General features: G+C 49.1%; 6 protein-coding genes and 3 long non-coding RNA genes across 24 annotated transcripts; 4 read left to right on the top strand and 5 right to left on the bottom strand.

Moving 5' to 3' along the window:
• The first annotated feature begins 30,422 nt into the window (after positions 1 to 30,422).
• Tcf7l1 (transcription factor 7 like 1) lies at positions 30,423 to 174,407 on the top strand. Its single transcript, XM_063229649.1, has 12 exons — positions 30,423 to 30,807; positions 30,889 to 30,952; positions 31,144 to 31,271; positions 152,129 to 152,212; positions 167,270 to 167,402; positions 168,458 to 168,560; positions 168,758 to 168,841; positions 169,469 to 169,612; positions 170,166 to 170,325; positions 170,419 to 170,526; positions 171,479 to 171,554; positions 173,007 to 174,407. Exons 1-12 carry the CDS (start codon positions 30,544 to 30,546, stop codon positions 173,438 to 173,440), a joined length of 1,782 nt encoding a protein of 593 aa, XP_063085719.1. The 5' UTR covers positions 30,423 to 30,543; the 3' UTR covers positions 173,441 to 174,407.
• Positions 92,294 to 96,658, bottom strand: LOC134471313 (uncharacterized). Its single transcript, XR_010040691.1, has 5 exons — positions 96,396 to 96,658; positions 96,184 to 96,304; positions 94,649 to 94,847; positions 92,891 to 92,962; positions 92,294 to 92,688 (listed from the first exon to the last, which is right to left on the bottom strand). It is a non-coding gene; the product is annotated as an uncharacterized LOC134471313 (long non-coding RNA).
• Positions 174,408 to 182,039: 7,632 nt separating the features above from the next.
• Tgoln2 (trans-golgi network protein 2) lies at positions 182,040 to 191,477 on the top strand. 2 transcript variants are annotated; one of them, XM_005003318.4, is made up of 4 exons: positions 182,040 to 182,322; positions 182,564 to 183,366; positions 185,118 to 185,201; positions 190,845 to 191,477. In XM_005003318.4, exons 1-4 carry the CDS (start codon positions 182,277 to 182,279, stop codon positions 190,881 to 190,883), a joined length of 972 nt encoding a protein of 323 aa, XP_005003375.1. In that variant the 5' UTR covers positions 182,040 to 182,276; the 3' UTR covers positions 190,884 to 191,477. The 2 variants fall into 2 exon arrangements, with proteins under 2 accessions (XP_005003375.1, XP_063085728.1); XM_063229658.1 differs by having other exon boundaries at positions 182,058 to 182,322; positions 187,041 to 191,477.
• A 1,220-nt stretch (positions 191,478 to 192,697) lies between these two features.
• On the bottom strand, positions 192,698 to 203,167 carry Retsat (retinol saturase). Of its 2 annotated transcripts, XM_063229650.1 has the most exons (11): positions 202,956 to 203,166; positions 200,500 to 200,682; positions 199,953 to 200,194; positions 198,750 to 198,951; positions 198,131 to 198,328; positions 196,255 to 196,374; positions 193,940 to 194,078; positions 193,651 to 193,760; positions 193,409 to 193,575; positions 193,107 to 193,266; positions 192,698 to 192,921 (listed from the first exon to the last, which is right to left on the bottom strand). In XM_063229650.1, exons 1-11 carry the CDS (start codon positions 203,122 to 203,124, stop codon positions 192,779 to 192,781), a joined length of 1,833 nt encoding a protein of 610 aa, XP_063085720.1. In that variant the 5' UTR covers positions 203,125 to 203,166; the 3' UTR covers positions 192,698 to 192,778. The 2 variants fall into 2 exon arrangements, with proteins under 2 accessions (XP_063085720.1, XP_063085721.1); XM_063229651.1 differs by lacking the exons at positions 193,651 to 193,760; positions 193,940 to 194,078 and having other exon boundaries at positions 202,956 to 203,167.
• A 127-nt stretch (positions 203,168 to 203,294) lies between these two features.
• Positions 203,295 to 227,198, top strand: Elmod3 (ELMO domain containing 3). 8 transcript variants are annotated; one of them, XM_023564753.2, is made up of 13 exons: positions 203,295 to 203,480; positions 204,126 to 204,264; positions 205,898 to 206,184; positions 207,152 to 207,229; positions 207,965 to 208,031; positions 211,697 to 211,765; positions 212,719 to 212,810; positions 213,912 to 214,035; positions 214,219 to 214,341; positions 218,074 to 218,204; positions 225,475 to 225,551; positions 225,743 to 225,885; positions 226,281 to 227,198. In XM_023564753.2, exons 3-13 carry the CDS (start codon positions 206,131 to 206,133, stop codon positions 226,481 to 226,483), a joined length of 1,161 nt encoding a protein of 386 aa, XP_023420521.1. In that variant the 5' UTR covers positions 203,295 to 203,480; positions 204,126 to 204,264; positions 205,898 to 206,130; the 3' UTR covers positions 226,484 to 227,198. The 8 variants fall into 8 exon arrangements, with proteins under 8 accessions (XP_023420521.1, XP_005003374.1, XP_023420522.1 ...); XM_005003317.4 differs by having other exon boundaries at positions 225,758 to 225,885; XM_023564754.2 differs by having other exon boundaries at positions 204,126 to 204,166.
• A 2,250-nt stretch (positions 227,199 to 229,448) lies between these two features.
• On the bottom strand, positions 229,449 to 244,161 carry Capg (capping actin protein, gelsolin like). 6 transcript variants are annotated; one of them, XM_063229653.1, is made up of 11 exons: positions 242,423 to 242,893; positions 238,079 to 238,248; positions 236,588 to 236,623; positions 236,333 to 236,505; positions 236,104 to 236,258; positions 235,782 to 235,949; positions 233,320 to 233,469; positions 232,988 to 233,080; positions 232,432 to 232,564; positions 230,159 to 230,247; positions 229,449 to 229,619 (listed from the first exon to the last, which is right to left on the bottom strand). In XM_063229653.1, exons 3-11 carry the CDS (start codon positions 236,608 to 236,610, stop codon positions 229,554 to 229,556), a joined length of 1,050 nt encoding a protein of 349 aa, XP_063085723.1. In that variant the 5' UTR covers positions 236,611 to 236,623; positions 238,079 to 238,248; positions 242,423 to 242,893; the 3' UTR covers positions 229,449 to 229,553. The 6 variants fall into 6 exon arrangements, with proteins under 6 accessions (XP_063085723.1, XP_013006977.1, XP_005003373.1 ...); XM_013151523.3 differs by lacking the exon at positions 242,423 to 242,893 and adding an exon at positions 239,995 to 240,056; XM_005003316.4 differs by lacking the exons at positions 238,079 to 238,248; positions 242,423 to 242,893 and adding an exon at positions 244,029 to 244,161.
• Positions 244,162 to 254,487: 10,326 nt separating this feature from the next.
• Sh2d6 (SH2 domain containing 6) lies at positions 254,488 to 268,216 on the top strand. 2 transcript variants are annotated; one of them, XM_063229659.1, is made up of 17 exons: positions 254,488 to 256,273; positions 260,647 to 261,163; positions 261,298 to 261,323; positions 261,679 to 261,713; positions 262,009 to 262,079; positions 262,188 to 262,329; positions 262,845 to 262,957; positions 263,512 to 263,572; positions 264,541 to 264,563; positions 265,269 to 265,329; positions 265,799 to 265,871; positions 266,141 to 266,171; positions 266,294 to 266,318; positions 266,656 to 266,714; positions 266,920 to 267,003; positions 267,132 to 267,290; positions 267,692 to 268,216. In XM_063229659.1, the coding sequence occupies exons 2-17, from the start codon at positions 261,098 to 261,100 to the stop codon at positions 267,806 to 267,808; spliced, it is 1,146 nt and encodes a 381-aa protein (XP_063085729.1). In that variant the 5' UTR covers positions 254,488 to 256,273; positions 260,647 to 261,097; the 3' UTR covers positions 267,809 to 268,216. The 2 variants fall into 2 exon arrangements, with proteins under 2 accessions (XP_063085729.1, XP_023420520.1); XM_023564752.2 differs by lacking the exons at positions 254,488 to 256,273; positions 260,647 to 261,163; positions 261,298 to 261,323; ... (1 more) ...; positions 262,009 to 262,079; positions 263,512 to 263,572 and adding an exon at positions 263,602 to 263,708 and having other exon boundaries at positions 262,231 to 262,329.
• LOC134471314 (uncharacterized) lies at positions 257,318 to 262,682 on the bottom strand. Its single transcript, XR_010040692.1, has 2 exons — positions 262,413 to 262,682; positions 257,318 to 260,740 (listed from the first exon to the last, which is right to left on the bottom strand). It is a non-coding gene; the product is annotated as an uncharacterized LOC134471314 (long non-coding RNA).
• Positions 268,217 to 270,563: 2,347 nt separating the features above from the next.
• Positions 270,564 to 273,399, bottom strand: LOC134471315 (uncharacterized). The gene is made up of 2 exons (XR_010040693.1): positions 272,950 to 273,399; positions 270,564 to 270,946 (listed from the first exon to the last, which is right to left on the bottom strand). It is a non-coding gene; the product is annotated as an uncharacterized LOC134471315 (long non-coding RNA).
• Between the last annotated feature and the right edge of the window lie 7,893 nt (positions 273,400 to 281,292).

Raw genomic sequence — 281,292 nt, forward strand, 5'->3', positions numbered from 1 at the left:
CTGCACAAACATCACTGAGTGTCTTACACAAACCAGTCACCGGCCGGCATACTCTGTGGGGCACTGTCCCATGCGCATGTGTGGCCTGTGGTCCATTGATATGTCATTACATGGCGAAGCGCTGCATTTCCAAGGGTCTGGGTTTGTTGCGAGTATAATAGTCACTGGGTGTCCACTTCAGGATGGGCAAAGGTGGAGCCTTCTTCTTTAGCTGGGGCACAGGGAAGTGGGGATCCCCTAGTGCCTCTTGCGACACCTGTCCTGATTGTGCAGGAAGGATCTGGACTTCAAGGCCAAGTCTGTCCGGCTCTAGCACTGCCCCCGTAATTCCTAGCACAGTGGGTGTGCACTCAGCTCACCTTACAGGAATCTTCCTTGAAGAGAGAACTCTGGTTACTTTTTTACATCACATCTGTTCCCCCCCCCCAAATTGTTACAGTGTTACCAGCAATCACAGTAACCATCATATCATTTCTTCACATACCACACTGAATGGATGTATGCATGGCCACGTGCCTGGATGGGTGGATGTTTCAGGCCCCAGGGACTGAAACTGGGACCTTGACACTGAGTTACATCGCCAGCCCTTTTTAAAACCCTTTGAGGCAGAGTCTTGCTAAGTCAGAGTTGCCCAAATAGAGTTTGAATTTGGGATCCTCCTGCCTCAGTCTCCTGCGTGCTGGGCTTACAGTCCTGCACCAACAAACACATCCAGCATATAAAGTTTTAAACATTCAAATACGTGCATTCAATAACTCACTTCAGGGAATCTATCCTAAGGAGAGAGGAAGTAGGTTTATTTACCAGAATATGCATTACAGGTCCATTCAGAGCTACAAAAATCGTGGAAAAAACTTAAACGGGTAATGTGCAACTTCAGGAAGCTGTGCCAGCACTAAGACTCATGTTACGAAGTCTGTTTAATGGCACACAAGAATGTTTCCAGTCTGTGTAAAGGACATTCACATAAGATATGATCGTGCTTTTGCGGAGTTTGCAAAATAAATCCAAGAGGTAAACAGAAGTTTGATTTTATTTTAGAACAATGTGGAAAGAAGTGGAGGCTGGGGAGGAGACAGAGTCTCGGGGTGTGAGGGAGCCAGCAGCGCGAGGGTGTGGGCAGCACAGTGCACGCCTATGTGCAAGCGAGCAGCTTCTCCCGTGAGGGGCACTGTGGGCCACGTCTCACCAGGTTCCTGGTGCCAGGCACCGGGCACCGGGCACTGGGAACTGAGCGGCCCCAAGAAGAGCAGGGTTCACTCCCAGGGGATGCAGCCGGAGGACGCCTGGGGCTGATCCATGGGTGCAGCTGAGGTGTGCCCTCCACCCCTGTGGATCAGCCCTCAGTGACCTGGGGTCCTGGACTAATGGCCCTTGCAGGAGCCGTCTCAGCGTCTCGGAGCCCACAGCCTGCGAGAGTCCGGGCTGGGAGGTGGCAGCAATGACTAGCGAGGACCAGGGTGCCACCTAGAGACCCGCTGTGTGCAGGCTGGGCCTGGCGGACAGACTCACAGGAGGATGGAGCGCCGTGCCCCCTTTCTCCACCTTTCCCTTTGCTTCCTCCTGCCTCAGTGGTCCCCGGGAGCTGCAGGGCTCCAGCCACTTCACAGAGGGCAGTGGCACCTCGCAGGGGAGCTGGGTGACGGGAGCCTGCACATGTGGCGGGAGCAACCAACCCAACCCTTCAATCCAGCAACAAAGAACGTGCCCACGGCTCACTAAAGACTGACATTTAAAACGGGCAAAATGTCGGCAGGCAGGCTGGTTTATGACTGAAATTCCAGAACTCCAGAGGCTGAGGCAGGATGGTCGGCACAAATTCGAGGCCAGCCTGGACTATATAATGAGACCCTATCTCAAAAACAACAACAAACAAACAAATAACAACTACAGCAAAAACCCAAAATGGGCACAGCACAACAATGCCAATGTACTTAACATTACTGAAGTCTACACTTAAAATAATGAAAATGCTAAATTTTATGTGTACTGTATCACAATTAAAAATTATTTTTTCTTTTTCAGACAGGCTCTTGCTATGCAGTTCAGGCAGGCCTTGAACGTGCTATGTAGCCCAGGGTGGCCTCAAACTTGTAGCAATCCTCCTGCTTCAGCCTCCCAAGTGCTGGGACTACAGGTATGTGCCACCGCACCTAGCTAAAAAATGTTTTCGCAGGCAAAGGTTCAGAGCAGACATTTCTCCAGAGAAGATCTAGAAATGACCAAGAAGCACATGAAAAGATACTGACATTGTTAGTCATCAGGGAAATCTAAAGCCACACCACAGGGAGATAGCGTTTCACACCCACTAATAGAGCTGCACTCCAAAGAGCAGGACTGAGAGGAGAGAGAGCCGGTACTGGTGGCGGATTGGAATTGTGCAGATGAGCTGTCCCTTCCTCAGGTGACTAAGCACAAAGATAACACAGGAGCCAGGCTAGGTGGGGCTCAGCTGGGACTCCAATACTCTGAGAAACTGAGGCAAGAGGATCACCACAATTTGGAGGTCAGCCTGGGCTACATAGTGACTTCAAAGCCAGCCTGGACTACATAGAGATATCCTGTCTCAAAAAAAACAAAGGGATGGACAAAGAAAGAAAAAATGTCCACATAAAACTTGTACACAGCCAGATGTGGTGGTGCATACCTGTAATCCCAGCACTCAGGAGGCTGAGGCAGGAGGATCACTGTGGGTTTGAGGCCAGCCTGGGCCACATAAGCAAGTTCAAAGCCAGCCTGCACTACCTAGCAAGATCCTGTCTCAAAAAAAAAAAAAAAAAAAAAACTGCATGCAAATATTGTGTAGTAAAAGTATTCATAAGAGCCAAAATGTAGAAATAACTCCATGTCCAACTCACGAATCTATAGCCAAAATGTGATATGATCAATCCATGTTAATGGAACACTCACGGCTGTGGACAGAAGCGTACCTGCTTCAGCATTCCCGGATCCACACGGAAATGCTAAATGAAAGAAAGCTGTGGGAAACGGCTGCAAATTCTGATTCCCCCTGAAGGTTAGCGGGCCTTGGGCTGGGGAGGGGCACAGCTCAGGCATCCTGAGGACCCGGCTCCGATCCCCAGCCCTGAAGAAGAAGCAAAAACAAGTGAAACAGGAAGAGAGGTCAAATTATTTAAATTGTTTCCAAGCAACTTTGGTTAGAGTTGGGGGTAAGCCTTAGCGGAATAGCACCTGCTTTGAAAAAAAGGACAAAACACCAAGAAGTCCGCTCAAAAGTCACTTTGTTTCAGTCTGCAAAGTGTGCATAACATGCAACCCTTCACGAGCAGCCTGGAGAATGGGAATCTGTGAGAATTATTTTTTCTGTTTCGACGGGGCAAACCCAGGACCTCCTCCATGCCAGCAAGTGCTGTACCACGGAGCTACACCCTTGGCCTCTTGTAATAGTGTAAAATAATCCAGGAAGACATTTCAACCCAAAGCTGATGGTGGGTCGAGGATGTAGCTCAGCGGCACAGCACCTGCTTGGCAAGCTCGAGGTCGTGAGTTCAACTCCCGATACCAAAGAATAAATAAGAACAAAGCTGTTGGTTCCCTTGCCTGCACTATTGATTTGCATTGATATTCTTGCAGTTGAAGGAATCACACAAAGATAACGTGCTGGTGAGTCAAATAAAATGCACAAGTCACTGCAAGCATAGCACAGTTTAAAATGGCGTTGTTGGTTATTACAGGCTTTATCTATGTCTTACTAATCAAGGAACATGCTGGATACAGGGATGCACACCTATAATCCCAGCACTCCGGAGGCTGAGGCAGGAGGATCACTGTGAGTTTGAGGCCAGCCTGGGCTACACAGTGAGTTCAAGGCCAGCCTTAGCTGCATAGTGAAACTCTGTCTCAAAAAGAAAAAGAAAAATCTTTAGAAAGATTGCCCATGCCTGTAATCCCAGCTCTTGGGAGGCCAAGGAAGGAGACCCGCTTGGACTACATAGCCTGAGTACATAGCAAGACCCTGCCTCAAAAATTTTTTTAAAAACAAAGAAAAATAAAGAATCCTCTACTAGTAACCATTTGTGCTTTCATTGCATCTTTATGAAAATATAAGCAAATATATTTATATGTTCATATTTCCACATTCTCCTTCTTACCTGAAAGTGTACTACTCTGTGTCTAGTTTTTTTTTTTTTTAAATTTATCCGTATGCCCTGGAATCACTCCATAGAGGTCTCCTCGTTGCTTTTCACAGCTATATAGTACTCCACCGCACAGGGAAACCATTCTGCCTGCCGCGGCTGTCTCTGACTACCACAGAGTGGGGCAGGGAAGTGCTATTTACACAGTCTTCTGTAGTTTTGCCAGTGAGTCATTGTGATAGATTCTTAGAAGTACAATTGCTAAATCAAAGGGGAATTGCAGGCTCACGTTTGCTCAGTATTGCCAAATTGCTTCCATAAAGATCGTATCTTTGCCTTCCGTGAGCGGTGGCTGAGAGCCTGCGTCCCAGGTCTCACCCTCGGAGTGAGCTGTCAGACACTTGGAGTCGCACCGATCTGATAGGAGGGGAAACTATCTCAGGGCAGTTCCAACTTGCACTTCCTCACGGTGGTGAAGAAGCTGAGTGACTTTCCCATTTGCCGTTCTGCTCTCTACATTGAGGAGCTCTTCCTGTACTAGGAGCGTCAGCACTGACTGTGAGTCCTCAGACCCTGATCACGACTGCTTGTCTTTGAACACTTCTCTCCCCCTCCCTCCTGTCCCTGCAAAAGCTTGCTGCATTCGTGGTGTATAAGTTACCAATGCTTTCTACCATTGAGTCTGATTCTTTTTTTTTGTTTTTTTTTTTTGGTACTGGGTATCAAACTCATGACCTCACACTTGCCAGGCAGGCGCTTGTGCTTCTGAGCTAAGTTTCTGGCCCATTGCATCTCATTTTTAAAGCTGTCGATGTTCAGCTCACCTCCTGTCTAAGGACATTCACAAGTCTGGCCCTGGGAGGCTGAGGCAGGAGGATGGCAAGGTCAAACCCAGCTTGCGTCCTTAGTAAGACCCAATATCAAAATAAAAGGGCTGAGGGCTGGGGATTTAGCTCAGCGGCATAAGCACCTGCCTTACAAGCAGGCAGTCGTGAGTTCGATCCTTGGTACCGATAAAAATGAAAAAAGACCAAAAATAAAAAAATAAAAAAATAAAAGGGCTGGGCTGTACCTCAGTGTGAAGACCCTAAGTTCAACCCCTAGTTCTGGAAGAGGAAGGTGTGGGAAGGGAGAGAGGGAAAGAGAGAGAGAGAGAGAGAGAAAGAGAGAGAGAGAGAAGGAGGGGGAGAAGGAAGAGGCTGAGATTAATTCGCTCACATTCCTGTCTGGTACGCATGTATTTTCCTTTCTCCCATCAGGCCCTTTGCTCATTTGTCCACACCCTGGTGTGTGTGGACCCTGGATCCCACGCAGTCTTTCCCCACAAGCATACACAGCTGTTCCAGTGCCATTTGCATAAATGTCTGTCTTCCCCGCCACTGTGAGACGCATCCCTTATCACGGCCCACGTCTCCTTCGGCTCTCAGGCCTCTTTCCAGACTCTGGCTTCTGTCCCGTCAGGCTGTCTACCCACATGTCAATACAAACCTCTCTCAGTTATAGAAACTTTACAATGATCTAATGTCTCCGAGAGCTAGTCTCCACATGTCTCTTTATGAAAGGATTTTACTAGCTATTCTTGTTTGTTTATTCTTCCTAAGGAATTTTTTTTTTTTTGGTCTTTTTGAGACAAGGCTTCACTATGCAATTCAGGCTGGCCTTGAATTTGTAGCCTAGGCTGGCCTCAGACTCACAGTGATCCTCCTGCCTCAGCCTCCCGAGTGCTACGGGCGTTTCCTCAGTGCATGTCTGCAGTCCGCACGATTGCTCTCCTGTGTGGAGCTGGCCCGTGTCCACAGCACGCCCCTGCACCCGCCTCCCTCGCCTGGCCTCTCCTCCCTCCAGCTCTTGATCCTGCTCCTATCTGAGAAAGATCTGCCTGCCTCCTTCCTGTTATATTGTCTGTCTTTTGTTTTGCTCATTGTTTATACTTTGAGCTTCTCATGTAAGAGAAGCAACATTCAAGCTTGTGTGTCTCATTTGTGTCACTTACCGCTGTGGTCTCCAGGTGCATCCACATTGTACAATATAGGCTTTGCACATTTGTCTTTGGTCTACACTAAATATTTTACTTTTTTGTTGCTATTTCAAATTGATCTTTTTCTTTATATTTTCTAATTACTTAGTACTTATAAAGAAATACATTGATTGACTTCTACATGCTGTTTTTTTTATTGTTGTTGTTGTTGTTGTTTGGTTCTGAGAACCCAGGGCCTTAGCACTGAGCAGGGCTCAAACTAACGATTCTCCTGCCTCAGCCTCCCAGAATGCTAGAATCATAGGACTGTGCCCCTCTGCCCAGTTTACATGTTGGTTTTTCTCTCCTGGTACTTCCCTAACTTTGCTTATGTTTTTTACATTTTGTGTTGGCACATTTTAGATATGCGTAATGATAACATTCACCTTAGGGATGGCTTTTGGTTTTGCTGGCTTTCCTCTCAGTCCTCTTGAGTGTTCACACAAGCAATTATGTTATCTACAAGCAGGGAGCATTTTATCTCTTCCTTTTTAGTTACGTTTCTGGTCTAACATGCTTTTTCTTGTACAGTTTGTTTGGCTTACACTCCCAAAGTGATGGTAAATCATAGCAGGCATTATCCCCGACGTTTGTCTTTCCACATTCGGTGAGATAAGACGCTAACCCTCGGTAGATTTTACATCTGCACTCAGATGGGAGTGCTGTCGATGCCTCTTTGATACGATCTTGTTGCGGGTGCCCTGAAAGCGGGCCAAGGCTGTGTGCCGGGAAGGAGAGGGGGACGCGGGGATGAGGAGGAGCAGTCAGAAACCAGAGCCAGGCTGCGCCGTGGGCAAACCCTCCACCGCCCGCGGTAACCAACTCGGGTCCGCACAGCAGCCTCGTGGGAGCCCTGCCAGCGCTGTGACCGAGGGGGTCTCACACCCCGGGCTGCACGGGTGCACACGTTGAGCTCCTGCAGGCTTCAGGAGGCCCTGGGCAGATAACAACAACGTCACTGCCTCAGTGTTTCCGGATCTGGAAGACAGAGAGGCTTCGCTGTATGGTTAGACTCAGCATTTCTTTAACACACACACACTCTCTCTCTCTCTCTCTCTCTCTCTCTCTCTCTCTCTCTCTCTAAGACAGGGTCTTGCTATGCAGTGCAGGCTGGACTTGAACTCACTATGTAGCCCAGGGTGGTCTTGCACTTGTGGCAACCCTCCTGCCTCAGCCTCCTGAGTGCTAAGCTCAGCATTTCTAACAGTTGCAGCCAGATGTCTGCCAATCCTCAGAAGTCTGACCTCTGAGGACCTCAATAGGGCTAAAGAATTGACTTCTGCTGAGGGTGGTGGCTCATGCCTATAATCCCAGCACTTGGGAGACTGAGGCAGGAGGATCGTTGCAAGTTTGAGATCAGACTGGGCTACAAAGTGAGCTCAAGGCTGGCCTGAACTGCATAGAAAGACTGGTCTCAAAAAGACCAAAAAAAATTGACTTCCAAGATGACTTATTTGCATGACTGCTGGCAGGGAGCCTCAGTCCCCCATCATCCCATAGACCTGTCCATTGGTGGCTTGTGACAGCTAATGTGTCCCAGGCATGTCCCTCATCCATGAGAGAAGAGAAACCAGGCCCCACTGCAGGAAGGGAGCAACATCGAAGATTTTGCGGCTCTGGTTTACACCCTGAAGGCTGTTGTGAGATAGCCCACAGGTAGCTCTTGACCAGCTGAGAGCCAGAAGAGTGTCACATTGGTCCCTTAGGTCAGTGACATCGTGTAACTGGAGCATGTGAGCAAGAAGGGGTCAGTGTTCTGGGGCCTTTAAGACTTGTGCTCTCCTGAGAGTGGGCGGTGAGGAGGGTTCTGGGCCAAGCACATCAGTTAGGAACCTGCTGAGCAGGAAGCACAATTCTCAGAAGCCTCTCTGGTCCTGGAGCTGGATGCAGAGTCCTGGGGGAAACTGTGCTGGCTTGTTTAGTAGAGCACACCAAAGGCTGACAGTGTTCGTTTGAGACAGGGTCAGTCAGAGTTTACTAGAGAAACAGAGATAATACGAGATACACAAGTGTCTAAGAAATTGCAAGACTGGCTTACAGTGGTCAGCCACAGTCAGATGAGGAAGCATGCAGAGGGTGTCTGCACACTGGAGGCTGGAGGGTCCAGCACAAGGGCTGGAGCTCACCAGTGTCTCGTGCAAGTCCGCGGTCAGGAGGCCGATGGGTCTGAGACTGAATGCTGAAGTGTCGGTCCAGGCGGAAGCTGAACGGTCTGTGCTGAAATCCAGAAGCTGATGTCCAAGCTGAAGATGAAGCCTGGGGGCTCCTCTGAAGAACCAGCAATCAGTCCCTCCTCATTTGCCTTCTATTGTATGCAGGGTCCTTCTCTCAAGTGGGCGTAGCACTCACACCAGCTGCAAGCCTCCTCTTGCACAGGCTGAGAATATTACAAACTGGCCCCCTGCTGAATCACTTAAACTTCTGACCTTAAGTTGACACAATGTACCAACTATGTTATAGGGACTCAGGCTGACCTTGAACTCACTGTGTACCCCAAGCTGGCCTTAAATTCATGGTAATCCTCCTGCCTCAGCCTCCTGAGTGTTGGAATTACAGATGTGTACTCAGTCAAAAGGCTGACAGTTGGGGTGTGTGTGTTTTTGGTAAGGCTGACAATTTTGAATGAGACCCAGAGCAAGAAAAGGCTCTGTAAATGGTTCATACTGCATCCCAAGAAACCCTGCAATTTAGGCCAGGTGGCCCAGGAGGCTTTGTGATATTAGAGGTTTGTACATGGGAGAAAGGCCTCTGAGGAATGTCCTACGAACCCCAGACAGCTATATATCCCTCTCTAAGCAGTTCTTGGCATTTTCTTGGGCCATAACAGAGATGAAACAGATGATTACAAGATACCAAGCGACCATGTGGTCAGAGATGCCCAACACGAGCTGATTTCTGCCACACCTACCAAGTCACCAGGTTAAGTGGGCAGCAGCAGTCTATTTTAAAATCTTAGTAGTAGCCAGGCACGGTGGTACATACCTGTAATCCCAGCTGCTCAGGAGGCTGAGGGAGGAAGATCACAGTTCGAGGCCAGCCTGGACAACTTAATGAGTTCCAGACCTGGATCATGCAGTGAGACCCAGACATAGAAACTAAACAAAACAAGAGTCTGAACTTTTCCTGTAAAGGGTCAGAGCAAACATTTCAAACTCATAGCTCATACGGTTTCTGGTACAATGGCATAGGGCTGCTGTTGTTTAGAAGCAATCAGATTCGATCTGTCCATAAATGACCATGGCTGGGTTTCCGTAAAACTTTATTCACGAAACAGGCAATACATGCATCTGGTCTGTAGGTTCTCACTTGCCATCTCTTGGTCTCCACAGGTGGAGCTAAGGAGGAGAGCAAACGTGTGGACGTCTTTCTGCCTTTTGTTCTCCACATGAGAGCATCCAAACTCAGAAAAGGGACAGAATGACTCAGCCAGTTGAGGTCAGCAGGGTCTGTTAGCGCCCACCCAGGACTAGGACGCCCAGCTCAGGAAGAGTCATTGCGGTGAGGCTGATGTAGCTACTGCCCCGGTGCCCACCTGCCGGCCGCAGCAGAGACCAGAGTGGCCCAGTGTCATTCATCCCCCAGGGAGACCAGCCTGGCCACATGGAGCCAAGATGATTACTGGCTTCCCTGTACTCTTTGCTTCAATAAGCTGGAATAAACCCAGGTTCTAGACAGTCCTGTCTTTTCTGCCTGCAGAACCCGGCACAGTGCTCAGACTGAGGACGCCCAGGATGATCCACCAGCATGGAGTTCTGCCCACCTTGCCTCTAACTGAGAAACCAGCGAGAGAGGGTGGTGATGATCACATGACGGTAGGATCCGCTAGTCCACGGTGTGCCCCACACCGCCTGGGAGCTTCCAGAAGATCAAGTGACGGACCAGTCATCCGACCCTATGGCTGACGCCACAGCTATAGGCCATTTTCAACAAGGGAAGAGCACTGTCATTCAGAATGCCATATGTACCATAACCAATGACTGACGTCATGTCCCCGGGAGAAAAGACAGGAGTCACTCACAACTTGCATTTCCCATCCCTTCCAATTTAAGGTCTTGAGATTCTGCTCCTGGAGAGATGCCAGGGGACACAGTGATAGTCCCCTGTAGCTGTCACCCCTTGCCAAGAGGTTAGCAGCCACCCTCCCATCATGGCTAATTAACGGATCCTTACTATCAGAGGGAGACAGGGCTGCTGTGGATGGACAGTGATGGGAGACGGTGCGTTTCACATTCAGGTGGCAGGTGATCTACTGAGAAATCTCCTGGTCCTTCTGGTCCAGTGTTTATGGCAAATGGTGGAGAGAAACACCTACAGTCTCAGGAGAGCGTGCTGCCCACCATGCAGGCCACTTACTTGTGAAAGTCCAGGCCATGCATTGGACAAACCATCTGGATGAGCAGAGGCATTATCACAGAGCGAGAGAAACCCAGACTCCCAGGCCAGCGTGCATCCTGGAGCGGGGAGACTGCTGGAGACAAGCAGGCGCAGCGGGGCTGAGGTCTGTCCCAATAACCTTTAGCTCAGACTTTTCCCAGGAAAGAAGATCATTCAGAGCCCTGGAGCCATTCCCAGATGGAATGAATTAACTGCACAGAGAAGGCAGATCCAAGTGGTGCAAGGGGAAAGCTGCGGTGCTGCGGTGTGCCACACAGAACCCCTCAGGGCTGAGGGACCCATTTCCCCGGCCGCCAGGAGCCTTGGCCGCAGCTGGATCCTTCCCTAGAAATTGCTGTGGGCAAGGGAGGGATTATCTGCCCTGCCCATGGTTTTGTCCCCGTTTTGGTGGCAGCCCACATCCAGTGACTAATGCGTGTAGGACACAGATCTGGCCCCCACCTCAATCTGGGCAAATCTAAAGTCTTGTTCCGTTCACAGCTCCCCATAGGAGAGACTATTTTTTGCAACGCTACAAATTCAGCTTTTCTTTCGGCTCTGTCCGCACATTCACACGCGCGTGCACACACACACACACACACACACACACACGCACTGGAAGGTAAAAGTTCCATGGGGGGTTCCTGTTCACCTCCAGAAAGCTGTGCATCTCACTGCTTGGTGGCTACAGCGTCAGACTGATATATTGGGTGGCAAATACATCTTCCGTAATTTACAAAACAACAAATTAGTACCTTTTTAAATGCTAAAGATGAAAACCAGGCGTAGTGGCGCATGTCAGTAATCCTAGCACTCAGGAGGCTGAGGCAGGAGGATGATGAGTTTGAGACCAGGCTGGACTGTGCAGCGAGTGAATTATTCAGTCACCCACTCCAACAACCGGCCAACCAAAGATGACAAGACGTGAAAACTTAATGCCAGAATCTAGCTGATCTTAGGGCAAAAGCTAACTCTGTCAAACTCTGTATTTGTGTGTGTGTGTGTGCGCGCGTGTGTGTGTGTGTGTAAGGCGTGTCCCCCTACTTTAGCACTTTTCTACTTACACTGTGATTAGAGAAAAGGGCGAGGGGCCCTCTCTTATTTCAAAATCACAAAGAAAAATAAAGCAAAAGTCATTTTTCCAAGAATAATAACGGAACATGGTTAGAAGCCAGAAAATCCATAGTAAACTGAGAAGGCAACTTGATTTGCCAGGAAGAAATGGTAAGGGATAAGTAATGAAACACCCTGGAGAGTTGTCATCTCCTCATCGCAGAGCGTGCTGGGATCTCCCCCGCAGGACGCTGTGTCTTTCCAGCTACTCTGTATGACTGAGGCCAAGCAGGGTACCCCCTGGTTCTGTTTTCCTGCCTCAGACTTGAAATAAGCAAGCTCGAGGCCCCTGAGTTTGCTGGTCCTGAGTCACAGCAATCATCAGACCCAGATTCAAACTCAGATCCTCATGTTTTCCCACTTACTACGCTCTCCATGTTTATAGCAACAGGAAAGATGAGTTTATTGCGTAACTTTATTTTTTAAATTCAAAGAACACTTAATAACCATTTATTGGGATGATTCAGCGCGATTTTTATAGCTGGGAAAATTCTTTAACTTGTGAAATAAGTAGGCTGTGTGCTCTTGCTCAGATCTTAACCCATCCATAAGATGATTTAATTCTGTATTTTCTTTTTTAATCAGTACCGGGGATTGAACTCACAACCACGCGCTGGCAAGGCAGGCGCTTATGCCGCTGAGCTAAATCCCCAGCCCCAATTCTATATTTTCAAAAAGACAAAACGATGTGCTGGAAAAGCTCACTACGGCCACAATGGATCTGTCATGAACAGGCTTGCAGCAGGCTGAAAAGACCTTCACGTGTGTTTGTTGCTCTATATTAAACTGTTGCTACACGCTCAGAAAGTTTCAGGTAACCTGGAAGGAATATTGATTGCTTCAAAAACAGTTACTCCAAAAAACCAATCAGGAAAAGCTTTCTCCAGGTAATTAATTGTTGGTGAAAGAAATCCCAAAAGAAAAAGGTAGATCACCTTGGGCTCTACAGTCAAGATAGCCAGGACAACAGTAATCCTCACCCCACCCCACCTCGCTTCCATTCTTTATGTGTTGTTAGAACCACTGGTAATTGCTGCAAGGAGTCACGCCAGATTAGAACAGAAATACACGCTGCACCTTACACCTCATTTGCCATTTAATGACGTTAAACTATATTAGCTAAATCCACAAAGAAATGAAGGTGCCTACATATATTCTATTTACTAAAAAACAGTAGTAGGTTTTGTTTGTTTACTTTTCTGAGACAGAGTCTCACTGTGTAGTCCACGCTGGTCTTGAACTCACTGTGTGGCCCAGGCTGCCCTCGAATTCACAGAAATCCTCCTGTCTTGGCCTTGCAAGTGCTGGGATTATAGGCATGTGTCACCATGTCCAGCTATTTTAGAACTAGCACAAAATTGGACTTGAAAGAGTTTACAAATGAACATTACAGCTGGGCATAGTGGCACACACCTGTAATCCCGCCATTCAGGGATGCTGAGGCAGGAGGATCGCTGTAAGTTCAAAGCCAGCATACGCAGTAAGACCCTGTCTCAAACAACATCCCCCTCAAAACAAAAAGAACAGTGAATTAATTTACTTCTCAAGTATCACAGCCACCCAAAGTTTAACCATTTAAAAGTTCCATGTCATTAAACATTTAATAAACCTTTCAAAGAACATGGTTATCTAACCAGGCACATGGTACGCACCTGTAATCTCAGCGCTTCGGGAGCTAGCTGAGATGGGAGGACCACTGCAAACCCAAGGCCAGCATGGAATATATAGTGCAAACCTGCCTCAGAAAACCAACCAATCAAACAAACAAAAAATATGATCATCGGGGGCTGGGGATTTAGCTCAGCAATATAAGCGCCTGCCTTGCAAGCAGGCAGTCATGAGTTCAATCCCTGGTACCAATAAAAACGAAAAGAAAAAAAAAAAAGAAAGAAAAAAATATGATCATGGCAAGACTTTGGGGTGAAAACTCCAGGCTTGGGGCTGGGGATTTAGCTCAGCGGCATAAGCGCCTGCCTTGCAAGCACTCGGTCATGAGTTTGATCCCTGGTACCGATAAAAAAATAAAACTCCAGGCTTTATAAACCTTCCATTTTTATGCTTTAACCACTTGAGTGTTCTTGTTATTACTTTATCTTGATTACCTACTTAAAGATCAATGTCAGTTCTCCATTCATGTAACAAATACCTGACATAGTTCAATTTAGAGGGGAAAAGGTTGATTGTGGCTCTTGGCCTGGAGGTTTCCGTCTCTGATCATCATTGCACAATGCATATGGCAGAACCAAGCTACTCCCCTTGTGGCCAGAACGTGGAAGGGAGGCTGTTATGGCTTGTGTCTAGATGGTCCCCCAAACCTCATGCGGTCCTACATGGGGCTTTTCAGAGGTGGTTGGATCTAGAGCTTGTCACGCTGGGATCAATTCCTGGTACAGCGCTAAGCTCAAGGGCACTAGGATGAAGGATGTGAATGCCACTTGCTCTCAGTAGCCTGGAGATGATGTAAGGGACAGAGAGAGCCGTGTCATCCCCTGTTGCTTTACTACCTTCTGCCCACCATGAACTGTTTCCCCTCTGCCCTGCCAGCCTGCCCGGGAGCCAGTCAGTGATGGACTGAAACCTCCACAAACTGTGAGTCACATAAACTTTCCTCCCTTAACTTTGGGTGTTGGGTATTTTGTCTTAGCAGCAAGAAAAGTAACTCAGACAGAGGAAAAGAAGGAACCAAAACTCCATGGTCCTCTTCAAGGATCCAATAGCCCCTGCCTCTCAGTCTCCACTCTTGCTCATTGGCCTAAGCTGGACACAAAGTCTTCAACCTATGGGCCCTTCGGGACATTCCACATGCAAAACTCCACACTTCTTTCTTTCCAGAACTGGGCATCGAACCCAGGACCTAATGCATGCTAAGTGTTCTGCCTCTGTGGGGAGACCTTTCAAGGAAATCTCCAGCTGGTCTCAGCTGAAGAAAAGGGTGAATTACTCTCCCCTCTCTCAGTCTTTAAGAGTCCAGGAGACACATGGAGCCAACAAGTCAGGTGGAAGAACTGGCGGGGACAGCAAGGGTGGAGGCAGAGAGAGAGGCTGGGGCCCAGAGGGCAGCCGGCACTGTCCCTGCACATCACCTCAGGGCTGGTGGCTCCATGGCATAGGCTAACCCTCTGCACACTTAGCACTGGGGCAGGAGCTGTTAGTAAGCAAAGTTAGCGAACGTGGTGTCATAAAGTAGGTTTGCGCCATCTGAGAAACACGGACATAACCAGGGCCGCTCTTCAGTTGTGGATTTACGCATGTGGCAGGGACTAACCGTGTACCTGCTACGCATCGGGCACTGTGCATGAGAGAGGCACTGGGGACCCAGCCATGAGGAAAATCAAAGTGACACAGTGGCTGGGGGTGTGGCTCAGAGGCGGGGCACATGCGCAGGGCCCTGGCTCGGTATCTAGCACCCCTGTAGAAAGAAGCAAAAGGAAACCTTGCTGCCCTCCTGGAACTTGGGCTGAGTTGAGGGAGAATTCATTGAGCAGCCGCCTCGGGCCCCCTCAACCCCTCTTTATCATGAATCTGAATTTGCCACTGCCTCCTCCTGCATTGTGAATCATAATCCCACAAATGCACCAGATCCACCTGGTGCCTCGAGGTGATGTTGTGGAGCAAATAGGCTGAGGTGGGTGGTTGGCCCGAGTTAGGGTGCTGCTGCCGCTGCTTTGGCCTGACTGGTCCCAGGAGAGACTGAAGACAGGGACCTGGAGCCTCTGAGTTAGTAAGAAAAGGCCCATTGGAACTCTACAATGACTGGGAGCTTTTAAATCAGTGATTGATTTAATCACTGATGGTGGTGCACACCTGTAATCTCAGCACTTGGGAGGCTGAGGCAGGAGGCTTGCCTTGAGTTCGAGGCCAACCTGGGCTACATAGTGAGTCCAGGCCAGCCTGAACCACATAGCAGGATCCTGTTTCAAAAAGACAAAAAAAAAAAAAAAAAAAAAAAAATTGATGATGGAGAGAACTGTCGCCAGCAAACAAAACCAGGAGGAAGGGCCTGCAGACTACAAGGCTATGGAGGTAAAGACAAGAGTTCTTAGAGGCTTGTTTTTAGTTTTTGCAGAGCCTTTGCCCTGAGCTTGACATCCACAGCCCTTCTTAAAATATTAATTTACTTTGAGATAGAGTCTTACTAAGCCTAAACTGTCCAGGCTGGGCTTGAACTTGTGATCTTTCCTCAGCCTCACATTACAGGCGCACACTGCATGTCTGACCTTATTTCCCTTGAGGACGCGCATTCATTGTTTAATGACGTTCTGACTTCTCGCCAAAGTGCACTGTTCAGGCTTACACCTCACCTGTTTTGGGTACAGTTCTGTATACCTTGTTTGAATTTTTTTTATTTTTTGGTACCAGAGATTGAACTCATGAGCTCACAGTTGCCAGGCAGGCACTTGTACCACTGAGCTAAATCCCCAGTTTGTACATCTTATTTATAGAGTCCCAGTGCCCTTTTTGTACAATACACCGTTTATATGCTACTATAAGTTTTGTTGATTGTACTGCCCGTACATTACTGTAGTTTATGTTCTGTTACACATCACAGTACTGCACGGAAGAATTACACAGATAAAAGTGAAGTCATAAGACGGAGTTTCCTTTGACCATTTCTTAATTCTAAAAACTCTAATGTACATACCATATGTAATTCCTCATTTAGCAACCAATTCATTTAACAACCTTGTTGCAAAACAGGGACTCAGTCGTTAAATGAGGAGCAGACATCTGAACAGCCCAGGACACTTCACAGATACCAAATTGTGCCTATGGGCAAGTCTCACACAAAAGACTCCACACAGCCTCCTGGTGCCCTAGATCGAGTCTAGGTTCCTTGAGAGACCTGATGAGCCCACTGCAGATGCCCTGCAAATAGTTGTTACACAGGATCGTTCAGGGAACGATGGCAAGAAAAAAATAATGACACAGGGCAATTTTTCTCCCAAATATTCCCATCCATGGTTGGTTTCACCCATCTGTGGGTTCTATTTCCTGGAGAACGTGGATGGCTGGCTGTGGACCCACGGAAGAACACTTGCTGGGTTGTGGCCTCTGCGTTTGTTCAACTTTAATAGATAGAGTCAATGAGTTTTTGTGCACTGTGAAATGGATATATCACTTTTTTTTTTTTTTTTTTGGTACTGGGGATCAAACTCAGGACCTTGCCAGGCAGGTGCTTACACTGCTGAGCTAAATCCTCGGCTTGGGTATATCACTTTAAATCCCTACTGGAAATGCAATGCAGCTTCTATGTTTCATAGTATTAATCATACCTGGTATCATCAAACTATATTTTAATAGCTTCACTGTGCTGGTGGGTGTCTATTAGCTACTCATTATGATCTGAATTTATATTTCCCTAATTACTGTCTTTTTATTATTACTATTAGTTTTGTTTTGTTTTTGAGACAGGGTCTCACTATATATTCCAGAATGGCCTTGAACTTATGTGGTTCTCCTGCTTCAGCCTCCTGAGTGCTGGGATTACAGGTGTGCACCACCACACCTGGCTGAATGCCTATTATATGTTACTTGCTTATTTAATATATATCCATGTATGAAATGCCTGTTCAAATCTTTTGTCTACTGTGCTCTTGGGTTGTCTGTTTCTGCGCATTTGGGAATCTTTTTACAGATTCTGAGGCTGAGTCTCTTGTCAGACACGTGTGATGCAAAATTTTCATCTTGTTTGTGGCTTGCAATTTAAATCTAATAATGAGGGGCTGGGGATTTAGCTCAGCGGCATAAGTGCCTGCCTTGCAAGCAGGCAGTCGTGGGTTCGATCCCTGGTACCGATAAAAAAAAAAAAAAAAAAAAAAGACAAAAAATAAATCTAATAATGACATCATTTGAGGGAAAAATTTAAATTTAATGTAGTCCAGCTTATCATTTTTTCTCCTTTCTAGTTAATACTTTTGAGTCTATTTAATAAATCTCTGGAGCCAGATGTGGTGTACTCTGGGAGGCTGATGCAGGAGGCTCACAAGTCTGAGCCCAGCCTGGGCAACACAGCAGGGTCCTATCTCCCAATTCAAATTTTTAAAAAGGCTGGAAGTGTAGTTCAGTGTCATGCCCTGGGTTCAATCCTCAGTACGGGGGGGGGGGGGGGGGGTGGTGGTGGTGGATTTTTGGACTGGGGATATAGCTCAGTGTGAAGGGCTCAAATCTTGCACCACAAAAAGGAGAAGAGGAGGAGGAAGACAAGGAGAGGAGGGGAGAGGAGGAAGAAGAGGGGGAGGAGACCAACCTTTGCCTGGCTGTGACTCTAACCTACTGGAGGGAAGAGACAGCCAAGGCACGAGGATGGAAAATTCAAGGCCAGCCTAGGTAATTCTACTCAATAATTGTTTTAGCTGCAGGGCATGCCTGTAATCCCAGCATTTAGGAAAGAGACTGAGGCAGGAGAATCCCAGAGTTCGAGGCTGGTCTGGACTACATGGAGAGATCGTGTCTCCAAAAAAATAAAAGCCCCAAATGTAAATGTTATTACCATTATGTTTTTCAGTATGTCGAGGACCACAGTTCCAGGAATGAATGCCATCAGAGAGATGTCCTGGCACCCCGAGACGGAGCCTCAACACCGCGTGGAGCAGTGGACAGGAAGGGGGTGCGCGGGCCGACACGGAGGCTTTGGGGAGTCCTGGGCTGCCTGCCCTGGGGACTAGGCCGGGACAGGGCCCAGGGCAGAGCTAGGGCGGGACCTTCACTGCACAGGTCCTCTGCTGTCCCAGCGAGGGCCCACGAAACCAAAGATGCATGAGGTTAGGAAAAGCAGCTGGAGGAAGGCACTGGCCTGCCCCAGGCTCTGCTGGTTGCACCGCTGCAAAACGCAGCTGGCCTCTTCTCCCGTCCTGCTGGATGAGCCCAGAACCTTCACACTTTGCAACCTCCCCAGCTCCTTTCTACATCTGTTGTGTGTTTGTTTTGAGAAAGGCTGACTAAATCTTTCAGTTGTCAAGGCTGAGCTCTAACTTGCAGTCTTTCTGGGGGATCAAACCCACAGCGCTTTTCTTAACTTTTATTTTGAGGCTGGGTGTGGTGATGCATACACACTTGTAATCCTAGCTAAGGCTCAGGCAGGAGGGTTGCTGTGAGTTCGAGGCTAGGCAGAACTATGAGGCGAGATGCTGCCTCCAAAAAAAATTTTTTTTTTAAAATTTTGAGACAGAGTCCTGCTAACCTGCCCAGACTGGCCTTGAATTTTCGATCCTGTCTCAGATGCCAATGCTGCCGGGATTACAGATGTGTGTGGCCAGTCCTGCTGTAAACTTGTTACTGGTTCTGCACTGCATCTACACATCAATTTGGGAAGGATTTGTAATTTTATATTAAATTTTCTAGTTGATGAGGAACATTCCTTTTACTTTTAGCTGAGGTCCTCTTTAATTTCCATCTTTGATGATTTTTCTGTGTATCAGATTTATGGGTGTTTTGTTGAAATTATTTCTAGGAATTTGGTAAACTTTGATGTTATCGGGGCTGGGGATTTAGCTCAGCAGCATAAGCGCCTGCCTTGCAAGCAGGCAGTCATGAGTTCGATCCCTGGTACCGATAAAAAGGAAAAGACAAAAAAAAAAAAAAAAAAAAAACCCCAAAAAACAAAAAAAAAAAACTTTGATGTTATCTAAATAATGTTTTTTTTATTTCGGTTTTATGCTGAAATATGATTGATTTTTGTTCTATTAATCTTCTATCAAGTGATCTTGCTAATGTCGCTTATTAAATCTAATAGATTCTCCATAATTCAAAAGATTTCTTACAATCATGTTGTCTGAAAATAACACATATTTCCTCCCTCCTAATTCATATACTTTTTAATTATTTTTCTTACCTTGTTGAATCTGCTAGAAACTCCTGCTATAATATGAATGGGGTGATGCACATCTGAAATCCCAGCACTCTGGGAGGCTGAGGCAGGAGGATCACATGTTCAAGCATGGCCTGGGCAATCTAGTGACTTTGCAAGACCTTGTCTCAAAATTTAAAAACAAAGGCTGGGGATGTAGCTCAGTGTGAAGACCCGGGGTTTAATCCACAGCACCAAAAAAGAAAAATCAACAAACCTGAACAAAAAAAAGAGACTTAATTAACCTAGCCATCTGAGTATGGTATTCATATAGTGGGAGAAATTTAAATTATTGATATCATTTCTTTAATATTAAAAGAACTATTCAGTTTGCCTTATGTTAGTTTTGGTAAATTGAATATAGGGGATTTGTCCATTCATTTACATTTTCAGATTTCTTAGTGAAATTGTTCAAAATATTTTTTTTTTACTTTTTTTGTAGGGCATAGGGCACAGTTTCACGATGTATTCCAAACTGACCTTGAACTCATGGTGATCCTTTTGCCTCAATCTCCTGAATGCTGAGATTACAGGTATGTGGCACCATGTCCAAAAATTCCATCTCTCTTTAAAACCTGGGCTGGGGGTTTAGCACAGTGGTATAAATGCCTGGTTGGCAAGCGTGAAGTTGTGAGTTCGATCCCTGGTACCAAAAAAAAAAAAAAAGTATATTACCTTAGCCAGGCATGGTGGTGCACGCCTATAATCCCAGCACTCAGGAGGCTGATGCAGCAGGATTGTTGCTAATTCAAAACCAGCCTGTGCTACAAAGTAAGCTCAGAGCCAGCCTAAACTGCATAGAAAGAACCTGTCTCACAAAGACAAAAGGACAGAAAGACAAAACAAAAAGTGTATTTTGGCCAGCATGATGGCACACAGCTATAATTCCAATTATTGGGTAGGCTGAGGCAGGAAGATTGCAAATTTAAGGCCAGTCTAAAAAACAGCAGAAGTCTGTCTCAAAGTAAAATAAAATAAAATAAAAAAGGCTGGCGGGGCTGGGGATTTAGCTCAGCAGCATAAGTGCCAGCCTTGCAAGCAGGCAGTCGTGAGTTCGATCCCTGGTACCGATAAAAAGGAAAAAGACAAAAAAAAAAAAAAAAAAAAAAAGCTGGCGTGTAGCTTGGTGGTACAGTCCTTGCCAGGGAGTATGATGCGCTTGGTTTAATCTCCATTACAGGCAAAAGAAGAAGAGGAAGGAAGATGAGGAGGACCTGCTATGAATATTGTGCCCATTTCTCTTTTAATTGTGTTCTTTGTATGTGTTTTGGAGCTATGTTATTAGGTAAATACAAGTTTTGAATTATTAACCTCCCCCTTAATCATTACAGACTGCCCCACTTGACTCCACTAGTAACACTACTCTCCTTATGTTAGAGCCTGCTGGGTCTCGTATTAGTCTAGACACATCAGTTAGTGTAGGGTGGCACCCAGGGCCTAGGGCATCTAGGCCAGTGCTCTGCCACCAAGCTATGCCCCAGCCTTTCCGGTTCCCAGTCCCCTGCTTATGCAGCTCTTATGGATAACACTGTTCTCTCTGTCAGCTCAGGTGACCATAACACACTGCCATGGACTCTGCAGTTGTAGAGCAGAAAGTCACTTCCTGCCAGTTCCGGAAGTGGAGTCTGTGATTAGGGTAAGGGCAGGGTGGCTTCTGGTGAGGGCTCCTTCCTGCATGAAAGATTGCTGCTGTCTTGCTGTGCGCTCATGAAGATGTTTCCTTGTGTGTGTTCAGAGAGTGAGGGGAAAAGGAAGAAAGAGAGGAGACAGGCAGACAGACAGACACACAGCTCTTTCTCCTCTTACTAACACCACAGATCCTATCAGATCAGGGTGCACCCTCATTCATCCTAACTCACCTGCACTGAGAGCTGCCCTGGGGTCATAGCCTCAGCATGTGAACGTTAGGGGTCACTGCTGAGGATGTGGCAGCTGCTGTGGACACTCCCCACCGCTGTTAGGTTAATCTGTGTTTTCAATGCTCTGAGATGTCTGCCCCGAAGTAGAACTCTGGGGTCCTGGGGTCACATGGTTAGTCTTGTGATAACTGGCAGCTTTCTGTCCAAAGAAGCTGTGCCATTTTACACTGCCACCAACAGTGTACCAAGGCTTTCATTTCTCCACATCCTCATCAACACTTGTTTTATTATCTTCCTTCTTTTTTAAAATTAATAAATTAGTTATTCTTTGTGACACTAGGGACTGAGCCCAGATCCTGAGCTACATTACCAGCCCTTTTTTGTTTCATTCTTTTTAAGACAGGGTCTTATTAAGTTGATTGGATGGGACTGGACCTTTGGACCCTCCTGCCTCGGCCTTCTGAGTAACTGGGGCTATAAGTATGTGCCTGGATGTCCAGCTTGTTTTGTCTTTCTATTTTAGATTAATTTGTTAAGTAGCCATGCATGGTGGTGCACGTCTATGCACATATGTGCAAGTGTGCAGGAAAAAGTATTCCAAAGCCACACATTGTTCAACAGTGATGGTTAAGGCCACAAGAGTGACTAAAACTCACCACTGATATTCCTTGTTCAATGACAAGTAACAGATTCAAATATTCTTGCAAAGTGATGAACAGTCTACTGGATACCACAGCCTTTTAACACCTTGCATTTTCACAAGCTTTCTAAATGTTTCCACCTGACTCCTTTTCTGACCCGACATGTGTTTACTGCTGTAATACGTCTTAGCAGATTTCACCACAGATTGAACTGAATTAGCGGGCTCCTTTTCTTCTGTGGAAATATTGCTTATAGCTGTTCTACCCAGACTGTTTATTAAGAATAATTCTTCGGAAGGATTTTTTTTTTGTCTTTTTCCTTTTTATTGGTACCGGGGATCAAACTCACGACTGCCTGCTTGCAAGGCAGGTGTGTAGTGCCGCTGAGCTAAATCCCCAGCCCCTTCAGAAGGATTTTTGAGGGAGATGAATGGCAATATGTCTTCTACTGTAATAAAGTGTTTTTAATAAAAAAAAATAATGCTTCAGTCACTTGAAATTTGCCACTGACTCTGTGAATAAACATTAGCTATCAGTGTACAGCAGTTTACCAAGAGCCTCTAAAAATTACTTGATATCATTTGATTTGTTTTCTAATTGATTACTGTGATTTCCAGTGTCCTCAACTCTTCAAGCAATGTTGAAAGGTTAATTGTCCTAAGCAATCTTAGTTACACTGGATACATTTCCATAGCTACTAAGACCCGTATCTTTCACCATACACTGAACTAAAATCAAGGGCCAGGGATGTAGCTCAGTGGCACAACGTCTGCCTGGTAAGTGTGAGGTCCTGAGTTCAAGCCCTGGTACCTCTCCCAAAAAACCCTAAAATCAAAATGGAGCAAAGATCTAAATATTATTATTTTTTAATTTTTATTTATTTATTTTAGATCTAAATATTAAAACACGAACACTAAATCTGCTGAAAGACAGAATAGGCAGAACTCCTTAAGACGATGGTGTAGGCAAAGACTTTACGAATAATAACCTCCAGCACTTGGGAGGCTGAGGCAGGGGGACTATTGCAAGTTCCAGGCCAGCCTGGGCTACAAAGTTGAGCTCAAGGTCAGTCTAAACTGCATAGTGAGACCTTGTTTAAAAAAAAAAACCCAAAACAAAACAAAAAACCCACCAAACCCCCCCAAAACCCAAAAACTTGATTGCACAGGAATATCACAAAGAACTAACAGCATTTTTGCGGGGAGGGGACTAGGGATTGAACTCATAACTTTGCCAGGCAGGTGCTGAATCCCTGGCCCCAGAATTAACAACAATTAACAAGTGGGATCTCATTTTTCTTTTTGTACTGGGAATTGAACTTACAACCTCACACTTGCCAGGCAGCTGAGTTGTGTCCCTGGAGCTGGGATCTCATCTTATTACAAAATTTTTTCACAGCAAAAGAAACATTACCAATAGAGTGAAGAGACAACCCCACAGTGTGGGAAAATTTTATTGCCAGCTGTTCCTCAAACAAAGGACTAATATCTAGAATATATAAAGAACTAAAAAAAAATTGGACCCTCCCAAGTTTAAAGACCCAATCCAAAAATGGACATCTGAAATGAATACACACCTCTCTGATGAAGAAATACAAACGGCAAATAAATATATGAAAAATGTTCAACATCACTGGTCAAGAAACGCAAATTAAAACAGTGCTGAGCTTCCATCTCGATCCAGAAAGAATGGCCATCATCAAGAAATCAACCAATAACAAATGCTAGAGGACATATGGGGAAAGGAACTCTTCTCCATTGTTGGAAGTGTAGACTCATGGAAATCAGTGTGGAGGTTCCTCAAAAACCTAAGACAAGAGGTCTCACTGGACCCAGCTATTCCCCTCCTTGGTATGATCCCAAAAGAGTTATAAGCCTCACACCACAGCAATATATGCACACTCGTGTTTACAGCAGCAGTTTGTAATAGCCAAATCCTGGAAATAGCCCAAATGTCCATCAACCAATGAACAGATGAAGAAGGTGTGGTTATTTTATATAATGGAGTATGACTCAGCCAGAAAGAAGGATAATATTGAGACATTTCTAGGTAAACGGACGCACCTTGAGACCATACTCTTAAGTGAAACAAATCAGACACACCTGCAAATATAGCATAGTTTCTCTGGTGTGAGAAACAGAAAGGGAAAATAGCAACCAAAATGAATAATAGATATTGTGAAATAAAAAGTGATTTGTACTCAATCTAGAGCAGTGCAGAATATTAAAGAGAGAAGGCAAGCAGATAAAAAAAGAGTTTAAGATGGGGATGGAGGGAGGCGCCACTCGAAGGCTGTGGCAGCTCCCTGCAGACAAAGGGCAGGTTCTTCCTGATAGAGCCTCTGATGGGGGAAGGGCTCCGGGACTGAAATGAGCTGATTTATTTTGTGAGAGTGCGGGAAATTGGGTAAACCTTTACATGGCTGAGCTTTGGCACAGACTTTTGGGAGAGAGAAGCCACAGGGGCTTCTGGGAAGAAGGAGGTGTGCATTATCAGGGCACAGTTTTGAACTGTCACCCTGATGATTGTGCTGTCTCTCAGATGGGGGCTCAAACAAAAAAAAAAAATGTTCAAATGGGAAGGGGCAGGGGACATAGCTCAGTGGCACGGTGCTCACCCAGCACTGTGAGGTCTTGGGTTTGATCCCCAGCACTGCAATGACCTAAAAACGACAACAAAGATGAGTTGGGGGGTTATTTGTAGCCAGTCCGAAATTCTCCAATGGGATGGGAAACTAGGAAGAGGGGAGGAGGAAAGGGAGGGAAAAGAAAAAAAAAAAAAAAAGAAACTGGAACAGAGCTTTTGTAAATAAGGAGGAGAGGAAGACTTGAAGGGTGGGTGGGGGAAAGGGGGGAAGAAAAGAATCAAGATATATCCTGCACAGGTACAAATTCCCCATGGTGAGTGGGATGTTTATGTGTGCCTAAAATGTACCATTAAACTTAGTTTTGTTTTGTTTTGGAGACAAGGTCTCACTGTGCACTTCAGGCTGGTCTTGAACTCCCAATGATCCTCATGCCTCAGCCTCCTGAGTGGTGGGATTACAGGCATACACCACCACACCTTAATTAGTTTCTAAAAAGTGCAATTTAGCTAACCATTGGTAAGTAGTTTTCCTCACTTGACAACAAATATGCCTCTGCTTCATATGAGAAAATCTGCTTACTAAAGAGATTTGCTTGTGCTGAGATATTTTGATTTCAGCTTTCTAGTTTTTCTGATGATTCCTTTCAGGAGGGAAGAGTATGATGCACAGGTCATCTTGTAACATACATCTTGTGACATACATTTTTTCAGCAGAGGTGGCGCTGTTTGCATAATTGCTAGACTTTCTATCTAGATGTCCCCCCAAATCCCCATGCAGTCCTAGGTGGGGCTCTTCAAAGATGGCTGGATCTAGAGTATGTCACTCTGAAATTGATTCCTGGCACAGGAAGCTCAAGGGCCTAAGAACAAGGATGTGAGTGTCACCCGCCCTGAGTAGTCTGGATGAGATGTAAGGGACAGAAAGAGCTGTGGTCGTCCCTTGCTTGCTTTTGTTTTGTTATCTTCTATCTGCCATGAACTGTTTCTTCTTTGTGATCCTGCCGTGCCAGCTTATGCTGCAGCCAATGAAGGGCTGAAACCTCTACAGACTGTGAGCTAAATAAATAAACCTTTTGTCTTTAGTTTTGGTTGTCAGGTATTTTCTCAGCAAGAAAAGTAAGTGAAATATTAAACTTGATGCTTTGTCATCTAATTTGCTAACAAAATAATTCCTACTCCACTGTGCCTTAAAAATACAATATTTAAGCTGGGCTTGGGAGGCTGAAGCAGGAGAATCACCACAAATTCAAGGCCAGCGCAGGTTCAGGTTACAAAGTGAGTTCAAGGTCACCCCGAGTTAATAGTGAGAATATGTCTCAAAACAAAAAGAAGACTAAGACAAAGTCAAAGATAAAGATGAAGAAGAAGAGAAACAACTATATTCAGAGCCAGGTGCAGTGGTATGTCTGTACAGTCCCAGCTATTTATGCACAGAAGTTAAAATCAGTGTAGGCAACACAGCAAGATCTCATCTCAAAATTTAAAAAAATAGGGGGCTGGCGATTTAGTTCAGCGGCATAAGTGCCTGCCTTGCAAGTGTGTGGTTGTGAGTTCGATCCCCACTACCAACAACAGCAAGAAAAAAAGATAAAATTTAAAAAAACAAGTGAAATATCTCCCCCATTAAAAACTCAACACCGATAGTCTTTCCTTATTTTGACATGGTAATAAAAGAGACGATGTCACAGAACAGAGACACACATACCATGAAACACTGTGTCCCTGGGACTCGTAGCGTGCTGAGCAGCTGTCTGAGGCACCACAGGCAGCTCTGTCCCCAGCTGTGTCAGTGTCATGTGGGAGCCTCACGGATGGACAGATGACAATCTGTAAACTAACAAGCATGGCTATGTTCCAGTAATGCTACTTGTGAACAGTCAAATTGGAATTTTGTGTAATTTTTATGTGCCACAAAATAGTAGCCTTGAGTTTATTCGACATATTCTTGCTTTATTTTAGTAATTCATCCAGAGTTCCTCCTTGTTCTACTTTGGCGAAGAGGGTACTGGGAGTCCAACCCACGGCCTTCTGTATAACGAGCACACACTGTCCTACTGAGCTACACCCCCGGCTTTTTCATTTATTGTTTCACCTAATTAATTAATTAATTTCTAGATAAGGGTCTCACTATGTAGCCCAGGCTGGGATTCCTCCTGCCTCAGACTTCTGAGTGGCTAGGGTTACAGGGACCCACCACCCTGGCCAGCCACAATGGGTTTTCCTTGTTATTTGTACCTGGGGATGAGACGCAGGGCCTCTGCACTGTGCTATATCCCCAGATCCAGGTTTTTCTTTGTTGTTGTTGTTGTGGGTGTGTTTTTAGAGTTAGGGTCTTGCTGAGTGTTGGGTTTGAATTTGTGATCCTCTTGACTCGGTCTCCTAATGTTGGGATTACAGGCATAGGCCACTAAACTCAGTTTACAGGTTTTTGTTTGTTTTGTTTTGTTTTTGGAAAAAGGGTCTCTTTATGGAATTCAGGTTGGTTTTGATATTATATAGGCTGACCCCAAATGTGCATCGATTCTCCTGCCTCAGCCTCCTGTATGCTGGAATTACAGGCACCATGCCCAGTTTATGGTTGTACCTGATGGAAGGATCAGTCTGATAGCAACACTCCTTCGAATGTGAAGTGTAAATCCATGTATGCTTATGTTATTTTAGTGCTGGGGTTTGAGCCCACACACTAAGCAAGAGCTCTGCCACTGAGCTATACCCCCTTATGCAGCCCATTTGTTTATTTTAATTCATTCCTTTCATTTTTTCTCATGAGCCTCCTTCCTCTTTGGCAAACTTACCTCCACAGGGCCGTAGCGTTAGCTCGTGTGCATCTGATTTTATGTCATCATTCTCTTTGTAAGGATACTGAGATGGCAACTGGCTTGTCACTGTCATGAACACACTCCTGCGGCTTTCCTCAGACAGCTGGCTATTTCTTAAGTATAAAATCCTAGAAGTACACGGATGAGTCAAAGCGTTCACACTTTTTAAAGGTTTTTGTAGGTATTGCCAAACTTCCCTTCAGGAACGTTACACAATGGCGCGCCTCACAGCCTGGGGCACTGCTCGGCACAAGGGCCCTGCCTGTGCCTGGTGCCCCAGGCCTCCCTCTGGTGCCAATCTGATAGCTGAGAAGACTGCTGTTTGGGTTTGCATTTCTTCCAGACTGACAGGTGTGGTCAGCTCCCCCTCAGGGACGCACCCTTGGTCTAATCTCCCCAAACTGTGAACATTTAAGGGAAAGGTCTTTAGTTGTCATTTTGTTTTCTGAGACAGGGTGAGCTCGAGGTGATGTCATGGAGGAAGTGCATACAACAGACTCCATGTTTAGGGATCACACAAAAAATCTCTACAAAGGGTTGGGGCCCTCACCCCCCAGCAGCACACAAAAACCTGTAACATCTTACAGGAATACTAGGTAAGAAGGAGTGGTATAATTTCATACCTCTGAAGCTGTATGTGGGAGTGTGTGTCTACATGTGTTCATGGGACTGCTCGGGGATGACTTCCGGGAGGAGAGACAGCAAACCGACGCAGAGCTTGACTGCAAAGACCTGATTCAAAGTGCTTACTTGGCACGGGCTTGTGTGTGTGCGTGGGATGGGGTGGGTTTGGGGGACATTTTTACTTTTTATTCCAGATACTTTCCTCATTAACCCCCCCCCCTTTTTTTTTTTTTTTTTGTCTTTTTCATTTTTATCAGTACCGGGGATCGAACTCATGACCGCCTGCTTGCAAGGCAGGCCTTTATGCTGCTGAGCTAAATCCCCAGCCTCTCACATCCCTATCTTATGTGTGGATGGGGTGGCACTGCAGATCGAACCCAGGGATGCTCCACCTCCCCACCCCATTTTATTTTGAGACGACCTCTTGCTAAGTTGCCTGGGCTCCCTCAAACTTGTGATCCTCCTACCTCAGCCCCCAGAGTAGCTGTGGCTATAGACGTGTGCAACCATACTCAAGCACAATACATGTTTTAAAATAATTTCATGAAACAAATTCATGAGTTGTGTAAAAAAATACAGCACTTGTTATTTACTTGTCAATAAATAATAAAATATGTGGAAAGCAAAACTACTCAGCTCCTCTTACTTCTCTTTCCCAGAAGTAGAAATCAGATGCACACGAGCTAGCGCTACGCAAGGCCCATCTGCGTGTCCGGGCCTCTCCCGCAGGGGGCAGTGTATGGCTGGGGTGTAAGCACTTGCCTGGCAAGTGCGGGGTTGTGAGTTCGACCCCTGATACCATAATAATAATAATAGTAGTAATAGTAATAATAATTTGGTGTACAGCTCAGAATTTTTCTTTTCTTTCTTTCTTTCTTTTTTTTTTTGTCTTTTTCGTTTTTATCGGTACCAAGGATCGAACTCATGACTGCCTGCTTGCAAGGCAGGCGCTTATGCCGCACAGCTCAGAATTTTTCTGCGGATGCACAAATCCTTGTGTCAGTTTAAAATGCAAAAGTGAAACAGTGAGTGCCATATGTAATCTTTCACTTAAGGTTGTTTTTCCAAATCCACAGAGGCCAGCACTTCCTGCCAAGCTGCTTGCTTTGCTGCACCCCAGTGTCAGAAGGTTACAGAAGGCATGAGACCCATCTCCCTATTCCTCGAATGTCCCTGGATCTGCAGTTTTTCTCTGCATCTGCCAGTTGTGTTCAAACAGCTCTTGGATGTTTCCGAACTGTCTTCCAACTTGTTTTTAAAGTTCACACAGTTACCAGTAGTTTCTCACTGTGGATAACACAAGATGGTAGGTATCCTGTTCTCTCAAAGCTTTGTATGAGATAAAATCTGCCTATCCCTTCTGGAGATTGAATCTAGGGCTTCATACATGCTAAGCACACGCTGTATCACTGAGGTGGGCCACTAGCTCTGCAGGATATCTCAGTGTCATTTCTTACCTGTGAAGCTGCACGGGGCTTTTTCATATGTTTATTGGTTACCACGGCAGCTTTATGAATAGCTTTTGAGGTCACTGAACTGAAGATTTTCCCTTGAAATTAGTGGAATCCAAATCCCTTCTCCAAGACAGTGCTTGTTCTATTTAGGCCGCAGTCCCCAGCTATGCTGAAAGGGTGATCTTGGAGATTTCAGTGGGTCCTGACTCTGGACATCTGGATGAGATGGAAACCCAGGCGGGGGCGAGGGACTCGCTGCAGCTCCACAGGAAAGAGGAGCGGAAGGCCGTCCGCCGTATTTCGGCCTGCCATAAATCTCCCCAGTCCCCCCGCTCCGTGCATCCGGCCGGGTGGACCGGGACGGGCCGGATCCCGCGCTCGTTAGGGACGCAAGGCCCATCTGCGTGTCCGGGCCTCTCCCGCAGGGGGCAGTGCCGCCCGCCAGTCAGCGCGCCTTTGCGCGGGGAGGGGGTGCGGGCGGCTGGCGAGTTTGGGGGAGTTTGGAAGAAAGTTAGGGGATGCAGAGGGGCGCGGGCGAGGCTCCTGGGGCTCGCAGAAGAGCACCGAGAGGACGCCGAGGGGTGCGGATGAGGTGCGGACAGGGGACCCGCGAGGCCTGGGTTGGGGGCGCCGCGCGCCGCGGGGAGGCGCAGCCCCCGGAAGGTACGATCCAGCAGGGCGCGAGTGTGAACGTGAGCGCGGGTGTGCGCGCCGAGGCTCCCCCAGCTCCGCGGGGCGCGCGGGTGTCAGCTTGCAGCCGGGGCTCCTCCCTCCGGCCCCCCTGCCTGGCCGGGCGGTCCCTCCCTCCTTCCCCGCTCGCCCCTCCCCGGCGGGCCAGGCGCTGGGACGCCCCGGCGGAGCAGGAGGCGGCGGCGGCGGCGGCGAGCTGGGGAGCCTTGGGCTCCGCGCTGCCGGAGGGGCCGGAGCTGAGCCTCCTCCGCCCGGGCCGCGCCGTGCCGGGCCCGCGTCTCGCGGGGCCACGCCCTGTCAAACTTTGTCGCGGCTTCGGCGGCGGCTGCGAGCGGAGCGGGCGGGAGGCGCGCCGGGCCGGGCCGGGCAGGGCGCAGGCGGCGCGGGGCTCCGAGCGCGGCGGCCCCGGCCCGCGGCCCTACCATGCCCCAGCTCGGCGGCGGCGGCGGCGGCGGAGGTGGCGGTGGCGGCGGTGGCGGCAGCGGCGGCGGCGGCTCGGGAGCCGGGGCTGCCGGCGGAGGAGGGGACGACCTCGGGGCGAACGACGAGCTGATCCCCTTCCAGGACGAGGGCGGCGAGGAGCAGGAGCCGAGCAGCGACAGCGCCTCGGCGCAGCGGGACCTGGACGAGGTCAAGTCGTCCCTGGTGAACGAGTCGGAGAACCAGAGCAGCAGCTCGGACTCGGAGGTGAGGAGGCGCCCGCGGCCGGCCCCGGGGACCCCGGCCCGGCCGCCGCTTACCGCCCTCGCCTTTGTGTCTCCTCCGCAGGCGGAGAGGCGTCCGCAGCCCGCCCGGGACGCTTTCCAGAAGCCGCGGGACTACTTCGCAGAAGGTACGCGTTCCTCTCCGGGCCCCGCTGCGCGCGAGCCCCTGCCCCGCCGGCCGAGCCGCCGCGCTGCCCTCTCCACCGCACCGCCCGGGGCGCGCACAAGGGCGCTCGGGTTCCGGGTCCCCGGCCGGAGCCCTCAGCTGTGGCCCTGCCCCGGGGGCCCGGGCCTCACCCTGCCTCGGTTTTGTCTGCAGTGAGAAGGCCTCAGGACGGCGCATACTTCAAGGCGCCCCCCTACCCTGGCTACCCCTTCCTGATGATTCCGGACCTGAGCAGCCCGTACCTCTCCAACGGACCCCTGTCGCCGGGCGGAGCGCGCACGGTGAGCGAGTCGCGCCGTGCCGGGGTGGGGGCCAGGCCGGGGCCCCCCTGGCTCTGCGTGGGTGGGGGAGGGGGCTGCCGCGCCGATCCCGGGCCGAACTTGTTTGCCGGGTGGAGCTGCGCCTCGGCGCCGAGCGTGGGGCTGCGCTGGCCAGGGTCTGGACGAAAGCAAAGTTCCTTAAACTTTCCCTTTTATTGCGGGTAGAGCCTTGGGGTCCACCTCGGGCATCTTCGTTAGCCCCTAAAACTCTTTGCCTGCCCCAAGTGAAAACTTGAATTTGTGCCCACTTTGGGGGGGTCCTCCCCCTCCGTTCTACAGATCGGTCAGTTTTCCTGGGCAGTTGGGCACGGCCGGGAGGAGCCGGGCTGACATCGCCCCCAAGTTCTCCGGGTTCATGAGGCAGCTGCGAGCTGCTTCCCAACAAACCGAGTATTCTTAACGCCCTCCCAACCCCGCATCCTTCACACCGGGGCCTCAGCGTTTCTGCTGCAGAGCTCTAGATTTTAAACTCACGAGATTTTGAGGGCTACCCAAGGCTTTTTTCAAGTTGAGGAACTTGGCTTTTTCCCCTCTTTGTTGCGGGCTTTTCTCATTTAAAGCGAGCGCTGCGACACTTTAAACCTGTTAATGGGCGCGCATTGTGTGCTGCGCGCTGGCATTTAGAGTTGTGATTAAGCAAATTGACCGGGCCCCAGACGATGTGCAAATGAGGGCGGATTCCTTTGCCCCCTTCTCCAGCTCGAAACCAGCCAACTCCCCCAGCGTAGCGAGGGGTACAGCCCCGTGCTGGCCAGGCCTTTGTGTGCCCCAAGCCAGACTCCCTCCCCAAGCGCTGGGTCCGATGGCTGGGCTTGCTTGGGCGAGCGCCTACTGGGTGCCAGGGTTGGTGCTACCGCCTCATTGCTTCCTGATCAGCTTCCCTGTGACGGTGGGTTTGTTCTCGATTGGGGGACAGAAAGTGTTGGGCCCTCAAGTTGGGGCCTTGAGAAGCTCTTTTTTAGGATAAAGTTACCCCTAAACAAATGTCAGTGACCAAGGGCTGCTGTAGAAACTAGGCGTTGAGTGGGTCGTTCGTTCTTGCTGTCATCGTGTGGCCGTGGGTGGAGAGCCCTGTCCTCCACAGCCGCTTCTGAGGGTCGCTGCTGGCTCCACGTGAGGTGTGGGAGGCTCTGGTCCTGGGAGTGGGCTGGGAGGAAGCAAGCGCTCATCCTTTGGCCTTGCTGGATTGGAGCATCTCAGAAGCCCAGACTGTCAGTTCCATGGTGCAAGCTGGATGTTGGCCTGTAGCTGTTGTTTTTCTCATTCGTATTTCAAAGAAGTGTGAAAGTGGACAACTTTCCCTCCTTGGACATTTTCACCCCGGTGCTCACCAAGGGGTGGAGGCGGAGACGACGCAGAGGTGGAGAGCTCCTGTGCCTACTTCGGTTGAGGAGAGGCAGGAGTCCTCCCTGAAGTCCTAGAAGGAGAGGACCCCTAGCTGGGTCCTGGGCAGACAAAGCCTCCGCAAGTGTCCCACGCTTGTTGCCCACTTTAGCAGGGGTCTCCTCCAGGCACCCGTTATTCTTTAGGACATCTGGGTGCTCCCAGCCTCCTGGTTTCAAAGGCTTGGACCAGGATGCAGACAGCCGGCTCTCAGTGGCTTTCCTGCCACCAGGAGCCCAAGTGAAACATTTTCTGTGTGTGTCTTCCCCACCCTTCATCTTAGCTGTTCAGTTGCATATGAACTTTCAAAGGCTGCTCCTGGGATTCCTGGTGACTAAGCCAGGACTGATTTTAGAGCTGTTCTTGGAGAAGTCTACTTTCCCCCTCAAGACCCCTGCTCATCTTTATAGCCATTGCTTGTGCTAGTCCAGATCTCCAGCCCCTTTCCACCCTCTTGAAACACCTGCTTTCTTGGGGACTTAACATGACCCCCACTTGTTGCCTGCCCAGTAAATTGGCTTACAGAATAAGTTTAATCCCCCCAGTATTCCCCCCCCCCCTTAGTGATTCTCCTGTATCAGCCTCCCAAGTACTGGACTCACAAGCACGTACCACCTTGCTCACTTCCTCCAATGTTTCTGTGCCTCTCATGTGCTGTTTGCTATCTTATTCCTACCTGGTCAGTTATAAAGTTCATTCATGTACCAGGCAAGTTTTCTGCAAACTTGGCCCATCCCATCCTGGGCCAGCAAGGAAAGAAGGGAGGAGCTGCTTAAGCAGTTGATTATACTAGGGGCTGAGATGGTGATTTCCCTAGGGTGATTCGATCAAGGTAATTAATGTGATTTTCACCAGAGAGCAGACAGTGGTCTCTGTTGGTTTCCCAGCCTGGTAAAACGATAGATATAGAATGAGGAAAGGGGAGGGAGGAGGCAGCTGACCGCCTGCGGACAAGAGGTCCCTGGAACAGAGGATCTGCTCTCTGTATTTGGCGTCTTAGGTCTTTTGTTTCACCTCCAGACTGCTTGACTGCAGGCTGAGCTGCTGTGAAGCCTCTAAATTGCATTAAGTTGGGGAACCTCACTTCTCTGCTGCTCTTAACATTTTTTGTAAATACCAGTGCAGAGAGTGTCCACAGTTTTCCACCCTGCATTGTAGGGACAGCAGGCAGCAGGCCTCCACAGGTCACCCACTGACCGAGTTGCTGTAGGCCAGCCCGTGCAGCAGGTCACCTCCCCCACACACTGTCACCTTGCCCTCCACTCCGACTTGGCCGAGTTGCTGGAAGTGGCCTCTTCCTGAGGCTCTTTAGAGAAGAGGGCCCCTTAACCTGGGGTGACTTCCAACCAAGCCTGTGAATGCAGAGCCCTGCAGCCTGTGAAGAGAGGAACCATTGCCAGTGACCATTCCTATTTCCGGTCACCACACCTAGATTCTGCAGTCATTCATGAGAAGACTTCACAGGTTTACAAAACCGCCTCGCTGCTCTTCGCTAGCGTTTTGTGAAGTTGATAGGTTAGAAAACAGATGTCAGAAATAGTTGAGGAGAAGAGCCAAGAGAAAGATGTTGTGTGTGTTTAGCAAGCTAGCTTCTAGGTGAGGGCGTACACTATGGCCACAGGGTGAGTGCTGATGACATTTGAGAGAGGAACCTGTCTAGCTAGAGTAGCCCAGGGCGTCTGTGGATTTTTTATCCAGTGCATGAGTTTAAGGAGTTACTGGCTGACTGCTCAAGACCGCCTCGGCCCAGTCTCTGTCTGGAATTGCTCTGCTCTTTAAACCTCATTTCTAAGTCCTTTGTGTCCTTCCTAGTTTCTCCTGAGTAATTTTGCCAATGCCCTGGGCGCTTCTGTTTTTCTAGATGAGCAGAAGTCTTGGTGCCCATTCACAGCAGTTGTTTTCGGGAATTATGTGTGACAGCTAAGGAAAATCTTTTCTTTTAGAGGATCAGTATAAGCATGCTGCTTTTGGTAAAATTCTCTGAGCCATTTCATCTAAATATAACTTCGGTTCCATTTTTTTCCCCCAAATATAACTCGAGTTTAATGAGGGCTTTTCACATGGAGTGAGGTTTCACAGGGCCCTGCCAGTGTTGCTAAAGTTCTGGCAATTGGATTGCTGGAGTGACATTTGGTTTCAGATTTGTGGAGGGGCTTGAACCCTGTCAGTCCTTTTCCTTTGGAGCCTGGTGTGGTAGTGTAGGCTTGTAATTCCAGTACTCTGGAGGCTGATGCAAGAGAATTGCTAATTGCTGGGAGTTTGAGGCCAGCCTGAACTGTATAGTGAGACCCTGCCTCAAAAACAAAAAACAAAAAACAACTGGGAAAACTATTCCTTTAGGAGAGTGGATCTGGTAGGGAATATCTGACTTGTTATGATTTTGGAAAGTTATAGTTTAGTCTCATTCATCACTGATCTCATTCTAGGGCGTTTTGAGAGAAAGTGGGCTGCTATACACACAGCAAATGAACTGTGGAATAAAAGAGGGTTTGCGTGATTAACCCACTGAAAAATCTTTTGCAGTGGGAAGACCCTACTTACATTCCACTGAGAAACAACTTTTATTTGCTAACCTGGGAAAGTTTAGATTTGCATCCTAAAGATTAAGTAACTCCCTTACCACTTCAATTAATGTTTGTTGAGTACCTGTCCTCGGCAGTGGCTAAGGAGTTGGGAGAGATAAGATGCCATAGACCCAGTCTTTGCCCTACAGGATGTAAAAATTAAGTTGGGAAGAAATAATGTTAGCACTGTAAGAGGAAGTCTGTGTAAGAGACAATGAAGTGTGAGGGCACATTTTTAGAACATGGAGAAATAAGGAAAATTTTTGTTGAGCTGGGATGGTCAAGGAAACATAGGAGGTAGCTTTAAACTAGTCCTTGAAAGTCACTTGGTTTTGTGTTTTATTTTGAGACAAGGTCTTGCTGTTTAGTTCTGGCTGGGCTTAAACTCACTGTGTACCCTGACTGGCCTTGAACTCTTCGTGATCCTCCTGCCACAGCCTCCCAGATTGTATTGTATGTGTGTGCAGCCCCCACCCTGGCAGCCACTTGGTTTTTAATTTTAAAGCAAAATTTTGTTAATTATTAAAGAATGTTAAACAGCACAGAGATATTTAAATGACGGAAGTCCTTCACTCCCATGTTGAGATGGAAACCAGCACAGAGAGCAAAGCCAAGCAGGGAGAAAAAGTTCAGAGCTGCTTGGGTGACAGAGCTTATTCTGCTCCATTTGCTCGGAAGGATAAGTGGCCAGGGAAGGGATCTGGTCTTATTAAAGAGACAGTGGAGAACTGGGAGTTATGGCCAGGGCTGCGACCGTACGTATCTGTGTTATGGAGCGCCTGCCTGACCTGTGCAGGGCTCTGAGCTCCAGCCGGCGCCACACACACACACACGCACACGCACATGCACATGCACACATGCACACAGTTGTGCTGAGCAATGTTGTGACTTCCACACACACGTGCACCATTGCTTAGTGTTGTAGCTTGCAGGGCCAGAACCTCGCAAGAGCTAGAATAGGGAGGAGACTCAGGAGCCCCAGTGGGGACAGGGGGAGGGCTTGAGTTTCTGAGCAGAAAGAAAGGGCTGCGGGGAGAGGCCCAGTGACTGAAGTGACCACTTGCCTTTGCTCCCGGTGGGGAGGTGTGGTGCCCTGGTTGCAAAGCAAAGGGGTGTCAGCAGCGATCACATCTGGAATCTGAGCTGGGCGACAGGAGGATGACTTCTGCGGGTGTGACCCTGGCTTCCGTCACTGCCTCTCCATTGCTGGACAGATGCCTCCTGAACAGCTGGGCAGTGATAGAGCCGAGAGTCTGTAAGAGGCTCTCGTGGGGAACTGTGTGACTTCGTTGGGGACCTCAAATTCAAGGAAGCAGCATGGAGGGTTAGGACAACCAAGGTGACAGGGCCATGCTGGAGGGGGAGGGGAGGGATGCTCAGGGCAGGGAAGGCAGTCACTGGAGGGGGACAGAAGGAGCCTGGTGAGGAGGGGAGGGTCAGGGATGCAGTACAACATCATGGGGTGGAAGGGGGAGGAAGGCACTTTTCATGCGGTCTGCAGTTACCTGCAGACCAGGCGACGACCAGGCTCAACACTACCAATTTAAGAAGACTGGCTGGGGAGGCAGAGGGTCAGGAGGGCTGGGGGGCGGAACTGGCGTGGAGGGACGGTCTGGTGGGGCTGGAGGGAGTAGCCAGGGACAGGCTTCTTTCCCCCTGCGGAGGACGATGCAGTTCATCTGTTCTGTGCATTTTACATGAGCTAGAGGAGCTGGGGGCAGGCGCAGGTGGAAGCCAAGGGGTGTGTCTAATACCAGTAAAACCCCCAAGAGCAGGTTGGCTGGGGTGGGGTCCTAGAATGTGAACTGTAGGGAAACCACAGCTCTGTCTCTCATAAAGCCAGAGATGTTGGGACCTTTTAGCGACCTGTTAAATAATGCAGTGTTTATGCACTGATTGTGAGGTATATGACTCACCTGGGAAATACTTGCCTTTCACATCTGGAACTGCTGGTCTCGAAGGGAGACAGAGGTGAGGATCAAATACAACTTGTTGGCAGTTGGAGACAGGGACAGGAAAGGTTTGGTCACAAGAGCGTGCATGAAAAACACTGCCCCACTTTGGCTGATCTGTTTTTGTGAGTCCTGTATCTTGCATATCCTCTCCCAAACTGGATTGGATGAAGTTCACACAGTTTCTAAAACCTCGCCATTTGGGATTGAGGGGAGCAGGACGGAAGTCGGGGGGACTTGGCCTTCTCCTCCGGCCGGTGTGCTGCTGAGGGAACAAGCCCAGGCACCGATCCGTGACATGTTTCCAGATGCTCAGACTTAACCTCAAGTTGATATGTTTAAGGTTATGAAGCAAATTTCTAGATTCTGAGTCTTCCCCTTTCATTGCGGGTGTAATCTACAGACTTTTATAGGAAGTGGACATTTAATTTAGAACACATTTAATTTAAAGTTTGAAAATATCATAGAAATGTGTTATGGGTTTTTCCTTAAGTGTGACCTGTTGTACGAATTTTTGTGGGAATCAGGGAAGGGTGATAACCCTAGTTACCTGGAGTCTCTAGGCCAGGAAGTAAATTCACACTCACGCTCTCACACTGTTAATAGCATTTTCAGAAATTGATTTTCAAGCGGAGGAGCAAGGCCCTAATGGTACAAAATAAGCCTTAAACCTACAGTTCACAAAAGAATAGACTGTAAATGACTGTCAAATACTGGAAGTTGTGTTCAGCCTCCCAGCAACTAAAAAAATACTAAATCAAGCTGGTCATGGTGGTGCACACCTCTAATCCCAGTACTTGGAAGGCTGAGGCAGGAGGATCACTGCAAAGTTCATGGCCAGCCTGGGCTATACAGTGGGTGCAAGGCCAGCCTGACCTATGTAGTGAGACCCTGTCTCAAAAAAACAAAACAAAAAACCAACGAAAAAAGATTTTTGAATGCTAGCAAATGTTTGATAAAATGTCTATGCTTTCTGGTTTTGTTTATTTGTTCTGTGTTACTAGGGATAGAAGCCAGGACTTTATTCATATTAGGCCAGCCCTTGACCCCATGGTACATTTCCAGCCCTCTCTTGGGTGTTGTTGAGGTGCATTTACGGCGCCTACTAAAATCTTAAGCGTCCTTTCTGGCTTCTGGCCAGCTCGCAGGAGGTGCTTGTTATTCCCAGTTTGCTGCTGTGCAGGCAGACACGTAGAGGTCAAGTGCCTTGTACAGGGTCACTCTACTCCTAGTCATTGAGGGTGCGAGATTTGAATGTGGTTGCAGCCTGAAGTCCAGGTCTTCCCATTCTTCCCCAGGACTTTACACATGGCCCTCTAGCACCAGCCCCTCCTCTTGGGAGAGGCCGCTGACCTTTGTTTCCCTATGCTGAGAGCCTGAGCTGTCCCATGGGGTGGAGGATAGGGAGGGAGGTCTATCCCGGCTCTGCACACCGAGCCAGTGACCGCTGTTGGGGTTGTCCTGGCTAGGCTATGCCACCCAGATAGATACATGGCACCCTTAAGCTGCCGCCCCAGGAGTCTGCCACTCAGGGAAGACATGGTAGCCAACCAGCGCTTGACTTGCTTGGGACTTGGAGACTGGTTTTCCTTGTCCCCATCTGGGAGAGATGGAAGAAACACGCATGTATCTCAGTGAGGAATGCTGGAGGAGCCTCCTCGCTCATTATCTCTGCAGTCTGGATTACAACATAGTTTGGTTAACAAAATAAGCTCTGGTAAAGCAAGTGTGCAAATAATGTTTCCTTATGATTGCTTTTTACTACATATTTGGTAAGTTAGTTGCTCTCTTTAAATTCTGTATACATCAGAAATCAGTCCCGGTCATCTATGAAAACTTGCTACAATGTAATTTGGCTTTTAAAGAAATAAATCCTTAATGTTTTCCTGGAAATTACTACATTACCTTCTCTGTGTTTGTGTTTGATGCTTTAAAATTAAAATCATGAGGCCAGGCATGGTGCTATAATTCAAGCACTCAGCAGGCTGAGGCAGGAGGATTGCAGTGAGTTAGAGGCCAGCCTGGACCACATTACTGAGCTCCAACCCAGCCTGAACTACAAAGGAGACCCTGTCTCACTCAAAGAGCCCAGAAATGAAAAACATGAAGTTCACTGTTTTTGCCTTTACTTCTAAATTCTCTCCTAGGTGGTCTCTTGTAGAAGATAACAGCACAGTGGGAAGATTAATAGGTGGGCCTCTGAGCATGGTTGGTAGGAACTGGGGCTCGAGCTGTGGCCCTCTGAGTTGCAAGGAGCTGTCCAGTCCATCTGAGGTGAGCAGGGCAGGCTCAGGGCTCACCTGTGTGCCCTGCCACTTTACCCCCTCCTTTGGGGAGGACCCAGGTGCCTAGAGGCCATGTGTGGCCAAATGGTTCTTTACAACCCAACACTAAATGTGTGATAAGTAATTCTTCTGTTTTTTGGGGTTCCTTTGTTTTTTAAGACAGGGTTCTCACTGTGTAATCCAAGCTGGCCTTGAACTCGCCATTGTAGCCCAGGTAGACCTCAAACTTGTAGAGATCCTCCTGCCTCAGCCTCCCAAGTGCTGGGATTACTGTCATTGGTGCGGGTGGCTTGCAGTTCATTTGTTGAATGTCGACCCTGCATGTTCAAAGATCAGTACCGAGAAGCTCCTAGCCCTGCAGGCACAGGAGCGGTCCAGATGCCCTGTCCCTCTGTGACAGCTGACGCCTCGTTGCCATCTTCAGCATCTCACGTATCATCTGTGCTTCATCCTTGAGTGAGCTGGGGCTGAGAGGGAACAGGGGCCCCGAGACGCCTTCCTGGAAGGTGGTGGAGCAGCTGATGCAGCACTCGGGCAAAGTGGGCACAGAAGCGAGAGATCTCTGCATAGCTGGCTTGGCACTGGTGGCCCTTTGGGTCCCTCCTGCTGTCTTCATTTGAAGTCTCAACTAGTGTTAAGTGTGCTCTGCGTCTTTTTTCGAGGGCTGTGGCTCCTTCTAATCGACTGTTTTTCTTCCCCTCTCCAAATTCCCTTGTGGTTTTCCTTTGGCGCTGTCAAGGCCCCGTTAGCATCGTAGCAATGCCAGGCACATTTGTTGACTTACTCTGTTGCTGTCCCCCACTGCTGGTCAGCCCCACTGTCCTGCGTGGGTGTGCGTATTGCTGTGCATGTACGTTTGAGGAGGCCGCTTTCCCCGGTGGCAGGCATAGCAGGAAAATCAGAGGATGTGAGGTGAAAACACACCTATTGTATAACACATCTACTTTATAACACAGCATAAGCATTTGTGTTATACAGTGCTTCTCAGGAGCCTGGCGAGGTGGCTACTGAGAAGGCTGAGACAGGAGGATTACAAGTTTGAAGTCAGCTTGGGCATGTTACGGAGACTCTGTCTCAAAAAAATAAAGTGGACCAAGTACAGAGGCACGTACTTGGGAGGCTGAGGCAGGAGGGCTGCCATAAGTTCTAGGCCAGCCGGGGTTACATAGGCCTGGACCGCATAGGAAGGCCCTACCTCCTTAAAAAAAAGTACTGAAAATATAGCTTCATAGCAGAGCTTTCCCTGGGTCTTGTCTCCATTTCCACAAATAAATAAAAGCTGCTGAGAGGAGCACGAGTGCTTCCGGGTAGACCACTTTTACTGGGTGTTCCTGGGCTCTCTAAGGAGGCTGCAGGGCTGGGATGGTGAGACTGGGGAGCCTCTATGGGATGGGGCCTTTGACTCTGCATGGAAGAGAAGAGAGGAATGTGGACGCGTGGAGGGGAACCCGAGGCTGGGGCAGGGCCTGAGCACCGGCACGGAACACCTGGCTGGCCACCTTCCTTCGGGAGTCTGGGGCTGGAACTCATGTTTGTCTTTTTGTTGTTGTTGTTTTGTTTTGTGGTACCTGGGATCGAACTCACAACCTTGCGCTTGCCAGGTAGGCACTTATGCCTCTGAGCTAAATCCCCAGCCCCTGAGTCAGCCTCCAAGAGTTGTGTAGACCAGGCTGGCCTGAACTCATGCTCTGCCTGCCTGAGCCTTCTGAGTGCTGGGGTTACAGTGTGGGCTACCACACCCAGCTTCCTACGGACTTTGTTTTAAAATCAGAATTTGACCAAGCTGAAATGAAGTGTCAGCATCATAGAACGAGTCTCTGGGGTACAAAAGGCATGAGAAATGTTATCAAAAATAATTCAGAGTATTATTACCAGATTAGTGTTGTTATAAGATTAAGTTTTGTTATAGTTTTAGGATTTTTGTGATCATGAATTTTAACATTTTAATAAGGGGATATTTCTTTTTCTTTGTTTCTTTTCTCTCTTTCTCTCTCTCTCTTTTTTTTTTTTTTTTGTATTGAGAATTGAGCTCAGGACCTTGTACTTGCCAGGCAGGCCCTTGTGCTGCTGAGCTATATCCCCGACTCTGGATATTTCTTACAGTATTTTAAAGTGTCTTTATGGAAAATAAGAGCACCCATTTAAAATGGAATAGTCAGAAGAGAAGCCAGAAATGCTTGAAAGTATTTGGTGTATATTACCTGCGTGTGTCGTGGCCATCTGTATGCAGCCTCAGCACTTGGGAGGGTGAAGCAGGAGGATTGCAGTGAGCTCAGGGCCAGCCTGAACTGGGAGCCTGAATAGGGAGACCCTGTCTCAAAATACACACACCTGTACACACACACCCAGATATTTGATGTTTCAGTTTGAGTATGTAGTGTGTAGATTTGGAATTTATTCTGTTGTCAACTCTCTTGGAACAGGCTTGTGTATCCTCGTAATATAATTACTATACCATTTTGCATGAGTCTTTTTTTTGTGTGTGTGTGTGTGTGTCTTTCCTTTTTATCGGTACCAGGGATCGAACTCACGACTGCCTACTTGCAAGGCAGGCACTTATGCCGCTGAAATAAATCCCCAGCCCCCATTTGTATGAGTCTTTTAATCAAGTAACTGTCAACAAGTTGATGTGTGTATAAATACATACTTTTATACATTAAAATTAATTTTATGTGGTATCTATAACAAATTATATAAGCATTTTAACTTCAAATTTTAGAATAATTTCAGACATAGGAAAAATAATACAAAAAATTTCATGTGCTTTCTGCCATGTTTTCCCCAAATGTGAACATATATTACATTTTCTTTCTCTCTCTCTTTTTTTAATTGATACTGGGGATCAAACTCACGACCGCAGGCTTGCAGGGCAGGCGCTTATGCTGCTGAGCTTAATCCCCAGCCCCTCTTTCTCCTTCTTTCTGTAACTTTTTCTGCACCATGTACGTAAAGTTATATACACAACACCCCTGGACATAAGTGGTGTACTTTCTGACATAATGTAGTTATCTACATCTAGCATAGATTGGTGTTAGTAACATTTTACAAAATCTGGGGACCCGTGAGGTGTGGCTCAGTGGTAGAGCTCACGCTCAGGATGTGTGTGAGCCCTGTGTTCAATCCCCAGTGCACATACACACATGCATGCATGCACACACACGTCCAAGACTACATCTCGTACTTAATTGTCATGTCTCTTTAATCTCCTTCAATCTAGAATGGTTCTTAAATCTTTCTGGTCTTTTAGGCTCTTGACCCTTAAAGATTACAAGACTGCGAAGGCTATTTTGTAGAAGGAATCTGGCTTTATTTCTGGTATCTTCTCATGAGTAGATGCAAGTTGTCCAGTGTGGGCAGGGCTTGTGGTATTCTCAGTGCTTTCCCATTGCAGTTGATGTTAACTTGGATCCCTTAATTGAAATCATGTCTACCAAGTTGCTCCAAGAAAGTTACTCCTTTTCTTTTATGTAATTAATAAGTATCTTGCGGCAGATACTTTGCCCCCCCCCCTTTTTGTGGTTTTTATCCGTACCAGTGATTGAACTCACGACTGCCTGCTTGCAAGGAAGGCGCTTATGCAGCTGAGCTAAACCCCCAGCCCTCGGCAGATACTTTGAGACTATGAAAATATTCCGTTTCTCATCAGACTTTCACCCACTGATTTTCAGAGCCCTTGATTTTTGCCAGAAACAGTTACTGTGGTCGATGCCAAATTGATGATTAGATTTTTGAAATTTGTTATTATAGTGCAGGAGCAATAATTTCTCAAGTTGCTAGCATATTTGTAAGTTCTAACACGATGAAAGGACAAGATATTTTGAAGCCTTCATTAAAATAAATAGATAAGAAAATGAACAAACAGATGACAGGGTTAGGGAACTATTTTAGTGGTAAAGCCCTTGTCTAGCATTTGCAAGCTCCAAAGTGAGCGTCAGCCCTGCAAAAATCAGAAGAAAAACAAAACAATAAAAAATAGCTTCTCTATAGTTTTTTTTTTTGGTATGTTTTTTTGTCTTTTTCGTTTTTAGCAGTACCAGGGATTGAACTCACAACTGCCTGCTTGCAAGGCAGGTGCTTATGCCGCTGAGCTAAATCCCCAGCCCTTCCTCTATAGTTTTTAATAGTCTTTGTTATGTCTGGATCAAAGGCAATTTTTCAAGAAATTGTACATGATTTGGGAGTATTCATTGTGAACTTTTAAGTAGCAAAGTTGACCTTCTACTCTGTTCTTTATAGGATATAAAGAACTTCCCAGTTAGGTGTCTAGGGTTTTATCTTGATAAATGCTATGGGGCTTCTCAGAACTTGGGCTTTGATAAGTGTAAACCTGTGATGTCTTTTAACATGTTTCTGTTCTCTGTAGTTCTTGAGAATTGTTAGATTTAGATTCATGATCAAGTTTTTTTTCTTTTTCTTTCTTTTTTTTTTTTTTTGGTCTTTTTCCTTTTTATTGGTGCCGGGGATCGAACTCATGACTGCCTGCTTGCAAGGCAGGCGCTTATGCGGCTGAGCTAAATCCCTAGCCCCCTATGATCAAGTTTCATGAAGACCTTACCTTTGCAAAGACTCCCCATTCCTAGTGTCCTTCCATCAGGTCCTCCACGCCTGTCCTCAATGTTAGGTACTGATGATCAGCCCCTGCCTCTTCACTCAGTAGCAGTTTCCAAATGGTAACTTGGTGGAAGTAATTTTTACCAAATTTTAAAACATTTATAAGCACTTACTCTAGAAGGACTTGTTCTTTTTCTAAGTATACTCTTAACACTAGTAATGCTGTTAAATCAACCTCCTGATTAATAATTATACATGATAATTGCTTTGTATATAAAATTAATGTCTTATGGTTATATTTTATTTTTTCAATAAATCTGGTAGTCTGTATCTTTTGTTTTTCATCCATCAACTGTAATACTCAAAAGTGAAACTGCCAGTCATCTACTATTTTAGTTATGGTAGATCAAAGATAAGCGAACTAAAGTCTACAGGTTAACCCAATTTGTCACTTATTTTTGTCAATAAAGTTTTATTAGAAACAACCACGCTCAGTTGGGTAACTGAAATTGAGGCCATAGATGACTGACAGGGCTAAAAAATCTACCCCCTGGTCCTGTACAGAAAAAAATTTAAACCCTACTTTAGATCATATGGGGAAAGCAACTTGAATACTTGATTCTTTACCTTTGTTTACTGGTTTCCAGGCAGTTTCACACTGTAAAGGTGACCACTGAAGTTTTCCTCAAATTTAACTTAGTTTTAACATTTGTTATATTTTCATGAACTCATAGATTTAAACTTATTTAGTACCTTACTGGTTATTTGCAGTTATCCTTATTGATACTGAAATTGCCCCATCTTTAGCCAGTTGGAGCCTCTTCAAGCTGGCTCTTGAGTCTTTTGGACACAATCCTGGGACAGCAGGATGTTCCAGGCTCATCTTGTGCACTTCCTGTCCTGGACCTGGAGCCAGCCATTTCTAGAAGGAACTCCGGCTCTCTAATGGGAGAGGTTATTTACAGACTTCTGTCGTACTGCTAAGGGGCATATGTGGCCACCAAGGGTTATTCTCTCTAATGTTTTGAGGGCACCAAGCAATTGTGTGGTGCCCTGAGAAATTGCATATGAAATGCAGTGGTAATTTAAAATACTTAAAAGCACTTACTCTAGCATATGTTATCTTTTTTTGGTCTTTTTCCTTTTTATTGGTACTGGGGATCGAACTCATGACTGCCTGCTTGCAAGGCAGGCGCTTATGCTGCTGAGCTAAATCCCCAGCCCCGCATATGTTCTTTTTAAAGTGTATTCTTGAGACTGTTAATGCTGTTAAATATGTCTCCCTATTTAATAGTTATAGATGATATAGCTTTGTATATAAAATTAATATCTTATGGTTATATGTTGTTCTTTCAATAAAAAATCTGAATGCATATTTCTACCAGCCAATAACATTTCAGCAGATAAAGTTCATGCAGGGCTTTTCACTCATATTATTTGTAAGATGCCTCTCTGTTTTTTGAAAGGGTGTGCTTAGGTAATTATGGCAAATCCAAGCCTGCTTCATTTCCCATTTCTGTGTTGTTACTCTAATTAGATGTGTTTGTTACCTTAAGAACACATCAGTTTATTGATCAGACAGAAGCTCAGGTCTTGGGAAGACTGATGCTAAATAACACATTTTCACTCAATGCCCAGGCTGAGGCCACAACTTGGTATATTCTGAGGACTTATTTCATTGTTGCGAAGGTTAAATTGTAGCTGTTGCTGGACATGGTGGCACACACCTACAATCTTAGCACTTGTGAGGCTGAGGCAGGAAGATGGAAAGTTTGAGCAAAGCCTGGGCAACTTAGTGACGTAGTGAAATCCTGTCTCAAAATTAAACAAATTAAAAAAAAAAGGACTGAAGATGTAACTAATGCAGAGACCCTAAGTTTAATTCCCAGCACACTGCTTCCCCTCCCAATAGGCATGGAGAACAGTGCATGGCACGTAGCAGGCATGGCTCTGTGAAGGTGAACTCATTGTCAGCTGTAGTGACCCCAGATGTTCAGGGTCTTACTGGCTCCTATAAAAGCCATTTTCTGCACTGTCACTGCATACATGCACACGTGCATATGCACACACACACATACATACATACAATTTTTTCTGCATTAAGGATTGAACCCAGGGCTTAGGACATGCCAGGCAAGTACTCTCCCACTGAGCTACCACCTCCAGCCCTTTATATTTAATTTTGGATAACTAGCTTCCCAGAATTCCTATTTCTAAGGGCTTTGGCCGTCTATTTTCCTTTTGATCACTGTTACAGTGTCTTTCATACTAAGCTTACCTTCTTTCTGCACATGTGTGAATCTGACATTATTTACATTGCCCTCTTTTTTATGCATAGTAGGTAATAAAATAAATAACAAAACCCTGTCTCCCTGCCTTAGACATTTTTAGGTTAACAAGAGAAATCATTGTTCGTTCCTGCTATCTTTCACCATGTCTTTTTTGATAGGTTTCTCATCAGTGGCTGATGATTTTATTTTGCTTATTATGGAAGCTTTTCTTTTTTCTTCTTCAGTTCGGTATTGAGGCTGTACATCCTTTTAAAAATAAATAAAGCAGAGCTCTGTGCCGGAGGTAAAGCTTTGAATCTGGCCCTTGTATTGTGTCTGCAGACTTTCCTTCATCTCTGGTACTGGGATTATGTACGCAGTTGTGGAGCCCCTATGTTTTTATAGGCCTTTGCCAAGGAAAATACTTTAGAATTATATTAGCAACTCCAAGGTATTTTGGCTGTTCCAAGAGGACACATGATAGTTTTCCAGTTATATGAACAAGGGCTTTTGTTTTATACCGAAGTTTCTTCCAGGCTATGAGAACAATGGTCCCTCTATCAGCACTTCCCAGGGCGACATCCTTGGGATGTTGGTAGGTAGAGTGTGCTGGGTTTCATTTCTGCAGAACTTCTCAGGCCTGTAGGATGCTGGTGTGCACTGCGGGTCTCTGAGAGCAGAGTGTACCTTGTAGAATTCCTCGGGCTTATTGGACCAAGGCTCCCCTGTATGTAAAACACAGCCCCTCGCCCTGTGCCTAACTATTAAGTATTTTCCTGCTTCCCAGGCTTCCATGGGTGTCTTAGTTACTTTTCTTGTTGGTAAGACAAAATACCCAACACCTAAAATAAAAAGAGGAAACGTTTATTGAACCCTCAGTTTGTAGAGGTTTCGGTCCATAGTGGACTGGCTGTGAGACTAATGGCAGAGGGTTATCCCAGAAGAGAAACAGTTCTTGGCAGAAACCAGCAAGCACCAAGCATCAGTGGCAGCGGCAGCAACCAGAGGCCTGGCTTCTCTCTCTGTCTTATGTTCCATCCAGGCTTAAGCCTGTTGATTGATGCCACCCACATCCAGGGTGGCACTCCCACTATCCACCTCCTTCACCCACTGTCACACACCCTAATCCAGCCACTTTTGAAACTCCCCACCTGTGGCCACATGAGGCTTTGGGGGAGCAGAGACACAAGCCATAAAAGTAGGGGTCTCTGCTATAAATTCTCAGCTCCTGTACCTGAACATATTTCATATTGGCAAATAGGTGGCCTGATTATTCAATACACACTTGTTTCCCCTGGACCCTAAACTCACAGAAGGCAGGAAACTGGCTGGGTGTGTGGTGCATGCTTATAATCCTCGCACTTGGGAGGCCAAGGCAGGAGGATTGATGTAAGTTCAAGGACAGCCTGGTCTGCAAGGCCCTATTTCCAAGAGAAGGGCTGAAAGCTGTTTTGTTCCCTATTGCCTTCTCAGCACCAGGCATATTAAAGACCCTCAGTCAGTACTTGTTCATTGAGCAAAGGAAGCAAAAGACTCCTGAAATAGCGCTCCATGGAACCCATTTAGGGAACTCTAGATGCATCTCTGGTTCTGCATCACCCAATACTTTATTTTCAAATGCGAATGGCTAGAATTGCGTTAATCTTTTTAACTCTAGTTAATCCACACAGCAGGAACTGTCACGTTTATTTCAGGATGAGACACAGTGCTCAAAATAAGTTGTCTCTGACACACAGTGAGCAGCTGGGATTAGGACCTTGGTTCCTGATACCTGTCCCAGGGCCCGAGCCCCACTGGCCCGCCTGCACCCCATCCTAACAACGCGAGTTCCATCAATGGGAAGCACTGTTTCAGACTGTTGGGGAGGAAAGAAATCAGATGCCCCTTTGTACACTAATTAACACAGGCAGAACAAAAGGCCCAGCTTGGTTTTCAAGTTCAAGTTTGGCTCATATGTGGTCCTCAGTCGAGATTGTGATCTTGGATAAATTAAAAGCAAATGTTAAAGAAGTCATAACGAGGCAAAAAGGGAGTTCGGGATTCTTGTTTTTAAACACTCAGGGTAAACAGACCTCTCTTTAAAGCAAACCTTCGCCTCCCCTCCTCCACCTAGCAAGTCCCACGTTTGAACTTCTGCGTTCATTTTGTTAATCGACATTCGTTTCTGCTTAACCCAGCAGGGTTGGCAAGTATGCACGTCGGGTCCCCTGCCAGTGTGCACGAGTTTTGTTCCCCACGCTGTTAGCTCTACTGAACTAGGAAAACAGTACTTTGAGAAGTTTGGTCAAATCCACTAAGTAAGTCAAAGGGAATCACATTTGGCACAGTGCCCCCTGCCTCAGGAATGACCGCCACAGCCTGCTGCCCGAGCGGCTTCCTTTTCCTCCGAGTGCTCCTGGTGAGCTCGGGCAGGGAGCACACAGGATTCCCCTGTGTTCCTCTCCCCCAGACTGAGTTCCTGAGCACATTCTTGACCGGACATGAGGTGCTAGGGGGCCCAGTGAGCTGCAGCAGTAAATGCGACTCTGTCTGTCTGTGCCCGGTGAGGTCTGCAGGTACCTTTCCAAGCACGGCGATCGTGCTGCCCATGGAAAGGAGCTCAGAAGCCCTGTGTGTGTCTGCAGTGGCCATGCCTGTAAAGTTTCCATGGGCGCATTGCTGTACCCACTTCACTTTTTTATGTTTTTGTGTGTGGCATCATGAGTCCTTCTCAGCCTGAGCTCCCCCTGCCCAGAAGACATTGGCCCTTTTGGTTGGGGGCACACTGAGGGTGTCTAGTGGGTAGTGGCCAGGGGCATGGCTGCTTAGCGGTCTGTAATGCACAGGACTGTCCCTCACCTCAGAGAGGATGTGGCCCCAAGTGCCCGTAGCTGAGAGCAGCTAGCATGCACATGTATTTAATGCACATGCTGCAGAGGGGTGTCCCTGGGGTTCTTTCTAGAAAGCAGTTCCATTCTGAGGCGCCTGCTGGGAAGTGGTCAGTGTCCTGGAGCTTGGTCTCTGTGAGACTGCACAGGAGTCAGTGGGTCTGCAGCTCTCGAAATGAGGCCTCTGGGTGAAGACCAGGAGTCATGGTGGCCGGTCAACCTGCATGGCCCCGGGGGAGCTGGACAGAGAGACCCTGGTGGGCTTTCCTGCCCTCCCCTCCCATCTCCCTCCATCAATGCTCAGGGGAGGTCTGGGGGTTAGTGGGAGGTAAGGGGCAATTAGTGTAATTATGCATCATTTGAGCAGACAGAGGGCATGCATTTCGATTCAGAGGAGCCTTCTGGGTTAAAGGGAGCCTGGGGACTCAGAATGCTGCTGGAGGGTGGAGAAATCTGGATCCTCTGTGAAGGAGGGAGACTGTGGGGGCCCCTCCTAGGAAGAGACTCCCGCTGTGAAGGAGGAACCAGCCTCACTTAGTGTGCGCTGCCCACAGCTGCCCACAGCTGCCCACAGCCTAGTTCCGGAGTCCTGCTTTGGTCCTGGCAGCCCAACCGAGGAACAGACCAATGCACGGGCTTCATTTTGCTCCTCATCCCTGCTGGTGTGGAGTTTTAGAACACAGGACACCCTCTGTCCTTTGTCCGAGACCCTTTGACCTTTTTAGCTTTTGTCTGGAAGACATGTACGTGACTGAAGCTGAGCTTGCCCAGAGCTCGAGGTCCACACTCCTGTGGGCTGTTTCACTGCTTTTAAAATGTCTTTTGTTGGTGGGGAGACCAAGGATCAGCCTGTTTAGACATAACTTCTAAGTACCCCTTTTGCTGGGAGAGGCTTGGGGCAGGGAAGAAAGCCCACCTCCAGTCCAAAGGAAAATCATTTTATCGTCATTGCATGTGTTGCTGTCACTTAAGCTACAATAGGTTTGAGGAGGTTTCATGTCTCCTGGGAGAGGGGCGGAAGATGATGTATCTTTCATCTACATGTCCTGCTTTAAGAAAATGTTATTATGCCTCTCTGTAAGTGGATAATTGAGCAGAGCAGCACACTTACTTGTCTCTCAGCCAGAGCTGAGGTGAGGCCTGGTCTTTGGACATGATCCTGACAAGCTGGCAACCCCTGTCCCCCACAGTACATTGTCCTCAGAAGGTTGCCCCTACAGCCACAATTGAAGAGTGCACCTCTGAATCTGTCTGTGTGTCCGTCTCTAGTGCAGTTTGACTTCCCCCGGTCAGTGTCTGTCTCTGGGTTGCCTCTGAGCTGTGGCCGCACAGCAGGGCTTTGTAGTGGAGGAGGGCACCCCGTGCCCTGGAAGCAGGGGTTGGGGGGCTTGGCCTTGTCTCAGTCACTGGCAGCAGCTTCCCCACTTCAGGAAAGGGGATCCCTGGAAGGAGGGAGGTGGGACTGGAGACAGGAAGTGCTTCCTGGGGTTCCTGCGGCTTCTTCCTGCCTCACTGGCCCTTGCCTTGCTCACAGGCAGCTTGTGGGTCCGAGTTCTCCCGTGCTGCCCTACTCCGGAGCCCAGGACAGACCCTCACTTGGAGAGCCAGGCTCCACCCTGTCATGCTGCAGGCCCCTGCTCAATCTGCAGCCCCTGCAGCACTAGCTATTGGCAACTCTGGGTCACTCCCCTAGGGACCAGTTAGCAGTCCCTGTCCCTCTGCCGGTTTTTCTAGCACTTGCTTATGTTGTGACCCTTTGTACGCCCCGTGATGTCTCCTCTGAGCCCTGGGGACCAAGAAGAGCACCTTCTGGCTGCGAGTACCTGGGAAACTGAGGCGTGGTGGGAAGCAGGCCTGACTGTTGCTCCTGCTGGCCGACCTGGTGCCCACACTCTGTCCTCTCAGCCATCTGGCCTTTGACTTCTCAAGGATAGGAGAAACCAGGAAGAACTTCAAGGTCATCTTCCGGCTTCTGTGGCCCCTGGTTCCTGGAAGCTTTGACCAAGGGGAGCTCTTCTGGCCGCTCTTGCAGCTGGCCTGGTCTCTGACCTCTGCTCCTTTCTCTGCTTCTGCCCCTGCCTCCTCCCCAAGCGACCATCCACTCCTCTCCGGGTGCTGTGTACTGGACACTGGGTCCTTTAGGTTTAGAACCCGTGTGTCTGGGTGAGACAGCAGCACTGGCTCTTGAAGAACAGTGTGGCTGCATGACCACCTGCGTCCTGGGACACAGGAGACAAGGACTTAGCCACCTGTCTCATCTCCAACCCAGACTTTTCTTTCTACCTAAAGACTTTTTTTTTTCCTTTTCAACAGTTGTAAATTAGTGAACAGAAAAATGTACTCTTGGTGTGATTTTATGAATATCAGGTGTCCAGATTCATGTTATCACCCTACAGTCCCAAATCCCCAGGAGCCTCTCCGTGGCCCCCTCCTCCCTCCTGCCTTTTTCCCCTTGCAGTCACCACTTGTCCCCCACAGGTCCCTGCGTTATGTGCAGCTCTCAGGACGTTGCTTCACTGTAAGATAAAGGCATGAAAATCACCCCCATACTCTGGAAGGCTCCCACTTTCCTCTGTCCCTTATTCTAGCCACGCTCAGCTCCGAACCGACCCACGCAGGGAAACAGCCAGTCCATCCGTAGAGAAAAATTCATACAGACTGCATGTACAGTACCAATTCTTTCTTTCACCCTTATTTCCATACTTTTGTTTAAAAAAATGCTTCTTTTAGCCCAGGGCTTCAAAATTATGCAGATTCTGTTGGTGGGGGGCGGCTTTTGGAGCCAGGATCTTGTTATATATAGTGCAGGTTGGCCTTGAACTCAACAATGTAGCCTAGGCTGGCTATGAACTTGCATTGATCCTCCTGCCTATGCTTTGATTACAGGCGTGCATCGTCACGCTCAGCTGTGAATTCCAAATTTAAATGAACACTGCTATAGTAGTCACTGTAAGCCTAAGATACCCCAAGGAGAAGAAAAGTTAAAAAATAGAGTGGAAACTCTTGACTGCAGACTGGAGCCCGTCCTTTATTTTGCACATCTCAGTATACCTGTGGGGTGGGGGACAGGAAATTTTAAAGTTTATTTTGTTCCAGAAGATCATTTGCAAGCATCAGTGAGATCTCACAGAACATTCAGTTTCATGGGTTTCAAGGGAAGTGTGGTGCTCAGGGGTGTCTGGGCACCCTTCACCCGTGTGGAGGAATCAGGACCATAATGCATCATGGCCGTGGGACGTCTTGGTGGGCTAGCTCTGGGTCTGTGCATCCTGCTGAAGTTAGGGCCCTACCCCTGCTTCTCTGTGCTCCTTCTCCTGGTTACTGTACTAGCTTCAGTTCCTGAGTGGGAGATTTCTCGTCTCAAGAACCTCTGACTTCAGAGTCTCTAGGATAATTTTGCAGTTGCCTGATTTGCTGGTAAAAGGTCAGATCCTCTGGAGGTTTGGAGGCATGAATGAACTCGGGGTATTTTTTAGGGTAAATAAAACCTGTAAAATGTAATTGGAGTGCTTTGGTTTTTGGCACCAGAACTTGAAGCAGTGGCCCTTGATAAAGGAAAGCTGAAGTTGGCCTGGAGGCTCAGTTTTCTTTAAGGTGGGAGGGAGCAGGGTCCGAGCCATGCAGAGTGAACGGGGCTGCTTGGCTGAGCGAGGAGCCCATCGTGTATAGAGACAGAGGCCAAGGGTCTTATTTCAGGAGGGCTGGCAAGGCAGGTAGGTGTCAGGTCAGAGGCCTAGCTGTCCGCGGAGGAAAGACAAATGGAGATTAAACTGGGAAGCCTCTCAAATGTTGCAAGTTACTGACCCTCAGAACTTCCTGGGGGGCTGTGTTTTGTACATAGCTGACCCATCTGCTCAAGATCTCTGGGATGAGGGGCCTTGCAGCATGTATTATTGAAAGCTTTCTTTGAAGTTAGTGCACTGCCTGTGAGATGCCCAGCCTCTGGGAGTCCATGGGGCTTCTCTGACACAGGCAGAACCATGCCACCCCTTGTCAAATACCAGATTGGCTCAAGCAGTGCTTGTCACATGTTCTTGGTTTTTGGAGATGTGCCTTCTCTATTTCTATCTGTAGCTAAACAAAACCATTGGGTCATGGCCAAACCTTCCATGCTTTTTCGATCTCCTTGGAGACACCCTGGTCTTTCCTGGAAGATCCTCTTTGGGGTCCCCTTTACTGGTGCTGTCTCTAGGAGCACCTGCATGTTGGTCAGTTGTGCTAAATCTCACGTTTCTGTATTGAGTTGATGGCAAGCCTCAAGAATTGTGAGTGTTTGATTTTGGTCAGTCTGTGAGCTTCTGGCATGAAGATACTTTGTACACAACCAAAGCTTATTGAATTGATGTTTTAATGAAAAGACAAAAGGCACTTTTAACTGTCCTTCTTGGCCATCAAATTCGTGAGAATTACTCACCCTCCGGACTGAACCTGTAGGAAACCAGACTCTGGCAGCCCCGGAGCACGCTCTGAGAACCACTAAGATAAACACAAATGCACTCTCGCCGAATTGTGAAAAGGGGAGGTCTTCAAAGGTCAGAGGGTCCAGTGGCTCTCAACCCTGGTTGCACATTAGAATCATCTGGGGAGCTTTTTAAAAATGCTCCTGCCCAGCCCCCATCCCTCTAAATTTGTGATTCAGCCAGTCCAGGGTGGGGCTCAGGCTCTGGTGGAATTTTCTAAAAGCTCCCCAGGGGCTTCTGATACGTAGCCAAGTTTGCAAACCACTGCTCTTGTCTAAAGCTTCTCACTCGATATTTGAATGAAAGGATTAAAAAGATCTCTGCCCAATAAGATGGTGCCTCCCCCACCGGACCATGAGCTGCCAGTAGAGTTGCCAACAGTTCACCCTCAGATTCCCTAAGCCCTGCATTGTCTGTTCTGTCATCCAATAAACCTTGGCTTCTACCATCCTCCTGCCCAGAGGGCAGAAGCAGGATCTAAACAGTTTCTAATTTCAAATTCTTTGGTAGCAAACATTAAAATCCCCTTTTTCAGGCCATGCATGTGATTTTTGAATACTGAGTTTGTTTCTTGGTGTTTGCTGAGACAGGTCTCACTATGCTCCCCAGGCTAGTCTCAAACTCACGAGCTCCAGGAGTCGTCCAGCAGGGTCCTCTTGCATTGCTGGGCCTCCAGGCATGAGACGCCATGCTGGCTTGGATACTGAATTCATTTGCTGGAGCTGTTGTAACCATTGAGTATTACAGCCAGGTGGCTACAGCAATGGAATTTAATCTCGCGGTTCTGGGGGCGGAAAGTCCAAGATGAAGGTTTCAGAGGCTTGGCTGCATTTGGGTGTTGCGAGGGAAGGATCTGTTCCGGGCTTCTCCCTATGCCACCACTGCCCTCTTCCTCCTGCCTTCATGATCTCCCCTCTCTGTATTCATGCCCAACTCATTTCCCCCTCTTGTTACAGTCCAGTCGAATGGAGGCTCTCTGTGACCTCATTTGAGGGGAGCACCTCTGTGGAAAGATCCTGTCTCCAAATGAGGCCAGCATGAGGAACTGGGGGTTCAGATTCTAATGGACTTCCTTAGTTAGGACGGATCAATTTAGGTTTTTTCCAACTTTTTATGGTGGTGCGGAAACAATACACATTCAGTGGGAACCATACTTTTTTTTTTTTGTCTTTTTTCGTTTTTATCCGTACCAGGGATCGAACTCACAACTGCCTGCTTGGAAGGCAAGCGCTTATGCCACTGAGCTAAATCCCCAGCCCCTGGGAACCATACTTTGAATTTTGAATTTTGATCTTTTCCTGGAGCATCAGCTGTGTGGTCCCGAGCAGACACAGCCTGCACCGAAGTGGAGAGCACTGTGAAGCTGAGATGTGCAGTAGGTTGGTGGATTCAGTCCATTTTCAACTTTCAGTACTATTTTTGCTTTTTGATGGGTTTACGGGGACAGAACCCTATCTGTATCTTTTTTGTAGGGGGGGGCACCTCAGCCTGTAACAGGGAGCATCCAACTTGCCACCTTGACTACAGGTTGGAACAGGTAGAGCCACATATCCAGTTTTTTTCTTTACATCCACTCCTGGCCTGAAATTGTTCAAAGCATGGAGTTCAGGATGGGTGCTTTAACAGCATGCAACATAAAGCTGCCCACTGCCTGACATGTCTCCCAGCTTCTGTGAACACCAGGAGGGCCAGGGAAGAGACTTTGGTTTGTATTAGGGCTTCCACAGACGTGAGTATCATGCCTTCTTTTTCCGACAACAGCGGGGGTAGTGGAGAGTCTGAAAGCTGAGGTGGAATGGGAGAGGAGAACCTAACTGCCCAAAGGGGAAAGCCCAATGTAGGTGCTGCAGTTAGGCATCCTTGGAGTGAATGTCTGACAGGTCTTTGGAGGAGACAGACTTGTTTTTAGTTAATGCTCTTTCTTCAGAATGTAAATGTCATATCCTCAGTGAGAAAGTAAGAGAGTGAAAGGGTGAGGAGAGAAAGCAGAGTACGATTCCTATGAGGTTCCTAACCTTAGTCTGACTGCAAATGGAAGGAGAGAGGCTCCAAAAGCTTAATGGAAATATGACATTTTATTTCACTAACTGAAAATTTGCATCTCTTTTGATTATAGACAACTGATCAAAGTTAGCAGTACTTGAGACTGTCACTATTAGAAATTGCGGAATTAATTTTTTGCATATTAGGGCCATCTTAGATGTCTTCAACTGTAGCTCTGAGACTTACGCTCTTATTTAATGTGTAAATTAAATATTAGTGAAGTGAAAATTCATACCAATTTCTTTTATTTATACTTTTTTTCCTTTTACTTACCTTTATTTTATGCCAGCTTTATTTATGTGCCTAAGTTTTCTTCCGAGATGCTGTTTTCTTCTTTCAAGGTCTTCTTCCGGTTTAGGAGCGATCTGCTCCTTTTCAGCTCCGGGTCATCTCTGTGTGGCAGGAGAGGTCCGGGATGGGCCAGTCTGACCCTGCTGGGCCCTGTGAGAGCCCTGGTGCATCTTGGGAGCTTTGTTCACCTGCATATGTTCAGTGACCAGAGAATCGACTCCTAAACCCTTAAGTTCAGCTGTACTCTGTGAAGTTATAAGGATGTGTGGCAAAACTTCAGCACTCTTTCCAAGCCCCGCGTCCAGACCCAGTTTGGCCTGGGGGTAGCTACCAAATCCACCATTGTGACAATGAAATGGCAGTTTTGGGACACTGGTAGCCTTTCAGGTGTGGGTATCCTTGATGGCTGGCCAGTTTCATGGATGCTCTTTTTTTTTTTTTTTTTGTCTTTTTCCTTTTTATCAGTACCGGGGATCGAACTCACGACCGCCTGCTTGCAAGGCAGGCGCTTATGCCGCTGAGCTAAATCCCCAGCCCCTTCATGGATGTTCTTAAAGTGAAGAGAAAATTAGAAAGATTTGATTTGACTCTATGACTCTATGGAGTTTTCTGGGTTAGTTAAAGCCATTTTCACAGATGACCTTGGGCTGCTTACAGGAAGAACTTAAGATATTTTGATGGCCGTTTTTACTGCAATTGCTTTCTTTTGCAGTGCTGTGTACTTAACTTGTGCATTTAATGCCATTTTGAGAATGGTCTGTGGCCTCACCCAGGCTGCCAGAGAGGTTCGTGGCAGTGAAAAAGGCTGAGATCCCTTGGTTAGTGTTTATAATGACTGCTTCTTGGCTCCCGTAAACGCTATAAATGAGGAAATCCTACAAATGGAGATAATGCTAGAATTCAGTCTTGATAATCACTTGATTTAGTTAACGTCTATAACTTCTCATGCTCATTTTCATTAGTCTAAACTGTGTGTGTGTGTGTGTGTGTGTGTGTGTGTGTGTGTGCAGTTCCATGGGATTTTATTCCATGTATAAATCATATAACTAACCAGCACCATTGTGATGTGCAGTGGTTTAGGGAAGATTTTTTTTAACTTGGTCTTGAGGAAAATAGTACAGTAAATTCTTTGCAGTTCTGTTGAATCATCCTGCAGCCTCAGGCATCATAGTGGTTATAACAGCTGCCTCTTCAGTGGCCTGTTTGTCCAGCCTGGGGCTCGAGGCAAGTATTTAGACACAAGGTTGGGCCCCAGCCCTGCACCCAGGGAGAGGAACTTTTGCTGCAACGTGAAAGCCTGGTGGTTGTTGACGAGCTCCACCGGAACCTTGCAGCAGGAGTCTAGGGGTCATCCTCTTCAGATGTGTGACTGCTGTGGATCCAAACCTTGGAGTGGAAGCCTTTGTTCTCTGGAAAGGAGAAGAAGACTAAAGCAAGAAAAAGACAGGAAACAAGAGTACCAGCCAGGCACTTGGGTTCAAAGAAAGACTCCAGGCTCACAGGGCTGAGGAACAGGCAAGGAATAAAGCTGCCCTGGCAGGTCCTACCAGAGATGGTGAAGCTTGTGGGACAGGTTGTACCTTGGTGGACGTGTGAGGGTCCTTCTCCAAGTCCATGCCCTGTTTCTTTCATCTACACCAGAACTGACTGTGCTAAGTGGGGCGAGCTCAGACCCCACTGCTGGGTACTTGGGAAAAACAAGATGGGTTGATACTCCGCTGTCTAACTGTCGTGAGGTCCCATTATCACTGTAGAAGGGAAGGTATTTCACAAAAATCCCAGAGCACATGCTAGACGCAGCTGTAGCCTAAAGCCAGCCATGCATTTATGGTCTCTTTGTCACCTCTCAGTACATGAGGACATTTGATGAAGCAAGAAAGCCCCATTTCCCACCATAAAAGATCACTATTTCTACCACATCTTGGTTTTGTGGGTTTGAGTATTTGGCAGTGTTAGTGGATGTGTTTCTATTTTTATTCTTGCTTTTTCTAGTTTTTTTGGTTCAAGTTTTTCAGCTCCAGTAGATGTGAACCTATACAGCCAGCTGGTGATTCTTGCCCTTTACCTGTACCTGCAGCCCCTGCAGCTTTTCTCCTGGCTGGTTCCAGCGCTATGGAACTGCCTGGCATGGAAAAGCTAGGACATGGTACAAGAGCAGCTTGCAAAGCCAAGTGTGTGCAGTCGCTGTGGAGAGCAAACTGAAAATCAATTGAAAATTAAACAATTACTGTATGACCCAGCAATCCCACTAATGCATATGTATCTAAAAGAATGGAGACCGGGGCCTCAAAGAGATAAACATTCTCGTGTTTGTTGAAGCCCTGTTCACGATAGCTAAGCTATGGAAATAACCTGGTTGACCATCCATAGGTGAATGGACAAAGAAAGTCTGGCGTATATATATCTATATATACACGTACACAATGGAATATTATTCAGCCTTAGAAAAGAAGGAAATCCTGCCATTTCTGATACTTTACATGGATTTGGGAAACCTTGAGCTAAGTGGAATAAGCCAGTCACAAGAGAGACAAAGCACTGCATGATTATCAATATGAGGAATCTAGAATAGTCCAATTTATGAAAGTAAAATATAGACAGATGATTGCTGGGGGAATTGAGGGGCAGAGGACACAGGGAGGTGTTGTTCAGTGAGTCTACGGTTGCAGCTATCCAAGATGAGTAAGCTGTAGAGATCTGCCGAACACCGTATGACCTACAGTGTGGTGTCCTGCACTGCCAAGGCGTTTGTTCGGGTAGATTTTATGTGACTTGTTCTTCCACCAGCAAAATAGCAAGGAAAAGCAAAGGAACACAGAAACTATTGGAGGTGCTGGATTTATTACTCAGTTGGAATGTGAGCGTATGTATGTATACATGTCCGTGCTCATCAGACATGTATATTAAATACGTGCTGCTTGGCAAGTGCGAGGTCGTGAGTTCGATCCTTGGTACCAGAACAAACAAACAAACAAAAATATCCAGGCTCTAGGACAGAAGCTAAAGAAGGGAGGGTGAAGAGGGAATGGCGTGACTGGTGAGCCAGAGCAGTGCTGCGGGGACTCGGTAAGCAAGGCCCGCACAATGTTGGGGGCCAGGGAGCTGGGCACTGCCAAGCCTGAGCACCGCTGCCTGGCAAAGCTGCAGGCTCTGCTCCCTCCCACCCCCGACTAGGTTATGAAAATAATGTTTGAGAGTCAGCTGTGACCTGGGGCCAGGTTGCCACCGTCCGGGGACAGGTATCTGAAGGAAGGACATCCATTCCCTTTCCTGAACTCAACCTACCCTGCCCATTACGACCCGCTCCATCTTCCCAAAGGTTAACCCACCTTCAGAAAGGTTACACCCACCTCTGGCACTTCAGCTCTCAACATCCCTGTCCAAGTCCAAAGCCAGTCAGCTCAGGGTCCCCTCATTCACAAGTCAGCCCCCTACCCACCTCTCCACACCTAGGGGACCTCTACTTCCCCACCAGACTTCTCCCTTCCACCTTCTGTCCCTGTTCTGACAACACGGATTTGATGACCTGAACTGGGTTTCTGCCCTCGTGTTCTTAGGTGGATTTCACAATCAACACAATTGTTTCGTTATCTAATCGAATCATCTTAGAACGTCAGTGTGTTATTTATTTTGTAGCTGCCATGTGTAGCAGGTCTCGTATCCCTCACTAGGGGAAGGCAGCCCCTGGGTTGTGTTTTTTCGGTCTGCCCTGCACATCTGCTCCACAGCTGCTGGCAGGATGGTGGGTGCAGCCAGCTCCCCTCACAAGTGCCAAGCAGCTCTAGTCTGGGGCTTTGAACTGCAGGTTCTTTTAGTGCTAACTGGAATCCATAATTACAGCGACCATTAGTCTGGAATGCAAGGGGCCGGTCATCAGTACGGTCTAGTTAATGTTTAGATTTTACTTGGGCGTGAGATAGCCAGTCAAACTCATTTTGAGATAACTGGGAAAGATCAGAATTGAAAAACAAAATGAATAGCATTTTCTTGTTACTAAAAAGTTGATGTAGTGGAACCCCGTTTTCTGCAAACCGGCCGAAAGCTTGAGCAGATAGACTTGACAGGTGAGGATTTCAGAGGAAGCTGAGATCCCGAGAACCAACAGGTGCTGACTTCTGGGAACAGTTTCCTCAGCCAAGTGAGTCAAGATGTCTACACAACCTTCCCTTTGGGATGGAAAGGGAAGCTGACTTCACTCTCCTGAGCCGTCTTAGGACAGAGACAGAGTCCCTGGAAGCATCAATCAAGTCTAGTATTTTCAATGAAATGAGCAATCTTTGACTATAAAATTGTCATTCTGGGAAGGAAAGAAATCATACATATGCATCAGAAAATCTGAGCCATACAAAATTTTTTTTTTTAAATGAGCAAATAGCTATGCTCCTGGTTTGGAGTCCCAAACCCTTCTTCTAAAACAAGCAGAACGTAGAGTTTTACTCAATAACTACTTCACCACCTTCCTGTTGCTGTCCAGAGATTTCCATTATTGTAAAGCATCCCCCTCTGTATCTGCTAACTGGAGTAGTTCTGTCTCATAAACCTCTTAGTTCTGAATATCCCCCAACTCTTACCCAGAATGGAGTTTTGAAAAAGTCATTCTTCTTCCCTGCCCAGGAAGCCAGTGCACTGCAGGTATGAGAGTAATTTTTCTTCCCGCAGTCACTTGTTGGCTAGAAACTCGATAGAATGTCATCAGGTTCCCTCTGGCCAGAGAATTCCGTTGTAGTTTCCTGTCCAGGGACATCTTACAAAACACACATATTGAAATTAGTTGTGTATCCAGTTTCCAAAGAAATAATGAGGTGGCAGGGTTTTCAGACTTTGAGGAAGGATTGCGTTAGGATGATACGGGGTGATGTCTCAAAGGGCTTGTTCCTGGGCATCAGCCCTAGATATTCTGATCCAGCTAGAACAGGACTGGAACTGCATAAGAACTCTGAGGGCAGTTCTGATGATAGCCAGGCATGCAGCATGTGCCCCTGATCACAGGACCCAGCAGGAGACTTGAGTGGCAGAGTCCACCTCTGATAAGGACCTTCTGAGCTTCTGTGTGAGCAAATAACTAGAAGACCAGGCCTCTGTACACAGGGCCCACGTGAGGCAGCCATTTTTGCAGATCAAAAATAGTTGATGGTTAGCAATTCCACATGTTTCAACGGACAGCAAGACCCAGGATTAAGAATGATCTACGCCTGCCTTGCAAGCAGGCAGTCGTGAGTTCGATCCCTGGTACCGATAAAAACGAAAAAGACCAAAAAAAAGAATGATCTGGGCTTGGTTGTAGTTGAGATCTCCTGTCTGTTAGATTTGCAATCTTGGTCAAGGAATTTGACCTTTTCAGGCATCAGACATTGTATCTCTCTGTGGGCTTTGTGATAACTCCTTTGCTAGATTGTTGTCAAGCAGAAAGGTCACACAGGTCCAGTGTTTCAGGGTACTCAGTAGTTGCTGCTTTCATCTTATTGATAACATTCCCCAGCTCCCCTGTTGGGCAGCTTTCCATCGCTGCAACCAGATTATCTAAGAAAAACAACTTGAAGGAGGAAAGATTTATTTTGGATAATGGTTCCAATCCATTTCATTGCAGACCGGCTTCTAAGGCAGAAGCAGCATGGCAGAGGAAAACTGCTCACCTCATGGTGGGCAGGAAGCAGAGAGGGAGAGGGCCAGAGCCTGGGAGGAAGGGAGTGGGGACAAGATATACCCTTCAAAGGCATGTGACCTGCCCCATCTAATTAGGCCCCACCTTCCCAAAAGCCTGCTGAGCTGAGAACTCATCAGTGGGTTAATCCCCTTGACGCAGTTAGGGCACTCACTCACAATTCTTTTGGTTCCTCAAATCCCATCAGCTAACACCAGGCTCTCAACAGACCCAGGCTTGCGAGGGACATTTTGTTTTTATTTTTATTTTAATTTTAAAGAAGATAAAACTGGGCTGGGGATTTAACTCAGAGGCATAAGCGCCTGCCTGGCAAGCTCGAGGTCATGAGTTCAATCCTCGGTACCAAAAAAATAAATAAATAAATAAAAAATAAAGAAGATAAAACCAAGGGAAATAAAGCAGAATAAAACCAATCAAAATAAACCAGTATGATACAGGACTTCAAAACCTTACAAAATCAAGAATAGGCCTTTTGTTGTCTTCAAAATAGCTGCAGATACCTTCAAACATAGTAAAAACTGAACAGAACAGAACAGAATAGAAACAGTAAAAACAAAACAAATGCAATAAAAGACTTCAAAACAAGACAATAGTAAGTCCAAAATGCCTACCATAGTATGTCTTGCCATCTTTTAAATACTTGCTCATGCCATCAGATTTAACATAAACAAAGGAGAATAAAACCCAACCCTACAAAACAATGAAAATGATACGGTTTCCAGGCGGGGATTACTTCCTGGTGAGGCCTGGTTCTCTCCCTCCACAGTCTGCAAATGGCACTGACTCAGGAGAGAGGCTTGGGTCTGGCTGTCCTTAGTTGGGCAGGGGCCCGTGCAAGGCTCTGGTTTCCAGGTGGGGTCACTTCCTGCTGAGGCCTGTTCTCTCCCCTTGCAGTCTGTGAATGATGCTGACTCCGCAGGGGACACTTTAGATCCCAGCTATGATACCCCTCACACCGTACTCCTCTGAAGGCAAACCGTAATACTGCTTGCATTCTTAGTAGCACCTTGAGGACAGCAGTTTCTCAGTCTTCACTGTTCCCATGCATTCCTTTAGACCTACGAATGAGCTCTAGTGTCTTCCAAACGACTCCTTGATGTTGCCTCCAGAGGCATGAGTTCTAGCCACGTGTCCGCCATGAGGGCCTTCCTATTCCATGTCATGCTCAACGATGTGACCAACTCGGTGCACCATAAGGTGGGCACCAGAGAATGTTCTGGAAATGAGGTCCCTTTGAAGGAACGGTCCTCTCTTCTTCTCACATTCAAAATGGAAGACGAGCTCTTCCCACTCGAGTTCACCACCTCGTGACCCTTCTCCACTCCCTCACGGGCTTTGTTCCATTCTTGCTCCCAAACCCACTTGGCGCTACCTTCACTCATTGCCTTTCTGCTTGCTTTGTGCTTCTTTTATTCAGAACATTCTTCCTTGTGACTGCCTGGCTCTCTACCTTCCTTCCACCCTTCCTTCATTTAACTCCCCTCCCCTGTGAGGCCTCTCTTGACCACTGGGCGCACCCCAGTTCTCCTTATCCCTTCTCCTGCCTTATATTATTTCAAGCATGTGTCTCCATCCTCAGCTGTCACTTCCCCCCACTCACTACAGCATCACCCCCATGAGGGCGTTTTCCCTGTGCCTTCCCAGCACCTGACCAGTGCCAGGCACACAGCGGGTGCTCAAGAAATGTATTTCATGATTAAATAAGTGGAGGTAGTATTTTTTGAAAGATCCAAATTTGCCTCCTTGATCCACACAAACCTTGTTTCCAGAGAAAAACCAAACTCACCGAATAAATCTTGCTCTTTTTCAAAAGGAAACTGAAGATAACAAGATGAGCACAGGGACCTTACCAGGTGACTGATTCCATCTGAGAAGTGATTGGCACAAGCACAAACCTGCCCTCCAAGAGCAGATGTGGGACAGTGGCAGGGTGGCCTCCCGACAGCAGGGGGTGCTGCTACCAGCCTGATGGGAGCGCTGGCCGTAGGACACGGAGGGATGGAAGGCACCACGGGAGCCACTCTGGACATCTGTCTGTGGAAGGGAGGCGCGCACTGTTTTCATTAGATACACATTGAGCGATGATTAAAATGAGAATTATTAATAAAGATTAAATCATCTACTCTGTACAAAGGCAGGGGAATAGTAGTCTTCTAGCAGGCCAGTTTTAAATAGTAACTTTGTTCAGATTTTCATAGCATAAAGTTCATTCTTTTAATGGGTATGGTTCAGTAGTTTTCAGTATAATCACACAGTTGTGCAACCATGTTCACTATCCAGATTTAGAACATTTTACACCCACTAGCAGTCTCTGTATCCTTCTCTCATCCAACCCTTGGCAACCAGTAACTTCCTTCATGTTCTAGAGCATCATGTAAATGGAATCACAGAGCATGTGGTCTTGGGGATGGCCTTTTGCTAAGTGTTTAAAGTTCATCTGCATTTTGGCATGTATCAACACTAACTTCCTTTGTCTTTATGGCCAAAAGTTGCTCCTTTGTATGAGCTGGCTTTTGTCTACCTGTTCATTCATCAGTAGGTGAATAGCTGGCTTCCTCCCACTTTTTCCACTTCCACTGAGCCATTTGGAAATGTAGTAAAAGGCTCAGTAGTGATGTGTTTTGAAAGCAGAGCAACGTGGCCCACCTGGCAGGTGGTAAAAGGCTGGGTGATGGTAGGTACCTCTCACCTAGCTGGGCATTCGTTGTCCACTTTAAAAGTGGACTTTCCACTACTTCTGGAGCCTCTCTGTGCTGTGTGACGTCATCGGTGTGACGTCATCAGTGTGTTCCTCTGCCTTGACCTGAGTTGAATCTGAGCCTTGCACTTGAGGGGCTTCCCTTGATGACCAGCATCGTTCTCCACCCTCCCCCGACCTCTAGTACTTACTTCTGCCCAGCTGGTTTCTTCAGCCTCTTCTGAGGGCACCTGGCCTTCTCACACAGGCTGCCCTGCTGGGACATCCAAGCTCTTCTCCTGTGTCCCAGTCAATGGTTCCTTGGGTCCCTGCCCAACCCCAACTCTTCTTCTAGGACTGGTGTCAGGCCAGAGCCTTGGGACATTTTGACATCCCTGTCTCAAGCCGCTAGCTGTGTGTCAGTTTTCTTCTTCATGTGTGTGAATTTGTGTCTTCGATGTTGTTCATTTGTGGCTTCAACCATACTAACTGTGACATGTCACAGGCAGTACCTTGTGATGTCCTTGTCCCCAGTTCTGCCAGTGTGGGACAGTGGCCCTCTGTGAGTGCCAGCTGGTTCGGTGTCTGGGAGTTCTGAGCCCTTTGGCATGTAACTGGAGAGGATGAGAGGTGTGAATGAACCACCTGCCCATGGGACAATGGTCTTTGGAGGAGATCAGGTTTAAATCACTTCGAAGCCTCCTTCACCCCCATTGTTATTTCCTGAAAGCACATGGCTGAACTAGCTGAAACAAATAAGCTGAATTTTGAAAAAACCATAAACTGTGGCTTTCCTTTCTGATGGGGCCCACCTGTGTAAATGTCACAGAATAGCAGCAGGTGTCCGGCTTTGACAACTCCCAAGCTATGGGGGATCCCTGGGGCCAGTGCTTCTCCCACCGCAGGTCACAGACTTGAGCCTGGGTAGTTAGGACTGGGGGTGGCATGTGACTTGAGATAACCAAATCAGTAACAATGAGGTCCACCCCGCTCTTTGTCTGCTTGTCAACTTCTGATTTCCTGATGGATCAGGTAGCCACCATTAGCAGGTAACTCCGCTTTTTTTCACTGCCTCTCTTGTCTGTGCTCATTGTCCGCAGAGATAGTAGTGAACAGAGGAAAAAGAAAATTAAAATTGGAAGCTGGGAAGGGCAGGAAGAGAGAATCTGCAGGCCTGGTAAACAAAAGTTGGCTGTAACTTGAGCCAGGATGTGGAAGTGTGACCAAGGACTTCTGACTCTAGGTGTCAGCCCCCAGCCTTTCCTCTGGGGCTGGATGGGCTCTCTCCGACGTTACGGGGTGGTTAGGTCAGTCTTTTCTGTTTGGCTGTTGTTCCTGAAGAACAAGAGAAGTGATCAGATGGCATTTTGAAAATTAGAGTGAAGAATTAGAAGGTGAGTTAGGACAATTCCCATGGAGACAGATTTCCCTCTGATGAAGCATTACTAGCCCTCGTCGGAAGCAATCTGTTGGCTGTGCACACAGGCACCTTGGATCCCTGCCTTGTGGCAGGAGGGGAGTGGAAAGTGATGCCGATGGTAGGGCCCACTGGACTGGGCCCAAGGCTTGGAGTCCAAAGGCAGTAGTGGCTGGGCCCTGGGAGACGGGGTTTAAGGTGCCAGGTCTCCGCTGCCCCCTGTTTACCACGAAGCCTGCAGAGATGAGGGCTGGAATCTGGGGCCACCCGAGCTCTGGGTTCCTACTGTAGATGATTATTCAGCACTGCCCTCCCCTATACCTCCACCTCGGTCAGGTCAGTGAAGGCCTTGGTGTCCCAGGGAACTGCTTCTCACATGGTCTGTGGGTGTCTCGGTCCCCAACCTGGCAAAATAAGGGTTCTCTGCCAGTCTCATGTCCTGAAAGAAAATGGAAGCCTGACTTCTTTGTCTGTTTGGGCTGCTGTAACTAAGCGTCGTGGGCTGAGTGGCTTACAGACCATAGGCATTTATTCGTAACCATTTTGAAGAATTCTTCATTGGGGTAGCAGCCAGAGTGAGTCAGCCCTCTGGATCTTTCTTCCTCACGCCCGAGTCCTGCATGTGTGGGTTCTCCCGAGAGAACCTGAAGAGTCCCCCTTCCAGACAGCATTATGCTAGGGCTTGGATTTCTGGGAACTTGGGGCGGGGACACATCTATTCAGATAGTATGTGACATATATTTTCCGAAAAATTTTAAGTATAGGGCCAGAGATTTAGGTCAGTGACTCAGCGCCTGCCTGGCAAGTGCAAGGCCCTGAGTTCGATTCCCTGTACCCCCTCAATTTTTTTTAAGGTATAAAGGCATGCCCAGCAAAAAGTATTTTAAAAGGAAAAGATAGTGATCCATATGAACCTGATGTAGTTTTATTTGCTTTGTTACTAGGGATTGAGCTCGAGACCTTGCGCTTGCCAGGCAGGCGCTGTGTTGCCAAGCTGTATCCCCAGCCCACAAACCTGATTCTATTTAAGTATTTTCTTTGTGTTTATCTTGATTAGTCCACATCTTGGTGGTTGTAGTTAGAGTTTATGTACAAATTGTTGGTGATTTTTCTTTTTCCCATGAGCTTCCCGCACAACTGTAGGCATCATAAGGTAAATGCTAAATATTGCATCTTGTCAGTATAGTTAGTGTGGGGATGGCTGCCTTGTGTTCTGCAGAGGAGAGATAATTTATTGACCAGTGACATGGGCTGGCCACAGAGCAGATGGGTGAGGAAAGCATGATCCCTACCTCTGAGGGAAAGCAGAAGCTGTGGGGGAGAGAGTAAAGAACCGCATTCTGGGGCTCCTAGATGCCCCCCATATGTTGGACATTCACCTCTTCACAGAGGAAGGAAATAAGCTTTTGAACCATTTTAATCCTTTTGAAGGAAAAGAAAACAGTGTCCTCTTCACACACTTTTCAGAATTTCCTGTGTTTTTACCTATCATTAGCTGGGTACTGTTTGGGCTTCCTTTCATGGTGGTAAACACAGTGTGTTTTGTTCAGCCATTTCCTTCCCCCCTCAGATACCATTACTGATCAATTCTGTCTTCGCCTGAGACTTTCATTCATGGGTCTCTTACCTGCTACCTATCTGCCCTCAAGCCACTGTAGAGCCACTTCTGTACATGTACCGAAGGTTCCAGAAAGGGATGGGGGTGGCAGGGAAGGAAGGGAGCTGCACAGGAAACGGTAAGGCTGGAATCCCAGAATCTGGATGCTCTCTGCAGGACAGGAGTACTGCCCTGAAGCTGGCCCTTACGCCAATGTTATTTGTCCATTTTATGGATGGAAAGCAGAGGGCTGCCCGCACGAGTTGTTGTTTCCAAGGCCTCATTGAGTCACTAGAATCTGAGGTCAGCACAGCCTTCACTGAAGCGCAGGCTTGACAGCCATTGCCACGGTCCTGTCTATGCTTTGAGAACCCCGGGGAAAGCCGCAGATTGTGTTTAGAAACACCATTGTCTTCCGAGTCTCATGTAGGGGTCACTTTCCAGCCTCCACCAGCAAGGGGGTGGTGCTAGCTTAAGTTGAGAGAAAGCAGCCACGCCTGGACAGAGAAAGTAGGATCCTGCGAGGCTGGATTGTCACATTCATGCACGGGGTGCTGTCTGCATCTTTAAAGGCATCAACTTTTCTGGCTTCTTAGCCAAAGAAGATGATGTTGTGGTTACATGTTGAAATCAGTAGTTCCAGGGGCTGGGGATTTAGCTCAGCAGCATAAGCACCTGCCTTGCAAGCAGGCGGTCGTGAGTTCAATCCCCGGTACCTATAAAAATGAAAAAGGAAAAAAAAGAAAGAAAGAAATCAGTAGCACAGCTGACCCTGAACTTGAGCGATACTGACCTAAGGAATGAAATTGGGAACACCTGTAGTTGTTTCCCTCCACTTGGTAACAAAACAGGCTCTTGTTTCCTTTGGAATGAGACTCACAACACAGCCTGATGGTTCTCAAATGTACCCGAATCCCCGGGAGGTGTAGTCAGCACACAGCGCTGGGCTCTACTTGATGGGGTTTGATTCCAGTGTCTTGGTTGGGACCCTGAGAATTTGTTTCTAGCAAGTTCTCTGGTGGCGCTGCAGTTCACAGAGCAAACTTTGAGAACCTCTTCACTGGATCAGCCCTTTAACTTGGGCCTCTGTTCCTATCTTCCCCTTCCAGAATCTAACAGAGCCCAGGAAATGTGGCTGAGAGCCATAGTCTGAAAGGGGATTTCTTTTCTTTGCAGCATGGAGCAGATCCAGAGCTGAGCTGCCGCCTTGCTCCAATGCACACCCCTTCTCCCCAAGGCAGAAACCTCCATTACCTGCCACAGCACGGGGTAGATTAGGGTCCGGTGGGCTGGTGCCATGAGGGCAGTGCTGGAGCGAGGGTTGGTTTCACTCCTTTGAGCTCATGGAATTTGATGAGCTAAGCATTTTCCATGGCAAATGCATAAAAAAAGATTTCTCATCCTTTTTTGAAAGAAATACATCCTTTCTCTTGCGTTGTAACTATTGTTGGATGCTGAGTAAAAAAAGACTTAACACTCTGCCCTTGAAAACATTTTTCCCTGGGTGACTTTCTCTAGCTCCACAAGATGCCTTGAGTTAACTTTTAATGGCTTCGTGTGTGGGGGGAGTCTTGCTGTCCTGTGTGGGTGTCACTGCCCACGACGTGGCTCAGCAAGGTCCTGGGAACAGCTCCAAGGCTGAGTGGGCCAGAGTGGGAGCCAGGCACCAGCTGAGGGAGGTGTGAGAGGCTCCCTTTGGGGCAGGGGGCTGGGGTCTCGGTGCCGAGTCCCCAGGCTTCGAATCTACAGTGTGCTCTCTGAGGTTAACTTTGGGGCAGCAGGGAACTTGCCAAGGGCCCAGCTGCCCGTTGGGTGTGTCTGCTTGCCTGACTTGCAGCCAGCTCAGCCCCATCAGGGTCAGGCCCACTTTCTTGTGGGCCTTGGAATCCCCCCGCAGATTTCTTGTAATTCCCGTCCTGTGGAATCTTCTCAGGCCACACTGCCGGTCTCCTTGGAATCTTCCACCCCACCCAGCTCACACTGCTCTCCTCGCTTTTCTCGCTCTAGCGGCCTCAAAGGTAAGGATTGAGGAAATAATAAGTGCCACAGCTGACTCCTCTGGAGTGTTTCCAGGCTCTGTTCCAAGGGTCTGTGTGTACTCGGTCATGAAATCTATAGCAGTCCTAGGAGGCAGATACCTATTACTAGCCCTGTTTCACAGGTTGGGAAACTGAGGTGCCTTGATGTAGCACAGTTTGCCCAACGTCACATCGCCAGTGAACAGCAACTGGCAAAGTGCCCTAACTGATGCCCACCCCCCCTACATCCCCAGCCCTGGCGTCCTGCAGAATACTGCTGACTAGGGCAGTCAACTGCTTCTCTCACTGACAGGGGAAGGAGGGAGGCTGGTGGTTTCAGGTTTCCCAGACCTCTGCAGCCAGTTGCCCTGTGGGCCTGCCTGCTCAGGAATTCTTTGGGGAACTGGGGAAGAAAGAGACAAAACAGAGAGATCAGTGAGAACCTAAGAGAAGGCTGCACATTGGGCTGGACATGGTGGTGAACCGACCTGCCCAGTGTGGCCCAACGTGGCCATAGCTGCTGGATGGGGAAGAAATACATTTCTGGATTCCTGGCCCAGTCTGTTGTGTAGCCAAAAACTAGGTGTAGGTTAGTACCCCAGGGCCTTTAACTCGCCCAGGGCAAGGCTCTGTTTTGCAAGGTAGGAGGAGGTAATGATGTGAGCCCCTTGCTGGGTCTGGGCCTGGTTGCTTAGGAATGAATGGCCAAGGGCAAAGTGAACCTGGAGAATGGAGACTTTCCATGTGGCAGCTCCTGGAGCCAAGGAGAAGCACTGGTTTTTGAGCCTAAGTAATCCCAGAGAGCAAGAGACTTGCTGGAGCAAAGCAAGGGGAATTCTATTTGGAGTACAAGATCTGAGACCCGACACTGACCCTAGAGGGGACCGGTCACAGTCTGTCTGAAGTCTAAGATTGTTGGTCCCTGGGGCAGCAGTGAAGTCTCACTGGACATCTTCCAGAAGGCTCCTCTGGGGGATGCCTCCTCCAGTACCTCACCCTTGATCCCTAAGCAGGCATCCGGTGGGCACCGGTTCACTGAGAGTCTTGTGTCCAAGGCCAAGGCCAAGGGTAGTGGAGTGGGAAGGTGTGCTGGTGGCAGCCCCCAGCCTCAGGAACTAGGCGTTTCATGGGAGACGCTGAGCTCTGTGGGGCAGGTTCTGTGGTATCCAATGCTGTATGGAGAGTCTGAGATGTAGAGTGCAGAAGGACCCTGGAAAAGAGCAGTCAGCGGATGAGGGCGATGGCAGGATGGGTCGGGGACCTTGAGGGGTAAATGGGATTTCAGTGGAGAGGAAAAGGGGGTGAAGGGGGTGGGAGAGAATGAGGCCCTGGGAGCTGAACTCACCAGTCAGGTGGGCAGGTGGGTGTCACGCCTCTCACACACCTTGGGACATGCTAGGGAGCTGCAGGCTCAGGGTCCCTGACACCCCCTCTGCATGAGTGAAGATCACGACGCAGGCCCTGGATACCCTCAGCTGAAAAGCAGCAGGCACCCCAGGCCGGTGCCCAGAGACCAAGGGTGCAGGAATGTGTTAACACCAGCAGCTGGCTGCTATCTGATCCTGGCTCCCAGTGACTTCCGCTTTGCCCATTGTTAACATACCGACCAGACTGCAAACAAGGGGCCGAGGTGGGTAGCAGGGGTTCCTGAACTGGTCCCTAAAGCCAGGATAGAATAACCCTGGCTCCCGGCGCTCCAGCCTTTGATGCTGGGAAAACTCGGGTGGGAAACAGCCCTAATGAATAACCTAGACCTGAGGCCAGTGATGGTTATTGTTTCTGTCTGGACAGAACTTCCAAAATGGCTTAACACAATGCAAGTTTATTTCTCCCTTACGTCACTGTCCAATTTCAAGTGCTCAGCAGTGCTGTTCTGTTCATTCAGGGCTACAAGTCTTTCTGCCGTCTTCAGAGCAGTGGTTCCCACTGAGTGACTCAGAGCCACCCAAGTAATGAATGGGTCGCTGGGCCCCACTTCCTAGGTTGTGGGCCTGAGAATCTGCATTACTAACAGGTCCCAGGGGATGCTGATTCTCTAGTCCAGGGAACACGCTTTGTTCTAAGGCTTTGAAGTTCCCTATTGGAGCATCTGTTCCAGACAGGAGATGAGGAGTGAGAGGGTACAGAGAGCATAATTTGCCCCACAGCCCCAGTGAACTCTGGGAGAGCCCTACACATATGTAGTCATCTTGTATACCCAACAACATGGCACTGTCTTTACCACTTACAAAGGGCACGACAGAGCCTGGTTCAACAGGGTGCCTACCTAAAGGACTAGGTTTCAAAATGCATTATAAATGGATAGAAAAAAAAAAAACAATCAAGAGTTTTATTTACCAGTAAGCATGAATGTCTTTCAAGAGGCAGGCAGGCCATGAATGGAGGTCATTACTGAATATACAACTTGCTTTGTTGTGTGAATTTAGTGAGGTTAGAGACTCAAGTTCATAGAATGGATAGTCTGTAGTATCCCTAGTCCAGCTGTCACAGCCTAGACCTACGGAAGAATGCTGCAACAGTAGTGAAATAATTGCACACAGTGGACTTGGCTTCCGATGCATCCCATACCTTCTTGGTGTCTCTCTTCATTGTTGGCTTGTAACTCTCGGAGCCTAGAATTCTACTTGCTTGAATAGGGCTGTAGTGTTTATTCAGTCTTAGCAATGGCTCTTAGGCACGTCGTGTGGTTCGGCTCTGATTTGGAGAAAGTCAGCAGACGAAGCAGCAGGTATCTGTTTGTGCCTGCACCCAGCACTGTGGAGGACGCAAGACAACATATCTGCAGGCCTTTTACCATGAACTTATCTAGATATTGATGCAAAAGCAACCCACATCAAATAAATGAAGGCTGAGGGAGGACTGCATATATATTGGTCAGAGGTTGAGTTACAGAGCCCAGCTCAAGACAGACTAGCCCAGTAATTCTGAGCTGCTTGCCTCACTTCTGGAGCTTCAGACCCACCTGTGGGTGATGCAGTTTCAGTAAGACTTAGGCAAACAAATGATAGCCTGAAGGTCCCCGCTTGAAGAAGGTAGAAGGCGAAGACAGGGCATGTTGGCCCCTGAGGCTTTTATAAAAGTGAGCTGTGGATGCAGGCATAGAGTTAATGTCTTACGTAGTTCCAGAAGGCAGACAAGGCTTGCAGAAGTTAAGTGAGGCAAGCTGTTCTTGGTTGGAGCAGGCAGGCACCAGAATGGTTCACACAGCATTTAACAGATTCTGTGTTAAGGAGATATGTTTAAAAGAGAAATTAGACGAAGTGAAATAGGAAGTGACCCTCTGGGCTACAAGCCTGGAAGGGCCCCTTCTGTGAAATGGATTTTTGGCTGAGCTTGAAGGCCAGGTGGGATGTGGGTGGATGGCACTGACAGATAGAGGTGGCGCTCCAGGAAGTGGGCTTTGTTTGAGGACGGTGGGATCTATCTTATGACCCAAAGGGAGTTTTAGAATTCAGTGGCTCATGCCCACATAGAGTATTGGATGGAAATCAGCGGACAGAAGGCAAATTTAGAGCCACCTTGCAGGATGAAGGTCTGCAGTCTTCGTGGTTCAGGTGTCCACGTGAAGTGATGTGAAGAGTGTTTTTGCAACTCCATCGCAGGACAGGAAGGTTAGATGTCAGGTTCTGTACCTGGAGCCGGCAGAATAGGACCTCATCGGCGTCCTGCTACTGTGGCCTGCCTCGTGGTATGTAGCTGCCAAGCTTCAGCTCTTGCATTCTCTCCCTGCAGATGGCACTGTGCTTGGATGGAGAAGGTGGCTTTGTGATATTCTCTGGCTCAGGGTGGAAGGAATGTGTGTGGCGCCCCCCAGTTACCTCGTGTCTGCCCTTTAAAGTCCTGGTCCTGTGTACTGTTCTACCTGGGCCTGCCATGTCGGAAGCCTGGTCCTCGGTGTACGCACAGCCTCCTGTGATTGAGCTTCCTCCTCCCGTTGATTTGGCCATGAGCTCCTGTTCCAGCCAGGTGGGCTGAGCCCTCCTGAGTTACCCTTTCGCAGCCTCCCACTATTGATCTGCTGTTTTAGAAATAGCTTGCAGAGGTTACAGTTCTGCCCCAAGCTCTCACTGCAAAGTTCAGAGGCAGGTTCAGCCAGAGTCTTGGTTCTCTGGCTCCACATCTAGAGTACCTTCCCCTGCACCATTCAGAATCCCTGATGAAGAACTTCATGTTTCTCAGGAACAGGATGCAGAGACACCTGAGACATCACTTTCAGGTCTGTGTGCACAGGTAACAGCCATGCTCTGTACCAGACCAGCATAGGGACACAGGAGCCTGTACCCAGGAACCAGCAGTGCAGAACGTTGAAGGAAGACGTCCAGGGTCACACAGGCAGAGCCAGTCCCAGCAGATGTCAGGAGACTGAGCCTCTGCATGGGACCATGTGGCAGCCAGGACACCTGGCAGGAGCTGTCTGGGTCTGGAGCTGCTCCAACTCCAGAGGGGGCTGTCCAGGCCACACTCGTGGGCCTTTTTGGGGCTGAGATGTTGCATTATATGGAGGTCATGGCAGCCCCTGGCTTTGAGTTGGGGTCTCTGAGAAAACCCCAGCTGCCAGGCTTGGGAGGAATTTTGTGACCAGCTGATAGGAAAGGGTCAGGCTGGGAGGCCCCATTGTATGCATAGACTGTGTTGGTGGAGGTCCTGTCTGCTCATCCATTTGTACCCTTTGTTGCTGCTTTGAACTTGAGGCTTATGTCTTCCAGTGGATGCCAAGAGATTTGAGTTTGAGTTTACCTCTCGGAATGTTCTGAGACACTTGCAGGAGTTGAGGATGCTCTGAGAGCTGCTGTGTCTCCATCTTGCCATCAGGGGGCACCACGCAAAGCTGGCACCTCCTCTGTGCACAGAGGAACAAGCAAGCAATTAAATTTTCATTCTTGTTATTTATTATTTCTGTGACACGTAATCCTTATGCTGTAGGACGCAAATAATTTGGGAAATAAGATCACGGCGACTACACAGCTCTTGTTGTGTCTTCTGAATTAGCATAAATGATAAATTTATTTCTACAAAGTTTAGGGTTCAAAGTGCTTGATGAATGGTGGCAAGTTGGTGATTGCTTAGTGCATCTCTAACAAGAATACCCCATTCTTCACCCACGATGCACAGAGTTACAGTGAGTCCCAAGAAAGCATCAAAAGATCTATGTAAAATAAATCATAAACCCAGGAAGCAAAATGCTAGGAAAATAATAATTATCGTTTCCATATTATTATCCTGCTTGGAACACAAATTCTTTGCTTCAAACAACATGTTCTGTAAATTACAGAACTCAGCTATCTCCATGTGCCCTGTGACTTGCTAAAAGTTCACAGTTTTAGATTTAAGATGGCTGTGAATAGCATTATAGTTTTATGTTTTATATTGACCAATTTGAGTTAGATTTTGTATAAGTAGATTTCCAAGCTAGATAGATGTATGCTGTACTAATGAGGAAACACCGGCAGCCGCAAATCCCCACTCAACCGTGTAAACTCTTCTTTACATGTGAAATACCTTCTGTAGATGTCTGTGCGTGCTGGCTGGGTGTAGTTTGGGGAACACCTCTCAATCCTCCACCCCCGGGTGCCGAACAGTGGATTTTGGAAGCACTGATCTTGGTGTTGTGGAGTAAGCAGAGCTTGTTAGAGTGTCATCTTTGTTTCTCCAAGGGCTTTGTCCTTTTTATGTGATTTCCTTCCCGACCCCCTCCCCTCAGCTGACCACTGCAGAAGACTTGATACTCTGACTCACCTCAAGATGCATGTCTTCCAACAGAATTTTCTGGACAATCCCTTACTCCAAAGATGTGACTGTCAAGTAATGGAATTTCAGTCATTTGGGACAGCCTAGAATGGGAAATGTAAAGGAAAGAGACTCTTCCTCATGTTCTGTAAATTACAGGACTCGGGTATCTCTATGTGCTGTGTGGTTTTTGCTAAAACTTTATAGTATTATATTTAAGATTGTCGTGAATAGCATTATAGTTCTATGTTGACCATTTTGAGTTAGTTGTTGTATAACATGGTCGAAGTTAAGGGTGATTTATTTCCATTACTGCAGCACCCTTTCTTGAAAAGATTACTACTCTTTACCACTAAACTGTTCTTGCACCTTTATAAACATGGAACTTGGCATATTTGTATGAAGCACCTTCTGAATTCTCTTGATTTATTTCGTTGACATATCCTTCTGCCAGCCTTGCACTGCCATGGTTACTGTACAGCAAACCATATCATTGAAAAAAGGTTCCTTTATTCTTGAAAAAAATGTTTTTGGGTCTTCTTTCTCGTATGTCCACAAAGCACAAAGATACTTCCACATGTCAGTGATCGTAGCACTTTTATTTGAAGTTGCCGCTAACTGGGAATGCTCTTCCCAGTGGTAAATGATTGAACCACCCAGTACCTCTGTACCATGGACTATAACTATTGACCACACTCAACAGGATCAATGAACCTCAAGGAAACTGTACTGTATAAAACATCTAATCTCCAAAGGTTACCTGCAGGGGCTGGTGATTTAGAAGCGCCTGCCTTGTAAGCGCGTGGTTGTGAGTTCGATCCCTGATACCAGTAAAAAAAAAAAAAAACAAAGGTTACCTGCAGTACATTCCACTTATATAACATCCTCTGCTGACATCGTTGTTGTTAGTCTTGCTGTGTTTCCCAAGCAGACCTTGAACTCTTGATCTTTCTGCCTCAGCCTCAAAAGCAAGTTGGACTTCCAGGCCTGTGCCATTGTGGTAGGCTATATAACATAATGTTCTTGAAATAACAAGATGATAGGGAGGAAGGAGAGACAAGTGATTGCCAGAGGCTGGGAATGGGGGGTGGAGATAGGATCCGTGTTGCTGTGAGCCATTTTGTGGGGGTGGTGTGATTTAGTATCTCCGCTGGAGTGTTGACACAAAGCTACACATGTGATAAAATTACAGAGTCACACCCATAGACAAGAGCACTTTTAAAACTGGTGAGATATCTGATTTAGCTTTATGACTTGTGACACTGTCACTGTCATCATGTTTTTGCTTTTTAAATGCTGTGCTGGGGATTGAACCCAGGGCCTTGAGCACACTGGGCAATTGCTCTGCCCCTGAGCTACTTTGCCCCTGAGCTACCCCCCTCCCCCCCAGCCCTGGTCACTGCTTGTTGTGCAAGGGTGAGCCTTGGGGGAGCCTTGGTGATGGAGGCTTGGGACTTCTTGTATGTTTTCTTTCAGTTTCCAAGGACTGTAATTATTTCAGGATAAAAAGGTAAAGAAAATACAAAACAACATTTCATTCTGTTTGTGTCTCCCCAGCAAGGGCAAACTTGTGAAAACAGGGATGCCTGGCTGTTTTGCAGAAGGAGGGCAGATAGTTTCATCTGGCTGCAGAATATTTTATTTCTTTACAAAAAGCTGGACTTGAAGCAGATGTGACAAGATGTTAACATTTGTGAATTCAGGATGATAGATTTATTGGTGTTTGTGTTGTGTTTCTCTGACCTTTAAAAAATCAAATTCAAAGATTCCATTGTTTAGAAAATAGTATCTTTGTAAACCAAAACAATAATGAGCCCCGTGTTATCTTGGTCTGAAAATTGGCCGGGCTGTTTCATATTTCCTTAGTTAAACTGTATCTCGGTCACAGACTTTTCTCCCCACGATTTACTAAGTCTTGAGTTGCAAAGCCTTAGAACATAATCCATCTTTTTTATTATGACAAGCTAATTTAATTTTAATTGCTCATTATCACATTGCATTATGAGGAGGAGCTATCTTTAATTATCTTTTGGAGGGATTGTTTCTAAAGTAATGTGCTCTCCGAAGCTGAGAGCCATCCTCTCCGAGGTAGTCGAGGTAGTCGCCTGCCTGTGAACTTAAAATATTGTGTGCAACAGTGTAAACAGACTTCCCTGCTCCTCTCCAGTAAGCAGCCTGCCCTTCCCCCCAAGCAATTAAAAGAATTCCAGGTGGGTGGTTCTCCCCCACTTCTGGGTCTTGCTAAAAATACAAGTGTCATTTCAGGGATTTTCTTTCTCTTTTCTTCTTCCTTCTTCTTCTTCTTCCTGGAATATACGGAACGAGTGACCCAAGAAGGGGACAGAGGCTCTGCAGTCCTCATTTAAATATTGGCCAGGCCCTTTCGAGGTCATTTTTCTTGGTGACATGTTAAACAATCTCAGGTCAGCCGGAGTCCTTAAAGGTCACCGTGGGTGTCAGGAATGCGCCTCACACAGGGTGGAGATGGGCACAGGGAGACGCCTTTGGCTGCTTTGGCCCAGCTCCTCATCTTGCTAGGAGAGGGCTTTAGTGGTTTGTCTGTTGGGTACACATTTGTGAGCCTTGCCTGCGGCTTTTCCAGGGGTGTCCACCCTCTGCTGGCGGAGGCTGGCACTCTGTAACTGGCAGCCAGAGGATGCCATTGAAAGAGGAGAGAAGTCTTCACGCTGGTCTTTGTGGTTGGATGCCTTCCCTTCCCGTGGGCAAACCCGGGCTTCAGCCCTCCCGGCTGCCCAGTGGCTTTTGTGTGTGTGCGGCTTTCAGCTCCTGTCCATCAGGCTGAATGGGCCCATTCAGGAGCATTCATGCGCCTCTGGACCCGGCTGCCTGGACACAATCAGCTGAGAGGGACGCTGTGGGCCCTGCACATGAGAATGCGCTTGCCCCGCCTGCCTCTGGGAGCCCCTGATTGTTCCGAGGAGCCCAGAGTCCAGACTGAGCCCAGAGGGGTGACCCTGGACGGCCATATGGGGTTCATTCATGCTGGATTTGGGGATACTTTGGAAGGGGGAAGGATGAGCAAGTGCAGGCCTGGTGGAGCTTATCTTTGGCTCTGACCTTCAGCCGTTACCCCTGCTAAGAATAGAGACCTTGTCTTTCCATCTTTATGGGCCGCATACCTAAGGCACTCAATAAGTGTTTGTCGAATGAGTGAATTCAGTGGCTGCTGTGGCCTCCCTTTGCCTCAAGGTGCACCTGATGCACTTTTTTCCTACTTCTCAGGGTGTGACATCCTACTGGAGAGGCTGAGATCATTTCAAGGACAGTGAAATTTGAGGCTAAAGGGACAGAGGACATTTTCAGGGTGGGAAGTGGCCATAGAGAAGGGCTGTTCTGCGTCTAGCATTTGAGAAGTTTTGTAAGGAGCCCCAGGTCTCTGCAGCCCACAGCAAGAGGCCACACTGGGTGCACTTAGGTGTTGGTGGATGTGGATTTGGAGCTGCGGACTTGGTTGACTCCCAGCAGTTTGTACCACTGGGCAACCAGCACCTTCAAGACTGGCTTGTGTCCTCACTATGGGTCAGGTATTCTAGGACCATGCCTGGGATGTGGGGGCAGCAAAAAAATGCAGGCCAAGATGCCAAGGAGCCTTTGCTTTACAAAATTGTATTTGATGATTGGAGCAGCTACAAGTCACAGTTGTAGCAGAATACCAGCATCTTGTGTTTATTGGGAATTTACCAGGCTAAGTGTTTTGTACGTAATGCTTCATTTGACGTGAGCTGAAGTACATGTGTATGCATATTTGTAAAGTACATACAAGTGTGCACTTACAAATGTGGGAAGCACTGTAAGGTGGGAGAGATTTTTATGCCTCTTTGCAGATGCAATATCTGCCTCAGAAATACTAAGTGGCCTCCCAAGGTGAATTCCATGGTAAGGGGATTGGACCTGTATCAAAGAGATGCTTCAAGCAACAGACCATTTGTTTGTAATTTTTCTTTCCAATTTTAAGAGTTAGGGAAAAAGGCATAAGCTGGACATGGTGGCACATGCCTATAGTTTCAGCCTTCGGGAGGCTGAAATAGGAGGACCATCATGGTGAGTTCAAGGCCAGCCTGCGCTACATAGTGAGTTCAAGGCCAGTCTGAACTACACGTCAAGAACCTGTCTCAAACAAACAACAAAAAGTAAGTAAAGGAGACACATCTTTTGAGGACCACAGTAGATGTCTTAAAGAAATCTTAAAGAGCCTCATGATTTAGTTGAGGAAATGTAACACACTATATAGAAACATTTTCCAAACTTTCAGCAGCTGCAGTGATGCATCTGCACTGAGGACCGCAGGGGAAAGCTGCGGGGTGTGGATCTACTTAGCCGGACCCTGGTTTCAGCCTGTCAGTTCTTCTGGAGGGACAGGCACTGTCAGGTCTCACAGATCTGGATCCTGTGCCAGCTCAGCCCAAGACCCGCCCCTGCAGGGAGCTTCTCTGCTGTGACATGCGTAGCACCCCCTGCAAAGTCAGCTGGCCCTGGGCATGTGCCCTGTACACCATGGTTCCGTTTCATGCATGGAAACCACCAGCTTCATCTTTACAGGTGGCCAGATTCCTGTAGAGAAGAGATTTCACGTTCAGATCCTAGAGGGAAGAGACACGACTTCAATGCGAGGCCACTAAGAGTATTAGTTTTGCAGATGGGAATTGGCGCAGCTTGATTTTTTCACTGTGGTCCCAGAGTCTATCACTCTTCTGTCTCGATGCTCTGTGCTGTATGTGAGCTGCATGTGAGTGGAGTGTCCCAGCCATATGGCCCTGTGTTGCATCCGGTACCACCACCGTGAGCCAGGGGGTGGCTGGCTGTGTTTGGAGCTTTACCGGCCAGCCCCACCCCAGGGATCCTATTTCAGCCCAGAGAGATTCCTCATCTTGCTCTCCTCATTCCTACCCCAAGTTACATCCTGGGGGAACTTGGGGAACCATGAAGCCCCGCAAGCTGGTTTGTGTATGACACAGACCTCTAACCGATCTAATTCTGTAAGCACTTGATAAAATTAGCATTTTATTTTTTCTGTTGAATGAACTGTATCTATTATACCTGGGAGCAGTTAAGGTCCCTCTGGTAGCTGTGACCCCACAGGCTGATCACCTTCCATCCATAGAGCTGTTGGGCTCGAGGCCCTGGCTTCTGTCCTTTCATCCTTGCAGGTGACAGGGTTGGAGCCCAGAGAAGGAAGGTGCATACCTTGCCCAGTCTGGATACTGCGATAATTCTAAGTTCAGTCTAAGTGATACTCTATCTGGATGCATCCTGAGCTGTGGGTGTTTATTTTTTTGTTCCTGCCCTGCCCTTTGCTCTAAAGGATGCAATTAGGGAACCTGGCAGCATTTGAATAAAGTCATAAATCATAGATTGTATTGTATCAATGTTAATTTCCTGATTCGGTGATTCACCTGGAATTTTTTTAGGAAATGCATACTGAAGAGGTAAAGCACATAGCTGTGTGCATCTTACTCTCTCAAGAGACAGAGAAAAAATAGAGAGGGGGTGCAAATGTAATTATTAATATTTGAGGGTGTTTGGTGAAGGGCATAGAGTTCATTTGACTACTGCAGCTTTTCTGTTAGTCTGACAGTTTTTCAGAATTAAAAAGAAATTCTCTATGTAGAGGAAAGGCCCTTGTGTGTGAGAGTTGGGGGTGGGGAATGTGACAAGATGAGGGAGACAGGGAAGAGGAGGAGAACTCAGCATGGGGACCTCGAGTGGAAGGATGAAGACTTCTAAGAGCAGAGAGGACAGCAAATAAGCTGAGGGAGGAAGGTCCTTCCAGCCGGGCACCTCCTCACAGCCCCGGAGGGACCACCTTTGAGACAGTGGCCAAGAGAAGCATCTCTGACTTTGATCCCGGACAATGGGAACTGCAAGGTAGGAGAGTTAGGCCGGGTGGACGTACAGAGGACGCTGGGTGTGGTAGGATCCTCTGTGAGGCCAGCCACACTAAAGGATGTATAGAGTTTGTGCTCCCAGCCGCTCCCCTGAGCCCAGGGTAAATAGCTGTTGTGACCTAAGCAGTCACCATTGTGCATCTTCTCACCACAGACTCTGGGGAGCCTTATCTATAGATCAGGGAGGAAAACCCTTGAGGGAGATTCGGAACCAGTTCCTGTTCAATCTTTGGGCAGTGGCAACAAAACTCTGCCACTCGTTGTGGAGTCACTGTTGCAGTGACTTTGAGTTTACAAACTGCTGGTTCAAGTCTAATCCCTGCCAAAGTACTGCTCTGTCTAAAGGTAATGCATGATTTGGGGGGAGTTTCTCGGTGGTGCTAGGAGTTGAACCAGACCTCACATTCTGAGCTCTAGCCCCAGGCCTTTTTATTTTGAGACGAGGTCTCATTAGTTTGCCCTGGCTGGGCTTGAACTTGTGATCCTCCTGCCTCAGCATCCCAGAGTGCTTACAGGCTTGTGCCACCACACCCTGCTGTGTGGATAGTTCTTACTGTGAAGGATTCAAAGCAAGAACACTTTAGAGGCTTGCTTCAGCTTTGCACATCCCACCCTGATGGTAACAGGTGGGCTCTGTCCTACCTTTGTCACCTGCGGCAGGTTACTTACTCTTTTCTACGCCTCTGTTGTCTCATCTGTAAAATGACAATCATAACAGTCCAGACCTTATGGGGTTTTGTGAAGACACCACAAAATTTGACCGAGAACAGTGCCTGGTACTGTAAATGCTCAAGAAACCTTGGCTTCAGCATCTATCAGCATATAAGGACCTGTTTTCTTTTTTTAAACACAGAGAGAGAGAGAGACAGAGAGAGAGAGGCAGAGACAGAGAGACAGAGAGACAGAGACGCCAGGCATGGTGGTGCCTGCATAGAATCCCAGCTACTCTGGAGGCTCAGGCAGAAAGGTCGCAAGTTCAGGGCCAGCATGGGCTATGTCATAAGACCCTCTCTTAAAAAAGAAAAGGCTGGAATTGAAACGCAGTGAATGCCACTCTGCATGTTTTTATTTTTTTTTTTCAGTAAGGCCTTAGTTGCAGATACCATGTATCAGCTGGCTGGAGATCAGCAAAGAGGGGCTTTTCTGCAGCCTCATGAGGTGTCCCCAGACACAGTAGGCAGAAGAAAGTAAGCACTAGCCTGAACCTGTGCAGGCGGGGGTGGCTCTCTGCTGAGCAGTGCAGAAGAGCAGAGGCATGGCCTGTGTCAGAGGAAGGTGAGGAGCCTGGGTCTGCTGCATGTGATTGTGCTCAGAGTCGGGGTTCCTTCTGAAGACACAAGCGAGAATTAGGGCTCCCACTGGGACCTGGACCAGAGGCTGGAGGGCAGAGCTGCAGGAGCGGTGCTGTCCCCACATGTGTAAGCTGCTCTCTGAGTCAGACCCAGAGGCCTGCGATGTCATCAGGTGATTTCAGACTCTCTGCTGCGGGTCTGGTGGTTGGGGGTGTTTCTCAAACACCGGAATTAATTTTTTAAAAAATCTTATGCTCAGCATGTAAAAATGGAAACAAAATAAAACATGCCAAGTAAATGTCTTGCAGGTGAGCATACTGGAGACCGCTGGTGCGGGACCCAACCCTTCTGGGTCTCATTCTGAGGCCTCCAGGGTCCCCCTGCTACTCTGTCCCCAGTGGAGTTTCTTGTCAGTGTGGGGGCAGCCCGCAGCTGAGCCCCAGTTCTGTCCAGCAGTCAAGCACACAGCCGTCTCCTCTCTGAACATCATCCTCCCTCACACGTGGCCCTGTGGGCTTGGCACCAGGCACCCCAAGGCTCACCATGTGCTGATTACAAACTTCGGGGAGCTTCTGCCTGCACTGCTGCTTGTGATGGGGAAGGTACTGCGTAGCTCGGGAAACAGAGTCACTGCCAGTTCCAGGGGGTGGGCATGACTCCTGTGTGCCCTCTGGTGAGACTGTGGGCATGTCACTCAGCCTCCCCGTGCATCATTTCACCTATCACAGGAGGGTGACAGCACATAAGTACAGGCAGAATGCTGAGAAGAGAACCTGGCTGGTAATTTCCATGTGTCAGTTTTCTGTCGTTCTTTCTGATATTATAATTTTAATGGTTCTACCCTGAAACAAAATGTTTCTACCAGTATTTTAACTGTTAGATCAGTTGAACAAAAATCAGTCTTTTTTTTTTTTTTGGTACTGGGGATGGAACTCATAGCCATCTGCTTGCAAGGCAGGTGCTTATGCCGCTGAGTTAAATCCCTACCTCCAAAGCATTCATTTTTTAAAAAATTATTATTATTATTATTATTATTATTATTATTATTATTAGAAATTCACTACATAACCCAGGCTGGCCTCAAAAAACTCACAGTGATCCTCCTGCCTCAGCCTCCCAAGTGCTAGGATTAGTTAGGTATCACGATACCCACCCAAACAAATGCATTCTTGGTGGGAGAATCTCACTTCAAAGGGCCACTATAGCTACCTGTAGTACTGAGACAAAGTGGCAGGGAGTCCACAAATAGGGACAGTAGTGAAAGGGAGGCCACTGAAGGCTCATATAACTAGAGACCACTCTCAGATCAAAGAGCAGCCTACTGAAAATCCGTTAGCATTGGCTGCCACTTCTCTGTGGAAATGAAGATGTTTTGCAGATCCCTGTGGTCAGGGCCAGGGGTATGGCTCAGCGGCACATGTGCCTGCCTGGCAAGTGCAAGTCCTGAGTTCAATTCCCAGGCCTAGGAAAAACAAAACAAAACAAGACTCCTGTGGTAAAAACAGAGTTCTAAAATGGCCCCACATGATACAGCTGACCCAGACCACTCCAAGCCATAGCAAAGGCTCAGTGCAACAGGATAGCTTCATCCCGCACATTTATTTGGTTTTTATGTTGGGGATTTGAATAAGGTTTTGCTCAAAACTTTTCCTTGCCTATGAGTGTAAGCAGCCTCCTGGGTGTGCAGTGGCCATCCCTGGACCCCACCTGGCCAGGTGACAGATAAGAAGCCAGGGTCACAGAGGAGCCAGGGTGTTGCTCACCCTGTGGCATAGAGACGGCTGCTCTAGGAGCTGGGAGTGGGGGGCCAGGCTGGGACCCAGAGCAGGAGGGAGGAAGGGGCGGGCTTGGCAGGGTGGAGCAGTGGTACAGTGGTGCCGAGCTGTGCAGCACTGTGTGCAAGACCCCTCGGAAGAGGAGGGTCTGGACAAGCTCCCGCCAGGAAAGACAAAGGCCTTCTTTATTGCCCTGCAGCCGGGCGAGGGACTGAAGCCCTCAGATGGCAGGCGAGCTGGAAACCAAATCAAGTTGACCAACAACCTTAGCTTACAGTCACGTGGTATCTCCGCTACTCCTGAATTTCCTGTTTGGGATTTTATTAGCTTTCCGTGAAAGGCGACATTGTGAAGAAACTCAGATTAGAATTCAACTTATAAAACAGCTGAGTAAGTGAGAAAGTGGGATGGAGGAGCCAGGGAACTGCCTTGAAAATCGCTGAGCGATTACTCAACAAAACAAGAACCCAAATCCCACTGTCTGTGTGCTTTGGAGCCAGCGAGCAGGATGAGGAGCAAAGCGCAGGAGCCTGGAGAGGTGGCAGTGGCATCCTTGGTCCTGGGCTGGGGAAGCCCGAGGGTCACGGATCCTGAAGAATTTCCCACAGTCAGGAGCTGGTGGGGGGCCGGTCAGCCTCCCACAGACAGACTAATGACCAGCCCACAGTGGTCAGGACTGCTGATGGGAAACGGCTTTGGGGTTCGGGAATGAGTGGGAGCCTACTGCAAATGTGATGAGGTTTTGTGGGCTGAGGGGAAAACAAAGTGAGATGAGCAGGGTCAGGATAAGTGAGGTGACAAATGTCACTTTTCACCCTGTAAAGAAAATGGGCTGGGTTGTTTGGAGGGTGAGGTGGGGACACAAGAGGAAGAAGGGCCATTCTACAAATTCACAAGGTGGAACCCTGAGTTCACCGTCTGCCCAGGCTCTGAGGCTGTGGCACCCAGCCTTCCTGTTCCTTTTGCCAATGCCAGGGCGCTGAGGGTGTCCCCAGTGCGTGATGGCTCCCAAGGATGGCACCATAATCCGACTTCTTCCCAGCTGGGCATGGTGACCTCAGTGTGCATCTGGGTCATGTTGTCCACTGGATTCCCGTCTATAAAGTAGCAATCCACTGATCTTAAAAAAAAAATGTGGAAGAGACAATAAAATAAAAATCCAAATTTTCCTGAATTCTAATTACCAGAAACAGAGCCATTGAGAATTTTGTCTGCCTCGTGTTTACAAGAAAGGATAAAATTGCAGATACCTAAACCAACACCAGGGACTGCTTGCAACGCTCGGATTCTAGGGCAGCGGTTCTCAGCCCTGGCTCCACATTAGCTTCAGCCGGGTGCTTCTGGAAAACACCAGTCCCCGAACTCCACCCTAGAGTAATTAAATCCTAAGCTCTGGGAAGGAAGGCCAGGCAGCTGTGTGTTTTTAAAAGCTCCCCGAGTGGTTCTAATGGGCAGCCAGGGTAGGAAACATTGTTTGGGGTAAACTAGTTGGATTTGAAGATTCAGGCTTCTTTCCAGATAGGTTGTGCAAGATCATTATTTTTTCTATTGTTTTCCTTAATAGATATTGATTTTATTGAGATAAAGTCACATGCCATAAAATTCACCCCTTTATTAAAGTGTGCGGTCGTGTGCTTTGAGTGTGTTCAGAGTTGTGTAACTCTCACCACTAATTCCGGAACATTTTCATTACCCTGAACAGAAAGCCATAGCCATTAGCAGTCGCTCCTCTTTATCTCCTTCCTCCAACCCCTGGCAACCACAAATCAGCTTTCTGTCTCTGTGGAGTTGCCTTTCTGGACATTTTGCCCAAATGGAATCATACAACATGTGGTCTTTTGTGACTGGCTTCTTTCTCTTAGCAGTAATGGTTTCAGTGGTTCACATTATAGTGTGAATCAGTACGCATTCTTTTTTTGTGGCTGGATAATACTGCCCTGTATATATACCATATTTTGTTTATCCTTTCATTAGCTGATAGATATTTGGATTGTTTCTGCTTTTTGGCTACTATGAGCAGTACTGCTGTGAACATTCACCATAAGTTTTGTGTCTACATCCAGCTTCAGGTGGCTTGAAGATTTACCTTGAAGTGGGAGTGCTGGGTCATAGAGTAGTAACTCTATATTTAATCAGGCAAAGCGTCGCCATTGTGTTTTCCAGAAGAGATGCTCTGGTTCCCACTGGTGCTGTAGTGGGTGAGGGATCCAGTTCTGCTGCATCTCCATCCACACTCGTTACTGTCTCTCCCAGTGAGCGTGAAGCAGTGTGTTACTGTACTTTGAGCGTGAAGCAGTGTGTTACTGTACTTTGGTTTGCATTTCCCTGTTAGCTAATGATGTTGAACACTTTTTTTTTTTTTTTTTTTCCAATCGGTACCAGGGATTGAACTCAGGACTGTCTGCTTGCAAGGCAGGCACTTATGCCACTGAGCTAAATCCCCAGCCCCATTGTTGAACACTTTTATGTGCCTGTTGGCTCTTAGTATATGTCCCTTTTTGGTGCATAACAGTTTTATTTTTTAGATTTAAAAAATGTTATTAGTACTTATATACTAATTAATACCTATATACGTATAAGTATTAACTTAATAATTAGTACTTGTATAGTAATATAATAATTGCATTCATTTTGGGAAGTTGGTATATGTGCATAACACATCTTAATTATTTTTTAATGCTCCACTTATAAAATGGTATGTCATCTTTAAGAAAAGTGTATTTTGAGTCTTTTTACCTTTTAAAATTGGGTTATCTTTTTATTGCTGAATTACAGTTTTTCATGTGTTCCGAACACTGGATTCTTACCAGAGATACGATTTACAAATATTATCTCCCATTCTACGGCTTATTTATTCATTTATTTATTTTTGAAAGTGTCCCCTGAAGCATGAAAGTCTTAACTTTGATGAAATCCAACTTACCTACTTCCTATGTTGTCATTTAGGTATCAGGCATCGTATCTAAGAAACCACTGCAAAATCTTAGGTCATGAAACGCACCTGAGGTTACCTCTAAGTTATGATTTTACTCCTATGTGTTAGATCTTTATCGATTTTGAGTTGGTTTTTGTATATAATGTGAGGCTGTTTCACCACCCACAAAGAGATAGGCTCTAGTGTATTCTGTGCAAGACGGTGGTAATATGAGAGTGTCAGTGCAGACCGGGCACTTAGGCGCTCCAGCCCGGAGCAGTGTAAGGAACTTCAGGTACCATGAGGTTTCAGTTAAAGGGAAAACAATGTGACTGTAAGGTTAAGGGAGCCTAAAGTTTCTCCTAACTCTTAGGAAAGGTTGCAGTGCGTTGTCGTGTTTCTAACAGCATTTCTAACATTCAAAAGCTAGAACTGGGCCAGGCATGGTGGCACACAGCTGTAATCCCAGCACTCCAGAGGCTGAGGCAGCAGGATTATAGTGTGTTCGAGGCCAGCCTGCCGTGCATAGTGAAACCTGTCTTAGAGAAAAAGAGAAGGAAGAAAGCTAGAACTTATCTCTGAGGTCTTAGGTGGATCTTAACACTGACATGCCCAGAACTGCGTAGCCTGCCGTGACTGAAATGCCAACTCAGGCCTTTTTCTTCCTTTTCCTCCTGTCCTGCCCCTCTGCTCTGGGCCTTCCTTCTTCTATAATGGAGACTGAACCTGGAGCCTTATGTATGATGGACAAGCACTGTAGTGTTGTTATATCATGAGCCCTTTTTATTTTCTTATTTTAAGACATGATCTCAGTAAGTTGCCCAGCCTGACCTCAAACTTGAAGTGATTCTCCTGCCTCAGCCTCCTGAGTAGCAGGGATGGTAGGTGTACACCAACATGCCTGCTAATATTTTTAAATAGTTTAATTCTTGGATGGAAAGATGGCCAAGGAGTAGCTGAATTCAGATTACCAGTACATCAGGCTCAAAATTAAATGGAAAATGTAGTCCATGAAAGAAAATAAAGCCACGTGTGGTGGTGCACACCTGTAATCCCAGCCCTTGGGAGGCTGAAGTAGAAGGATCTCCAGTCTGTCTGACTGCCAGAGGCCAGTCTGGGCTACATAGTGAGTTCAAGTCCAACCTGAACCACAAAAGAAGACCCTGTCTCTAAAAAAATACATACATTTCCAGTACCAAAATAAAAAATAATGCATACATACAAAAGAAGAAAAATAAATTTCAGATGCATTAAAAATTTAGAAAGCTGAAGTAATTAAAAGATGCTTTTGCCAGGTATAGTGGTACACACCTCTAACCCCAGCATTTGGGAGGCTGAGGCAGGAGAATCACTGCAAGTTCAAGGCCAGCCTAGGCTATAGAGTTAAGTGCAAGGTAAGCCTGAACTGCATAGTGAAACCGTATCTCCAAAAAAAAAAAAAATGCTTTTAAGAGTTTTGAAAAACAGCTAAAGCATCCCATAAAGTGACAGCAAGTGATAATGATGTAATAATCGGAAAAGGCTCATAAAGAGGTGCAGGCCTGAGAGGGAGTGGGGAGCTGGATCCTTGTCTCATGCCGTGCTCAATTCATCAACTGGATTAAAGATTTTGTGTCATAACTCTTTACGCTTAGTAGAACAATACATGCTAATGTTATTAAGAGATGCACACAGAACAAGAAAAATAAAAATTTCTCTTCCTCTTTCTATCTCTGCCAAGTTCATTCCATGCTATTAAATTTTCAGTGTGTTTTTCCTGGCTGAACTGAAATGTACATACACTGTGACTATACTATATTATTTTGTGTATTTTAATAGGATTATATTCATATTTGATTGTGTATCTCTTTTACTTAACAAGGTATCTCAGAGACCTTTCCAGATTGGTGCATATGGGTCTACTTTATGCTTTTTTTTTTTAAATCCATTTTTTTCTTCTTTTCCAGATAGGATCCTGCTTTGCCCAGGCTTACTTTGTATGATCCTCCTCCTTGCCTCAGCCTTCCAAGTGCTGAGATTGCAAGCATCTCATATTCTTAGCTACTGTGTTGTGTTCCATAGTAAAGGTACATCATGTACCATTCATATATTGATAAACATTTTTAAAAAAATAGATTCTTGTACACATCAGCATGTGGCTACCATCTAATCTTTCTTTATCCTAGGTCTCTAGGGCTGGGGGTTTAGCTCAGTGGCATAAGTGCCTGCCTGGAAAGTGCAATGTCATGAGGTTGATCCCTGATACCCTCCTCCAAAATTCTAGATCTCTAATAGATTTATGGAGTCTAATCATCTATGTGCATCTTAAATCCTGATTTTGCCAAAATCCCAACTCTAAAAAGCCTTTCTGAAATTACACTTCCATGACCAGTACTGGAGTGATATTTTTCTAATGTCCTCATTGACTTTTTAAAGTTAAATTAATCCATTGGGCAGAAATTATGCCTTTTTTGGTGTTTCCTTTAAAGTAGAAAGGAATATTTGTGAAGCTGTTACTAGGTTTGTTTTCTTTATTTTCTTTAGGCATTAGAAAACTACCTGAAAGTCAAATGGAATTAGGAGAATTTCGTTTTCTAAATTTGAGTCATGTTTCAGGTTGTTTTTAGAACAGTCAATGTAGGTTCTATTGCTGGAAAGTCAATAAAAATGCATTTTAAATGAAGATCTTGAGGCTGGGTTAGTATTTTTCTCTTAGCATGGAGCATCTCGGAGCTGGAGCAGCGAGAGCTGAGGTTCGCAGGTGAGCTGTGTGTTTAGAGCCCGCTCGGAGATGGGTTTGTATGCAGACAGGCAGGTGATCTCTGCACCTGGGTGTCATGTTGGTTCATGGAACACTAGGCCAGAGTTAGGATGGATGGTGACCCCATCCTTTGATCCTCTTTATTCATAGGCAGTCTCCAAGTGGTTCTCTCCAATTTTGAGCAGTTTTTTTTTTTTTGTCTTCTTTCTTTTTATCGGTACCAGGGATGGAACTCACGACTGCCTGCTTGCAAGGCAGGCGCTTATGCCACTGAGCTAAACCTCCAGCCCCCTCTTGAGCAGTTTTTACAACAGCTGATATTCTGGAAAAACCAAATGTTACCCCTTATTGAACACTGGGGGTGAAGTCATTGATGAAGTCTGTTGCCCAGCGGGATGCCTCCCTCAGCACCTGTCACCCAGCACAGGCTGGCAGTCTTCTTTGTATGATGTCTGTGAGTTACAGCTCCTCTGTATCGTAGGACATCAGATCTCTTTTGTGGGGCCTCGAGCCTTGGCTGAAGGGCTTGAGACCCAAGTCACAGTGCCTGTGACTTAGATCTACTTCATGGGGAAGTCGGTGGCAGCTCTCCCACCTGTACTCCAGTACCTTGGCCTGTTGCTGCCCTTTGGTGACCAGGATTTCTTTTTTTTTTTTTTTTTTTTGCTGTGGTTTTCTTTCCAGGCAATCTCTGCTGTCTTTGGCTACGTGCCAGTGGGTTAGTGGTTTTACGCCAAGTTAAGATTCTGATTGAAGGTGGTTAAGGTGTGGCACAAAAGCTACATGAGCAGTCATGGTGTTCTGCATGCATTTTAGAGGACAGTGATCCTACTACTGACTGATGGCTGCCAGTTCCTAGGCGCTCAGCTGGGTATTCTTGGTAAATCATTTTGTTTTGTTTAATTTTCTGAAAAGCCCATGCTGGAGCTGTAATCCTACAACTACTGCATACTGAATGCTGGATTGCGGGAAGAATTTGTGCTGATACAAATTTAGCAAAATCTGGACTCACTGGGAGGGTCTTTTGATGTTGTTCAGCACACTGTGTTTTAAGGGTCTCTTATGGTCTGGGCACTGTTCTTAGTGTTGGGAATCCAGAGAAAAAATACCTCCCTTCAAAAAGTTAATAGTTCAATAAAGGAGATCCTCTCTTAATTAAAATGTTCTGATTTTAGGAGAAAACCACAAGAAACAAACGTGTAGGAGATACTTTACTCTAGTGAAAAGGACAATCCAGTCTTCTAAGAATTTGTTTTTAATACAATATACAGTAAGTCCAGTCTCCTGAAGGTGACTGTTGACTCCTCTATCTGGTCAGAAATGTCCTTGTGACAGTAAAGGACTGCATAGTACTCAATCACCAAAACTGTCTTGGCCACCTTTGCATGATACTCATGTCAACATTTGCTCAGAAATGTTGGAAGCGTCTCATTCCTGCAGAAGCAGAGGAATTTCAGCTCCTTTGCTTTCTTTTTTTTGTACCAAGGATTGAACTCATGACCTAGCGCTCACCAGGCAGGGGCTTATGCCACTGAGCTAAATCCCCAGCCCCAGCTCACATTTTAATAACTCACCGTAGCATCCTTTGTAACTTGGGGAGGAACATGCACCACAGGTGTGTCTGTGCCTTGCTTCTGTAAATGTTGCAAACAGAGAGTCGATGCGTGGTTGTCACCACTGAGTTCCTTCCTGCCAACCTGCCCTTCGCACAGTACAGCTGCTGCCAGATGGCTGTGTCCTGCCCCGTCCTTGTCTCTCACTGGCCCTCTCCTCCCTGCACAATCAACACCCTCCTCCCTCCCAGCCTCCCCACATCTGGTGTGTTTCTCATCCCCTTCTTTGCCCAGTGACTCCCTCTTGCCCCCGGGTCTCCATCTCCATGTCACTTCTCTGGTCTCCTCATGTTGAATAGGTCTCTCCTTTTTTCTGTTCATTTCACCCGTAGTCTCACATCTCAAACATAGCTTTGCATTTTGTGTACGCACATCTACCTCCGCTGCAAAAGCAAAACTATTGTTTGTTTTCTACTCCATTTACAAAATGTTCATCTACTACTGTCTCATCCATGGTCACTTCTGCTAAACAGCAAGTGGGGAACAGTTGGAGTGATGCTTTCACCAAATACTTGAGAACAGTGACATTCCAGCCGCTGCCTGGAGGTGGCCCTTGAGCAGCGAATAGAATGTCACTTGCTAACCTTCTGCTGGGGGAGAGAGACCAGGACCGCGCCCAGCGTGTCCGCAGCCCATGAGTGCTGCGTGGAGGACAGAGCAGAGGACAGCAGGTGGCGGGCGAGTAGAGGACACTGTCGGTGTTACCTGAGGCTGAGTTTGACCAGAGCCCTGGAGGAAGTTATGGATGGAATGAGCCACATCCAGCTCATGACAGAAAAGCTAAATTCTTACCATTTTCAGAGTGGTTTCTGGTTCTACGTTGAACTTGTCACACAAGGTCACACAATGCAGTTGTGTCTTGTGTGTCATACAGTGCGATTTTAGTCTTTGCTACACGTTTTAAAACTGAACCCACAAGGTTCAGTGGACAGAGAGCTGCCGGGATGATAGGAACTGCCGTATTTTGTAGATGGGGCAATTCCAGGAATTTTTTTTAAAGTTGTTTACAAATCACAGTTTTATATCTTTAGACCATTTTTTATTGAGCAAGTGATGGATTGCAAACAATGTATTTTTTTTCTTCCTCTCCTTTGCAGCCAGTATGAAATTAATAAGAACAAGGTTACTTTTCAAAATATTCTGGGCTTGGTGAATTCAGCTTCATTGGCGTGCCCTTGATTGTCTTTTCCTCTTCATCTGCTGTAGTTTTACAGGAGTCCCTGCACAGCAGAGTTGCCTTCTTCTGTTTGTCTGAAAGGCTCTGTATGCACCCAGGCAATGGGAACGACACCCACTGCTGTAGTCCTGCATTTCCCGACTTGGACATGATTGCTACTCCTGTGTGTCTGTCCCACAGTCTCATTTCCAGGGAATCTGATTTAAAAGAATAAAAAGCAACTGAATCTTCATGTAACTAAAACACTGGAGAAGAGGAGGATCCAAGCTACCATGGACATAATCGTCACAGGTCTCTTTCATCCCAGGTCGTGTCAGGGGCCCTGGGGGACATCCCAGCTCTGCCTCACCCCTGCCTCCTCCCCTCCCTTCCCTGCTGCTGGGGATGCCTCAGGCCCACCACAGATGCAGCTGGCAGGACTGTCCGGTTTCTCTCCGGGCATGCATTTCCAGCGGTGCCTCCAGATTGTCCCTGTGTAGACAAGAGCAGATGATAGATGCACAAGGCTATGACTGGGGTTGCAGCTGTGCACTGTAGCTAAGACAGTAAAGACTGAAAAAGAACAAGCAAAGTGATGGCTGCAGATCTGCGGCCTAGAAACCCGAGGGACCGAGTGAATCCCTACTGTGAACAGCTAGACAGAGCCAGGACGCCTCCAAGGAGGAAGACGAGCTGTCACCTGGCCATTGGTAGAAGGGACAGATGGCAGTGTGGAGGGCTGGGTTTGCTCGGTTTGTTCCAAACCTTGGCGCTTAGTCGGGCATGGTGGTGCACACCTGTAATCCCAGCACTTGGGAGGTTGAGGTGGGAGATCGCCACAAGTTCAAGGCCAGGCTGGGCTACATAGTGAGTTCAAGGCCAGCCTGAACTACCAGGTGAGACCTTGTCCCCATAAAATCAAGAAAACCAAAAACTAAACCAAACCAAAACAAAAACCTCGTTTCTTGTTTGTGAAGGCCTCCTCTTTCCGTGAGAAATAACAAGGAAGCCAGGTGTCATTTTATAGCTAGGTTTCAATTTATTTAGTTAGTCATTTAGTTAGGAGACAGGGTCTTGGTATGTAGTTCAGGCTGGCCTTGAACTTGTGGGATCATCCTGCCTCAGCCCCCCAAGTGCTGAAATTACAGGCATGTACCACCATGTCTGCTGGTTTCAACTGATTTAATTCTGACCACAGCCCTATGAGGTGGTGACTCCTGTGGTTGTCCTTTCGTTTTCCCTTGTACAGGGAAATAGTGTGGACCAAGGTGGGTCTGGTCTGTTCCTGGAGACATCTGGGCCGCGCAGCTGTGGGCCAGGCTCTTGGGTGGGGATTCAGGAAATGCGGCTGGGGAAGCTGCATCTCTCGGGGAAGCGTTTGGTGTTCAAGGCAGGCAATAAGTCTGAGCTCTGAGCCGTGAGGGATCCAGGACCAGCACTTTGTCATGTCTTGGGACACAGGCATGTCTCAACAGGGACTTTCAAACATGATTACACCGTTGCTGATTAATGTAGGGGTCAGTTTTCCTGTCCAGAGCACATGGACAGTTATTTACATCTGCTCTGGGAGCTGACATGTAGCTGTGGTGGTGTCAGTAAAGTCTGTGATGTTAGTGAGGAGATTGAACACCCTGATCTTCGTTTGTATAACACAGAGCTGGATTGGGATTCCTGCCCTTCTGTGAGGATTGAATGAGCAGGTCGATGGGGACGCCTCGTTGGGGGCTTGCTTGTTGCAGGGTCTCGGCAAAGGCAAGTCTCTCCCTGTGCTTCCCAGGAGGGATGTGAGCCGGCTAGGATTTCACAGAACAGTGTGAATTATAGGACCTGCTCCCTGCTGCCCCTACGTAGCATATAATTTAGGGCAGAAGGGCTGTCTGAAACCACGGGTCCCCGACAGGGACGTGACACAGCTATACCTGTGCAGGTGCGTGGTGTGTTGTTTATAGCAGAGGTGACTCGTGTCCTGTTGGCCCTGTCCCCTTTCAGCTATGGTTTTGTAAAGTCAAAAAATATCATGTAAGAATCCAGACTTTTGGTTTGTCATAAAAAAGCTGGAAGAAAAGCAATGCTGAACTCAAATTCCTGCACAGTAATGTTCTCAGAGCCCCTCGGGTGGACTGTGGGCACCCCTCTTCCAGAGGAGGGCTGAGTTCCAATCCTGGTCCCACCACTTACTTGCTGGTATACCTTGAGCAGGTTCCCTGACCTCTCTGGATGTTGGAGCTACAATGGTGCCTGTCCTCTGGCTTGCTGGGAGATTAGTCTCTGTAAAAGGCTGGACTTGCCATAGGCAGTGCCCCGTAATCATTCCTGTGGCCACTGTTGGCGTCCTTGCCATTCTCCTCCTGGCCGTGGAAGCATCCATGTGTTTGACCTGTGGGTTGGAGAAAGTCAGGCTCATCCCAGCCTGAGTTGATGGAGTTTTGTGGGAAGCTGTCCTGAATGGGGCCTGAAGCACAAGAGAGGGAGGAGAGTGTGCTAGGCAGAGGGATGGCAAGAGTCAGAGCTCGGAGGCAGGACCGCAGGCGCGGCATTGAGTGGCTGTGAACACATCCAGTGTTACTGCTCTAAGCCTAACCCTAACCCTAAGCCTAAACCTGTTTCCGTGGGAATTGTGTTTAAGTTTGGGCTTTGGTTCCCATCAGCATCTTCGTCCCCTGCGAAAGGATATGATCCTGGGTTGAGAGAACATGGCCTTCTTAGCACAGAGACACTCACAGCTCAGAAGAGTCCCTGTAGGGTCCACTCACTTGGAAAGAGTTAGAAGACCCCAGGTGTCATTAGAGGAATTAGAAATGGGCTGGCTTAAAGGTCCTGCCTCACCCCAGCAGAGCAGGCCAAAGCCTTGTGAGCTAGCAGAGGAGACTCTTTTTGAATGGAGGAGTCTAGCTCAGTGGTGTGTGTGTGTGCGCATGTGCATGCACGCGCAGGAGGAGTGCAGGGCAGATGAAACCACCCAAGGATGGACAGGGCTTTGGTGTCTGTGCTGATTTTAAGCTCTGAATTTTAATAATCAGATCCCCATAAATCAAGATAACTCTACCACTGTTTCCATATCCAAATGACACCTCTTTGAGTGACTCTGGCACGGAGAAGTAATGTCCCAAAATAGCCTTCGAGGAATCCCAAGCCCCACTGTTCTGTTTGGAAGGTAAGGTCACTGTATTTATGCGTCAGCCACAAATACTTGGATGAGTGCTTGAGTGCCTGAGGATTTACCACTTCCGGCTGATAGCATTAGACCCTTTGGAAGTGTCCTATGTCCTAATGTGCCAGCAGATTTAGAATTTTAAACAAGTCATGGAAATAAACAGGTGCTTGGTGCAGCTAAAAATAACCACCCTGGGAAGTGAAATTGGGGTGATACTGAGGAGCGAAAGTGGGGAGGTCAAGGCTCTAGGGAGAGTTTCAGATGGAGGGGAGAAGGCAAGCTAAGGAAAGAAAATCCTGCCTTTCCCCATCCATCCGTCAGGAGTGGTGGTTTACTTTCTCAGGATCTTCTGTAGCTTTGCCTGATGGCATGGTCTCAAATGCGTCGTAGCCCCAGCGCCCCCGCCCCATCTTGCACACATTTCCACCCAGATTTCCAAGTTCAAGGTGGGACCCGAGAGGCGGCCCCACTGTGTGGGGATGGGGAGTGGGTGTCCCCCACCCGCCACCTGGCCCTAGTGGGATGTTCCCACCACTGTCCTTGGCCGGACACCCCTGACTTAGCCACTGAGGTCTCGGGCTGATGAGAGGTGTGAGGGATGATGGGAGTGCAGGCATTCCAGCCCCATTAATCCTCCTCCTGCAGAGCCTCCGCACATCCTCCATGCCCCGCTGCACTTCCTGAGTAGTGAGAGATGGTGGCTGTCAGCGCGTGAAGGATGATGGGTGGCAAAGGGGGTAAACACAGCTTGTTACTACCAGATTCGATTACCTCTACTGGGCGCTGCCCAAAGACACATGGCTGGGGGGCCTCTTGACCCCTTGAGGGTGGAGGCAGTCTTAGTCAGCAGCAGCAGGGACCTGTGAAGAGCAGTTACAAAATGCTGTGAACTGTTCTCACCAGGAGGGACTAATTGTGTTACCTGAAGTTTTTCTTATTGATTGTTTGGAGATGGGAGGGGGGAGGTTCTGGTTTAACCCTGAAAATGCACTGCACAAAATCCATGTATTCAGGTTCAAAACAAGCAAAATCATGTATGGTCCTAGTGGTTACCTTGAAGGCAGACAATTGTTACGAGAGGGATGAGAGAGAACATTCTAGAATTGGTTCTAGAATGTCCTATGTCTTGACCTAGTGGTGATACATATAGATATCTGTGAAAATTAAGCAGTGCATTTAAGAACTATGGATAGCCTGAACCAAAGAACGAGACCTTGTCTCAAAAAAAGACCAAAAAGGAAAAAACTATGTATAACATAAAAAAGCTTTTTTTTAATGCACAAAGAAGTCTGAACAGAATCACCTCCATACCCTTAGAATGTCTTAGCTTTTACCATACTTGAACCTAGCTATTTCATTGTCCTAGGTCTTAAAAGCCTGACTTGGTTCATTCCATGCATTTAAAACACAGCCATTTGCCAAGCAGTGAACTACTGAAAGTCTCTTCCCAGTTTGCCAGTCCGGAGAGTAAGCTGAAAACGTCCTAGTCCTGTATCCTACGTCAAAGCCTGTCCATTCCTCTCCTGTTGAGTGAGATTGTTGGAACCTTGAGGTCAAACTGGCCTGGCTTTAAGTGGTTGCTCTGCCACCTGCTAACCTTGGGCCTGTACAGCCCTCTCTGAGCTCTGTGTTGGGTAAATGCTTCTTAATGCTGTGCCTCAGCACCCAGCAAGTGATCAATAAAGGTTAAGGATGCTGCTGCTGCTGTTGATTGTTACTGTCACCTCCCTAACTAAACCTCGCTAGGTTGGAAGGAACTCTGGACTGGAAGTCTCAGGTCCCGGCCAGTGATGGAGCCTTATATGTACCTTGATAATTGTGCCAACAAACAGTTCCCACACGACCCAACTTTTCCTACAGTTGGGCTGGCTCCAGGGTGCGGAGGCCCCCTCTGGCTTGGCAAGATTATTTGGCTTGAGCTCCACTGGTTCTCAGAGCAGGAGCATGTTGGGTTGGCCAACAGTGTACCCATGTCGAAGCAGCTGTGGCGAACATCTGGCTCTGATTATCTGGCTGGGAATGGCCGGGGGTGGGAGCACCATGATTTATAGATTGCTCCTTTGGCTGTAAATCCCATCTGTAATTGTGACTTCTCTGTCCCTAATTGTTTGCAGAGAAGAGAGGAGCTCAATGGCTTACAATCCCTGGCAGAGCCCACGGCGGCTGTGGGGTGGGGGGAGTGAGGTTGCTAGGACACGGCTGTCTTTGTTTTGGTCCCTGCTCGGCAGAGTTTTAAGGCCCTGTATACATTTCTCTGTATTGTTAATGTAATTTGTTCAGGCAGCGAACAGCCAAGTTCAGCTGAAGGAATCTGATACTCATAACAGAAACACCAGAGGCCAGGTTTTTGTGGTCAAATTAGGGTTTTGAGGCCTCAGAAGAGAATGAAATGTTGAGTTCTGCGAAGGGGACAGTCTCCCTTTCTCTTCTTGGGCAAACGCTGGCCCGGATTCAGCTCCCTGGAGGAGCTTGGCTTGGGGGGGCACCAAGTCCACCACATTCTGGCTGTGCTAGGTAGGGATCAGGGCTGCCCCTCTCCGAAAGAGGGGAGGTGGGTTTTCCTCAAAAGGGATGAAAAGTGCCTGTCAGCATGGGAGCCCGTTAGGGCACTGCCAGCCAGGCCTTTCCTGCACCCCGGCTCCAGGCATCTTCCTCAACCCCTCCTCCACCCCCGGATAACTCGACTGGTGCGGAAGTAATAGTTGGGATCTGTTGGGAAGGTATGTGACTGTGCAAAATGCAATTTGCCCATTTCCGTTGCCCGTGAAGACCCAACAGCCCCCTTGCCATCTGGGAGCCCCACACCCTGCTGTGCTCGGAGGTTTCGGAAATGATGGATTCCAAACATCTTCCGGTGAGTGGTTAATGATACTCAGTTAACTCAGTTCATCCTACCCTCTTTTTTTTGCCACAGAAAGTAAAATAAAAACCAACATACCAGCCCACAAGCATTTTCCATGCTTTGTTTTCTTCTAGAATGCATATACATGTTGTGAAATTAAGCCGACCAGCCTTATTAACTGCCCACCCCATGCATCTATTCTTCCATTTAACAATTGCCGTGCTTCTTGTGGGTGCAGAATGTGATCAGCTCCATCCCTTCCAAAGCTTTGAAAAGTAGAAGAACACAAGAAACCGAGTCCTTACAGTTCTGTATGAGAAAGGGGCAGCCCAAGTCTATGGGAGCGGGCGAGGCCTCTGGGAGGAGATGTTGGAGCTGAGCCTTCCTGAGCACACAAGCAGGGTTCTGTTACTGTCTGGATCCCAGTGGCTCCCCTCCCTTTCGTCCCAGCCCCCAGAAGCCCCTGGGGCAGGGGAGCATGTTGCCTTTTTTAATGAGCGCATTATCTCCAGCAGGCTGGCAATTTCCCAACAGTCTTGGAGGCAGAGCCACCTTCAGTTTGGAAGGCGAATCTGCTGGGAGCTCACGGCCGTGGTCACTTACAATCCGCATGGGCACCGTGGGCCTGCCATCCGGCTGTAGAGGTCTTTAAGTGATTCGACCACGTCAGCCGAGGAACTTCTTCACCTTGATCATTGCAGACAGGTAGCCGATGAGATGGAGCAGGTCTGTCAGTCATGCCAGCTGTCTGCCAGAGCATCCTGGAAAGTCGACCTGGCTGGGTTTGCATTATGAGGGTGGGCACAGAAGCATTCACAGAAAAGGGTGCCAAGGCCTTGCACTTCCATTCCTTGGCCCATGTTTAACACGGAATCCAAAGGAGGGGAGATGCATGCTGCTCCCGTGGAATGTAGGGCATCTCTGTCATCCATGGCCAACTGGCCTGCCACTGCCATCCTCAGCGCGTCCCGAGGCTGCTGGGGAGGAGGCACTTTTCTTGCTAGGAGAATTTCTCGACACCCTTGCTTACCACCAAATTGCATGTTCCTTGTCCCTAATTCGCTCCTCTTCTCCTCCCCCATGCCCTGTGTGCGCATTAAATCAGCGCTAGTCAATTTGTATTGCAAAAGTTGTTTTCCTTATTTGTCTCCTGCAATAGACCATGGATTTGTGGGATCAGAAAGGGTGCCCTCCTGGCCCCATGCCCAGACTACCTGAGAGGCATTTCTATCTATTTATGAAGGCATTCTCTTGTGTCTTTTATCCTTTAAGAAAGAGTTTTCAGGTGGGCATGGTGGCTTGTAATCCCAGGGATTTGGGAGGCTGAGGCAGGAGGATGGCAAGTTCATGGTCAGCCTGGCAACTTAGCAAGACTCTGTCTTAAAATAAAGAGCCTGGGTATAGCTCAGTGTTAGAACGTTTGCCTAGCGTGCTGAGACCCTTGGTTTGATCCCTAGCAGGGAGGGAAGAAGGAAGGAGAAGAGAGTAAGGGAGAAAGAGATCTGGTTTTTAAAGTACTAAAATTAACCTTTGCCATTTTTGATAGAAATATTACAAAATGTTCCCTATATATTCAAAGCCAGTCTGCACTACAAAGTGAGACCCTGTCTCTAAAAAAAAAAGTTCTTTCCATTAAAAATATCGGTCAGTATTGTTTTCTAAAAGTTTGGCTTTTTAATATGTAGGACAGAACTCTGGAGCCCATATAGAATTTATTAGTCTGATTTAGGAAGACTAGTTGGTTTTCTTAAGTTTATTTTTATTAGTGTATATTCATTTTTTTATTGGTACCAGGGATCAAACTCACCGGGCGCTTGCAAGGCAGGCGCTTATGCCACTGAACTAAATCCCCAGCTCCTAGTGTATATTAATTTTATAAAATACTAGGCCAGGCATGATTACGCCTGTAATCACAGCACTCAGGAGGTTGAGGCAGGAGATTGCTGTGAGTTTGAGACCAGCTTGGACTACAAAGTGAGTTTAAGTCCAGCCTAAACTGCACAGTGAGACCCTGTCTCAAAAAGACCAATCAGTCAATCAATAATAAATAAATAATAAGGTTCAGATGATTACATTTTGATCATATCCATCCCCTATTACCTTCCCTAATGCACCCCCCATCTCTTTCCGAGTGATAATAGTCTCCCATCTGCTCTCCTATCTTATCTATTAGAGTCCACACACTGCGGAGAACATGAAACACTTGTCTTTCTGAGTCTGGCTGATTTCACCTACCATGGTGGCCTCCAGTTTCACCCATTTTCCTGTATCATAATTTTGTCCTTTACAGCTAAATGATATTCCAGTGTTTACACCACATTTCTTTACCCGTTCATTGTGGGTGGGCACCTAGGAGGGCTCCATATCTTGACTCTTGCCTTAATAAACATGGACATACAGGTATTCCTGGCGTGCTGACCTTCATCCCTGCTGGTATATATCCAGGAGGAGTCCAGCTGGATCAAATAGTAGCTCTAGTTGTGCTTTTTTTTGAGGACCCTCATACAGATTTCCATGAGGGCTGGTCTCATTCCCATGTCACCCACAGCATACAAGGACTCCTTTCTCCCACACCCTCGCTGGCATTAACCCCTGGACGATAACTATTCTGATTTGGATTTTTCTAATAGCTAAAGATGTTGGGCAGTTTTCCTATATTTATTAGCCACGTGTTCTTCTTTAGAGAAGTGTCCATTCAATTCATTTGCCCATTTGTTAACCGGACATCGTGAGTTCTTGATGTCTTTACCCTTCCTAGATAAACACTAAGTCCTCTGCAGAGGAGAGGCTGATAGAGGTTTTATCCCTTCTGCTGGCTGGCTTTTCACTGTTGGTTGTTGTCCTGCCATGTGGATACTTTTTAATTTGATGTAGTCTACTTGGTGATTCTTGCTATTATTTCCAATGCAGTGCAATCTTAAAGAAATTTGTGCCTGGGCCTGTGATTTCCAACAGTTTCAAAATTTCTTTGGTCCTTGTTGAAATGACTTTTGTACAGACTAAGAGCATTTTGGATTTCAAGTTCTCTTAGCCCCATTTAAACTCTCTGATCAGTATGGCGTTTTTTTCCCCATGTCCTCTATTCTACTCCATTGGGTTCTGTGTCTATTTTTGTGCCTGTACCGTGCTATTTTTGTTACTAGGGCTTTGTAGTATAATTTGAAATCAGGTATTGTGATGACACCAGCCTTTTTTTTTTTTTTTTTTTTTTTCCTTTTGCTTAGGATTGCTTTGGCTATTCTGAGTCTTTTGTGTTTCTGTATGAATTTTAAGGTTGTTATTTTTAGCTCAGTGAGGAATGTCATTGGAATTTTGATGGGGATTGCATTGAATTTGTAGATTGTTTTAAGTTCTTGTTAACAATGCTAATTCTGCTGATCCATGAACATGGGAGGTCTTTCCATCTTCTAGTGTCTTCAGTTTCTTTCTGCAGTGTTCTGAAATTTTTGTCATAGAAGTCTTTCAATTCTTTGGTTAGGTTGATCCCTGGGTATTTTATTTGAAGCTTTTTTTTTTATTTTAGTAAATTTATTACTGGTGTATAAAAAGGCTATCGATAGAGTAGGCCTGGTGACACATGGCTGTAGTCCCAGCACTCAGGAGGCTCAGACAGGAAGACAGCCACAAGTTCAAGCCTGAACTGCATAGTAAGACCTTGTCTCAAAAAAATAAAATAAAAAATAAAAAAGACTATGGATTTTTTAATGTTGATTATTTTAATGCCGACTAGTTGGTTTTCATATGGACTGGTCATTTGCAAATTAAATAATACCTGACCATCTGGGCCAAAAAGGAACATGAAGTAATAATACTAAAGGATACTCATGATTGAGGGTCAAAAGAGTGGAAGAAATAACTCTTTTCTGTTTAAAGAAAGAAGCCGGTGTGAGAAATGCAAGTTAAAACAATGGCCTGCCAAAAATGAAGAGTTGAATACAGTTGTTACCAAGGATGTAGGTTAATAAATAAATTAGTATCACTCCTTAACATCTGATCACATGGGAGACGCCACATCTCAGAACCTGGCAGAATCCTACATGTGAACAAAAGGGACATGAACAAGGATAATCCTGCTGCATTGTTCAGATTAGCTTCAACTGGGAGCAACATATGTAGTCATCAATATAAACACACACATATGTCATAGAGCAGAATACACAGAATTAATCAGAGCCACATGTATTAACATGAATAAAGTCCGAAAGTCTAATGTTGCCTAGAAAATCCAAATTTCTAAAGAATGCCTAAAACATGGTGTCACTTGTGTTTAAAACTCCCAGGAGGCCCAGCTGTGGTGGCACAAACCTGGAATCCCAGCAATCAAGAGGCCGAGGCCGAAAATAGCGGTGATTTTGAGACCAGCCTGGGGACATAATGAGGTTGCTGTCAGCCTGAACTACATAGTGAGATCCTTGGGTTTTGTCTACAGCTGTGGAAGAAAAAAACAAAACAAAACATAACTCCTGCGAGAATGTTAATTGCGTTTGATTATTGGTTATATAGGAGAATGCTGGGGTTCTGATCACATCCAGGCTGAGGTATTTGAGAGTCAGCAACTGGCTTTCGGATGGCTTAGCAAAGTAGACGTGTGTCTGAATACATGTAGAGGAAAGCGGTGAGTAAAATTAAATCAGGACCATCTTTGTGATGGTAAGTCTTGCTGAAGGTCCAAGTTGTATTTTTCCTACAAGTTTCCTGTCAATTTGCAGTTTTTCAAAATAAAAAATTAGAAAAGACCTCCAAACGGAATATAGAGACTGCTTATGAATAACACATAAGTAATAAAAATATAGAAACATGCAGATGCCTACTAGAAATAGAGCGCCTTCAGGACAGTAGTTACTTCTGAGAGGGTTAGGAAGTAGGTGGATAAGTCTGGGTACCGTAACTATCAGCAAAACTACTTTGTTTCTTTTAAGACAAAAAAGAAGTAGGAAACTCTCAGATCAGTATGGGAAGACATATACATTCATATCACCAGTTGTTTACTTTTTAAAATATGTATATGGTTTCATAAATAATGATAGTTCATTGGTTCCATACCTAAAACATCAATTTTTTAAACTATGACAAAGTCAGTGAATGATTTCATTTTCATTTGTAAGTTAAAGGTTACTTTTGGGGCATATTTTGGTAGAAGCCTCTTTCTCTTGGATAGTCACCTGCCAGCCACCTACGAGGGACCTGTCACAAAGCACGCAGGGGTACAGAGCTCCCCAATGCAAAACAGTCATGGAGAGGATGGCAAGGAGACCAGGAGCTCAGGGTCAGGCCCAGGGATGACAGGCCTCGTCCACATCATTGTCCCAGGGCAAGGCACACTCAGGCGCCACCCTGACCACCCCAGGCCTGGCGGAGTGTGTTGGGTTTCTTGAGGAGCAGCCGGAGGTCAGGCTTCTGCTCTGGTTTGCACCAGGTCCAACTCTAGGCTAGAGCTGGCTGAAGGCAGCAGAATGTCACAGCTCAGCTGAGGCTGGACAACTAAGTCCCAAAGATTGAGCCAGGAGATCTAGACAAAACCTACTTGTACAAACACAGTAATTTGTATATCCCTAGTGGGAGAGAAAAGAAGGATTAAAAAGAACTGCCAGGAAAAGAAATAAAAACCCAAAGCCACGAACTATTTTTATTAACCACGCTGTCGGTGGTGGTGTCTCCGTAGTTATTCTGAGTCTGTTGTGTGTGTGTTTTGAAAGGAGCATATGAGTATATTGGTGTCACTGAGAATAAGGATTTTCAGTATGACGGAGAGGAGATAGTAAGGGGAGGTTAGGCTGAGAAAAACACCCTACGTTCAGCCGTGAGTGAAGCTGGAATGACTGATGTAAACTCACCACACGCTATGTGTGCGGTGGAATCTATTTTCTAACTCTGTCTATTGCAAAGGCCCAGGAACAGGGGTCATCTCGGTAGCATTGTCCAACTCCAGGGTGTAAGTTATGCTCTCCAAATACCATTTTCCACTTAATGTAAAATAAAACAAAACAGGGCTCCTGGGAGAAATAACTGATTTGATGGACTAGGGAGCCTAGGATTTACTGTTGTATAAGAAAACAGGAAAACTCCCAGAGACCACTGGACTCTTAGATCTGCTCTTCAGGGTCCAGGAAACAGGACTGGCAGGTCAAAAGGAATCAGGAACCAACCTCAGTGAGCTCATGAGTAATGTACCATGTTTATTTTAAATACTTAAGTTCACAGTGATGCTAAAATTCCCAACCAAATAAATAACAGCAAGCTCATTTTGGCAGAGGACAAGGACTTACTTACTGTCAACCTGGCCAACACAGAGAAAGGTTTGTGTTTATCCAGCCTGGGCTGTGGCCTGCCACTGGACGCCTACTTGCGGGAAGTCTCACTTTACAGGGGTAATCCAGCTAATAAATGAAGAAGAAACAATCTTGTTCCCTCTCTCTTGGATAAAATTAACTAATGTTGAATCTGAATTTGATCAAGCTTCAAGATCTCATTATTAGGTTAAAAAAATACACAGTTAGAGAGACATGTTAAATGACACCTTAGGGATGTTATTAGGAAAAATACAGATTATAGAAAATTTTACAGGACCAATAACCTGCTTCCCCTACAGAAAAAGAGAAGAAAGAGGAGGAGGGAAAGAGAACTCCAAAGGTTTAGAGACTAAAGAAAGATTAGCCAAGCGTGGTTGCTCATGCCTGTAATCTCAGCACTTGGGAGGCTGAGTCATGAGGATCAATGTGAATGCAAGGCCAGCCTGGGCTACCTAGTGAGACCCCATATTAAAAAAAAATTAAAGGTTTCTGAATGATTATAAGACATATATTGACTATATTCACTAATGTCAATGGATGGACCACATTTGGATCTTGATTGAAATACACCATGGTGGAGAACAGGGAGTCATTTATAAAATAATTGGGAAAACATAAAAGCACGGCTAGACAGCTCATAAGTTTTTAAGTTCTGATTTTCTGGGAAGACAAGTATCAGCCAGTGAAATGCTAGGCTACTTTGCCTCTGTTTCAGAACAGCTCAGGGCTTGGGTGTAGAGTGAGCAGGTGTAGGCAGGACCTGTGTGCATGGTGGGGGGAGCCTGGCCAGGAGTTGGTAGCTATGGAACCTGGGTAATGGCTCCAGCTGATTTGTTGACTATTCAGATTGTGTATATACTTGAAAAATTCCGGAAATTCACCAGAAAGATTTGTAGAAAAGCATCGAAGTGCTCAGCATTTGAAGGAGACAAGGAGTGGAGGAAGAGAAGGCCCATCTGGAGAGGTCATGAGCAGGTAGGCTGCAGAATAAGTGGGGGTGCTGCCCCAGGTCAAGGGCCACCATGGATGCGTAGGGCAAAGAAAGACTGGGGGCCCCCTGAAAGGTGTGTGGAGCGACCGCTGACCAGCACAGAGGACATGTGGTTTAACTGCAACTGGCTTGCACTTTGAGGCTTTACAGGAATCCCCTTTGTCCTTCATCCACACTAACAAGGCATATCATACTGTTCTGTGGCCTGTTTCACTCTTGAGGAAACCGAGGCACAGGTTCATTACTTGCCCGAGGTTTCCCTTCAGTCGGGAGCAGGGGCCACCGCCGAGCTACGCTGCCCTCTCCTGTCAGCACTGCAAGCGTATTTTGGTGGAAACCCATTGACAGTAACATAATCTCCCAAAGCTTCTCTCTCCTCCAGGGATTCCATTCTCCTGATCTTATCCTGTAGCCACTGGGTCCTGGGTCCTGTGTCTGTTCTCTGAAACTGCCATCCACCATCAGAGGACAGTCTGTGGGCTTTAAGCTTGGACAGTGGTGGTAGTACCTAGCTGTAGCTCTTTATGTCCACCCCACTCCCCACCTTTTTTGAGACAGGATCTCAGGGTGTCGTTCAGGCTGGCTTTGAACTTGTGGCAATTCTCCTGGCACAGCCTCCTGAGTACTGGTTACGGACATGCTCTGCACACTTGGCACCCCATTTTTAAAAAATCTAATGTTCCATTTTTTTCTTGCACGTTTTTGCTCACAAACCTTTAAAGCATCCTCAGTGGCGTGGAATGGAAACAAGGTCTCACTTCCAAAGCAGTGAGTAGGAAGGTTAGGGCCAATGTTCAAATCCTGTTTCCGCCACTTTCCCATTCCAGATTAACCCAAGGTCTGTTCTCTGCAAAGTGGGGGTGAAACTCGCTCGGGGGCGGCTTTGAGATGATCAGGTGTGAAAACACATTGATAAGGTGCCTCAGACTAGACAGGTGCCTGGTCACTCAATAGTGTGTGAAAAATGTTCACTGTGGCTGGGCAATTCCCCAAAGAGAGCAGGAAGATTCCACCAGACTGGGGGAGCAGGTACACAGCGGGTGAAAAGTTTTCGTGTCTTACTTGAGCTAGTAGAGGAAAGAGAGGAGGTAGCATGTTTATTCAAGAAAAGGGGGAGATTGGGGCGCAGATTGTTAAAAAATCATTTAATAATCCTGTTATCCACAAATAATCATTTAAACACGGTCCAATTCTGCCAGCCTTTTCTTCTGATGTATAAGATTTGTACTATTTTCTCTTTCTAAAACATCAGGATTTTATGTCCTACTGGTTTCTCTTATTTCATCACAAATGTTTTCTCTGATCGACTCATCTTACTGTTTCCCTGTTTTTAAGAACTGGAGTTTTTCTGGTATTTAACTTTCATAAATAGTGGCACATGTAAGCCTCTGGTTCCTGTAAGTCATTTTCTGAAATTTAGAATTATTTCTCTAGAGTGGATTCCCACACTCATTGAAGAAAAGGCAGTGGTCATTTAAAGCTCTTTAGCATGTGACCAGATTTCTTTGCAAGGGGCTGAGCCAGTTCCTATGCAGAGCAAATGGGTTGTGCTCACCCCCTCGTCTCCTGTGGCAATCCCTCCCCTTCCCAATGAGGCAGGCTTTTATTGCAAAGGACCTCAGTCCACACTGTTTTCCTGCACTGTATACAGCATTGCCGGAGGGAAAGCCTGAGGGGAGGGTTGGATATCACCTTTTAATTAGCTGTTAGTTTTTCATAAAGGAACAAATGTTCTAAAGCTTTCCAAAAATTAGTCTAAACTTGGATGAATCCCTGGACTTTTGAAATCTTGGTTCCCTTAGGATTAATGCTCTATTTAGGGAGAAAGAACATATAAATGTTCCAGGAAACTTGATAGGGTCCATTGAATGAAAATGCTTTGCAACATCTGTAGGAATCTTGCAGATGGAGGAAGTTTGCTAAGCCAGCCGGAAGGAACAGCCAGTTCTCCTGGGCGCCAGGGAAGTTGAGTCTGCTCGGATGGGTCTGTGGGGTGCCCTGGCTCTCAGGAATGGGTCCTGCCTCAGCCTTCTCAACCTCTATGGCATCTTTGTTAGCGTTCTTTGAGTTGGAGCTGGGCTTTTCCAGTTATTCATGGCTCTGAGAGACCAGAGAGCCACTTCCATCTGAGAGTGATTAATCATTGGCTGAGACTATGAGGTTATCTGCTCCAGCGTTTTGTTGTCTGACCCCAGCCTGAACACCTGCAGTCGTGGCCGCAGCCCAGAGCGTGTTGAATTCCTTCGGGTCCACGTGACAGCCTTCCACTTAGTAGAGGTCAGGTTCTTGGAGCTGAAGGTCTCCTACGACATCATTGTGAATGTCCCTAGTGTATTGCTCCCCTCTGAGTGTCTGTTAGGATGTGTCCGGAGCACCATTCCCTGTACATCTTAGAGTACATCAGCCATCCCGGCAGCTTCCTGTACACGGCAAAATCGATACCTCCCAAGTTATTATTCACACACGTAGCTCCCTGATCTATAAACGCTGCCACCCAGTCCCAGTTTCTTCCGCCCATACCTCAGTTTCTTCATTTGTGAAATGGAATCCTACGTAACAGCTCACCCTTGAGAGGATTTAGTGAGTTAATTAATAATAGCAGAGCAGTGAAAGCAGCACCTGGCCTGAAATGTTGGCCGTCATCTGCTCTCACACTTGGGGCTCGGCACACAGTCCAGGTCCCTCACTGTGTCCTCCAGCCCTCAGGTCTGCAAGCTGCCCGCAGCTCGTCCCTTCTTGCTTCTGTCTGCTCTCTGCCTTTAGTTGGGGGGGATTATTTTGGGTTTTGCTTTGTGCGTGTTATTTTGTGGCCGTTATTTTAAACAGTGTCTCAGGAACACTTCTTCTCCTCATCCCCCAGCCTGGACAAGTGGTCCATATGAATCCCACCCGTGTGTTTCCTCTGCACATCTCCGTCAGATTTTCTCCTGGCTTCTGCCTTCAGATTCAATCATTCTTGATCAGGCTCCGATGGCACACATCCTAGCCTGATGCTGGCTGGCACACAGGGGCACAGCAGGAGTGCGAGTGTCCCAGAGAGGCTGACTCTCTGCTCAGATTGGAGGAGCTCCTGGAGGTGGCATTCGCCCCTCTGCACGATGATCCTGTCTGCTCACCGCTGTTCACCCTTAGGATTTCAACCACTTGAGCTCAAAAACTGCATCGTTCTTTTTTGTATTATTTTCTCTTATTAAGAAGAGAAGATTAACAAGACAGATCTTTGGGGCTGGAGATTTAGCTCAGTGGCATAAGCACCTGCCTTGCATGCAGGCGGTCAGGAGTTCGATCCCTGGTACCGATAAAAATGAAAAAGACAAAAAAAAAAAAAAAGGAGACAGATCTTCTTGCTTATTATCTCTTCTTCTCATAGCACACTCTGGAAGTTCGAGGTCTGAGGTATAGAGTGAGGTTCTCCTCCCAATCCTGGCCATCAACATGCATCCATGCTTCGGTTCTTGGCTCTTCCTTTCCCTTCTCCTGGCTGGAGAGGACCGCTGGGCAGGTATTAAGTGGGGAGGACAACACAGACTCAGGCCTGAAGAGTCAGCACACTTGTCCTTTCGTGCTTTTCTACAGGGCTACAAACTTTTTAGATGTTTTTAGATGTACCATAAAATTCATTTTTGGGGTTTTGACATAGAAACACCATGATCGTCCCAAACTTCATGTTCGGCAGAGCCCGGGTTTGAGTGAGATTTGGGCCGCTTCTAGTTCAGGGTGACTATGTATAAAACTGATAACATTCATCCAGAAGTTTTGTGAGACAGTAATCTTTTAATAAGGCACTTAACCAACCACTTTTGGCAATTTTTCTTTTTGCCTCTGTTGTTCCATTTCAATCTAAAGAAGGTGGGAATTTTGGAAGACTCTCTGGTAAATTACAGATGGCAATGCATCTTTGGAATGAATGCCCCCAGTCTCCAAGAAGGGATTTCAAGCATTCCCAAGCAAATGCCCAAGAATTTTTCACCTGGGTTTGATCCACATTTCCCATCCACTGGAATTTATTTTATGCCAGAAGCAGATCGATCGCCTGCTTAATCTGTAATTGAGTGGATATCTAAGTCACAAGTGCTTTGATGCTGAGCAAATGATGGAGACGCTGAAGGTGGCAGAGGCCCAGGATCTCAGCTGCAGGTCTTGGGGGGGGGGAGGCGAGGTTGGCGTGAATGGGTAGACAGAGGCATTATCCTCTGCAAAAGGGAAGTTTGGATCTCTGAGACTACACTGTGTGTGCTCGCTGAGAATGGGGTGAAGCTTGGAGATTTAACTTGCTTGTGCAGGGTATTCCCAAATCCTGCCTTGGGTAATTCCCTGACTACCATTTAATCAGCTCCATTAAACCCTGCCCTGTCTAGTCCGCTGTGCTCCAGACACTGCTCTCCTGGGCTTGCAGTAATAGCTCAATTGTGTGTATAAGTGGCTGTGAAGAGGCTCTGTGTGCTGGATGAATAGGCCCCATCTCCATGGAAACCAGCCCTAGCTAAGGGGCTGACCTTTGACCCACTTGTTGCCACCATACTGTTAACCACTGGTGCCTCTTGGATGGAGAAAGAAAGCAAGGAAATGGCTGTCAGAGTTGTTTTTATTTTCCCTGAGTTTAGGCCTGACTAAGTAGAAATAACACCAATATTAATGCAAAGCAAAAAAAAGTGTGTGTGTGGGGGGGTAATTACAGACCCTGCTTGCCCCTACCACCTGTCTCCCTAGGCCTTTTCTTTATCCTGCCTTGCAGAATGTAACCCTGAGGTAGGGCTGGTTTATCACTGCCTTGGGGTATGCAGGGAAGTTGTCCCTAAGGGACCCTGTGGGAAGAGGAGAACCCTGTTTCAGAAACCTGGGCCTCTAGGTTCAGGCTTGTGGTGTGCCCCTGGGCCTGTTTCTGTCTCTGTAAAGGAGATGCATTGCTTTGCCTGAGCTGGAACCCTGCGAAACTCCCAGGGGTAAAAGTGGCTGGCACTTCATACCTGTGGGTTGTCCAGTAGGCAAGGCAATAGCATCTCAAGGACACAGTCAAGCACCTTGCTGTTGATGCCATCCACAGAAGCTTAGTTACACAACAACCACATAGGCGAGGCGAGTTGATTTTAGGTACCTCAGGGAGTTATTAGGTCCAGCCTGCCCCTTGGTGTCTAAGGGGCCCTGTGGCTTCCTGTGTAGACCAGCAGGTCTTTCTTGATTCCATCCTTTGCTTTGTGCTAACTTGCATCACTACAGCTGTTCGTGGACCCTGGGCAGGGTCAGGTCTGTCCTTGCATGCTTCTGCACAGAGGAGCCTCTGGCCTGGGTCAGACCCCAGGGGGCTCCTGTGCTAGGCACACAGCCGGAAGCCCCTGCATGGGACCATGTGAACCTGCTGGTAAGGACCTTTCAAGACAGAGGTGGCGGGCAGGTGCTGCACTTGTATTCTGGCTGAGGCCCCTCTTAAAAGGAGTCAGGCTAATGTCTTGAAAAGGAATGTTGTCCACTCTGAGTGGGACAAGACAAGGGGGCTCGGTGGTGTGTATGTACCCTCCATGTGCCATGCTGCGGGGTAGGAACAGGGCACAAGGGCTGCATTCTGAGCTTGTAGAAAGTTAGCCAGACCACAAAGGGCAGCAGCTTCCAGGTTCACAGATGGAAGCCACTAATGTGACATAGACTTGCAGGAATGGCAGGCAAAGGAGGATAGGAGGGACTATGGAGAGCATTTTCAATGACTGAGCTGTCCAAGTGCTGTGTTCCTTAACCTACCAGCAAGCACAGACTCCAGGCATCAGCTTGTCCACTGTTGCATTCTTGTGACCACGGTTCACTTTTGTTTATTGCTTTATTTAAGTTTTTTAAATTGATCTTCTGATCTCAGATGACCCACAAGTCTGAGATACCACAGTTATGAGCTTTGGCTACAGAGAGGTGCTTTCTGGACCTGTCTGGTTTGGATTTCCCATCTGCCCTGGAATGAGGTCTAGAAGATGGTCCTCTGGGGCAGACGCCCCAGATACTGTCAGGACCTTTTGTTGTAGTTCCAAAACATGTTAGAACTCTCCAACAGTTTGTCTAGTGGTTTGTGTGTTCGGTTATTTTTAAATTTCCATCAACTCTGTCTCTCAACACGCAGCCAAGCCTTGGAATCCAGGATTCTCAAAACGAGGGTCGTTGTTATAATGTGGTTCCTGAATGAAACCCTGGTGACTCTGAGGTCTGCAGTGTGGCCACCTGCTAGATAGGCTGTCGCTTAGGTTCCCATGGTGTGGGAGCAGCAGCTGCCCCTTCCGTGGGCTGGGGAAGGAACCCACAGGTCATTCCACATAAGTGGTTCAACATGCTTGTGAATCCCTGGAAAGTGCCATTACCAGCCTTCGTTCTGTTTATAGGAGATTGGACTGGAGGTAGCATTCCCGCTGCCGGAGTTGAGGGGAGCCGGAAATGCACACGTATTAACCCCAGGCTTGGGAGGGGGAGAGGCAGCATCCCCTAACTCTGCAGCTGTGTAAACAGGCTGGGGAGACAGCCCAAAGCTAAGGCTAATGGGGAAGGAAGGGGAGCAAGGGGAGGGAGGGAACAGTGTTATCTGTCCAGATGGGGAGGGGACAGGTGAGAGCAGGGGCCAGTAGAACAGGACACACAGGCTCCTGCTTTTGCATGCTGAGTGCACATGCTTACCAGGGATATAGCTCAGTGGCATAGCACCTGCCTGGCAAGCACAAGGTCCTGAGTTCAGTTCCTGGTGCGCCCCCTACACACACACAATAAAAGAAATGTGAATGGCATGGGCTGCTTAGCTAGAGTGGGAGGAGGTGAGGCTGGTGGCGCTGGCATTGCAGGTACGGATGCTTCTGTCCTCTGGGCACATGGGGTTGGCACGATGAAAGACTCTTCCTATCTTACCCAACTCAAGCAGCAAGCAGTGCTCCAGCCCCTGCTCTGCACGGAGGACAGTTCTGGTGAGATGGCAGGAGGCAGGAGGGTGGAGATTCAGTTGTGTAAGACATGGGCCCTATTCACCGAGAGTCCATAAGCCGGCAGGGAAGAAAGGGCCACACACAAACCACTCCTGTCCTGGCCCATTGTGTGCTGGGAAGGCCGCTGAGGAGGGGAGGAGACACTGGGTTAGGGCCGCACCATGCGTGGTGTGATTGCTGCCCAGGAGTTTGGGGACTCTGGCTGGGCCCAAGAAGCCTGTTCTCCAGGTGTAGGGACAAGGACAAACCTGCAGAGCCAGCGTCACCATCACCATCTCTGAAATGCACATTCAGAGTGAGCACATTTAACATCCAGGACAGCAGTCAACTGTGCAGAGACCTGACTCTAGACAGACAGTGAGGCTGTACCGGGGGCTGCTTCAGAGGATGGAGCGCACAGGGGGAATCTACCAGCAGGTTCCAAGCCAGACCAGGATCAGGACTCCTAGTTTTGGGAAGAGGACAGTGCTGGAGGTGGAACTCGGTCCTCACACATGGTAGGCAAATGCCGTCTACCTGAGCTACACCTGGCTTTGATAGAAATTGTAAAAGAATTCTATGCCCCTGCGCAGAAAAGAGCTGGAGGGAGGGGATGGGTTGGAGCTCACAGGGGCTGCCTGCTTTGAAGGTATGTACGCCACCTCCCTCCACAGACCAGACACAGGGCTGAGCTCCCCTGCACACCCTAAACTGCCCCTTGAAGGCTCCTTGGGTCCTCTTCCCCTGCTTCTGGGAACCCCATCCTACCACCACCCCATCTAACATTAGCCAGGCAGCGTCTTCCCCCTGCTTCCTGGACACTGTACAGACCATTTCTCAGCTGTAAGCAAAGCTGGCCCCATCCATCAAGGCCTGAGACATGCTGTGACCTCGCATGCAGTGGGAGCAGTCCCTCGACCCCAGGGATGTCCCCAGGGGTGTCCCTGGGTGACTTTGCAATTATCTCTGGGGAAGCAGTTTTTAACAACGCTGTGATATGTGGGGATCATTTTGAAAATTGTAGTATTGGCCACCTTCAAAAAGAATGCAAGGAAAGCTAGGCACAGAGCTGCACGCCTCTCATCCAAGCACTCTGGGAAGCTGAAGCAGGAGGAGAGCAAGTTCAAGGCTTCCTTGGACCACAGAGTGACTTAGCGAGACCCTGCTATTTTGGGCAAGTGATGGTTTTAATTTAGCTATCCCTGTTTGTTTCTTTTATCATGCTCGCCTTTATCAGTGATAAGCCTGAGTTCAGTCCCCAGCACAGCAAAAAATAAAAAAAGAAACAAGTAAATGAAACGCGGTTAGAAGACAGAATATAAAGTAAAGTGGCCTTTATTTTAAGGATGCGGAGAGAAACTCCATGACTGCCCGGGTCTGGCTTCTCTCTGCGTGACACGCGGTGTGGGGGACATACATATAGCTTTGGTCTGGGGTGATGTGCCAGCAGCCAATTGGAACTCATTACGCACCACAGGTAAATTGCCTAGGGGTGGGGAAAATGACCTCAAGGTAAACATCCCTTGGTCCTGCCTCTCACTGCTGCAGTGTCCTGTCTAGAGCAAAATTCTTTCAGTAAATCCATTTTAATATTTTAACACAATTTATTAACAATATCATTTTGATACATAATCAGGATAAAAGGTTATTACCAAAATGCTCTGACACTAAGCTTCTGGTATACACACAGCATGCAGTCTTGAGTTTTCTGGTGCTGGCCACAGAGACAGGTGACTCTGGTCTCACAAAGTGGCTCCAGAACTGCGATGGATAAAAATGGGGACTGCTCTGAAGGTTTTAGGGGCCATCGCCATGACCAGAGGACAGCGCAGGGCCGAGGTGGGGACTTCCGTCCTGATCCCAGCAGTGGCTGTATAAAACCAAGTGGGCTGAGAAACACAGAGATGATTAAAACAGCGCTGATAGCACGGGCTAAGCTGCACAGGGGCCAAATTTAGCGCCTGCTGAAATTTGGAGAAAAAAAATCTTACAGCAAAGAGAGACAGAAATGTATTTTTTCCCCTCCCTAAACCATGGTGGGTGATGCTTTTTGTTAAAGTTGTATTTTAATGGAAATATTAAATCTGTGTCTTTTGTTTTTGTTTTTAAGGAAATGGAGAAAGGAAGGAAGCTGGAGGGTTTAAATTCGTTATGCTAGCTCTAGATTCTGCAAAATCAGGAAATCAGAAAGTACAAGTTCTCAGGGGAGTGACATTTAGCTTGATTGGGAAGGGCACGCCCAAGGTCACCCTTTTAAAGAGTTTGTCTTCCTTTTCAACATTTTTTTCCCCTTGGCATGGCTTTGGGAGCTCAGCACTTTTTGCTCTGTGTCTTTCTCAGTGTGGGAACAGAAGTGGGTTGGAGCATTGTCTCGCCTGACTCCTGGATTGCCTTGTCCTTAGTGCCCCTCCTGTCTTTTTCCACTGAGCACCTCAATCGGGGTTTGTTGACTGACTTACCAATGATGCCTAGTGGTGAAGAGTAGGAAGGGGATTAGGTGTTTTTTTGTGTAAGATAATTCAGGCTCCAAGAATATTTTTATTTTGTTGATTCCCTTAAAACCCTTTTTTATTTTAAGTACTCTAGCTAAATGTTCTGGTAGGACTCTACTGGTACTTCTTTAGGACCTGGCCAACTCCACGGATCCAGGAAGAGCTTGTTTCTATTTCTCAGTGTGTATTCCTTCCAGCTTTCCTTCTCTCTGTCTCTCTGTCTGTCTGTCTTTCTCTTCCTCCCTCTCTCCTTTCACTTCACCTCTCTTTCTCAGAATCACCAGAATCCAAAAACATAATCGGTCCAAGGAAGCCTGCGAAGTTCCCTTACCTCCTAGGCCTGGCATCCAAGGGGTCTTGGGTGTCACCCAGGAGGACCCTCTGCCTCTATTTATGAACCTGTGATCCTACACTTGGCACGGGTGGGCTGGAAAGCGGCGGCTGGCTTCTGGCTTCCACCCTTGGGCTGCCCGCCTACGTGCAGTGCCAAGGTTCAGGCCAGATCTGCGCTTTTGCGCTTCGGAACATCACACTGATGAACTCTCCCGCTTCACAGGAAGGACAGTCCCACCCTTCTTGGAGGCTTTGGCAGCCCGACCTCCTCACGCAGCAGCTGCTGCCCAGGGCTGCGGACAGTGGAGGGCAGACACTGCCTCCCCGCCCCAGGAGCTCAGCCTGGGCACTGCAGGTTCTCAGCCGGCGTCAGGCTCCGCCTTCCCACAGACATTTGGCCACCTCTGCTCAGCCTTTCCCCTTCCTGCAGATGCGTGGCCTCTCCTGTTTCTCCTCCGTGCAGATCCACAGTTTTCGATCTCCTCCAGAAGATCCTCTCTCTGGCCTCTCCTCTGCTTCTCTGTGTTAGTAGCAGCTAGTTAAGCCCAGAAGTCCTAGCTCGCTGCATTTTTAAAAAACTCTTGAAAGAACAGGTTTTTCTTCCCTTTCGCCATTTGGATAACAATCCCGTCATAGTGGGGCCTCCCGTCAGGGGACCTGGAGTGCCATGAAGACGCCCTCCTTGTGTATTCATTATCATTGCAAAATCAGTGTCATCCAGCTCCACTAGACCTCCCGCAGCCGCTCATTTCTGCAATTTATTGATAATCAGCTGGCAGACAGTTTTAAAAGAACTACTTCTAGATGGGGATGTAGCTCAGTGGTACAGTGCTGGCCTAAGGCGATGATGTCCGATCTCCGTTCTCTGCACACGCACACACACAATTGTGTAAAGGGTCACGACTATTCCTGAGCATTATTAATAGACGCTTGAGATCCTCTTGTGTCTCCGTTTAAAGAACTGGGGACACACCAGCAACGGTTCCACATTCTTTGCAGGGGAACCAGTGTTTTGAAATTATCTGGACTGAACGCTGGCATGGTGGCGCCGATTAGTAATCCTAGTACTTGAGGATGCTGAGGCGAGATGATCATAAGTTTGAGCCCAGCCTGGGAAGTTTAATGACTTAGTGAGGCCTTGTCTCAAAATAAAAAGGGCTGGGATTCAGTGCAGAGACCCTGGGTTCAATCCTTAGTATTACCAAAAGGTTAATAAATAGGGAAAAATAGAAAGAAAGAGAAATCACCTGAGTCTCAGAAGAATTAAGTTCTAACAGCTGAGCGCCGAAAGGGAGGGCCTTGCAGACAGGGGAGTCTGGTATGTGGCTTGCAGAGGGGCCCCCCTGGTCAGAGGCAGGCCAGAGCTGCAGGTGTCTGGGGGGCAGCATATGGGGTCGCAGAGAAAGGGGAGGCAGGGCTTGCATCACTCACTTGTGCCAGCACCCTAAGGTGAGCATAGCAGGGCCAGTGTGGGTGCCTATGCTCTCGACAAGGAAAGATCTGCAGAGTTGGCTTTGAGAGAGGCAACCTACAGGTCATGGGCCGCGTTGTGAACAGCGCCCCCTGGAGGTGTGAGATTTGGCAGGCAGAAGATTCAGGTTCCAGCCCTGGGAGGAAGTTCCAGGGAGGAGGAAGGCAACCTGGCATCCTAGCCCACATGAGGGCTGCAGTGAAACCTTGAATTCCTTTTTGATTCATTGAGTAACTGTGGAAGGCCTCACAGGAGGGGGCTTTTCAGTAGAGGCCACACAGTGGGAGGGGCAGGCACTGTAGGTGGGGGGCACTGGGGGATGGGCAGGGGAGATACCTCACACAAAGAGGTGATGGGGCTCTCCTTTTAATGGAGCTCTCAGGCTGCTGCAATAAAGATAGAAGGGGCAATGGTAGGAAATCAGACAAATTCGAGAGAAGGGGCAGTGTGGCTTCGTGGTGGGAGCAGAAGTGGATGTGGGAAGGGCTGTCAGATTCTGGGTCCGTTTTGAAGGGGCAGAGTGGCAGGATTTGTGGGTGGAATGAATGTGGGATAGAGAGTAGGGGAAGAGTGGGAAAGGCTCCTAAACACCCGGAAGGGAGGTGGAGCCAGAACCCAGGTCGCCAGGCTTTGGGGCATCCAGTGGGGATGGAGTAGGCCGCAGGTGCTGGGGTCTGGTGTCCCCTGCAGAGTCGTCCTCATATGGATGATTCTTCAAGCCCTGAGAGCACAGATTCCTGATGAGCCTGTACACCTTGGGGAGGCTACTGAGAACAGAAGGGGACATCCAGAGGTACCGCAGGCACCTGGGGCATGTCAGTCCCTGAAACTTAGCAGGAAAGTGTATGGAGGAAGAGGGAGGAGGGCCACCCAGGTCAGCTGCCTCTGGAGAGTGAGCCTCATGAGGACTGAGGCACAACCTGAGGTGTACCAAGTGGAAGTCGTCTCCGCCCCAAAATGTTCTCAGCATTCTTCGGGGAGCAGGGCTGCTCCAGCATACAGAATCTAGACAGATGCCAGACATAGGAGACACCTCCAAAGATCCAGGGTGCTGGCCACACACGCACACACACACACACACACACACACACAGTCCCAGGAGCAGCGGTTCACTGTTAGTCCCAATGCAGACTCTGGCCATGGCCTGGCATTGGCATAGGAGCTCAAACCCTCTGTGTTCCTGCCCAGGGATGGAGGACTGAGGGCAGCCTTCCTACCAGGCCTCACACCCTTCCTGCTCCCATCTTAGGTGGGGTGGTTGGTTGGCTGCAAAGGCATTGGGCTGGCTACAGTGGAAACCAGACAGAGGACTACATAGGGGCCCAGGCTGCTTGGCTAATCTTCATGTTACAGGATCAGACTCAAAGGCCTCTTTAAAGTGGACCAGCATTTGGGTACACACTGAAAGCAGTTGGCCAGATGGAAACTATTAAAGGATGGCCATACCCCTGGTCACTGAGTGACTGATCATCCCTCTTCTGCACAGGAAGGCTCCATCCGAATGGTCTTCCAGTTTCTTCCTGGCCAGAGCACAGTGCTGATTCAGTGCAGTGGCTTATTTATTGCTGCTGCTGCTGGTGCTGCTAGCGGTGACTGCCTTGGTTCTGGCCTCCAGATGTAACAAAGCCATGCAGGGAGCCCAATTATGCCCTGGGAGAAAATCGGTGAGGGCTATCTCAGTGCAAGTGAATGGGTGGAGTTTCGGGTGCCAATTACTCCTAAGCTTCACCAGGCTTAGAGGAACCTTCAACTGGCCTTGGAGGAAAACATAATTAGATCAAAATGGATTTAATTGCTTCGTAGATTCTAACCGTGTTAAAATCTAAAGCCAAGCGTGTTTGGGGGGCTGCTCTGTGGGGAGCTGTTTATTGTGTGTGGTGGCCCTCTCAACACACAGCCCCACCCAGGTGTTCCCTGCCTAACCTGTACTTCCATTGTCTCTGTAGATTCTTGTAGATGTTCAGATACTTGTAAGAATCCAGCGAAGCCAGTACAACCACTCCTGCTGAATAGATGATGAGCCAGGGCCGACTGAGGTGACAGGCTTGCCTCTGGCCGCACCAGGCTTCCAGCCCAGGGCTCCTGATTTCCACATGGGCTGCTGAGGGGAGGAAGGGGAGGAAGCAAGCCCCTTGACAAGTGTACTCAGGGGTATTGCCCTGGCATTTATTAATAACACAGAGCCAAGGGCTCGTGCTCATAGGCTCAAGCGTGTCACTCTCGAGACATTCTCTGGTGAAATCATGCTGTCTGGTCATTTTCTGATACCAGTGTCCCCAGGAAGAGTTTGGCCAGCATCTGGTTGGTAGATTGCAGTGACTAACAATCCTCCCTCCCTCCTGTTTGCAGTGACGGATGTCACCATGGGAACTGTCATCCTTGGTGTCTCATCTCTGTAAAGAGTGACTGCTGAGAACTTTTGACAAGATCCATTCCACTTAGGAGGGAAGTTTGGGGGTTGTTTCCTTTCTAACTGAAAACAACCCATGCTGTTTTTAGGGATGGGTTTGCAGCCTTCCAAAGGGCCCCTTCTGTCTCTGCAGATGCTTGATCAGGTACACTGTGAGCAAACAGCTCAGCAGGCTTCATATGGGTAGAGAAACTGACCAAGGAACTAACCTTACCTGGAAGCAAAGACTGCCAAATTAGCACATGACCTATTATCATTACTATGACCATTGTTATTAACCACCTTTCCCCTTATCTGGACACATCCACTCAGATGCATCCTGAAGATCTATCTCCTTAAAGCGTAACAGGGTTTTCATGTTTTACTTTAAGCAGAGAAAACAAACATAAAAAGCAAAAAAGCGCTGGGGATTTAGCTCAGCGGCATAAGCGCCTGCCTTGCAAGCAGGCAGTCATGAGTTCGATCCCTGGTACCGATAAAAACGAAAAAGACCAAAAAAAAAAAGCAAGAAAGCTATAGCTAAGCTAGAACCTAGTCCTTAAATCCCAAAGTCTTGTTTAGAAGAAATCTCTCCCAGTTACTTTTTTATTTTTATCTTCTTTGTGACCCGAAGTGAATATTTTGAAAAACTTGGCATCATATTTATTCAGATATTTGTATTTAATTTGCAGAGCTGAAACAAATGTTTTGTTTTTTGTTTTTGTTTTTTTTTACTTGCATCTACTTTTAGGATTCACAGGGAAAAAAAAACCCAAAATTGAACCTAGTCTCCTCTTCAAGCAGCTGAATTCACATTTTTTTTCCAAACTGTGAGGGTGTGGAAATCGGCTTTAAATTTAGAGCATGCTCATAAGTGATGGTTGTCCATAGGTTCCATGGCTCTGCAGAATTAAGCATTAGTGTTGCAGCTGGATTTGATTCCTTTGTGAAGATGCAAATGAACATCTTCAGTGGCTCCCTCCACCCTCGTACTTACCACAATCTCCAAATGTGTTATTTGTTATTAAAATCACCATATTTATGTGCAGGGGGTTTGTGGTGACTTCCCCAGATGTGGTGATCCTAATTGTAACCATACAGGTTATTCAAACACAGCTTGCATATTTAAAGCAAGAGAGTCTAGGTCAGCACGCACTGTTAGCTGAATGTAATGTCTGAGCCAAAGGGCGCCTTGCGGTGGCTGGGGCTCAGTTCTGTTAGCTCCAAGAATTTATCTTCCTGTGTCAAACACAATGCAGTTGACCTGAGTTCTTCCGGGCAACCTATTTTGGACCAATAGTCATAATATATTTTCCAGTCTTAGGCTTTACTAATACTTGATTTTTGTGAACAGAAATTTTGGGAAGACTGCTCCCTGCAGTATGGAAGGCAAGTGTGTCCCCAGATGCGACTTTAAGGAATCTCTGCAGTTTGATAACAGATAGGACCCCGGGGTGGGGCAGGGCGGGGTGGGGGGAATACCTGGAACTCTGCATTTCTAAACCATCCCAAGCAGTGTTCATGCCCCTGGTCCACAGAGTTTATTTCGAGTTGAAGAATATGAAGCCAAAGTTTCCAGCCTAAAGAGAATCAGGCCCCCTGCAGGCTGTTTCCATGGACCCTAGATTTTCCTAGCCTCTCCCAGCCAGCTCACACACATTTACATTTGCAGAGGAGAAAAATGGTGAACATCTGACAACATTTGTTTAACTGATTTTGATTGTTGCCCGCCCTTTGGGAGCTGGGGGGAGAAGAGGATCTCAGCCAACCCCCAGCCCCTGAACCATCAAGACTGTCAGCGTTGTGCTTGTAGGTTTCCAAAAATGTGCATGAGCATGGCCGATCCACCCACTTTGGCCTTTCCGATAACAGAGACAGCTCAGCCAAGGGTGAGTGGTTGGTCCAGAATAAACCCACCCAGGGTGGCGGTTGGTTCTTTACTGCCCTGTTTGGACCAGGCCTGAGGATTGACATTTCCTTTAGCTGTTGAGTGAGAGCTATCCTGGGTTCCTTCCAGCGGCCCACGTCTCCTCCCAGGCTCCGCAATCCTGTGGGCGCTCCATAAATACTTATTGACTGACTTGACTCATTCCCTGGAAAAGAAAAACCCAAAGGAAGTAAGAAAGAAGGGAGCAGACTGTGTTTTCTGTCCTATCAGAGGCAAAGGCACAGCCCAGTATCGGACTGTTGGCAGGAGATTGATGGGTTGTCTTCATCCTATAAAGCAGCAGTAAGAGAAATACTCAATTTTTATTATTCACTAATTGCAGTTTCTTTCTTTGGAGGTTGAAGGCAGAAAGGGGTTCCCTCTAGAGTTTCTCATGGGGACCCCAGCAGGAGAACCAGGAACTACTACTGACCCTGTCACAATTGCTTAAAAGAAGTGGCCCCTTGCTCTCCCCTTTGTGTGCAGGCCCTTTTCTTGGTGGGTTCCCCTTGCAAGGTTGAGAGACTTTTAGGTGTTTCCTGGCAGCTCCCAGCTTTCGATGGACTGAGGGTTGGGTTTTTCTCACCGCGGTCAGCTGTGAGAAGCAGAGGATATATTTCTGCTCCTAATCGCATACCATGCCTCTTGCTTTTCTTTCCTCCACAGGTGGAAGGCGTTTGCTTGACCAAGCGTGCCAGGAGAAGGGGGTTGTCACAAGGGCCCTGTTGTATGGCAAAGCCCCTCCTCTCGAGCTGGCCTCGAATGCCACTCAGCTGTTTTTCTTGGGGTCTGTAGAGTCTTCTCTGGAGCCTGCATACCTTTTGTCACCTCCCAGAACTCCTGGCACACAGCCTTCTAAAACTCTGCCTAGAGTTTTTCCTCCGATAGAGAAGGCCGCTGTGTTTTTGAGCTTGGGCTCACATCCAGGCCTTTTGATGGGACAGGAGAAAAATCTATGGGGTTTTCCTGGGGAGGGGAAAAGCCCTCCCTTGGGTCTGGAAACATCACTTCTTGATTGTGACCATAAGCAAGTGTTTTGGCCCTCAGCTTCTCAGTTTCCTCATCTGTGAAAGGGAATAATAGTAACAGTTCTGTACGCCGCTGCCAGGAAGACTAACTGAGCTTACAGATGCATTATTCTGTGGCAATCTTCAGGTCATCTTTGATTCCAGTGTCTAAACATCAGACCATGCTCAGTAAAGGCGTCCTTTAAATGAACAGTAGGAGCCAGGTGTGGGTATAGGCTCATACCCATAATCTCAGCACTTGGAAGACTGAGACAGGAGGATCAGGAGCTCAAGGCCAGTTTGGGCTACTTAATTCCCTATCTCAATATCATAATATCCTATCTCAAAAAAAATGATAGAGAAGATGGAAATACAGGTGACAAGCAGTGAGGTGCCAGGAGGTGTTTAGCGAGCAGCTCTCAGGGTAGCAGAGCAAACCTTGATGAGTGTGTGTAAATTTCCATGGTATAAATACAACTACCACCGCTGTGTGCTCCGCACACAGAAGGAAGGCTAACACTGAGCACCAGCCGGCTGTACCCACCCCGGAAGGCAGCTCAGTTGCCAGAGCTGGAAGCCTTCCTCCTCCCACTGCTCGGCTTCTCCCCTGCCACATGCATGAATTGGTAGTTTCACCCTTTTAGAAGGAAATCAGTGATGTTAAGCACAGCCTAGCTCTTGCATGAGATTTTTAGTAACTCCAAGACTTTGTGTTACACCATTCTGTGTTTGTGTGTGTTAAAAGTTCCCACCAAGTTGTGCCATCCTCTCTGTGCAAGCAAGCACCAGTGCAAGGAATTAGACACATCTGGGACACAGATAACCTTTTCGGGACCTTTCAGAGCCACTTAAGAAAGAAAGGAGGAACTACAGTCCCTGGAGGATTCTCAGCCATCAGCCCCAGGCACAAAGAGGTGTTGAAGAAGTAATTAACAGCTGGATTCTAAATAGCAGCTCAGAGTTTGTTAGGGACCAAATGCTGGAGAACATGGCCCGAGGCACAGAAGGTGGGAGAGAGGTAAACCAGCCCACAGTTAGGAGTAAACACATGGTAGGATCAACGTCTTTATATTTAGGAGTTTGTGTGGTTTGTTTCCCGCCCCCCTTCTCTCTAATTTAACAATTTGGGAGTGGAAAGAAAAATTAACCGGTTTATCTTACTGTCTGAATATGTTTTGGAATAACCAAGAATAGGTCAGTGTACCAAGTGGGTAGGTCATTGCCCCACGTAATGACCCATATCCGGATATTATTGTGTCTGGCTGATGATCAGCACTCATTCCATGCACACAAGGAGAAGCTTGTGGGGGAAGAAATAAAAACTGTGCTTTTTAATGCATGCATTATTTAGTATGTTTAGTAGGTGCTTAATACGTGTTTGTGTCCCTAACATCCTTTCCAGCAGCTGTGCTCAGCAAAAAAAGGGACCTGCTAGTGAGAACCCTTGGCCTGCTGTGGTTTACCCTGTCAGTGCCACCCGGGGCACCAGCTGCACTGAGGAGCTGAGGCAGGAGGGGCTCACACACTGCACCTCCAGGGTCCCTGGACGCCCGGCTGATCTGGATATGGGCATGTGTGCACGCGTAATGGGGGATGGGTGACAGGGCTGGAAGGAGGTAGGGAACACACAAAGGACCCCAGAGCACGGGAGCAGTGCAGCAGGGGAACAGGAAGCCTGCACACTGGCTCTCTTCCACTCCCCACAGGCCAGACAGAGCCTGAGGTCACAGCCGTGGTGCTGCAGGCACCCGCTCTGTGCAGTTGTGGGCACCCCAAAAGTTCACCTACACGCTTGCAGGTAGCTACCCCATTGTGATGTCTTACAGATGGCCCTTCAGGCAGACAGCACAGACCCAGGGAGTGCTGTGTCTACCACCTGTGGTACCCTGATCCTATTGTGCCTCGGCACGACCCCTCAAAATGGTCCTTCCCTGGGAGTTTGGGATCCACTGGGTGCCGGGGAGAGCTGCAGAACCATTACTCTGGGAAAGAAAAGGGCTGCAAAAGAATTGTCCGCATGATGAAGTGAACGGTCCCTATAGCCTGTTTCCAGAAAAGGACCTAGCAGTGTGCACACACAGACACCACCATCTGAATGTGTGTCACCCAACAACACCCACAAGTCCCCCTCCCAGCCCCTGGCCCTGCTCTCTGGTCCCAATCCCATGTCCTTCCTCCTCAGACACTAGTATCAGGGAAACCAAGTCCCAGCCCACCCTTCTCAGGGCTCAGATGGGCAGGGGGCAACTTCTCCTTGGTATGGCTCATGATTCAAGGAAACAGAAGGACTTTCTGATCAGAAAACCTGAAAAACGTAACTTCTGTGGTCCACTGTGAGACATTCAGCCTGAGGAAGCAATTCTCAAAGAGCATAAAATCAGCCCCGTACAGTCACTCCTGGCCAAAGCACATCTCCACCCGGAAGAAGGTGGTCCCTGACCTCATGACCATTTCTGTAGAATAAGGTCAGATGTGTGGACAGTGTGGTGAGATTGCTGAACGCTCCACCCTGAGCCTGTGTCCCCTTGAATAGGAACGGCATCGACCCGTGCTTCTGACCTGGTGGGACACCTGCCACTCCGTCCACTTTGTGCTTACTCCTACTTCACCAGACAGATCGGGAAGTATTGGAGAAAAAAATAAATGCTGGTGGTCATTATCAGAGCTTTGGTCCCTGCTCAGAAGTGTATCTCCACCTAGGTGGAGTTTCTGTTGTTCTAAGGTGAGAAACAGAAGCTGCTTGCAGCGGGTGGAGATCTGGCCTGGGCATCTGTTTGGTTACCATGACTCCCTGGCATGGTCCGGTTGGCTGGCTTTACAGGGAAGCCAGTGCAACAAATATTGATCAGCTTCCTGCTGAGCACAGGCCTTGAAGGGCTGAGCACTGCAGGGTGAGGAAAAGATGAACAAGTCCATGACCTCCTGCAGAAACTTGCAGGATGCCATGAGAAAAGGTAACAAGTAGTTGAACTCTGCCTTAAGGTTGAGAGGGTGTCATGAGAGGAGAACAGTGTGCCTTGGAACTGCAAAAGAAGAGCTGTGCTGACCATCTGTCAACCTTCCTTTAGGGGAAAAAAGCCTTTGCGAAGCATGGTGTATTGTGACTGTTGTGCTAGCTGCTTGGGAGGCTGAGGCAGGAGGATTGCAAGCTCAAATTTAGCTTGGGCAATTTGTTGTGTTGTTATGTAACAATTTTATTTATTTATTTTGGTTTGTTTTGGTACCAGGAATTGAACTTACAGCCTCATGTTTGCCAGCCAAAACACTGTGCCACTGACCTGTATTCCCAGTCCTCTGGGAAATTCTTTTTTCTTTTACTAGTCCCTGTTTGCAATGTGTAGGTTTATTTGCCTTGTGCAGAGTTAGTACAGGTACATAACACTCCTTATTTCCTTTCCTCAATTTCCATTTCCTCCCTTCCCTACCCTCTTCCTCCATCCCTCTCTCTCGATCCTTTCCCATTTGAGAAAGATCTCTCTACTTCCTATTATCTATCCTTTGTTTTGTTTTTTATTTATAACTTAGGTTTCTCATGTAAGAAAAATCTTGTGATATTTAAGTTTTATCAATATGTATTTCACACAACATTGTAGAAAGATACACAACAAGTGTATCCTTCTATATGGCATATCCTTCTATACTCCATTTTATATAAATACAACCTTTTCTTTACCCGTTCATCTGTTGATAGACATACAGGCTGCCCCCAGGATTTAGCTTTTACATAGGTGTGTACGGGTCATTGTAATGTGATGTCCTTACCTCTTTTAGGAAGACCCTGAGGAGAGTAGCGGGGTGGAAGGAAGTTTCTAGTTTTTGTTTCTTGAGGACTCTCCACACTGATCAACACAGTGACTACTAGTTTACATTCCCACCAACAACAAATAGTGTCCCCCATCTCCACAGCCTTCACAACTTAGCACGTAGGACCCATCTCTTTTTTTTATTTTTATTTTTTGGTCTTTTTCGTTTTTATTGGTACCGGGGATCGAACTCACAACTGCCTGCTTGCAAGGCAGGCGCTTATGCCGCTGAGCAATAAGACAAATGGATCAGTGGCAGAAGCTGGCCTAGTTTGCTTGAAACCCTGAGCTCAATTCCCAATAAAACTTCCTTGTTATTACCATTATAATAGTTTACCTGGTTCTGTTTGCTTAATTAAACTACAACACAACCTCATGAACTGGATTATGATACCTTTTTTAACATGTGGGGACAGAGGCTGGAAAGGGGTAACTTTTAACAAAGTTAACACAACTAGTAAGGGATGCACTCAGCAGCCAGCCCGGCTCAGCCAGACCCTGCTGCCCTCTGTGACATGCAGAGGGGCAGGCGGAGCAGTGGGAGCCCTTGGGTGGTTCTGCTCTGTGGAGCTCCAGGCCCCTGTTGCTGGGCGGAGTTCATCACAGGCGGAGCAGGTGGAAGGGCAGGAGGCCTGAGCTGCGCCCCCATCATCTAAGGATACTCACTGCCCGCGCCCCAGACGTGACAGGAAGTGATGGCCTTAGCACCCCTGCCTGGTCACACGGTTAATTCCAAGGTGCGGTAGATGTTGGTGTGAAGGAGCGAAGCTGGTGAATTAGGAGACTCCAAAAGGGCCGAGTGTTTCTGGTTTTTGGCTATGCTATTAACTGACTCCAGGGTCCTGTGCGTGCTAGGCAAACACACCACTGCGGAGCTCCATCCCCAGCCCTAGGGAACAGAGTTGATTCCCTGGGACTTTGCAGGAATTTAAGGAGGGCCGGTAGGGGGCTCCCTGTAGGTGAAGGGTCTTCTGCTCTTCCGCGGTGTATGTGTGGAGGTGCACGAAGATTGTTTCATAGCCGGTTAAATAGTCCCCTCGGCGTCTTGTCTGTAATTAATGTGAACTGTCTGTAAAGAAAGCATTTGCCCAGTAAAGGTAACCTCCAGCGCCGCGACCCACGCTTAATGAGCTCTGCTTGTGTAAACCATATTAATTGTGTGTTGCTTTTCAGTTGTCCTTAAGTTGCTTGTATGTTAGCTGCCCCCGGGGCAGGAACTCTGGTTTCTGTTTCCGTTTGGGGCTCTGCTCCCCCCGCCCCCCGTGTCTGGCGTTAGCACAGTGGGCACTGAGCAACAGCCTCCCTGCCCAGACACAGATGCACAGGTACAGACGGGAGCAGGGCTTTTCTCCTGAGCCACTGGAACAGGGAGACCAGGAAAAACCGGACCTCCCTGTCTGGTCACAGTGGGAGGTCGCAGCAAGAGGAGGGCCCCCTGCAGAGCTGTCCCGCTAGAACTGGTAGCCTTGCAAGGTGGAAACGGGAGCCAAACAGTGCTGCTACCTGGGCAAGGAGCAGAGAGCACCTGAGATGAGAGTGTGTCAGAAATTTCGAATCATGCCAGGCATGGTGTTCACTCCTGTAATCTCAGCACCCAGGAGGCTGAGGCAGAAGGATCACTAAGAGTTCAGGACCAGCCTGGGCTACCCCGTGAGACCAAGGTCCTCAGCTGATGCCGGACGCACACTGTGAAAAGCTGTGGTTGAGCTCAGGGTTGCATTTCGTTCACCTCGTGGGGATTTTAATACCCAGGCCGATGCTTTCATCAGGTGGCTGTGGTCCCTCACATGCATGCCTTTCAGTGTTCACACGTGTGTGCACTTGCACACAAGAGCGAGAAACTGGCGTTGGCTTATAGAGTGATACCTTCCTCCCAGCTGCTTTGGGCTATAGCCGAGTCACCTGCTTCCGATCCTCTCTCCTGAGAGCTGTTCGAGGTGGGCTGGCCCTTTGAGGGTCTCTGCCTTCCCAGCTCAGTTCTCCAGCCTTTCATTCCTGGTTTCTTCTGGGCAGGGCAGGAGCTCTGGGCTTTGGGAGGCCTTCATGAGCGACACAAGCTCTGCAAGGGGCAGGTGGCTGGCACGGAAACGAGTCGCTGGTGGTGATTCTAGGAGTCCTGTCTGGAGTCCCTGCCCTCTGGCCCAGTGTCCCTGAGCAGTGATTGAGGAGGCCTGGTGTCTGGAGCCTTTGTCTGAGGCCCTTGCGCCCTCCCCGGGGACTATTGTCTGGGTTGGTGGGTGTTAATCCGCAGCCTCTGAGAGGCTGCCTGGCAAATGGGAGGTTAATGTGCAAACAGCAGGGAGCGTTGTCAGTGTGGGGCTGGACAGCCAGGAGGAGGGAAATAGTTAAAAATCCTATTCACGGCCCGCAGGGGAGGAGGAGTGGGCTGCAGCAGGCCCGGCCTTGTGCTAATCTTGCTGGAATGTAACCAGTTGGGGCAGTTTCTGGCTTCGGGGTGGCTCCTCGCTGTGGCTCTTCCCTTGCTTGGGGCCATTGCCCCTGCCTCTGCCTCTAGGAGCCTCTCGGGGCCTGGTGCACCCCTTTCCCCCCAGCCTGGGGGCTGCTCTTTTTTTGTGGTAGCCAAAGCTTAGAAGAGACCCTATTACATGCTTTTCAGCTGCGAGGGTTCCTCAGCCCTCTGCAGAGGTGGGGGGAGATGCTGCTGCCCCTGCTCTGCCTCTGGGGAGGACTCAGGAGGCTGGAGAGTGAGGGGAGCCCCAACCTGTTCATCCAGGGCACCCTGCTTGAGACACGGTGGGAGCATGGGGCCTGTGTAGGGGTGACCCCAGGAGGGGTGGGCCCACAGTCCTTAGGGTTTTATACCGGATGTTTTCGTCTTCTGCAGTCCATTTCAACACAGCCTGTTCTCTCGGTGTGGGTGGCGCTTACATAATATCTACAAATCAAAAACAAACGCACTGAGCTGTACATAGAATTTATGCACTTGCTTACGCGCCTTAGTTTAAAAAGTTAAAAAAAATAAATTTTAAAAAGCTGGGTGTGATAGGGAACTTCTTTAGTTCCCGCATTTGGGAGGCTGAGGCAGTCTGAGACCAGCAGGAACTAAGTAAGCAAGATTCTGTTTCAAAAAACAAACAAAAAAATTTTTTTTAATTACAAAGGGAAAAAACCTTTCCCAACCTCTGAGACTGCTGTAGGGAGTCAGGGCCCGAGACTACCTAGCTTCCCGGGTATCCGGGCTTCCCTGCCAAGGCTGCTCCTTTGCTATCAGGATATGGAGAAGGCATCAGAGGCCCTATCTGGGGAGAGGTCGCCTGCCCAGCCTTCGGAGGCCTGGGGCCATGTGGGACCACCTGGCTACTGCCCAGCCCTGTGATACTCTCCCCTGAGCCCTGTGGGGACCGCCCTACCCGCAGACCCTGGATTCCTCCTCTGCTGTGGCCACTCCGCCCCAGCCAGGCCACATTGTGAGGGTTCCAGTTGTGGTTCCTTCCGGCTCTTCATTTTCCATGATTCAGGATCAGGAAATGATTTTCCTCTGAATATTTTTAGGCCAGGCGATTTAGCATCTAATATTCAAAACCTGGCTCTACCATCCCTAGCTGTGTGGCCTTGGATAAATGACAGCCACACTAATCTTAGTTTTCTCGAATGTGGAGTGCTCCTCCACTTGCAGGCTGACAGGATTAAATGAAAACAGGAGTCTTTATCCAGGGCGAAGATCAGCCTAGTCTATCAGCATCTTAATCAAAACCACCCGGTTCAGCAGACCTGGCTGTCCAGTGATTTGGATCATTCTTCCCTGCATGAAGCTCACCTGACGATCAGGGTCCCCCTCCTAGAGGGCGCACTCCGCACACCCTCTGCCCCTGCCTTCCTTGTGGGGTGACTGGGAAGTGGAGGAGGAGCCTGGATGGAACCTGCCTGTGGCTCCTCAGTGGGCCTGCCCCCCCAGCCTTGCACTGAGCCACTAATACACAGCCTTACATTGCAAGGACCTTGGGGGACTGAGGGGCCCTATGGGTGGTCCTGCGACAGGCTAGACAAGAGATGCAAGAGAAAAGAAGGGCTGCTGGACCAGGTTCTCCCACCCACAAGGCCTGCAACAGAAATCAGAAGTTTGGGAATCTGCATGTGAACCTGATTTCTTTGTGCCATTGGAAAAGTGTATTGTCAAGTCAGGAAGAAAGGACCTGTAATACAACCTTTAGTTTTTGGCAATGCTGGGAATTGAACCCTGGACCTCCTGTATACTAGGCAAGTACTGTACCACTGAGCTACATCCCAGCCCTGAGTTATAATTTTTAAGTATGTGAGCATATGGGGTTACTGATCCTCTTGCCTCAGACCCCGCAGATGCTATGCTGGTGGGTGACCATCACTGACTGCTGAGACCAAAACCAATTTTAACTAGGCCTCCCTCCATAGTATCTAGTTAAACAGTGGCCTAAATCTCTTTCATCCTTTAGAAGGCTTACTTGTGTGTTAACACATTGGTTCTGGAATAGAATCCTGCCAAGTGCATGTAAGTTGTCACCTGAACTCTTTGTCCTTTGAGGTCTAGCTTGAACTCCACCACCTCTTAGTCTCTTTGCTCTCTACCACTTGAGACCCACACTCTGTCCCTCTGCACCAGACAGGGACTGCGCCCCGAGCCTCATGGTCCTGGTTCCCCGCCAGCACCCCACGCGATGTGCCAGCACGGTAAATGCACAGTGAGTATTTGTGGAATGAGAGGCTGAGCTAGCTGTACCCCGATTAGCTTAGCGATCAGGGGCCTCTGTTGATTTTCTAAAACAGCCGTGTCAGTAATGCCTTCCCCTCCGAGTAAACAGCCTCAGCCCTGAAAGAAAATCAGGCAAGGCAGCCTTTAACAAGACCAATAAACCCAACCTTCAGTTTTTATTATCTTTGGGCTGGGTTTGCTGGGGAATTTGTATCTGTAGAAAATCTTAGCATTTGCTGCTGTGAGGCAAATTTTTCACATTCATTTATTCTTCCAGTGGTTTGGCCCCATCAAGCAGAGGGCTGGCCGGAGGGAAAATCTGGCCTACAAGAATCCGAGTGTGTCTTTGGTGGTAGAAATGAAACAGCTTCTCCAGGCCATGCCCTCAAACTTCAGTCCCATTCCTATTGAAAAATCGTGTCTCAAGGGGTAAAGAGCCGTGGGATAATAGAGCCTGAAAAATGTTGGAGATTTGGCCCATTTTACTGTTTTTTTCCCTTGGAGAATAATCTTTTGGGAAAAACTTGGATGGAGACCCTTAGAGCCACAGTTGTTTAAGTTAAATTCAAGCATCAAGTCACGGCTTGATTCTTTTTTTTCCTCCTGAACAATGGACAAAGAAGCGGCAAAAAGCCTTGCCGGAGGAGAGGCCAGCCTGTCTAAGTGTCCCGCACAGTGACTGGACTCCTGAGCATTCTGGAAACCACCAAGCCCTGGCACCTGGGACACCCCACATTGTGCACAAGTGGGGGCAGCTCCTGAGCTCCCCAGCGGACCTTGGAGTTTGCACCAGATTGCAGGCTCATCTCATGTCTCTGCTTCCAGGACTACAAATCACAGCACCTGGACGTGAGGCATCTCAAGGCCCACACTGCCCCACCCACACACAATGTGTCAGTGACACCAGCACAGAGCTGTGACCAGCAGTCCTGGTGCTTCCCAAGAGTCAAGTCTTCACATGCATTTCCTCCCTGAATACTCCACAGGCTGTGGGCTGTTACTGCCCCCATTTTACAGGTGGTGGCTTGATTGTTGTTTCATTTTGTTTCTCGGGACAGGGTCTCACCATGTAGTCCAAGCTGTCCTTGAACTCACTATGTAGCTCACGCCACCTCCAATTGGCTGTCCTGTCTCGACTATCTGAGTGCTAAAATGATAAGTGTTTACCTCAAAGCCTAGCTTGAAACACAAGAAGAAATACTGATGTTTGGGATTTGTCCCTTAAAGAGACCCAGTATGTGAGGTGCAGCACAGGCCTGGTCCCTTCTTCATACCTGAGAGATGTTCTTCAGTCATGATGAATGTGTGGAGTATCGCACTGTGCTCTGTATCACAGATACAAAAGTGAAACATCACCCCTACCCCCACCCCCGCCTCAGGAAGTTCAGTGTCACCTCAGACCCTCTGGATGGGACAGGTCAAAGAGTGCTGCTGGAACTCAGTCTTACTCCTGAGCATTTGGTCTCCTGCAAGATCGTACCTTCTGAGATCTGCCTGCTCGTGAGCCTTCTGCCGTTTCTAACTAGCGTCGTTGTGGTTTAGATTTTCTGGCTAGTAGCTGGATGTATACTCAAGAGCATTATTATAGTTATTGACTACTTCTGGAATTATTGTTGGCATGAGTGTATGTGATATTTCAAAGCCCAAGCTATAAAACCTATTTCCAGTAATATTAGCAAAATGATTTAAGCCCCTAAAGCCCAACATAAACAGTAACTATAATAACAGAAGGCCCATGGGCTTGTACCTGAGGACACCTGATTTCTGTTGGGGTACATCCATACAGGCCGATCCTGACCCCCTCCTTGGGTGTCCATTCCTTACACAGCCACTGAAAGAGAGGGTGGGTGAGAATATAGCTCAGAGGAATCAGTGCCTGCCTGGCAAGTACAAGGTCTTGAGTTTGATTCCTGATACCAAGGAAATAAGGAAGGGCATTTTGGGTGAGTTTGTAGTTACGAAGTAAATGAGAACTGAGCTCATAGAACCAACATACTGAAGGCTGCTGTCGACACCTCCCTGGGCAGTGGAAGGAAAGAGCACTTTGTGGGGGCCTGGATGACTGTACCAGCACCCATGGGTCTTGTCAGAGGTTGTGAAGGCAGGAATATGTGCTTTAACCGGACCCAAAGCCAGACTCTGCCTCCATAGAGTGCAGTAGATGTGCAAGCCAAAAGGAACAGGATGTAGGCTTTGGGCTTCCTCTCCCGAGGCTCCCTCTGGTCGCTCTCTCTGACAAGCCAAGTGGAGCGGGGGTGGGGGCCATGCATGGGCCAGAGGCCGCCAGCTTGGCAGAGCCTGCCCAAGTCCAGAGCGAGAGCCATTTCAAGAGTTTCAGGAAGGACTTGTGCAAAATCCAAGTTCAAAGGCTCCCAAGAAGATTTTCTTTCAAGATATGGCAAAAGGAAAGAGAAGTCATGCAGAAGGATGAGTCCCAGCACCTGTGGTAGGCTAAGGGGCTCCTGAGCCCTTGATGTGCAGACACATACATACCCAGGGGCCCTTTGGGGATAGCAGACGTGACAGCTCCGTTATTTCTGGAGTTGCGCAGTCTTGGGCCTGCCTGAGTTTGGGTGAAGATGGGACTCTGATGCCACAGCGGCAGCTAATACCTAGTGCCACTCTCCAGTCCCCCATCCTCTGACGTAGTTGCTTTCTTAATATCTGTTCTGTATCAGAAGGGAATTTGGTGACGGGTCGTTAGAATCACAGTCCTGCTCACCAATTGCTTTCAGAGTTCCCAGGAGACCCATGGTTCCCGGGAGTCGTGTGTATAACAGCCCCATCCTCTGTCCTTGTCGCTGATCTGCGGACCTGGAGATAGAACTGACACCCAATTCAGTGATGGTCTTTGAGAGTCAGTGGGTAGGAACTGAGGCCTTGGGAAAGAAGTGTCAGAGATGCCGCTTCAGGTGCTTCAGGTCATCAGGTGCAGACCGCAGTAAGACCTGGTTGTCCCTGGTCTTGCTCCCCAACAGCTGCTTGTGAAAGTTTTGTTCTGCAACCAGCTTCTCGAAAGGCTGTGCCTAGAACTGGTGCACTTGGAAAGTGGCATGAAATTCAAGAAATGTTTTTAGAGCTTCTGTGCTCAGAAATGTACTCTCCTAGCTGAGCTTGGATGCCTAGAATTCCATGAAGACCGAGCCCTGGATTTGGTTGGAGAGGCTGGGGAATGCACAGCAGCCCCTCTCCCCACCCAGAAATAAGGCGTGTAATGCACTAGTATCGTGAGGAATGTTAGAGGAATAGTGGTCATGATGGTGGGTTCGTCCAATCAACATTAGGACTCAGTGCAGGTGTTTCCTATCTAACCTTCTGATGGTTCATTTATGAGACCCCGCAAAGGCTGCTTTTAGCCTCTGGATTTTCCATATTTACCAGGAACTTCCACGTTGAGCCTTATAATGGATCCTCTGTAAGATATGTTTTCTTGGAAAGGTTTTAGGCAGGGTCCAGGCCATGGTAGCTGGCATACAGTAGAACTATATAATACTGAATGGCATACAGTAGAACTATATAATACTGAATGGTTCTGAGGGTGGATGCATGCTCAGGGCGTGTAGCTCGGTGGTAGAGTTGTGTCAAGTGTGCACAGGCTCTGGGTTCAATTCCCACCACCGCTACAAAAAAAAAAAAAGATTGTAAAAGAGACAGGACTGTGGATCCACAGAGAGATCCAAACAGTGTGCAGTGGAAAGTGCAGTGTTATGAAAGAACCCACATGAGCAATTGGGGGCAGCCCTGACCTCACATCCTCATAATCTGAGGAACTTATAAGAAACTGGATGCTTGAGCCCCAAGCCTTCCCCCCACAGTGGAGCCCCTGGGGTTCGGCCACAGAAAGAAAAGGGCAGAATGGGTATCAATGGGCAGAGAAGGGCCACTTGCAGTTTGCAGTCACTGTGAGACCAACGCATCTTGTCCAGGAGGGAAGGAGATTTCCAAATGGCCGAGGTCACACCCTTGTCACACTTTCCCCTCCTGGGAAGAGTTGCAGGAAGGGACAAGACACATTGGAAACAAATAGTGTTTGGAAGCTCAGGAATGGCAGTTAGAGATCTGAATATAAACTTTATTGGGTTTTTTTTTTTTTGGTGGATTGATTTTCTCTTCTTCCTGTTATATATTTTTGTTATGCATGTTAAAAACCATAGATATTTACACAAAAGAAGAAAATTTTATAAAGTCTTGTCTTACAAGATAAGTTCAATTCCCCTTCATATCTGTACACCCAAATCTCCTTTCCACATACTTAAAGAGAACCATTTTACACAAATGTGACTCTGCACTTATTTTCATTCGAGATTGTGCACACCTTTGCATGTCTGTCAATATTCACCCTGTACCTAAATTCAGAGAGCATGTGTGTAGCATGTAAGGTACTTAATGTCTTTTGGCTACTATGAACAGCCCTTCTCTGAGCATACTTTGCTCACATTCTTAATTATTTCCTTAGGATACATTCCTAGAGGTGGTGAGCCTTTGGAAGACTGGCTGCATACCTCCAAATTGCACAAGAAAGGAGTTACTAATTTATTTTCCCACCAACAGTGTATGAAAACGCGCCCATGGTAATTAAAGAAAAAAAAGGCCTTTGCCAACTTGACAGGCTAAAAATGAACTCATTACTGAGTTCGTAACTTTGTTATCTCAAATTCTACAAACAAATAGGAGTTAAGCTCGAGATCTTCCCGGATGGCGTGGTACCCACCCAGGAGATCTTTGCTATCTGACCCACCCCTGTCTGCCTGCCTGTGTCCTGGATGCTCAGGGTGCCAGCCACTGCATTCTGGGGCCTTTGTTAGTCTTCAGCCTGCACTCTGCCAGCAGGCACAGGGGGACCGCTAGGGGACAGTGTGGAGCTGTTGCTCATGCACTGCATACCTCCTGGTTTTGCCATGTAAAACTTTGAATAGCACAATTACTCTTTTGTTGTGTGTTTTATGACTTCTGCAGATTGGCATTCATAATACTGATTCACTTGCATTGGTATTTCATCTTCTTCCAATTATTCTTATATTCTCCCCTCTAGTTTATATGTTGATTGCAAAAAAATAACCTGAGCCATTAAACCTCTTTTGCAGCCAGGTGCCGGAACACCTGGATTGTTAAGATCTCAACTATGCTAGTGGCTCTGTGATGAGGATGGGACAGCTCATCCCTGGGTTCCCGAGTGCCCCCATCGAGAAATGGCAGGATGAGTCCCCAGAGGGGTATGCTTTCTTCTCTTCCAATACTAATATATGACAGAGTTAAGAATATGCTCTTTGGATGAGACAGGACTCTGGCAAATTATTCAACCTATGTCTGTTAAGTGAGGATAATAAAAATAGCATCAACTAACTGGGTGTGGTGGTGCAAGTTTGTAAGCCCAGCACTCAGGAGGCTGAGGAAGGAGAATCATCATGAGTTCAGGGCCAGCCTGAATTGCATAAACTACACAGTGAATCCCTCTGTCAAAAAAGGCATTAACATAAGACTGGAGCATTAAATGGCAATAACTCGTGGCAATAACTTGGTAGAGTACCTAATGCTAGTAACTGATCAGCATGTATTATTTTTAAAGGAATCTGTTTGCTCTTGTGTCCAGAAAGGGCGCTGTTGTTGACTTTTGCACATACTTACCTGCTTACCTAGTATCGGTGCCAGACAGAATATGACTTTCAGAAGCACTGTGTTCCATAGAAGGGCTGAGCAGCACAAGCCCATCACCATGGCCCCAGCTGCAGAGGTCTCAGCGTCCGAGGGACATTGGTTCAGAGTCCCCATGTGCACCCCGAAGTTCATGGATATTCACATCCCTCCTATAAAATAGTGTGGCACTTTCACACAGCCTATGCATATCCTCCCATGTGTTTTAAATCATCTCTAAATTATTTAAAGTATCGAATGCAAATGCTGTGTAAACGGTTGTCAGGTCGTATTGTTTAGGTATAATGACAAGGAGGAGGTGTTCAGTGTAGACACAACGTGACTTGTGGGCTGGCTCCGTTTACACTCTCTAGTGGCTTAGCCCAAGGTTGGTAAAACTGATGGATTTAGAGGCACATATGGTGGCAGTAAATGTCTGCTGGAGCTTTATTCAGCCGGTGACCACCAAGTGGACCCCCCTCATCCTCTATAGTTTAACTGCTTTCACCCCAGGTCCACGAAAGCAGGCTCTTGTGACGACTACCCCAGGAGCAGCCACAAATGCCTTTGGAAATGACATTTCCGACTCGGGCTGACTGGAGCACTTGTCCTCTCATTAATTTACTCCTGCAGGGGTCACCAAGCACCTGTCACCAATGATGTGCTGTGCCAAAGGCTGTGGACACCAACAGGCACATGCAATTTAGTTCCTCACCCCGAGAAGCTCCAGGAAGGAAGCTGAGCCTTACTGGGAGCTGAAAGTGAGGAGGGTCCAGGGCAGGGTGAGGAGAGCACCAGGAAGCGTCTCGAGGGCATGGCCTCAGAGGCAAAAAGGAGGGGAAAAGCGTCACAGCAGCTGCATGCAGGAGTTGGTGACTTGCTAGATGACGAAGGTGGAGGGGCAGATGCCGGGGTTTTGACCTGTTGGTCCACAAGAGGATGGTGGATTTGAGTGAGACCGATTTGGGAAGGAAATTCTGGCAGGCCTTGGGCTGTGCTGACTTTTGGATTTGTGTACAGAGCCTTTTCCAGTTCCAGGAGTCACCGTCCCCCATAAACACGTGACTCTGCATTGGCCTTCGCCAATTGTCACTTGTCTAATCTTTGCCACATAACACCTACACTAATTGCTTAGTATTTTTTTTTAACAAATTCACTTTTTTCCTACTTTTTAAAAATGGAGCAATTGTGCTCATAGAATCAAAGTTTTCCTGTAACATTTGTGTTTATGTACATCCACGTGTACAACATATTGTTGTAGTTCGGCTTTTCAAAGAAAACAATATTACATACGATGCATAATTTATAGTATTATTCTATAATAGTCACCCAGAGAGTCAAAAATTGCAGAAAATCTGTCCACACACTGAAGACCCCAAATAATCCAGCTGAGTGCTCGGATTTCTTGGCAGTGTCCTACAAGTCCAGCTAAAGACCTAGAGTTCACTACAATGTCTCATGCAAGTCTGTTTGATGGATCTGTGCTGGGAAGGCCCAAAGGTTAGCGGTGGAAGCTGGAAAGTCTATGCCAGTGGGATGAAGGATCTGTGCCAGCAGGTTATGGGTTCTGTATTAGAGCAGGAAGCGATGCTCAAAGTAAGGACCAGAGCTCCCCTGAAAAGTACCACAGCCATCCTCGGTGACAATAAGGTCCTGAGCTCCTTGGACAAAGGCAGTCAAGTTCATATCAGGAAGCCAGCATCATAAGCTTCTCTAGGAGACTGAACAGCACACATCTTCTCCTCCAGAACCAGGACATGATGCTCAAAGTAAGGACTCAGAGCTCCCCCAAAGTGAATTCTAGCCATTCTCAGTGACAACAAGGTCCCAAGCTCCTGTCGGTGAGAACAGCCAAGTTCATATCAGGAAAGAAGCTCAACAAGCTCCTCCAGGAGAACCAACAACACCTCTTCTGTTTCTTCATTTCTCCTTTTTGTCCTGGCAACAGTTCTCAGGTGAGCCATCCACATTCAGCACGGCGCTGATTCAGTTCAGCTGGTGTGACAAGTTGACCACCATTCCATCACCACCAGTCCATCACCACGACCGCCACCCTTTGGTGGTGAGGGGCTAACAGCTGTCAGCCATAGCGTCAAATGAGGAAGCATGCAAAGGGTGGTTACAGACTGAAGGCTGAAGGAGTCAGTCCAAGGTCTAGAGTTCACTACAGTGTTCCATGGAAGTCCACACCAGGAGGCCAATGGGTCTGTGACCGAAGGCTAAAGAGTACGCCAGAAAGCTGCCGGATCCAAGGCAAAAGCTGAAGAGTCTGTGTTGGAAGTCAGGAGATGACATCCAAACCAAGGTGAAGACTGGAGCTTCTCTGAAGAACAGAGCCTCCTCCGTCCTTCCTCCTCCTGCCCTGTTATGCCATCCAGGCTCTGAGTCACCCTCGGGTACAGAATTGCTAAGCCGATTTAATTAAGCTTCCGAAGGGCTCCATTTGACGCAATCAGTGAGCCACTATGCACTTATATACTTTAATGCCTATTAATGTAAACACTTTAAGTTTCTCTGAGACAGGAACTGGAAGCAGTTCACTCTCACAGATGATAGCAGGATGGGTTTGGGCGTTGTGATAGTGGACATAAAGCCGTGCAGGTAATAAATGTAGCTTCTTAGCCGGTCTGTCCATATCAGCTCTGCTTTCCTTGCAGTGTGAATACAGAATTGTTTTCTTGTCCACTCGGAAGCTCTGTGGGCACACACATTGGCATGGGAGGCCAGAACCTGCCCTCTGGTTTCTTCCGCAGGGGCCGTGGCCCTGTGTAGAAGTGGCTTTGTGGCCCTTCTTCTCAGGGTCCTCTGCTGCCTGTGGAATCAGAAACCATCCCCTGGGACTGACCACCTGGTCACCTGGTGCCCAGGAGGTGTGGACGATGGCGGGCAGGAGCCACAGAAGGGCTCTGGGCTGGGAAGCAGCCCTGGGCCGTTCTTCTGCATCCTGTCTTTTCCAGGCCCCAGATAAGCGCTTCCTGTCCCCCACTGATTATACACAGACTCTGCTTCCTTTCTCCTCAATACCTGGGACGCTTTCCAGCTCCTCCTGCCACAAAGGGAAATCCATAAACCTCACAGTTCCCAGGCCTGCCTTTGGTCAGCGGGCTCTGCAAGTTCTGACCGTTCTTCTCCGGTCACAGGCTCAGGACAGGGAAAGGGGCCTGGGGCCTGCCCTGCTTCTCTCCATGCAGAGCGGCTGCTACCCCTGCCAGGCCCAGGCCAGAGAAGAAACGGCCTCTGCCTCACAGTGGGTTTTCAGCAGCTGTGAACAGCGGCCTGGCAGCCCATGCCGAGCCCTGAGTCTTCGCCCACAGGGGCCGGAAGCAGGAGTTCCTGGCAGTGTCTGCCATGGGCACAGGTTGGGACACAGTAGCACCCGTGTCCTGTGCTTGTACCCATCATGTTAATCCCTAGAAGCCCAAAGCCCTGGATTCCAGTGCCAGTGTCAACTATTCTGGTGACCTTGAATAAATCCAGGAGCCTCTGGTAAGCTCTGTTTCCCTATTTTTAAAACCGGGGTGACAATATCAGCTTGACCTATTTTCATAGGTCACTAGGATCAGATGAGATCAAATAAAGTGCTTGTAAAAGTAAAATCACTCTGGCTGAGTGTGGTGGTACATATCTGTAATCCCAACACTTGGGAGGCTGAGGCAAGAGGATCATCTGAAGTTCAAGGACAGTCTTGGCTGCATAGTGAGAACCTGTCTCAAAACCAAAAAAAACTAAATAAATTCAGTAAGTAAGAAAGATGGCTGTGGAAATGAACCTCACGTGCATCCTCTAGCTCAGACACCCCTTTCTGAATGAAGACTTCTGTTTGGCCCACAACTACTTCTGCCCACTGTGGACCCCTCTTTCCTGGCTCTCTCGTTTACCCCTCTCTTCCCTGGCTCTGTCATTTCCATGCTTGAGATGGACAAGCCTGTCTTTGGACTGAAGCCAGGGATCTGTTATGTGGTTCACACACACACAGCACACCACCCACCTTCTTCCACCAGGTCACACCCCAAGTTCACTCGACAGATAGTCGGCTAATGGGCGTCCAGGTGCAAGCAAGGCCGCCATGGTGGCCCTGCTTCTGGCTTCCACACACATCTAGACCCCGAGGAACTAGGTGGCCAGCAGAGGTGAGCAAAAGCTGAGCCTCTCGGGTGGGTTTCAAGGGTCCTGGCTGAGTAAACTGAAGGCACGGGTTCAGTGATTTTTAAAAAATTAAACCAAGAGCTCCCTTTAAGAGCTGTGCTTCCTGTTGCTAGGATATAATACGTGGTCATCATAAAAGCTAAGAAGAAAAGTATGAAACAAAGTGGCCTGAGCTGCTAGAGTTCAATGATGACATTGGTGACTGTCTTTCCAGATCTTGTCACTGGCTTTTCTCACCAAAAAGTTCACTGTATCTGAGATGTTTGTTCAGGTCTAAAAAGGTGTATCACACCAGGATGTAGCTCAGCGGCAGTGCTGGCCTGGCAAGTGTAAAGCCATGAGTTCAATTCCCGATAAATTCCCGATACCAAGAAAAAAAAGATGAAAAAGGTGGATTAGCCCAAAGGCATAAAGAACTCAAAACCTTCTACAGGAGACTCAGGGTATGGGGCTTCTGGCCAGAAAGTGTGTCTCCCCAGGGTGGGGGACATGCCAAGGCCTGAGAGCTGCCCATAGCATATGGCAGTAGAAAGCTATTGGCCTCTGGTACCTTTCTGAAGCCCGCCAGGGCCTTGCAAAGACTGTAGGAGGTTGGGGTGGAAAGCGCTGGCGCAGTGCTGAGGGCCCGTGGGGAGGGCAGTGAGCATGCAGAAGCAGTCTGTGGACGTTAGGAAGGACAGAGGGTGCAGAATGTCCCCACTGCCACCAGCAGCGGCTTCCTGGGCTTTTCCTCATCCCTCGCACACTCCAAGAACTAAGCCCTTGGCTCCTGTCACATCTGGCTTCTTCCACTGAAGGGCAGGCTGAATGCAGCCGAGACCTTGGCCCCAGCCCACAGGAGGCTCAGTGAGCCCACCCTTGACCGCAGATCGCTGCCTGTTCCCGGATCATGCCCAGCCTCACTTACTAGAACAAAAGAAACACACAGTGAAACGCAGGAGCCGCTGTTTTTCACCTGGCCACTCAGCAAAAATTAGACAGCTGAATAATAACCCTGGGTGCACAGAGCACAGAAAATGGAGCTCTCTCCTTCTGGTGGCTTTACCTGTGATGTGATGTTTAGTAATTCTCAAAACCTGAACGTACATACCCAGGACCTAGTACTTCCCCTCATAGTCAGAAATGTGTCCCGTGGATGGATTCCTACACGAGCACAGTGAGTATGTATTGCAGCAGAAGAGGGTGAATCTCCTACATGTGCTTGAACAGGGGGACTGTTAAATGCTCAACAGGAACAGGGTGTGATGGTGCATGACTGTCATCCCAGCACTTGGGAGGCTGAGGCAGGAGGATTGCTGCAAGTTTGAGACACAGTGAGTTCAAGGGCAGCCTGGACTGCACAGCAAGACCCTGTCTCAACAAAACAAGCAAAACAAATAAAAAAATGTTCAACATGGTGCCTAGGGGCCATATTTTGAAGCTGTCACCCAGATTAGTTCAGCAGGAAACAACTGGGAACCAGCTGGCCTGTTTGGCCCAAACCATGGGCCTGTGGCACAGGGCAGAGGCTGTTTACTCACCAGTCACCTTGGTGCCCATAGTCAGGGGCCAGCTGGTGGACGCTGCCCCAGGGCAGGACCAGGCAGGCCATTCACCTGCAGGGAGGAAGGTGCTGTCCACAGAGTCCCAGACACAGCAGTGATAAGATGTAAGCCACACAAGAGGAGGCAGGAGAGGTCAGGCACCCAGGCTAGGTCCTGTGTAGACGCTGCTTTGTGGTGTGCTCCTAGTCAGGCAGTGAACACAGATCTGCTGAGACCCGGCAAACCCAGGGTCACAGGCAGGACCTCGTAGGTCTGTACCTCCAGGCTCCAGAAATGACGAGCTGAAGCAGGTTGCACCTTGACTTGGTAAGAAGCCAGGTCTGGGCCATTGGAGCAACCAGCCATGCCCCATGCTCAGCATCCGTGGCTTTTGCACACACTTCCTGAAGAGAGCAACAGGCGACAGGAAGACACGTCCAGTCAGGTGTCCGGCTTTCTGTCAGGACCTGAGCCCCAGAAGACCCAACAAAGTCAGGGCACACCCCAGGCCCCCGTACCTCTGCTCACAGTGGCATGTGGCGAGCCAGCTGGCACCTGACCTGTTGTTAGCATCTCAGTCTGACTGCCTCACTGAGCTCACTGAGCTGCCTTGAAATTAGCACTGGCAGGAGTATTTACACTACAGATACTGGCGAGTGCTGCAGAGCAGTGTTTGGTGTTGTTCTATTCTTTTTTCTTTTGCTTAGAGAGCCAGTTGTTAAGGATTTACCATCACACCGCCAAACAAGACCTTTCTTCCCACAAAGCACCACAGATGAGCGGCCAAACTCTTAATTAGCTCTCCGTTGGCCTGGCTAAAGTGCAGATCATAGGCCCAGTGAACAGAAATAACTGAGTTAAACACGTTTCTCTTCTTTCTGTTTTATTTACTTTTCTTTTGAAATAGGGCTGTGATATGTTGCCCAGGCTGGGCTTGAACTCCTGGGCTCAAGCAATCCTCCCACCTCGGCCTCCTGAGAGCCAGCAGCTTCTCTCTCAAGACTCACTATGTACCCAGCAGTCTGCTTGTTCCCCTCCAGTGTGAACGCAAAACCCCAAGTGTGATCACAAAACACAGTGTTTAAATTTTTAAGAATTATCACAGTAAAAGACACATTGACATTAATCCCTCTGCAAACAGCCACATACACACCATGTTCGCACCACCACCAGCACACTCGTCCAGTCTTTCTGCCACTTTCTGAAGCAGCTCTGGAAGTCTTCTTCCTTTAGTGTCTTTAGTTGTGCTATCCTGACTACCTCAGTGTCCTGAATTGATTCCAAAACCTTTATCTTTCTGGGTCTTTTTGGCTTTGGAGCAGATCCAGCAGTCACACTGTGTGTGGAAGGTGGGTGAGGACACGTCTTAATGTTTTACAAGCCTCCCTCACATTCACCATATTTTTTATCACAGCTCGTAAAAACTGTGAAAGTGGACTAACAGCAATACATCTTTCACTGTAGCTAAAAACTTCATTTATTTTATATATTTTTAGGCACTGTCTCACTGTAGTTCAGACTGGCCTCCACTCACTCAGCCTCCCAAGAGCTGGGATTATATTGGCATGCACCACCATGCCAGGCTCAGTGTTTTAAAAATGGAAATGCAAGGGCTGGGGATTTAGCTCAGTGGCATAAGCGCCTGTCTGGCAAGTGTGAGGTCATGAGTTCGATCCCCGTTACCAAAAAAAAAAGGAAACGCACACTGTCATTTGTTGATCAGCCAGCCCTTGTGCATCTCTCTGTGGGGTCATGGTGCTGTCATTCCCACATCACAGGCGAGAATGTTCTGAAAGGTGAGGCCTTTCCTTACTCAGGTGCCAGCTTGCAAGTGGGGTTCAACCAGGGTTGTTGACTGAAGATTTGTAGGACATCTTTGGCTTTAGACAAACAGCTGGATTTGACTTTTCCTCATTAGGAGGCCACTTGGTCCAAGTGCTGCCTTTAGAACGATGAAGTAAAATGCCATTTTAAAGGTGAGATGGTTGCCAGAAAGATTCAAGGGCCTGGGGTCCCTGGTCTCTGGCCTACCAGCTCTCCCTTCTACCCTGAAATCTGGGCCTCTAGGAAAGTGAACTTGAACAAGGTTCTCATTTAAAGTTGGCGCCCCTAGAGGCGGGTTTCTTTTTATTAGTATATGTGATGATAATTACATTCCTCATGGAATATATATATATATATATATATATATCTCACATCAGTCGTTTTTGCTTCCTCCTCCTGCACTCCTGTGCCTTCCAGATCCCAAGCTTTGGTCAAGTCTGGCAGGCAAATGGCCAGCTTCTCTAGAATGAGAGCGAAACACTAAGTATTTGGGAGAGGTGGAGGATACAGGCATAATAGGTATTTGTGGAAAAGTTGAACCCTAACCTTTTTTTTAGTCGTGGGAATTGAACCCAGGGTCTTCGTACTATGCTGCATTCCCAGTTCTTGAATTCTGATTATGGGGCGGAGGGTCTCACCAAGTTGCTGAGTTGTCCTGTCTGGCCTCGAACATGCCATTCTCCTGCCTCAGCCTCCCCAGCTTGCCTACCTAATGTTTATTATTTTGTGAGTTTACTATTCAGGCATGAGATATTTTTGGAGCCTCTCTGCCACCAGTGAATGGTTTTGGTAGGTCTTCAACAATATTTGTTGACAAAATGCTGCAGTGTGTGGTAGGGGAAAAAATCACTTACTGGTTTAAAATACTGCAAAAATGCAGTCCTAATAATATTTTGACAAAAAGTTACGTCTGTCCAGTGTAACTTCAAAAGTAGTTTATTATAGGACATCATGGATTTGTAAAAAAGAAAACAGGAATAAAAGTATAAATCTGATTATCTTTTATCGCTGGGTCTTGTATAATCCATCTTGTTGGGGAACTAAGTATACGTCTTTGAAGACAGAGGCTTGCTCAAAACTAGAGAGATCTTCCTGCCTCAGTCTACAGTGACAGGCATATGCCATCACACTTCACTCTTCCTAGTAAGTTTATTTTTCTTCAGTAGCTTCTAAAAACTAACCTCCCCACCGCATTGAGGAAACTTTTCTGTGTCTCTGCTATAAGTTCATCGTTCAATATTGGTGCATTTCCAGAACATTTTGTGACTATTTCCGCAGAAGATAAAGGATAGCAGCCAGGAACTGCAGGGTTAGGCGGTACGGGCGCTCCGGCTGCCTCTCCAAATTCCCGACGGCGCTAAGCTACTCGATTATCCCGAGAAGTGGTCACTCTGGGTCAGGACCGGCCGCCCTAGGCACAATGCACACCTGAACAGCGGGAGGCTCCACCCGCACATTACAGATGTGGAGACGGGTGCCTCACTGTTGGTCACTGCAAGGTGGGACAGGGTTTCGGCACATCCTGGCTGCTGGCTTCCCGGGGAGGACATGGGAGTGGGTGTGACCTTTGAGTCTGCGATCCCGAGGTTGAAATGTAGTGACTGAGGTGTCAGGAAAGGTGATTCTAGGTCTGGATTTTGAAACAGAGGTCAGAGTTTCCCATGAGTGAGGATGCCCAGGCTGGGCAGCAAAGCAGGGTGCATGGGGTGGTGAGGTGGGATACAGGCTGGCTTTGAATCTAGTTGCTGATGAATTTAGGTTTTTATCCCAACTCAGAAGCTTTTAAGCAAAGAAATGTGATTGGTTGGTGTTTAGAGGCCAAACTCTTGCAGTTATTTGGAAAAACCACTGCAATAGTCTGATAATATTGACAGAATATTGCCCCGATATTGACAGATGAAGACTAAGGAGAAAAGAATTGTTTCTTCATTTTCATTTGTAATTATTTTTATTTTGAAACAGGATCTCACTATGTAGTTCAGGCTGACCTTGAACTTGCCGAGATCCTCCCGCCTCAACCTCCTGAGTGCTGCAACTATAGGCAGGCGCCAACACACATGGCTGATGATACAATTCTTTATGTTAAAAATTGCCCTTAAAAGGAAATTTCTTAGCCTGAGTAAGTGCATGGCTTTGATCCCCAGTGCTGGGTGGGGGAAAAGCATTGTGAATGATGTCCTTGTCGCTGAGGTGGAAGGCCATCTCTTGCCTGGAGTGCAGAGTTTGGAACCCTTTCCTGGTGGCAGCACACACGTGCGTGCTGGGATAGGGAATCCTCTCTTCTGTCCTCAAGGGGCTTGTGGCTTTTGATCAGTGAAGCTGCTGTTTACCACTGGTCACCTAAATTGAGGAGCCCTCATCATCTTCTGCTGCCGATGCAAATAGGAGAAGCCAGGAGGCTGGAGAAAGGCCTGTTATCCCAGCTACTCTGTTGCAAGGAAAGCAGAAGGGCTTCTGGGGCTTGGAACATTCTCACTTGGGGGACTGGGGTGATGACTTTTTTCCCTTGCTTCCCCACTGTTTTGTGCCTTGTTTGGAAGCCTGTCAGTGGATTCTGTAACATGAAGCTTTGGTTTCTCTTGTGCGTCCCTCGTACCCCCGTGGAGTCCTGTCCACGTGAAGCAAGCCTGGGACAGGGTGGCTCGGCCGGCCAGGGCCCTCCCTACCTTCTGGGAGCCAGAGAGTTAATAATCTGCTAGCTCATTGGCAGTTCTGCCTCTGTCCAGGGCATGCTGGGATTTCCTCCCAGCTGTTTTACATCATGAAGATTTGTGTGTTGGGGAAATTCCAGGGCACAGCTGCAATTAATCTGTTGCTTGGTCTCCGAGCACAGTGGAGTAGAGATTGTATAGGACAAATCTCCGCCTCCCTGCAGGAAAGGGGACTCGAGCTCTCTGGGGAGAGCATCCTTCAGGGGGACCCTCCCTTGGGCCTGCATGGGGCGGAAACAGCCCACCTGGCCGAGTGCTCAGCCCAAGGAGGCTCAAGGAAAGACTGCAAGAGCAAAAACGCACCCAGAGCATTAAGGAAAAGAGGAACAGGGCCCCTCTAACTAATGCGGCCAAAATAACCCTGATGCAACGCTTGGTAGGAAAAAAGAGCCTTTCATTCACCCTCACAGGTAAATTTTTTAAAGCGCTCTGACTAGTATTCCACATTAAAAAACAAGAAACAAGAAAAATAAACTGCAGTGGCCAGCTAGAGTTTACCTCGGGAATGCAGAAGCGCTCTAGTGTAAAAAAACCTGTTACTCTCCCCATACATCTCTCAGATGTCAAAGAAGAGAAACCACAGGACCGTTTTGGTGGATTCTAATGAAAACAATGTGGAAATAAGAATAGAATCATCCTCCCTTAAGATAAAAACCATAGCCTCACTCTACTTTGAATCACAATAGCAGAACCCCAGACCGCCAAAAACCGCTTCCCAGTTTCAGTAAAGTTGAAAACAAGCACCTCAGACATAGTAGCATGTGAGGAAGATTTGTACCTCCGGGGTAGTGGACAGCTGGGCTTGGCCTCTGTGTTTCCGAGTGTCCTTAGATCATAGACAGCACCGAGACTGCCTGGCTGATCAGAATGTTTCGGGTTCCAGTGTTCCCCCTACAGTGAGCACCCCAGGGGAGGGCAATGAGTCAGACTATGGGCCCTGGCTCAGAATGTGCTGAAGCCCAGCGTGACAGAGTCAGGAGCTGAGCCTCGAGCGAATGCAGCCTAGACAAGGTTTGGAGAAAGCAGTGGTTGTAACTTGCCCACATGCCTTCGGGGTGCAGAGAATCTAAATTCAGCCACATGTCACTTCAACCTTGAGGACACACTCCACCCATGAGCAGGCCACGCAGGGTCACAGCACTGGCCTCCCACGAGAATCGCCACAAGAAGAGCTTTATTTCTGCCGGGTGCGTTGGACTGGGCCTGACCTAGGAATTTACCACCGCCCAGGTACCTCCAAATTCCTGGTGCTATCTTAGGAAATGACAACGGGGTGTTGCTGGCTCACCCTATTCATGGTCCTGGGGAAACTTAACTGTCGTCTCTTTAGAATGCCCCACTTCTTGCTGGCATAGTGACACACATCTGTCAGCTACCAGAGAGACTGAGCCAGGAGGATCACAGATTCAGTGCCAACCAGGCAACTCAGTGAGACCTTGTCTCAAAATAAAAAATATAAAGAGCTGAGTCAGTGGCAGAGCATGAGAGAGACTGTTTTCAGTCTCCAGTACTGTTTCCCTCCTGCCCCCCGAAAAGCACCTCTTTCCTCAGAGATGAAACTAGAAGCATTGTGTGATTGGGCTGCAGGGGCTCCACCAGCTCTCACCGCGGTCTGCCACCCATTGGGAAATCTTAAAAAAGCAAAAAGTAGAAAAAAAAAAAAAAAAAAACCCCAGGGGGCTGGGGATTTAGCTCAGCAGCATAAGCGCCTGCCTTGCAAGCAGGCAGTCGTGAGTTCGATCCCCAGTACCAATAAAAAGGAAAAGACAGAAAAAAAACCAGCCCCAGATTCCCACACCAGGCTGCATTCAGAGCAAGAGGAGCCAGATTCCCAGAGCCACCTCTGCCTGCGAGGGACCAGACTGAAGCGTCTGCAGGACTACTCCTATCTCAGCTAAAATAGTGTGCAGGCTGGGGCTGCAGCAAGCCCTCAGTGCGTGAGAACGGACTTACTGAGGCCGGGGACAGGGCACCCTTCTTTGTCACCCATGGGAGTGTTAAACTCGTACAACCACTATGGAAATCAGGATGGAGATTCATTAAACTATACTGGGTGTGGTGGTGCACATCTGTTATCTTTGAACTCGGGAGGAAGGCTGAGGCAGGAGGGTCACTGTGAGTTTGAGGCCAAGCCTTAGCTACAAAGTGAGTTCAAGGCCAACCAAACTTGCATATTGAGATCCTGTCTCAGAAAAGACTGAAAAATAAAACTAGAAATGCCATTTACTCAGCCAGCTATACCTGTTCTGGATATCTTCCCAGAAGGCTTAGTGACATTGTATTACAGTGATCCATCCATGCATACCCATGTTAATAGCAGCTACATCTTGGAAGCAGTTTATTCATCAACAGATGAATTGGTAAAATGCTATTTATGGTCAGTGGAGCACTACTCAGCTATAAAGAAGGGTAATTTGAGTCATTTGTAGGAAAATGGATGCACCTGAGACCATAATTAAGTGCACTAAATCAGATGCACCAGCTTAAATATTGAATGGTTTCTCTTGTATGAGACCCAAATAATAAATAAAAAGTAAATAAAAGATAACAGGAAACAGAGAGATAATCTTTTTGATTACTACACATTTGCAGTATTTGAGTGGAGTTGATCCACATAGGGAATATACCTTCATTCTTTTTTCATGCCCTTTCCTTCCCCCTCTCCGGCCCTCTTTCCCGAGGCAGGAGGATCGTTGTGAGTTCGAGACCAGCAAGGGCTACAAAGTGAGCTCAAAGTGAACTGCATAGGGAGACCCTGTCTCAAGGGGGAAAAAAAAAAAGGAAAGGGGGGGACCAAGAGATGGAGGGGGAAGTAAAAAGGACTGAGGTGTGTCGTGACGTGTACCAGCTCCCCACTGCACACATGCTAATAAAATATTTTTTAAAGGACTCAGTGGAAAAAGTTTTAAAACCTAAACCCAGATGTAAACACTCCATTCTTCAGAGACAGACAGACAGACACCATGCCTGAGGGGAAAAAGGCCAGCGTGTGGCCTCCTCCTCCTACCAGGACCCCCAAACAGCTTAGGCAGATAAAATCCCGAGTGCACAGAAGGAGTGAAAACTAGTAGCTTCCTGAAACCCTCCACTGTGAACGTGTGTGTATATGTATGTCTGTGTGTCCAGGCAGACAAACGTTAGGGCACCCGTGTTTCGGGCACCAGCTCTCCTTGGCCTCTAAAGCAGCAGTTCTCAAGAGGGAGCGGCCTCCCTCCTGCTCCAGGAGACATTCAGCAAAGTCTGAAGACATTTAAGAAGTTTAGCACCATCCCAAATTAATCTTCAATCCCTTTGGGCCACCCACCCCCTGCCCTGAGTACCAGTATCTCTGGTACAGCAGCACACGTGTCACTGGGACACTAGCAGGGACCAAGGCCCTAGCAGAGCTGATGAGCATTAGCGTCCCAGCCGAAGGGTTTCATGTTGGGGGGTGGATCTGACAGCACTTGATATTTGTTATTGTGGTTCCATTTTTAAAACAAACAAGCTCAAGTCGTTGCTTCCTGAGGATGCTTGGAACTCAGGCTCTGGCTACCTTAAGATCCAGACAGAGCCTTTGCTTCTGGATGGCCAGATAGAAATTGGATGGCTGTGTGAGCAAGGGCCACGTCTGGGGCTGAGATGGCCCTGAAGGTGGTGCTTCGAGAGCCCTGCAACCCACACGGTGCAGAGCCTGCGTGTGGAAGGACCGTGGCATGGGCGTGAGCTCTCTTGCATAAAGCTGACGAGCCTGAGGTGTGTTGTGACGTGTACCAGTTCACATCCATTGTCTCATCTAAAAACTGGGGTCGCATCCCCAACTTATACTAACTAGCAAGGCTGTTTTGTGCCGGCTAACTAGGTTGTGTGTGTAAAAATGCTCTTGATAGTCACTAAATGTGACACGAATATTGTTCACTGAGGGTTTGTTGTTTTTTGTTTTTGAGAGTTTCATTATGCAGTTCAGGCTGGCCTTGGACTCACTTTGTAGCCCAGGCTGCCCTCGAACACGCATCGATCCTCCTGCCTCAGCCTCCCGAGTGCTGGGATTCAGGAGCTCACGCCCATGCCTGTCCTCTTGTGTTTTAACTAAAGCTCCAGTGCTTTTGAACTTGCCAACAACCTTGAAACCCCAGTTAATTCATCTGGAAAGTGTAGGCTCTGGGAAAGGAGAGAGCTGGGTGTGGTGAGAAGGGAGAAAGAAGCGAGGGTCAGCAGGAGACAGGGACAGGGCCACACTGCTTCAGAGAGGAGCAGAAAGTCCGTCCTTATCTGAGCTGCTGCCTCCCGCCGGGCCCAGCCTGTCACACCTGCTTCCTGTTTCGTGCTCTGACTCTTGGCATACCTGCCTTTGGGTCACCTCTTTGGAACCTGGGGCCCTGTCCACCCACTTCCCTGCTTCGTGTATGTATCACACAAAGCCAAATCATGAGCGTTTTCCCCTACAATTCAGGGAGCAGAGCAAATGGGGACTCAAAGACCCCTTTCCGTCCTCCGTGAAATTCCTCCTGGAGCTGCTGCTCTGGGGGAGCTCTAGCAGAGAGGCCACCTCACGGGTCCGCTGCCCACCAGCACCCTGTCAGTGTCTGCACTGCCACAACACGTGTGCTTTTGCTCCTGGCAGCGATGGTTGCTGATGAACATAAAGCTGCTAGCTCCCAAGACACTGTGTTCTCTACCTGACTGTCTCAATTGCATCTAACAACCTGGGAAGTTGTCATCTTGGCTTTGCCTTATAATGACAAAACTGGGTTATCAGTCACTTGCGTGGGGTCACGCAGCCCATATTGGGCTCCTCTTTGCAAGACAGAGTGGGAAGAGGTTTCTCACAGAGGGAGAGACATACAGACAGACAGAGATTAGCTGTTGTATTTGGGATTTCACAGGGACGCGTGGGAGCGGGTGGGTCCTGAGTCATCCTCTCCGTGATGAAGACGCAGGCTTGGGCATGGATGGGTAATTACCCCGACTCCGTGAGGGTCAGGCGGATGGTTTTCGTCTGTTCACTCACCTCTGCTTTGCATCACCCAGGCCCCTCTGCTCCCTCCGGGTCTGGCTTGGACCTGACTGCAGGAGAGAGAGCCCCTCGGGGGCTCCGGGGCAACTTTGGGGCATGTGGGATGTATTTGTTTTCTCCTCGAATCAAAATTTGCTGAGAAAGGGGCTGGGGATTTAGCTCAGCGGCATAAGCACCTGCCTTGCAAGCAGGCGGTCGTGAGTTCGATCCTTGGTACCGATAAAAATGAAAAAAAAGACAAAAAAAAAAAAAAAAAAAGCAAACAAAATTTGCTGAGTTGTCATTTGTGTGTGCCCACCCCCGAGGTGACAGGCCACGGTGGCCTCTGCAGGGTGACTGGAGGTGTGTGCTGTGCCCTCGTAGAGCCACCGGGAACCTGACCCTGTTCGTGGACGTGGTGGTTGAGTGGCAGCCTCCCTGGTGCCTGGTGACCGAGCTTAGGGCTCTTTTTCTGCTTGCTCTGGGCGCTTGGAAGACCTCATCTCACCAGCTGCTTTGTGTGTTCTGTCCTCCTGCAGTACCTGCAGATGAAATGGCCTCTTCTCGATGTCCCCTCCAGTGCCACCGTCAAGGACACAAGGTCCCCATCTCCAGCACACTTGGTAAGTCTGTAAAGCACCAATCAGGACACTGTGTCTAGCCCTGTCCTTTGCCCCTGCCTCCCCTCACCTTCCACAAACTGATGGGGTGGGAGTACAGTCTGAGGCCGCGGGTGTGGGTGTGACTGAAGACTGAACACAGGGCCTTCACACTGAGCTTCCTCCCCGCCCTTTTTTATTCTGTAAGTCACTAAGTTGCTCACACTGGCCTCAAACTTTCTGTCCTCCTGCCTCAGCCCCCTTGATACTGGGATTACAGGGATGCACTGCCCTACCCAGCTGAAGCTGTATTTTGGACACTCCCACTCACCCCTTCCCCTCAACGCACAGGTGCACACCACCTCGACTCACCACTGGAAACACCCAGGCCCTGGCTGTCAGCCTTGGGGTCCACACACACCCTCCCGAGGTGCTCCCATGCACAGGGCAGGGTCCTTTCCGTCCTGGAAACTCATTCACAACACCCTCTTCTCTGTGCCTCATAGTTGCCAGGCAGCGGTCCACGGGGCTCCCCAGGACCAGCTGCTACAGGAAAGAACCCATTAAACCGTCTGGGAACAAAGGCCTTTGGCAACAGTAGGCTGCAAAGCCGGGTCTGGAGGGCCTGGGAGCCAGGCATACTGCGGTGTAGTCCAAGCAGGTCCTGCCGAGGACCGAAATCAAGACAGATTTAAATAGAGATGTAACTGGACTGTGACCCTCACGTGCCACCTTCATGGATTTTGGGAGCTTGGGTCAATACTTGCCTTTCCACCCACTCCTCCGACAAACTAATGCTGTTTGTCCTCTGTCCAGTGAGTCAGAGTCACTGAGGGTGCAGCCAGTGGACCTGCGTGTGCCTGAGCTGTCCATTGTACAGACGGAAGCAGAATTGTGTGCTAGGTGTAAGGCACTGGGATTCACGATGTTGCTAACACTAGAGAAAAGTAGAGCCTGTTACGCGGTGACCCGCCAGCAACCTGCCCCTTCCATCACACTGTGATTGAAAGCAAATTCCAGACGTATGATTTCCTCTTGGAGGACGTTTGAAGATGTACTGATAATCCTTGCATGTTAAGAGCTTAGAGTCCAGTGCAGGAAAGGGAAGATACTCACAGAATATAGAGTGGCTCAGTGAGCTTGTTTGATTGCCAGAAAGCATGGGGCCTGCTGGCAGTGGCAGCCCCTTGGTAGTGTACAAGCCTGCGTCATCTGTGGCTCTCAGGTGAGTGGCACAGCCATCTGCTGGGCAGGCAGGACCTCTGAGTGAGGACCTCTGAGTGAGGAAGAGGCACTGGCCATCCAGGCTGGGCTGCCCTAGACATGCAAACCCTGGACGTGGGTTCTGTGGCCAATGACCAAGGCTTGAGCAGCACACTGAACAGAAGCCCAAGGAACAGATTAGGGGCTTGGCTTTTGCACCTACAGTCCACCTGGGATGGCAGACAGGTACAGGTGCCAGGCGTGGTCTGAGTCAGCCATGCTGGAAGATGTCCAACCCTCTGTCACCCCATCACAAGCTCAGTTTGTCTCTGATCTCTGTCCTGTGCCAACCCCCAGGCCCCTGCGGCAGGTCCTGAGGTAGCCCACCCGCTGTCCTCCCTTCTGTCCACATCTGTCCCTTTGTCGTTTCTTCTCTAGCTCCTAAAAGGTGGACATGATTTCCCCTTAACAGCTGACATATGCACCCCGAATGTCCCTTCCTTCTTGTTGTACAGAGTGTTCCATCTTCATCTGAAAGGTCAAAGCAAACCCTGTGGCCACCCTTCCTCTGTGGACACCGCCCTCCTCTCTTCTCACGCATCCCACTCTATTCCTCACGCCTCTGTTGCTGCCCCAGTTCTCTGCCAGGGCAGCCTGGCTCCTCTAGAGGCTGCCAGCTTCTAACACCCATCGCCAGGCATTTTCCTGCTTTCTCAAGCAGGTGGCATCTGACGCTATTGACTGCCCCCCGCTTCCTGGAATCCTCTTTTCATGGCCTCTACGATACTGTGTTAATACTATCTATCAGTCTTGGTCTTTCCTAATTCTTATTTTTTTTCTAGATCTTTTCCTTAAATAATATATATCAGTGTGCTAGAAAAATACACAAAGATTCCTAAGTCTTCAAGAAAGTTCTATGGGCCGGGGATTTAGCTCAGCAGCATAAGCGCCTGCCTGGCAAGCTTGAGGTCGTGAGTTCAATCCCTGTTACCAAAAAAGAACGAAACAAAGAAAGAAAGAAAGTTAGTTCTACACCCATACTTGCAACTCTCAGACAAACATCCAGCCACTACAGATGCATGCACTGCAAATGATAATGCCAACCCACGCTGAGTGTGGGCCTCTTGTGTTTTCTGAGGGCGGATAAGCATGAACTATTGAGACACATCGTGTCACAGAGAGCAAAACAGGCATTTTTCCAGCAAATTATACATTAGACTGTGTATTCTAACATAGCAAAGCAGCAGTACGCCTCAAAAGCTTAAGGGTCGTCTAGGGGAGAAAAACCCTTAATGTGAAGTTGGAATTCTACAGGTAGGGAGAAAACTACCCTTTGACCTTTAGAGTTGGAGCACCAGCATGTGTCATCGAAGGGAAACCAGTGACAGAAAACCCAGGGGGCAAGGTAAATTTGTACCCAGCTCCACCTCTTTCTCTTCGTGCAGCTTCAGGCAAATTACATCTCTCTCTGCCTCGATTTCCTCATCTATTAAATGGGCACTAAAAGCCTGGTATGCTGGTGCACACCTGTAATCCCCGCACTCTGAGGGATCCCAAATTAGAGCCCAGGCTAGGCAATTTAGAGAGACCTTGTCTCAAAATTAAAAAAAAAAAAAAAGTTTTAAGAAGGCCTGGGAATGTAGCTCAGTACAAATGCCCTGGGTTCAGTCCCGGGGTCTGCTAAACCCATACATGCATACGTATGGACTAACGGAAGTCTGATCACACAGCATGGTGTGAACAGCAGCCACTGTGTGGTAATGAGCTCAGCATTGTGCTTAGCACAAAGTAAGTCTTCACGGAACTGACCGGTCCTTCCACCTTGTACAGCGGCGTCACCCCCAGCACTGTGGCTGCCACTGCTATTATTAAGAAATTAGAAAGGGAATGAACAATTAAAAGCCTGTTTAATTAGCAAAACTAAGAGGTAATGAGAGCCCGAATTAGGTGCCAGAACAAATAGACAGATTGCAAAGGTAATAGAGATAATGAGCCCCTAGTAGTTAGCATATAATCCCCTAGGGATATGGTTTAATTGGGCTGGGGTGGGGCTGGTATTGGAGTACTTTAAGCTCCCCAGGGAATCCTGAGGGGCAGCCAGAGTTGAGAATCATTCCTCTACAGACCATCAGCTAGCTGCAAAGTAGGAAGAGGAGCTGAAGTTCCCTCTAAGCTAGAGATGTAAACAAGACTTGGAGGCTTTTACAAAGTAGCCATAAAAGGTTGGGCCCTGGCTTTGTTGTGAGAGAAACTATACCACTCTGTATTATGGAGGTTTGTTTTCCAATCAGGAGTACATTGTCTTAGGAAAAAGTTTCTCCTAGATATAGTGCAAGTGAAGGTAACAGCCTGCACCCTTATGGAAGAGCCCTGGGGAAGCTGGCTGTCTTACAGAGCTTGCATAAAATAAATACTGACCGGGCCAGCAGGGGGCGCGGCCGAGCATTCGGAATCTTTTTTTTTGTTGTTGTTCAGCATGAAACTCATGACCTTGGGCTTGTGCTACTGAACTCAATCCTCAGTCCCTCACATTCCTGTGGACACTTTTTTTTTTTTTTTGAGACAGTCTCCCTATGCAGTTCAGGCTGACCGTGGGCTCACTTTGTAGCCCAGGCTGGTCTTGAACTTGCAACGATCCACCTACCTAAACCTTCTTAGTGCTGGGATTACAGGAGTGCACCACCATGCCCAGCTGACACTTTTAAAGAAAGCTTCAAAAAGCCACGACATTTCATACTTGCAGTATCTGACCCTAGAGGCTTCCTACTTGCATAATATTATCGAGACGCCGCCCCAGCCCATAGTCCCATGTGCCTGGCCTCTGCCTGCTGTCCCCAAGCACCATGCCCAGCGTTGGGAAGGAATACCCCCACTTTCAGATAACTAAGGAGAAGATAAAATCGCTTCGAGTTTGTTCACATTCACTACCCTGCATCTGTCATCATGCTCAAAGAGAAATTCTTGAATGAATAAAAGAATAAATGGCCTATTTTTTTTAAAGGTCAATAGCCCTTCTGTATTCCTCTTTACAAAACACAAGCCCACTTCATTCTTCTCATTCAGAATTTTTTAGTTAAAATTTTTTTTAGAAGTAATAAAAGTATGTACACACTTTGCAGATCGCTGGAAAATGTCAGGTCAGAGCGGAAGACCTGTGACCTCACATCCCATGGGCGTTTCGTTACATCACATTGCAGGCCTGTGTGTTTTTTTCCTGTCACTTGGTGTCATTGGGTGACCAAAAGCTCCCTTTCTGGTAGATGCTTAAGTTCTACTGAGTCTCGAGCCAAACAGGCCCAGTGTTGAGGACTTTTTAGAAATGGTTGGGGGCTGGGGATTTAGCGCAGCGGCATAAGCACCTGCCTTGCAAGCAGGCAGTCGTGAGTTCGATCCCTGGTACCAATAAAAAGGAAAAAGACAAAAAAAAAAAAAAAAAAAAAAGAAATGGTTGCAGTTCTCCAAAAATGGAGAATGCTTTAATCCAGTATTGTAGAACACGTCAGATTTTCAGGTTGGTTTTTGTTTGGTTTTCTGCTGGTTCATTCTTTTCTCAGGCCAGGGCTCCTGCGGGTGTGGCAGGTGCTCGGCCACTAAGCACCCCACAAGAGGTCCTTTCTTTGCAGGACAGCTGGCCAGGCCGGCCTCAAATTTACCGCCCTGTCCTCCTGCCCAGCCTTCCCAGTAGCTGGGTTAATGGATGTGCGCCATCACAACCTGCAGGTTGTCTGGTATTAATATGAATCTTAGCTCTTAGGCTGAACACCCAGAATCCAAAATGGGGACAGATATGGGCATTCGGGAGCTGGGTAGACAAAGGCACAGAGAACAAATTCAGATGAGGAAAGTGCAAAGCAGGATCATCCGTCAGCCGAGGAACACTGCCTGCTTCTTTCTGGCTGTGTTTTGCTTCAACTTTTTGGTGTCCTGGGAATCGAACTTGTGGCCTCACACATGCTTGGCAGGTGCTCTACCCCCTGACCTACAGGACCAGCCTGCAGAAACATTATTTTTTAAACCAGTGGCAACTGATGGTTTAGAGTTTTTGAGTTGAAGTTGACATCCTTGTGTACTTTTTCTCCTACTTGCAAATACAGAGCAACAGCCACCCCTGTATATAGTTCTGTGAGTTTTGACAAACTCTGTTCAGTCGAGTTGAGCCTCAGTCACACTGCATAGAAGAGTTCCGTGTTAGGGGTGCACGCGTGTAGGAAGGGAGAGAGGCAGGCAGGCGATGTTCCTTAAGGAACCAGCTCACTACCTCTCTGTGTCTCGATGATGTAAGGTGCAGATCCACAGGGGAGAGGGGAGGCCGGAGAGCAGGGGAGGGGGAGAGAGTGCGACCTGAGTGGAAAGGGAGGCTGGGAACACAGCCCCTCTTGATAGGAAGGCTCAGGACTCGGCATCTGCGGTTCTTTGGTTCTTTGTTTCTCGGGGTGGCCGCTGAGTCCCCAGGCCCATGGATGGCAGCACTCGCTGCCTTCTGAGCCACTTCCCCTCTGCTGCTTCTCCTCCCCTTCTGCTGTGGCCCCCTCCCTCCCCACCTGCTGCTGACCCGGACCCCAGTGTGTGAATGTAGTACGTTTGTCTGCCCACTGACCGGTGGGGGACTTCGGAGTTGTTTCCAGCCCCAGGAGATCATGAATAAGTGCTGTGAATGTATTTCCATAAAATGATGTTAGTATATCTGTAGTACGTGTGTTCACTTACAGGTTTTTGTGTGAAAATACGTTGCTGTTCTTCTAAGGAAGTACCTAAAAATGAATTGCATATAGAATTTATACATACTTGCATATATAATACATTTTTTTGGAGACAGGGTGTAACTGCATAGCCCAGGATGGCCTTTAACACACAGTGAGTGATCTTCCTGCATCAGCCTCCACGTGCTAGGATTACAGATATGAACCATCACACCTGGCTGCTTTTATTTTTTTTTTTATTTCTTATTTTTTCAGAATGAATTTGAACCTGGGGCCTTTACATTGAGCTACATTTCCAGACCGTTTTATTTTTTGTTTCCACACAGGGTCTCAGTTGCCAAGGCTGGACTCAAATTTGTGATCCTTGAGGAGTGCTAAGTCACAGACACCTGGCTAAGAGTGGGGTTGCTTTCTAAGAAAGTGCCGAACTGTTTTCCCGATTGGCGAACTGTTTTGCGTTCCTACCAAGGGTGCATAACAGTTCCTGTTGTCCTGCACCCTCACCAGCATTCAGCATTGTCAGTCTTTCTTGGGTGTGTGAATGCTAATAATGAAAAATTTTAAATAATGTCTTCTTTGGGAAGGGGGGGTAGAAAATAGGACTGGCGAAGTATTATAAGCAAATTCAGCTTCCTGAGATGTTTAGGGGAATGGGGAACAAGCTGGGCGTGGTAGTACAGGCCTATAATCCCAGCACCCGGGGAGGCTGAGGCAGGGAGATTGTACAGTCAGTCCCAGCCTGCCAGTTTAATGATTTAGGAAGGCTGTCTCAGAAAAAAAAAGGCTGGTGCATAGTTCAGTCTAAAAGCCCTGAATTCAATCTTCAACCAAAACAAGCCCCCCCCCCCCCGCCCCGCAATTTTTTTTTTTTTTGTACCAGGGAACAAACATGACCACACACTTGTGAGGCAGGTGAGCTATGCTGCTGAGCTAAGTCCCCTAAAAAAATTGTTTTAATTAATGCCAGGTGGCAGTTTTGGGTGTAGTTTTATACTTTGTCTATTTCCCAAAAATATGTTTGCAGACTTTATGCATTAGTCAGCTAGTTCCTTAACAATTGCTGTGTAACAAACACCTCCATGGGTTAAAACAACAAGCATTTCTTTTCCATGTACAGAGATCTATGAGTTGGCTCAAGTGGTCACTGTAGGTTAAGGGTAAGGTTCAACTTTTCTTCTGTGGCTCCCATTCCAGGCCCTGGGGCTGCCTGAACAGGCCTTTCTCACAGCACATGGCAGACATACAAGAAAGAAAGCGCCATTAGGGTTCACAGCCTAAGGACAAACCTAGTATGAGTGGGCAAAGGAAGGAAATAAATAACAAAACCTTACATGTATGGCTTTGCCTGGCTTGTTTAGCATTTATAATCTTTGCAGAACACATTCTAAACAAAATTTTTGTTGCAGGTGTGTGCAAGCTCGTTGTGTCCAGTTAGTTTTTGTTATATGGTAGCACTTTTTTAGGAGCAAGATTATAGTTTTTCTCTAGGCCGTCATCTTCTTGGGATTTGAAGGACCCTACTGACTCTGGGAGCCTCTTCTCATTCTCTGTTAGGCAATGATCTCTTGGGCAGAAATCAGAACTACATTGAGGTGGAGCAGAGGAGCCGTCAAACCAAAATTTGAGCCAGCTATGGTAGTGCAAGCCTGTAATTGGAGCACTTGGGAGGCTGAGGCAGGAGAATCACTATGAGTTTGGAACCAACCTTGGCCACATAGTAAGACACTATCTTCAAGACAAAATGAAAACTTCCTTCTAGGGTATATAATTTTAAATAGTCACATGTGTTACGAGACTAATACAGAGAGCTCCCGTATACAGTTTATCCACTTTAACTGTGAGATATATACATATACTTTTGTTTCTTTCCTAAGAAGTTGAGAGGAGCTACATACTGTATTTGTATTTCCTAAGTACAAAAACAACCTCTTAAATAAACACAGTACAGTTACCAAAATTGAAAAAAACACTAACATCACCCATTCCTGTCCAACTCGCAACAAAGATTCAGATTTTGCCCAGGCTCCCAGTAACATCCACGGTGCACAGCCCAGGTCTTCTGGTCCAGGGTTTAATCCAAGACCCATTACATTTCGTTGTTCTGTCTCTTTAGCGTCTCTCATTTGGCAGAGTTCCTTTGTTTTTCTTGACCTTTACTTTTTTTTTTAAAGAAGTATACACCAGTTTTTCTGTAAATAATGTAATTTAAAAAGAGGCCAAAACACCAGTGTAGTCACACATCTGTAATCCCAGCACTGGGGGGAGGTTGAGGCAGGAGGATTGCCACAAATTGGAAGTTAGGCTAGCCTACATGATGAGACCCTATTAAAAAAAAAGAAAAAGGCAGTGAAAACAAATTGTTGCCACGATGTGTCTGAGTAAACGTTAATTTTCACTATTTATTAAATCATTTTCCCATTGAGCTCTCTTTCCATTGACCAGTATAATATAACCATTTCTGCCTTCTCTTAGCTTTATCCTTAGTGTTTATCAACATCTACTATATAGCTTATTTATACATTTTATTTATTACTTACTTTATTTACTTATTACTTATACATTTCATTTATTATCCTCCTAACTAAACTGTATCATGAGAAAATTACACTGGGCTTTAAAAATTAAAAGGTTCCTATTTTGTTTTGAGACCAGATCTTGTGTAATCCAGGCTGACCTCAAACTTCAAGGGCTGCTTCTGCCTCAGCCTCCTGAGGGCTGGGATTACAGGCGTACACCAGCTGCTTGCCCATGTTTTTATTTCATTCTAGGTTGGTCCAATCCTTTTGCACCCTGTATCAACTCCACACAATGAATGTAAATGTTATACTAATAAAAATTTTTTAAGAAAAACCAAAACTTAATGAGTGTATCAAACAAACAACCTTGAGTTCTGTAAAACTAAGTGAAAATTAACATTTACCCAGACACATTGTGGTAACAATTTGAATTGCAAGGGTTTCAAAACCCTTTCTTTCAAGTAATCCTGCAACGAAAGAAGGATCTAGCCCCACGGGACTAGATAGGGCTGGGGATTTATCTCAGTGGTGTAAGCACCTGCTGGCAAGCATGAGGTTATGAGTTCAATCCCTGGTACCCCCCGCCCCTCCCCAAAAAAAGATGATCCTAGGCTTCTTTGCTTGGTACCCTTCCTGCTGGAGAACAATCCAAGGTGCAACTTTCAAAGCCCTCTAAAACACCAGTAGGGGCTGGGGATTTAGCTCAGCAACATAACCGCCTGCCTGGCAAGTGCGAGGCTATGAGTTCGATCCCCAGTACTGGGAAAAGGAAAAGAAAAACCACACCAGTGCTTGAAGGCGCGTTCCAGTTGCTGGTTATTTCTCTCCCTGAGGAGATTGTTTCTTCCTTTATCTTTGCACCTTTCACTGCTCACGAACCGCACCGTGGTGCATGCCCTGCTCTGAGCTGACAGCAAGCTTGCTGACCTCTTATTGTAGACCTTTGCCCAGTGTGGTGTTCAAACCTGTAATCCCAGCATTTAGGAGGCTGAGGCAGGAAGATCACAGGCTGGAAGCCCCCTTGGGCTACATAGTGAGTTCAGGGCCAGCCTGAACTACATAGCGAGACCCTGTCTCAAAAGTAAATAACAGGGGCTGGGGGTTTAGGTCAGGGCATAAGCACCTGCCTTGCAAGCAGGCGGTCGTGAGTTCGATCCCCGGTACCGATAAAAATGAAAAAGACCAAAAAAAAAAAAAAAAAAGTAAATAACAAACCTTCTGCTCCTCATCTCCGCCTCTCTCTTTCTGCCCCTCTGACCTCCTTGTGGCTCTTCCAGCGTGCCAGGACACCCTGCCCAGCCCACCCCACCAGCCTCCTTCCTGCAGTTGTCCGCTCTTCACCCCAATCCACATCGGTCTCCCCACTTCCCCCCGTTATTTATGAAGTCATTTGTTCATGGACTGTTCCTTTCATCAGCCTGCATAAAAACCCTTTCTGCCTTCTCCTGGCTCCTCCCCAGCCTTTCTCGCCATGCCCTGTAGGCTTTCTTTGTGTATTTTATCGGTGGTCCTGCCCCGGACAAAAACTTAAGTCCAGCAGGATAAGCATTTTGTGAAAACAGAGAAGATCCTCTACAGCCCAGACCAGACCCAGAGCAGCGGGTGGCACTCAACAGGGGCAGAAGTCAGTCCTCGTCCTTTGCCATGTTGCCACTGGATTGTCCACAGGCCCAGCTAGTGCAGAGTCCTTAGAGACCCGGAAGGTTCTGGCAGCTTTACGAGTCAAGAATATGATCCCCACCTCTGTCAGCGCCTGGAGCCCAGGGACCATGTGGCTTCTCCCTGTTCTCTGTCTGCTCCACCTCACTGGCCCCAGGGCGGGGCCGCCTGGTGCGGACACTGTTCAGGTCCCTGGACCACCTAGGGCGACATCAGCATGAGATTACACGTTGCCTTTTAGTGCAGTGCACTGGGTTTGTATCCGAGGAAGGTGCCCTCCTTTTCCAAACTTCAAGTTCCCATTTGCACTGATTCTGTTTTATATAAATCTTCCTTGGGGCTGGGGATTTAGCTCAGCGGCATAAGTGCCTGTCTTGCAAGCAGGCAATTGTGAGTTCAATCCCTGGTACCGATAAAAAGGAAAAAGACCAAAAAAAAAAAAAAAATCTGCCTTAGTTTCTGCACCAGCTGGCTTCTGGAATATACTTTGCAAATTTTAAGACAGATAGAGGGACCAGGGATATAGCTCAGTGGCATAGTGCCTGCCTGGCAAGCATGAGGTCCTGAGTTAAATTCCTAGTACCAAAAAATAAATAAGAAAATATAAAGAGATAAGCCAGCCGGGCGTGGTGGCTCACGCCTGTAATCCCAGCACTCGGGAGACTGAGGCGGGAGGATCATTGTGAGTTCAAGACCAGCCTGGGCTACAAAGTGAGCTCAAGGCCAGCCTAAACTGCATAGCAAGACCCCGTCTCAAAAAAAAAAAAAAAAAAAAGAGAGAGATAAGCCAATAAATACTTTGGATAGACAGGAGACATCCCAGGAATTGGTTTAAGGAAAAGCTTTAAAATAGGCTTGACATTGGGGTTGGGGATTTTGCTCAGCGGCATAAGCGCCTGCCTTGCAAGCAGGCAGTCGTGAGTTCAATCCCTGGTACCAGTAAAAATGAAAAAGACAAAAAAAAAAGGCTTGACACATACCCATAAAACAGGATGACACACACCCATAATCCCAGCACTCGGGAGGCTGAAGCGGGAGGATCACTGAAAGTCTGAGGCTACCTAGTGAGATCCTTGCAAAACAAACAAAAGCAAAAGAAACCCAACCTCAACCCGGGCAATTTAGTGGAACCATGTTCCAGTAAACAACAGAATAGAAAAACAAAATCAAAATAAAATAGAAAATAAAAGGGGCTGGGGATGCAGCCAGGGGCCCCGCTTCAGTCTCCGTTACCACCACCACTACCCCCTCCCCAAAACTTGCTTTCTATCGTAGAAGCTTAAATGAGATATGTGGTCTACAGAAACGGGTGCGGGCATAGTGTGTCCTGTTGAGGTACAGATCAGGGGAAAGAGAAGAAAACAATACTATCATAGACGTGTTTTGCTCTAAAAACATTAAGAAGGAACATTAGGAAGAACCTCTGCTGCATGGGTCGTGAAGTGTGCTAGAGAAAAATTGACAACTCCTCGTGGGGGGTGGGGAGGAGGGATGTCGCCCATTGGTTGCTTCCCAGCATATTTGCAGTGGACCTCACTTTACCTGAGCCCATCTCAGTAGGTTGTAGGTTATTTTAAACCTCTGTCTTGAAGTAACCCTTAGAAAATGTGCACGTAGCTTGGACAGATTCCTGCAATGGAGCTGAGGTTGAAAACGCTCCTAAGAAGACAAGCAAAATAACAGGACATGGCACAGCAGATTGTGTGACCCTGGGCCAGGCCGATTGCCTGTCCTAGATGGAAGCATGGGGCTCCGTGGCGTGGGCTGGCGCGGGGGCCTCACTGGACCCCAGTGCTGGGAGGCCACCCACGCCTGCTTCTCTGACAGCGCCCCATCTGCTGCCTTCCCCTGGGTTCACAGTGCTGGGACTTTAGGAACAAGTTCAGTTTCCTTTTTCCCTCAAGCCTGTTCTTAGGATTATCTCACACACACACACACACACACACCACACACACACACACACACACACCACACACACCCTCAACCCAGACAGTTCAGATCCCAAACAGAAGGCTGTGTCCCTGTCTTGGAGAATGTGGACAGCACAGATGGCTTCAATGCACAACAGCAGCTGGTGTTAGCACCGTCGGGGACTCCAGGGTCTCCCGCACAGGCGTGGTCAGGTCCACACCCACTTCTAGGGAGCTGCTGAGCTGCAGCTGGAGCCCAGGAGTTTTGGGGGTGTCACTGGTCAGAGCTGGGAGGAGCCAACCTTCATCTGGGCCTCTCTGAGAGCCTGAGCACTGCAGCTTGGACAGTTGTAGAAACAGACTGGAAGAGATAAGAGACACCTGGCAAAGAATGAGCCGGGCTCCTATGACTTTCAGGGAGGATCCGGCCCAATGGCTCTGAGGCGCTCTTCCTTGGATACATTACATACACCTGGCCTGACCATGCCCTCGCTTCAGAGGGGTAGGGGTAGGGGGTAGGGGTAGCTCCCTGAAGGGTGTGTATTCCTGATCCTTGGCTGAGCTTGTGCTGTGGGCATCCAGCCCCTGTGGACAGCTGAGGACAGGAGCAGAAACTTGGATGTGGGCTTTTTTGTTTGTTTTGAGACAGGATCTCCCTATGTGCTCTGTTTTTTTAAGAGCCCCATGTACCAGATAAAAATTTCTGTGCTGCTTACCTTCCACTCTGTGTGTAACCCAGGCTAGCCTCTAGCTTGCAATCCTCCTGAGTGCTGGTATTAGAGGTATATACCATCCGCCTGGCCTCAAGTTTTAGCAATCTTAAACGCTTCCCGCCTTTCCCTCCATGCTCATTTTCTGGACAGGAACGCCACCTAGTGGGGAATCGTAGCTCCTGGACCTTGTGACTCTTCCCTAGATTTCCAAAGTAACTCCCATTCCCTGCTTGTGTATAACTCTGCCACCCATGCAGTACTGTTTGCCAGCTTCTGAGAGGCCACTTAATAGCTCAGGGGTCCCAGGACATGTGATACTGTCACTTGCTTCTGGATGGCTATATGTGATGAAAAGAAATGGAAATTTAAAACTGATGCATGATAAGTCTTAATGACTGGGTTAGATGGCTGTGTTTCTACAGGCTTTGTGAGGTCTTACAAAATTGGTATTATTCTTAGTGTGCATTTTAAACAGTAAAAATAAAACTATAAAAATCACTCAGTTCCACCTCAAATGTAACCACTGATTACATTTTGCTGAAATTCTATTTAATTTTTTTTGTTTGTTTGGGTTTTGGTTCTGTTTTGTTTGTGGTGCCAGGGCCTGAACCTAGGGTTCACACTCTCCAAGCTCTCTGCCACAGAGTGACAGTATCATTAGCTAGCTTTTTTTCCAGCTTATGTTTGTCTTTAAATTGTGGCCATTTTGTGTAATTATTCTGCTATCACCTACTTTTGCCTTAGTAAAACCCTGTTGTGTTTATACCGTGCAACAAAAAACCCTTTATACAAAGCTGGTTCCATTGAACCCAGACACTGCATTTAGTTGCACTGGGTTCCTGGAAATCTGACCTTAGAATTCATTTTATACCTTCATTTGTGCAATATGTTCAAGTAGAGAGACATCATCAGCAACTAGTAAGCGAACAGCTGAAAACAGTGGGAAGGGAATGTTAACATTTATTGCTCAGCGTGGGACAAGCCCACTGGGGTGGGTGTTGGGAGATGGCTTGAGATGTGGAAATTCTGCGCGCAGAGCTCAGCGTGTCAGCGCCACCTAGTGATCGTGGTTAGGAACATCGAACAGGGAAGACAGCCGAGTGGTGTTCCAGCTCTGGGTCCACCTCCAAATCTCTTTTACAAACCTTTTTCAAACACACCTCATATCTACTTGTAACTTAATCACTTATTATTACTATTACTACTACTACTAGTACTACTAGTACTAGTACTACTGGTTTAAAATCTGGCCCTTCTCTCCAACAGCTGTGCTTTGATCAGGATCTTAGGAGACAGGTAGTATAAGAGAAACTTTTTAGAGCCCCACATACCAGATAGGAATTCCGGTTCTGCTGTTCACTACCCCTATGCTGAGATACAGCTGGTTAATGTTTCTGAGCTCAATTTTCTCATCTTTAAAGTGGGGACAATCAAGCCTGGCATATGCCCAGTACCATGGTAGCACATGCCTACATCACTTTGGAGGCTGAGGCAGGAGGATCAATGTAAGTTCAAGGCCAGCCTGAACTACACAATGAAATTCTGTCTCAAAAAAAGTAAGGGTAATAATCCTATCTTCTTATGCGATTGTGAGGACAAGCCATTGTGCATATTGCCATGTTTGTAATGTGGGAACTCAGTAAAGTGTAGTAAAAATCTTTATTGTTGCGTTAAATCAGATGAAAGCAATTTTTACAATGAATTGGGTTTGCCAATTCGAGGCAGCCTAGGTTTTTTTCCATTTTCAACTCTGAAATCAGGATGCATCATGACATGCCAATGTTCCTTCCCTGCCTCCAGTTATATAAAAGAATGATACTGGGGCTAGGGATTTAGCTCAGCGGTGTAAGGTGTGAGGTCATGAGTTCAATCCCCAGTACCAAAAAATAAAATAAAATAACGATACTCCTAATACTGAGTGATACTGTAAATGAAACGTGGTAGACGTCTGTGTCGTAGAGGGTGCCAGGAGAAGAGCTGACAGGGGTGCAAGGCCTGAAGGTGGACCTGGCAGCCGAGCCCCCCTCCCACTGCTCTGTCCCTGGACTCGGGCAGACCTGAGAGCCATTGTGTGAAGCTGATTTGCAGAGTGTGTGTTGGGTCCTTTCCCCTCCCTGAGGTCACACAGCATGGTTCGCAGCGGAGCCGCCATCCGTGGCAGGGCCCACGTGCTGTGCTGGGCGCCAGCCCCCTCCCTCACCCTGCAGCTTCCTCCTCAGCTGTGCAGGCCGCTTCCTCCCTCCAGGACCGTGTGGAGGACTGAATAGCAGGGATGTTGCGTGGAAAACACCTGGCACACATTCCCCTCGGTAAATAACAGCTGATTCTACTCCCGTCTCCTTGGCAACCGGTGCCAGCTTTTCTTCCCTGTGTCTTACAGTCTAACAAAGTTCCCGTTGTTCAGCACCCGCATCACATGCACCCGCTGACGCCCCTCATCACCTACAGCAACGACCACTTCTCCCCAGGCTCCCCTCCCACACACCTCTCCCAGGAGATCGATCCAAAGACAGGTGAGTCAGTCACCCACCACACACAGGTGTTTGCGGGCCGGGCAGGCTTTCCTCTGCAGGGCATATAGCGGGCGCTGAAGGAGGCAGACCTGAGTTCAAATCCTGCCTCTGTTCCCCCAGAGTCTCATCTCCTTCCTCACCTTAGGGACAGTGTGAGGATAAAAGGCAATGAAACAAGACGAGCCTGGAAGGAGCTTCACAGTGAACATCAGAGGTGGCTCAAAGTTCAGCCCAGCTTCCGCTGTGTCTCTCTGGAACCAAAACCCATGTCCTAGGCTCAACACTGTCAAATACACTCGTTAGTCCAGCCAGGCTTCTCAGTACAGTTGTAAAGCAGGAAAGCGAATCTAGGGTGTTCGCTCATTTGTTTGTGTTTTGTTGTTTGTACCGGGGGTTGAACTTGGGTCCTTCGCCCTGAGCTACATCCCCAGCCTCTTTTCTTTGTACTTATGTTGAGACTGTGTCTCTAAATTGCCCAGGCTGGACCCACAACATTCAGTCCTCTTGCCTCGGCCCCCCAGAATGCTGGAATTGCAGGTGTGTGCCCTTGAACCAGGCTAGCTTTTTAGAAACATTTCAATGGCCCATCAGACCTGTCCAACCCAGGGAGCTAAGGTCCTTCTAACACCCTTGTGGGACTGCCATGACTCAAAGCTCGGGAGAAATAATGCTCGCGCACACTGCACATAATAAACAGGCTAACTGTGGAAGGGAAGTCTAGCGCTGAAGAGCTGAGACTAGCTCCGTGGTAGAGTGTGTGCCAAAGCCATCAGTGCTGAAAAACAAAACAAGAAACTTGGGGTTCATTTCCCCAAGAATGAGGCTCGTGTTTTAGACAGTTGGTTAATGAATGACTTGGGGGATTTCCTGACCCCTGGTTACAAGACATGGATGGATTCCCGACTGACAAGCAGCTGGAAGATGCTGGAAGATGCGTGGCTAGAAAGATGGAAAGCTCCTTGACCGACAGAGCTGTTGGTAGAGGGCGAGGAAGATGAAGGAAGAGAGTCCTGGAGGGAGGGAACAGTCTGACATGGCTTTCTCTTTGGAAACAGGGATCCCCCGGCCTCCCCATCCTTCTGAGCTGTCACCATATTACCCACTGTCTCCCGGAGCTGTTGGACAAATCCCCCACCCGCTCGGCTGGCTCGTCCCACAGTAAGGAAACGGCCTCCATTCTTCCCTTTCCCGTCCTGAGCTCTACCTCTGAGCCCCAGGCCTCGGGCCTCCCGCTCCCGCCCAGGCAGCCCACCCCACTCTTCCCGTTTCCTGGCCCTTTCTCCCCCTGCCCCACTTCGTCCTAGCCTCAGTGTTCCCAGCACCTGACCACACTTCCTTGCTCCTGGGCCTCACAGGCAAGGGCAGCCCATGTACTCCATTCCTCCTGGTGGCTTCCGGAGCCCTTACCCTGCCTTGGCCATGAACGCCTCCATGTCCAGGTGAGTCTGGGGACGGGGCCATGGACAAGCAGTGGCAGCCCTGGGGCCGTTCGTGTACCGGTGACAGCTGCTGCTTACAGTGACACAGCCTGTCTTCCATCAGTGAGAGAGAGGACAGACTCACCACTCCGCCCACCCTTTGTGATGAGGGCCACTCTGCCCCTGCTCTTACCCCAGGAGCCCCTTGCCCTCCCCTGCCATCTCCCCCAGGCCAGGCTTTATGGGCAGAGGTATTTGATTGTGTCACCGTGATGCCAGAGATGGGGGAAGCGTCATTCCCCCTACACACAGTGAGGAGAGGGGAGACAGAATGGGGGTTGGCTTCTGTCTCAAGGACAGTGGCCACTCCAGTGACAGGGAACCCACGCAGCCCATAGCATGAGCCCGGTTTTCTCCCACTTCCGCTGCCCTCTGACCTCCTTTGTTTTCCATTTGACCTACTTCTGGCACCAGGTTGGGGTTCCCTGTGTCCTGAGGGGAGGGCAGCATCAGGGCCCCTCAGACCTGATTCTCCAGCAGATCGCCAGTAGCCTTCCAGCCTCAACTGGCAGGGAGCCTCCTGGCGTCTTCTGGGTGACCCATTCTCAACTGTGTCCCCTACTGTCCTTTTTCCCGCCTGGTATGCAGCCTGGTCTCCAGCCGGTTCTCCCCTCACATGGTGGCTCCCGCCCATCCTGGCCTGCCCACCTCAGGGATCCCCCACCCTGCCATCGTCTCCCCCATCGTCAAGCAGGAACCAGCGCCCCCCAGCCTGAGCCCCGCGGTGAGCGCGTAAGTGAGCAGCGGCCAGGGCCCAGGGCGGGAAGGGACTGGCTGGGCCTGGAGGTCCCCTCGGCCCTGTCCACCCCTGGGAATTGTTCCCTTTGGCTTTCAGGGGCCCCGTCCTTTGAGAGACCTAGTATGGCTTTCCTCATGGTAGGGAAAGGGGGACCTGAGCTGCTACAGACTCCCTCTGCACCCTGACACCCATGAGAGCGCAGGGCCAGGAGAGGGTCCTTGGAGACCACAGTGGCCCCGCAGCAGAGCCAAGAGGCATCTCCTTTGCCTGCTGTGCCTGGAAGACCGCAGGAAAGCCCCTGCTCCTGCCCAGAGGGCCCTTCGCTTCCCCTCAGCCCTCTGGCCAGCGTTCCCTGCTACCCTGTGCCCTTTGGTCTGGAAATCGCCAGGGGATTTCAGAGGGAGCCTAGAGGTGATTCAAGGGTTGCACGTTACGTGTGCTAAAGCGACTCAGTTCAGCCCCTGAGCTGCTCTGCAGCTCTCCCCAGAGTCTGCAGCTGCCCAGGGACAGCTGAACCATGCTGACGCCCACCCTGCGCCCTCCCAGGAAATCCCCAGTCACCGTGAAGAAGGAGGAGGAGAAGAAGCCCCACGTGAAGAAGCCTCTGAACGCCTTCATGTTGTATATGAAGGAGATGAGGGCCAAGGTGGTGGCTGAGTGCACCCTGAAGGAAAGCGCGGCCATTAACCAAATCCTGGGAAGAAAGGTGAGGTGCACTCTCGGCCCCCGCACCCCCAGGCTGCCTGGTCCCTGCCCCCTGTGCTGACCACTTTCCTGTCTCTGACCCTGTCTCCCGCAGTGGCACAACCTGTCTCGAGAAGAGCAGGCCAAGTACTATGAGCTGGCCCGGAAGGAGCGGCAGCTGCACTCCCAGCTCTACCCGACCTGGTCAGCCCGGGACAACTACGTGAGTGGCCGCCCTGCTCGGGACACAGACCCTGGAGCACTTCATGTGCCGAGGACTCTTAAAGGAGAAGGCCCTATTTCTCTAGAAATAAGAAACCGTTTTAATTCTCAGAAGTCACAAGATAGAGCCAGGTGTCCTTGTGCATACATCTGTAACCCCAGCACTGGGGAGGCTGAGGCAAGACGATCATTGCTGGTGTGAGGCCAGGCTTGTCTGCATAGGGAGCTGAAGGCCACCCTCGACTACAAAGTGAGACTGTATGTCAAAAAATAGTCACAAGGTAGCCTGAAGCCAGACTTCAATTTGTTCCCTTCCCATTTGAGTGAGACTTCACCTTTGATTCCCTAACAACAGGGACAGTATGACTGGTGGGGTCCTCTACCAGCAGGCTACTAATCAGAGCTCCAAGAGCAGTGTCTGAGCCACAGGAGGCTTAGCATGTCTCTCTGTGCACTAAGCAGCTTTGTGTAGGTCGGCTCCTATTTGCTTTTTCACTGGTAAGAGGATTTGTAGCTACAACAGACTTTCACAGGGACCCAGAACTCCCCAGGAAAAGACAGAAGCATTACTCCAGGGAGAGAGCAGGGAAGCCAGCCTGGAGGAGGGGGCAGGCTGAGAGCTCCAAGAAGCCCAGGCCATTGCCTCTTTTGGGGCTCCCCCTGCAGCACCCTCACCTAGGGCCATCAAGAGCTGCCAGGGCAGTGACCCATGCTCCCATCCACAGCCCTCTGATGAGAGTGATTATTAATAGTGAAGCTAATTGTGTGTGTGTGTGTGTGTGTGTGTGTGTGTGTGTGTGTGTGTGTGTCGTACCTGGGATCAAACTCACGACCTCATGCTTGTCAGGCAGGCATTTATGCCACTGAGCTAAATCCCCAGCCCCTCCCGCTAATGTTTTTAATACAAGGTATTCTTCTGTGCCTACTCACCTCTTCCTTTGGCCTTCGTTCAGGGTAAGAAGAAGAAAAGGAAGAGAGAAAAGCAGCTGTCACAGACACAGTCCCAGCAGCCAGTCCCCGAGGTGGAGGGTGAGTCGGGACCCTGTCCCTTCTGTGTCCCTCCCCCAGTCTGCCAGCCACACCTGCTTGTGCAGTGTCCCGGCCTCTCCCTCTCTCTCTACTTGGCTGGAGGTAGTGCTACCTTTTTAGAGGTGACCGATTAAGATGCTCAGAGAAATTCAGGAATTTTCCCAGTCAGTCCACTTGTTAAGAGGTGGTGGCAGAATTTGATCCTGGGACTTTCTCTAAAACTTAGGTACTTCTCCATTCAGTCAAGTTGCAGTTTGAAGATTAGGTACTAGAATCAGTGCCTAAACTAAAAATGAATTATGTGCTGGGTGTGGTGGTGCAAACCTATAATCGCAGCACTCAGGAGACTGAACCATTGAAACCAGCCTCAGTTCCTGTAGGCACTAGACTGACCTGCCACCCGTCAATGAATCCAGCAGGATCAGATGGGAGCCTCTTGTGTGAACCATCTGGGAATCACAGCCAGCAGAGAAAGATCCTTGTGGCAAGGATTTAGGTCCCATCCTCTGGGCAAGGCTGCCACTGCTTGTACCCTCCACAGCGCCTTTGATCTCCTGTTTCTCTTTGCCTTTCCTCCTTCCTTTCTTGCACTTACATAACTTTATATTCGGCTACACAGGAGTACACATAAGCCAACCATGTAGACACTACGTAGCCCTGTATACGTGCTACTCAGCAGGTGCCCACTATCTTTGGCACCAGCAGCCCAAGATTTTAAAACAAGTTGAGTGGCTGCATCCCAGAAGTTACAAGATTTTTTCTTTTTGGCTTTTTCCTTTTTTATCGGTACCAGGGATCGAACTCACGACTGCCTGCTTGCAAGGCAGGCGCTTATGCCGCTGAGCTAAATCCCCAGCCCGAGACGTTACGAGATTTAGGGGGAAAAGATGCCATGCTAGACAGAGCCATTTACTTTCTAGTGTGGGAGTCTTGGACAGTTGGTGCATTGCCCTGCTCTGGGGGTTCTTCAGTGTGCTTTTCTAGCCTCAGGACCCATACAAGTAATTTGAGGTGCTTCTCGTCAGCATTCCTGTGTTTCCAAAGTTCACTTGTCTCTCCCTATCCGTGGGGGATTCTCCAACTCACCCCCCAATCCACTCTGCAACTACCAAAATGCATGGGTGCTCACATTCTCTATATAAAACAGTGTAATCTAACTTCTGCAGCCTCTCCTGTGTACACTGCCCCCTCCTGACTATAATGCCTAATACAGGGATTTTAGAGTACTAAAATCATTGTGCTATATTGTTTTGGGAATGCTGGCAAAGGGGGAAAGTCTATACAGGTTCGGTACAGATGCGGTCTTTTCCCTGACATTCTCTATCCATTCTTGATTGACCCAGGGATGTGCACCCCATGGACCCAGAGGTACGTGGGCACAGCCAGCACTGGCCCCTGTCCCTGCTGTTCCCACAGCTCTTAGCTTCTCACTCCCTGTGCTTCTTCTCTTAGGTGCTCTGGCCTCCAAGAGCAAGAAGCCATGTGTCCAGTACCTGCCCCCTGAGAAGTCCTGCGACAGCCCTGCCTCCTCCCACTGCAGCACGCTGGACTCTCCCGCCACGCCCTCTGCGGCCTTGGCCTCCCCCGCCGCCCCGGCTGCCACCCACTCAGAGCAAGCCCAGCCTCTCTCCCTCACCACCAAGCCCGAGACCCGGGCCCAGCTGGCTCTCCACTCGGCCGCCTTCCTGTCTGCAAAGGCTGCAGCCAGCTCCCCGGGCCACCTGGGCAGCCAGCCTCCCCTGCTGTCGCGGCCACTCCCCCTGGGGTCCATGCCCGCTGCTCTGCTGACCTCTCCCCCTGCCTTCCCAGCCACGCTCCATGCCCACCAGGCCCTCCCCGTGCTCCAGGCCCAGCCTCTTTCCTTGGTCACCAAGTCTGCCCACTAGGCCACCCCTGTCCACGCAGGCTGTCGTGTGACTCATCGAGTAGTAATGATTCAGAAGAAGAAAAAAAAGAAACTTTATTGGTCAATATTTGACCACTCTGGACTGTTCTGTAAAGTAGCTGGTAACAACAGCACTTTACATTTTGTAGATGTAACCAGTAGCTGATCTTTAGGCTTTTTTAAAAAAAACAAAACAACAAAAAAAATCTTTACAAGAAAGAAAACTGAAGAGTCGTGCGTTGTTCTCCCTGTGTGTGCTGCAGTGGACAAGCCTGGTCAGAAGGCACCTGCCCTCCTCCTCCCGGCTCCCCTCTCTCTCTCCCCCACCCTTGGCTCCTTAGCCACCCCCAGCTGCCTCAGCTGCCCTCATCGGTCTGTGTGCTTGCTGTGGCCCAGAGCCCCAGCCTGGTACCACTTGACCAGACCCATTCCTCCATGTCTCCTGGGTCCTGGCCCAAGTTTTCGTCCAGTGGTAACCATCGCGGGTCCTCTCAGCCTTTGTCCTCTGCCCAGTGGAAGACCGTGACCACACACAAAGGCATCTTGGCCTGATTTGTCTCCACCAGCCTCCCCTCGCCCTCCGGGAGGCATCCCCAGCATCGCAAAACCCTGCCAGCTTCCAGTTAGGGTGGGGAAAGAGGTCCTGTGGCGTGGCCCCCCCCCCTGCATTGAAAGGGACTCAAGGTGCCTGACTCACACCGTGACATCTGTTCCTCCCTCCGCCAGCTGAGAGCTGCACCCCACAGCTCCAGAGTGGCAGTGGGCTCTGGCCCCCCAGCTCCGGCTCCTGCCACCTAGCTCCGTGCTAGCACAATCTGCCAAAGTTCCAAGACCCTCTGCCCTCCCCCGTCACCTCACATGCTTCTTCTGTGTGTACTTCATTTTGTTTTTATGGTTTTTGGAGCAATTTTAACTCCCAATTGTTTATTTTCACAAAATAAAAATAAAATTGCAGTTGCAAGACCTTCCTTGAGTGTTTTGTTTTTTTCAGTTCTTTTGTTGAATCAAGCAGCCAAGGCCTAAGTTCACAACCACCTGTGGTGAGGAATGTGAAAAAAAGTCCAGCTGCCAGGCTCACGTATACACAGACTTCGCATACACAGGCCGTGCTGATCACAGATCCGAAGGCAGAATCTTTATTTACAGTTGAGTGAAATCAGTCACCACCTCAAGTATACTCGACGTACACTTCATGCCCACATGTGTCTTGCAGTTGCCAAGATAAAAGGGGCAGCTTTGATGTGATACTTTTCAAAGTATCTTGAACTGTAATTAATGTTTCTGGTACTAGACTTATTATTAAAAAGTAATCAACTCATTTAAAGTTATAACTTTTCCATTTAAAATAGTGAACAAGTGGAGTGCAAGAAGAAAAGTTTTTTTTTTTTTTGTGACACTGGGAGTTGAGCCCAGCAGCTGGCACTGCATGCTTCAGGTGGGTAGAAAGATACAGGGCTGGGCTGGGGATTTAGCTCAGCGGCATAAGCACCTGCCTTGCAAGCAGGCGGTTATGAGTTCGATCCAGGTACCAAGAAAAAGAAAAAAAAGAAAAACATACAGGGCTTTTCCTTCGGTGTCTGGCTTGTTTCCCTTATGTATTTTTGAGGCTCACCTATGTTGTAGCATGATTCAGAATTTCATTCCCTTTTCTGGCGGGACACACTTCCTTGTGCTCTGTGTTTTCACTGACCTGAGGGCTCGGGCGTGGCTGTACACTCTAGCCATGCCCAGGGCCCCAGGAGAGGCGGTCACAGGTGTGTGCTGTGTTCAGCAGGGGACTTATTTATCCCGGCAGTTGGCCTAATACCTAAGTAACTGGCCAGGACCCCGATGCAGGAAACCCATGCACAATGACGGATGCCCTGTGGCTCTGACGTGGGTCCAGGCTACTCCCACCAAGATGCTGCTGTCCAGAACAAGATGCAGGCAGCCCAGCCCAGCACAACAAATGCTGACTCTGGGTTATGACGGATCAGAGGGAAGAGGCCAGCACGCCTCACAGGCCAGACTCTACCTGGACTGCTGCACGCATACCCAACCAGTGGATGAGGAACAGATAGAGATAGAAGCCCCTGTGGACGCAAGTCTTTGTTGGGAATCTAGGGCGTTATTCTGGCAGGCTCCCCATGGGAAGTTCTAGTTGGTGGCTTTCAGGTAAGCAGGTGCAGGTTTCTAGAGTCACTGTGAGACACCATGGTCACGGTGGTATTTCTGGGCAGTCCGAGTAGGGTCAGGGGCCAGGGGCCAGTTAGATAGATGAGATACCTCATTTCTTTTTTTCTTTTTTTAGTACTGGGAATTGAACCTAGGGCCTTCACACTGAGCTGCATTCCCAGCCCTTTTTATATTTTTATTTTGAGAGCCTTCCTAAATTGCCAGGCTGGGATTGAATTTGCATTCCTCCTGCCTCAGCCTCCCAGACTGCTGGGATTACAGGTGTCCACCACTGTGCTCAGCTTCCCCCTTGGACAGCTTTAACTATGTCATTGTCCACTGAACTGTTGCTTTTAACTGCTCCACCCCGAACAAAGACGGTGACCAGCTGGACTCAAATCCTGTTGACTTTTGAGGTGGCACATGCCCATGAGCTCAGCACCCTGGGAGGCTGCAGTTGATGGAACACAAACTGAAACCCAGTCTGGACAACTTAGCGAGACCCTGTCACAAAATAAAAATTAAAAGGCTAGGGATGCAGCTCAGTGCAAAGCCCCTGGATTCAACTCCCCCCACCTCAAATAAGTTAATAAATAAAAAGTAAACCAATCTGTTGAACTGCATATTGCCTGAACTTTGATTTATTTGATTTTGTCAGAGAAATGGCTACGGAGAAGTGTTTGTGTACAGCAGGTATCCGGTAGTTCGTAGTTACCTTCTTCGCTTAACACTGCAAGCAGGCCTGGCTCTCAGCACGCCACTGAAATAGCTCAGTCCTTACTTAGGGGTTGAGGATGTAGGTCCGCGGTAAACCACTTCCACTTCCTCCACTAGGCCCTGGGTTCAATCCCCAGCACTGAAAGAAGAAAAGTCCTTACTTCAGCTCCATGCTGCATTTAAGACCTGATTTCACTTTCTTTCCAGAAACACTCTGTGTGAAACCTCAGAGGACACAGAAAAAGAATGAGGCCAGTCTGGGGCAACTTAGTGAGACCCTGACTCAAAATTTAAAAATAAATAAATGGAGCTGAGGATGCAGCTCAGTAGTGGAGCACTTGCCTGGTATGTACAAACCCCTGGGTCTGTCTCCAACCCCCACAAATATATATATACACACACACATTCATGATTATGCTTCTAGGGTAAGGATTTTTTTTTTTTTTTTTTTGTCTTTTTCCTTTTTATCGGTACCAGGGATCGAACTCACAACTGCCTGCTTCAAGGCAGGCACTTATGCCACTGAGCTAAATCCCCAGCCCCCAGGAATTTTATTTTCTTTTTTTTATTTATTTATTTTTGGTCTTTTTCATTTTTATCGGTACCGGGGATCGAACTCACGACCACCTGCTTGCAAGGCAGGCGCTTATGCTAAACCTCCAGCCCCAAATTTTATTTTCTTAATACAAATTACCTTCACAAATAAATTGCCTTCTAATTTTAATCTTAATTATATGTGACACACCATATTAAATACTATACTTCATATGAATTATCTAATTCTCAAAATTTTGATCCCCGTTTCATAATGAAACTAATATTTAAAGCAATTAAATAAACTGCCCATGGTCATGCGAATTATTTTTGCAGTACATGTTAGGGGATCACAAAAAAATAATCACAGTCAGGGATTATTTTCCTTCTGTTAATTTGGTGGATTAAGAATAGAATGCTTCCTGCCTTGCAAGCAGGCAGTCGTGAGTTTGATCCCTGGTACCGATAAGAAGTTAAAAAAAAAAAAAAAAAGAATAGAATGCTTGGGCTGGGAATTTAGCTCAGCAGCATAAGCACCTGCCTTGCAAGGTCGTGAGTTTGATCCCCCGTACTGATTAAAAAAAAAAACAAAAAACCTCAAAGAATAGAATGCTCACTGCTAGCTGTATGCTGTGGTGTTTGCCTACAGTCCTAGCAGAAGCACAGGGACTTTTTCTGTTTCGTTTTATTTTTGAGACAGGCTTCACTATGTACACCAGGCTGGCCTTGAACTCCCTGCATATCCAGCCGGCCTCCAACTCATAAGAATCTTCCTGCCTCAGTCTCCCAAGTGCTGGGATTATAAGTGTGCACCAACATATCTGGCTGGCAAGAGGATCTCTTGAGCCCAAGAGATTAAAATCAACTAATCCAGACAAATACAGTGTGACCCTGTCTCAAAAAAAAAATCTCTGCTTTCAAAGACGGTAACAAAATAACCTGACCCTGAACAAATTGGTCAGTCTTTTGAGCAGCTGCTTCACCAGTACCTGATAACAGTTATCAACTGGAAATTGAAGTCCAGATGTCCAATAGTTAAAAAAAAATCAGTATCTTGGAACGATCAGGCCTGCAACCTCCCAAAAAAGTGGCAAAGGCTTAAATAAAAGCGAGACGAGTGATATGATTTCAGGACTTCAGGAGGATCAAAACCCTCTAGCAGAATTCGAGATTCCCTTGAGACTGAAATAAAGAACTTCTCTGGACAGCTTATATTTATTTGGTTTTCAAACAAAGGAAGGGGATACTGAGGAAAGCACAGGAACTGAGCAGGACCTTAGGAGTCAGTTCAGAGACTTCTCCAAGTAATAAACTATGCTAATTTGGGCCAACTATCTTTTCTCTAGGTTGACATTTGTTGCAGGAGTGAGATGCCTGCAGCTGCAGTCTCTGTCTAGCTCATTGGGATGGGAGCCAGGCATCCTCAGCTTCGGCCTTATCCTGTCCTTCGAGGAGTTTGTGGCATCACAGGCCACTACAGGCCTTACCCAGGACCAGTGATTCATAGCGGTTCACTTACTATGAATCCACTGCCCATCTCCAGACAAGGGGCTTAGGCCTGGGACAGACTCACGTGTACACATTAGAAAGCCAATTGGTTAATTTAAATCCTGCTGGAGCCTCTTGCTAGTGGTCTCTGTCACATCAATTACAAACAAACTCATAAATTACTGTCTATGAAACACCACCAATGGTGTTTTGAACTTCATTCTCAAATGTCTAATTACTTCCCTGACACCTCCCTTGGCCCTCTCACATTCATCCTGAATGAAGACAGCCAGAAAAGCAGCTAGTCCACCTCCTGCACACCCCAGTCCTCAGCCTTCCCTGGCTCCAGGAAAAGGTCCCATCCTATGCCCTGCCTGGCGGACCTGGCCTCCTCTGATCACCCACCTCCCACCTTATCTTTGGTGGCCACCACTTGCCACGCTCGCTGTCCCTGTGCCAGTCCAATGTGGACTATTGCAACACCCTCCTAAATGATTAACTCCTAAATGTACTTTTCCAGCCTCACCCCAGTGGATTCTCTACAACAAAACCAGTGTAGTATCCAAACAGCCCCAACTCTGCTTCTATCTCACCCCTGCCTAACCCCGTTTAATGGCTTGTCATTACTGCTAAGCTAAACCACAAATCCTGGAGTGTGCGGAAGCTCTGTGCAATCTGGAGCCCTCACCTCCCCTGCCTAGTAATGTGGACACAAGTCAGTCTCAAACAATTTGCCTTTGTTCTCCCCACCACACACACCCTCACTAAGCCCCATGTCCTTAACAGCTAGTTAAACATTCACTGAAGGCAGGTATAGAGAATCTTCTTCTTTTAGAAACAAGTTCATTTGCTAATTCACTTCCTGTTAACATTCTGAAATATTTTGATGTCTTTTGTGGTGCTGGAGTGGGAAGCACTCTACCACAGAGCTAAACCTGTAGGCCTGAAGCAATGTGGTCAGAAATCTTATTCTCTGTCTCTCTGTCTCTGTCTCTGTCTCTGTCTCTGTCTCTGTCTCTGTTTGTCTCTGTCTCTGTCTGTCTCTCTGTCTCTGTCTCTCTCATTATGTAACTCAGGACAGCTTTGAATTTACTGTGGAGTCCCGGCTGGCCTAAGCCTCCCAAGTGCTGGATTACATGCGTGTGCCATCATGCCCAGTTGAAAAATCTTATTCTTGGGGCTGGGGATTTAGCTCAGCGGCATAAACGCCTGCCTTGCAAGCAGGCAGTCGTGAGTTCGATCCCTGGTACCGATAAAAAGGAAAAAGACAAAAAACGAAAAGAAAAATCTTATTCTCTTTAGTAATGTGTGTGTGTGTGTGAAGAGATGGGGTCGACCAATTGTGCTCAGGAACAGAAGCAGCAAAAGCAGGAGTTGTAACAGACACACCTATGAAAACATGGGGATCCCTCCTAGAACCTGAGGAACTATCCAGCCAGGTAGAGAGTGGACCCTTCCAGGAGACTAGCCTGCCTCCAGTCCCTGTCCTGGGCCGTGCCCTTTGGCACATGATGTATGATAAGAGTTTGTACCTGACCTCAACCCAGAGCAACTGAAGAATCACGAGCAAAGCAGGTTATTGCTCTCTTTTTGTCTTTTTCATTTTTATCGGTACCAGGGATCAAACTCACAACCGCCTGCTTGCAAGGCAGGTGTTTATGCCACTGAGCTAAATCCCCAGACCCAGGTTATTGCTTTCAAGAGAAGACTATTACTAGGCTATTACGAGGTTTGAACATTATCCAACAATAGAGGTCTCTCTGCAAAGCATGATTTTAAATTATAAAATGATTTTTATCACGGTTCAGCATCAATCTGAACTGAAAGCCAAGAACAAATTATCTTTTAAAAACTCATGTCCTAAAAAACTTTTTTACCCTGCTCCAAGGACACGAGGACTTGTTCAAATGTTTTGGGATTCCATATGGTGCATAATGCTTGCACAGTTTGAAAATATTATCAATAAACAAAGCTGGGAAGTGCCACACATGTGCATCCTGGCTGAGGTGATTTAATGGTACGTACAATGTGTGAGGCACTGATTGGACGTCTTGTTCTCAAACAGTCTTTACAATCAACATTCTAAATTGTGTCTTTTAATATAATTAAATATGTTCATCAAATATACTAATATTGGGCATTCAAAAACAAAAGATGGAGCGGGAGGAAAGGAAAAGGGGATGAAAAAGGAATTAAGATGTGTTTCGTGCACGCACCAGCTCCACCCAAGGAATGCGAACATTTTTGGCATCCAGAGCAGCTCGTGAGACTCCAGAGGAGGAGGATGAAGAAAGGAAAAGTCAGAACGCAGAAAGCTGAGGTCAGATGGGGTCCCTCACCTGACTGCCCAACAACTGCAGCATAGGAAGCTGTTTACAGAGAATTTTAGGAGAGGGTAAGATCCAGAACAGGAAAAACATCTACTCTTCAACAAAACATCATGTGTTGGTGGTCACACAGGGAACAAGTGAAGAACTGTCTATATTATCCCAGGGAAAGGCCAAGTCACTTTGTGTGTGCCCTGAGCTTCCTACACTTCCCATAGGCCCTGCTGTTCTCCTCACCCACAACCTGTAGCCCTTAGCTGCAAAGGTCCTCTCCCCAACTGACATGTACTTTCCATTCTTGGGGCCTTGAAATGCATGCATGCATTTTCCAAACGCACACACTTTGTTTAATATATATGTGCCTCACTAGATTACATGCTTTGTGAGGTTAAAGCCTGTCATTTCCCCCCTTTGAGACAGGGTCTTATTGTGTTGCCTAAGTTGGCTCTAAACTTCCAGGCTCAAGCCATCTTCTTGCCTTAACCTCTCCAATATCTTGGACATAAGATTTTTTTTTTGCTACTGAGCACAGCTAAAATCTGTCATTTCAAAAATCACTGTCTAAAAAACATTTAGTCTGGCAAATGTTCACAAAATGATTTCAAGCCAGACGTGGTGACATGTGCCTTCACCCCAGCACTTGGTTAAGGCAGGAGCATCACTATGAGGCCAGCTTGGGCTACATAGTGAGCTCAAGGCTATCCTGAATTACATAGTGAGACTTAGTCTCAAAAAAAAAAATTCAAGTAGTAGAGTGTAACAATGGGATGGCATACAAAAACCACCTCAGCTCGACTGAGGGAGAAAACAAACTTGCAGGAAAAAAAAAAAAAAACACTAAAAAGGAAAAGAAAATGAGTAGTTATTTGTTTTTAAAATCAAAACAAAATCCGTGTGGGACAACGGGCCCTGGGTTCCATTCCTAGCGCACACATATACACCAGAAAACACACACACACACACACACACACACACACACACACAATAAACTAATACAAATGGTAAGCTGGACATGGGTAGTAGGCAAAAATTTTCTAATGTATGCGTCTTCTAAAGTCACGTTTTGACTTTTGAACCATTAAGAATGTTTAAATGTTTGCAGGGTGGAAAATATACTGACATACTAACAGTGACTATTCTGTAAGGCTTTGTTTTCTTAAGATTTTCATGCTCGGCCAGGGAAAGCACTTTTTAGAAGTGATCTTTGGCGACCTATTTCCACCGGATTGGGAAGGAGCGCCGCTACGCACTGCCGCTACGAAGACGGCGAAGAGTCTGTTTTTAGACGGGAAAGGCTTGAACATAAGAGGGTTCTGGGGCGCTGTGCGGAAGGCACATGAAGGGGTGAGGTCAGACTTCCGGGCGAACTGGGAACGGATGCGAGTCCTGCACTCCACGAACCTTCCAGAAGTGCGAAGAGTGAGAAAAAAAGGGGCAGCAAGTCAGTAGCTGCCGCAACGCCAACGACGCAACCGAGACAGACGTCCGTCGCGTAGCGCATCAGCGCTACTCGCAGGCGCCGCCGTAGGCGCACACCGGAAGGGGCGGGGCTTCGAGCGGCATTCTGCGCGGGGCTCTCGCGAGAGCAGTGGGCAGCGGAAACGCAGTCTGTACAGGATGCGGTTCCTGGTTGCGTCGCTCCTGCTGAGTGTCGCAGCGGCGGGTGAGACCCCCCCTCCACTGCCCATCCCACTCTTGTCCCCAGGCCCTTCACCTTCATTCACACCTCCAGTCACCACCTGCCCTTGCTTTTCCTCTGCCGTGCGCACTCCTCCGCTTGCTATAGCTCCTGCTCCTCTTCCCCGGGTTCTCCCGTCGCCCTCGGTCCCTTCAGCGCTAAGGAATCCTCTGCTCTTCTCCTGGTCTGCCCTCCACAGTCCTTAATGGTTTTTCTGTTTCTGTAGCCTTGCTGCCCTCAGAGCAGCCACAGCTAAATCAGAGCTCCGAAGACAGGAACCAGTCGGCTGCACTTCAGCCTTCTACAAACAACAGCGACTGCTGCCCTTCCCCCGGGATCCAGCCGTCTGTTCCGAAAGATCCACACCTCTTTTCGGAGTCGAACCAGCATTCCGGGAAGGAAGAAAAAGACGGGTCCAACGTGCATCACCAGATCCTGAAACCACATACTGAAAAGGGGGAAACGCAGCAGAACTCACAGAAACCGGACCTTCACAAGTCAGAGGCGCCGCAGCTCCGGGAACCAAACCCTGACAAGTTGGAGGCGGAGCAACACTTGACCCCAGAAGGAAACAAGTCGCTCTTAGAGCAGCAGCCCGCACAAGAAGGCTCCAAGCCCATATCCAATTCCCCCTCTGGTAACAAGGGAACCGCGGTTGAAAAACTACCACCTGTGTCTAAGACTGAAGTGACAGTGATCCCTGACCTCACGGCTCCCGGGCCAGAGGGAGAAGACAAGTATTCAGAGGCTATTCAGGATGTGGAGCCCAAGGAGGCTGAAGAGAGTGATGATGCAGAACCAGAGGAGGGATCGCCTCCTGAAGAAGGGAAAGAAAAAGTGTCAGAGCCTGCTTCCAGGGAAAACCGGGAAGGGACACCTTTGGATTCCATGAATAAGGACAAGGATGGACTTAATAAGAAAAATTCAGAAAATCCTGAAAATGCAGAGAGCAGCCATTTCTTTGCATATCTGGTGACGGCAGCCATTCTTGTCGCTGTCCTCTATATCGCCTATCACAACAAGCGGAAGGTAAGTCAGCCATAGCCATAGAGAATTTCCTCCACCCTGAAAATGTGTGGGCAAGTATCTAACACTCAGTTGCGGTGAGTGCTGAGGATTTTAAGATAAACCCCACTAGGGCTCTTTGTTCTTGTAAATCACGTGTTTTCTTCCTGTGATCCGTTTCCTCTTTAGTGTTACTGCATTAGGTGCCAAATTAGGACATTGTTATGACCTGACCTAAAAGGGATCTCCCCAATCCTTGAACTTGGGACCTTCACAGCCTCAGTGGACCTGAGTACTTGATACATGGAGCTCTTCTTGTCCCATTTTTCATGCTTGACATAGCATATTATTTCCAGTTTCCTAATCTATTTTCCACCTGTATTGGCAGAAAGAGCAGTGTCACTTAAATAAGAACAGCAAAGAGCCCGAGAGTCCTCTTCTGCAATCGATGAGAATTAGAAGAAAGCAGAAATTGCGGAAGCCTTTTTTCCTTGGCCTTATTAGGGATTGAACTTTTACTTTCACACTGAGGTACATCCTCATCCTTTTTTAGATTTTTATTTTGAGACAGGGGCTTGCTACAATGTTTGGTTGTCTAGACTGGGCTCAAACCTGCAATTCTTCTGCTGAAGTCTCCCAGAGTACTGGAATTACAGGCATGTGCTGCCATACTGGGCTCATACATTTTTTATTTCTTTAACAACATGTGATGTAAAGTGATATTCTGTCCCTTAGGACCACTCTAAACGATTGCATTTTCTAACTGAGCCCTCCGATTTTAGAACATTGGTTCAGCAGCTTGGTTAAAACTGGAGAGTTCAGTTCACGATGGCTGTCAGGCCTAAGGCTGTAAAGAAAGAGGGCAGACTATTGGTGAAAATGTGGCTTCTTTATTCTCCAAGTGTTCATAATGAGAGTGATGAAGTTAAGAGTGCATTAATGGCCAGGTGTGATGGGTCATGTCTGTTCAGAAGGCTGAGACAGGATGAGATAAGTTAATAAGACTGTCTCAAAATTTAGAAACAAAAAAACCCTTGGGGCTGGGGATTTAGCTCAGTGGCATAAGCACCTGCCTTGCAAGCTGGCGGTTGTGAGTTTGATCCCCGGTACCGATAAAAATGAAAAAGACACCAAAAAAAAAAAAAAAAAAAAAAAAAAACCCCACAAAAACTCTTAGGGGGGAAAAAAAAACAAAAAACAAAACCTTGGTGATGTAGCTCAGTGGTAGAGTACTTGCTTAGAAGGTATGATTCCTTGGGTTTAATCCCAGCACCCCCCCCAAAAAAGCAGTTGATAAAGCTAAGGGACCAAGGAGTGCCTTTGTAGATAAGAAACAATTACAGATCATGCTTTTTTTAAAAAATGACATGCTGACAGCCTCTAGGGAGTTTGGCAGCTCGCTGAGTATCCTAGATCAGATGAAACAAATTCATCCAGCATACCTTGCTTCCATTTGTCATTTCTTATTAAGCAACATTCTGATGTGATTAGGCCCCATTCCCATTACAGTTTGTGTGTGTGGCAGGAGGATTGAACTCAAGGGCTCTAGGATGTTAGTAGGGTGCCGTAACATTGAGCCCCGCCTGGTAGGGCACTTGGCTAGCATGTGATCCCCAGCACCACACACACAGGGTTTAGGCCTCTCTGTGGGCGTCCTCCTATTTCTTCAACCAAGGTCATTAACAAATGTCCTGCCAGGTGAGCCTCTGATTTCAGAGACTGAAATACGTCATTACAGAGCCACCCTTTAATCCTTTTCTTTTTGCTTTTTCCAGATTATTGCTTTTGCCTTGGAAGGAAAAAGGTCCAAAGTCACTCGGCGACCAAAAGCCAGCGATTACCAGCGTTTGAACCTAAAGGTAAGGAAGGAGCCTTGTTCCCAGGAGGATGTGCAACAAACAGGCACAGGAGCAGACTGGCGTTTGGTGTGGCAGCAGCAGTTAAATCTGGGGGTGCTACCGTCATGCCCTCCCACCCTTTCTAGACTACAAACTAGAACCATCCACATACTATATATGTGTCGCCAAAGTTAGAGCTAGAAGACATCTTTACTTACTACAGCTCCTTCCCTTGAGGGACAGGCCTGCCCCAAAATGCTGTCATTTCCTTCCTAGATTTCCATTCAAAATTAGGACTGGATAGCCACTCCCTAGACACAAAGGCCTAGGCTTTTTGCTGGACAAGCTTTTAATAGGCATATGAGTCAGCTTGGGAAATGGGATAAAAAGTAAAATCAGATTTACTACATGTGGGGTGCAGCCAGTGTAGCTACATTTCTAGGAAGCTCCCAGAAGACCACTGCTGGAGCCACACTTCAGGTGGCAGAGCTCCTCAGGGGAGTCCAGAGCACACAGGCCTCCTGCTGCCTGGATCAGGCCCTGCATCCAGCCCTGGGCTACGCCTCCTGAGGATGGCCAGTTTGTCTGTGTCAGGGAGAGCAGCCCTCCCTCCGGAGCTGAGCACAGCTCGGGGAGGAGTGGCACAGACTTGGCAGGGCAGGAAGTCGGCACTCCCTTTAGGGCAGGTGCCCACAGGCACCTTTCCTGCTCCCTTCTGTTCAGCAACAGGGAGGGTATTGGTAACGAACAGTCAGTGGCCAGCCAGTGGCCAGCCGTGAACTGTTCTGAACTTCCTGCAGGGGACACAGCTCATTCGTGCAACTCATACGAGTTAGAAAACCGGCCACTTTGCTCAGAATATCTTCACTAACTAGCCGATAGGTCAGCTTCATAATCAGCTCACTACTGTCCCTGATAACTGATATTAGAGATTTTTTTCATTCATCATAATGGCTCCCCAACCCCGCTGGAAACAAGATAGTTTACTATTTTAAAATAGTACATGAGAATAGAAAGCAGAGGGCAGGAGTTCATATTTCCTCTGCCAAGTATATTTCTCTCTAGTGTATGTTTTGTTTTCATACTGACTGTAAGACTCATTATTGTTTTCTGTTTTTCAATTTTGGAGACAAGATTTTCCTATGTAGGCCAGGCTGGCCTCAAACTCACAGGGATCCTCCTGCCTCATCCTGAGTGCTGGGGTTACAGGCATGTGTATCACCACACCCAGAAAGAGTCATCCTGAGGTGGTGCATACTTATGAGCTCAGCTACTCCAGAAACAGAGTAGAGGCTCACATGTGCAAGTCCTCCTGGGCAACTTAAGGAGACCCTGTCTCAAAATAAAACAAAATTTTTTGGTACCAGGGATTGAACTCATGAACTTACACTTACCAAGCAAGTGCTGTGCTACTGAGCTATATCCCCAGTCCCTTCAAAATAAAAAATTTTAAGTAAAGGACTGGGGGTGTAGCTAATGATAACAGTGCTTGCCTATTGCTAGACCCTAGGTATAAGCCCAGTGCCACCAAAAAAGTAAAAATAAAGCTAATCCTGCATCTCCAGCCCTCATTCCTGTGAATTGCTGTCTTACAGTGAGGGATCAGATTGTCTGAACCCTGGATCTCTTCTTTTTTTTTTTTTTTTTTTTTTTGTCTTTTTCCTTTTTCCTTTTTTATCGGTACCGGGGATTGAACTCACGACTGCCTGCTTGCAAGGCAGGCGCTTATGCCGCTGAGCTAAATCCCCAGCCCCCCTGGATCTCTTCTTCCACTGCAGCTGCTATAAGGTCAACTGTATGGTGGCATATTCTCTATAAAAAGATAAACATAACCGGTGGACTTTGTTCCTCTCATTTCAGCTTTGATTTGTAACTACAAGAACCTTGTCCTCCCTGCTGATTTGTTTCTGAATCAAGAAAAATGAAGAAAAAAGCAATGTGACCTCAGTAGGGTGTGATGGCAAGTCTGGCAGAAGCGGTGGCCATTGCTTTGGGTTTTGCACCTGCACTTTGGTGGTGGTGTTCTTCTGTGTTCTCCGTATTTATGCTGACGTGTTCCATCCATCCTTTCCTCCTCCACGTGTGAGCTGAGGGAGCGTGTGGAAACGCGGCTGTGACTGAAGGGACACCCCAGGCCTGGGCAAGCTACACTGCTGTCCAGTCTCCCCTGACCTTGGCTGTGTGGCTGTGTAGTAAAGTTAGCCCTTGACCATAGCACTGCGCTCTGCACTGTTTATGTCTGCAGCTGTAGGAGGCCGCAAGCAGAGGTGCCTGCGGTCTGCCAGGGTGTGGAAGACGGAGAAGTACTGGAGGGCAGAGGCTCCTGAGAGCGCATGATTCTCTGCAGAGGCTTCAGCAGCAGCCCCGAGCGGCAGGTTAAAGGTGCTTTATTGCCTGCAAGTCTAAGCCACTTAGCATACGTTCTTCACCTTCTTCTGATTTCCTATCACTGGAGACAAAGCGCATCCACTTCCCTGTGGTAGCACTGAGCCCGAAACCAAGCCTGAGGTTTGTGTAAGCGGAGCCTCCGTTCCCATCAGAATTTTGACAGGTGTGGCTGTGCTTGTTGAAATAGGAACCTTTTGGCTGGGGATTTAGCTCAGCAGCATAAGTACCTGCCTGACAAGCGCCAAGTTGTGAGTTCGATCCCAGTACCAAAAAAAAAAAGAAGTAGGAACCTCTTTTAAAAGGGCAGATTCATACTTTAGACAAGAAAACATAGGAAGGTTTTGGTCTGGATTTTTTTCAAAGGGCTTTCATGAAACAGGTTTCCCACAAACTCTATTTAGCATTTATTGGCTAAAATAAAATGGATTTATATTTAGAAACTTAACTGCACTGTCTGCCCATTTTACCTTAATCTCAATGATCCTTTCACCTAAGATGCCAAGGATAATTAGTAAAAATTCTCCTGCCATCCCATACCAAGGACCATTAAATTTAAGAAATCCAAGGACTTTAGCTTAGCCGCATAAGCACCTGCCTTGCAAGCAGGTGGTCATGAGTTCGATCCCCATTACTGATAAAACATTTAAAAAAAAAAAAAAGATGAAAGAAATCCAGTGGGCTCCCCCGGGGTACCTTAGAATAGTGTCTTGGATCACACTTTGGATGAGGTTTTATTTCAGGCTGTTCTAGTCGTGCTGCCCTAGAATAGGGAGGTGTAGCTCAGCTAATCTCAGGGACCTGCCAGGAATGTGGGAGGGGAGGTGGAGGAAGCAGTCTGAAGAAGAGCCCACCCTGAGTCTGTTGTGCACCTGACTGGCAGCAGCTTGGGGCGCGGAGCTGAAGTTGTCATTCTTGACTGGTAGTGAACGGGCTGGGGCTAAGGGCAGGGAGCCCTGGTAGTGCTCCATCTGCTGGTGCCGTTGTAATGTTATTTTCTTCCCACCCGGGGGAATCCCTCGCAGCATCCCCTCAGACGCTGATGATTTTATTGCCCTGTCTGCCTTTCTGTCAGTGCCTGTCTACACTGGCTCTTTCCTTGTTTTATTTTTTTCTTCCTTTCTTTTTTTTTGTCTTTTTGAGACAGGGTCTTGTTATGCAGTTCAGGCTGGCCTTGAGCTCACTTTGTAGCCCAGGCTGATCTTGAACTTGGAAAGATCCTGCCTCAGCCTCCTGAGTGCTGGGATTACAGGCGTGAGCCACCACGCCCGGCCACACTGGCTCTTTCCTTCTGGCCTCCTGCATGCCGGGATCTTCCCAGCTCCTACCCGTGCTGTTTGTTTTTAATGCCACTCTTCTGCTATTCCAGAAATGTTGCCTCCATTACTTTGTTTGTTTGGCACTGGGGGTTGAACCCACAACCTTGCACTTGCCAGGCAGGCACTGTGCCACTGAGCTATGTCCCTGGCCCTGCACCCATTACTTGCTGTTGGTTCTCTTCACGGCTTTTACGGACACACTGTGGTCCCTGTCTGCTTCCTGGGTGCTGTTTCCACGAGGTAGGCAGTTGCCAAGTGGCCAGACCCAATGGCTCATTCTCAGAGCAAGGTCTTACACTTGGAGTTGGGCGCTGCTGACCATGCTTATGGACACCCCCTTTCTTGGTGTCGCTGACTCTGACTCTGTGCTGTCTTTTCCTCTCTGGAGGGGAAGAAATTCTCAGAGCCAGGCTTCATTCCTTTCACTCCTCAAAAAGGCATCCATTCTTCATCCTCTGAGTGACTCCTGTTTTTGTCCTTGGCCTGCTTGCCAAAGAACTGAGGCCTACAACAAGCCGGATAGTTTGGCTAGGGTACCCTCATGTCTCTCAAAATTGGGTTTCTCTCTTCCTCTCAGCTGCCCACTATTTCCAACTGCAGTCTGTCTGCCCGTCTTCCTTGCTTCCCCTTGCCACACCCCCAGCCATTTCACTTTTCTACGGAATATTTTTTCAGGAATCATTTTAATTGGTTCTTCCTGTCTTCTTCTGTGTCTCATGTAAGCCAACGCTGCCTCATGTTGGGTGTCCACCTTTGACTGTGCCATTATTCTTCTTTTGCATTTCCCAGCATTTCCCAGCTTCCTGTGGTTGTCCTTTGTTTAGGTTTTCTGCCATCTTTTGCTGTCTCCAAATCCCCATTTCTTTAAGGCCACGCCCAAGTTTTCCATTCCTTCCTGCCCCATACCACAAGATGGGCTCATTCGGTTCCATTCCAGTAGCTCTTTGCTTTGTTTTGTTTTGTTTTTGAGACACGTTCTCACTAGTCAGTTCAGGCTGGCCTTGAGCTCACTTTGTAGCCCCGGCTGATCTCAAACTTAGAATGATCTTCCTGCCTCAGCCTCCCAAGTGATGGAATTACAAATGTGTACTACCACACCCAGCTTCCAGTAGCTCTTAATAATGCCACTCACTCATTTTGGAACTTCAGTGGAACAGGGTAGTCAGTGTCTGCTATCTCTCATTCTGGTCTCTCCAAGAAATCTAAAGCTCTTGGGCAGAGGATATAGCTCAGCACCACAGTGCCTGCCTGGCAAGTGCGAGGTTGTGAGTTGATCCCCAGTACCCAAAAAAAAAAAAATGTAAGCTCTTCAGAGACAGCCCTTAGCACTGTTACAGCTGCCACATAGTGACATTCCTAAGGCACGTCAGTCTTCTTCCCTTGCATGGCTCCGATGAGGGCAAACAGCTTGCTGGCTGCTGGCTGCTGTGATCTTATACATGTTGGTTTTTGCTCTTAAAGAGAATAGAGAGATAAGGTGGTGTCAGAAACCAGAAAGGTTGGCGAGTGTCACAGTCTACACTGAGAACTATCACTGCTTGTGCTGAAAGTGCCCCGGAGGAAATCTCTCACCAAAGGAAGCCTGTGTGTGCCTGAGCACGAGCTGGCTGGGCAGCTGTGGAGGAAGCACACAGAACTTCTGACTCCCTGCAGTGTGGGCATCCTCTCCTGCCCAGCTCGGGTCAAAGGGCGGGTGTCTGCCTGCAGTCATGGATGTTAGTAGAGGAACTTGTTTTCTTGCTACAGATTACTGAGTACATGTTCAGTGTTCACTTGTGGGTTCTGGAGAGGTGAAGGCCAGCACATCTAGAACAACTAAAACCACTTAGAAATAAATGACAACTATGTATACTGAATTCTTCCCCATGATAGCTTTTCATGAACCCGTCAGTAATAGAATACTACCTGCAAAATTCCTAATGGTTATATTCATTTCCTTCACCGGGCCTTGTTTTTACAGGGTAACCTGGTGCAGACTGCTGGATGTGATGAAAGCTAGAGCACTTTACACACGTTCTGAACTGTCTGACCGTGGAGGAAGGTGTGCTGTACGGCAGACCTGTGCTTCCACCAGGCTGGCTCCTGAAAACCCTTGCTAGGAAGGCTGAGTTTGGCATTGCCTTGCTTAAGGATGCTGAAAGCAGTTTTTTGAGGTTTAATGTTAACTGTACGCCCAGAGCCAAGGGCAACTTTCAGCTCAGCCAGATCCACAAGTTAGATGTGAATTTCCTGCATATTCCAATTTACAAACTTACCTGTAAAGGTTCAGGTCTGAGCTGTATAATATGGAAACTGCCAACAAAGCCAGCCTCCTTACATGCTTGATAGATTTAATTCATGAGAGATCATGTTATGTGAACATTTGATTGTTGAAATTGTTTCCCTTCTGTTTGCCTGATTAATAGATTGCCACTGTTTAGCAATGTTTTGTATTTTTTCAGCTTTTTGTAACTTAATTAACTTTATATTTTTTTAAACCTTGTTGTGGTCTAATGAAAGTATTTTTCAGTATGTGATGTTTTGCTGTAAATGCCATGTCACTGTAGTTTTGTGTTATTGAACAGAACCAAAATAAATTTCAGATATCAGAGTAGTGAAATTTATTAAATTAGTGGTATATAAAATAAGGCTAACATAAGACTGTTGTTTTTAACCTTTAGCCTTTATCTCCCCTTCATCTTTTATACTAGTTGAACACCCTAATCTGAAATTCAAACTGCTCTAAAATTCAAAGCTTTTTGTTTGTTTGTTTGTTGTCTTTTTCCTTTTTATCGGTATCGAACTCATGACTGCCTGCTTACAAGGCAGGCGCTTTATGCCGCTGAGCTAAATCCCCAACCCCAATTCAAAGCTTTTTGAATGGTGGCATGATCTTATGTGATTGGTCACAGCGAAATGTACAAAGTAACTTAAATACTGTTTTTCTCACTGTGACAAGGTCTCACTGTGTAGTCCTGGCTGGCCTCGAACTTGCAGCAGTCCTCCTGCCTTGGCCTCCCAAGCGTTAGGATTACAGATGTGCCACAGTGCCCAGCTACGTACTATTTAAAATTACTCTGAGTAAGGTGAATGTGAAACAGAATGAATTGTTTGTTTGAATCTGGGTCCTAGTCCTAAGATGTCTCATTACGTATATACAAATACTCCAAAATTTGAATCAGAAATTCTAATCCCAAGCATTTTAGAAAAGGGATGCTTAACTTCATATGTACCGGCAAACTGTAGGAGCCACCCACAGGTGGCTTCCTATGTTCTGGTCCTGACTCCTCACCCCAGCCCTCCTCCTAGCTAGGCAAGGGACACTTAAGCTGGTGTCCTGACACTGTCACCTTAGTGATGTCCTCAGCTGTGCTCTTGATCTGGAATGCTCCCTCCAGCCACTCGTCCCAGCCAAGTCATGTCAGTCTGTCCTGACCACTAGCATTGCCCTTCCCTGTGTAACCCAAGGGCAGAGGATGAGTGTCTTGGCATCAGCACATTGAGAACCAGGTGCCAACCCCTCACGTGACAGTGTAGACTCCAGTACAGCACCAAGAGTGAACAAGAGGAAAAACCTCATGGCAGGACCAGATCACTCTGTCCACTGGCCAGCACTCTCAGAGGTTCTGCACACTGACCCCCCAGAATCTGTACTGATTGTCCAGAGATGGGCGGCCTGGGGAAGGGACCAGAGTGTGCTTATAACAAGCCATGGCAGTGTGCGGGGCAGCAGCCGAGAACAGCGGGTTGCAAAAGGTGGACAGATCATCACCTGCAAGAGCTGCCGCTGGACACTGATTGGTGTTCGGCCTAAATCAGATACAATCTAAGTACTTCGTGTGTGCAGATTTAATGCAGAAAGGCATATGGGTGAGTCAGGGATGTGCCAGTTCCTCTGAGTCATCCCTGGCCAAACTACTGCTGCTTCTTCTTCTGTGCTTGGATCCTGGAGCCAAGATCCTTGAGGTCCGAGTACAAGTTCCGCCTCAGGATGGCACTGCTGCACAGCAGGGCCCCGTGCACAGCCCCGAGCAGGCCACAGGTGGAGATGTCCTGGCCTAGGAGACATGAGCAGAGGCCGTGAGTGTCACCCCATGGAGGGGAGGACAGGGCCACCCTGAGGGCCTCAGATGAGGGCCAGGCATATGGAGCTGCAGAGAGCCCCAGGGCCTGAGGATGGGAACAAAGGACTTGGGTTGCTGGGGACGCCCAGGTCTCAGATCTGGCCCCCAAGGCATTGTACCTGTCAGGTAGAGGTTGGGGATGGGGCTCTGGGCCCTCATCAAGGCCACTGTATAAGGGTGCAGGCGGCTCAGGTCGTGGTCAGCCCCATAGGTTGTACCTCGAGGAGCAGCCAGATAGAACTGGTTGGTCAATGGGGACCCTGCGGTCACACTGTCCACCTGAGGAAGCAAAAGGATGAGAGTAGGGACTGGTGAGACCCTGGTCTCCTGCCCGGGTGGGCTCTGTCTTTCCTGGGCCCAGTTCCCTGTCCTCAGGAAAGGGCCTGCCACACCCCAGCCCGCTGCACACTCTACCCCCTACCTTCCCCTCCAGCTGTGGGAACAGTTTCACGGCCACCGACATGCAGGCTTCGATAAAGGAGTTTTTGAGTGTCTCATAGTCGGCACCCCGCTTTCCCTTCGGCTCCTCCTGCCACTCTTCAAACCACTCAAAGGCCATGGGCAACAGCACGATCATTGTAGACCGATCTGGGGGTGCAGAGCCAGGTTACCCTGCTGCCTGCCCTGCCCGGCCCTTCCAGCTCCACTGGGCCTTAAGCCCACCTGGGAAGCGGTCCTCCCAGGTCGGGTCCTTGGTGGACGGGAAGGTGATGAAGAGAAGCGGGATGTGTTCCACGGCCTTCTCCCTGGGCAGGGAGGTGTAGCGCTGCATCCTGCAGGTGAGGCGGGGACTGTCCATTCCAGCCCTTTCTCCCCAAGGCCACCAGCCCCAACACCAAGGACCCTTCACCCCTGGGACCCCCCCCCCCCAGGGAGGAGGCTAAGCCCTGGAAACTGCCCTCCTCGCCTGCCAGGCTCCACCCAGTCCAGCACACGCACACACACGCCTTACGCTTTGTCCGGGTCCGTGTCGAAATAAACATAATAGTTGGTGGACTGCAGTCCCAAGTCCTGCTTGGTGCCACGCAGGCAGACGAAAATGGACATCATCCCCATACTAGGCCGCACCATCCCCAGCTGCTGCTTCACGGCTGCCAAGTGGGGTGGTGAGGCCTATGAGAGGCTGCTCCCTGCCCCATAGCCTTGGGACACCTGCTTTCCAGCCGCACCCAGGCCTTTCCCCACCCTTTAGTACTGGAAATTGAACCCAGGGAGCACAGAGCTCCACCTTGGACAGATACTCATTAAGTGGCCCAGGCTAGCCTTGAACTTGCCATCCTCCTGTCTCAGCCTTCTGTGTAGCTGGGACACAGGCAAGCATCACCATCCCCATTTTTATCAGCATTTCTTTATGAGCTTGCAGATGCCTTTTTTCTGCTGCTTCCCATCCGATACAGCCTTAGATACCTCTTCACTGTGAGCATCTTTATTCACACACAGGCTCACAGCACAGCGGGCTTGCACATCTGAAGGACAGTCAGGCTAACTACCTCACTCCTCAAAGTCTTCCAGTTACAGCTGGGCCCCGTGGTACTGGCCTGTGGTCCCAGCTCTCTAGGAGGATGGCAAGTCTGAGCCCAGCCTGGGTAACTCAAAAACTTAGCAGGACTCTGTCTCAAAATATTTTAAGGGGAGGTGAGACCTACAAAGGCCCCGAGTTCAATTCCTAGTGCTGCCAAACAAACGATGGAAGTCTTTGTTGTTAAAATTGGCTGGATGTGGCAGCATGTGTCTGTAATCCCAGCACTCAGGAGGCTGAGGCAGGGGGATCACTGAGTTTGAGACCAGCCTGGGCTACATAATGAGTTCAAGGCCAGCCTCAACTACACAGTGAGACTTTGTCTCAAAAGCAAAAAAGCAGATGATACCTGCTTACAAAGGCCACAACAAGCAAACAATAGTTCTTTGCAAGCCTTGATTTCAGTATTAACTTTTTCTGGTGTTGGGGGCGGGGTTTTTTTGTTTGTTTGTTTGTTTGGTTTTTTTTTTTGAGACAGAGTCTCACTATGTAGTTCATAGTTTGTAGTGGCCTTGAACTCACTATGGAGACTAGGTTGGCCTCAAATTCACAGTAATAATCCTCCTGCCTCAGCCTCCCAAGGCTGCACCTGGCTCTTGGTGTTAACTTTTTTTTTCTACCAGAGATTGAACTCATGACCTCATGCTTGCCAGGTAGGTGCTTATGCCACTGAGCCAAATCCCCAGACCCTTGGTGTTAACTTTAACACAAGCCACCTAGTAAGTAAATACTACTAAGTAAACAAGGGACATAAGGTCAAAGGCTGCCAGCCCTGCCACTGGGCAGTCCCTGCCACACACCCCTGGGCTTCCCTACCTGATGGTGTCAGATGCTGGCTGAGGCCCACAGAGTAAGGCACAAGTGTAAAGGCTGGCTTTTGGTGGCACTTCTCTGCTATGGTTTGGGTAAGTGACCCCTACAGGGGTGGGACTTCAAGGAAGGAAGTTATGTCACTGGGGGTGGGAGTCATGCCCTAGAAGGGTACAGGTGCTCCTACCATAATGCCCTGTACCATCACCAGCTCAAAGCACAGGGGCAGGTGACTACAAAGTGCAACCTCTGAAACCCAGAGTCAAAATAAACCCTTTCCACTTTTGAAGTTGTCTCGAGATTTTGTCACAGTAGCAGGAAACTAACCTTAGAGACAATTACAACTGCCACCCCCTGCTACTCCATGAGGAAGCCCAGCACCTCACTTCCCTGCCCTGGCTCCACAGGGATCCACTAAAGCACTCGAGCGAGCGGTGGGCAGCTCCTTCCTCTTGCTCTGCAGACTCCACTAACCCAGCATCCCAGCACATCCGGAGCTGCTCTGTCCTTTCCACTCCCCACCCCAGCCAGAGGCCAGTATCAGGACCCCTGTCATCCTTCTTAGGTCACTTTTTGCTACAAGCCTTCTTCGTCCAGATCACACCAGCGGCTTCAAGTCTCATATACTGAAGCCACTTCAGCTTAATGGCTCAGCCTTGCTCCTCTGGGTTGACCTGCCCAGCTGCCCCCATAGGAAGAGAGAAGCCTGTACCTCTCCACCGGGGAAGCGCAAAGAGCTGGGATTTTGATAGCCCAAGGTTCTGACAAGTCAAGTTTGCTTGTGTGGACCTGTTGCCCCAAGCATAAATGCTGGGATGGTGCCAGTGGAGACCACAGTCCTCACCTTCCTGCTAAGGACAGTCACAGGGGTGGCCAGGAAGAGGGCCACGTCACCCAGCTGAGCGGGTGGAAGAAGAGCAGTGCATATCAGTCTTTACCTGGCAGGCAGCGGGCGCTTTCCGGCAGCAAGTGCTGGTAGGTGTTCAACAGTCCGGCGTCGGAGATCACCACGGGGCAGTAGATGTTCACCAGCTCTTTTCCCTTCTCCACACTGACACCTGCAGGCACAAGAGCTGGACTCAGGTTCCAGGAACACTGGGAAGAGCCCTGATCCCCTCCAATCCTTCCTGGCCTGTGCCTCGTTTTCTCAGAATCGGTGTGGAGCCTGCCAAGGGCTGGGCAGGACAGGACCCCCAGGCACGATGCAGATTCGGGGAAATCCCTTCCACAAGTCCACTGAACTATTAGTAGAACCAGATCAAACAACTAATATTCTTTGACCTTTCCTAAAATGGCAGTTTCATATGGTTCAACCTCCCATTTTTGGCTGCCTGAAAATACTGAGCTCTTTCAGCCCTCTGTGCTTCTGCATATGCTGTTCCACCTTCTGGGAACCACCTCCCCACCTCACCCCCCAGCTCCCTCGCACCCCAACCTGGCTCAAACCCTGTGCCCCTGTGAGGTCCTCGCTGTCCCACGGTTCTGTTGCCACCACCTCTGAATATGTTTCCACATGGTCCTCCAATCACTCTGCCATGTGATTCCATTGGAGTCTGGAAACTTTTCGAGATAGAGGTAGGACTTACTTTTGTCCTCATCTTTTATCATGTAACACATGAAAAACCCCTGGATACCTTCAGAATGGAGCTGAACTAACACACCCATCCCACTGCACAGGCCCCTTGCAGCAGGAAGCAGAACTTGTTTGCAGGCATCAGAGAAAACCTTGTACAACTGACGACCACCCACAACTTCTCAGTCTCTTCTATAAATGGGTTCTTTAAGGTCACTAATTGCCTTTTCCTCTTTATTTACTGATTGATTGATTGATACTGGGCTGTCCCATCATCACCACCTCTTCCTCAATGATTCCTCTGGCAAATTCCTGTTCATGCCAGCTCTGTTCTCCTGGAGCACCTTCTTGGGCCCTTGCCTGAGGCATCATTAAACACCCCTAAGCCTCACCTTGGTCGGAATGTTCTGCTACCTAGTGTCCTTCCTACACAGGACTCTTCAGAGAGTTCATTTGTGGTGGATTCTGAGACCACGTGAGTAACAGCACCCACCCGAGCCAGGCAACCAAGACCACAGGCTCGGGGCTGGAGGTTTAGCTCAGCGGCATAAGCGCCTGCCTTGCAAGCAGGCAGTCGTGAGTTCGATCCCCGGTACCGATAAAAAGGAAAAAGGCAAAAAAAAAAAAAAAAAAAAAAAAAAGACCACAGGCTCCATTTCTGGCTGACCCATGGGATGCCCAGGCTGCCTAATGATTCCTTCGGGCACTGAGCAAACACTGACGCACCTCAGTGATGGGCTAACAGCTATCAACATAAAAAGGTCACAGCCTCTCACACAAGAAGGGGGTCATATTTTGATATATAATGATGAAACACTGTTTGGTTTGGTTTTGTCTTTTTGAGACAGGGTCTCACTATGCGGTTCAGGCTGGCCTTAGGCTCACTTTGTAGCCCAAACTGGTCTTGAACTCACAACGATCCTCCTACCTCAGCCTCCCAAGTGCTGGGATTACAGCGTGCACCACCACATCCAGCCTGAAACACTGTTCTTTGGGGACTGTGCGATCCATTATCCTGCTTCCTTTTTTACCTCCAGACTAATTGCCATCCCCCAGCTGCTGTTCTGCGGCTGATAAGAGATTTCCCTGACATGAGGAAGGTTATACAGCTATAGCTCCTGCTCTTAGTGAGACCCTAAAGCCTTCACCCCAGCAGAGACCTGAACTTAGCTCCTGTTCTCAGTGAGACCCCAGAGCTCTCACCCTAGCAGGGACCCCAAAGCACAGGGCAAGGCTCTCACCACAGGCTTTGCCAGCTGAGTCCAGCAGCACACTCTGCACAGTGGCCTTCGTGAGGACTGCACCCCCAGCCCGCTCAATCACAGGGATGGTGTGGAAGGCAATCTCGCTGGAACCCCCTCGGGGGTAATAGGAGCCTTGGATGTAGTGGTCAACCAGCAGGGCATGCATGGCAAAGGCGCTGTGGCTGGGGGTCACACCTGTGGAAGAACAGAGGGCGATGAGTGGGAGGAGCAGGCACCAGTACCTTTCAGAAAGGAACAGGGACAACCTGGGTCCAATCCAGGATCCAAATGTTGCCCAGAGTCCAGGGCCACCAGAGGAGCTGTCTCCGTCCCACACGGGACACCTTATAGATCCTGGAGTGCGTGGGAATACAGTCCCCTTGCTGCCAAGACCAGGGAGCACCAATTGGGTAAACAGGAAAATCACTCAGGAAGCTGACGGAGGAATTTCTCCAGAGAGTCCAACAGTGGACAGACTTCTCATCTGCAAGCTCCAGGGGACCTGTGGTCTATCCTGCTCTGATTTTAACCAAGCAGATTAGGGAGCACAGCCTGAGAGCGAGGAGGGGAGTCCCCCATCCTCCAGAAGCCGCCAGCACCTGTGACCAGTACACACCATAAGTGGGGAAGATGTAGCTGAGCACGGCCTGGAGCTCAGCAGAGGCCCCAAGCTGCTGCAGGACCTCAGCCAGGCTCTGTGTGGACGCGCGAAGGAACGGAGAGAAGCGAGTCAGCAGCCCACACCTGTTCAGGAACTGAACCACGGGCAGCGGGAGGAACTTCAGTATGATCATCTGACTGGCTCCATTGGATACTGCCTGGAAAGAAAATGAGCTGTAGGGGACAGATCTCATCTCGGGAAGAACTGCGACAGATTCACCACTCCAATGGCCTGTGCCCTGCAACACCTAACCAAAGCTGGACATTATTGAGTTTATATTTTTCTTTTCTTTTTTTTTTTTTGTCTTTTTCATTTTTATCGGTACCAGGGATCAAACTGCCTGCTTGCAAGGCAGGCGCTTATGCCGCTGAGCTAAATCCACAGCCCCATGAGTTTATATTTTTAAAAAAGCTTGCCAGGTATATAGCTCAGTGGCACAGCACCTGCCTGGCAAGGGTGAGGTCAGGAATTTGATCCCCAGTATCATACACCAAAAAGTTTATACTCTGTTTTTCCCTCCCTACACACACAGTGAGTTTTTTTTCTTCCCTGCTCAAATTCTTTCTCAAAAATCCCAGTGTGCCAGGAATATAGCTCAGAAGCACAGTGCCTACCTGGCAGGTGCAAGATTGTAAGTTTGATTCCTGGTACCAAAAAAAAAAAAAAAAAAAAAAAAAATTCCCAGTCTGGCCAGCCACAGTAATACACACTTGTAATCCAAGCTCCTTGGGAAGCTGAGTCAGGAGGATCACAAGTTCAAGCCCAGCATGGACAATTTAGTGAGATCTCATGTGTCAATCAGTCAGTCAATCAATCAATTGGATTAGGACTCTAACTCAGCAGTACAGTGCTTGCCACAAGAACCTGCGTTCAGTCCCTAGTACTGGAAAAAATAATCCTAATCTGATCTGAAAGGAAATAATGATCAGATGACATGAAAACAGCCTGGTCAGGGAGGGAGCAAAGTGTGTTCCAGAGGCCAGGGTGAGGTGGCAGCTGCTGGGCAGAGCCTCCGTGGCAGGAGAGGCCAGCAGGGCAGACGTAGACTTAGCTGGGGCCTGAGGTGAGGACAAAGATGACTGCTCTTCCATCCTCACCTCTCCCACACAGTCATTCCAGCAGCTCAGCCTTTCGGGGAATAAAGAGTGTCCACATTACCTGCACCAGCTGCATGTACTTGTCAATAACTGCTTCTTCCTGGGGAAACTTCTCCTTGAGGCCTTGAATGTATGCTTTCCTCCCACTGTACATGGGGAACTCCTTCCGGCCATCGGGCCTTTCGAGCACCACCATGTCAAACAGCGGGCAGAGCAAAGCCCAGTCCAGCTGCCCTTCTGTGATCTGGTCCAAGATAAACCGGCCAGGGCTGCCCTCCTTCATGCGCCCAATGTAATGGATTCCTGTGGGAGGCAGGAGAAAAGCAGTGCATGGGTAAAGGAACTGAGCCAATGAAAAGTGGGGGAGGAAGAAGCGGGGGAGGTTGTCTGAGCCAGGCCAAGTCCACTCCCAGAGAGGGCTGCCCACCCTCCCTTGTGGGAGATGGCAGCAGGCACCCCCAGATCCTAGCCCAGCAGGCACAGTGGGATTCCCGGAGAGAAGATGGCATTCTAAAACATCAGAAATGCCCAGTATCACCCCACAGAGGCTGCTCCAAGTCCCTTAGAGATACAGCCATGTTCCCAAAGCTTTTCCACCCAAGACTTACCCGTGTCAAATTCAAGGCCATTTTTTCCAAAGGTGTGACAACAGCCCCCTGCCTTGGTATGCTGTTCCAGCACCAGGACTCGCTTGCCAGCTTTGGCCAGAATCGCTGCTGCGGCCAGGCCCCCGATGCCACTGCCAATCACCACCGCATCAAGCTTCTCTGGCACTTGGCTGACTGAGAAAGCTGCAGCAGAAAGAGGTTTCCCAGTCAGGGGCAAACAAAGAAAGAGAAACAAGCACTTCTCTAATGCACACAGCGTGAGACCTCTAGAGCCTAAACAGCAAGATGCTCTTTAAATTTTATTTATTTATTTTTTGGAGACAGGGTCTCACTACGCAGTTTGGGCTGGCCTTGAACTCACTTTGTAGCACAGGCTGGTCTCAAACTCACAAAGATCCTCCTGCCTCATCATCCCAACTGCTGGGATTACAGACATGAACCACCATGCTCAGCTTTTTTTTTTTAATGCTCTTGACTAAAATGGCTCAACATTTTCACCTGGGACTCTGCAGGCCCAGCCAGGTCTATGCTAAACAGTGATTTGGTTTGGTGAACTGACTGACCCAAAGCCACTACTATTGGTGGATTGTCACTGTTTCAAAGAAAGTGGGAATCAGGAAGCTATGACAGAACAAAACCAGAGATAACAACAGTGCAGGCGCACACAGGAAGCAGCCAGAAAGAAAGAAAATTGAGGAAGCAGGGCAGGGGAGAAAGGCTACAGGCCCGGAGGATCCCACATTCACGAGCTGGGTTTCTCTGAAAGATGCAGGGTCTGCAGATGCCAAGGGAGAAGCTGGGTTGTGTGGTGCAGAGGCTTGGGCAGGACAGAGAAGTCACAGCACTGCACCTTCACATCCGGAAATGGACGAGGGGTCACTACATCAGAGGATGAAACCCGGGAGCTCACACTGCTGTTCTGGCACTTCCCACACAGGGTCTGCTCTCTAAACATCACCGCCCCAGAGTGGAGACCTGGACTTGTTCAAGCAACAAAAGAACTTGCAAAATTTACTTTTCATGTGTTTAGGAAGACCCATAATGAAAACATTTATTTTACAACACTGCCCAGAATATGTATGTGTCTACATAGGACAATAAATAATAAAATTATTTATAAAAAAAATAAAATTATTTATGATGCACTCTGACTTCTCTGACCATCCCTCCTAGGGTACTGAAGATTGAACCATGGGCACTCTGAGTTACACCCACACTTTCTTTGACTCAGGGCCAATGAGTTGCCTGGGCTGGCCCTGAAATTGGGATTATAGGCATGCACTACTACTGCATTTTAAAAAACTAATTTAGCTGGGCATGGTCATGCATACCTGAAATCCCAGCATTTGCTCTGGAAAACCCAGGACACAGTTGCCCCAAGGGCGTGAGTGCTTCCCTGGCAAGCCAAAGTCTTGTCACAGCCTAGTGCTGGCCCTGCCAGTTGAAATCACTGAGGCAAGAAGATGGCCGTAAGTTCAGGACCAGCCCAGGCTACATTGTGAGTCTGTCTCAAAAACAAAACAACAACAACAACAAAAGAAGGACAATGAAAACAAAATGCTAAGTGCAAATTCATTTCATAATTCACTGACGGGTCACAACCTGTTTAAAAAGAAACACTTAAACTAGTCATTTGGTTTTTAGATCAGCTCTAATTGATGGTTGACTTGCTAATGGTTATGCTGTAAATTAGAGATAGAGTTCAAGCTAAAATTAATCTCTAAAGTCCAGAATATTAGTCCTTTGACACAAAACAATATTATTTCTATGTTACACAGAGAAAAAAAATCTATTAAGTGAGAAGGTCGCTAGCGATCAAATGGGATCCTGGTTTTTTGTTTTTGTTTTGGGTTTATTTTAAGCAGTAGAACTCTTTCTTTCAACCTTGGAATGAACCCCTCAATTTGTTTTTTAAAGAGGAGGGTGGAGATACTTGATCGGAAGGATCAAGGATCGGAGCCCGAGGCAGCCTGCTGAACCTCTTCCAAGTTTCAGAATCAGTCCTATGAATTGCGATCATACTTATCAAATTGTTCAATCACTTGACTGGCATAACCCAAGCTCCTATGAAGGCTGGGAAAGACTCCTGCCTGGCTTTTCCATGCACAGAGGGTACATAAAAAAGGTTCCACAACAAAGTGGGGGAAAGGCCTCTATTCCTGTGACCCAAAGCGATGTCACCTGACAGGGTCAGGACTGGATTGGGACAAGTCCTTGGTTTGCCAGGACAGTGCCCGCGCCTTTGGGGCCAGTGCTCCGGGTCTGCCAGGGCAAATACTTTCAACACAGGTGGGCGCGACAGCCAGGCGCCTCCAGGCGAGAAAGCCTACCGGGACACCTTACTGCTGGGGAAACTGAGGCCCAAGTCAGGCATCAGCTCAATCTACACGACTGGGAAAGCAAGCTCGCTAGAAGGCTCGAGTGCAATCGCAGACTCCAGGTTCCCCCTCGCTAACCTTGTTTGAGCACCTTCTTCCTGGCCTCCTTATCAGTCACGAGGGGAGCAGGTGGTCGCTTGACGTCCTCAGAGAAGGGGTTCGGGGAGCGCCCTCGAAACAGCCCCAGGTAAACTTTAAGAAAGCCAGCCAGCAGGAGGACCGCTAGCAACACCAGCGTGAGCCACATCGCGCCGCTTGCACGGGATCCCAGCAACAGGTCCTCTGCGCCTGCGCTCGGCTTTTATATCTGTGGCTCCGCCCGGCTCGTTTGCCCTCTCTAGTTTGCAAGGCGGAGGCCACTCTCATAGTTAATAGACAAGCCTCTCGGGCGCGAAGCCAATCTCTGGCATACGTTGACCCTCCCGGCTATTCGTACCACTTTGGAGCACCTCGAAGGTTTCGGTACCTACTGGGAAATGTAGTTCCGAGGAGGGGGCGGATTCCGAGAGGCCGCAGGGGAGGCACTGCGCGTGCGCAGATGCAGTCCAGCAGGGACGGGGGTCCCCCACCGGGAAAACGCTGGGAACGCTGGGAACGCGTCGGGTGAGCAAGGGTTGGGCTGTCTGAAGCTAGAGGTTTTGAGGTGCCGACGATCGCCGTGGGGCTGCCCGAGACTCAAAATTGCAGGACAGGGAGAGTCTTTTCTGGGAGATAGAGGACCTGAGTTCTGGTCCCGATTTTTCCTTGGACTCTCTGAATGCCCGGAAGCTAGTTGCTTAAAGCAGAGAGAAAGTTTCCTTCCTGAGTCCCCTCCAGCCTGTGGTTAACGGAGGAGTTTGATGAATTGAGCCCCCTTTTGAAACCAGCAAGCACCCGGCCTTGGGCCATTCCGTGAGCTGGAGCAGTGGCCTTGACAGTCCCCTCCTGTCACCCGCGACGTTGGCTCTGGCTGAGTTCTACTTTGTGGACATAGGACAGGTTGCTGCTCAAGGACTAGGTTTTGTGGAAGGGTCAGGCAACAAGTATGGCACCTATGTGAGCATTTGTGCTTAAGGATGGATCAGCGTCCAAATCCAATAATTTAGGAAATTTAAATTCCAGTAAGCAGTTGAAAAGTCACAGCCCCTTTACGCATAGCTGCGATTCAAGAAGGATCCATTTTTCTGGGAGGGCAGTTTCCAGCTGTCAGGTGCCTAACACTGGTCAGAGAGAACCCAAGAATCTTTGTTCTTTGTCTCTGTGATACAGATAGTAGCTGTCCCTGTTGAAGCCGTCAGCAGTGCAGCAGGGTGTGTAGAGCTGGTCATGCCTCTGCGCCACTTGGTTCATTTCCTACAGGAGTAGAAGAGCCTTCGTGAGATTGCTGTCCTCACACTTGCTCGCCAAGGTTGACGCATCTGTGTTTTTGTCCTATGCTGTCATGGAGACCATGCTGAAAACAAGTAAAAGGAGGCAGGTGCCAAGGTCCCAGTGACAAAAGGCTATATATATCCTGGGATACTCAAACAGAGGGGGCGCTGCCCTCCCCCCACGAATTACAGTGAGTCAGATGTCCACTGCAAGATCCAGAAGATATCCCTCCTCTTAGTGGTAATAATCAATGTGTCCTGACAAAGATACCAGGTTTTGTTTGTTTGGTTTTGGTTTTTCGAGACAGAGTTTTGCTATGTAGTTCAAGCTGGCCTTGAACTTATTATGTTAAGTCCAGGCTGACCACAAACTGGGGACCATCCTCCTGCCTCAGCCTTACCAGGTCTGGGATTGTAGATGTGTGCCATCACGCCCTACTGTGTTTTGGTTTTTTTCAGACAAGAGTCTCAGTGTAATTCAGACTGGCCTTGAACTCACTGTGTAGTCCAAACTGGCCTAGGATTCATGGCAATCCTTCTGCCTTAGCCTCCTCTGAGTGCTAGGATTACAGGGTTGGTGCCACCATGCGTGGCAGCCATTTCTTAGAGAATCTAAATCATAGTCCCACAGATAGGACACCTTGTTTGCCACCTAAGTCTGTGAAGCATGATTGTCAGTTGCACATGAGCCTGCCCAATCACAATCTGGATCTTTTATGTGATAGGTGTCCCTGATGTCCAGTTCCTTAGGGTAAGGTATCTGATCCTTGTCCAGCCCTTTTCCTGAGGCAGACAGTGTGAGATGAAAGACTCAGAATTGGGGCTGTTGCTTAGCATGAGTGAGGACCTGAGTTTAATCCCCAGCATCAAAAAAACAAAGGCAAAACCACACACTTGGAGTTGGCCAGACTGGCTAAGTAGCTGGCGCGTGTATCATACTGATAAGCGAGGCATGGAGGTGCGTGCCTGTGATCTCAGTGCTCTGAGGGACTAAGGCAGGAGCATCAAAAATCCAGCCCAGGCTTGGCAACTTAGCAGGACATGACCTCAAAATAAAAAGGGCTGGGAATGGAGCTCAGTGTAAAGGCCCTGATTCTATGCTCAGTACCACCACCAAAAAACAAAAAAAAGCAAAATTGGAAAAGGTTAAGCCATTGTGTTGAATTTCAAATTTTTAGTTTCTCACCTTCTAGGAGCCCAACTTGTGTTTTGGACCTCAGCAAAACCTGAGCTCTTCATTTACGAACACCCACCAGGGTTCTACTCAGCTACTCAGCTTCCCCTCTTTGATAAGGTGGCCCGGGTCCCAGCCCCGTTATCCCCAGAGACAGAACCTGCAGCTGAGAGAGTAGTGCTGCTTGCCTTTGCCCACTGAAAGCCCAGCCCAGGACTGCTGCATGGTCCCCTGCTGACCAGTGGCATGCGTAATGAGATGCAGGCATCTGCTTACGGCAGCTCATTTATTCAGAATTCATTCACTGCTGCTTAAAGATTATAAGGGCCAGGGGTACAACTCAGCAGCACACACGCCTGCCTGGTACCCAAAATAAAAGCCTAGATGCAATGCCTAGTGCTCAGGCAGCCATTTAGCCCAAACCAAAAAAAAAAGTCATTTTTTTCTTCAAGGTGTAGCTGAATGATGAAACCAGTTTTCTTTTTTCCCTTTTCCAGAGCTGAGACTTCAGAGTCCTCAGGAGCTTCTTAGAATGCACATGGGGACCTGCTACACCCTGGTGATGGCACACAGGGACTGTTTTGTTACTCCTGGTCTGAATGACTGCCAAGGAGGAAGGCAAAGGTAGAGCCGTTGGATCCTCGGCTCACTTCATAGCTTCAGATCTCGGAGCTTATTAAACTCTTTCTGAGCCCAGGACAAAGCTCACTTGAACAGATGACTCTGAGTCATGAGTGAAAAATCTTGCTCTTGCCATAATGAGAAAGAATTAAGAGATGGCCAGGTAAGCGCTCCTATCTGGGAAAGAAGGTGGTGGCTTCGGGCAGATCACCAGTCATAAAGGAGAGAATATACCAAGAGGATGTGGAGTTTTAGAAATATTTCAGGAAAACTCTCTATAGCTCTTTGTTCCATTAAAGGTGGTTCTGGGCTGCAGTGTAGCTCAGGAGTAGACCACGTGTCTAGCACACATGAGGCCCTGGGTTTAATCTCTAGCACCACAAACAAGGAAAGGTGATTCTATCCTTGAATTCACTCTGTAGCCCGAGCTCCCTTGAACTCACTCACATTGATTCTCCTGCCTCAGCCTCTCAAGTGCTAGAATCACAGGGGTGCACTACCACATCTGGGTCAAGTTTGTTTGTTTTTTAACTTATTTATTTGTAGGATTTGTTTTTTACATGTTAAGAAAATTAGCCTTATATCTGTGATGTGAGCTATAAATGGTTTTTCAAGTTTAACTATAGTAGGTAAAAGATGTAATTAAGAAAAAGGTCAGGGGAAATAGCCTCCCTCAGCTTAATTTACTTATCTTTTTAACAGTGCTAAAAAATCTGTAAAGGGCCAGGAATTTAGCTCAGTGGTTCGAGTGCCTGCCTGGCAAGCGTGAGGTTGTGAGTTCGATCCCCAATACAAAAAAAAAGTGTAAATTTTTTGAGATAATAGAATTTTTCTTCCTGTGTGGGTACATGCATGCATGCGTGTGTGTGTGTTGTGTGTGTGTGTGTGTGTGTGTTGCTGGTGATCAAGCCCAGGGCCTCACACTTACTAGGCAAGTGCTCTACACTGAGCTACGTCCCCAGCTTGTAGGTTTTCTTCAGACCGTATTAACTTGAGGTTTCTCTGCACAGTATTTCCTGTAGCTGAATTCTCTGAATTCATTCTTTTGGGATTCTGTGGAAAGGGCAGCGTTCCAGCTGTGGCCTGGGGTTGGTATGTGCCCAAGAGCTTGACCGTGGTCTGTCTTACAGGTTGAAGGAGTGTCTGCCGGGTGCTCTCCACCACAGGACAAGAACAGCTGTGCTCTTGCGGCCTTTAAAGGAGTCCCTGTACGTATCACCCACACTGTAGCGCCCTGCCTGTTCCGTGCCACCATGGGGTGCCAGGGCTGTGCTAGGCCCTGGGGTCACAGGAGGGCATAGACCCTGTTTCCAGGAGCTCACACTTCAGCAGGGGTGCTCACACAGATGAACCCCACAACCTCTGCCCCCTAACTGCCACAGTGCAGCAGAGTGTACAAAGTCGTGGGAATACCAAAGGCACGCAGCGGTCTCCGATGGGGGTGTGGCCTTTTGTGTATTTACTCTCATGGCAGGCGCACAATTATTCCTCATGTTACGGAGCTGCTCTGTGATAGATAAAGCTGTCCGGGTGCCCCTGTAAGTTTGACTTTTGGGCTAGGGTGTCGCTCAGTGGCCCTGTGCGTGTGTAGCCTACCAAGGCCATGGGTTCAGTCAACACCAAAGTCAAAACAAAAGAAAAAAAATGAATGTTTTTGTTTTTCAAGACAGGCTCTTACTATGTAGTTTAGGACTATGTAGTTTTGGACTCATTGTATCGCCCAGCCTGCCCCAAACCTCAGGGTGATCCTCCTCCCTCAGGCTCCCCAAGAGCTGGGATCACAGGCTGCACCGCCATCCCTGACTAAAAGGCTTTGCTCAGTGCATCAGGGCAGACCAGATCCGTTTGGCTCCCAGATTTGAGGGTATTCCATGGAGAGGGTGGGAAGTGCTGGGGGCGGACTCCACCCTCTCCAAAGTCACCTGTCTTCCCCCTACCCCCAGATCTCAGAGCTGAAGAAGCACAGCATCCTCCAGGCCCTTACTGCTGATGCGGATGAATGGGAGCCAAGTAAGGACCCCCCAGGGGCCTGGGAGCCCTGGGACCTGCCCTTCATCATCTGAATTTCCCTTGCCTTTTGTCCTGCACTTTGTAGATTTATCATTCCTCAAGGCAAAATAGAATCAGTGCTGACTTAGGGGTCAGTTTCCCTGCTAACAGTTTATGGTGTGCTTCTGGGCAAGCCATGTAATCTCTATGGAAAGAACACAGTGCCAATAATAATACCTCTCTCATCGCAGGGCGGGAGGTGGAGACAGGGTTTTGCTAATTAGCTCAGGTTGGTCTTGAACTCATGGCAGTCCTCCTGCCTCAGCTTCCTCAGTGCCACCATGCCTGGCAATAATTCCTCTCTTCTAAGAGATACTGTGACACAGAGGAGTATAACCAGGCTTGGTGGTGCAGGCCTATAATCCGAGCACTCTAGGAGACTGAGGCAGGCGGATCACAAGTGTGAACTCAGGCTGGGCAACTTAGCGATTTAGTAAATATCCTGTTTCAAAATAAGAAATAGCAAACAACAGGAAGGAAGAAAAAGCGAGGAGGGAGGGAGGAAAGAAGCCAGCAGGAGAGGCAGTGCTGTGGTGTGTGCGGAAGAATATCCTGCGATGTCTGCTTTCCAAGCTCTTGCCTGTGCTATGGGTTTTAGTTGTTTTTGGTTGTTGTTGTTTGTGTGTTGTTTTGTTTTTTGAGGTGGGTTCTTTTTTTTTTTTTGTCTTTTTCCTTTTTATCGGTACTGGGGATCGAACTCAGGACTGTCCGCTTGCCATGCAGGTGCTTATGCCGCTCAGCTAAATCCCCCGCCCCATTGAGGTGGGTTCTTGCTGTGTTATCCATGGGTCAGGGAAAGTAGTCTTCCACCAGGTCCTTTCAGAGTTCTCCAGGCTGGCCTGAACATGCAGTCATCTTGCCGCAGCCTCCTGGGTGCTGGGATTACAGGCGTGCTCAGCACATCCTGTCTCCTGCACTATATTTAAAGTTCATTCCCCTTGCTAGTTTGTTACGGAGAAAGGGACTCATAATTCGGAAGCACCTTCATGGAGTTGGATACCTCCACTGAGATTCTAGCTCTCTCACCTCCGTGCCTTTGAGAAACGACTTCATTTTTCTAATCCTCTGTCCCTCAGTCGTAAGACCGGCAAGGCAGGCAGTGCGGCTCAGTGGTAGAGCACTTGCCTGGCACCCACAAAGCTCTGGCTTTGATCTCCGACACTGCAGGCTAGAAGTAAATTTTAAAAACAGCTTATATCGGAACATGGTAGGGTCTTTGTAACGATTAAATGTGAACAAGGTGCTTTACCCAAAATATAAATTACGGTGAGTGGGCTTATTGTTATATATTGTTATTTTTAAACCTTACATATTGCAAACATAATCTCCAGAAATACTAGGCTTTTATAAGTACTCAAATGTAGAAAAATTATTTGGAATCTAAAAGTTTGGTTTTTTTCTTTCTTTCTCCTTTGTGCAGTGACTCACCCAGGCCTCACCCATGTTAGGCAATGTTCTGCTGCTAAGCCGAACCCCAGCCCTACAAAGCCTCTTTTAATGGGATTTTATCTGTGCCCTATGTGGTTAAGACACCATTGGTAAATTAATAACCTACATTGATTTATTTATTTATCTTGTTGAGACCAGGTTTCACTGTGCTGGCCTTGAGCTAACATTGCAGCCCAGGCTGACCTCAGACTGGCAGCCGTTCTCCTGCCTCAGGTCCTGAGTGTTGGGATTATAGGCGTGCACCACCACGCCCGGCAGTAATCACTTTTATCACAAATACCAAAGTGTTTTATATTTTAATACAACTAGAATATTTGTCCCAGCTCTTTCAGTCATATGAAAAAATTCTCATATTTTTGGAATTACTCTTTGCTAATTTGAATTAATAGACTGATTCAATCACCATTGTTCTTCAGTTTAAAAAAATGGAAGAAAAAAATAAAAATAAAAAGAAGAGGCCAAAGGAGGAAATTAAAACGGGGGGAAAGAGGGCTGTTCTGACATGAGCCCTGTTAATGTCCTGAAGCTTTGTCCCCCATCCTGTGTTCTCCCATGTGTCAGGGAAAGTGGTCTTTGTGTCAGTCACTTTCAGAGTTGGGTTGTTCCAAGAGGCCAGGAAAAGCTCTCACCTGGCTCAAGCATTTGTTGCCCTTTTGGCCACCAGCTCGATACCGCCAGCTGAGACCCTGCACTTCGTGTTGGCCAGGGTCTGTGAGAGCAGATCCCTGCACCTGCCTCTCTGTCTTTGATCCGGTTGGGTGTAGTTGAGGAGTTGTCAGCTCCGAGATTGGCCCCATTGCCTGTAGGTGAGATGGAAGGGCGAGGCACCAGTGAAACTATGTAGGTGAGGGGTGAAGGCAGGGAGGTCAGACATTCAGGACCCTGGACCCATCTCGCTGCGCACTGTCCCTGCCCTGCCAGCGCCAAGCCCTCAGCTGTGGCACCCATGACGGCTGACAGTTACTGAGTCCTCAGCTTTGCCCCTCATACTCTCCTAGGAGGCTGGAGGATTGCCTCAACCAGGCAGCAGCCTCAAAGGAGTCCCAGTCGATTGAGTAACTTGCTGAAGAAATTCGGCTAATTTTTGTGGAAACTTTGCAGATACCTAATTTATACACAGTTTGGCTTTCCAATGTGCTTTTGGAAACTCTCCTCCACTGCTTCCCCTTTTTCTTCCTCATTTTCTACTAGTGTTTGGTAGCATTTTATTTAACCTGCAATTATGTTCTCTGTCTTAGTCCATTTTCTCATTGCTGTAACAAAATGCCTGAGGCTTTGTAAAGAAAAGAGGTTTGTTTGTACTCATAACTATGAGTATTCTAGGGTCACAGGGCTGCCTTTGGTGATGGATCCTTGGTGGTAGCTGGTGCAAGGGCATCACAGGTGTCCCCTCTGGTCTCTCTTGTGAAGCCACCAGTGTGCCATCATGGGAGAGCCACCTGATGACGCTAACACTAACCACTTCCAAAGGCCCCACCTCTAAGCACCATCACCCTCGCCTGGTAGTTTCTCATCATGTGAGGGCCTCAGCCAAGATAATGAGGCAGAGAGGGGCTGATCTGGATCACGGCCTAGTGGGAGAGTGAGGTACCCCCTGCAGTAATCACTGAGCATCTGCACCTCACACAGCAATGTCTGCAATCCACTTGAAGTAGCTGAGAAGGCACTGGGTGAGAGAGATAGGGATGAGGAGGGGCTGCACCGCAGGCTCGGGACTGAGGACGCAGAGGGCTGTGGGAGGCTCCAAGGAGGGAGAGGACAGAGAGCCCTGAGAACTCCAGCCTCCTCTTCAGCCCTGGAACTGTTCAGGGACTTGACTCGGGCGCTGTGCTGTCGAGTGTGGGCTCTGTCGTGAGGGTTAGGGAGACTCCTCAGAGAGTTTGGAAGAGCAGGTGGGGACGTCAGAGCTGCCCTTCAGAAGCTCACTCAGGGCTGGGGATGTGGCTCAGTGGTAGAGCTCTTGCCTTGAATGCAGAAGGTCTTGAGTTTGATCCCCAGCACCACATACACACACAAAAAATAATGATTTTTTTAAAAAAAGAAGCAGCTCACTCTGGCTTCCATGTGAAGAGTAATAGGAGGTGATGAGATTCAAGGCAGCCGGCCAAGGCTGGGGTCTGCAACAGTGGCCCCAAAACACCTCGATCTTACAAGGTCTCCTTCTCACCCCACTGCAGCTGTAAGCCCAGAGGTGCTCAGAGCCCAAGAGGAGTGGGAGGCTGTGGACACCATCCAGCCAGAGGCAGGTAACTATGGGAATGGTGCCATGGCCACACGGCACATCGGCTAGCAAGGGCACCGTCCCCACATGGGACTGACTGTGACTTGAGCACTAGGAGACACAGTTCTTCAGTGTTGTTGTTTTACCTGTGTGACCTAAGGGCTGTTTCTCAAACCCAAAGGTGGTGCCATCTGCCTGCAGAGGGAATGGGAAGGAGTGCAGTGGGAAGGGTCACCACCCTGTCCACCTTCTGCCCAGCCCGAGGGAACACAGCGTTCCTCGCCAGGGTCCCTTGGTCAGAGTCAGCCTCGGGAGGTGTCAGGGTGGGCAGGAGGAGAGAGGCATGCGCCTGGTCAGGCTGCACACTGAACAAGCAGGATCCTCGGGAAGGGGCTAAAGGCATCTGCTAGAGGGCTCCAAAGGCTGCATGGAAGCTGTCTCAAGTCCCTTCCTGCCAGGCTTGGACAGAGCTGTGGGAGGTGGAGCCTGGAGCTGGCTTAGGTCTGAGCCCTGCTGAGCTTCAGGGAGGGGTTCCGGTGAATGGTGTCAGCCTGAATCATTGATGATGAGTTCATTCCATCTGGGCTATAATGAGGTGAGGGGTCCTGCACAGGCATGAGAAGGGACATCGTAGTGATTAGGAAGGGCCCCCCGACCAAATCAGTGGCACACGCCTATGTGAGCGCCTCCTTCATGCAGTGACTTGCTCCCCCATGTGGAGTTAGGGAGCACCTGGCAGGACAGGTCTGTCCCCCCATTGCACAGGCAGTGAGCAAGACTTCAAATAGCCTAGTCCAAGAGAGGCGGCAGTGCATAATGCCAGCTCCCTAGAAGGGAATGGGCTGGAGTGTAGGTGAGTGCCCTCTAGCTGGGAGCCAGTGCTTAGCTTGGAGAGCACAACAAGAGGGCCCTCAGTAACTGTCCACTGTCAGAATGACTACTGCGTCTAACCCTCAGGCGTGTTCCCCTTTCCTCCAGGGAGCCAGGCCAGCTCAGAGCAGCCAGGGCAGCTCATCTCCTTCTCCGAGGCCCTGCAGCATTTTCAAACTCTGGACCTCTCCTCCTTCAAGGTACAGGGGAAGGGAGGTTCGGGGTCTTGAGCGAGTGCCTTCTCCCCACCAAGGTCGGACACTGGACAAGCAAGATGGAGGCTTCCAGTTGAGGGCCCAGCCAGACTTGAGAAATCTCGGGGCCCGGGGTCACAAGTGGCCAAGGACTCATAATTGGTGCAGGGCCCCGGTAGCCTTGGTGGGACTGTGCCCAGGAAATCCATATGGCCTTGTCACTTGTCCCCGCTCTTCGCTCATAGGAATCAAGGGCCAGGTAGCCCTTGGAGAGGAAGCAAGCTGTCCAGGGAGCTGAGCGATTCATGGCCAGTGGATAAAAATTCTCTCAAAGAGCCAGGAGCCATTTAGGAGTTTAAAAACTATTATGATGACGAATATTTGGGAGAATAAAAGCCGAGGAGCTCTTTAGGCTGTCTTGAGTGACAGTAGGAAGTTCAGCGGAAAGAGATGTCAGTCAGATCTTCAACCTAAAATCTGATTCAGGCAGGAGAGGCTGAAGATGGAAATTGAGATGGTTGATAGGGTCCCAAGGGCCAGAAGCTGCCAAAATCGTAATCTAAGGATGGCCCAGCCACGAGGCTGGGAAGGTGCTGGTCAGGACCCAAGGCTGTTGCTCCCCTCAAAGGCATCTCTCCAGGGGTCCACCAAGTTCCTCTCCCCCTGGCCTTCCCACCAGAAGCTGAGGAGATGCTAGACTGTATAATTCAGGGCTTTAGAGAGAAAGGGACAGCATAGGAAGTGTTGAGGCAGCCCTGCTGGGTGTCCAGGCCTGCTTTCTTCTGGCCACACAAGGGCCTCCCTCAGTTGTGCGTCTGTGCCCTACTGGGAGTTGGCGGCATTGCTAGTGCTGGACAAGCCCAGAGGACCAAGGGCACAGGGCTGGCTGGTGGTGCCGTGCCTAGGGCATCTCTCTCCTTGCAAGGAGCCCAGGAGCTGGAAGAGCCTGTGTGTGGGGACCCAGCGGGTGCCTCACAGCTTCTGCCCGCTTCTGTAGCCCTGAGGACAATTCCCAGCTGGGGGAAGAGAACAGGTCCGAGGCCAGTGGTAAGATCAGCAAGGGAGGGGAAGCCAGCGCTCTGCCCATGGCGCCAATTTCCTCTCTAGAAAAGAATCCAGCCAACCATTCGAAGGACTGGGCTCGCTGCCCTCCGGCACTGCCTGTTTGGGCCTCCAAAGCTCCACCAGGGCCTTCGGGAAGAGAGGGACTTGGTCCTGACCATTGCTCAGTGTGAGTAAGTGCACGGGATGCCGCGGGGCAGGCACTGCATGTGGTCAGGAGGAGCGGCCCACGAGGCTGAGGCCAAACCAGGGCTTTGCATCTGCTGTGCTGGTGGGTGAGCTCTGTTCTCCTGATGCACCCAGTCCTCCCCTGGGGTTCAGTCAGGCAGAGTGTGGGTGTGTTTCGGGGCAGGTGGCCTGGACAGCCAAGACCCAGTGCACGGCCGAGTCCTCCAGACCATCTACCGGAAGCTGACCGGCTCCAGGTTTGACTGCGCCCTCCACGGAGACCACTGGGAGGACCTGGGCTTCCAGGGTAAGAGAAGTGGCTTGTTGCTCTGGTGTCAGGACTAGAGCGAGACTACAGTGTCCAGCATGGCTGGCAGCACAAGGAGGGACATCTAGGGGAGGCCTGAGGTGTAGTGTACTTTCAGCATTTGAAACACAAGGATGGTGCTGAACACCTGTAATCCCAGCATTTGACAGGCTGAGGCGGGAGGATCACCTCGAGTTCAAGGCCAGTCTGAACTAGGTAGGGAGACCATATCACAAAAAAAAAAAAAAAAAGAAAGGAAGAGAGCAAGGAGTGTGAGTGAGAGGGACACAATAGTACAAGGGTGACAGGAAGAAAGATCACTTGGTGGCCACACAAGCTGTTGTAAAATGTTTGCACGAGCTGGAAAGCACTGAAGTGATAAAACTGGAAATCTGACTTGCTTATCTTTTTCTTTTTTTTTAGTCTTTTTGACACAGGGTCTCTCTACGCAGTTCAGGCTGGCCTTGAGCTCACGTTGTAGCCCAGGCTGGTTTCGAACTCACAACAGTCCTCCTGCCTCAGCCTCCCGAGTGCTGGGATTGCAGGCGTGAGTCACCACACCAGCCTGAAGAGAAATGCTATATCCTCATGTTTGTTGGTATTGACAGGCTTTCAAGCCCTGTTGTCTTCCTCATCTGGACTGTGTCTTTAGTATGTCCTCTCTGCACATTGTCCTGTTTATAATGTTACAGTCTTTGTTCTGACCATCAAACATGATTTTAGCAGCTGCTGGAAGGGCCGGAGACCTAGCTCAGTGGCAGAGCACCATCCTCGCGTGCTGAAGCGCTGCAGACCGTCCCTAGTGCTGCGGAAAGGAAACCACCCTCTGCAGGGACAGGGGTGTCGCTTCATGCTTGCCATTGTTCCTCCTTCCTGGCATCCCTGAGCTCCCTGTTTATCGCCGTCTTGCCATTGCAAACCCTTCCTTCAGCCACTCTTAGTCTGCTGGACATTGATGCCGTGCGCTTCCCTTCATCCAACAGTGTCTTGATTTCCCCTCTCTCGGGGTTCGCTGGTACAGAGTTCATCCAGGTTTCTTCTTTCAGCTCTTGAAGATGTGCTGCCTCCTCTGGCCTCCTTAGTTCCTCCAGAGAAATCTGCTTTCTGCTGAATCTGTCCCTCATGAATAAAGAGCTGTTTTTGCCTCTACTTTCATGGCCGTCCACTTGCCTGCAGGCCTCAGGACTCTGTGGCATGGCGCGGCGTGGCTCTCTGCAGTGGATCCTGCGTGGGGTCGGCTGCCATCTGTAGGTTTGTGTCTTTTGCCAAATCTGGTAAATTTCCAGACATGCTTTCTTTGAAGACGTCTTTAGCCCCACACTTTCTCCTTTCTTGTGGGACTCAGGTAAGGGGAAAGTCAGGTCTCGGTTCATTGTTTAAAGTCGTTGTTGTAGCCGCAGAGCACTCGAAGGCTCTGACCCACCTGGTTTTATCTGCCTTGACTGTTTTGTTTTCTCTCCTGTTGTTCAAACTGAATAATTTCTGTTGTTCTGTCTTTGCATTCACAGATTCCTCTTTGGTTGTTGTTGAGAGAAGGTCTAGTCGTACAGCTCAGGCTGGGTTTGAACTCACTTCGATCCTCCTGTCCCAGCCTCCCAAGTGCTGGGATCACAGGCGTACACCACCACTCCTAGCTGCAGATTCCTCTTTTATCTCCCTTCTCCTGCTGAACCTGTCCTGTGATTGTGTGTGTGTGTATGTGTGCCTGTGTATTTATTTGTTGGTTGGTTGGTGAGTCTTTTTGAGACAGGGTTTCACTCTGCTGTTGGGCCAGTCTCAAAATCATGGCAATCCTCAGCAGGAGAGCACATGGGGGGAAACACCTGTAATCCCAGCTATTCAGGAGGCTGAGGTGAGAGGATCACACATTTGAGGCCAGCTTGGACAGTTTAGAGAGATACTGTCTTAAAATTACAAATATAAAATTAAATAAATGGCTGGGCATGTAGTTTGGTGCTAGAGCGCTTGGCTAACACGTGTATGGCCCTAGTTTCAATCTCCAACACTACACATATAAATAAATGTGCCATATATATAGGTATAATGTATTGTCCAAGTCTATGTAAATATATCCACCGAAAATTGCTTACTAAAGGCATTTCATGACTGCTGCAGTAATTTTTACTCTTGCTGTAACAAATTTCTTCAAACTTAATGCCTTAATAGATACAGTGCTGGGGCTGGGGATTTAGTTCAGCTGCATAAGCGCCTGCCTTGCAAGCAGGCAGTCATGAGTTCGATCCCCGGTACCGATAAAAAGGAAAAAGACAAAAACAAAAAACCAAAAAAATAGATACAGTGCTGTTATCTTCCAGGTTTGAGGTTCAGGAGTCTGAGGAGGATTCATGAGAGAAGATTAAGGTGTCCGCAGCGCTGCATCGCCCTTTGGAGGCTCTAGAAGAAAATCCATTTCCTTGCCTTTTGCAGCTTCCAAAAGGTTCCCTTCCTTCCTCTGCCTTCAAACCCGGAAGTGTCTCTCTGAGCCTCAGTCCACACCTGTGTCTCGTGCTTTGTGTGGCTCTGTGGTTTTGCGTCTCTCTTCTGTTTTTATGGCTCTTTCTCATTACAGGGGCACCCATATGTCCCAGGATAGTCTCCCTTTCTGTTTATGAGCAACCTTAATTTCACCTGCGATCTTAAGCCATGCAGCCAGGTTCCGGGGATTAGGATGTGGGTATCTTTGGAAGCAGGACATTATTCTGCCTGTCATAGTTCCTTTAAAATCCATGTCAGGATCTGGGGCTGCAGCTCGGTGGCAGACTACTTACATGGCATGGACGTGATCCCTAGTACCACAAAAAAATAAAATAATACAGTCTTGTCAGACCGTTCCAAAATCTGTATTATCTCAGTATTGGTGGCTGTTGAGTGCCTTTCCTCATCCAACCTGAGTGTCCTGGTTCTGCTGTAGGTAGCATGTGATTTTCCGTTAGATCTTGGAGACTTGGGAGTGTGATCTTGTGAGACCGTAGACCTTATTTCTGCTCTTCATTTTAGCAATACCATGCCAGCTGGGGAAAGAGGGCATCACCTCCCTGGCTGTCCCATTTGACCTCTGCTGACCCACTCACTTCTCTGCTGTGACACGGCTGGTATAACTTCAGGACCCTCTCTACAGTCAGGCCAGAGTGGGATCCAGGCTCCCACCCTGCCTTTGCTGAGGGGGAGTGGGAGGGGACCCCGTCTCTCTGTGCTGTTCGGTTGCAGTAGGGTGGATACTGTCTAAAATGTTCTGTCTTACTAGGCCCCCCCTTTCCTGGCACTTTGGCTAGAGAAAGAGGCTTTTTTTTTGGTGGCTTTTTGATCTGCCCTTAGTCCATTTTCGGTTGCTATAACAAAATACTGGAGCCTGGGTAATTTATAAACAGTTGTTTGGCTTATGGTTCTGGAAGCTGGGAGGCCCAAGAGCATGGCACAGTACCTGCTTGATCTCCTCATGGTCTCTTACTGCAGTGTAACATGTGGGAGGGCATCACAGAGCAAGACAGGGCACTATGTGTCAACTCAGATCTCTCTTCTTCTCCTTATAATGCTGCCAAACCCAGCCCGGCATAGTAGCACATGCCTGTAATCACTGTAACATCAGGGGGCTGAGGCAGGAGGATCACCTTGAGTTTGAGGACGCCCTGGCTACACACTGAATTCAAGGCCACCCTGAACTACATGCCAGAGCTCAGTAGAGCAGGCCTGGTGCATCCCAGCTCACCAGCATATGTGGGGTTTCCTTTATAGGGGCAAATCCAGCCACGGACCTGAGAGGGGCAGGCTTCCTCGCCCTCCTGCACCTGCTGTACCTGGTGATGGACTCAAAGACCTTGTTCATGGCCCGGGAGATTCTCTGCCTGTCTCATCACCATATCCAGGTGGGCTTCGGTGGGATGCACAGGAGAGGGTGTGGAGCGAGGCCTGCAGCCAGGACCTCACTGCTCTCCCAGTGCTGAGGATGCTCAGGAACGGCTTTCCTGTCGGCCTGGCCTGTGCTGGGTCTGAGCTCCATCTCCGTTAGCTGTGGTCTCCAGCCGGTTCCTCAGCAGCCTGGAGCCCTGGAATCCCCATCTGCAGATGGAAGGCATGAGACTTTAGGTGGCTCATGGGAAAATCAGGTGGGATAATGTGCGGCACACTAGGCACACCGTGAGGCTGCTGCTTCTGCCCTATGCTCTCCGGGGACGTCCTCGCATGGTGGTGGTAGCCTCTCCTGACCCTGAAGGGAAGAGCCGGCCTTCAGGTGACCTAGGGACTTACTCATGGGCCAGAGTGGCCTTGGTGGCCTCTTGTTCTTTATCCAGCCCTGCCTTCTGGCCAATAGTTTCCCAGGGAGTGTCAACTCCCTGACACTTGAGGCCACCTGACCTGAGTCCTTCCATGTGTCCATCCGGATTCATAAGACCTGGGGTTCACTTACTTACTGAGTGAAGGCTGACTTAGCAACCCCGTGCCAGGTACTTCTGGCTCTCGGGGTCCAGCAGTGCACAGCCCAGCCTGAGATCCTCCAGCAGAGACACGGGACAGCAGCTTCCACTGGCCCTGCAGGAAGTGGGTACTGACCTACATCGGTCACAGAGGACGACAGGAGGAGTGTGTGTGTGTGTGTGGGGGGGGTGATGGGCACTCAGGAGGCCAGGAGAAGAGGGGCATTGTGGTATTTCATGGGGCATCAGCAGAGCCCCCGTGAGACACAAACCAAGGCTTGAGCTGAGCTTGGAGGACGTAGCCTGGTGTCCAAGCAGCCTTTGGGGAAGAACACTGTAGAAAGCAGGAGAAGCCAGAGCAAAGGCAGGGTATGCGGCCCTGCCAGGGATGCCAGCAGGAGGGGAAAAACAGGGAGGGCACAGTGAAAGCCACAGAGACAGCCAGCAGAGTGACGAGAGCCTTGCAGGCCATGAGAACTGTGGGTTGTACACTAAGTCAAAGGGGGACCCACTACCTGCTCCCCAATACTGGGAATCAAACACTGAACTACATTGCCAACCTTATTTATTTATTGTTAGAAACACAGTCTGTTGCTTAATCACTAAATTGCCCAGATTGGACTCAAACTTGGGATCTTCCTGCCTCAGCCTCCCACAGTGCTGGGGTTACAGATCTGCACCATCATACCTGAGTCAGCTTACATTTTTTTGTTTCAGTCCAAGGAACCTAACCAAGGGCCTGCTGTGTGCTAGGCAACCTCTCACCACTGAGCTGCATTCGTATTCCTTTTTATTTTGAGACAGGGTCTTGCTAAGTTGCTCAGGCTGGCCTCAAACGTTCAGTCTTCCTGCCTCTGCCTCCTGGTAGCTAGAATTTCAGGTGTGTGCCCCCATGCTGAGGAGGGTTTTCATAATAATTCAAATTAGAGGTGACAGTAGTTTGGACCAGGGTATTTTCACAGGCAGTGATGCCAAGTGGTCAGATGCTACGTATATGGAGTCTTGCATGCACAAGCGTAAGAGAATAGAACCAGCATGGTTTTTTCCGATGGAGTAGATACGGATTTGGGATGAAGAAAGAAGTTAACGATTTTAGCCTGAGCAAGGGGAAAGATAGAGTTCCCATCAGTTGGTAAGAAGGAGCACGTTGAGGGTTCAGCTGTGTCATATGTGTTCAGAGATCTTCAGACTTGTAAGTGGAGAGGTCAGTGAGCTGTGTGTGTGGAATTGGGGGAAAGTTGTGGGCTAGAGATTAAAATTAGGGAATTATTAGCCAGGCATGGTGGTGCACACCTAAAATCCCAGTAACTCAAGAGGCTGAGGCAGGAGGACTGCTGTGAGTTCAAGGCCAGCCTGAACTGCACAGTGAGATCCTGTCTCAAAAAAAAGAAAGGGAATTGGCAGCATACGTGGCTCTGAAGATGCCATCCTCAGACTAGAAGCCGCTTGTTAGACATGCACGTCTGGCCAGGTGTGCTACATGCCTGTAATCCTCCCAGGGAGGCTGAGTCAGGAGGATGACATGTTTGAGGCCAGTCTGGGGGGCACAGTGAGACCCTGTCTCAAAATAAAATAGCAATTAAAAAGAGTTGGACCTCATGTGTGTGGCCCCTCTCCAAACCTCACAGATCAGAAGCTCTGAGCCGACCCAGTGTCCGGAGTTGTACTCAGCCCTGAGTGGGCACCACTGATGCAGATGGGCCATTAAGTCATGGACTGGAGGAACGTTTCCAGGGGATGAGTGCCCAGGGGAAGGAAGAGGCACCCTGGGGGCAGGGGCTGGGAGGTGTGAGCGGAGGGGATGGAGCATCAGCCCTGAGCTGCTGTCTGAGTGACCCTGCTGGGAATATTTCAGTGAGTGTCAGAGACACAGGCTCAGCTGTGGATTGAGTGTAAGAATGGATGGGGGTGGGAGATATGCTGCTGAGCTAAATCCCCAGCCCAAATGTAAACAACTTTTCAAGGAATTTTGTTGCCAAAGGGAACCAAAAATGGGGTGGTTCTGGGGAAGAGCGGTTTGTAGTGATTTCAGATGGACAGCAGTGGTGCAGGTGGGCAGTATCACCTGACAACAGGAAAATGAGAGCTGCACCTCGGAGGGGAGAGCGGGGAGAAGTCCAGTGATGGCGGGGGGGAGCAGGGAGAAAGGCCTCTAGGGCTTGGCAGTGCCGCCCAGAAACCTTCTCACAGAGGCAGGTGCTCAGGAGGCTAAATTCTGATTTATAGGGACATCAGCTAGGGACGGCAGCACTGTTGTGCTGGGAGCATTGCACACTGAGCTCTGCTGTGCCAGGCCCACGGTGGCACGATTCCGGGAGTCGGGGAGAGGTGAAAATAGGGGGGGCTGGGGATTTAGCTCAGCGGCATAAGCGCCTGCCTTGTAAGCAGGCAGTCGTGAGTTCGATCCCTGGTACTGATAAAAACAAAAAAGACAAAAAAAAAAAATAGAAAATAGGGGCAGAGCACAGGTCACCCGGAGCCTGCCGGAGACCCTTGACAGTGAGCCAGGGGAGAAGAGGCTACTTGTGCAGTTCCTATGAAGGGGTTCAGAGAATAAAAGGAGTTGGTCTTGGCGCATTCAAGATAAATAAGGAGGACAGTAAAGTTGAGCATTGAAGGAAGTGGGTGGTGTTGGGATCCCTGACTTTCCTGTGGGGTCAGAGTTTCTTGGAGGAGCATAGCGTTTGACCAAGGTGCTCTTTTTGTGTGTGATACTGGATTTGAGGGGCTGGGGATTTAGCTCAGATCTGAAACCCGAGGTGCTTCACCACTGAACCCCCCATCCCAGCTCTTCGTTCCCAGTCTCACTGAGTTCTCAAACTTGTGATCTTCCTGCCTCAGCTTCCTGAAGAGTTGGGGTTATTTGGGGTGGGGTGGGGTGGGGGTATTAGGGATTAAATCCAGGGCCTTCACACGGAGCTTCTTTCCCAGCCCTTTTCTATTTTTTGATTTTGAGCTAGAATCACTTAGTTGCTCAGGCTGGGCTGCGACTTGCCGTCCTCTCGCTCAGCCTCCCGGGTGCTGGGATTATGCACCTGCGTCACTGTGCCCAGCTTCACTTTTCATTCTGGGATAATTGCAGATTTACAGAAAAGGTGCAGAAGCAGCACAGAGCATTCCCACAGGCCCTAAATTCAGCTCACCCTAATAACGATCTCGATCTCACACAACCACAGGACAGTTGTCAAAGCTAATTGTTAACCGAGCTGCAGTCTTTGCTCAGCTCCTACCACAGTCCTCTGCATCTGGAATTAGATAGAGGTCATGCAGTTTGGGCCAAAGTACCACCGAAGTGAGCGCTTGCCTGGTACACGGACTGTCAGGGCGTCTTTACTCTAGTGATGTTGACCTTGATAGCTTGGGTTGCTTTGTTCATTGGTGTTTGGTTTTTGCAGAAGGAATCTCACCATGTAGTTTAGGCTGGTGACCTTAGGTCTTGTGGTGACCCGCCTGCCTCAGCCTCTCAAGTGCTGGGATTACAGATGTGTGCTGCCACATCTGGCTTTGATCACCTGGGTGGCAGTGTCTGCTAGGTTTCTCCATGTTAAGTTTCTGTTTTCCCCATGTAATTCATAACTATCTTAAGGAAAAACACTGGGAGACTGTGCAAATGTCCTGTTAATCCTCAGACTTTCACCCACCAGTTTTGGGAGTGGGGCGGGGAGCCTCACTGTGTTTCCCAGGCTGATCTCAAACTCCCAAGCTCCAGCCATCCTCCCGTCTCAGCCTCCCAAATAGCTGAGCACAGAGTCCTGCACCCAGTTGGTAGTTCTAGTGTTTAATGTTAAAAACTTGCCTCCTAGCCCTTCAGAATCTCCACAACACAGGGTTTTCAGAGGCCATCCATGAGGTTAGGGTGGCGATAGGGGACACTGTGCTTGCCCACACCAATCCCAGCCACTGCAGCCCCAGTATCCACATGCATCACACATAGGGACTCCTGGACTCCACACCCAGCCACAGGCAAGGGCTCCAGCCAGGGCCCAGAGAAGCAGTGGCACAGCGTGGCCACACCAAGTGGCCAGGCACAGTGGTGTCTTGGTGGCAGACAAGAGAGCCCCTTATCGTAACGCTGACTCAGACACCAGCCATGGAGTGCTCTGAGATTTGTTTCATTCCGTCCCCATGACAGCCCCGTGAGAGACGGAGGCAGGAAGAGCCTGGTGAACCTCTCTCTAGCACAGAGCTAGTGTCTGCACATGGCTGGGGCTCAGCAGTGGGAAGCCTGGGCCTGGAGCTCGCATTTCCGCCACCAGGCCTGGCAGTGCGCCCTGTACATGGTGCCTCTCAGCCGGGGGCTCGCTCCAGGGCCTCTGGGCAGTGCGGCCAACTAGACATCCCCACAGAAGAGGCTCCCACCTCCCTGCCTCAGCCTTCCGTGCAGCGCAGCCCATCAAGCAGCAGTGATCAGGGGAGACACAGTGGCTGGCTCTGATTTGCTCTGCTGCCTTTGGGTCAGTTCCTGAAACACAGGCATGGCCAGTGTCCTACTCTGCCTAGCCTTGTTCAGGACTGAGGAAAATACTGGAGAAAAGAGACATTTAGGTCTGAAATCCAGTTTTTCGCTATTTTTCAGGCGGACTTTGTAAGACTGTTTGAGTGGTGGAACAGTACGTTTAGATCCTCCTGTATGTTGCTCCCTGTTCCTGGCCCCACATTTGTTTCTATACTGGAAGAAGAGGAGAGGCAGTCTCAGGCAGGGAATCTGATAGGAGGCGGACAGACAAGGCGGCGATGCTGCTGACCGTGTTCCTCCCCTGTGGCCCGGAGAAGCAGGCAGTGTCCAACCCTAAGCAGCCTTCACAGTGATCCTGGCACGACAGGAGGTAACAGATGATGTAAGCTGCAGATGGTGGAGCTCGTACCACAGCTTTGCCAATGATTAGTGACAGCTCCACCCAGTGTGGGGCTGGGGTGGGGCCTGAGGCCATCCCTCGGTGGAGTGACCTGCCCTGAGGACCCCGCATGGTGATGTGCACAGCACAAGTGAGCACAGAGTGAACAGAGGCAGTAAAGGGGCGCCATGCACAGAACCAAGTCCACGGGAAGCCAGGTGCTCACATCCAAGCGGCCTCCTGTGGAAGTCAACAACCGGGATTTTATGCTCCTGTTTGGCGCTCCGGTGATGCTGCCCCTTCTGGTTTCTGTCTAGAAACATGGCACCGTACAGTATTTCTCCAGCATCCAATCGCGTGCCACATACCAGTCAGGGAAGCTCTATTGGAGGCTCAGTGCCCAGGGTTTCCCTGTCACCTGTCATGGAGGTGCCGTCTCCCTGGCAGAGACTCAAATTCCAGAATCACAGGGGGAAAGCAGGTGTTCAGCACAAACCTGGTTCACGGGCATTTCAGGAACAGTGCGCCACTCATCTCTCTAAATTCAGATTCTCAAGCCTGGCATGGTGGTGCACATCTGTAAACCCAGCACTCTTGGGAGGCTGAGGCAGGAGGATTTCAAGTTTGAACCCAGCCTGAACAACTTAGTAGGACCCTATCCCAAAAGAAAAAAGGGCTGGGGATGTAGCTCAGTACAGAGGCCTTGAATTTGATCCTTAGTACAGCAAAATAAATAAATGAAAATAATAATCAAGTTCCCAGATGCCAGCTGTGGGCCAAACCGGTGAACAGGACTCTAAGGACAGCAATTTCAGGCCTGCCACGTTAACTTTTTTCCACACAACACTCCAAGCTCCTTCCGTTTTTGGTGCTGAGATCTGGAGAGGCCGAGTATCCCGGAGGTGGTGACTCTCCAGGACACACAGCTAGCAGGCAGCCAGGCCAGTGCGGTCAAAACCGTCTACAGTGATGGAGTCACTCTGTCAGAGATGCACTGCAGTGCAGCAGCTACCGAGCACATGTGACACTGGGCACGTACTCAAATGTAACAGTGTTCTTTTCTCAGGAGCCCTCAGCCTCTATGGTTTGTTTCTGCACTGAGGCACGCACTGGTCTCTGCTCCCTCTCGGGAAATACGCGCTTATGGAAGTAACCAGTGCTGTCTGCAGGTTCCGTGGACAGAGCCCCTTTCCATGTTGAAGTCACGCTTGTTTTGTTTTACTGTTACTAAATAACAAGAAGGAACTTGCCCTCCCTAAAATAAAGCACTGGATCCTCAGGGCAGTGCCTGCACGCCCGCTCTGGGGGCCCCTATCAGCACTGGCAAGTCAAGGATGCCTTCCCACCTCCTTGCACCCCTCCTGGCTGCTTTTGGATGAGCAGCCAGGTAACCAGAAGTCCAGAGAAAGGGTCTACAGAGGCTGGGTGTGGTGGTGCACGTGTGTAATCCCAGCACTCTGGAGGCTGAGGCAGGAGGGTCACCACGAGTTGGAGTCCAGTCTGGGCTACACAGTGAGATCCTGTCTCAAAGCAAACAGAAAAGGACCCGTGCAGCCTGAGAACACAGCCTCCCTCCTCCTGTGATGTTCATCACAGCTGTAGGGGTGACATGCTGTGCAGGCAACGGGGGTTGGGGGAGCTGGTGAAAGCCAGGGAGCGCTAAGGGCTCAGGACGTTCGAGGACAGGAAAACTGGGGTCATGAACGTGGGCTCTGGGGTAGAGACCTCAGGTGTGCCTCGGGAATGCTGCTGGCGGTCTCGGCCTCAGCTTCATCTTCAAGGGGAGGGCCGGCTACTGGGGAAACAGCATCAGCACCAAGGTACCAGCCGCCCCTCATGACGAAGCACAGGGACAGTGGCCGCTGACCCACTCCACTCCCTTCCAGCAATTCCCTTTCTGCCTGGTGTCTGTGAACATCACGCGCATGGCCATCCAGGCCTTGAGGGAAGAGTGTCTCTCCAGGTGAGTCCAGCAAGACCCTGCCCAGTCCTCCTCTCTCTGTTCCTCCCTGTGAGCTCCCTCGGGCCTGGGTAGAATCCCCATGTCCCATCACCCAGCCCATCTCATGACCCCTGGACACTGGTGGGGGTCTCCTGGGCTGGGCTGGCTGCCTGAGGGACCGGGAGGCAGGGCAGGAGGAAACCAGGGGTCAGCTGTCTGGCCCGCAGGGAGTGTAACCGGCAGCGGAAGGTCATCCCTGTGGTGAACAGCTTCTATGCCGCCACTTTCCTCCGCCTTGCACACATCTGGAGGACCCAGAAGAAGACCATCTCTGATGCAGGATTTGTCCTCAAAGGTTCGTCCATCTCTGAGCACCCATGCCCGGGGCCAGAGCCCACAATGTCCTCTCCCAGCTGCATCCATCAGCCCACCGCCAGCGGCCTGCTGGTCCCCTCCCCAGGTCATACACTGGTGACAGTCACATGTGCTGAATCAAAGCCTGGACGCTGGGTCCAGCAGCTGGGTGGGCTCTTCGGAGTTGAGATTGCGCAGGTGGGGGAGTACATGGTCCCTGGGCTCTCTCTGGCTCCTCATCCTCCCCTTTCCATCCTCAGTGCTCTCCATCCTTGGAGACTCTTGTGCCTCTGTTACAAATAGAGTTCGGGCGGCTCAGTGGAGCTGCTGGTCTGGGGGTGCCGGCTACTGTGCTGTCCAAAGCTCCCTAAGCCTCGCTCCTGTCCTCTGTTCCAGACTTGGAAGTGTGGGCCAAGAAGAACCCCCGGCGGTTGCTCAAGAGCCTGGAGGTATACCTGGCCCAGCTGTCAGAGGGACAAGCCTCCCTGCTGGGGTTACAGAAGTACCCTGGGCCCGAAGGCCCTCACGACAAGGACCTCGCCTTCACGGGCTTGTGTGACCTGCAGCCTCGTGCATCTGAAGACTCAGGGCTCGTCTGAGCAATCCCATGACAGGCGGATAGCACCTACCTACGCGCTGGGCCGCAGGGAGCTAGGAGGGCAAGTGCCAAACCATGTCCCACGCTCCCTGGTGGGCTGGCCACTTCCTGCCACCGCAGCTGAGGTTAGGACGCCCTGGGCCTGGCTGGAGAAACAGCCTCAGCCCGAAGAACCCAGCGCTTGAGCCCACCACACGGGCTGCCTGGAGCACAGACTTACTGACCAGTGTAAGGTCTCGTTCCCAGCAGGGCTCCAGGCCCAGGGCTGGCCCCAGGGATCTCGGAGGGAGTGGGTGGGCTGTGAGATGGGCACCCCGATCCTGACACTTGTACATTCCACACGGAAGGGGAGTCCCGACCCGGAGCCTGACTCCCCAGCAGTACCGGGCTCCTGGTGTCTGGTTGTGAAGAGGAAAATGTAACAGTGGCCGCAGCCAGCAGGGGGCAGCACAGCCCAGGGGTAGTCGACGGCTTTTCCCACCCGATGCTGGCCCCTCCTCCCCTAGTTCCTGCCTTGTGCTTTAGGGTGTAGCAATGGGCACTAGGCTGGGCGCCCCCAGGGCTGCCCCATCACAGTGGCAGGTCCTCCTGTGGAGGCTGCCCGGGCCTGAGGACGTTTTCTGGCCTGAGGGAAGGTAAATTCGCTGCAGGGAAATTCACTGCACACCAGCAGGTTTTTTTTTTTTTTTAGAATAAAGGAATTGCTGTACTCATAAGGGACCCAAGTGTGTAGTCTTTCATCCCAGACCTGGTTAGACCCCAGCAAAGCAGCGGGACGAGGTGGCCCTTGCTGGTTTTCCCTTGTGGCTTCTGGGCACGCTGGGCTCTGCTGTCCCCCTCATTGGGTGACAGATGGTCATCCGAATGTGCAGGCCCTGCCTCCTGCCTGCATGGTGCTCCTGCAGGTTACCCCGCTGGCTCTGCCAGGTGGTAACTAAGACCCCATCCTTTCTTTCAAGCCTGGCTGAGCCCCGGGAGATGGCCAGGGAGGACTTAGGAAAAGTCTCTGGCTCAGTTCCACCGAGTGCCAGGCTGGGGACAGTCCCCTCCCTCTTCAGCTGTGACTGCTGAGAGACTGGCTGTGGGCCGAGACTGACCACGCATACATGAAAAAGCCGAAGCTGAGGCAGGAGGGTCACAGTCCAGCCTGGAAAACAAAACAACTTAGCCAGATCTGTCTCAAAAATAAGATACAAAAAGGGAGGGGTTAACTCAGTGCACAGGCCCTGGGTTCAAACCCCAGCACCATGAAAGATCTTCATCTGTATTTTCTTGGAAAAAGGCCTGCGCTTTCCGTGGGAAACTGAGGATGCACCCTAAATCTAAACTCAGCAAAGCCCTGACCCACTCCATCACTTCCTCTCTCTTTTCAAAGACCACCCTGGTACCTGATCCTGCAGGGCCCAGGGTGAGGACCAGGAGCCTGGAGAGGACAGGGAGGGAGTCCACAGGAAGCTGGTTCTATGCCCCTTGGCCAAAATCAGCAAGAGCCCAAGACAAGAATGCGAACTGAGGGCAGACGGGAAAGCAGCTCGCCAGGGAGGGAGGCAGGTGAGAGCCAGACCTGGGCCACTCCAGCCTGGAGCTTTTCCTGCCCATCAGCCAGACAAGGCTGTGTCCTGCAAGGAACAGCCAGGCCTCAGGTCAGCTGTCAACTGTCCTACCCACCTTTATGTGTGGTGCTAGGCATCAAAACCAGGATGTCATGTAGGTGTGATCAAGAACAGGTATATACTGAAATGTGTCTTTTTGAGACAGGGTCCCCCTATGCAATTCAGGCTGGCCTTGAAAGCTCACTTTGTAGCCCAAGCTGGTCTGAAACTCACAATGATCCTCCTGCCTCAGCTTCCCAAATGCTGGGATTACAGGCATATGCCACCATGCCCAGCTATACTGAAATTTAAAAAAAAAAACTTTATTATAGTACAAGACACATCACCATTAACCACCTTCAAACTTTCCCTTGTTTTGATTTTTTTGGTGGTTTTTAAGATAAGGCTTTGTTATGTAGCCCAGGCCAGCCTTGATCTCACAGCAATCCTTCTGCCTGAGATTACAAGCATGCACCAAGTGCTGAGATTACAGCATGCACCATCATGCCCAGCAGGATCACATTTGTGAAACACTTTTTTTTTTGAGATAGAGTCATACTTTGTAAGTTAAACTGGCCTTGAGCCTCTGCCCCCTGGTGCTAGAACTACAGGTGTGTGCCGCCTCGCCCTGCTCTGAAGCAGTTCTTTAAATCCTCTTTCATGTCTTTGTGATGTGGATCAAAAGTACAGTGAATGCTGCTGCCAAGCACCACCCCCCAGGAAGGAGCAGCCTTGTGACAGTATGCGCAGTGTCCCCATCTGCTTCATTCCGGGATCTGGCACTGTGTGACTTCCGGCTCTTCCTCAAAGTCAAAATGACCGTGAAGAGTACATGTTTGCCATCAGTTCCGGACATTGGGGCAGCCACTAGAGTGCAGCTGAAGACACTCCTGCCAGAGGACTTCCGGAAGTGCTTTGGAGAGTGCTAAGGACAGGCCAAGTGTGTCCAAAGAGAGGGGGAGGCTGGATGGGTTTCATGCCATGCATCTTTTAAAATGTTAATATTTACCATATTTTTTGATCACCCCTGTACACAAAGTACCCGCTCCCCCACTGAGCTGCACCCCAACCTGAGCACTCATTCAAAGCTGCTTCGTGGAGCTTCCCAGACCCCAAGGGATCGATGTCTGGGATGGAGATGTATTCTAAGCCCACAGCGACAAGTGTCCTGCTGGCACGATGAGACCGAACTGAAGCCCAGACTGCAAGGGACCCCAGGCTAGGTTCTGGGCCACCCACTTTGGTACACAGCAGGACCTGCTGGCCCAGGGACCCTGGTTCCTCTGCCTCAGTCTTGCAAAGCCAGTGTCAGCTCTGCTCAGACTCAGCCCCCAGCATGCGGATGAGCTGGGTGAACAGGGCCAGGAGGAGAGCTTTGGAAGGCACTTGTTTCCTTTATTGAACATTGGCAGGGGCATCCGGAGGAGGAGAAAGCGGGTGCAGGCGGAGGTAGGGAGCAAGGCAGGGAGTCGCCCACCCTCACTTCCAGTCCTTGAAGAATTGCTTGAAGATGGGACTCTCTCGGCCCTGGGGCAGAATCTCCACCTGCAGGACAGGGACAAGAGGTCGGCTCACAAAGTCATCACGCCTGCCACACAGTCTCATACTATCATCACCCACAGATGAGCGGCGTGACTTAGCCGCCAGCCTGGGGCTAGGGGAAGTGGCAGTCAGAAACAGTGGCCTGGGGGAGGAGCACAAGCCATCCAAAAGCACGCCTTACTTGCTCCCCAGTATCTTCTTTGAAAATACGGTAACGTAAAAAATAACACTGTGGGCTTCATAGCACACATTATAATCTCAGCACCACAAATTTGAAGCCAGCCTCAGCTACACAGTGAATCCAAGACCAGCCTGAACTGCAAGCAAGATCCCATCTCAGAGAAACTCAAAAAAGAAACAGAAAAAAAAAAAATCAGACAAGCTTTTAAATGTTGAAGGACTGGCAGTGGGTGTAAGAGGCACAGGGGCTTCACTGTTCCCCACTGGGTCCAAAGTTCTCCCTCCCCCTTGTCCCGTCTGAGAGGCGCAGAGGCCACAGAAAGGGCGTGGGCGTGGGGCCGCGGACCCGGATGCCTGCTCACCTGAGTGTTGGGCGCGTACCGCATGCGGGAGATGAAGTCCTCGGCCACTTGGAGGGCCGCCTGCCGCTCCTTTTCGTTAGCTTTTCGCCCTGGTGGATCATGGGAAGGGTGTGTTTTAAAAGAGCCAAGACCCTCTTTAGCCTTCACCCCATTTTTCTTGAAAGCCACCCCCTGCCCCCCACCCTTTTTTTTTTGACACTGGAGGTTTAACCCAGGGCCTTCTCTCTGAGCTACATCTCCAGCTTTTTTTATTTTGAGACAAGATCTCACTAAGTCGCTAAATTGCCCGGGCTGGGTTCCAACCTGCAGTCCTCCTGCCTTAACCTACCAGAGTTCTGGGGTTACACACTTTCACTGCCATGCCCAGTGCTTGAAACTTAAACACCTCCACAGAACGGCTGGCAATTTAAAAATTATAAAGCAGAAGAGCCCTTTGGAGATAACGAAGTCAGTCCCTTAAGACTTTTTCCAAATTGGCAGCTCTAAGCTAATGGAAACTTCTCTTTTGCTCCGGGTCTCATCAGAACCTTCTGGTCTGGAGCTGGGGGTGTGTCTGTGGCAGAGCACTTACCTGGCAAGCACGAGACCCTGGGTTCCACTGCCAGTGCCACAAAATCCGCAAGCACCTTCTGCTCTCAACAAGCCCTAAGAACATCTCAGCGAGAATGGGTTTTCTCCTAAGCTTCAAACTAAAGCCTGGGACTCCCTCCCTGTACCACCCCTTCGAGGCTGTCTGCCCTACTGTTTGAGGTCTTTTTTTATAGCACTAGGCAGGGCAGATGGCTTATCACAGATGTGGACGGGCTGACTCCCATAATGCTAGCAGCCTACACTGGCCTTATGGCTATGCAACGAACTGCTGATAGAGATGAACCTCAGCCAGATACTGTGGCACAGGCCTATAAATCTCAGCCTCCGGTAGGCTGAGTCAGGAGGATCAAAGGCTAGGCAATGTAGTGAGACCCTGTCTCAAAAAAGGGCTGGGACTATAGCTCAGTTCACAGGCCCCAGCTTCAATCCCCAGTACTCAAAACAACAAAATAAGCCTATGACGAATTCACCTGCTTTTACAGTAATGAAAATGGAAGGCATTTTCCACAGAAACTGACATGAATGGATTGGTGGTTGCTTTCTAGCCCAACTATCAAAATTCCAGTAACTATAAGATATGTAAAAGTGCCCACAATGGTGGCACACAGCTGTGATCCCAGCACTTGGGGGCTGAGGCAGGAGGATCTCCACAAATTAGAAGCCTGCCTGCACGACATAGTGAGACCCTGTCTCAAAAACTGTCCTTCCACTGTGAGGTGATTAGCTGCACCCCTTCTCTTCCTGGCCCCCAAGTCTTCTGTTTCTCCTCTGTTTTCTTTTTCTATGACACGTTCTTCCTTGGCACTAGAGATGCTCCCACGGACCTCTGGGAACCCTCCATGCCTGGCATCGGGTCTATGGGGCATGACCCCTCCTCAGAGCTCTCTTGAAGCTCCCCTCTGCTCTGTCCCTACTGTGTGACCGGCCTGGGTGCACCCAACCCTAGACACAGTGCCTCACCCTTTATGACCAGGTTGGGGCTGGTGGTTTCTCAGCTTTGGTTCACTGCACAGCTATTTCTTGAGCAAATGCTACTTCATCAAGACTGAGGTAAACACCATTCCTGCCTCCGAGAAACTTCTAGTCTGGCTAGGGAGGTAAGACATGCTCAGGAAAGCCAATCAAGCTGGGTGGCACACAGCTGTACTCACAGCCCTCCAGAGGCTGAGACAGGAGGACCACTGAGAATTCAAGGCAACCAGGCTGCCAGGATTGCACAGGCTCTAAGTACAGTTTCAACATTTTCCCGTGGTTAAGATGAGTCAGACAGGCTTTTGCAAAACAGCATGTGTCTTTCCAGCTGATATAATCTCTTAGAAAAACAAGTTCTGCAAGTCTAACACATAAAGTGTATTTAATTTACCTAAAATCTAATCCTGTCACACCTAGGAGGCAGAATCTTAGGATCAGGGACCCCAGAACACTAAAGGCTTAGGACTGGGCTAGCTCAGTAGTTCTCAAAGTGAGGTTCTGGAACCCATGGGGAACTGGTTCCATAGGGACAAGTTCAGGGCCCACCCAGAACTAGCAAACAGAATGGGGGTGCCCGAGGGAAGGGCTCGGCTTCGTGTTGGAGCAGACACTGGGAGCTCAAGGCTGGCCATGTTTTTAGGATTTCAGAATGGCAACAGCCAGGAGCCCACCAGCCATACAGCTGCAGATGGCTCAGGGAGCCCTCCTACCCTTCCAGATGTAGATCTTGCCGCAGAGCCCATTGTCCAGCACAAAGCAGTCGTCGGACACAAGCAGCTCGGAGCCAAAGGGGCTGGAGTCGGCCACCTTGGTCAGGTTCATCTGTCCAGTGGCATCGGAGACCTGGGAAGCAGCGCAGTGCTGGCTCTCAGCCCACACCAGGTGCCCCTGAGCCTGGGGCACGGTGACCGAGTCCTCCCCAGTGCCTCTCTCCCTCCTGTCCTACAGCCTCAGCCCTGCAAGAAGCCTGCTGCATTCCGCCTCCACCACCCCTACCCCCCTACCCTGGCCCAGTGCATCTGGAAATGAGCCGTTTCCGAACTACGAACACACAGCTCAAAAGGGGTAAAGCTCAGCCGTGGTTTCAAACCTTCACTAAAGAGGGGAGACGCAAAGGGCATTATCTCTTTCCAGAGGTTCCACCAGGCACCACATCCTCCTCTCCTCAGCCTTGCATATGCCTCCCCACTTCCTGTGGTCTCCTCCTCATCCCTGGGCCCGCAGCTGCTCTGCGAAGCTCCCACCCCTAGCTACTGCGGCACCCACCTTGTACAGAGCCGCGGCCTGGGCGTTGGTCTGGTCAGCTGTGAGGTCCTCCTCAGGGTTGCCTTCCTTCAGAGCAGGCTTGGGGCCCAGAACCTGCAGGGCCCAGGGCAGTCCAGGTTTGCTGGGATATCTGCTTTGAAACTCAAGCCATCACGTGCAGGGCCACCCACTTCAGAGGGACACACTGTCTGTCACACCCAGGCACCCTGCAAACCGGCCACAAAGGCCCTGCTGTCCACCTCTGTCACCACCCTCGTGCCCCCAGCCCACCGCTGTCCCTCCCAGCCTTTCTAAGAAGCAGGGGTTCCCAGCCCACTCCCAGTGTCCTCAACCTGGATCATCTCGCTGGGCTCCTCCCCATCGGTGACGATCTCCACCTGGGCCTTGCCCTGCCGCTCACTGTCCCGGATGGCCATGGCCAGGTCCCGAGCCTTGTTGCGCTCCAGGATGTTGGACCTCTCCCCGCACCAGGTGAAGATGTTCTGTGAACAGGGTGTCCCAGATCAGAGCCAGCTGCCCAGACCCCACCCCACCTCGGGGCAAGGAAAGGCCCCCCTCTGCTCCTCACTTCCCCCCCAAACCAAGGCAATCAAGAAGGCGGGGGACAGAGGGGAAAGACCTCTGAGAAGGACAGTGACAAGGCTCTAAGAGCACTTCGGCCCACCCGCCATCTCCATCTCACTCCCTGTCTTGTTTTGGTTTGTTTTTGTTGTTTGAAACAGAGCCTCACTATGTAGTTCAGGCTGGTTTTGAACTCCCAGTGTACGCTGGCCTCAAACTCACAGCCTCAGCCTCCAGAGTGCTGGGTTAGACATTTGCCACTGCGCCTGGCTTGTTTTTTTGTTTGTTTGGCACCAGGAGTCGAACTCATAACCTCGCACTTGCCAGGCAGGCACTGTGTCACTGAGCTATGTCCCTGGCCCCCTTTTTTTTTTTTTTTTTTTAAACCCACACCACTTATCACCACATATTTAAATCTATCTCTGGGCAGGGGATGCAGCTCAGCAGCACAGCGCCTGCCTGGAAAGTGCAAGGTCCTGAGTTTGATGCTCAGTACAAAAAAAAAAGGCTGGGGACACAGCTCAGTTCAAAGGCCCTGGGTTAAATCCCAAGTACCATAAAAATAAAGTCTAGTTCCTGTTTGTCGAAACTAAGCTGCAGGGCACAAAGGCTTAGTTTCATTCTGTTCCCTGCTATATAATCACTACTAAAACACTGGCACAGATTCAGAAAAAAGAAATTAAAACAACTGGTACATATTTAGGAAAAAATACATGAATGAAGGAATGGGTGAGCTGGTGAATGAATGAATGAACGCCCTGCTGGCAGAGCACTGTATCCCACACCCCTCTCTCCTGACCCCCGGTCCCTCGGCTGTTTCTCCCTCGTCATCCTCCACATGGAGTCCTCACCACCAGGAGCTCCTGGATTGACCTCGAAGCCCTAAATCTTCATCGAGACTCCAGAAAGACCAACAGTGTCCTCATGGACCGGGTCTCACTTCTGCAGCCACTGTCTCCACTGCCCCTGTCCCACACCAAGTCCCTCTCACAGTCTGGTCTTCACCCACATCTGCACCCTTCCCCTGTGCCCTCAGCTGCATGACGCAGCTGTACGTCTCCAGGTTCTGGGATAACTGGCTTCACCTTGGGCAAGGCCCCCCCACCCTGAGCATCCCCAGTCCCTGGCCACTGCTGTCTCGGTCACACCCCGCTACGGGGGATAGCACGTGACGGCCGCCGGGCTGCCTCCATGTGGGAGCCTCTCCAGCGCCTGTGCTGACTCAGGGAGCATCGCAGATCAGGGAATGAGTGGGCAAGCGGGTAAGCTAATGAAAATGGACAGGGAGCAACTAACTAGGGCTACAAAGGCTTCCAAGGGAAGGGGGAGGTGAGCTCCAGGGCCTCTGAGGCACCAGCTGGATTGTGGGGGGCTGGCTTCTGTCCCTACGGAGTCAGCCCTCTGCATTTGCGGGTTCCACCAGAGTTGACTAACTGAAAATTGGAAACGTACAGAAGCCAGGTGTGGTGGTGCGTTCTGGAGGCTGAGGCAGGAGGATCACCATGAGTTTGAGGCCAGGATGAACTAGTGAGACACTAGTGTAAAAAAAATTTTTTTTTAAAACTATCTCTACTGAACTTATACAGACTTTTTTTTGCCATTATTCCCTAAGTACACGGGGCAACTAGTCACATGGCATTTATCTTGTTGTAGGTGTTATGAGTCATCTAGAAAAGGCTCATTTGGGAAACATGTCTGTAATCCCAGCCCTGTGGGTGAGTTTGTGATTTATTAAGACCTTGTCTCAAAATTTAAAATCTGAAAAAGGACTGGGTAGGGATGGCCAGGCAGGGTGGTGTACACCTATAATCCAGGCATTCTGGAAGGCTGAGGCAGGAGGGTGGTAAATTCAAGTCCAGCCTGGACAACTTGGTGATTTAGCAAGATGCTGTCTCAAAATAAAAAGTAAGAGGGTTGAGGATATAACAACAGGAAGGCCCTGATCTCAGTCAGTATTGCAAAAAAAGAAAGAAAGAGAAAGAAATAAAGAAAAGAAAAAAACTGTCTTTGCAGTGTACACACACAGACACCATGTTAGGTTTATGTGGAAGTCGCGAGCACTTGTGGGGGCCCAGGAAACAATCCCGCAGACACTGAGGGCTGGCTGCAGTGTGTTTCCTCATGGCAGGAGCGGGGGCTGTGGGGTGGGCTCCAGCCTCCCTCCCCTAACCCCTTCCTCGGGCTCCTGGCGGCCCGGCCCGGTGCCCATGCAGGTGTGCCATCTGCCACCCACCTGGCCCAGGTCCAGGATGAAGCAGTCCCCAGTGTTGAAGCTGTCCCAGCTCAGTGCCCGCTCAGTGGCCCGGATGTTCTTCTTCCCCTTCACCTGGTAGAGTTTCTTGATGGCAGCTGGGGCTGTCCCCGGCGAGGTCTTGTGAAACGCCGACTCCACGCCACCCTCCTGCAGCCAGAAGGCCCGCCTGAGTGGGGCTGCACCCCTTCCCATTGGGAGGCCACAGAAGGGGGCCCCAGCTCCCAGGGCACCCCGGACATCCGCAGGGCACCCCGGACATCCACAGGGCACCAAGCAGCCGGGCAGGGAGGGCGGCTCTGACCTGGTACTTGAGGCCTCGCGGGAAGTAGCTCATGAAGAGGTCGGATTCGTTGCCTTGCACCTCGCGGTGCTGCACCGGACGCTCCCCGAGCAGGGTGTTGAGGTGCACGGCCAGCACGGCGCAGGCCCCCTGCTCATCGCGGGATGACTGCTGACCTGTGGGGGTGGCAGGTGAGACCTTGAGACCGGGGCCAGCCCACCCTGCCCAGGCCCCTGCCCCGCCCCCTTACCTATCCACAGGTGCAGGTGCGAGAGCTCCTCCGGGCCATTGTGCAGCACCAGGTAGGAGTCCCCGGAGAAGAAGACGCCCTGGTTCTCGGGGGCCACAGGCACTGGCTTCAGCTTCTCCACACGCCATACGTGCAGGCCAGGAGTCTGCACGGAGCCTGGGAATGGGGAGCCACTGCGGAGAGGAGAGAGGTGGGCTGGGGCTCACAGCTGGGGCAGCCCGGGAAGGGGTGGGGAGGGGCGGGTACACTGCCTACCTGCGCGGGATGGGTGTGTACATGCTGTGTCCAGATCTGAAAGACAGAAGCCACCATCACCCAAGTGTCAGGGTGGCCAACACCCTTCACAGTCTCCAGCTACCTCTTCACCACGGACCCAAGAAGAGCATATACTTGGTTCCATTACACAAGCAAAGACATATGGCTGAGACAGCCCGAGTCCAAGATCCCACAGCTCTGGGACGGGGAGCAGCTCCAGGAGACCAGATCTCTGTCCCCTGAGCCATCACCTGTCACCGTACCTGTCTTTTGCTTTGGACTCCCAACCTGGAGTATTGAACCAGGCCTATACATAGCACTCTAAATATAACATGTAACCACTTATACCAGAAAAGGTGAAAACCCATGATTTGGCTGGGTATGGTGGATCCCAGGACTCAGGAGACTGAAGCAGGATTGCTGTGAGTTTGAGGCCAGCCTGGGCTGCATAGAAAGACACTATCTCAAAACAACCCAACAACAGCAACAACAAATTTTTAATTAAAAAAATATAATTACTGGGGGCTGGGGGTTTAGCTCAGCGGCATAAGCGCCTGCCTTGCAAGCAGGCAGTCGTGAGTTCGATTCCCGGTACCGATAAAAAGGAAAAAGACAAAAAATAAAATAAAAAAATATAATTACATAAGTGTCCACCATAAAAAAATCCATAATAACTAAAGAAGTTAAATCGGGGCTGGGGATTTAGCTTAGCAGTATAAGCACCTGCCTTGTAAGTGCACAGTTGTGAGTTTGATCCCAATACTGATAAAAAAAAAAGTTAAATCAAAAATAAAAGCAGCAATTTATAAACAAAACAATAGATAAAAATGGTAATAAAAAATAACAACTGATATTTTGGAGGGAGACCAGGAATCAAACTCACTACCTCACACACACCAGCAGGCGCTTGTGCCACTGAGCTAAATCCCTGATCCCAACGAAACTCATTTTTGTTACTCTTCTTTTTGAGTTAGTATATGTAGTCCAGGCTGGCCTCGAACTGAAACTGATCTTTTTAAAAAAAAAATCAATAAAAATGATAAACTTTTAGACAAACTAAATAGAAAAAAAATCAAAATTTCCAATAAAGAAATGAGAGAGGTGACATCACTACAGAGCCTACAGATACTAAAATAAAAAACAAGCCAAGAGCAGTGGTTCACATCTGTAGTCTCAGCATTCTAGGCTGAGCGAGGAGGAGCTTTTTGAAAGTGTAAGCCCAGGCTGGGCAATTTCGTGAGATTCTGTCTCAAAAATAAGTAAATAAATAAATACACACATACATAAACAGCGGGGGCTACAGATGTAGCTCAGTGGTAGAGCACTTTTCTAGCACGTAGAAGACCCTGGGTTCAGTCACCAGTACTGACTCCCCACCAAAACAAAAGCAAAGAAAAAAGATCCAGGGATGCAGCACTGGCCTAGCACTCTTGAGGTGGAAGAGAAGGAGGAAAGGAAAGAGGGGGAGGGGAGAAGGAAGAAATGGATTACTTGTGTTTGGGCTCAGGAAGTAACACCGGAAGTATGGTTTGGGCATTCTGAAACTTCGTGGAAACCTTCTGACCTCCTACAGCACACCCCGTGCAGGGAAGGGCTGTCTGTGAAGTTCCCTCATCTGGTGCCAGTAGGAATGCAGTCCTTGTGCCCTCTCCCTGTGACCCCTGGAACACAGAGGATTAGATGAGAGGTTGGGCCACAGCAGCCATCTGGTTTCCTGGCTGTTCCTAAGAGGCCTTATTTACAGGGCCACAGGGCGTGGTGTCTTTTAAGTGTTTCATCCCGAAGCTCCCAGGACTGCACCCACCTCCCCAGAACTCAAGGTCAGAATGATGTGTGCACCTTTCCTTCTGCAAACCTCTCTACTGTCCACATGTTTTATGCACTTAAATATCAAACCTTGGGGAGAAGAAAATTCCTCTCACTGCTATACCTGAATGGTCCTATCTCTTGAAAAAAAAATTTTTTTTCTCAAAAAAATTAAATTTGCAATTTTTCTGTTTGTTTTTTATGGCAAGATCTTGCTATATAGCTAAGGCTGGCCTCAAACTCACTATGGAGCCCAGGCTTGCCTCAAATTCACAGTGATTTTCCTGCTTCAGCCTCCCAAATGATGGGATTACAGGTATGTGTTACCATGCTCAGCTTGAATTTCACAACCTCCTATAAAATCCAAGCCTTCAGGACTTCACTGATAAATTCTACCAAAAAGATGTAAGGAAGATATTCCAATTCTATGCAAACTCATTTAGAATATGAAAGACAAAATTCACAGGGCTAAGGATTTAGCTCAGCGGCATAAGCACCTGTCTTGAAAGCGCGTGGTCGTGATTTCGATCCCTGGTACCGGTAAAAAAAAAAAAAAGGGAAGACAAAATTCATCCTATGCTATAAGCATTATCCTGATAACAACTCAGATAAATATAAAAGAAAATTACAGCTCCATATCTCTCATAAACATAGAAACAATAACAAAAAAGGCCAGGCATGGTGGTGTACACCTGTAATCCCATTACTCAAGAGACCAAGGCAGGAGGATCACCTAGAGTTGAAGGCCAGCCTGGACTACATAGCAAGATCTTGTCTCAAAAAAACAAAAAACAGAACAAAATTCTAAAGAGTGGAATTCAATGTTTTTAAAAATACCATAATGAAATGAGGCTTATCCCTGGAATGCAAGGTTGGTTTAACATGTGAAACTCAACACATATAAACCATCCTATTAGAGTGAATCTAATAAGATGCAGCAAAAGCATTTAGCGAAAGTCTGCATCCACTGCTGATTTTTTTTTTTTTTTTTTGGTCTTTTTCCTTTTTATCGGTACCAGGGATCGAACTCACAACTGCCTGCTTCAAGGCAGGCGCTTATGCCGCTGAGCTAAACCTCCAGCCCCCTGCATTGCTGATTTTTAAAAACCTTTTACCAAACTAGGAATATAAAGACACATCTTTAACCTGATAAAGGCATCTACCAGTAAGAAATCTTGAAGTCTTCAGCTAACCTTAGACTTAACAGCTGCTCCAATCCTAAACTTTCCCTGGGGAACTCAGCTATCAGTTCTGTGTGTACAGCCCTCTTAAATATGGATAAGGAAAGCCATCTTTATTTTGTAGGTCAATGGAGATGACTTTTTTAGGACAAGAGATATTAGGGTGGGGCTGCGGATTTAGCTCAATGGCACAAGCACTTGCCGGGCAAGTGAGAGGTCATGAGTTCAATCCCAGTACCCCCCCCAAAAGGAGGTTTTGGGGTGAGGAAAAATGCTAAAGATAAATGTCATGGATTGTATTGTCAGGTCCCTTCAAAGTGCTCATAGGTGGGCTTTTGGGAGTGACTGGATCAGAGGTGTGTGGTAACAAATAGCCACTATTTGTATTAGCAGAGTTCAAGGTGTAAGTGATAGACTTACGGAAGAGCAGAAGTCCTACCCTGGGTATGAGTGGCAACAACCAACTGGCTTGCAGCCTGGATAGAATAAAAAGGGAAAGAAGAAGGAAGGCTCACTGCTTCCTGCCTGCCATGCCATGGACTGTTTCTCCTCTGCCATGCCCTCCCACCATGCCACCCTGCCCTGGGGCCAGCCAATTACAAAGAAATATCCACAAACTGTGAGCCAAAATGAACCTCTCCTTCTTTAACTTGTAGATGTCAGGTATTTTGTCCTACCAACAAGAAAGTAAATAAAACAACAAACATTTAAACAAAATACATTAACTTCTTAAAAAGTCAAAAGATAGCCAGGTACAGTGGTCACGCCTACAAATCCAGTATTCCTGAGGTTGAGGCAGGAGGATTATAGGGATGAAGCCAGCCTAGCCTATATGGCGCATTCATAGTCAACCTGAGTGATGAAGCAAGACACTATCTAAAAAAGATGAAAGAAGAAAAAAAAACTCAGAAAATGCAGTCAGTACAGCTTTACTTGGCACTTTGATATATTTTTATCACCAGTCCTGTGGGCTCTTAACACAAGGCACACTATAGACCACCCAATTACAGCCGTGTTAGGGTCTGGGAAACTGATGGAGGGATAGCTACCAGAAACCATTGGGAGATTTTTTTTTTTTTTGGTCTTTTTGAGATAGTGCCTCACTATGCAGTTCAGGCTGGCCTTGGGTTCACTATGTACCCTAGGCTGGTCTTGAACTTGCAAATGATTCTCCTGCTCAGCCTCCCAAGTGCTGGGATCACAGGAGTGCACCACCAGGCCCATCTCGTTAGGAGATTCTTGCAGTCTAAGGCTGCCAGCGGGAGCAGGGCAAACTGTGAAGGATGGCTTTTCTTCCCCCCCAGGCGTCTCAGTTTTATTTTCTAAGTTTGGGCTCGCCTGAGGATGGCTGTGAGAGCTGTGGTTAAGTATGACCCAGCACCACAAAGCAAGGAAAAAGAAACAGTAAAGCCTGAGGAGGAAACGGAGGGCAGGCAGGAGCGGGAGGAAGGAGGGATGGCAAAGCTATCCATCGCACTTCCGGTCCAGAGGGCGGGGCGCCGGCGCTTCCGGTCCCACAGTGCCTCGCGCTGCGCCCACATCCCAGCCAGTGACTCAGGTCTGCGGTGGGGTAGCTGCTCCAGCCCATGCCCCGCTCACAGCTCGGAAAGGACGTGGAGCCAGGAAACTGCAGGCGTTACCAGTTTGCTTCTGTTACTGAACCGAGATCTCCAGCTATACTCAGCTATAGCTTAGCACAGTTAAATGTGTAACACCTTGCGGCTGTAACACCCCTTACCCAGCCACAGCAGGGTGAACAGGAAGGGTTCCCGGGCTGCCTGTCCCTTCCCTTCCTTACCCTGGCTGCCCCTTACCATTACCTCAAAACTGTATAAAATGTACACGCTAGCTGGGTGTGGTGACACATGCCTGTGATTCCCAGCACTTGGGAGGCTCAGGAAGGATGATCACTGCAAATTTGAGGCCAGCCTGGGCTAGTCTGTGCAAAGCCAGACTGATATGCATAGCAGACCCTGTCTCAACCACCACCACACCACTGTCTGAAGAATCCTGTTAGATCTGCTTGAACAGAACCTTCCTCCCACCTCATTTCCTTTCAGGGATTTTCCTTTCCTCACTGTTTCTTGGCTATAAATTCCTGCTGGCCCAAGCCACACTTGGAGTTGGGTTCAATCTCTCCCTGTTACTGTGGTCCCCACACCTATGGTGATCGTTGTGATCATGTCCTCCTTACCTTGCTGTGTAACAAGTACTCCTTAGTAAGTTTCTCCTTAAGGTGCCCACACCCCAGGCCAGGGATCTGGTTCCAAAAGTCAGAAATGGAGCTTAGCAGCCATATATTTTGTTTTTTTCTTCTTTCCAAGACAAGAGTCTCACTATGTAGCTCCACCTGGCCTCAAACTTACTATGTAGACTACACTGGTCTTAACCTTGCAGCTATCTTCCTGCCTCAGCCTCTGGAGTGCTGGGAACACAGGCATGTGCCACCACGCCCAGCTCATCCACGTTATGAATGTTTTAGCGATGCTGATTCTGTAGGTGGACTCTGTCCAGCAGGGTCCCATGCTTGGAATACTGGATTCATAGGGAGCTTTTTAAACTGCCCATGTCTGGACCCCATGCTGGGCCAGCTAAACACAGCCCCAAGGATGGAGCCTGAGTCCCGCTCAGGTGGAGCATCCGGCTGTCCCCTCAGACCCCCTGTACATCAACCCTGTCCCAACTCCCCTGGAGAAGTTCCCTCTGACTGATCCAGTACCCTTTTCTCCTCAGCGTCCTCACTGTCACCTCCAGCCTTGCAGACATCAGTCCCCAACCCTGCAGCCCAGTTGTCCCAGGAATGACCAAGACCATGGGGGCAAGGAGGGGAGTCTGCCCAGCCTCTCACCAGAGCAAGGGCACCAGAAGCCCCTGTGCACTCTTCAAGCGGCCTGCCACAGTCTGGTCACTCTGTCCTGGTCTCTGCTGGGGGCTCAGCCCTGGGCCGGGATGAGAAGGAACAGCCGGGGTCCTGTGCTGAGCAGAAGGTGCAGCACAGTGGGGAGCTGTGCTCCCCAGGAAAGCCACAGACAAACTTCCCCTTGGCAGGGAGTGTCAGCCTCTGAGGTCAGCAGTGGCCAGGGCTTAGTGGCTGTCTAGTTCAGTTCCGCTCCACGCCGCCTTCCAACACTGGCCCACACACACGGTGTGGAAACCTCTAAGTGCCTCTCACCGTCCTCTTCTTGACCGGGTACTCTGCACTTCACCAGGCCTGCCTCTGCCCACAACCCTGACGTCCCAGTTTGAATCCAGAACCTTGCACTGCACATACTGGGCAAGCTCTCTCCCAGTGGGCTGCAACTCAACCCAGCCTCTCCTTTATCTCCTGCGCTGCTGCCACAGAAAGATCTTGTTTTTTTCTACTCTGGGGCCCCAGGCAGGCAGAGAGCAGACTGCTGGGGTCTCAGCAGGGCATTGTGGGGAGGGGTCTGCTGGTTGTCCACAGCCCTGACTTAGTCACCCTTGAGGACACGCTGGGAGGAGAGAGACACGGGTGCACACCAGAAACCTCAGTGCTCTTCCCGGCCTGAGGAAGCTTCTGGGGGGCGGGGAGATTGCAGGCCTGACAGAGAGGGCGCCTCCACTGCTCCCCACATGGACAGCCTTTTGGCAGCTGGGATTAGGAGGGCACCACCTGCCTTTGAACCCAGAGGGCCCTAAGGAGCACAGAATGGAACCACACCCCCTGCAATTGCATAACTGGGGAGGTGGATCTATATGAGCAGGAGGCCAGCCTAGGCTACATAGGGAGACCCTGTCTCAAAGAAAAAAAAAAAAAAAATGCCTATGGCTGGCCCTGCCTTCCCCCTATCCCGGCCATCCCTGTTATCCAGTCTCCCCACAAGCACCCCCAAGTCCGGCCTGAGTTCACCTCCAGGCGGGCTGGCAGGCTGAAGATCTTCAGGAGTCCCAACAACAGGTCCAGCACCTACGCCCCTAGCCCCTAGGCCATCCAATGTCCTGGAATCTGGCTGGGACCCACTCGGCCTCCAGGCAGCTGCAAGGCTGCGGTCACCGAGGCATCTGGAGCCAGATGAGACCTCAGGTCACAAGCCCTGGCTCTGTTCCCAGGCGTGGCGGGCAGCCCTCCTCCTCCTCCTCCATCCACCCGAGGGGGTCTCCGCCAGCCCCCTCCCAGGGGCTGCTCCCCTGTCACCTCTGCACACCTCTTCCTCCGCTCAGCTTCTCGGGCTCGTAGCCTCGCTCGCTCCTCACTTCCTGACCCAGCGGCCCCACCCGGCGGCCCCACCCGGAAAGAGAGGCGGTGCCGGGCGCTGGCGGCCTCCACGGAGCCCGGGCACCGAGACCCCGCCGCGAGTGCTGCCAGCCCAGCTTGTCCGGAGCGCCCGGGAGGCCACAGGTCCCAGGCTGGTCACAGTGGCCTCGGCAGAGGCAGGCGCTGGGAGGCATCTCCCAGCGTGGGACCAGCAAGGAAAGCCCTGTTCCCCACTCACCAGCCCCGGCCAGCTCCTCTGCAGCCCGGCTTGCCCCGTGCTGCCCGGTTAGTCCCATTTCCTGGGTGGGGTCAAGCTCCCAATCACTTTTCCCTCCTCCCCCGGCTCATCTTCCCCCTGGCCCTGAAGGCCATTGATCCGCCCCTATCCAAACTCAACTCTGAGCTAGGTATGCGCCACGCCCTTAGTCCCAACTACTCCGGAGGCTGAGCTGGAAAATCACGTAGTGAGTGTGACACACACACACACACACACACACACACACACACATACACACACACACACAGAGTCAAAAAATGGGCAACTGTAAAGAAAAAAAAAATGATGAGAAAAAGTCGAAATAAAACGCAGGGTTGGTAGGAAAATGGAGGGGGGAGAATCAAGTTATATCATGTACAGGAACAAATTCCCTATAATGAATGTGATCATTATCTATACCTACAATGTATCAATAAATTTAATTAATAAATGAAAAAAAGAAAGTGGGCTGTGGTGGGGCACGCATGTAATCCTAGCACTTGGAGGCTGAGGCAGGAGGATTAGCCTGGGCTACAAAGTGAGCTCAAAGCCAGCCCCAGCTGCGTAGCATGGTGGCATACACCTGTAATCCCAGCGCTTGGGAAGTTGAGGCATCAGTATGATTGCGAGTTAATGTCAGCCTGGGCTACATAGTGAGATCCTGTCTCAAACCCCCCTCCTGGAAAAAGGGCAACTGGAATGAATAGACACTTCTCAGAAAAGAGAAAGGCAGGGCTGGGGATTTAGTTCAGTGGTGCAGAGCCTCTCTGGCAAGCATGAGGCCCTGAGTTCTATTCCTGGTAACCCCTCCAAAAAAAGAGAGAAAAGAGAAGTACAGATGGCTAATACATGAAAAAGTGTTCCACATCTCTGATCATTTGAGAAATGCAAATTAATACAACACTGAGACTCCAGCTCACTCTACAAATTACAGCTAACAAAAATTAAAATGCACAAGGAATGCTAGGCATGGTGACACATGCCTGTTGTAACCCCAGCACTCAGGAGGCTGAGGCAGGAGGATCGTTGTGAATTTGAGACCAACCTGAGCTACAAAGTGAGCGCAAGGCCAGCCTGAACTGCACAGTGAGACCCTGTTTCAAAAAGACCAAAAAAAATTTTTTTAAAAGTGCAGGGAAACATAGCAATCATAAATATACCTACTGTGCTTAACAGAATTTCAAACACATTTAAAAAATGCTAGAACTAGAAGAAAGAATAGGAAATTTTTTGTAGTGTTACATATATGCTCATTACCTTAATTATGGTGATAGTTTTGTGCATATTTATACCCCTTAAAGTTCATCAACCATGTGCTTTAAATGTGTAACATACACAATATGTTCAATTGTGTCCAGAAAGCTGTTTAAAAAGAGTTGTGGAGGGGGCTGGGGATTTAGCTCTGCAGATAAGTGCCTTCCTGGCCAAGTGCAAGGTTGTAAGCTTAATTCTCCATACAAAAAAAAAAAAAAAAGAGTAGTGGAAAATCGAAAGAATAAGATAAGCAAACTGTTCAGTGAAACATAAATATTGGGCCGGGGATTTAGCTCAGTGGTGTAAGTGCCTGCCTGGCAAGTGCTAGATCATGAGTTCAACCCCTGGTACCAAAAAATAAAAAATAAATAAACGAACAAACATAAAAATAAAGCCCCCTTCCAAAGGCGTGGCAGAGGTGATGACACATTTGCAGCCTCCCACTTGCCCCCCACTACTCAAAGGCCACCCCCTGGTCTGCTGCTCTTCACCAGACTGCTGCCCTGGGAGCTCTGGGGGACAGGGAGGACTATGACTCAAGTAGGAGCCACAGCAACTGTTCCCTGCAGCATCATGGGGCTGAACAGGACTTGCTGGCCCTGCAGAGGACACGAGGCCCTGAGGGCACCTGTTAGTGCCCAGAGTCACACAGTGATTAGGAGCCCAGGAAGAGTGATCTTGTTCCCTCATGAACCCTCGGGGAAGGAGAAGAGGGATCCAAGGGAGGCTCCAGAGAAAATGTGTGACTTTCTGTCCTCAACACTGGCCCCTTGTACTGGAAAAGTGTTGGTCAGCAGCTGCTTTAGCTGGGTGTGGTAGCACATACCCATAATTCTAGCACTCAGGAAGGAGGCTGAGGCAGGAGGGTCTCAACAAGCTCAAGGCCATTCTGGCACACATACAGAATTCAAGGTCAGCCTGAACTACATAGTGAGACCTTGTCCCAAAAAAGTTCTCAATTTTCAGGGTCAAGGACCCCATCCAGGGACAGTGGTGGGTGCAGTAGAGCAAAATCCAAAGCATCTCTCCTGGTTAGTCAACCTGCAGACCAAACCAAGTCATCCCGATGCGCAAGCAGTTAAGGGGAAGGGAATGTTTCTCACTGGAACCCAGTCAGGTGCCACAGTCTCACCAGGGCAGGGTGGGAAGTTAAATGTTCTCCCAACAAACAGGGTCCTTAGCTGGCAGCTGATGAGCAATGTTCGTTCCCAGGGCCAGCTGACAGCCTTAAAAGCAGGAACCAGCTAGGAAAATTAAGAGCAGTGCAGTTTGGCTACTTACTAGCTGCTCTTTCTCAGGCCAACGGCCCAGCCTCCGGGAGATTTTGTCCAGTCCATAAAATGGGCATACAGAAAAATGCCATGAGTCCATGAGAGCTCATCACTAACACAAATAATAGATGCTCACTAAAGCGCACCTGCTTTGTCTTCCCTTTGGGTGCTCCATTCAAGCAGCCATGGGAGCTTTACCAGGGGGACCGGGTAGCTGGGCCTCGACCCCAGCTGGGGGCGGTGGGGGGTACCCCACAGGGAGGGAAGTCAGACCCCAGGCCTCCGTCCTGCCCCCCCCCCCAGCCGGTTGGTTCCTCCACTCCGGTCAGCAGTGCAGAACATGGGTGGCGCCCACACACTCCCCACCCCAGGGCCAGGATGAATGCAAACCACTGTTCCCACGCAGGCACCTCTCCCGGGGCGGTGGAGTTTGCAGACAGGATGAAACCAAGGAGCAGGGCGGATTAAAGTGGAAACAGATCCCAGGACTCGCTTTTTATAAGACTCACAGTCTTCCTCCTCCTTCCGTCTCCCCCGCCTAAAACTACTTGAGTTTGTCCCAAGTGGAGCAAAATGAGCATTTGGGTCCCGTTGGATGCAGCTGCCCGGGTGTGGACGGAGCGGAGGGAGCAGGGCCCCCGGAGCCCCAGAAGTTTCGCCGTGCAGATCCCGGTGGACGTGCACTGCCTTCCCGCCCACACAGGGGCGCTGAGTCACACCGTAGGCCACCCAGCCTGCTGGGGGCCTGGACGTGCAGCTGGGCTCTTCCCTGCAGCCCTTTGGGTATCAAAGGACCTAGCTGCAGGCTATAGGGGTGGCTCTTGGAGAACTAAAAACAGCTGAGCTGTGTCCACTCTCCACTCCTGGGCCTCAATTGTGTTACCCGCAGCTACCATTCTTTGAGCGCCTACTATGTGCTTGGTGCTTTAAATGTGACCTTCAGCCCTCCGTGTGCCACCATCATTCCTACTGTTTACAATGAGGAATTAAGACAGGCATGGTGGTGCACACTGTAATCCTAGCACGTGGAAACCGAGGCAAGGGGATCAAGTTCAAGGCCAGCCTGTGCTACATAATGAACTTAAGGCCAGTATGAACTACACAGTGAGATCTCATCTTTAAAAGATAAATAAATAAAAAATAGTAAGGTGAGAAATTCCCAGAAAGTTCACTGTTCTCTTCATTCAGAAAAACCACGCAGTCATTGTCTGTACCAGGAGGCTGGGCTTTCAGGAAATGCGTCAAATGGGCCACACTTCTGCCTCGGTTGGCAAAGTCTGCAGGGAGCCCCTTGCAAGAAGTCAGCTAAGAAAGGTACAGTGCTTGCCTGGCAAGTGCAAGGTCCTGAGTTCGATTTCCAGTACAAAAAAAAACCAGCAAAGAAGTCAGCTGAGATCAAAGTAAGGCCCCTTCATACTCTGATAAGAGGCCTTTTTTCATTTCTTGGAAATCCTGTTTTTTTGTTTTTTGTTTTTTTTTAAATTTGATTTTAAGACAGGGTCTCATCATGCAGGTCAGGCTGGCTTAAACTCACTATGTAGCCCAGCTGACCTTGAACTCCCAGTGATCCTTCTGCCTCAGCTTCCTGAGCTTTTGGGAAGCAGTTTTGCAAAGTCCAGCAGCTGAGTTTCTCTGAGGCTGCGGATGGTTTGAAACAAGCAAACCCTGGGCTTCCCCAATGCTCAGACCATCCTCCCTCCTCTGACCTGCCCCACTTCAACCCCTCTGCCCACCCTGCTTGAATGTCCCTCCTCAGTGTGGCCTGGGCCTCCAGGTCACTGGGTTACTGCACTCTACAGCCCCAACCAAACCCAGCGAGCAAATGCAAGTTTTCCACCCAAGACCTGTTGGCCCATGGCCCACTTCAGACAGTTGGGTCCTCCAGGGTTAGTCCACTAGACGCAGTCCTTCCAGAGCATGTGCATTCTTCACATTTTTAAGGCTAAATTTACTGTGAAATGCACTGCTTACATTGGTTCCACTTGGCAGTTCTCACAGCTGCAACACCCATGTTCCATGCATCCCCAGAGAGGCAGGAAACGCTTGCCACCACCGTGGACGCTCCTCACCTCGCTGCATCACAACCGGAAAAGGATGTTTGGTTTTCCTAAACCACTGCTGGTGCTCAGAGATAGCCAGGGCAGCGACATCCTAGACTTTCTCTTAGGAGAACAGGACTGTCCAGTAGCATGGGTGGGCTGGGGGTGCACAAGGGGAGCACAAGGTGCAGAATGGACACTGTGTGTTGGGGGCAAGAGGCAGTGACCCCCAGAGGATGCAAGAGGACAAGCTCACCCCTTTCCTGTCAGAATCACCTCAGTGCCCAACACCACTGTTAGGTCCCATAACGGCTGACACTATTGAGTGCTACCAGTGGGTGCAGTCCCTATGTGATTGTCTTTATCCTCCCATTTACTCTCTAAAGTAAATCCTCAGCCAGGCATGGTGGTGCACATTTATAATCTTAGCACTTGGGAGGCTGAAGCAGGAGGATTGCTGCAAATTCTAGGCCAGCCAGGGTTGCATTGTGACTTCAAAGTGAGACCCTGTCTCAAAGAACCAAAAATGAATAAATAAATATAAAGTAAGTAAGTAGATCTTACTACCTTCACTTACACTAAAAAAACAGAGGTAAAGTGTTTTTCATTTTTATCGGTACCGGGGATCAAACTCACGACCGCCTGCTTGCAAGGCAGGTACTTATGCCGCTGAGCTAAATCCCCAGCCCCAACAGAGGTAAAGTGAAGTCAAAACAACTTCCTTCAAGATCCTCTTAGTGGGGGCTGGAGATTTAGCTCAGTGGCATAAGCGCTTGCCTTGCAAGTGTGTGGTTGTGAGTTCGATCCCTGGTACTGGTAAAAATACAAAAAATAAATAAATAAATAAAAATAAAAAATAAAAAGATCCCCTTAGTGAGTCGCAGAGGATGGGTAGGGACCAGGCAACAGGTGTCTGTGCCTCCCTGCTGATCCTGCTTTCTTCCCAAGCCCACTCCGTTCTCAGCGTTGAAGGCTGCTGCCACTGTGAGTCCTTTCTGCGCAAGGAGTTATGCCTTGCTTTAAAAGGAAAAGTTTTATTTAAAAAGAAATATAGACTTGCAAAAAGTTGCAAAACTTGTACCAAGACTTACACTTGTGACCTAGATGAGTTTTGGAATCATTGTGCTAAGAAGGAGCCAGATACCAAACCCTCACATCATGATGCCAGGTATGTGAGATATCCAGAACAGGCCAAGCAGTGAGAACGCAGATGAGCGGTCATCCAGGGCAGAAGGGGTTGAGGGGTGGGGGAGAAAATGAGTGCAAGCGAGTACAGGTTGGGGCGATGAAAATGTTCCCCAATGAGATGGCAGTAATGGTTGCACAGTTCTGTGAAGAGATTAAAACACTAAATTTTACACCTGAAGTGGGCGAATTATATAGTATGCAGCTGATATATCAATAAACCTGTAAACCTTGAAAGTGTTTTGTAACCTTGAGTGTGTAAAGCCATCTTGATCTTGTTTTTTTGAGACAATATCTTGCTACATAGTCCAAGCTAGGCTCAAACTTTTGGTGACCCTCCTGCCTCAGCCTCCCAAATGCTGAGACCACAGATGTGTGCAACCACACCCAAACGCACCCCACTTATAAACATAGCGTGAAGTCATAGGGACCTGTCCCTAGCTTCCAACATGATTTTGGTAATGTGGGGTTGGGGATTTAGCTCAGTAGCACAAACACTTGCCTGGCAAGTGTAAGGTCATGAGTTCAATCCCCAGTACAAAAAAAAATTATTATTATTATCATGGTAATGTGCTTTTCCCTTTAAAGTGAAGCTCTGAGGCACAGAGCCCTGGATGCAGAGCCTGAGTTCAGCCTCTGGTAACAGCTCACTCATAGTTTGAGCTTTAGAGTTCCCTAAATACCTCCAACATCCACACAAGTTTGATTCTGTAAGCTGTGAGCCAGAGTTGCCCATGTTTTCTTGGTTACCGCAGTCTTTCTCCTTGGGTTCCCCTCTGTAGAGCTGACAGATTTGTCAAATAAAGATTTACCAAGAGGCTGAGGCAGGAGAATCCCAAGTTCAAAACCAGCCTGGGATACACGGTGAATTTAAGCTAGCCTGAACTACATAGTGAGACCCTGTCTCAGAAAGCCAAAAACAAACATTTTATCAGTGCCACTCTCTTGACAGTCCACACTCATTTTAAGTATCTACTTTAAACTTCCTAATAGATCTCTATCCCGGAGCCTTTGCCCAAAGATAATCAGCCCTAACAGAGCAGTCCTGGGTAGTGAGTCCTGTTTGCAGTTCTGAGACACCACTGAGCATAGATTCTTAAGAACCTAAATGGCCTCGGGTCCTTGCCTAGTTCGGCTTTGCCAGGCAGGCCTGGGCTAAGTCCCTGAGGCCAAGTCCTCACTTGACAAGCGGTGGAGTCTGGCCAGGGGATGCCCCTCTTGGGGCCTCTGTTTGTCCATCTAGAGACTGGGCCTGCAAGGGTCGGCAAGTACACCGCTAGTCTGCCTGAAAGGACCACGGCAGTAGTTTGCTCGCAGCCCAGATGGAGGGCCCGCGGGAAACATGGGACCCGAGCGCCTATGAACTACAAATCCCAGAACACACACTTAAACGCGAGCCGGAGTGTAACTCCGCCCCCACAGAGTACAAGTTCCAGCATGCAGCGCGCCGCGGCGAGGCCTCTGAAGCTGCGGTCTGCGACCAGCCGGCTAAACCTAGACCCAGAGGGCCCTCGGGGGAGCGGTCAGGAGCCCCGGTACAGCACAGCGGGCTTCAACACACACGCACATACACGCACGCACACCCGCACGCGCGCGCCAGGCATTCTGGCCCCTGCTCCTGCGGACTACAAGTCCCAGCGGGCAGCGGGCGGCGTGGCGTGGTCCCGAGTCTTGTAGCCTAGGAGATGTGGTGTCAGGCCGGGTAGGATCCCGGCTGCGGGCTGGGGCTGCCCTGCGGTGGACCAAAGGCTGATGGACTCGCAGTCCAAGCTCCCCTCCCTGAACACACTGCTGGACCCTGGAGTCGCTGATTCGAGCCTTCCTCCATAATCTTAGTCCCGCCTGGTCCTCCCAACTAAGCTGGGGCTGCAGGGGAGGGGGTGGTAGGGAGGGGCAGGGGCCCACTAGTCAGTAGGGATTCAAGGGAGCTTCCCAAATCTTGCCTCCATGGCCACTAGCAAACCGCCTGTCGGAGGAGCAAGGAGCTAGTGGCCCTGAGGCAGGACTAAATCTATTTGGGTCTTTGTGTGGCCTGCACGTCCCTGAAGAGTCCCAGGGAAGGCCTTGGTCCTTCATGTTCCTTGGTGTAAAAGCAGGCTGTTGGTGCCTTGCACCCAGAGATCAGAGCTAAGGTACCAGAGAGCTAAGGGGAAGGAAGAGGCGCTTCTAGGAGGTAATGACCAGAGCACTGCCTTCCAGCATCCTTTCTTTCAAAGCTCTGTGCTCAGAATGCAGGGTCAGGTTCTAGCCACAGCCTCATCCTAACTTCCAAGGTTGTCTGAAGAGTCTGCAGTGCTGCCTAAGGGACTTACCCAGATTCTTCAGTGGCTGTCAGCCTGCTGGTGGGGTAAGCTGCTCTGAGGCTGGTCTCATCCACCCTGCCAGGCCAGTGCAGCCTCTCTCCCGAGGCCTCTTCTCAGCTGATTTCTGGCTCTCAAGTGGGGACTCAGGTTTCACTTGTATCAGGAACAGTGACACCACAGTGGCTAGGAACACAATGGACATTCTGTCTCCAACCCTGTTTTCAGCCTTTAAACTTCCTGATGTAGGCATATATACTCGTATAGCCCTACTAGTCCAGGTAGATAGGGAGGTAATCCATGAAGGCAAAATGTGCTCCTGTAAATGTTAACGAAATGTGAGTCTTAGGCAGTTAGATGGCGATCAGCTACTTTGTCGAATATTACATTCCATTCCCCTGTCCTCCATGTGTAGTTCAGGCTGGCCTTGAACTCACTGTTTAGCCCTGACTAGCCTCCAGCTCTTGGTAATCCTCCCGCCTCAGCCTCCTGAGTGCTGGAATTATAAGCATGTGTCACCAGGCCCAGCTTATTGTTTTATTTTGGGACAATTAAAAACAACCCGAAAAAGAATATTCCAAATTGATTGTCCAGATTCTCTTGGTAGCAGTAGTGGATTTCATATTAACTGCTCAGATAGTCCTAAACCCATTTCTGCCTGGAAAGATCTCCAAGACTTGTTTTTCTGAGTCTTTCTGTTAAGATAATATTTCGTTGGTAAATTTTCGCCTCTGGAGACAAGGATAAGTATCTCAGAAATTCAAGGACAACCATTTGCTCAGTCTTTGGCCTTTTTTGGTTTTTGATTTGATGAGATAGCACTGTGGATGCTGAAGACAGGAGGATCACTACGAGTCTGAGGCCCACCTGGACTACACAGTGAGTTCAAGGCCAGCCTGCACTACATAGCACCTAGTGAAATCTTGGCCTCAAAAAACAAAGAAACAAAAACTTAGAAAAAACGAATTATGGGCTGGGGATTTAGCTCAGCGGCATAAGCACCTGCCTTGCAAGTGTAAGGTCGTGAGTTCGATCCCTGGTACCAATAAAAAAAAAAGAAAAGAAAAAATGAATTATAAGCTCCCCCCCAGCAAGTATTGGGGATTGAGCCCAGAGCCTTACCATGGAGCTGTATCTCCATCCCTTTTTATTCTTTTGAGACAGGGTTTCAGGAAATCACTAAGTTGCCCAGATTGGGTTCAAAGCCTTCAGTGTTTAAAAAATAAACATGTTTTCTTGCCTAAAATGTAAATATCTAACTAAACATATAACATTCCAGATCTGGAAACCCCAGTAACTCACTTATGAAAGAAGTGTATTTTGTTGTCTTTGTCTTGAAATACTTCTTCAAAAGAATCATTAATTTAAAAAAAAATTCTCTTTTAGCAGAGTGTCAGGGAAGTGGTGGCATGTGCTTGAAGTCACAGCACTCTCTGGCAAGCATGAAGTTGTGAGTTCAATTCCCAGTACCAAAAAAAAAAAAAAAAAAAAAAAAAAAATCCCATTACTCAAAGCATAATTCACGAGGATGCAAGTTGGAGCTCAGCTTGGACAATTTAGTGAAACTCTGTCTTAAAATAAAACATAAAAGAGGGTTGAGAATGTAGCCTAATGAGAAGGCCCTTGGTTCAGTCTCTAGTACTTGGAGATGGGGGACAAAACAAAAACCTGTATCTCTTTATGCAGTTTCCTGATTTGTGTAGAAACCCATCAGTTTCGGTAGAAGCCTAGCTATAGAACAAGGCCACAGGAAAGGCCTGAAATACTGTATATAAAAGGCCTTTGACTAGAGGGGGTTTTCTCGAGCCTTGGAAGCAGTCCTTCATCACTCACTGCAGGAAGACAATGCTCTGCCACTTCTTCCCCAGTTCAATCGAGGATGCTATCCGGTCTCCTAGAGGAGGTGGCTTCCGGTGGGGCGCGACATGTGGGTCACCGTCGGAGCCCTTCTGCAGGCAGCGCTACCCAGCAGGACGAGGCGGGTCTGGAAGTACTGTTAAGATGCGAGCTGTGCATTCACAGATTCAGCACCAGACCCCACAACGGACAAGAGCCAGTGTGACTTGTCACGTGCCAAAAGCCACTTACTGAGGGTCCCTGCTTCCTGAAGATCCGGCCTGTCGCGTGCAGTTGCAGCTGCAAGGCAGTGTCGCTAGGTCCTTACCGGAAATGTGGCTGCGGGCGTGGGGCTGCCAGGGTTGGGTTCTCTCCCCCACCCTCCCTGGAGCTTTCCGAAAACTAAGGTCTGGTCCCTTTCCTCTGCCTGCCTCGGGGCCCTGGGAATGAGCGACACTCGCCACTAGGGGTCGCCCTATCCCGCGGGCCGACCGCACAGGTCCCTGGAGTGGCCGGGAACGGTGACCGGCCGCGTGTACGCGAGCAAATGGCTTTGCTCCAAGGCCCTGCGTCCACCTCCTCTCTGGTCTCGGCTTTTCGGTTGGTAAATGTAGGGAGGGTGATCTCAGGGCCAGCAGGTCTATTGGAGGCCTCCGCGAGCCAGTGTCCTGCGCCCCAGGGCTGTTTTCTAGACTCGGTTCATGACACTCCTGGGAGAAGGGAACCGGAGCTGCTGGCTGCCAGGGCTGCGAGCTGAGGAAGGAAGCCGGGCGGGGCGACAGCACATCCGAGCAGGGACAGGCCTGCTCTCGGGGCTTTCCGCGGGCGTGGAAGCAAGTATCGTTTACACAATGAGCTACAGCGCACGTGGCCAGAGCCTGCTGTGTGCCAGGCTGCGGCCGCACTCGTAGAGAGCAAGCACTGAACACCAGGAGCCCAACAGAGGAGGTGGCTGCAATTTGTGGAGCTAATTTGGATTCAGAAGCCTGGAGCCCAAGCACCCTTGACGCCTGAGCTCTGAGAGGCTCTGATCCGGGACCCCGTCAAGGAAAGGGCCACTAAACTGTGGCCTGTGGGTAGGAGGCTGAGTTGGCTCCTGGAAGGACAGGAAGAGGCCTGTGACCACCCACCCCTGGTCACCAGGCGGCTGAAGACTAGGCTTCCTGGGCGCCAGGGTCTGAGTCCAGAGCTAAGGGAGCAGGGTAGCAGCCAGCCAGAAAGCTGGAGGCTGTTCTGAGTAAGGGACAGGGCTAGGGAAAGGGTCAGCTCACAGGACAGTGTTGCCTTTTAGGGGGTAAAATCGCCTCTTTTTTTCTTTTCTTTTTACTGCATTTTGCTGTATAGAAAGAAAACCCTAGCTGAGCACAGTGGCACATGCATCAAGAAGCACAGGGTCTCCATTCAAGGCACCATGGGTGTCCCTGGGTTTTAGGCAGGTTGGTGACACTGCCAGCTCTTCTCTGAGTGGAGGTTCCAGAGCAGGGCTGAGGTGGCAGGCATGGCCGGAGGCTGCCCTTTCCCCTGGAGACCAGAGAAGGCTGGAGCTCAGGGCTCAGCCCCACCACAGCCCTGGGAGGGTAGGGGCAGCAGAGACAGAAACTCTCCCTGCACCCAGCTGCTGCAGCTTTCAGAGTCTCTGTCACGACCCTCAGAGGAGGCACCAGTACCCACTGATGAATGAGACTCTAGAGGAGCAGCTGTACCTGAGCACTGTGCCAGCACAGAGTCCCCAGAGGGAGCCGAGTCACAGGCCCTGGAGAGCAGCGGGTGCAAGATACCCAGAGGCCCCAGCCGCCTGCTCCTAAGCCAGGCTCTCTGTCCCTGGACAAAGCTGTCTCCTCGGCTCTGTCCATGATAGCAGCTGACCCAACCAGCCAGCTCCATGGGCCTCAGTGATTCTAGCAGGAAGACCCTTGGCCTCACTCTAGCTCCTGCTCTGGGGAAGACATTCTAAGCCCTCAACACCGTAATGATGCCAGGTAGGGCCTTGTCTAGTGGCTCCTCCATGGTCAGCCTCTCCCTTATGGTTGATACACTGTGTTAACCTAAGAAGGTTAGAAATTTGACTTGAGATACTCAGCAGGGAGCCAGGATCCTTACTTACTTTGTAAATACCATTTTGTGCAAGAGGAGGGCACAGAGATTTTGTGAGTACTACATCTGCTCTGGGGAGGGTGTGTTGGGCAGTGACCTCCATACACTTTAAGGGAGGAGAAAAGGCTTGTTCTCCCCACCCGCTTTTGCTTTGGCTGCTTTGGCCAGTTGCTGCCTTGGAGTGTTGCCCCTCAACCATGCCACCCTGCCTGGAGCCAGCTGATTATGGACTGAAACCTCTACAAACAGTGAGCTAAATAAATGTTTCCTTCCTTTATTTTGGGTACCTTGTCAAAGCAATGAGAAAAGTAACCAAGACACCCCACTCCACCCCCTTGCCCTGACCTCAGGTTAGACAGTCCTCTGAGACATGGCTTTCTAAGCCATTCAACTCCCGCTTGCCCATGCATTCCCCAGCCTCTGAGAGAAGAGTATTCGCATTGTGAGCAGCCTTCTGGTTTTCCTTCCTCTGTCCTGGCCTCCCTTGCTAAGGGGCATGTGGCTGTCCCAGGATGGCCCCTCAGCCCATGACTTGACCTGGGCCTATCTGGCCACTCTCAGGCCCTGCCTTCCCCTAGGACTGTGGTGTCCTCCTGTTGGAATGCAGGCACCTTCCTGTCTCCTCTTCCTCTTCTTTCACTTTTTACTGCTCCTCCTCCTTTTCTTCTGTGTGTGTGTGCGCATGTGTGCGTGTGTGTGTGTGTGTGTGTGTGTGTGTGTGTTATCAGGAATTAAACTCACAACCTCACACTTACCAGGCAGCACTGAGCCACTGAAGTGTACCCCTGGCCCTCTGTCTTCATTGGTTAACATTTTAGGTGACAGAAGTAACTCACGCTTGTCATGAGAAAGTCCCAAGAATATAACATAAAGGAAGGAGCTGAGGTCTCCGGTCCCAGCTTTCCAGGAGCCTCCTCTGTCAGGACCCTGAGTCCCCAGAGATCTGACTGGATGATACTGCATGTTTGTCATTAAAAGAGAGCTCCTAACTCAAAGTAAAGAGAAACCACAGCAGCATGTGGTGGTACACACCTGTGATTCCAACATTTGGGAGACTGAGGCAGGAGGATTGCTGAATTGAGGCCGGTCTGAGACACCAAATTAAAAAAAAAAGAGAGAGAGGGGCTGGGGATTTAGCTCAGTGGCATAAGCGCCTGCCTTGCAAGCAGGCAGTCGTGAGTTCGATCCCCGGTACCGATAAAAAGGAAAAAGACAAAAAAAAAAAAAAAAAAAAAAAAAAGAATGTAAAGAAAAACCAAATGTGGTTTAGGCCAAAGCCTAATTTGCAAATATTTGGTAGGTGGGAGAAGGATGTGGCATGCTAGGGGTCCAGGGTCTGGGGGGAGGACAGGCAGGGTCATGTGACTTTGGGACAGGGCTTGGAGTCCACTGTCCAGTCCTGAGCCCAGATTCACCAGGATGTCATCAGGGCTACCAAGGATCCCTTTCAAAGGAGCATGCTGGGTGACAGGTTCCAGCCAGCAGCAGAGCTGACCTCTGACCACACTGACATTCCTGTGATGTCTGGAATTGGATAATAGGCACATTATGATCCAGAAGCACTACTACTCCCAGGGCCAGGGCCAGGCCAAGGTGACCGGTTCTCCAGTGGCCTGTCCTAAGGATTCTATCTACCTATGCTAATTATCTTACAAAACTACTAACATTCCAGTAGGTAGGCCATTTGTTTAAGGCATATTGGACATTTTTCTTATTTTAGAGAAAGTTGCCTTTTAACACTCTAGAACTGACCTATCCTGCTATTAGTAAGGATCATGTTTTGAAGCAGTATGTGTAGGTCATTGGTGTGTAGAATTTTGTCATGTTCAAGAAATACATTTAGCCGGGCATGGTGGCTCATGCCTGTAATCCCAGCACTCGGGAGGCTGAGGCAGGAGGATCCTTGCAAGTTCGAGACCAGCCTGGGCTACAAAGTGAGCTCAAGACCAGCCTGAACTGCATAGTGGGACCCTGTCTCAAAAAGACAAAAAAAAAAAAAAAATACATTTAGAGACCACACATGGTGGCACAGACTGTAATCCCAGCACTTAGGAAGCTGAGGCAGGAGGACTATTGGAAGTTTGAGACCAGTCTGGGCTACAAAGTGAGTCCAAGGCCAGCCTGAACTGCATAGTGAGACCTGTTTCAAAAAGATAAAAAAAAAAAAAAAAGAAAGAAAGAGAGAGAGAGAGAGAGAAAGGAAAGACAGGCAGACAGACAGACATTTGGAAATCTGGGTACAGTAGCACCCACTTGTAATCCTAGCACTTGGGAGGCTCAGGCAGGAGACTTAACAAGAGTTTGAGGCCAGCATGGGCTACAAAATGAGTCCATGGCCAGCCTGAACTATATAATGAGACCCTGTGTCAAAAAGAATAAGAGAGAGAGCAAGAGAGAGAGAGAGAGAGAGAGAGAGAGAGAGAGAGTCTAGTAATTCTGCTTCTAGGAACTCGTTCCCAAGGCAATAGCTGTGGCATACACAACACCACCCTGTGCCAAAGATGGAGAGAGAGGATGTCCAAGTCTGCCTGTTCAGGCTGGCTGACAAGGCCGCCAAGGTGGCCTCCCCCTCCTTTCCCTCCTCCCTGGTCCACACAGGCTGGGCCCCTGCCCGGTGGCCTGGGCTCCATCTCTCCCTAGGCCTCACGTCGGCCCAGGCCTCAGCATTTGCCTATGCAAAGCCTGGGCATGGGGAAGAGGTGGCTAAACCCAGGTAATCGGTCCATTTGAGGTTTGTGGCAGGGTGGTACCTAGACTGCTGTGCTCACTGTGAGCAAAGAACTCTGATCCATGGAGGGGGTACTCTTGGAGGGGGAGGGAGTTGTCCCTGGAGTTATGGACCAAAGGTCTGCAGGGGAACGAGGACAAGGAACAGAGCCAAGTTCTGAGCTGCGGGTACAGAGTCTGTTTCTGTTTTCCTGGTTTCCCCCACTGCGCCACCGGGGCTTCCTGTTAGACTTCCCAGTGAGTCTTCCAGCCTCTTTACGTGCACACAGGCATTGCTGGAAATTGAACCGGGGCCCTGTGCATGCCAGGCAGCCTTGCCACTGAGCTATTTCTGCAGCCCTCTTCACGGCTTAAGCGCCCATTTGCCTGCAAGTCATGTCCCTGCTTGCATGCTTTCCTTCCTTCCTTCCTTCCTTCCTTCCTTCCTTCCTTCCTTCCTTCCTTCCTTCCTTCCTTCCTTTTCGTAGTTCAGGCTGGTCTCAAACTCACTATATGGTCCTCGTAGGCCTGGAACTCATAAGAATCCTCCCTCCTTGGCCTCCTGGGTGCTGGGATCACAGATATGTGCCAGGCCTGGCTTTGGTCTTTCTCTCTAAGCCTGTGGCCAGCTCCTACCCTGACACTTCATTTCCCTGGTGTGCCAACAGCCAGCATAACACCAAAATATGAAATGCAGGAAAGCTACAGGGTTCCAAAAGTGCTGACATTCGTGATTACAGTCTGGCTTAGAGAGTCGGGCACCAGGCCCCCTTTGCTTTTGTGTGGCCACTTCCCAAAAGCTGATGTTTCAAAATTTACTTGGGTAGCAAAGCACGGGGGACTCCTTAGGAAGGCCCACCAGTGCAATGAGTGGACTCTCATCGGATGCAAGCAGGGTCAACCCAAGTGCAGTTCTGGGCTGCAGATGCTGCTGGGTGAGTCTCGCTTGCAGCGCATCACTGATTGCACGACCTTGACAAGGTTATTAGGCTTCTCAGAGCCTCACCGTTATGGACTGAACTGTGCCTCCCTGAGTTCTTTCGTGGATGCCCTAATCCCCAGCAGGACTGTAATTAGAGAAAGAGTCTCTATGGAGGCAATTAAGGTAAAGCAGGTTTTAGGAGCTGGTCTTAGATAGAGAGGCTTTATAAGAGGGAGAGCGAGGAACCACAGCTCGCAGGCACTGGCTTGTGCATGTCTCTCTTTGTCTCTCTGTTTGTCTCTGTCTCTGTACTTCTCTCCCTCTCTTTCTCTCTGTCTGTCTCTACTTCTCTGTCTCTCTCTCTGTGTCTCTGTCTCTGTCTTTGTCTGTTTGTCTCTGTGTGTCTCCGCCTCTGTCTCTCTTTCTCTGTCTCTGTATCTCTGTCTCCCTCTCTTTCTCTGTGTCTCTTTCTCTCTGTATCTCTGTCTCTCTGTGTCTCTGTCTGTGTCCGTGTGTCTCCACCTCTGTCTCTCTTTCCTGTCTCTGTATCTCTGTCTCCCTCTCTTTCTCTCTGTGTCTCTGCCTTCCCTGTCTCTGTCTCTCTTTCTCTGTCTCTGTGTCTTCGTGTGTGTGTGTGTGTGTGTGTGTGTGTCTCCTTCTCTCTCTGTCTCTCTGTCTTCCTCTCTCTCTCTGCATAAGAGTGCACAGATAAGAGGCCATGTGAGGACACTGGCAGCTGACTGCCCAGAAAAGAGGCCATGTCAGAAACCAGCCCTGATGGCACCTTGAGCTTAGACTTCTCCGGAGCTGTGAAAAAATAAAATTTTTATTGTTTACGCCAACCAGTCTGTGACATTCTGTACGGTAGTCTGAGCTAAGATACTCAGTGTCTCCATTTGAAAAGCAGAGATCAAACTACTGCTCACATCATGGGTTTATTTTGAGATCCAGTGAGGGAACATATGTGCGTGACGCTGTCTCCTTTCTCTACAGTGCCTGCATCACCGGAACATTGCCTAATCAATGACGGGGTGTCTGCATCATCCAGAACACTGCTTAATCAATAATGGATGCTCAACAGATAACCCTGAAGGGATAAACACAGCCATCAAAAATGAGCCTGTCACACCAAATAGGAGAGCCTGTTTACGAGCTTCTTACAGCCTCATTTCTTGGACCATTGATCACTGCTCGCCAGCAAATTAAACCGAGAGTAGAGGCTTGCGATGGTCTGCAGGGGCAGTCTCTATTTGTCCCTGGCTCCAGAATGCAAGGCTGTCTGTGTGACATTGATCAGAGAGCTGCAGGCGGCCTGCCAGCCCTGGTCCAGCTCAGCCCTGGGGAGGAAGCGGAGGGGTGGCCCTGGGAGTGTCCTGGGTGAAGTTCCTTTGGGACACCTTCCTGGTGTTTAAAAGATGCAAATAATGGGAACAATAGGGTCGTTATGCCCAGGCCACTTGTGGCAGATCCTGGGCTCCCAGGGAGGCAGAGCTCTTCTCCTCCTGCCATGGTGAGACTTGTTCCCAGAGGTGTCCCAGGCTTCTAAACCCAGCCACTGTGGAAGGCCTGGGCCCTGGGCAGGGACAGGCAGCCCAGCAGTCCTGACTACCCCTTCTCCACCCGCCCCTCCCTGACTCTTTCCAGGACAAATTCAGCAGAGACAAGCCGGGGTGAGTACCTGGGCTCCCCTCTCACAGCCCACCCCCATACTTCCTTTGTGGACACAGTTGTCCTAGGAGAGGTGCTGTCCCCCCCCCCCCGCCCCATACCCTCTCAAGCCTCCTTGCAACCATTCACTGCTTCTATCTTCTGGCAGCAGCCAGTACCCAGCTCCCCCATTCCCTAACTCATCCAGCTGTGTACCCAAAGGCCCCTAGCTCTGCCCCCAGCCTCCTGCCCAGCTGCCTGGTCACACAGCTCGTGGGGACATTCACACTGTCATGGTTGGGAATGTTCTGGATACAGTATCCAGCTGACACAAATTCAAGGGTCCCCTGGGCAGAGTTGACCAGAGTCTGCTTGCAGGTTGGGGCCCCCAGTCCCACCCCCCAGATACAAAGGTAAGTGACATAGTGGGCCAGAGGTGCCCATCAGAGTGGGGCCCCCTATGAGTAGGGTCTCCCCTGGGTGGCTCTGGACTCCACCATGGCACAGCACTGCTTGGTTCCTGCCTTGGTCAGCATCAGGGCACAGGTGGGAGGCCCCGCTGCAGTGGGCTAAAGGTAAATAAGTCCCTTGAGTCGAAAGGGTTGAAACCCCCTGTCAAGTGCGGAGAGTTTTACTCTGGACAGATGACAGGGCTTTGTGCTAGAGGGGGCGGGCCAGGGAAAAGGTGAGGCCAGGCTCTCTATGCAGATACCTCAGCTTGGAGAGAAGATGCCCCCAGCCTATCTCCTCTGCCTGCCCAAAAGACCTGGCGAGACAAGGTAAGTCCTTGTCTGAGGACTGCCACAGGGGAGAGGGTGCCACAGGGGGGAGGGTGTCAGTGGCCACCAGTGTCCCAGACATGTCCACCCTCCATCCTCCCGGCCCAGCATCCCTTCCTGAAGGCCCTTCAGGACAAAGCGGAAGCGAGTGAGGAAGAGGATGAGTATGAGCTGCCCCCCTGTGGGGCTCTGCCCCGCAGCCTGGCTCCTGCACAAATTGCTGCCATGGAAAAGGACGCCTTGTACCTGGGTGAGGCCTGGAAAGTGGGGGTGGGAGCCAGGGGGACTTGGGTAGGCTGCAGAGTCCCCAAGGGAAGACAGTTCAGGCCTTACCTCTCTCTCAGCCTGCACCGCCATCCCAGGGCAGGACAGGGAGGCCTCAGCTGGCAGTGACTGGGCCTCCCTGCTGGGCAGAGGGAGAGAAAGATGGAGGAAGGAGGGAGGAAAGAAGGAAGATGGGATGGGGTAACCAAGGCAACAGCAGAAAGTGGGAGGACCGAGAGGGTCTCTGAGGGCCTGGTGCTGCCCCCTGAGATGTCCTCAGCCAGGGGGTCCCTGGAGAGCCCAGAATGTCGATGCACCCCACTCCCACGGCACCCAGGCTCTGCCAGGTGGGGGCAGGGAAGCTGGCCGCTTCCAGTTGCCAAGGAGACCAGGCTGTCAGGAAGCCAATGAGCAGAGAGGAGCCAGGGATAGAGAAGAGATGGAGAGGATGCAGGGGCAGGAGGAAACCCCTCACCCCACAACACTTGTGGTTTTTTCCAGATCACCCAGGGCCCCTGGGCCCACCATCATGGGGGCCTCAGCCCACCAAGGGGAGAGGCCTCCTTACAAGTCCCTGCTTCCCCACCCACCCCACCCCGGGACAGCATTTCCTGGTGAGTAAACCTTGAGACAGCTCATTTGCAAGATGCCCCATATTTGCAGTCAGGAGGCCCCTCTGAATACTGGATGCCAGATGTGTCCCAAGCCACAGTCCCGAGACCAGCCGTCAGTCACCCCTTCAGCCAGCCCAGCCTGTCCTTTCCCCTGGAGCTTCTGCTTGTCACCTGTGCCAGTAGGGGAGGGGCCATGCTCAGCTGCCCTCCCCAGGACTTTGGGGCCCAAGGACCCCTCCCTACCCAGACTAAGGTCCCTTTTGACTGTGGCCACCAGCCCAGGCAGCTCCCATTCTCTCCTTGACTGTGGACTTTGAAATCATCCACTTCTGTTCTGTACTATACTGTTATAAAAAGAAAAATGGGGCAAGATGACAGAGAACTACCCACAGAGGAGAGACAGAGAGGTGTCGTCCCTTTGTACATTTGCTTGAGCATAGTCTGGTTGGTTTTTCATGCTGCAGGCACAGCGGAACCCCATCTCCCAGCCCCCTACATCCACGCTCGGGAAGCCTCTGTCCCCTCCCCCATCACCAGCCCCATTGTGCCCACAGCTGAAGGTACCAACCCTCCTGTGTGCAGCCGTGAAACCGGGCTCCATCTTTGGGAAGAAAGGTAAGGGGTGACACCCCCTCTCTCCACAGCTCCAAGCTGGAGGGAACCCTTGGCCCCATGGGCATGCAGCTGGAATTGCTCAAAAGGTCTCCTGCTCTGCCCAGAGATAGCAACTGCTGTGCCCGAGATGACACAGGTGCCTGTTCAACACCTGGTGTGACCTCTGGGTCAGATGGATGACACCCCAAGATGAAGAGGTCTGAAGGGTAGCCTGCTCTGCCTCGGGAGCCCTCCCTACTGAGAGGTCTGAGGCCCATTCCCCGGTCAAAGCAATCAAAGCGGGGGACCTTGAGCCATCCCTCTCTGACCCTACCCACATCATCATTTAGTGCTTGTTTTTGTCTTGAGACAGGGTCTTGTTAACTAGTTCAGGCTGGTTTTGAACTCACTGTGTAGCCCAGATTGGTCTTGAATTTGTGGTAGTCATCCTGCCTCAGCCTCCTGAATGCTGGGATCACAGGCATGGGCCACTACACCCAGCTCGCCTGTCATTATCCAGAGATTTGCATTTAGGAGTCCTTAGAACTCTGGACATCAACGCAGGGAGGTACCTCAGGGAACGAGGCCTCTTCCTGTCTGAGGTCAAACAGGTCACTGGAGGCACATTCTGTTTTACTGTGCTGAGCTGGCAGACCCTCGTGACCTTGAGGGTGGCTTTTCTTTTGGTTAACAGAATCAAAATCATGACCTTGGGCTTGCCAGGCATGCGCTTATGCTGCTGAGCTACATCCTCAAGAGGGTGGCTCTGATGATCCAAGCCAGCATGGTCAGCTGGAGCCAAGTCTGGCAAATGGGTTGGGAGGTAAAGCCAGAAGGTCACCATGGCCTGTGAGGAAAAATGCCAGGCAGTGAGGTTGGCATCCTCTTGGGCCCTGGGTCAGGGAACACCCCGCCCCCCAGCAGAGACATCCTAGGAGCTCTACTCCATCCCTACTGCTCAAGACCTCAGCTCTCTCTTTTCCATGCAGAGTGGCGTGCACCGTCTGGAGTGGTGAGCAAACCCCATCTCCGTCTCTCTCTCTGTGGTGCTGTCTGGAAAACTGGGATGCCAGGAAAAACCCCTGAAGCTGAAGAGAAAGGCCCAGAGCAGAGCCCCTTCTGCCACTGGCATTAGCCAGTGGAGTGCCATCTGGGATTTCAACCTTGACACCCACATTCTCTGCGGTCTGTGGCACCCCTGATGGGGAAGGTGACCATCAGAGAAAGTTGTCCCTTCTCAAGGAAGAAGTAATTTAACTTAATATAGTTTATTTTTTTTTTTTTTTGATGCTTTGTTTTGAGACAAGGTCTTACTACGTAGTTCAGGCTGGACTTAATCCTTCTGTGTAGTCCACGCTGGCTGAAATATGCAGTGGGCCGCCTGCCTCAGCCCTATTCAAAAGAGTACTTTTAATCATTCCAGCTTCAAAAAAAAAAAAAAGCAACGACAAACAAAAAAGGGGCCGGGATGTAGCCCAGTGGCTTAAGCGCCTGCCTGGCAAGTGCAAGGTCGTGAGTTCCATCCCTGGTACAAAAACAAAAATCATTTCAGCTTCTCCCAAAAAGAAGGCCCCTTGATGAGGAGGAGGGAGTGAGGTGCCCAGAGCAACCCTTACAATCAAGACTGCCTTCCTGGCCTGCCCCACAGCAGGAGGTAGAAGCCCCTAGTTCTAAAGGAACCCCAGGGCTGGTCAAACCTGGGCCCCTACCTGCTTAGGTGCCAAGCCCTGCGAAGAACCCAGAAGAGAACATCTACTTGCAATGCGAACCCGATGCAGGTGAGCGCCTCCCAGCCTCTGGGATCCTTCCATCCTTGAGGGCCTCAGGTGTGTGTGTGCATGAACACACACACACACAGGCACACGCTCTTTTTTTTTTTTTTTTTTTGTCTTTTTCTTTTTTATCGGTACCGGGGATCAAACTCATGACCACACACTTGCAAGGCAAGGCGCTTATGCCACTGAGCTAAATCCCCAGCCCCGAGGCACACACTCTTTTTTTTTTTTTTTTTAATTTTTTTTTTTTGTCTTTTTCCTTTTTATCGAAGGCACACACTCTTTTGGCCTCCTTTTTTCCCCTCATCCCACACCCACCCCACCCCCAATGTACATCTCCTTGGACATCCAGGGACAAGCACATATTTGACCCTAGTTAACCTCCCATGGTGTCTACCAGAGAGGTGACCCCTCAAAGTGAAGGCTGGGGCACTCCTAGGCTGCTGTGCCCAGGCTGGCCTCTCTGTTTCAGTCCCTGCTCTGACTCCAAGCTCCCAAGTTCTGATGCCCCCAGTTCATCTGCCAAGGACATTTGTGATGCCCAGGTGAGTGTTCTGCCAGGTGCACCACATGCATGAGAGAGAGAGAGAGAGAGAGAGAGAGAGACAGAGACAGAGACAGAGACAGGGACAGAGACAGAGACAGAGACAGTGAGCAACAACTCAGACCCCAGTCCTGATTTGGGGCATAACTTCCTTGCCTTGTTCCAGGGCTGCTGGCACTGGTGGCAGGGACAGTTTAAGCTGCTGGTTCACTGGGTTCTTCCTCATGGAGGTGATGAAGACTGAACTCTTCCCCAATTTGCTTCCTGCAGGCCTACTGTAACTCCCACGGAAACTTGGAATGTAAGAGTCAAGATCTAGGGGGAAGTTGGGGGGCAGGGACAGTGGCTCAGGGTGGGACTTCAGGCCCTGGGCAGCTGTGTCCTGACCTCCTCGTGTTCTCATGGAGCTGTCTCATGTTCCAGGGAGCAGCAGACAATACCTTTAAAGGTGAGTGCACAGACCTTTGCAAGTGTACCTTCTGCACAAACCGGGCCACCTGCCTCGGCCCCACGTTGCTACGGCCCTACAGGCCATGGAGTTTGTCGCAGTGTCCCAGGCCTAGCTTTGCCAAAGTGTGGGGGTGGGGGGGGGGACCCTGCAGCCCCATGTCCAGCCAACATGAGGCCTGAGGGAACCCTCTGGGGTATCTTCCATTCTGCACCCAATCAGCAAGCTACCAGTCTGGGCCTCAGGGTCATTCCCTTGGAAATCAGGGAGCTGGACTGGAGAACCGGAAGCTGTCTTCTTTGCCAACCTCCTCCCAGTTCTATTCTGCCTCTTTCAGCAGGAAGGAGACTGTCTCTTCACTCCAAAGCTCCCACTGGGAACACCTCTGCCACCAAGGTGAGGAGGAGCTGGGAGCAGGCTGGAGAGCAGAACCCCAGATTCCTAACCCACAACCACAAGGACCACTACGTGCAGCTGGCAAATGTGAACACAAAATAATGCACCCAGGCTTCTGCTCCCCTTGCCCGATCCAGTGCCTGGACACAGACCGAGTGGCTGTGTGTGTGTGTGTGTGTGTGTGTGTGTGTGTGTGTGTTTGCAGGACAGTGGCCTGCTGGGTCAGCCATGGTACTCAGGGAACTGTGACCGCCACACTGCTGAGACAGCCCTGCTCCGCTTCCAAAAGGTGAGCACCTGCAAACGCCGGGGCTTCTCCGGAGTCCCTTCTGCCCAGCCGCAAGGCTCTGGAGGCCTCACTCAGTGCTGGGATGCACAGCTGAATGATGAGGCTCACGGCTGGGGTCTCCTCCACAGGACGGGGCCTACACGGTGCGGCCTAGCTCAGGGCCTCACAGCTCCCAGCCCTTCACCCTGGCTGTGCTCCTGGGAGGCCGGGTCTTCAACATCCCCATCCGGCAGCTGAATGGTGGGCGCCACTACGCCCTGGGCCGGGAGGGCAAACACCATGAGGAGGTAGGTCCTGGGGGGAGCAGGGGCCTCAGGCACCAGCCAAGGGCACGTCCTGAGGAGGCTGGAGTCAGGTGGGGCCATTTATACCTTCTGGAAGGCCAGCAGGAGGACAGGACAGCAGGGCCCCAGGAGTCCAGACTTCTGCCACCTCCCTCAAGTGTTCGCTGAGGTGCAGACTAGACAGTCACCTGCACTCAGCTCAGGTCTGGAGATCCAAGTCTGTGAAATGGGAGTGGAGCTTCATAGGACAATCATCAAAGGAAAGACCCAGAAAAATGTCCACAGGGCTGAAGGTTTAGCTCAGCGGCATAAGTGCCTGCCGGGACCCCCTGGTTGGCCTGGGAAGTTGCTGGCAGTGTGAGGCTCAAGGCCCTTGGGACTCAAGGATGCGTCTCCCCCAATAGCTCTTCTCCTCCGTGGCTGCCATGATCCAGCACCATGCAAAGCACCCTCTGCTTCTGGTGGACAGACATGGTGGCAGCCGGGGACTCACCTGTCTGCTCTTCCCCACCAAGCCCTGAGCCACAGCAATGACACTGCCACCGCTGCCCCCAGAGGACAGCAGCAAGAAGGACTTCTCAAAGAGAGGGAAGATCCCAGGACCCCCATCACAGGCTCACACGGAGGCTGACAGCACCCCTTCTGGCTCCATCTCTGAGGCAGAGCACCCAGTGTCAGCCCCTACTCTACCCCACCCCTGAAATGGCAGCACCCATCCTGTTACCAGGATCTGCCCAGCTGCCCTGGATGAAAGTGTGGTGGTAGCCCAGAGAAACTGGCCACCCACTGGGAAGCCAGGCCTCAGTATGCCACACCCACTTCCTGTAGCAAAGGCAATCCCTTACCTTTTCCCAGGTGCTCAGTGTCCTCTGGGAGGGCCTAGTTTGCCCTGCACATAGTACATGCTCAATAAACACCTGTTGAATGAATTTTTCACCTACTAAGGAGGCCCCCACAAGGCTCCGCAGTGCTCCAGGGTCATAGGCCCTGTAGTGGGCTAGGCCACACGGAATGGGAGAGCCCAGTTCTATCGGACTGCGGTTTTAGGCCAGCAGCACTCTACACCAAAGAGGGCCAGGCCCTGGCTGATTGCTGATCTCATTGGTGTTTTGCTTGTCAGTGCTAAGAGTGGGGAAGGGAGGGAGGAGGCTCACACTGCAGCCGGGTTAAGAGATGAGAATGCAGTCCAGCACACATCTCTCAGCCCTTAGTTACTGCAGCCTCCTATGTAATTCAGACTGTCCTTGAACTCATGTGGCCCAGGGTGACCTAGAACTCATGGTGATTCTCCTGCCTCAGCCTGCAGAGATTCTCTTGCCTCAGGCTCCAGAGTCCCTGCGTTACAGGCATGCGCCCCCACGCCGGAACAAGGTTATGGTTTTAGGCACTTGGTGTTGTCTAGAGCAAGGGATCTGCGTGACCCCAAAAGCCATGGTGCTGGATGAACAGCTAAGGAAGGTTAAAGGCGACACTGGAGAAGACAAGTTGGGCCAGGAGGGGGCGGTGGGCCTGGCAAGCCCCCTACCAGGCACTCAGGAAGCACCGCCTAGAAGGGCAGGGCGTGGACCTGGAAGCTCCGGTGGACCAGCGGTGGGAAGTTGCCGGTGGTGTGCGGGCCGGCGGGGGCGGGGCGGCCGGGACCTGGTGCGGCGCCAGGAACACCCCGTGCCCGGCCGGAAGCGCCATGTGACTGTGACTCCGCGAAACAAAGGGCGACTCTCGGACCGCCTCGCGCAGAGACCGGCACAGAGCCTCGCCAAGAGCCCCACACCCTCGGCTCTGCCTCCCAACACGGGATCCACTGCGGCCCGGCTGGGGGCGCCCTGGGAGAAGGGGACAGAGACGGGACACTGAGCACAGCGCTGGCGCCAGCTGATCCCTCGCTCCCGCACCGCGGGCGCGGGTACGTGCGCCCACCAACCTTTATTCCCTAGTGTGTTATTGGTGGGAGGCTCATTGTCCCTGCGTAATCATCGCCCTCGGTTTAGGAAGCTTAAGTGAGGCCTTGTGCGCAAGGAAAGCCTGATGGGAAGCCATCGAGCTCCTCTTTCCCAAAGAAGCACGCGCTAAGTTCGGGTCAATTAGCTGCCACAGTCACAGCACGGACGTCGCTTCCGGCCAGGGGGCCAGAAAGAGGATGGGGACGGGCAGACGGAGCTGCGCATGCGTGGGTGGGAGCTGCGCGGTGAGGGGCTCGGCAGCTGCGGGATGACCTGTAGGGGCGTGGCCTGCCCTTCGCGCCGCCTGCAGCCTGGCTTGGCTGGGGGAGGTTGGCGTCTTGGGCTGGCCTTGGATACCTTCAGAAACTGTATCTCCCTCATCTTTTGTGAGTGGGCTTCCCTAGAGGAGCCCTGCACTGCAGGGATGCCGAAGAGGCAGAGGCCCCAGGGCCTGTGTCTGCAGAGCTCTAAATTTATCTGTGTCCCAAGCCCGAGGCCAGACCTGGAGCCCTTGAGTTAATGGCTTCAGGGAGCCTCTCCGCTCTCCCAGTTCTCAGCCTCGCTTCAGGGATTTGGCTTCTCCGGAGGGAGGAGGGGGCAGTGTAGGATGAGGGGACAGTCTGTCCTCAGGGACCTCAGGGCAGAAGACAGAGTGGCCCCGAAGCTGGTCACCTGGCTCGCAGCTCATAGGTTTGTGCTGAGAGGCCCCCACCGGCATTTTTGGTTTTGAGATAAGGCCTGGCTCTGTAGTTCATCACAGGCTGGCCTTGAACTTGCAGTGCCCTCCTGCCTCAGCCTCCCCAGTGGTGGGATTACAAATGTGTGGCTTCACAGCTGTTGAGATATCCCTTTTTCTAAGGAGCCTCGCCCACCAGTCTGGACTCTGCCTCTCCTGGACCTGAGTTCTGATAGTTGGGCATCTCCCCCATCAACTGCCTTTTCGTGTGGAGGTCCAACCTGTCTACTACACCAGGCGCTATGGCACAGGCCTGTAATCTGAGTACTGGAGACAGACAAGAAGGTTCCTACGATTTCGAGGCTAGCCTGCGTTGCCTCGCCAGACCATGTTGCAGAGCCAGACCATGACGCAAAATAAAAACACAAGCCAACACAAAAGCAACAGTAACAACCCCAAACCCCCAGATAGGTCAGGTCCGTCCTGAGCTCCTCTGAATTGATGATTAGTTTCCTATGTTTAAATCCAACCCAGCTACGTCGTCGCGCAAAAGAATTTTCTGTGATTACAGAAGGTTTCTGTTGTACAGTGCAGGCGCCACTACCACAAGAGGCCATTGAGGGCTTGGAATGTGACTAACATGACGAAGGAACAGAACTGTTAATCATTAACTCATTAGTTTTTAATTAATTTACGTTTCCATAGTCATAACGTTGCAGATCCTGCCAGGCCCAGGGTGTGGGGCAGTGGGACCAGAGCTGCAGCGTAGCCAGGGCTAGGGCGCGTGCCCAGAGCAATGTGCGCGTGCGCGGGGGAGGGGGCCTCTCAGGAGCGTCTTTCTGGCCTAGCTCAGAACAGTTGGCCTGCAGTGCAGCGTGGGGAGACCAGACATGGGTGTCTGCAGTGTGGCGAGGATTCTTTGCATGGTGCCAGCGTTCTTCCAAGCACCGATCCAGTTCTGCCCGCCAGGCTGGGCTCTAGTGGATTCCAGGCGGGTCAGCGGGGGAGGATAGGTTCTGAGAAATGTCACCTGATGGAGAAGCCTGTGGAGGACAGACACGGGTTTGTCTGTCTGCAGGGGGGGGGGCGGGCGGAAGTGCAGTAGGGGAGGCTGTGAGATGGTGTGCTGGGGGCTCAGATGTTGCTGGAGCAACCCCCCATGCTAAGCTTTCAGCTTCCCCCACTCTGCCTTTTCCCATCTCCTCTTCCCTCCTGCCTCCCCCCTCCCTCCCTCTTTCTTTTCTTTTTTCTTTTTTTTCTGGTACTTGGTTGAACCCAAGACCTCACACTGAGCTACATCCCCAGCCCTTTTTCTTGTGTGTTTATTTTTTATTTTAAGGCAGAGACTTGCTAAATCACTAAATTGCTTAAACTGGATTCCAACACGGGCATGCCTGGTCAGTTTTAGTTTCTGAAGAACCAGCCTGAGCTTGACAAAAACTTGGGTAGAAGGAACAGAGTTTGATTCTGGCTTAGCCACTCATTTTCTATGAAACTGTAACCCCAGTCTCTTCCAGTTATTTTATTTATTTACTTACTTATTTGAGACAGAATCTCACTAAATGGTCCAGGCTGCCCTTGAATTCACTATGTAGCCCATGCTGGCCTTGAACACACAGCAATCTTCCTGCCTCAGTCTCCGATTCTGCACCCAGGTCTGGCTTTCCTGAGTGTCCCTTTCAGCTATGTGAGCTAGACTTTCCCTTTGGGGTTTAAACTAAGGATCTTTGTAAAGAAGATTCTTGTCTCGTTCAGGCAATTGTGTCCCTGAAGTTGCAGGAGGCCAGAAGGTTTGCCTTACGCCCAGAGCACTTAGAGGTAGAACTAGAATTTAGATTGGTCTGGCTGGGTGGAGCTGTACACAAACAATGCCAACATCCGGGTGTTCACTTACAAGAGGGTACCGAGCCTTTACTATGTGACAAGCACTGAGCTAGCACCTGGTTCTCCACTCCACCTGGAGGATACCGCCCCTCCTTCCTTTCTAGTCCCTGAGGATCCTCAAGTCAGAGGACACAAAACCCAGCGCTCCTCCAGGATAGAGCCTGGCACTCTGTCTTCCCAGAATCCCCCTCATACCAGTGGTTGCTGCAACTATTTATGGGGACTCAGAGGTCAAATGAAAAGTGCTTTTGGCCCAGTATGGTGACACATGCCTGTAATCCAGCACTTAGAAACCAGAGACAGGAGACTCAACAAGAGTTTGAGACCAGCGTGGGCCATAGAGTGATTTCAAGGCCAGTTTGAACTACATAGTGAGACCTTGTGTCAAAAAACCAAGAACCAAACCCAAACAAAAAACCTGGTATTATAGGCATGGGTCTTTTTTTTTTTTTTTTTTTTTTTGTACTAGGAATGTAACTCACAACCTCCTGCTTGCCAGGCAGATGCCGAGCCTCTGAGTTATGAGCTATAGTCCCTGCCCCCTGGCATGGGTCATTTTTAAAGTGGTGATGGCATGGGCTGCAGTGGAACTGACCTGAAATTCCTAGGTCTACCTGGGAGACACCCAGTGGCCTTGGGCTGCTGGGTGATAGCCCTGTGGGGCCTGCCTTGTTTGCACAGGTTGCCTCCCAGGTCACTGAGTGACTCGGGTCACCTGTTCTCTCTGCCATTCTCTGCCTGAGAGCAAGAGGCTCCTGGGAGCCTCCTGCCTGACTCCAGAGGCCTGAAGCTGCTGTAAGACTGGAGTGTGTGTGTGTGTGTGTGTGTGTGTGTGTGTGTGTGTCTGTACACGCACATGCTCCAGAGGCCTCTGGCTCTCTGCCTGCACTTGTAGTCACACTGGCCCACTCCCCTTCCAGCTGGCTTCCTGCTGGGAACAGGGCAGTGTCCCCAGGGGGGACCTCCATGAACATGGTCCTGACCCTTGATGCTAGCCACACCAGCCCACTTCCTCTTCCCCTGGGAAATCCCAGGTCCTCTCCAGCTTCCCAGGGAGAGGTGGATTTCCCTCCACCCGCCACACCAGGCCCGAGAGAGGAGTGCTAGGCCCTGCCCCATGTCGAGGGCCTGCAAGTGTCCCCAGTGCAGAGCCGGCACTCACCAGCCTGTGTGGAGCTCATTAGAGCGGTGCCAGCTCCCCCACACATGTGTCTCATCCTCCATCAAGTGCTCTGGTGCCCTCCTGGGCTTCCAGGTAACTCAGAGACAGCACTGAGCTGCCGCAGCAGAAGGGGAAGCCACCCTGCAGCACCTTCTAGCAGCCGGGCATGGGGTTCAGGCTGGGCTGTGGCAGCTGTCACTGCGCCCTCCTGAGCACAGCAGGTCTGTCATGGCGGTGGGCAGCATCCAGAGAAGGCAGGAACCCAGGTCTGGAGTGTAGCACACTGGATACCACCCTATTGGGGAGGTGCAGGAGACATTTGGGGGAACACTCAGATCCGTGGGGAGAACATGGAATGCTAGGGAGCATTGGAGCTGCTGGCTCAGGTGGTCCAAGCAGTGTGGGGTTCTGCCTTGAAGTCAGGGCCTACGCCAGGGCTGAGCCCCGCCCTCTGCAGGCCTGGAGGCCAAGGCTAGCTCCTGGGCTGGCCTCTCCATTTCCAGCCTGTCTAGTGGCACCACTTGGCCCTCCTGCTGATACTGGAATTGGATGAGGCCTTTCTACTCTGCCCAGTTCTACCTGCCTACCTGCCTGCCCATTTTCCTCAGCCATGTCCCATTATCTCAGGGTGGCCATATATCCACCACACACACTCTCTCTCTCTCTCTCTTTCTCTCTCTCTCTCTCTTTCTCTTCTTTGCTTTCTTAGAGACAAGGTCTCTCAATGTAGTTTGGGCTGACTTTGAATTCACTATATAGCCCTAGCTGGCTTCATACTCATGGGGATCCTCCTGCCTCAGCCTCTTAGGTGCTTGAATTACAGGAGTGCACCAGCATGCTTGGCCCGTATACCCACCCTTCTGAGCACATTGCCCTCCCTCCCAGCAGCTCTAGCAGTTACTGCAAAGACTGAGAATGGTGAGCTCAGGCTGCTCAGTGCCACAAGCAAATGAGCACACAGTGCCCTTTGTCAGAGGACAGAGCCTGTGCCAATTGTACCCGGTCCTCTCAGGCTTGGACTTTGGGGCCTGCAGCGGAGCTTGAGGCTCACTGGGAAGACAGAGACCAGCACCCATCTCCAGGCGCAGGCTGCAGGGCGCTCTAAGCCCTTTCTTCCGCTTTCTTGTCCTTGCATGACCCCCAGGAGCATGGAGAAGCATCTAAAGAAGGAAGTGCAACCTGGCTCTGCTCCCACCTTGAACCAATCCCCTGCAAGCACGCGAATAACTCCCGCTGTTTGCTCTGAGATGCTGCAGTCACATGGTGACCCACTCAAAGGCACTGAGGAGTCCATTGCAGACCCGGGTCTCCCCCTCCACCTGTGGCTCAGCTGCTCCTTTCTCCCCAGAAGCCTACAGTCCCCAGGCTGCTGTGTATCCTGAAGGAGGCAGACTGGGTCCCCTCTGGGCTCACCTAGCAGGTCACATCATCATGCTTGGCATGAGGACAAATTCTCTGCTCTGAGGATTCCTTGAGGATGAGTGGATACAAAGGGACCAGAGAAAAACTTCCCACTATGGCCACTTTCTGGCTCTTTTTCCTCTTCTTAGTCCTCTGCTGTCATCCTATTTGGGCGCCCACAGTGCAAGCAAAGATGACAGATGGAATTGGCCTTACTTATTAATTTTCTTGAGACAGGGTCTTGTTATATAGCTTAGCCTGGTCTTGAACTCAAAATATGTAGTACAGCTGGTCTCTAACTCGTGATGAGCCTCCTGCCTCAGCCTCCTGAGGGCTGAGATTATAGGTATGCACCACCACATCCTCTGATCTCATTTCTTAGGAAAGTTGCAGGGTCAGTGTGTGACCTAAGGTCACACATTAGGGCACCTCCATATCCTCATACCATCACCCCACTCCTTTGGTCTCATCTCTGTGGACATCTCAAGGACAGGGCCAGGGACTATTTTGCCACCCCTGTCATCCTCGTTGAGCTGGACTCTGAGCTGGGCACGAGTGGTCAACAGCACTGGCTGGACTGAGAGATACTGAGAGCTGGGGTGTGCATTCTGTTGGGCTACCTCTGGCCCTGAGACTTCCCCTCCACCCTGGCCCCTGACTGCTAATGTCTGTGACCACAGACCTGGAGCCCTGTCACCTTCTTCCTGCTCTGTGGGTGCAGCTAAAGCTCCTGCTCAGAAGGCCAAGGTCAAGGGTCAGCTCCCCAGGGCGGGGAAACTGTGCTGTGGAACCAGTCCTTTCTGTGCCCATTAACCCAACAGAGCATTGCAAATAATCAGGCAGCTGACAGAGATCCTCCCTCTGAGAAACATGCGTGGGTCTGTCATTCTCCAGCTGCAGGGGCGGCTTCACCTATGACGTCCTCTTCCTCCCAGCCCCTCCTCACCTCCACCTCCGTGATCCGCAGACTGAGCCTTATCTGCCATTTTTATTCTGTCTTTGATGTGACCGCTAGTGTCAGGAAAGCAGGTCTCTGTAAAATCAGTGCTCAGGAAATGAGTAGGAAGAGACAGAGACTTCAGAGGGTACGGGCTGCACCTCGCTAGTGAGGCTGCCGGAACAGAGGAGACTTTCTTATTTCAGACAGGGCTGTTTTGGAATCGAAGGTTCTGTCCTAGGGTGGGGTAAGGCCACGGGAAGGTGAGGGACATTGGGGCCATGCTGCTAAGGGAAAAGAGCAGATGGAAGGGGGGGAAGCTGGACTCAAGAGAAGGGGATTCCCAGGCATGGGGAGAGATGAGGAAATGGTGTGTCCGAGGCGCGACAGGCCCTGGGTCACAGAGCAGGAATCTGGGAGCTCCACTTGGGTTCCCTTCCCCGAAAGCCAGCAAACTCACAAAACCCATGTGCTCCACCCTGGGCCCCTTCCTGCTAATTCATTCTGCCCAAGTGTCGCCTCCTGGATAGGCTGGGATCTGCTCTGGCACTCATGAGCTCCGCAAGGACCAAGTTATACTGTGAGAAGTCAGGCCTTGCTGGGCCCATCAGGGTCTCCTGCCAAACTCCGGCCTCTACTTCCCCAACCCTCACTGTCTTGCAGCTTCTGGATTCACAACCCAAGTAGCTGTTCAAGGAGGGTTTTTTTTTCAACCACTGACCATTAAAAATGGCAGCCTTTATCACACCATTCCTCAGGGTGACTGATGACCAGAGTGCTAACAGAACTGCATCCCCTGCCCTGGTTCAGCCCATCAGGAAAACAGCAGCACAGGAAGTGAACACAGCTTTCCGTCAGCCTCTGGGGCTCATTCTTTCTTGGTTTTCCTTCTCCATAGCTGGCCCCTCCTTCTCCATATTTTCTCTTTGTCTTCCAGGGCTCAAAACTTTCAGAGTGTGGGCATGGTGGTATATGCCTGTAATGCCAACACTTGGGAGGCTGAGGCAGGAGGATTGCCAGGAGTTCAAGAGCAACCTATGCTTGTTGAGTTCAAGGCCAGTTTGAACTACCTAGTAAGATCCTGTCTCAGCAAACAAGATCCATCTCTTTACGTGGTGTGCTTCTAAATTTGTAATTCCTCGCCTGTCAGCTGAGGTCTGAGCTGATTCTCAGTGTCTGGATCTGAGTATCTAACAGACAGCCAAGGTAACATCTGAAATCAAGCCTTAACTTCCCCCAGAACTGTTCCATCGGCAGCCTTGCCTTGCTCAGTAAATGACCCTACGATGCTTCCGTCACTCAGACCAAGTCCACACGGGGACTCTTGAAATGTTTCTTTACTCAATGCCCACTGCTTCCTGCGGCCACCATTCCCAGCAGCTCAAGTCTGCAGCACAGCCCACCAGGTCTTGTGTGATCTGCCACCTGCACTCCTGGGCTGCTTCTCCTCCCACTGTCCCTCGAGTGGCCCCGGCCACCCTGGCCCTACTGCTCCGCACACACTGTGAGCCCATGCCTGCTAAGGTCTTTGCACAGCTGCTCTCCTGGCCCTGAGCTCGCTGCTGGTGTCCATGGAGCTGGCGCTCCCATTTCTTTCCAGTCTCTGCTTAGATGTCCCCTCCCCCGCCCCGTGAAGTCTCCATGGATGACCCACGAAAGACAACAGGGCTACTTCTGTGCCAGCTCTAGGTTTCTCCTCTGTGCATTTTTAAACCACACTTAATCACTATTTGGCACATTGTGGATGTCTGCGTGGTGCATGTATGTGTGCCTATATATACACATAAAAATGAAATATCTTAGCTGGACATAGTAGTGCATTTTGGGAGGCTGAGGCAGGAGTATCTATCATGAACTGGAGCTCAGCCTGCACAATTTAACAACTTCATGAGACTCTGTCTCAAAATAAAAAATAATAAAAGGGCCAGGATGTAGCTATTTGTAAAGGTCCTGGGTTCAATCTCAAGTACCACAAAAACAAACAAGCAGGGGCTGGGGATTTAGCTCAGCAGCATAAGTGCCTGCCTTGCAAACAGGCGGTCATGAGTTCAATCCCCGGTACCAATAAAAATGAAAAAGACCAAAAAAAAAAAAAAAAAAAGCAAACAAACAAACAATAAAATAAAATAAAATGTACTGGGTACAAAATACAGTTAAATAGGAAGAATAAAGTTCAAGTTTCTACAGCACACTTGGGTGTCTATAGTTAAGAATAATTTATTATAATAATAATAAAAACTGACAGAGTAATAAGATCCAAAACGTACAATAGATATTGTAAATAATGAAAGGGAAGGAAAGTGCCCAAAGGGCAGAACTACTGGAAAAAAGGAAAGAATGAAAGAAAGGAAAAAAGGAATAAAGGAAAAGATTATATGTATGTTGGTAAACATATATAAATATATGTATGTATATGCATGCTAGATAGATAACTGTAGTACTAATCTCTCTCAGTTCATCAAAAAGAACAGTTTATGCTGTCATTGTTTGATTGATCACTTGGTGTCTAGATTTTGTAACCTGAACAACTAGTTCTGAGATAATAATGTGCAATATATTAACCTGTGTTAATTCCCTACTTTTTTTCTTCTTTGAAATTCTGTATCATTTTAATCCTTTTTTTCTGTTTTGCTTTTTGAAAGGAAGGAAGGAAGGAGGGAAAGATTGAAGAAATGGAAAGGATAATTTATTATATATTGCAAAATAACTAAAAGGAAGGACTTTGAGCATTTCCAACACAAGAAATGATAACTGTGCTGGGGAGAGCTATGCTAAATACCCTGATTTGACCCCGGCAACCTGCACACAGCTCCAGGGGCATAAGCCTGCATCCAGCCAACATATCTTTTACTTTTCTGCTGTAAATTTGCACTTACAGTGTACTATTACAGTGTAATAGTAGCTGAGTGTGCATCTCTGGACCTTTCTTTGAGGGATACAGGAAGAAAGATATGTGTTTACCTACTTGGCATGGTGAATGGCAAGGAGTGTGTGTGTGCAAAAGTAGGAAAATGAAAAACAAAGCGTCAAGGTGGGATGTGGATGCACTTTTATGTTCTGGTCAACTGGTTTTGTATGTTTACTCGAGCATCACAGAGGGTCCAATAGACCCACCCCACCCCAGGATTTATTAAAATAAAAAGTTTTCTTCTGATTTTTCTGGTAGAAGTAGCCCAGTTCAGGACACTGGCACATGAAAAGCCAGATTTGCAAATTTTAGAGGAGATTGAAAGTGAGTCATCAGATTAAATTTCTCATCCGTGGATGATGATGATCCATTATAGTAAACTACATGCTTATGATGTGAGCATATGATGATGATGATGATGTTGACTGTATGGATGAAAAACTGGTGGTCAGCTTAACACCAGCTGGGTTAAATCAGCATGGTGCTGGGTGCAGATGAGGAAAGTTGCCAGCACAGAGATGTGGAGGAGAAATGAGGTGTTGTGGGTTCTCCTACATGTTGTTGTTTGAGCTGTTGGTTCTCCTGGAGGAGCTCGTCATGGCTACCTCACCCCATGGTGTAAGTTCGACCATTGTCATCAGGGAAGCTTGGGACCTTGTTGGTGAGAGTGGCTGTGGTTCACTTTGGGGGAGCTCTGGTCATTACATCAAGCGTTGCTTCCTGGCTCCAGAGGGGAAGACCTGTGCCCCTTAATCTCCCAGACAAACTCATCTGCTGGCTTTCTGGCATGTACTCAACTATTCTTATCATCAGAGGATCTCAGAGCCTCCATGTCACTGAGGACAGCTGTGGTGCTTTTCAGGACAGCCCTGGTCTTTGTTTTGAGTGTGACTTCTTGGCTCCAGTGTAGAACCCTCATCCCACCAGCACAGCTCCTTCACCCCACTGGCATAAACCTAGTTTCTGCCGCTGACCTTTGGGCCTTCCCAGCACGGATCCATAAAACAGACTGGTGTGAGTCCTTCTTGTAGATTTTGGACCTCCAGTTGGACTCTTGGGTGGCACTGTCATGGACTCTAGCTAGGTCTTCAAATGTAGGACATTGCTGTGGGATCCAGGCCTTTGGCTGAATACTCCATGTCTTAGTGTTGTGGATAGATTTCTTGTATTTTTTTGTGTTAACTCTGGGTGACCATCATAAAATAATATTATAAATTGTGTCCTAATTCTAATTGTTCTCCTCACAACCCCTGACTACAATGATGATGATGTTGATGTCGGCCATGTGAGCCAAAGTTCTTGTGACAGTGAAATGGAGCAAGAATTGACTGGTACAGACACAGGAAATGTAGATCTCCTTGATTCAGATGACAAAGAAGACAGCAATGTGAGTGAATATTTGAGTAGTCAAAATGTTATGAAATGGCCATGCAACAAAATGGAATGGTCCAATGTTGGAACTAGGTTTGAAAATATAGTAAAGGCCTCGTCAGGGGTAAAATGTATAGAATGCCGGCACTGCCAGTTAGTGTTGGAAATTGGAAAAGATAAAATGCTACAAGATTCTATGAAATACACAAAGGCTGAAATGCAAGTGAAATGTTTTGTATGCACCAACAGCCATATTTAAAGAAGTATTTATTGTGACACCTCAGTAGCTGAACCGAAAGCATTCATAGGTTTGCTGTACTTAGCACAGATTTCTTATGGTGAGCTCAGGAATGTAGAAGATTTACGGTAAGTGGTGGGTCAAAATATGGCATAAAAATGCTTGCCTTTCTAGATGGGAAAACATTATACTTTCAGTGTAGATAATTATCCTGAAGTCAGCCATCAGGTCCTTACTCATACAGTAATAAACTGATCATGTTAACAGACTCATTGCTCCCACCTCCTAAACTAATCAGAATCTGACATTCAGCAATCAGTTTACTGGTTTCCAGTTGATGCTACATTTGTTAACAGAGCACAAGTTGACAAGGGCAGGAACTGTATGCAGGAACAAAGGAAAAATTCCAATGAAAAGCTACAATCTCAAAACAGAGACTTGTACAGTTCAATGTTTGGTTTCAGAAAGATATCACATTGGGCTTCTATAGGGCAAAGAAAAATAAACTGGTCCTGCGGATGTCAACATTTACCCATGATGGAAATATTGATAGGGAAACCTCAACAAAACAGAAGCCTGAGACAGAAGCTTGCAAAACAAAAAAGAACGTGGAGTAGATGTCGTTGATGAGTTAAGCAGCAATCATGATGTCCCTGGATCACACAGGATTGGCCAGAGTTCTGTTTTATTAGAGCCTAACCATGTGTGGCATAAATAAGTTTGACGTTTTACAAAGAATAACAAGAGGATGTTTCTTAGAGGACTGGGCCTGCAGTTCCTAAGAGATCATTTGCAGCAGAGAAAAACCAAAATGTTTTCTGCCCAAGGAACTATGAAAAAAAATTGTGGCGCATACCGGTGAGCTGACAGGGGAAAAGGAAGGCACCGCATCACGAAGACCCACTACTGTGACGACAGGAAAACAAAGAAGATGCCAGCTGTGCCCTACAGGAAAGGAAAGGAGAACAAAGCACACGTGCTTTAAGTGGAAGCGATACTTGTGTGGAGCCTGCAGTTGTCCTGTGTGCCTTGGGTGTGATAATTGAAGTAAAGTGTTTTTTTCATAGACTGCTATTGGTATTTTCATCATTGTTCACATGGGAATTTATTTCTGGTGTTCTTTTTTATTTTTTGCAGATCAAAAATCAATCAATGTTGAAAATTTTGATGCTTTTTTTTTTCAATAAATATTAAAAATTCAGTACTTTATTTATTTTCTGTCTTTTTCCTTTTTATCGGTACTGGGGATCGAACTCACGACTGCCTGCTTGCGAGGCAGGCGCTTATGTCGCTGAGCTAAATCTCCAGCCCCCAGTACTTTATTTTTGTGATTTTTTTTCCTAAGTACTCATTGTTTAACATAATAAAAATTAATAATTTGTCAATAGAAAATAAACGTGTGTCTGGCAGATCCACATTTCTGCCCCTTGATGACCAAACTAATGTTAGGCTCCCAGGGTTTAGCAGGCCCTGCCCCGTGAATATGCA

This window comes from Cavia porcellus, unplaced genomic scaffold, assembly GCF_034190915.1.
Source record: "Cavia porcellus strain 051 isolate PalLab524CR breed Dunkin Hartley unplaced genomic scaffold, mCavPor4.1 scaffold_18, whole genome shotgun sequence".
Classification (NCBI taxonomy): domain Eukaryota; kingdom Metazoa; phylum Chordata; class Mammalia; order Rodentia; family Caviidae; genus Cavia; species Cavia porcellus.

What these genes read in the sequence shown, in the direction of transcription:
- Sh2d6 (XM_063229659.1), top strand. Translation starts at nt 261,098, where the DNA reads ATGCCCAGGCCACTTGTGGCAGATCCTGGGCTCCCAGGGAGGCAGAGC. An exon ending in TTCAGCAGAGACAAGCCGGG is followed by an intron (nt 261,324 to 261,678) that starts GTGAGTACCTGG and finishes GTCTGCTTGCAG; the next exon opens with GTTGGGGCCCCCAGTCCCAC. An exon ending in GCAATGCGAACCCGATGCAG is followed by an intron (nt 265,330 to 265,798) that starts GTGAGCGCCTCC and finishes TCTCTGTTTCAG; the next exon opens with TCCCTGCTCTGACTCCAAGC.
- Retsat (XM_063229650.1), bottom strand. Translation starts at nt 203,124, where the DNA reads ATGTGGCTCACGCTGGTGTTGCTAGCGGTCCTCCTGCTGGCTGGCTTT. An exon ending in CTCAGCTGGCAAAGCCTGTG is followed by an intron (nt 196,375 to 198,130) that starts GTGAGAGCCTTG and finishes TTGTGCCTGCAG; the next exon opens with GTGTCAGTGTGGAGAAGGGA. An exon ending in GACACGGACCCGGACAAAGC is followed by an intron (nt 193,761 to 193,939) that starts GTAAGGCGTGTG and finishes CCTCACCTGCAG; the next exon opens with GATGCAGCGCTACACCTCCC.
- Tgoln2 (XM_005003318.4), top strand. Translation starts at nt 182,277, where the DNA reads ATGCGGTTCCTGGTTGCGTCGCTCCTGCTGAGTGTCGCAGCGGCGG. An exon ending in GCTGAGTGTCGCAGCGGCGG is followed by an intron (nt 182,323 to 182,563) that starts GTGAGACCCCCC and finishes CTGTTTCTGTAG; the next exon opens with CCTTGCTGCCCTCAGAGCAG. An exon ending in ACCAGCGTTTGAACCTAAAG is followed by an intron (nt 185,202 to 190,844) that starts GTAAGGAAGGAG and finishes TTGTTTTTACAG; the next exon opens with GGTAACCTGGTGCAGACTGC.
- Capg (XM_005003316.4), bottom strand. Translation starts at nt 236,610, where the DNA reads ATGTACACACCCATCCCGCGCAG. An exon ending in TCATCCTGGACCTGGGCCAG is followed by an intron (nt 233,470 to 235,781) that starts GTGGGTGGCAGA and finishes CCCTGTTCACAG; the next exon opens with AACATCTTCACCTGGTGCGG. An exon ending in GGTACGCGCCCAACACTCAG is followed by an intron (nt 229,620 to 230,158) that starts GTGAGCAGGCAT and finishes CCTGTCCTGCAG; the next exon opens with GTGGAGATTCTGCCCCAGGG.
- Tcf7l1 (XM_063229649.1), top strand. Translation starts at nt 30,544, where the DNA reads ATGCCCCAGCTCGGCGGCGGCGGCGGCGGCGGAGGTGGCGGTGGCGGC. An exon ending in GCGGGACTACTTCGCAGAAG is followed by an intron (nt 30,953 to 31,143) that starts GTACGCGTTCCT and finishes TTTTGTCTGCAG; the next exon opens with TGAGAAGGCCTCAGGACGGC. An exon ending in CTCGGCTGGCTCGTCCCACA is followed by an intron (nt 168,561 to 168,757) that starts GTAAGGAAACGG and finishes TGGGCCTCACAG; the next exon opens with GCAAGGGCAGCCCATGTACT.
- Elmod3 (XM_023564753.2), top strand. Translation starts at nt 206,131, where the DNA reads ATGAGTGAAAAATCTTGCTCTTGCCATAATGAGAAAGAATTAAGAGAT. An exon ending in AAGAATTAAGAGATGGCCAG is followed by an intron (nt 206,185 to 207,151) that starts GTAAGCGCTCCT and finishes TCTGTCTTACAG; the next exon opens with GTTGAAGGAGTGTCTGCCGG. An exon ending in CACCATCCAGCCAGAGGCAG is followed by an intron (nt 211,766 to 212,718) that starts GTAACTATGGGA and finishes CCTTTCCTCCAG; the next exon opens with GGAGCCAGGCCAGCTCAGAG.